This window comes from Carcharodon carcharias, chromosome 19 (assembly GCF_017639515.1).
Source record: "Carcharodon carcharias isolate sCarCar2 chromosome 19, sCarCar2.pri, whole genome shotgun sequence".
NCBI lineage: Eukaryota > Metazoa > Chordata > Chondrichthyes > Lamniformes > Lamnidae > Carcharodon > Carcharodon carcharias.
Genome location: NC_054485.1, coordinates 17,881,574 through 18,135,652, shown reverse-complemented (window position 1 = coordinate 18,135,652; position 254,079 = coordinate 17,881,574). Strand labels below are relative to the sequence as shown.

Here is a 254,079-nt window from a genome sequence, read left to right as displayed (position 1 = left end):
TGTCAATCCCCCTCACTATACTATCCCCTATTACCGCTACATCCCTGTTTGTTCCCATTGCTTGAATAGCTTCCTGTGCCATGGCCAGCCTGCTCATCCATCTTGCCGACCTCACTTTCGTCCACACAGGTTGTGAGCACCTGTTTGACAATTGCTAAGTCTGAGGCTCCTCCACTACTGTCTGCTTGGTCCCATTATCTGCCTTGATGACAGTCACATCCTCCTGTCCCTCACTGCTGACCAAAACAGACGAGCCTATTCAAAGAGGCGTGACCAACTTCTGGAACAAAATGTCCAGGTATTTCTCCCCCTCCCTTATGTTGCACAGTATCTGCAGTTCCAGACCAATAGACCTGATCCAGAATTCCTCTAGCTGCTTACACTTTCTGCAGACATGTTTGTCATAGATTGCCATAGCATCCAAAAGCTTCCACATTCCACAGCTGCAACATAACACCTGTTCTGCCATTGATACTTATATTATTTAGTTAATTTAATTACTCAATTAACTTAGAATAATTCCTATGTATGCCATACCTCTTTCCCCAGTGCACCAAATTCGAAAGTGAGCCTAATTCACTATTCACTCAGTCTCTATCTCATTCCAGCATAGTTGCCTATCCCCTTGTGCACCCCTTACTGACCATGAGGTTTGAAAACCCTATCTCTTTTATAGAGCCTCTGATGAGTCACTAGTTAGGTTAACTTCCTGCTACAGTAATTAACACCACTTGAACCAACTGCTTTCGGCGATTGACAGATAACTGCCACTCCAGGCAATTCTCTGTTTAACAAGCTAACCTAACTTATTTAAAGGTTAGTACTATGTCAGATCTTGATTCTTAATCTATAGTTAAAACCTGTAAATGACTTACCAGAACTTACCTAGTGAACCTAATTTGCTACTCACTCGGTCTCCATCTCACTCCAGCCTAATCACCTGTCTCCTTTCATGCCCCTTACTTAGACAGACACACTCCGACCTCCACACAAACACACACACTCAAAGTTCACATGCACACAAATAGAATACGGAGTAGGAGGATGCATTAAGTATTTAAAGCCCAGTAAAATTAAAGGGGTACATGAATCTTGAAGGTTGGTGACTTGGCTGACTTCAGACTGAACTCAGTGGTCCTGCTGGTTTCAGTGTCAAACCAGTTTAAAGATGTAGACAGATGATTTATCATCTTCTGAAGATAGCAACTGTGGCATTGAGTTCTTCTTTAAAATCTTTGCGGAATATGGAGAGTTGAAAAACAGCAGGCAGTGTTCAAAACTTGCAAGTTCGATAGAGAGAGGGAATTCACTCAGGGTCTTGCTCCTTTAGCCTCTCAGTTGTTTGTCTTGTTCTTCAGTGAAAGCAGGTGCTTAAATGCACAAAGTTTTGAATTGTCACATGACCATCTCTCCAACTGCCCAGTGACCCAAATATGGTCATGCCTGGTGTATTCCGGTTTAACTTGATTATATCATAGCTGGGAATTCCTCTCTCAGCCAGGATCCCATTATATAAGTGATTATGTCCAATGGTTTGTCCCCACCCAATTGAGTACCCAGGTGATTGCCTGGACGCTTTGCTAATGGGATAGGCAATGGCCCTGATTCATACTCTTTCAAGACAATTGTTCCTGGTACAGCTTTGCAGGCAGGTTTTCCATATTTCAATTGTTTGGAAAGTAGAAGATACAGTGATGCAAATGTGCAGCCACCTATGTGATCCCAAGTCACTGGAATGTGGCCTTGGTCTTTAAAAAAATCAATTAGGAGTTTCTAGCCAATAAATTCAATAATCATTATGATATAGAGCATAATTTCACAACACTTGAAATCTGTTGATACTCTCATTCATGCCTTCATTACTTCTAGACTCAACTATTTCAACACACTGCTGGCTAGTCTCCCACATTCTACCCTCCTTAAACTTGAGATCATCCAAAACTCTGCAGCCCACATCTGAACTTGCAACAAGTTCTGTGCTCACTGACCTATGTTGGCTCCCAATCAAGGAATGTCTTGATTTTAAAATTCTGGTCCATGCTTTCAAATTCCTCCATGACCTCAGCCTATGCAAATTAATTTTGTGTCTTTTCATTCTACTATTCAATACAATCCATTGGAAGAGGACTGGAATGCAAACAGGAGGAATGGAAATAGGTCAAAAGTGCGCCCCCCTCAACAATGAAGTGCATAGTCTTTGCAGTATTGAAATGTTGAAAAGAAGCTAGAAAAGAAATCCACAGGCACTTTGGTAGATATTTTCAGAATCAGCCAGACCAAAATAAATCAAATGTTGGTTCTCCCTAATGGACAGAAAATTGTTTGCCAGGGGTACTGTTGGGATTTGTACTCTACTAAACCCCAGAGTAAGAAAATTATTGTCAGGGAATAACCTTATTGGCAAAAAGGACAATCACTAATTTAGAACACAAACTAACAAGGTTTATTAATCAACAAAGATACATTCTACTAATCAAGGCATGGCATGATACTCTGTCTTTCCTATGGAGTCCATGACTTCTGGGCTTTTCTCTTCTTGGTTCCTGGGACTTCTGGGGTCTTCACTTCTTATTGTCCCTTGAACCTGGTCTCTTGACTCACAAAGTCTTGAAGATTTGATCTTAGTCAACTTAATTCTAATATACAAAAAACCCTTTGCAGCTTGAAGACTTCAACTCTAATTTCTCTCTCTCTCTCTTTCTCTCCCCCAGTCTACAATTGTTGCTGAGTGTTGAAGGCAACTTTCACTTGACTTTCCTATAGCCCTAATACTGAATTCTACTACTGATCTAACAGTGGACTTCTTATGGCAAATCCCAAACCTGTATTCATCTTTGGGTTTCTTGCAGCAAGCCCTAAACCTATATTTACCTCTGGGTTTCTTATGGTTAACCCCAAGCCTCTATGACAATTACCTTAGTCACCACTTGGTTTTTACATTAAACCACCAAACCATATTTGTTCCTTACGGTCAACCCCAAATCTTGCCTGTCAACTGGCACAGCTACTAACTCCTAATTCTCTCCCAAAAGAGCTCTCATTTAGCAAGTCTCCTGAGGCTAATGCTCCCGCTGGCAAATGAGAAGACCCCAATGCTGCTCCCCTATTTTATACCCTTTTTGCAACATTTAGCCCATGTCTGAGCACCTGTGCAAATACAACCAATAACTTTTCCCAAACATTTGTAACTCCTGACCAATGGGAAGTGGCCTCATGGCCTCCCTACAACAACTTGGCCTCAACTCTCACCCAATTTAAACCACACTAATTTCTCCTCTCACCACCTGTCCATAAACAGAAAGGTGTTATGATTTGTTTCCCCCTTTATAAGCGGTGGTGTACTTCCCAAACAGTCAGTTTTGGTGTGATGTAATTTTCCATTAATAACCTCACAGTAAACTTGAGATGGGATGAACTTGAAGGGTTAGTTTATTTGCACACTCAAATGGGGGAGGAGGGTAGAAACATTGACTCCTTTGCACTCATACAGTAAAAGAGAGATAACAAAAAGAGATTTACACAGCAAAGACACAGAGAAAATAAATATTGTTTCACATAAATCCAGAGTCCAGAATCAAAGTCCAATGAGATATTCCTTCACGGAGATCAGCAGGTTGAAAACCGATGCAGTACAATTCACTTTTCCAGTGGTGTTGACTTCACACAATGAGATAGAATGCAGAGATGAATCAGTCTTGTAGGCAATGGTCCAGAATTTCTAGTAGAAACATTGTAGATGGGGCCAGGTATTCAATCTGGGCAGAGCCCCTTTTCTGTGTTGCTAGTTAGATGGTAAAATGGAAGACTGAGATTTTGCAATACAGCAAGGCAATACCACTGGTAACACTAGCTAGAGGTCCATGTCACACAACTCCCATTTCTCCACATTGTCTTTGACAAGAGTTATGCATCCTTCAAGTGGGTTCCTGAGATGGCTAAATGTCCCAACCATTAAGAATTGAAAGGAAGGTTGCAGGGCCCTTTGTCCAGCAGATGAGTAGACTCTGGTGGTCAGTCTGGGCTATGAAATGCAGATGGCTTTTGTATTGTTCTCTTTGAATTTGGTTTTTGCAGCGCACAGAGTGGGGGTGGGGGTGGGGGTGGACATTAGTGTCCTTTCAGAGTTAATGAGGTGTATGTTTCTTGATACTGCCATGGTATCTTCTTTTGTTTGAGGGTCAAAGACATAGCTTCAGCGTTTTTTAAAAGATCTTTGTCCAGTTTTAAACATTTTAGAAATAGCCATGAGGATATCTATATCTATTGTAATAAAGATATACAGGGCGACGTATTAGTCCTCTCACTAAACTAACATTAATTTGTACAAAAATAAAAATACCTGGAAAAGCACAGCAGGTCTGGCAGCATCTGCGGAGAGGAATACAGTTAATGTTTCGAGTCCGTATGACTTTTCAACAGAACTAAGTAAAAATAGAAGAGAGGTGAAATATAGATATGGAAATCCTGTAGGAGAGAAGAGCAATACTTCTTCAAGGTAGGCATTCCTTGAAGAGAAGTGGCAGTCAATTAAACACTAAGATAAAAGCAAAAAACTGCGGATGCTGGAAATCCAAAACAAAAATAAAAATACCTAGAAAAACTCAGCAGTTCTAGCAGCATTTGCGGAGAGGAGCACAGTTACCGTTTCAAATCCGTATGACTCTTCAACAGAACTAAGTAAAAATTAACTTGTACCTTTTTCTTATAGTTCTAGCCTACAAGGCCATCCTTTTAGCCAATCAGTATCCCAGTTTTGGCTTCTAATTGAACTTACTGGAGCCTGAATGCAATATGTGGCCCAAATACACTTCTGTTCATTTCTTTATTCCCTCCTTCAAGTTACATTACGGTATGTTACACATAAAGAGATGCCAGCTTAAAGATTTCTTAACGTTCCAATAATAGACTAAACTTATGTGTGGTATAATTTGATAACTTAAGCCTTATTAATTACAAAAATATGTCAATGAGATGAAATCTAACAGTACGTAATATGCCTGGAGCACAGAAGTAGAATATTTAGCCATGGTTCTCCCTTGGCACCCCTTCTTGTGCTACTTTTACTGCTTCAAAGTGATATGACAAGATTTGTACTTCTCAATTTGCAAGATGCACAAACCTGATGTATCTCCCAACATTTACAATTAAAGATCACAAGGAAAGTGTGTGCTATGTATTCTGCATTTAATTGTAATAATTTCCTCTTTCAAAATGGACTGACACTTTCAAACTAAGTGAAGAATCCCACGCCATTTTCCCTTCCATGTCTCCAAAACTCACTCAAGAAGATTGTATGAAGGTCAACGGTGGAGCAGTGGATGAATGTATTGTGATCTTGCACTAATTTTGACTCCCAAACCTGTGCTGAGTTAGCCAAAAAATCAATCAGGAAGTTCGCAGTCAGTCTCCCTGCCATGAGACAAGCAATGAAAAAAATGACAAGAAAGGAAAACAGACTTGGCTGCCACTCATAGTACCTTAAAAATAGGAGTCCCAGTCATAAGCAAATTACAACACATACACACAAAATCCACATCTTTCATGAAATAGAAAACAACAATTCCAACATTTGGAAGTTACGTTTTTCTATAAACTAGATTACTGTATATTCGCCAATGTTTTTGGTCATCGTAATAGAATATTGAAAAGGGATGAAAGGGTACATTTTAGGAATTTAGACCAACAGGATTTTTTATCCATTAAAACAAGAATTCCCAAAGATTATGCTACCTCCACATCCAATGGACATTCTTGACTCACGAAGCCCCTTGCCAGGAACATGTATTTATAAAATCTAACCCCCTTTTGAGACATCAGAACCTTCATTCAGTGCTTCATAAAACAGGTAGAATACCATTTGGGTAACACATCCTCCTACCGGATAGTGGTGGCTGTTGATAAATTGGCTGTGCTTGAAATAGAGCAAGGTTGATGTAAAAGAGTAACAGTAATTAGTACTTTAAAAGCCAACTGGGCCCTGAATCACTATTTTTTTTCCAAATGGTCGCTGTACGGACAGCTTAGAAAAGCTGCCCCATTGAACAACCACCTGGGTCGCCTGTCCTTGCTGCTCCTCCAATCACAGATTCTGCCTCTGAAGGAGCAGCAAGATCAGGAGAGACGGAACCTATGAATGGAGGAGCAGCACCTCACCAATTCTGGCCGGGATTTTCTGTGCCTGCCGGCATTGGGCTGTTTGGTGTAGTGAGTGGGCAATATGGGTGCAATAAGTTTCACAACGGTGTGACAACAGTTTGCAATCGTCTGCTCAGCCCACCGAAGGCAGGCCGCGTTTCCTGCCATCAAATATCGGGGACCTCATTGTAATACATCTGCATATCATTGTAAGGCCAGCCCACCAGACTCATCTTCCCCCGCTGGATTGTCTGCCCAAGTTGGTGGGGAAACACACCAACATGTTTCACAATAGCACATAAGCGACGTGCACCTGGTGAGCTGCACTTCGCTTGGGACTTCAAGGTTTGTTTGCCTACCTTGCTTCAGTCAGCACTCACAGTCATCAGCGCCAGGCTTCACAGACAACGCCACATCACTTTTAGGGGGGCTCACGGTAGGCCTCTATCTACCAGATCAGGCATATGTGGGTGGCTTTTCAATGGCTGCAGGGCTAGGGCATACTTGGGGAAGGGGGAGAAGTGGCCTCAGGCAAGGGAACAGGCTGCAGGATGATGGTTGTACTGGGGAAGGAGGGTATCCCAGGGTGTATGTGGGGGCACATGTTGATCTGTGCAAGTGGCCTCAAGATGGTGAGGGCTGAGGCAACAGCCTCCAAAGGATATGAGGTCAGATGGACATGTGAGGGTATGTGTATGAGAATGGGTCCCTTGAACTGGCAGTGAGTGAGATGCCAGTGAATGTGTGATTGGGCTTGAATGTGTGAGTTGAGAGTGATGAGATGGTCGCCATACTCTGGCTGCACAAATGAGATCAATCATCCGCTATCTGCATTGGATGGCCAAACTCTTCTGTGCTGCGTCACCACTTGCCATGCTGGAATGGTGATGCCACTACCTGTCCTGCGGCCAGAATAGGGGTAGAGGACATCACAGTGGGCCTCCACGGCGTCCAAATGGTATTCCAGTGATGTGTCACTAAACCTGGGGTTACAGTCTTTTTGCCTCTCATGGACATCTTCCCTGCAGTAGTCATGTGCTAGAAACACTGAGATGTGTGCTGCACTTTGAATATAGCACCTGGCGTGATGAGCTGATGGCGTGGCTGACGAATGACAGCCTGCCCACCATGGAAATGGTATGTTTCCTGGGAGTGCGTAAGTAATGTGGCGGGCTTGGGACAGTACGGCGTGAAAACCAAGCATCACAGCCGGCAGGTAAAACATCGTTTTACCCACCTGCTACTGCACTTGGTGCAAATCTGGGCAATTCCACCCCAAGTAAAGGGGTGACTTTTTTCCATTGGCTGCCCCTGTGATTGAATTTTCCTGGGCTTTTTAGGGGCTTTCAAGGGTGAATTTGCCCACTACCCCACGTATTTTGAACCTGTCCCTTTTGTCTGTGAAGACAGACTTAAAAGTATTAATTGAGAACCGTGCCTATATTCTCCACCTGCACACACAAGTTAGCTTTTCGGACTCTAATGGGCCATACGCATGCCCTTTAGTGAGAAATGGTGGCAAGTGGTAATGTCACTGGGCTAGTAATCCAGAAGCCTGCGTTAATGTGGTGGGGGCATGTGTTCAAATCTCACTATAGCAGCTGGTGGAATTTAAATAGAATTAACATGAACTAGAATTGAAAGCTAGTCTCAGTAATGGTGACCATGAAACTGCCGTCAATATTGTAAGAACCCATCTGGTTCACAAATGTCTTTTATGGAAGGAAATCTACCATCCTAGCTCTGAAGAAGGTTCAAACGGATCGAAACATTAACTCTGTTTCTCTCTCCACAGATGCTGCCAGACCTGCTGAGTTTTTCCAGCATTTTCTGTTATTGTTGCCATCCTTACCTGGTCTGGCCTACATGTGACTCTGGACCCACAGCAATGTGGTTGACCCTTGGTTGCCATCTGAACTGGCCTAGCAAGCCACTCAGTTCGCGGGCAATTAGGGATGGGCAACAAAGGAGGAGAATTTTTTTTCATTCTGAGAATCATTCTGAATAGGTGATGGAAGCTGATTCCATTCGGAATTTTAAATGGAGGTGTACAAATACTTGAGGATGAACAATTTACAGAGTTGGGGTGTGGGATTAAGCGTTGCTACAATTTCAAAGAGTCAGCACTGTCACAATGAGGTGACTGGCCTCCAGTGCTGTGTGTCTCTATGATTCCTCTCATGAAGTACATGAGAGGAGGAATATCAGATAAATGCAAATATATAAAAATAAAGATGAGAATGATCATCGGGTCCATCAACACCCATTCTATCGAATTAGACTGCATTATTCACAATTGGTAATAATGTTATCTCCTGGAGAAAGGAAAGCACAAATGGATTACTAATCTGATATTAGAGCCTCTCTGAATATTCTTACCACTATAAAATAGAAATAAAAACTAATAAATGAGTTTTCAACAAGGCTATTTTAGCTAGTGATGATTTAAATCATTAATGCGAAATTTGTGCAGTATGTTACAACTGCAGAGAAATATTCAAAAGTAAATAATTCTAACTCATACCCAACATTAATGGTTTTAGAATGATGGGCCAGAATTTTACATTGATTAGGCGGGCATGCTCCCCACCCGAACATATGTGAAATTGTGTGAAATGATGTTGGGCCTGCTTCCCATCGTCACCGTGCATATCAGCAGTATTAAGGTCGGCAGACGCGCATGGGAGTCGGACCAGCGCCCACCAACAATTAAAGGCCCAATTAAAGCCATTAAAAACCCTATTGTCCATGTTTTTACGTTGCCCATGCGATTTCACAGGCAAAACGGGTAGGCAGGCAGTTTTTAATGAAACCTCATCCAAGGGTGGGATAAAAAGGGTCAGGAGCATTGCCATTGTGAGTACTAAGGAGCTTAGGAGATTGTTTGCAGCTGGTTGCTTAGTGAATCTTGACAGCTTTATATCTGTTTTGAGCTTCAGTCTTTGTATAGCTAGCTTTCATTTCAGGACTCATTGGTGTCTCCAAGGCCGTTGGATGATTTATACCACATGGATCCTTCCTGTAACCAGATGACCTTATATTTCTCTGGTAATAGGCATTGTGCAGTCTGCTGGTGGCGCCTCATCTGAGGAGGAAGAGAGAGGCAGAAGCGAGCAGAGGCCAGCTGTCCCATTGCAGCTTCCAGCAGAGCGACCTGTGGGAGGAGAGGTACAGGGCCAGCTGGGAGTCCGAGGCGGAAGGAGAAGCAGAAGACGCCACTATCCTGCTGCCAGGGTTTACAGGCAGCGATGCAGCTACCTCAATATGTCTGAGATGCAATCCCAAAGGAGGCTTCACCTCTCCAGGGAGACTGTGAGCTCCATTTGTCAGATGATTGAACCTGAGATCACCCTCAACTGTGTGGGTGGAAACCCCATGCCAGTGGCCCTCAACTTCTATGTCTTCAGCTCTTTTCCGGAGTCAGTGGGGGATCTTTGTGGAGTCTCTCAATCAGCTGTCCACAATTGTGTGAAGCTGGCGACTGACTCCCTGTTCAGGCAGGTCATGATATTTATTTATTTCCAGCCAGAGTGAGCCAGCCAAAGGCTTCACAGCAATTGCTGGCATCCCCCGCAATAGACTGTACACATGTGGCCATCAAGGCGCCAGCAGGTGAACCCAGTGCCTTCATCAACAGGAAGGGATTTCACTCCATGAACGTGCAGATAGTGTGTGATCACAGGATGCAGATTCTGCAAGTCTGTGCAAGGTACCCAGGTAGCTCCCATGACACTTACATCCTCAGACACTCCCAGGCGCTAAGGCTGTTCATGGCTCCACCCAGACTGAATGGATGGCTGCTGGGTGACAAGGGCTATCCATTGAAAATGTGACTTATGACACCTCTCCAGCACCCAAGCACAGAAAAGCAGAGATATAATTGGAGTCATGCCTCCACAAAGGTGGTGATAGAGAGGACTATAGGTCTTCTGAAGATGAGATTCAGATGCCTGGACCATTCAGGGGGGCACTTCAAAACCCTCCAGAGCAGGTGTCTCTAATAGTTGTTGCATGTTGCGCTCTCCACAATCTGGCACTGGCAAGGGGCGACCCACTGGAGGAAGAGGATTTTGACGCAGCTCCACAGGCCACAGAGGATGAACCCACTGGTGAGTAAGAAGAGGAGTCTGGTGAAGAGCACAGTGAGAATGTGGAGGCAGACCTCTGAGTCCTTCAGGGAGGCAGGGACACCAGGAAGGCCTTGATTCAATGCTCCTTTAGCTAAGCTGCCAAGGCACTGCTTCCACCTCATTGCTAGACGTGCCTCCTCCTTACCAGATGTTTGAACTGATCCATTCCAAGGTCCGCTCAGTGCCTGTACAATAAAGTTTAGAACCACTCATGTCCTGCATGAGATATTGGCGTTCCCTGCACCTACAAAAGAAGTGAAGCATACTCAGGCCATTAACACAAAAGCAAAATTTATATAATGTTGGCACTCACAGAAAATTAACCAAACAATATACGGTCACAGCAGTAAACAAATTACCAAAACATGGCAGAACAAAATAACACCCATGAAAAGTCCCTCTTGTGCTCACAGTGCCTTAAACTTACGTTTGCGAGGGCTGTGACTTGGTGATCCCTCCTCGCTGGCAGCGGCATTGGAGGCAGCCTGCTGACTGTGCTGTCCTGTTTGACCTTGATGACCTTGGTGGTTGTCCTCTGGCCAGTGGAGCCTGAGCTAGCCCCGCCTGGGAGGGTGTGTCCAGCGCCACAGCTGGGCACTCATCAGTCATCGTGGCCTCATCAGATGCCACAGTCACTGGCAGAGGAGCTGCTGTTGTCATCCAGAGTGCCCTGAGAGGAGCCCGCAGAGACGACAAGAAGCTCATGCGTCAACGTGAGGTTGGTTTGGACCTCCCTGCTCACCATTAATGGAAGGATGGGCATCTAGCAGAGATACTGGGGCCCTCATCATTTTTCACACCAGCAGAAACCTCCTGAGGTCATTGCCTGTGTGAGGGCTCACAGGTCCGAGCGCAACCCCAGGAACCCCGATTCTGTTCCTGGGCTGTCTCTCCATGAAAGTCGTCACTGTCTCAATGGAGGAGGCAGTGTGCTCAGTACTGAGGGTCAAAGCAGTGCTCGAGCTCTGAATGGACTCATCCATGACAAACCCTCAGAAATCTCCACCAGATCCTCCTGCGCATCCTGCTGGATATCCAGTGTGTGCCGCCTAATGGATGACTCCAGAGGCTTGTCATCTGCCTTGGACTCAGCATGATCCTGGTTTCCAGCGGTCCTCCGACTGCCGGCGCCCTGGGCACTCTCTGCCTCCGCCTGCTCTTCATGCGGGCGTGCCGTGCCTTCACTACTGTGCACCAACATTGTAGCTGTTGAACTAATGCCCACCAAAGTGCTGGTCTCTGCGCTGGTGCCTGGTGCAGAGAGAGGGTGTGATGCAGGTGCATCTGACGGGCACTAGTCCTCCGGCATCAAGGGTGGCTCATCGGGGTCCTGCAATTGTTTGCTGGATGACAATTCTATGGAAGAAAAACAACATGTCATTAGTATTAGTCATCACACTGTCACTGTGCATGCTAGGCGGGCTGGTGAGACAATGGAGGCCTGCATCATGCAGCCATCATCTTTCAATGAACAATGGGGACTCCAGGTTTGAGGTTTCCATAACAGATGACACAATACAACAACATTGACGCACTCCAACACTCACATCTGTGCACTGCACTCTTACCTTCCTCAGAGACCCCTGCCTCTCCACGACCACTGGAACAAGCTGGGCGCGGGCACTCCATCGCTAAGACATCCGTCTCATTCCTCTTCAATATGAGTAGGTTTGGGGGGCCTCCACCTGTCCGGGATCTCTCAATGTTGTTATGGCTTCTCTTCTCCTGAAAGGACAATGGAGCATTGATTAGTCCACTCTCTACCTGCAGCACCATTGCAGCCTGGCCAACCCCAGCTGAGGAACACCTTGCAGGGCACATCTGAGTTGTGGCCTTCAACCAGCAAAGCAATCAGGCCATGCAGCCAGAGCTCACCACCTTGGCCTGTGCCAATGTCATTGATAGTTGGCACTCTGTCTCTTACACCCCTGAGCATGACACACCTTCTCCAACAGATTCATGCCAACTTGGTACTCAACCTTGCCGAGCGCAGCAGATTGTTGTACCTTTTGCACCACTGCACACATGTGCGCTGCACAACATCCTGGCCACTGACCTGAGCTGCCTTCTCTGCCCATGGTCATTTCTTGGTCAGGTTTGGTGGCCTCTTCTTGCCATCCCTGGGGATGAGGATGTCCCGCCCAGCACTGACCTCCTCCACGAGGATTCCCAGGCATTCATCTGAGAACCTGGGGGGGGGCCAAGTGCCCACAGGACTTTCCCTCCCTCCTGGCATGCCCAGCAGGTGCAGATGCCATTGCAGCTGAAAAGAAATGTTTCCTCAAACAACTCCAAAGCTACAAAGTGTCTCCTGGCAGCCTTCAGGGTGCTGCCTCTGCTGCTTATAAATCTCCCACCGGTTCGCCATTCAACCCGGTGCCTGACAGGCTTCAGCCCCTGCTCGGCCCTTCTGACTACTGAGCAGACACGTTTCACGCTGGGTGGCCCTTAATTGGCCGCCCAATGCGAAATTGAGTTGGAAATGCAATCTTGCCCGGGAGCAGATTATATGTCTGGTTCTGAGCTTGCTAACTTGATGCGGTTGAAGTTTCTCTGAGTGCAGACAGTGGGGGATGGGGAGGGTGCGTCAATCGCGGTGTATGTTAGGATGTTAATGGTGTGCGTGTTTATGTTGACTGCAATAGGACACGAACCGAGGATGAAAAGATCTGGTAAATACGATAGAGCGAAGGAGAATAAGAAGCATGAACAACGTATAATCTTAAATTGAATTTATATATATGTGTGTGTGTGTGTTAAGAAAGTTTAAAATGTTTCAGTTTCATTTAGGTTTTGTTTATGAACTTTGGTAACTGTGTGTCTGGATAGACTTGTGACTAGAGGCTTCAGGTCTTTTGGGTTAGTTTGCATATATAAATTTTTTCTGAGGTCTTACAATCCCAGAAGTTATGGGTTAAAAGGGGTTGAAAGTTCAGTGATTCCGGAAACAAAACACAAAGTTGAAAAGTTTACTGTTGCCTAGTGACAGAGATCCAAGGACACAGACACAGAAAAGATTGGAGTTGAGAGGCGGGTGGAGTTCAGAGTTCAGAGTGTGTCAGAGAGAAGACAGAGATCTGAAATTCTCTGCGAAGAAAACCTGTAAGGCTAGTGGAACAGTCATTAACTTTTTTTTATTCATTCAAGAGATGTAGGCTTCGCTGATTAGGCCAGCATTTATTGCCCATCCTAATTGCCCTTGAGAAGGTGGTGGTGAGCTGCCTTCTTGAACCGCTGCTGTCCATGTGGTGTAGGTACACCCACAGCGCTGTTAGGGAAGGAGTTCCAGGATTTTGACCCAGCGACAGTGGAGGAACGGCGATATATTTCCAAGTCAAGATGGCGATTGATTTGGAGGGGAACTCTCACCCCAGGTGGTGGTGTTACCATGTATCTTCTGCCCTTGTCCTTCTAGATGGTAGTGGTCATAGGTTTGGAAGGTTCTGTCTAAGGAATAATCTGTTGTGGGATTCAGTAAAATGATCAGTTTAGCGGCGGTGCTACTGGAAGACTGAGTTTAGGGAACTCATTTGTTTGCTCTGCAGTTGAAGAAACAGTGAGTTTAGAGTGTGTTATTTTTTGGGTGTTTTGGGGAGAGATATGAGTTGGATGAGGGGCATCAAGTGAACACTCAAGAATTCACCAGAAGAAAACCTTTTGCAACTGTGCCAGTCCCAAGACAGAAGCCTTTGTGTCAAGCTAGTGGTAATTCTTCACTGGTTTATGTATCTGTAAAGAAATAGTGGGAATTTGAATGGTCTTCTTGTGCTTGTATTGAGATCTTGCCAACCTTTTGTCTGGTGTAATATAGTTCACTTTCCTTTTTTTAATAAATATTATATTCTTTATGTTAAAAGTTTACCATTAGACTCCTGTGAATGTGTTCAGTAACTTCCCTCCATGGTTTCTGATAAAAAAGGTTAGGATCTATAAAGCCAGGTTTCACTCTGGAATCTGACTTGTCCCATATTAACAGCAGCTGGGATGGTAACACTAGAAGGAAGCTATTTAGCTCATAGGTAGGGTTATCCAATTGATCCCACTCCCTGCTCTTTCCCCATAGCCTTGTAAATGTTTTCCCTTCAAATATTTATCCAATTCTCTTCTGAAGGTTACTATTGAATCTGCTTCCATTGCCCTTTCAGGCATCACATTTCAGATCAAAAGAACTTGTTGTGTAAAAAAATGTTTCCTCATGTTGCCCCTCATTCTTTTGCCAATCACCTTAAATCTGTGTCCTTCAGTTGCTGGCACTTCTATCACCCAGAACAGTTTCACCTTATTTACTCTAGAACTATTCTGAACATGATATCACTATTGTTCTTTAAATGTTCACTTTACCCCACTTCATATCTCTGACCTAGATCCAACACTTCCTTCTTCATTGAGTTGGGAATAGGCTGACCAAGAGAGCTCTCTTGTACACATTTCAGGAATTCCTCCCCTTCTTTCCCCTCTACACTGTTACTAGAGTACATCATTCCTCTCCAGTGCTATAAAAGCTTCTTTGGTCAAGACTGCCAACCCTGCCCCATCCCCCATTCCCCAACCTGCCTTGTTTTTTTACCTTTGCACCCTTTCCTGGACACCTTATAGCCAGGAATACTAAATTTCCCAAGCTCCTTTCTTTGAGTCATGCCTTTGCGCTTGCCATTATATCATGATGAGAACAAAAGCAATCAATTGGTGACTAGCAGGACAGACGTGAATACCACTGGAGCTTTCTGACTGAGCACATGTGTAGCAGCTGTACCATGGTAAAGGTAGGCGAGAAGGAGATCAGGCTGTACAGATGACCTTAGAGACACAAGTTACTGTGGATATAACTCCAAGCACCAATCACACCACAATAGAATCTGTTACATGTCTGATGAAATTCAGGCAAGTTTGAAACTGAGATGTGCCATCTGGTTGTAAAGATATGCAGGAACAGTCAGTTATCCACAAAGCATTACCAGTGGCAGTGCAGGATTATTTGCAAAAGAGGTTTTCCAAGTATCCAGAGGACACATCTCAGGAAACATCTGCATTGTTATTCATTATTCCATGAAGGATTGAAGATTACCAAGTAACCTGTAATATACACCTCAGCACAAATCAGTAGCAAATTATCCATTACCCTCAGGAAAACATGGGGAATTAATTGCCTAGTTTGACAATTAACTCTGCAATACTACAGCATTCATAGAATCATGGAATGATATAACAAAGGAGCCCATCTAGCCTATTGTTTTTGCAGCAGCTCTTTTAAAGAGCTACCCAATTGGTTATGTTTCACTGCCCTTTCCCCATTGCCCTGCAAAATTTTCCCTCTCACGTATTGAAACTGGGTGTGGCTGCTGAATTTAAAGGCTTGGGACAATTTAAAAAGCATGCTTATTTATCCACACAGAACAAGAAGCAACATGGAGAAACATTTTTTTATGCAGTGAATAGTTCTGATCTGGAATGCATGGCCTGAAAGGGCAGTGGAACCGGATTCAATAATTATTTTCAAAGGGGAATGTGATGAATACTTAAAGGGAATTTTTTTGCAGGGCTATGGGGAAAGAGCAGGGGAGAGGGACTAATTGGAATATTCTACCAAAGAGATGGCACAGGGATGATGAGGCAAATGGCCTCTTTCTCTGCTGCATTACACAACAATACAATGAAAATAAGGCACAAGACTATGTTATCATGAACAGGCACAGAAAATAATCAGGAAGGTTAATGGAATCCTGATCTTTATATCCAGAGGACTAGAATAGGAGGGGATATACAAAACCCTGCTTAGACCACAGCTGAGGCAACTTTGATCAATGCTGGGTACCACACTTTAGGAATATGTATATCTTATCCTGGGAGGGAGTGCGGTGTAGATTTACCATTGATGGTATTCTGGATTCCAAGGGATTAATTACAGGGAGAGATTACACAAACTAGGGAACTCCCTGGAAGTTAGAAGGTTAAGCAGTCATTTGATTGATGTTTCCAAGATATTAAGGAAAACAGGTAGGATAGAGAGAAACTATGTTCTCTCACTGGGGAGTCTAGGACTTGGGGACTAAAAGGCCAGAGCTTGCAGAAGTAAAATTAAGAAACACTTCTACACACAAAACGTGTTTGGAACTCTCTTTCCATAAATGTAACTCACAGATAGATAGAAACTCAGGGGGTAGCTTGGAAGTAGGGGGGAGAGGATCAGGGAGTATCTCGGGTGTGGGGGGAGGGGATCAGAGAGTAGCCTGACTGGGATGGAGATCAGAGAATATCTCGGGGGGGACTAGAGAGTACCTTGGGGGGGGAATTGAGTATCTCGGGGGGGATTAGAGTATCCGTGGGAGGAGGGCGGGTTTCAGAATTTCTCAGGGGGTCCAGGGTATCACAGTGGTGGAGCAGGATTTCCAAGGAGGGAAGGGGGATCAGAGAGTATCCTGGCCAGTTGTTTGGGGGTTGGTGGGGGGGGTGGGGGTGGGGTGGAGAAGATGGTGGGGTTGGGAGGGTGCGGCAGGGTATGTGGAGGTGAGAAATTATCTCAGGGGTTTAGACAGTATCTCAAGTGGGAATCAGAGCATCTCATGGGTAATTCACAGTACGTCGGGGTGATTGGAGAGTATCTCAAGGATCAGAGAGTACCTCTGAGGGGTGATATCAAAAAGTATCGGGGGGGGTTGGGGGCTTCAGTGCATCTCAGGAGGGCTAACACGGAATATTTTGGGGAGTGTCGGAGAATATCCTGGATAGATCAGGAAGTATCTCAGGTGTTTTCAGGGAATAGCTTAGGATGGTGGCTTTCTGTGTATAGAAGTGTGCGTATGTTAGTCTCTTTGAAACACACCTTTGTTGCTAGATATGGCTGGTGTTTCCTTGCGCCAGTTTAAATACTGTGGAATCAAGTGGTTGAGGATGTTAGTAAATTCTTCTAATACTGCTTCTATCTGTCTCAAGATTCCTCACATGTCATCCTAGGAGTTGAGACATTTTTCAAAGAAATAGTTTTCCCAGGCTACAACCTATATGTTTCCACAAGTCACAATAATTTCTTTACCTGGATGTTCCTTAATTTGGAGGTTGAATTCTAAGTCATTTTTTGGTTAATTCTCAGTGTAGGAACTGCATTATGGCTTTGCCGGATCTATTGGACTGGGTGTATTTCTGAGGATGTTTTCAATTGCCAGTGTTCCTCTCTCTGTTACTACGTTTGTGTATAGCCTTTCAATAACCATTGCGAGAAGTAGCGTGGTTACGGGTACGGTGAATTGACTACATCTGTGAGATGGTATGTGTCTTTGATAAAGCAAGAGTGTTTCTGTGCTGGAGGGTTCAGTAGCATAGCAAGACACAATGGGTCTCCCTAGTGGTACTTCTCCTGGTATTGTCCATGTGTCTGGACACTTGTGCATTTTAGGGAGTATGTCAGGTTTTCTGGGTTGTGATTGTTCCCCAGGTATTTCACCTGTTTCTGATTGTGTTTAGATGTCTTCAATTGTATTACTACATTAACAGTTCCTTTTTGTGTTCCCTTATAGATTGCTTTTCTTAAATTAGTGCAAAGAGTAAAAGTCGATGGGTGCTTTGTAGCTGCAAAGCTGTTCCCAGTGAGATTCTGAAGGGCTCAGCACTAGAATCCCATGCTTTTTGTGGTATATATCAATAATGTAGACTTTAATGTAGGGGACATGATTAAGAAGTTTGCAGGTGAAACAAAAATTGTTTGTGCAGTTGATAATGTAGTCATTTGGGCAGAAAAGTGGCAAATGGAATTCAATCCAGGGAAGTGAGATAACTTAAAACAAAAACAGAATTACCTGGAAAAACTCAGCAGGTCTGGCAGCATCGGCGGAGAAGAGCAAAGTTGACATTTCGAGTCCTCATGACCCTTCAACAGAGCAGTGAGATAACTTATTTGGGGAAAGCAAACAAGGCAAGGAAATACACAATAAGTGGTAGGTTACAGAGAAGTGTAGAGAAACAGAGGGACCTTGGTGTGCATGTGTACTGATCCCTGAACGTAACAAAGCAATAGATAAGGTATAATTAAAAAGGCATACAGGTTACTTTCCTTTGGTAGTGAAGACATAGAATACAGTATAAGAATGTTGATTGTAGGGGATTCAGCAATGGTAATGCCATTGAATGTCAAGGGGTGGTGGTTAGATTCTCTCTTGTTGGAGAGCGTCATTGCCTAGCACTTGTGTGGTGCAAACGTTACTTATCATTTGTCAGCCCAAGCCTGGATATTGTCCAGGTCTTGCTCCAATTGGACATGGACTGTTTCAGTAACTGGGGAGTCGCAAATGGTGCTGAACATTTTGCAATCATCAGCGAACATACTCACTAATGACCTTATGATGGAAGGAAGATCATTGATGAAGCAGCTGGAGATGTTGAGCCTAGGACATTACCTTGAGGAACTCCTGCAGTGATGTCCTGGAGCTGAGATGATTGGCCTCCAACAACCATAACTATCTTCCTTTGTGCTAGGTGTGACTCCAACCAGCAAATTTTCCTCCTGATTTCCATGGACTCCAGTTTTGCTAGGGCTCCTTGATGCCACCCCTGGTCAAATACTGCCTTGATGTCAAGGACAGTCACTCTCACCTCACCTCTGGAGTTCATTTCATTTGTCCATGTTTGAACCAAGGCTGTAATGAGATCAGAAGCTGAGTGACCCTGGTGGAACCCAAACTGAGCGTCAGTGAGCAGATTATTGCTCAGCAAGTCCTGCTTGATAGCATTGTTGATGACCTCCCTCCATTACTCGATCGAGAGTAGACTGACGTGGTGGTAATTGGCCAGATTGGATTTGTCCTGCTTCTTGTGTACAGGACATACCTGGGCAATTTTCTACAGAGCTGTGTAGATGCCAGAGTTGTAGCGGTACTGGAGCAGCTTGGTTAGGGGCAAGGCAAGTCTTCATACTATTGCCGGAATATTGTCAGGGCCCATAATCTTCACAGTATCCAGTTCTTTCAACTATTTTTTGATGTCACGTGACGTGAATCGAATTGGCTGATGACTGGCATCTATGATGCTGGGGTCCTCTGGTGGAGGCTGAGATGGATCATCCACTTGACACTTGTTGTGAATGCGTCAGCCTTATCTTTTGCACTGATATGTTGGGCTCCTCCATCATTGAGGATGGGGACATTTGTGGAGCCTCCTCCTCCAGTGAGCTGTTTAATTGTCCACCACTATTCATGACTGGATGTGGCAGGACTGCAAAGCTTAGACGTGATCCATTTGCTGTAGAATCGCTTATTGCTTATGCTGTTTGGCATGCAAGTAGAATTGCTTACTGCTTATGCAAGTAGTCCTGCATTGTACCTTCACCAGGTTGGCACCTCATTTTTAAGTATGCCTGGTGCTGCTCCTGGCATGCCCTCCTGCACTCTTCATTGACCCAGGGTTGATCCCCCTGACTTGATGGTAATAGTAGAGTGGGGGATATGCCAGACCATGAGGTTACAGATTGTGGTTGTGTACATTTCTACTACTGCTGATGGCCCACTGCACCTCATGGGTGCCCAGTCTTGAGTTACTAAATCTGTTTGAAACTTATCCCATTTAGCACAATGGTAGCGCCACACAACACGATGAAGGGTATCCTCAATGTGAATATGGGAACTTTGTTTCCACAAGGACTTTGCAGTGGTCACTCCTACCGATACTGTGATGGGTAGATGCATCTGCAGCAGGCAGGTTGGTGAGGATGAGGCCAAGTATGTTTTTCCCTCTTGTTGGTTCCCTCACCACCTGCCGCAGATCCAGTCCAGCAGCCATGTCCTTTAGGACTCAACCAGCTCGGTCAGTAGTGGTGGTTCCAAGCCACTCTTCATGATGGACATTGAAGTCCCCGACTGAGAACATTCATTGCCCTTGCCACTCTCAGTGCTTCCTCCAAATGGTGTTCCATATGGAGGAGCACTGATTCACCAGCTGAGGGAAGGCAGTACTTGGTAATCGGCAGTAGGTTTCCTTGCCCCCGCTTGATGTGAGCAAAGAATTCATATGGTCCAGAGTCAATGTTGAGGGCTCCTAGGGCAATTCCCTCTCAGCTGTATACCACTGTGCTGCCACCTCTGCTGGGTTTGTCCTCCTTGCAGGAGGGGACATATTCAGGAATGGTGATGGTGCTGTCTGGGACATTATTTGTAAGGTATGATTCCGTGAGGATAACTATGTCAGGCTGTTGCTCGACCAGTCTGGGAGATATCCCAATTTTGGCACAAGCCCCCAGATGTTAGTAAGGAGGACTTTGCAGGGTCGACAGGGCTGAGTTTGCCATTGTTGTTTCTAGTACCTAGGTCATTCCTTTTTATTGACTTGATGCAACTGAGTGGCTTGCTAGGCCATTTCAGAGGGCATTTAAGAGTCAACCACCCTATTGCGGATCAGGAGTCACATGCAGACCAGACCCGGTAAGGACAGATTTCCTTCCCTAAAGGATACTAATGAACCAGATGGGTTTTTACGACAGTTGACATGGTTTCATGGTCACCATTAGACTTTTAATTCCAGATTTTCATTGAATTCAAATTTCACCATCTGTTGTGGTGGGATTCGAACTCTGGTCCTCATACCATTATGCTGGGTGTCTGGATTACCAGTCAAGTGACAATTCCACCACTACGCTATTAACTGGGTCATTAAAGGTGTGGTTTTAAAACGATGGAATGCTTTTTTGGTAATACTGCAGCACACTCTACTGGTACAGACAGGTGCCTACAGCTTTGGATGTTTTTCCCAGTCTGTTAGGTAGGGAGTAGGGGAGTAGGATTTGGATTTAATTTAATCTCTCTGACTCGCAGAACTGTCTCTCAATGCTGATATTTTAAACAAAAATAAATTTTGAAATGAACATGTTATGTGAGCTGAACAGACCACCGGGAATGAGGGACCCACTAGGCTGTGGACAAAAAGCAGCCATATGGGAATTAATTGAGACTTTTCTTTGTGTCAGCACAGACATGATGGATCAAATGGCCCCTTTCCATGAATCATGTCACTCTCAAAAAATAGTTTGAGAAGGGTAATTATTCCCTCATTATTTTTCTAGTTTTCATGTCTGATGCCTGCCACTTGAGTTTGACTTATGCTTTTTAATTATTTCTAGTTCAGTTTTGCTTGCCATTATCTATCTGCAGCTGGGGTTTAAATATGGAGGTTGACATTAACCAACAAACTGTGACTATATTAGATAAAAACAAAAAAACTGCGGATGCTGGAAATCCAAAACAAAAACAGAATTACCTGGAAAAACTCAGCAGGTCTGGCAGCATCGGCGGAGAAGAAAAGAGTTGACGTTTCGCGTCCTCATGACCCTTCGAAGGGTCCAGCGTAGTTGGGTTAGAGAGTTAGTTGGACTAGGGTTAGGCTTACAATTACAGTTGGGATTAAGTTTGGGCTGGTTTGACAAATAATGACAGACCTGCTGAGTTTTTCCAGGTAATTCTGTGACTATATTAGGCTTGTTTGCTCTATGGGTGAAGTTTGTATATTGACTTTAGTAGTGAGATTTGCGGTTAATGGCATATGTTAGACTTCTAAGAGGAGCTATTTGTTTAAGACCAAGATAAGGATTATGTTTGAGGGTACATTCAGGGTGAGAGTTTTAGGCTTGGTCTGGGTTCAGATTAGCCTCTGGGTTGTCTGAATTAGGTGGGATCTGGGATGGTAACCAGGATTGGGTTGATGTTTGAGTTACTGGTTGTGGTGGTTAAGATTAGGGATGTGGGTAAGATGCAGGATAGTTTATATGGTAGTAGTTATATTTTGGGTCAGGATTGATGTTTGGGTCCAGCGTAGTTGGGTTAGAGAGTTAGTTGGACTAGGGTTAGGCTTACAATTACAGTTGGGATTAAGTTTGGGCTGGTTTGACAAATAATGAGAGACTGGGCTGAAGGACAGCAATTACAACTTACCGTGGTGAAGATATATTTTGTGATGTCAAACCAGGAATGGTTGTATAAACTCAATTGACAGATGAAGGGTGTGAGGAACAGAGATCCTTAAAAGCAGCATCCTCAAGTTCAAGTACAGGGAAATTAAGCAATAAAAAGTCAACAGCATATCTGTTGTTTAAAATACAAGAGCAAATAGGTTATGATAAATTTGTACATAATGGGAGGATTATGTTATTTGGCCCTTCAATAAGATCATGGCTGATTTTCTGCCTCAACTCCACCCTCCTTATTTGCCGCTTACTTCCCTTAGGACCCTAAAAATCCATCAATAAGATTCTGCAGGCTCAGCACTAGAATCCCATGCTTTTTGTGGTATATATCAGTAATGTAGACTTTAATGTAGATGACATGATTAAGAAGTTTGCAGGCGAAACAAAAAATTGTTTGTGTTGTTGATAATGTGGGCAGAAAAGCGGCAAATGGAATTCAATCCAGGGAAGTGAGATAAATTTTGGGGAAAGCAAATCAAGGCAAGAAAATACACAATAAGTGGTAGGCTACAGAGAAGTAAAGAGAAACAGAGGGACCTTGGTGTGCATGTATACTGATCCCTGAACGTTAGAAGGCAATAGATAAGGTAGTTAAAAAGGCATACAGGTTACTTTCCTTTGGTAGTGAAGACATAGAATACAGTATAAGAATGTATTATTTTTATGAGTTATAAAGCTCATTGAAATTGAAAATGGAAGGCCCCCCCCCACAAGCAACAGAAGAGGAAAGTGCAAAATTTGGAGACAATGGCAGAGGATATGTCCTTAGGCAGATCCCGATTACAGAATATAAGAGTAGGGAGGTAATGCTAGAACAATGTAAAACACTAGTTAAGTGGCAGCTAGCGTACTGTACACCATCCTGGTCACATTACAGGAAGGACATGATTGTAGTACAGAGGGTGCAGAGGCAATGTTGCCAGGATTGGAAAACTTTAACTATGAGGAGAGATTAGATCGAATTGAGTTGTTTTTTTAATTCATTTGTGGGATGTGGGTGTCACTGGCCAGCCCAGCATTTATTGCCCATCCCTAATTGCCTGTGAGAAGGGGGTGATGAGCTGCCTTCTTGGAGTGCTGCAGCCCCTGTGGTGTAGGTACACCCACAGTGCTGTTAGAGAGGGAGTCCCAGCGACAGTGAAGGAATGGCGATATATTTCCAAGTCAGGATGGTGAGTGGCCTGGAGAAGAATGGTGTTCCCATCTATCAGCGCCCCTTGATCTTCTAGTTAGTAGCGGTCGTGGGTTTGGAAGCTGCTGCGCAAGGACCCTTGGTGAGTTTCTGCAGTGCATCCTGTACATGGAACACCCTGCTGCCACTGTTCATTGGTGGTGAAGGGAGTGAATGTTTGTGGAAGGGGTGCCAATCAAGTGGGCTGCTTTGTCCTGGGTGGTGTCAAGCTTCTTCAGTGTTGTGGGAGCTGTTCTCATCCAGGTAAGTGGGGAGTATTCCATCACACTCCTGACTTGTGCTTTGTAGATGGTGGACATGCTTTGAGGAGTCAGGAGGTAAGTTACTTGCCATAGGATTCTTAGCCTCTGACCTGCTTTTGTAGCACAATGTTTATGTGGCTAGTCCAGTTCAGTTTCTGGTCAATGGTAATCCCAGGATGTTGATTGTAGGGGATTCAGCGATGGTAATGCCATTGAATGTCAAGGGGTGATGGTTAGATTCTCTCTTGTTGGAGAGGGTCACTGCCTGGCACTTGTGTGGTGCAAATGTTACTTATCATTTGTCAGCCCAAGCCTGGATATTGTCCAGGTCTTGCTCCAATTGGACATGGACTGTTTCAGTAACTGGGGAGTTGTGAATGGTGCTGAACATTTTGCAATCATCAGCAAACATACACACTAATGACCTTATGATGGAAGGAAGATCATTGATGAAGCAGCTGAAGATGTTGAGCCTAGGACACTACCTTGAGGAACTCCTGCAGTGATGTCCTGGAACTGAGATGATTGGCCTCCAACAACCACAGCTACCTTCCTTTGTGCTAGGTATGACTCCAACCAGCAAAGAGTTTTCCTCCTGATTTCCATGGACTCCAGTTTTGCTAGGGCTCCTTGATGCCACCCCTGGTCAAATACTGCCTTGATGTCAAGGACAGTCACTCTCACCTCACCTCTGGAGTTCATTTCATTTGTCCATGATTGAACCAGGGCTGTAATGAGATCAGAAGCTGAGTGACCCTGGTGGAACCCAAACTGAGCGTCAGTGAGCAGGTTATTGCTCAGCAAGTCCTGCTTGATAGCACTGTTGATGACCTCCCTCCATTACTCGATCGAAAGTAGACTGACGTGGTGGTAATTGGCTGGATTGGATTTGTCCTGCTTCTTGTGTACAGGACATACCTGGGCAATTTTCTACAGAGCTGTGTAGATGCCAGAGTTGTAGCGGTACTGGAGCAGCTTGGTTAGGGGCAAGGCAAGTCTTCATACTATTGCCGGAATATTGTCAGGGCCCATAATCTTCACAGTATCCAGTTCTTTCAACTATTTTTTGATGTCACGTGACGTGAATCGAATTGGCTGATGACTGGCATCTATGATGCTGGGGTCCTCTGGTGGAGGCTGAGATGGATCATCCACTTGACACTTGTTGTGAATGCGTCAGCCTTATCTTTTGCACTGATATGTTGGGCTCCTCCATCATTGAGGATGGGGACATTTGTGGAGCCTCCTCCTCCAGTGAGCTGTTTAATTGTCCACCACTATTCATGACTGGATGTGGCAGGACTGCAAAGCTTAGACGTGATCCATTTGCTGTAGAATCGCTTATTGCTTATGCTGTTTGGCATGCAAGTAGAATTGCTTACTGCTTATGCAAGTAGTCCTGCATTGTACCTTCACCAGGTTGGCACCTCATTTTTAGGTATGCCTGGTGCTGCTCCTGGCATGCCCTCCTGCACTCTTCATTGACCCAGGGTTGATCCCCCTGACTTGATGGTAATAGTAGAGTGGGGGATATGCCAGACCATGAGGTTACAGATTGTGGTTGTGTACATTTCTACTACTGCTGATGGCCCACTGCACCTCATGGGTGCCCAGTCTTGAGTTACTAAATCTGTTTGAAACTTATCCCATTTAGCACAATGGTAGCGCCACACAACACGATGAAGGGTATCCTCAATGTGAATATGGGAACTTTGTTTCCACAAGGACTTTGCAGTGGTCACTCCTACCGATACTGTGATGGGTAGATGCATCTGCAGCAGGCAGGTTGGTGAGGATGAGGCCAAGTATGTTTTTCCCTCTTGTTGGTTCCCTCACCACCTGCTGCAGATCCAGTCCAGCAGCCATGTCCTTTAGGACCCAACCAGCTCGGTCAGTAGTGGTGGTTCCAAGCCACTCTTCATGATGGACATTGAAGTCCCTGACCGAGAACATTCATTGCCCTTGCCACTCTCGGTGCTTCCTCCAAATGGTGTTCAATATGGGGGAGCACTGATTCACCAGCTGAGGGAAGGCAGTACTTGGTAATCAGCAGTAGGTTTCCTTGCCCCCGCTTGATGTGAGCAAAGAATTCATATGGTCCAGAGTCAATGTTGAGGGCTCCTAGGGCAATTCCCTCTCAGCTGTATACCACTGTGCTGCCACCTCTGCTGGGTTTGTCCTCCTTGTAGGAGGGGACATACCCAGGAATGGTGATGGTGGGGTCTGGGACATTATTTGTAAGGTATGATTCCGTGAGGATAACTATGTCAGGCTGTTGCTCGACCAGTCTGGGAGATATCCCAATTTTGGCACAAGCCCCCAGATGTTAGTAAGGAGGACTTTGCAGGGTCGACAGGGCTGAGTTTGCCATTGTTGTTTCTAGTACTTAGGTCATTCCTTTTTATTGACTTGATGCAACTGAGTAGCTTACTAGGCCATTTCAGAGTCAACCACCCTATTGCGGATCAGGAGTCACATGCAGACCAGACCCGGTAAGGACAGATTTCCTTCCCTAAAGGATACTAATGAACCAGATGGGTTTTTACGACAGTTGACATGGTTTCATGGTCACCATTAGACTTTTAATTCCAGATTTTCATTGAATTCAAATTTCACCATCTGTTGTGGTGGGATTCGAACTCTGGTCCTCATAGCATTACGCTGGATTACCAGTCAAGTGACAATTCCACCACTACGCTATTAACTGGGTCATTAAAGGTGTGGTTTTAAAACGATGGAATGCTTTTTTGTTAATACTGCAGCACACTCTACTGGTGCAGACAGGGGCCTACAGGTTTGGATGTTTTTCCCAGTCTATTAGGTAGGGAGTAGGGGAGTAGGATTTGGATTTAATTTAACCTCTCTGACTCGCAGAACAGTCTCTCAATGCTGATATCTTAAACAAAAATAAATTTTGAAATGAACATGTTATGTGAGCTGAACAGGCCACTGGGAATGAGGGACCCACTAGGCTGTGGACAAAAAGCAGCCATATGGGAATTAATTGAGATTTTTCTTTGTGTCAGCACAGACATGATGGATCAAATGGCCCCTTTCCATGAATCATGTCACTCTCAAAAAATAGTTTGAGAAGGGTAATTATTCCCTCATTATTTTTCTAGTTTTCATGTCTGATGCCTGCCCCTTGAGTTTGACTTATGCTTTTTAATTATTTCTAGTTCAGTTTTGCTTGCCATTATCTATCTGCAGCTGGGGTTATAATATGGAGGTTGATATTAATCAACAAACTGTGACTATATTAGGTTTGTTTGCTCTATGGGTGCAGTTTGTATATTGACTTTAGTAGTGAGATTTGCGGTTAATGGCATATGTTAGACTTCTAAGAGGAGCTATTTGTTTAAGACCAAGATAAGGATTATGTTTGAGGGTACATTCAGGGTGAGAGTTTTAGGCTTGGTCTGGGTTCAGATTAGCCTCTGGGTTGTCTGAATTAGGTGGGATCTGGGATGGTAACCAGGATTGGGCTGATGTTTGAGTTACTGGTTGTGGTGGTTAAGATTAGGGATGTGGGTAAGATGCAGGATAGTTTCTATGGTAGTAGTTATATTTTGGGTCAGAATTGATGTTTGGGTCCAGGGTAGTTGGGTTAGAGGGTTAGTTGGACTAGGGTTGGGTTTACAATTACAGTTGGGATTAAGTTTGGGCTGGTTTGACAAATAATGAGAGACTGGGCTGAAGGACAGCAAATACAACTTACCGTGGTGAAGATATATTATGTGATGTCAAACCAGGAATGGTTGTATAAACTCAATTGACAGATGAAGGGTGTGAGGAACAGAGATCCTTAAAAGCAGCATCCTCAAGTTCAAGTACAGGGAAATTAAGCAATAAAAAGTCAACAGCATATCTGTTGTTTAAAATACAAGAGCAAATAGGTTATGATAAATTTGTACATAATGGGAGATGTTATTTGGCCCTTCAATAAGATCATGGCTGATTTTCTTCCTCAACTCCACCCTCCTTATTTACCCATACCGCTTACTTCCCTTAGGACCCTAAAAATCCATCTATAAAATTCTGCAGGCTCAGCACTAGAATCCCTTGCTTTTTGTGTTATATATCAATAATGTAGACTTTAATGTAGACGACTTGATTAAGAAGTTTGCAGGCGAAACAAAAAATTGTTCGTGTTGTTGATAATGTGGGCAGAAAAGTGGCAAATGGAAGTGAGATAACTTATTTGGGGAAAGCAAACAAGACAAGGAAATACACAATAAGTGGTAGGTTACAGAGAACTATAGAGAAACAGAGGGACCTTGGTATGCATGTCTACTGATCCCTGAATGTAACAAGGCAATAGATAAGGTAGTTAAAAAGGCATACAGGTTACTTTCCTTTGGTAGTGAAGACATAGAATACAGTATAAGAATGTATTATTTTTATGAGTTATAAAGCTCATTGAAATTGAAAATGGAAGGCCCCCCCACAAGCAACAGAAGAGGAAAGTGCAAAATTTGGAAACAATGGCAGAGGATATGTCCTTAGGCAGTTCCCGATTACAGAATATAAGAGTAGGGAGGTAATGCTAGAACAACGTAAAACACTAGGCATTGGTATACCAAAGTGCAGTTTTTGGGAACCCTACTGCAAAAGGACATTAAGGGCATAGTGAGAGAAGAGCAAGAGTCACCAGAATGACAACAGGAAATAGAAATGATAGCCATGAAAAAAATAATAGAGAAACTTGGGGTTACTCCCCTAGGAACAGAGTCAGCCTGGAGGAGCTTTAATAAAAGTTTTTCTAATTGATATTTGTCAATAAGAAAAGCTCTCTTTTGGTTGGTGATTCATTGACAAGGAATTATCAATTTAAAATTGTTATAAAGGAAGTAAGAATAATGGCTTGGGATTTCTTTATACCAAGAGTTGTTTGAATATGGAATGCTTTCACACTGAGATGTGGCAGAGATCATTATTAATTCCCTAAAAGGTTCAAACATTTGAAACAGAGCAATACAGGGGTTTGGAGAGACCAAGGGCAGTGGGATTAGTTTCAGATTGCTCTAGTGAAGATCTGACAGAGATACAATGGACTCCTTTGTGCTTAAACCTATACAGGTTTATGAAAATATTGTTTCATGCTGGGCTATGGTTCTACAGACTCCAAGCACTGGATATTTTACCTGTAGTCATTCTTCATGTTTGTCTTAGGACAGAGTGAAAGACCACAAAAATGACCAATTGGTTAGGATTATATATGCTGGAGTTCAGAAGAATGAGGGAGGATCTCATAGAAACCTATAAAATTCTAAGAGGAGTAGACAGGCTAGATGCAGGAAGGATGTTCCCGATGGTGGCGGAGTCCAGAACCAGGCGTCACAGTCTGAGGATACAGGGTAGACCATTTAGGACTGAGATGAGGAGAAATTTCTTCACCCAGAGAGTGGTGAGCCTGTGGAATTCGCTACCACAGAAAGTAGTTGAGACCAAAACATTGTATGTTTTGAAAAAGGAGTTAGATATAGCTCTTGGGGCGAAAGGGATCAAAGGATATGGGGAGAAAGTGGGAGCAGGCTATTGAGTTGGATGATCAACCATGATCATAATGAATGGCGGAGCAGGTTCGAAGGGCCGAATGGCCTACTCCTGCTCCTAGTTTCTATGTTTAACAGAATTCAACATATTTGTTTGTTTCTATCAGCTGACCTTGGACAATGATCAACAAAGTATGGTTCACTGTTTCTCACTTTGAGACATTCAGGCTAATTTTTGTTTTAGGAGATGGGATTGGATTGGGGCACAACACACTCAGGGGTCAAAACGAGGAATGGCTGGTTTGCATAGCTTGCTTACATGTTGCATCTGCTATCTGAAACAGTGAGGGAACTTGCTCCATTTTTCACTAAAAATACTGATTTACTCATCTAGAAGAGTGTGGCAACATGAGAGTCCCCGTCAGACCTTCAGCTGCAGTACTTTTGACAAAAACAGCAGAAGATTAAGTATGAATAATTAACGCATCTCTTCAACCTCTGAATACTGGATCCAGCGAGCTGGTGCACCTAACACGACAAATAAAATGAATAAATTAGGTGCGAAAGTTAACGGCAGAGACAATTTCCCTGGGATTTGCTTTATTTTTTAAATATTTACATAAAGCAATAACAAAATGGCAGTTTTAAAATAAAATAAACAAGACTGCCCTGACAATGGATTCTTGCTTGCACTGTTATTGTTGTGCGTTTGTGGCACTGTGGTAGGATCAGGGAGCTGAAGAGCCCTGCAGCTTTGCATGGTTTACAGGGAGTGACAATCTGTAGACAATAAAACTCCACTACCAGGGATTGTATTTCAAGTATTTTGCAATGTTATTTCCAGTCCTCTCTTAGAGGTACTGACGAGCTGGAGCATGGCTCCGCAGACACCAGCGGCCTTCAAGGACTCTGCCAACTAGTGGTTCCTGATGTGATCCTAGACATAAGAGTGTCAGCATTCGGCAAGCTGTCAGTTATGGAGGGCCTCACAGCCAAGTCCATTCCTTTTCTCATTTGACATTTACACATACAAAGTTTCTAGCAGGGGTCAACTGACAGCATTCGGGAGAGGGAGTTCTGCCTGATTTTCTTTAGCATGGGGTGCCAACAACAACTGTAGCATCACCATTGCTTCCGAGCTGAGATCAGCACAGAGGAAAAGAAAACTTGGATTAGGTTATATAGTTAAATACTCCACCAAGCACTGTCTATACCTATATTAGACCAGATTCTTGGTTTTAAAAGGAGACTGTGTTTAAAGCAATTTAAGAACCACAGTAGCATTCAGTAAATCAGAAAACACAATTACAATTGTTTAGTTTGGTTCAAGACATTATAAATTAAAGCTATGATAGATTTTTGTCCATTTCATTTTCTATCTTGTAACAACCAAGAGAAAATAAATGCAATCAGTAAACCATATTTAAAACAGAATAGGCTGACTTGAGAGACAGTAAGCTGTCCTCAGTATCAAATTATCCTGGTAGTGTGACAATCAATGCCCAGTTAGCTAACTGGAATATTTTGAATTTTGATAGCCATTAAAATACACAGATTAGGCTATTATATAATCTCATTAGCAGTAGAGTGGTCACTGGAAAACTGCAGTGCAAAATGGTCACTAGTACATTCCAGGCTTGTTCAGAAGGCATTTCAGGCAATGAAGCATTGTTCAGTAAAAACACGTTCAATTAAAGCAAGAAACCCTCTTTCAATCCACCCAAACATTATAAAGACTTAGCATAGCTCGGGGTACCCAACTACCACTACCATCTGCTAACAGGAGCTGAACGTTACTAGACTGTCTTAAAATACATGGTCACTTTGATCAAACCAAGTCACAATGAGGCTTTCATTTGTTCCAGTTCCTCATGAAGAGATGGATGTTCCTTTTTTTTCTTACAAAACTAAAACCTATTGCTGCCTGGGTCGGTGGAGTTGAGACCAGTTCACACCAGTGCAACTGACTTTGCAGCAACAACTTCGTCTGTTTGGATGCATGTTCAAAGCTTCAAGTGATCTGAAAATCCAAACTAAAGACTATTTTTATTTCTCACTTGTAACCACACGGCATCCTGCAAGGTGGAACCCACATATACCAGTCACCGCGTTTAGGATCAATTTATTCTTTTCATAAAATGATCGTTTAGAATGCAGGTCTCCCAAGTCAGAAGGGGCAGGGCTCCAAGTCAGCCAACACCCTAACAAAACTTCACATTTGGTATGACCAAGAACAATTTTGAAAGGTCCATCATCCCCAAAGGACTGAGGGTATTTTTTTTGCTGGGGAAGAATTCCGAGAAACAAACAGCTCATGCAAAAGTAACAGTGGAAGTGCTATCAGGTTTCACAAAATTAATCAAGAAACTAAGCAATCAATATCTTTATTTACTATGTCAAAGATGTGATTGTGCAATGTAATGTTGTACATTTAAACACATTAAAATGAGACATCGAATATATTTCCATGGCTGAAGAGTAAGGTGCATGTTGTGTGTTGATGAATTAAGTGATAATTGTGAGTTTAGACATAGTATACAGTCTCTGTAGGCTGCCCATCTTTGTCAAGAATATATTGCCTTTGTTCGTCGACTTCACACCCCAAGCTCTCAGTGTTTAAGAGCTTGATATCTGAAGCAGCAATCTCCAATTGGCTGCCATTGATTGGACTGGGTGAATCACATTCATCATAACTAATGTCAGGCACATCGTCTGACTGACTGTCTGTGCTATCTTCATCGCTTTTTATGCTTTCTGGTTGAGCAAGTGTTACATCGCATGTTTTGCTGATGACGCAGTCTCTGTGGTCACTGTTGTAAGAGTTGTCTTTCTCTTCACAGCAGAGTCCCTCTACTGACCGAGTGTGAATGTGAAGGGATTCATCAATGCTGCTACCACTAGTTAAACACAAGTGGCTAGGTTTGGTTTCAATGTCAACTTGCACTTCCAGATTATTGCACTCCCTGTAATAAAAATAAGTACTAAATTAAAATACTTAGCTTGAAGTCCTCAGTTACAAATTTAGGTTTTACCTTAGATATTCTCTCGCTTATAGGGGCACTGGTCACTTTCCTAAGCAATCTGAGCATCTTAGTTAGAAGTGTTCCATACTCTTAATATCTAACCGTAAGAATAGTACCCAACACCTCACACACCCCCAACCCCCAGCACTGCCCTTTTGTGATCTGAACCATTTGGAGTTTAATTTCTCTCCAATTCTTTTGAAGGTGGTTGAGAAAATTGTGGTAAGACGAGACCAGATATGACTCGTTAAGCTATTTTTTCATCCAAAGCTAAAGGTATGATCAATCTGCATAATCATACAAACTAATGAAAATGATGCACTTCCCGTCACAAGTGATCACTTTGCTTGGCTTGAACAGGATAACTCCTAACTGCTTTCCTGCATTCTTCTTCTGAGCTTCACCCAAACTTCGCCTTGCAGCTCCAGGTTTTAAAACATGACTAAGCGTGCCTCCGTTTTTAAATCACTGAGTTTTAAAGCCAGAAGCAAAGACCAACCAGACCAGTCTTGGTCAGTGCATGGAAGAGACTTCCCAATAATAGGTGTAAGGTGTTTATTGATTGCTGGGATAAATTACCCATCATTTGCAGCCTTAATAGAAACATCAAAGTTGTCCCCAACATTCATCACCTTTATCTCAGTGCCTTTTTAGTAAAACTAATACAATTTGCTTTAAAAACAAAATATTTAAATATAGCTTTTTTCAATCCCTTATCTAAAAATTTCCTAAACATGCCACTAATCAATAAGCACCTTACACCTATTATTGGAAAGTCTGAGTAAAATTTGAGCACTGCAGTTTTCAACTCTTTGTGGAGTGCAGATATGTTCCAGTTTTTAACCTCTGCTCATGTAACACTGCTTCTCTAATAATGAACAATTTCAATATTAGATGGAATTGTACGTCAGATGGACTTTGACACAAAATATGATGGTAGATGATGTTTCTATATCTTTCAATTTTTGAATTCTTTCAGCTTAGTAAACTGTATTCATGCTAATGTTGCAGGTTTCTCTACATTGGGGAGGTCAAATGCAGATTGCTTCGAGGAACACCTCTGTTCAGTGTGCAAGTGTGACCAAGCTTCAAGTTGCTTGTCATTTTAATTTTCTGCCCCATTCCCACTCTGCCACCTACACTGTTCAAATTAAATTCAACAGAAGCTCAAGGAACGGCACCTTGTCTTTTGATTAGACACTTTGCAGCCTTCGAAATTGAGAGTTCAACAATTTCAGATCACAAGCACTATTCCCATTTCCTTGGGCAGCAGCTGTCAGCAATGCTATTTACACCTCCTCTAGGCTACCTTTGGCTTCTTTATTTATACCATGGCCTTTTCCCTTGCACCATCATCCCTTTTGACATTTAATCACTCCTACCCTCCACCAGATCACATAACTTCCCTATTTGTTCCTTCCTCCTTCTGTACTTGCTTAAAACCTGTTACAACTCGAATTTTTTTTTTTCCAGTTCTGATAAAAGATCATCAACCCAAAACATTAATTAACGCTGTTTCTTTCTTCCCAGATGCTGCCTGGTCTGCTGAGTATCTCCAGCATTTCTTATTTGATGTTTCTATTTTCCTAATGAGAGGGTAAATGATTCATTAGTCAACAATATGCTATTAAATGAAAAGCTTTACAATAGCTCAGCAGAGTAAGATCTCCCAAGATGTGAGGACAAAATAATGCAAATTTAGGAGCTCTATGTTATCGACTTGCTTTGAGCATGAACTTCCTTTTTCCCCTTATTCTCTATGATCAGGCTCAAATAAGCTGTAATTGGGAAGATAAGCAAGCAACGTGCTCCCAGATCCCTAAGGCAGCTGGTGACAAACTGAAATTAAAGAGAACTGTACTGCCATAATGAAATGAATCTGATTACAATGCTCAATACTTTATGAGTATATGGATTGTGAAGCATGAAACTATTTTCAAACAGCTTCAATATCTATTGGAAGGAGGTTCCTCAGGTAAGGTGCAACTTGTTGATTATCTTTTTCAGTAGGAGCCCAACATGTTCCTTATCTCACCTGTCCTGTGGATTGTATGAGCTGATGATAGAACCTGCCATGGCCCTGGTGCTGGCATTATCACTGGTTGCTCCAAGGCTGATGGAATCCTTATTCAAACTGTAGCCTTTTTTAATGTCAGCCTGAATCTCTAACCTGCAAAATACATTGAAAACCGTCATCCTGAACTTGGGTTTGTTATCAAGTCAAGTTCTCTCTTCATTATGGCATGTCAAGCTTCAAGCACATTTCTTTTTCTTCCCCAGATTCAGCAATGGATCATCCATTTTGCTGTAGAATGCATTACTGCATCACAAGTGACAGCAGCTACTACCCAGGTTCCTCACTGTCCAAGCCTCCTGCTGCATTCAGCTCCTAACTTAGACCTGATAATGCAATCCCTTCCTCAGAAACTTTAGCTTGTCTATCCCACATTTGGCATATCTTTTTTTCTACAATAAGTGCATGGCAAGAACAGGTCATTCAGTCTATTGAAGGGGGTCCTTTAGTGGTATTAATTCATAGTCCCCAAAATGACAGACAAGCAGTACATGAAATGGAATAGTACAAGAAAAGATTTATAGCACAGCACTGTCACTAACCCCGTACACCAGATTAAAAGTAGTGGGTATGATGTTTCCTCCCCTCTTCATTTTGATATCTGCACTTCAGCGGTGACCACAAGACAGGGCTGTATTTTGTACTTTTATCAACATGAAACAGATCTGAAACTGGATGGGCTCATCCAAATTTTGATTACAGACTTCAGGTTATCCTTTGGATCGTTTCGGGTGTGTTTGTTGCCATTGTCTTACAGTGAAAATGTTAATGTAATATGACAATGTGTCCCATATGTTATACAACATGCTCCAAGAGCAATACACACATGATGGCATTATGTAATTGTTTCATTTATAATTCTTTAGTACACAGGGTCTTCAAAACAATATAAGGTGGGAAATGAGGTCACCTTCTCTGGAGTGAACTTCAACCTGGATCTAAACAATGGGATGACCAAGTATTATTCCAGCCTATACTACTGCCCAAATCCCAATTTCTTTTACATCTTTACAGACAAAAATGGAATTAAAATTTACCTGGCATGCTGTCCATTGCTCCCTGATAGTGCCCCTCCAGTCAGTGTGCCGCCTGATAAAGCTGCAAAGCTGGCAGTCTCACTATAGTTGCTCTGCATTACACTCACACCATCTATGGGGCTGCCACTGGTACTCAGGACACTGGTGAACCCTTCGACACTGCTCTCTCCAATACTGGGGTTCTTCAGAGCTCGCCATGCATCAGCAACTAAAAGATCAGAAGGAAATTATTAAGGAGAGAGAGAAAGACAAGGCAGGGAAGGAGAGATGAAGAAAACCACTTAATTTAATGGGAACATTAATGGGAACGTTATTCATGATTATTTAATGCTTATTTACTTATTCTTAGTGAGACTTTGAAGGTTAAATTCTGACCTACTTGATGTGTTACCAAACTCAATACATTTAAATTCTCACTCTTTTACCTTTTACAAAACTAACTTGTAGTTAGAGTTGTCACCTTTTTACAACCTCAGATTAACCTTCCTTATTTCAAATTCACAGTGGTATTTCTTTGATGTCAGTAACAACAGGTAGGTTTAAAAATTAAGCTACATTTTGAGTTTGAGGTTCAGGCACATTGTGAATAGTAATGCTGGGGATTATTGGATCTGATTTGTGGACTACTGTGCACTTATTGTGGTCACTAGGTGAAAAAGGAAAATGGGTTCCATCCCCAGCACATTCACAGCTTTTTCAGGTGCACACACAATGGTGAGAATACTGTTATGAACAATGTATAACTTTTAAGCTAAATGTGTGTGTATTAAGATAAAATGGTTTCAGTTTTGTTTAGGTTGTTTGTGAGTCTTGGTGCCTGAAAGTCTGGATAGACTCCTGACTGAAAAGTCAGGTCTTTTGGGTTTGCTTGTATATATAAATTTTTAATGAGGTTTTACAACCCCTGAAATTAAAGCGATGGGTTAAAAGTTGTGATTCTGGGGGAAAAAAAAAACTTTACTGTTGCCTAGCAACAGTAGGCAAGTGACACAGAAACAGGAAAAGACAGGAAAAAAAAAAGAGTTCAGTGTGTGTCAGAGAGGGGGACTATGCTCTCTGACAAGAAAGACTACAAAGCTATTGGGGACAGTAGTTGACTAAATAGTCAGTTATAGAACTCAGTAAAATGATCTGTTTAGCCGAGGTGCTACCGGGAGACTGAGTTTAGGGAACAAGGGTTTGCTCTGCAGTTGAAGCAATAGTGAGTTTAGAGTGTGGTTTTGGGAGTCTTGGGGAGAGATACGAGTTGGGTGAGAAGCATTAAGTGAATATTCAGGAATTCACCCAAAGAAAACAGTTTGCAACCATGCCAGTCCTAAGCGAGAAGCCTTTGTGTCAAGCTAGTCGTAACTCTTCATTGGTTTATACGTCTATAGAGATATTGTTGGGGTAAAGGAATAGTGTGAATTTGAAACCTCTTTTTGCATTTGTCTTGTAATTTTTCCAACTTTTTTGTCTGGTGTAATATAGTTTTTTCTTGTTTAATAAATATTTTATTCTTTGTGTTAAAAGTTCATCAGTAGACTCCTATGAATTTGTTCAGTAACTTTCCTCCATATAAAAAATAAAGTTAGGATCTATCAAGGCAGGTTACACTTTGGAATCTGACTTGTCCAGTGTTAACGTGGGATGGGACCAGCCGCGGGCGAGGTGGTGCCCCAGGAGTCCAATGACTTGCGGCAGGACCGTGCAGAAAATCCCGCCCATCAGCTGGGATTGTAACAGTACACACATGAATGAGGGTGTAAACTAATGTACAGCTGAGAAGAGATGTGCGTACAAGTCAGCCAAAAATTAAATGAAGACGTACAGATGTGGGAAAACATGTGGATTGGAGACACACACACACACACGGTCAGGTGAACAAACACGTACACACTAGTGAGCAAACAAATGGGCCACAAAGACAGCTTACACAGATGACTAAACACAGGAACATAAGAGCAGGAGTAGGCCATTCAGCCCGTTGAGCCTGCTCTGCCATTCAATTAGATCATGGCTGATCATCTACCTCAATGCCACTTTCCTGATACATGTAGACGTACTAAATCCTTCTGATAAAGCTGCAATATGTTCTGGGATATGACTGACTACAATTTCTAATGCAATGCTGATATGGACTTATTCATTTTAAAGTGGCTAACAGACTAATGTCCAAGAGTTACCTGTAATTGGTCCATCATCTTCATCGAATTCAATCTTCACTCCTTTTCCATTGGCTGTACTTACTCCACACCCACCACCACGGCAAAGTGACACTGGGACTACACCATAAACATAAGCCAACATGATGGGAACTCCGATTCCTTAAAAGAAAATAGACCAGAGCTTAAAAACGTCTTGCTGAGAAAAAAAGACACATTCCAATGTTCCATCCTGGTGGATTGTTTTGACAACTGCAATTAGAGCAGAGCTGATTTTACTGGTTAATTATTTGTATAAAAATCATCCAATTTTCTGTTATGCACCCCCCCAAAAAATCTGTAACTAATAGCTTATCAGAAAATGTTGATAATAATTATGGCAATTAGGGATGGGCAATAAATTCTGGCCTAGCCAGCAACGCCCACATCAAATAAATGAATTTTAAAAATCTTCAAAACTTAGTTGGCCTCCTAAGGTATCCAAATGGTTCCCTGAAGATATATTCCAGGATAAAATTTTACAATTTTTGTTTTTCTCCTCTAAAGAAAAGGATTTAAGTAGAAGTGTTTTAAAAAGGCCACAGACTGCAGGAATTCACATTCTACCAAATCCAAATAAGCCAGTTTATGAAATGCTGGAGCTTGTCATTCACTTCAAATCGAGATGATGAGTCAGTCGACTCAGCCCAGACTTATGAAGTCACAATGAGGTCCCTATTTCTTTTAGCAATAGCAGATGGTGGTACCTTGAGACCTTCATCCCAAGGGGAAGGTTAGCCCACCTTATTGACTGCCTAATGGCTCACAATCGGAAGACAGACCGGGAAAACTTAAGCAAGCCTGCTAATAGGGATAAATGTGGCATATTTTTAAAGGGGTTTTCTTGTTCTTGAAGATGATAGTTAGTTGAACCAAGGTGAGATTTGATTATGTCTATTGTTCTGTATGGTCACTTGCTCTGCATAAAATGAAATAACTTAACAATCTGTATCTGGCCTTGTCTCACTTGATTTCAGCCCACCTTCTGAAAGATTGAAAATGGGCACATGTGAGAGACATGATCCAGTTTCATCCTTAAGGGGTCATATTGTTAGACAGCTGGGTTACACCATTACATACTTAGATGTTAGGCAGTAAGCGGCTCCGTTTGCTTATGGGAGTGACTAACACTGTTGTATTTAAATAGTTGTTTGGTAGCACAGACCTTGAGTACTGCTGAAAAAAGAGACATGCTATTGAAGCTTTTCCTTTTGCACTCATCAGGACAGATTTGCAAGGATACCAAATCTCAAAGGGAACAACATCTTATACTGCATAAAAAGAGGGTGCCGACTGGTTGGCAAGTAAACTCTGATTGGTAGAGGGTTTGCCATGGAGAATGTACCAAAGAACAGTTAACTGCCAAGCTTTTGTTTTAAGTTCAAACCAGGCTCATAGGCTGATTGGTCAAGGCATTGCCATTGTATGTGAATAACAACACTTACTAAACAATCATGATTGTTCTAAGAATTATACTAACAACCAATTTAAGATTATCTGTTGGGCTCTGTGTGGATCACTTACACATGCTAGAAGCTAAATATATTCCCTTTAAGATTTGGTGTTCTTGCGATTCAGTCCTGATGAGTCCAAGATGAAAAGCTCCAACAGCATGCCTCTTTTTTCAGCAACACCCAAGTTCTGCTGTATTTAAGAATATATGGCAGGCCAGAAACTTGTAACAGGTGTTTGGGTAGTCTAATGGATTGTGACTAATATACCACAACATGACAGGTTTGTGCCCCCTATTTCCTCACACGGGTAACTCCTAACTTCACCCGTGCCACCAACAAAAGGCACCGAGGAAAGACCAGGTGATTCCTCAAAAAGGGTGAAGAGATTCCTAAAAGAGGAATGTTAAGTTAAGAACGCTATAATTTGGATATTCTCACAAAGCCAAGAAGCTCATTACCTATTGAACATTAAATAATGAACCCTCAGCTCTATCAAATTGAGGTGTGATGTATATGCAACTGGAGGATCTGAAGATAGAGACAAAAAAAAAAAGTCTTGGATACCGAGTTCTTGTTCCTCCAACTTGAAAACGGAGTCGAAACGGAGAATCTTATTTTAACAGTATATAAATTATCCAGCATGTAATCTGTACGCCTTTTATATCTGCTGTGAATTTAAACCTTAAGCCACAAATTTAAACCTTACCTACACTGACTGCCGCTATCACAGGAGAAGCAATGACAGACAGGGTAACTGCACCAGTTATTGCCAGATTCCTTTTGTGCTTTGATGTTTTCTTTCCTTTGTAGCGACTATGAATCTAAAGAATTAGAGCCAGGATTAATTAAGATATCCACCAATTCAAACAATCTTCAAAAATGTACACGTACGTGCAAGGTTCAGAAAAAAAATGGTTTGTCCAACTCTCTCCTATCTTAAGGGATGATACTCCTGAAATTGACATGTTTACTTTGTGCAGCATGAGTCACATGTAGGAGTCAACAGCACTGGATGCAGTAATATGTATTGTGCTTGTTTTATTGTGGGCATTACAGAAGGGCCCCTTCTCCTTTGTAAATTAGCTGGTGCAACTGTTCTGTGTAAAAAAACATACACAGGTGCAGAGTGAATCAATGTTTTCCTTCCAAAGGCATGCAGCTACTGGAAATAAATTTAAGCTTACTCTCCAAAAACTACTTACGTAAACTAAAATGATGAGATAATTTTATTTTAAAACCAATTTAATCAATCCGTGGCCTGTGGCTTAATTGGCTGAACTTAGCCAGAATGGCACTCTTGGTTGGAAAAATTACAGAAACAGCCATTCAATCCAACTAGCCTGTCCTGGTGTTTAAACTCCACACGGGTCTCCTCCCATTCCATTGATCTCCGCTCAACCCTTTAGCGTATCTTTCTATTTCTCCTTTTCTCATGTACTCATCTAGTTTCCTTTTGAAAAGCTAGTAATTTCTATATTTCTTAGAGTAGTGAGTTCCATATTCTAACCACTCTTGAGGTAAACAAATAAATCCAATGCTATGTTTTTTAAAAAAACTTTTGCTGACCTGTAATGCTGCTTTTAATGATTAGATCGCCTGTATCCCTAGATCCCTTTGCACTTCCACACCGTTTGGTTTCTTATTTACTAAAGGTGTTATGCAGCATTCTTGCTCCTGATTGTCACCCAGTAACCCCTTGCAACAGCGTGTGTGTACATACTGCGGTATAAACTGGAACAAGTACAACTGGTATAGACCTGGCAGTCAAATATCTTGATGACGTTAAATGTCTGCATTTAAACAAAAACAATGGCCACTTGGGGAGGTTGTAGGAGAGCGACCTGTATTTGTATCGCAACAAGAAAGCACTTTCAGGTGTGAAAATGGGAAGGACCCCAGAGTAACTCAGTGGGCAGCAATCTCAGATTTACTGTTCTATTTGGGGCTTGGCAGTATCAAAATAAAGCTCAGAAAATTACACAATAGAAAACTAATGTAAATCTAATAAAAAAGGTGAAGAATCCAAAGAAGCATTCAGGTTTTAGCCCATGAAATTAAATATAACAAATACCATTCTGCTGTTCACCCTCACAATGCCAACTTTCCACTGCGTGCCTATTCCTTTGAGTTAGGAGACAAGCCATGATGATATTAAATGCTGGAGCAGATTAGAAGGGCTGAATGGTCAATTGTGCTCCTATTTCTTACATTCAATAATCGTCATGATGAGGTAACAGGGAACGCTACAGCTACAAGCTACGAGCTGCCAGATCTACTTTATATGAATATTTCTTACCTTCCGACCCACGTAAACTGGGATGCCGATAATCATGGCTGGAACAGCAATTCCAGCAATGAGAGAAATGCCCACAGGAGCTCCAATCAGCGTGCCGAGCTGCCAGAGAATCTTCTTCTTCTTGCTCCATGGCTTCTTCCCCCAGAACGTGCAGCCAGAAGGGCTGGAAGTGGCAACAAAAGAAAGTCAGGGACTGTCACAGCAAGTTGAAAGCACCAAGGCTCAGGCTTGGCATCACAGGGTTTGCCCAGATGTCGACCATACCACGTAACACCAATTACGAATGCACATTCCGAAATTCAGTTCGGTTTTAGTTCGATGCAAAACAGATTCACCAGATGCCACTAGATGGCGGCATTACCGCAGCTTGAGGACAATATGTGAACCCCGATCTAGGTTAATTTGCGATCTAAGTACCGCTAAGCAGGCAACAGGCATTTATGAAAAAAGCAAAACACTACAGATGCTGGAAATCTGAAACATGAAGAGAAAATGTTGGAAATACTCGGCAGGTCAAGCAGCATCTGAGTTAACGTTTCAGGTCTGTGACTTTTTGTCAGAACATGTATTTTTTAATTACTCCTTTAGAACATGAAAGATCTCATCATGTGTGTAAACACAGCCGAATTTCTACCAATTGAAAAGGAAAATTAATGAACCATCAGCTCTTACCATTCAATGGAAATGTAAAAGTGATATTGTAAGCTGCCTCCTAAGTTTTAAACAAGGCGGTTTAACAGGTGCACTTCACGTCACGGAGAATCAAGCTACAGCCATTACAAACTATAGCGGATGCGAGACCAGGGAGGTCAGTTTTTAAGGATTACACTGACATTTGCAGCATTCTACTGAAGTCGGGGTTGACACGGTGAAAAACTTAGTGTGATCCTGGTGCCAAAATGGAGTTAAAATGATGTGAAGATTTTGTTACCTCCCCAGCTCATCCTATCTCTGCTTTAGGTCTCTAGAGATATTGATTATTATTTTTTTAAAGTTATTTCCATTCTCATTCATTGTTGTTCCCCAGCTTTTAGCCTATTTTCGATCTTTCTTCCCACCCCACCCCCCACTCGGGCCATCTGTCACTTTCCAGAGTGCTTACCCTGGTCCGGCCATTATCACATTTTGCTTTCTTAATGTCACCACATTTAGCTAGTACCACCACCATTAACAACTCTTTGACCTTTTGTTTATGACATCTTTTGCCATCTCACCTTTGCCGCCACCTATCGCTGGCCTCCTATCCAGCTTCACTGGTTCCACCCCCCTCAATCAGTATATATTTCACCACATCCCTATCTCCCTTTAGATCTGAAGAAGAGTCACATGGGCTCAAAACGTTATCTCTGTCTCTACAGATGCTGTCAGACCTGCTGAGTTTTTCCAGCATTTTTTGTTTTTTGTTTCAGATTTCCAGCACCTGCAGTATTTTGCCCTTATTAGAGGTATCGCCATTTTTTTCCCCCCCATTAATTAATTTTCTTTCCTGTAGGCAGTGACTTACATCAGCTAAGATTCTACAGGCGTATCAGGCTTCTGGTGCTCAGATGGCAGTCTTCATGTACGAACGTGACAGTGAGCGTCAACAGGTTATTTTAATAGTGCACAAGTGAGGGGGCAGAATTACAGTGTTCGGGAGCACGATTATCTTCCAAAGCCCATGAATAAAGCCTAATTGTAATATGGTTATTGCAGCTCCATGTGGGATAAGCAAATGGAGCAGAAAACAAGGAACCAGGGACCAAACCTAGGACCTTCCTGGTCCGAATAACCCACTCTAAAAAATGTTATTGTGGCTCAGCTGTTGGCACTGTCATGTCTCAGAAAGTTTGGCTGTCTTTTGGATAATTGAGTGGGAGGTGGAAGACAGAAGATAGGGATGGAGGGAATGCACTCTGATTAGTGGGCTGTGACAAGTGGTGTTCCTCAGGGATTTGTAGTGGGGCCTCAGCTTTTCAGTATGTAATCAATGGCTTGGAAGAAGGAGTAGAGAGTTGCTTATTCACATCTGCAGATGACATCAAACTGAGAGACACAGTAAGTTGGGTGGATGGGACCAGGAAGTTTTTTTTTATTCGTTCATGGGATGTGGGTGTCGCTGGCTAGGCCAGCATTTATTACCCATCCCTAATTGCCCTTGTTCAGAGGGCATTTAGGAGTCAACCACATTGCTGTGGGTCTGGAGTCACATGTAGACCAGACCAGGTAAGGATGGCAGATTTCCTTCCCTAAAGGACATTAGTGAACTAGATGGGATTTTACAACAATTGACAATGGTTTCATGGTCATCATTAGACTTTTAATTCCAGATTTTTACTGAATTCAAATTCCACCATCTGCCATGGTGGGATTCAAACCCAGGCCCCTAGAGCATTACCCTGGGTCTCTGGATTACTAGTCTAGCGACAATATCAAGTTACAAAGTTAAAGGTTACAAAGGGACATGGATAGATTCAGTAATTGGGAAAAGCAGTGGCAGGCAAAGTTCAATGTGGAGGAGGATGAAGTCATCCACTTTGGATCGAAGAATGATAAATCAGAATCATTTCTAAATGGAGAGAAACTAGGAGTTCTGGAAAGACTAAAAGGATTTGGGTGCCTATGTACACAAGTCATTAAATACTAGTGCACAGGTACAAAACATAGTCAAATTAGCTAATGGAATGCTGAGCTTTATCTCCTGGGGCTATAATAAAAGGGGAGTAAGTTACGCTTCTGTTATACAGAGCTTTGGTCAGACCCCATGTGGAGTATTGCAAGTTTTTCCTTTGCACCACATCCTCTGAAGCATTTTACATAAAATTACATCGTATCCGCTTACTGGCTCACCAAATGAGCTGGCAAAACATATTATTGCTTGGCAATTACACATTTTTATCCAAAAATAAAGCAAAAAGGTAAAATTTTCTCATTAAAAAAGTGATAGCTTTTTCACCAGCTTCATCTCACCCGCCCACCCCACCACTCCCACGGTTCAAACCTCATGAGAATCTGGTTCTTACCTGAGATAATGGAGGTCAGAGATCTCCTTCATGCAAAGCCAGCAGAACTCACAGCCACAAACAGCACAAGTCATGTGATTACAGCTCCCATCGTTCATTTTAATGATGTAGGCCCCACATCGTGGACAGGGCTTGATATCATCAGCTAATAAGGAAAACATCAAAGGGGTGAATGACTAGTTTCTGAATAATTTATTAAATCTAAATAAAAAGGGCATAAAACACAAATACTATTATATATTTTCTGTACCATCCACAATACCATAACTGGTTTTCAATTGGAGACAGCTGATAAAATCAAGCTACTTCGAGACAGTGGGTATAATTAAAATATATCTAACGTTAAATTTACCTAAAATAGCTAAAAGAATAAACGTTTGAAGGTGACATTATTAAGAAAGTGGAACAATGTTCCACTTAATCAACAGTGATATTCATGCAGGTTGACGAATACAAATCCATAACAAATATGGAAATCAGGAAGGTCACATGTGGATATTGAGGATTGAGCCTGAAGACTGGGAGCTTTTAGAGTTCAGCAAGGGAGGACTGAGAAACTGATAAAAAAAGAGAAAACAGTATACGAGAGTAAACTAGCAAGAAGCATAGAAACGGACCATAAAAAATTCCACAGGGATGTAAAAAGGAAAAGATTAACAAAGTCTTGCATTAAAGTTAATAGATTCAGGGAATGGTTCCTGCAGATTGGAAGTTAGCAAATGTAACCACATGTTTAAGAAAGGAGAGAAGAGGGAAAACAGGGAACTGCAAACCTGTTAGCCTGACATCAATAGTAGGGAAAATGCTAGAATCTATCATAAAGGATGTGATAATTGAACACTTCAAAAATAATGGTAGGATTGGGCAGAGTCAACATGGATTTATGGAAGGGGAATCATATCTGACAAACCTGTTGGAGTTTTTTGAGGATGTAGCTAGCAGAATAGACAAAGGGGAACCTGTGAATGTGCTGTATTTGAATTTTCAGAATGATTTCAATAAGATCCCACACAGGTGGTCAGTAAACAAAATTACAGCACATGGGATTGGGCTAATGTACTGGCATGGATTGAGAATTGGTTAACGGACAGAACACAAGAGTAGGAATAAATGGGTCATTCTGCTGCTCTTGTCCTTCTAGGTAGTAGAGAATGACCCACTTATTCCCAGGTTGGCAGGCTGTGACTAGTGGAGGACCACAAGGATCAATGACTGGGCCCCAGCTATTCCTAAACGATATCAATGATTTGGATTTGGGGGCCAAACGTAATATTTCAAAGTTTGTGGATGACACAAAGCTGGGTGGAATGTGAGTTGTTTGGAGGATGCAAAGAGGCTTCAAGGGGATCTTGAAAATCTCCAGGGATATGGGGAAAGTGTGGGAAAATGGCATTGAGGTAGAAAATCAGCTATGATCTAACTGAATGGCCTACTCCTATTTCCTATGTTCCTACATTGCCCACTTGGCACTGTTCAACTTGTAAGAATCATGACCGTGTAGACACTCTCCAACGTACCGTTGCCGGGGTCCTGGCCGTAGCTCAGACCTGATGTTTGCTTTGTACGAATCCGAAGACTTTGGGCTCTCTGTTGACGGGCATTGTCACAGGTCTGGTTTGGGTGCCAGAGCTGTTTGCAGTGATAGCAGAACTCTGTGCCACAGCCGTCTCTCCCACAGGTGATCTTTGGGCAGCTCGCACATCCATAGGCGATCACAGCGTAGCTGGAAAACACATTCAATTTATTCCACTGGAAATGTAGATAATAAATCAGCATCATGCTTTATTTAATGTCATTGTTCTTTGGAATTTTATTCTTTGAATTCTTCAGCAATGTTATTGTAAGAAGGATATTCTGAGTCCAGATGGAAGATAAACTTTTTTTTTAAAAAAAGCATTTTATTTTCTGCTCTTTTTAAGATGTGAATGGAGGCCAATTCCCTACAAATGAAGTGGACAATTAGAGCTGTAATAACCATATCCTATAACTAAAAATTGAAATGGCCAACTTGGGTGACGACCTCCTATTTTCATTTCCCTCTGTAAAACAAGCTAAACTCCATCCTGTACTTCTTATTGATAACCTGAATAAAGTCAAGAGTTCACTGTGGAAGGAATTGTGGATATGAACTCATATCCTGTGGTACAACACCACTGGGTCCTGTTGAACCCAAACTGTAGCATAGGACTGCAGACAACAGAGCACCACTAGCAGATTTATTCTATGGTTAAAAAGCTGCTGGCACTGAGAAATGGAAAGTTCTCACAGGATGTTATTTTTTAAAACAACAGTTAAGGTGCTAGAACAAAGTATAGGGAATCATGCCCCTACATGTACATGACTGGGAAGTGTTCGATGCTAACAATCGATGTTATCAATCAGTAGCAACATCCTGATACACATATCCAGAATTATCGAAGATAAGTTAATGCGTCAGGATTTCTCTCAATATAGTGTCAGTTTATTGGACTATGAAAAAATAAAACAGACAACACTTCATTTTCCATTTCCCTACATTACAACAGTACCTGCATTTCAAACATACTTCATTAGCTGTGAAGTACTTTGTGACACCCTGAGGGCATGAAAGATGCTATATAATCCAAATTCTCTCTTTCCCTCCCTTAAATGGTTGTTAAGTTTGAAGTCAGACCTTAATGGTTATTCATCTATTGGGTCAACATGTCTGCACACAAGAAAATAATAATCAAACCATCTCAGTAACATCAAAATATTATCAGCTGTAATCTTATGTAAAATACATTGACCTGTATTTCACATTGAAAGCCGTGGTGAGTCTATCAACATTCACATTATTAAGTAAATCAGACAGCAACTTTTGACTTCTGCATATGTACAGTTAAATGTGAAATCAGGAGATTGCAGCCCAAATGCTCTCCCTTACAAGCTGCAACCCACCAGTACTTTGCCAATAGAGTCAACGTTAAAAGACTTGGAGGGCGTGAAGCTGCAGTACCTATCCACTAAAAATGGCAGAAAGAGTTAGGAAGTCAAAGGAATTGTAAATGACATGATAGGTCTTAATTACAGCCAAACAACCTCTCTGGTGCTGAAAATTTAACTGTATAAAATGTAATTATTGTTGGAGATTTTTAAATTTTTTCTACTTTTGTCAATTATCTCTCTCTGAATCTTTTCTTCCTTTCCCTCTCAATCTCTCTTTCCGTTCATGATTTTACAATGAATTAAATATTCGAATTGCTATTTCCTGATTTAAACTTTGCGTCACTTGGTTGAGGGGAAACACTGTTGTTGGCCCTGCTCACACATGCCATAAATCCCCTGCAGAGGGTGTTGCACTGAAAAAAATTTGTAAACACTGCAAGCTGCCATTGTGAAACATCTGTGGGCAGGTGCAAGCATAATGGATGCAAAGTACCATGTCTTCACTGCTGATCGCAAAATACGGGCCAAGGTCTTTGAATATAGAAACAGCAAATGAACTCCAGTTGTTCAGAAAGTTACATTCAGAAGAAGGTGGCAGTTATTTGCCCCATTCAGAAATATTCTCCAGCCTTCCAAATTCATGAGATTCAGCTACTTTTAAAATGATTTAAGAATCTTCGTTTCCACAGACCTGCTCTATTTTGGAAGCACGTGTTGATTGTTGTGTTTGTGACGAGTTTATCACTGCGAGTCCTGAATGTGTCTTTTCCTGCAATTAACTCTGTACCTCCCTCCTCGCATACATAAACGTACATATATCCTGCACTTTATTCAGTCCTTTCTGTCCATTATTGTGCTCTAAAACGGTTTGGCTTCTGGCCCTGGTTTTATGTCTATCGTAGTCTGACCAGAGACACATGGCTATAACCAATACAATTTCATCTGAGGTAAAACCAATAGGGCAGGGTAAGCGTTTCAGAATTAAAACTATATTTAACATGTGCTCTCAAGTATTGCATGATTTAATACGGATTATTAGTTTACTTCAACTACAAGCATCACACATTAAACTGGTCCAACCGAAATAAATTAATGTCTGCTCAACGAGGACTCAAGGAAATCAAAAATCAATTCCTGTAAGACAAAGTGATTGTAGGTGGGATGTGATCCAGACAGAGATGATTCAGCTCAGGCATCAATACAATACCTGGAAAAAACGTTTCTGTGGTAATGGGGGTTTTCACATCCACGTGAATCTGCCTTCAGAAAAAGGTCAATTCTGACTCATTTCAGATTTATTCTGTTTTGATTTTAACACTTATGTAGAATGCCAAGCAATCAGTACACACCTGTTTCTAGTTTTTAAAAAAAAATTAAGCAGAACTGTCCGTCAATGCTACAACCAGTTCCAACAAAATAATCGATTTCTAAAGTGCTTATTTTATTTCTGTTATTTGGTTAACTAATCCAAAACAAAACAGAACAATGGGCCGGATCTTACTGGAAAAATAATAGCATAGTAACAACGTACGCCACTATTAATATCCGAATCAGTCAACAAGTGCAGGAAATTAAGAGATTTGCCCATGTGTTGCAATTCTCCAGAACTAGCCGGCCAATATACACCTTTCTTTGTACAACTGGCATCTTGCCCTTAGTCTCCATGTTATTTCTAAGAACTTGCTGGATTTGCACAGTAATTGTCCATTAAACTTGCCACAGAAAGTTAGGATTGGAACTTAACAGCTCAAATATCTTTTTATAACAAAATTATAATGGTTAAGGCAGTGCCAATTAACCACGCTAGCCCAGAAAGGGAACAATTTTAACTGCTCATTCTCACTAATGCAAATAGTAAATTGTTACTAGAGTTAAGTGTCAAATTTTGAATGTTTCACATTTTTTTTCTTTTCCTTTGTCTTTTCCCCCCACCTCTCTTAATTCAGTATTTTATTCTCTATTTCTCTTGTATGTTATTTTACTAATTTACCCACTCGAATTCGACCTTCTTCACTGTTACTTCTTTCTTAATTCTTAAATCTCATTGGTTAAGAAAATGCACTGTTGGTCCTGCTGTTAACGGAGATCCCAGATACACCATTGCTTTCGCCAAACTACTGTTAGCTCACATTTCTAGCAAGTTACGTGTTTGGCCTGAATGTACAGAAGAAAGTCCAACTCATGCAGGGCAAGATGTCCCACTCTGGCTAGATCCGGCCCAATGTGCTTCTATTTGGAAGTCCAGCAATGTTTATGCCCTTCAGCCACCAAAAATCAACAGTTTTGCCTAGACGGACTCAGCAAGCATATCCGATTACATCAAGCTGATAAAGGGGGTAACATACTTGACTGCAACCTAGGCCGGGATTTCTCCTATGATGGGCAGGCTGGGTGGGGGCCGATCTCTGCCTGCGATCGGCTCTGTGCTGCCATTTTACGTGGGCGGGGCAATTCAGGTCCGCCCAGTGTAATACGCAACTGAGCGCTACCTGTGCGGGCGGAAGGGGGAGGGGGGATTCGGGGCCAGCGCTCTTTCACGCATGAGTGCAAAGCGCAGCAATCTCCCTGAGGCACGGAGCTGCCTCAGGGAGATTGAATGGATATTAAAACAATCAGATAAACGATTTGAAAATTTATTTAAACGTGTCACATGAGCTGGGACATGTTTTTAAAATTTATGAAAATTTACCTATTTATTTGATAAAAAGCTTCAGGAAATCTCATCCCACTCACGGATGAGGTTTCCTGAAAAGCGTGAAGGCTGCTTGCGCTCTTCGCCTGCCCGACAACCTTGAAGTAGGACGGGCAGTGTTCGCAAGTGCCTCAATTCATTTCTTAATGGCCTTAATAGGCCGTTTTCATTTTGGCGGGGGTGCAGCCAATATCATCGCGCATCATTTTACACGTCAGCATGTCAGGCCCACCCCCGCATGCCAATGGAAAAATCCTGCCCCTAATGTCAGCCAAGGTCAACATTTCAAAACCTAACTTTACAGTGCCCAAAATTAAGTGCTGTGTGGGATTTATCAGCCAACCCATGGCAAGGCAAAGTAGTGAAAGAGCCACTGCAGACTTATCGAGGAGTTTCAATTCACTGTAATGATAGGTGTGCAAGCAGCCCATGTAATTATCACTCAATACAGCCAGTCTGGCATTAGCAAAGTTGCTAGAATTAAAATATGATTTTTAATAATCATGTAAAAAAAAATGGAAACTGTGCTCATGTGACCCTTTCCATGTGAATTATTGCAGCTTTGAAACTCCTTATAGCTGACATTGTTTAAAGAACAGCAGCCATTTCCCTTTCTAGCATCATTGTGGATTAGTTGAAGAATTTCTGGCTCCCAAGCCAACAATTCATGGAAATCATAGCCAGTTAAAGCTTAATTATTTGTTGACGGCTTTTACATTCACGCAGGAAGTTTACGTGGGTCAATAGCAAACCACAGACGCTTGACATCTGAAACAAAGATAGAAAATATTGGAAATACTCAGCAGGTCTGTGGAGAGAGCAACAGAGTTAGCAGGCTGGATTTAATCCAGTCCATTGTGTTCAGCCGCTTTTCTTGGTTTGCATAAATTGTTCCAGATTAAAGGAGGCGGCTGAGAACACAAGCCTGGGATGCATAGAGCTTTGTCTTTTCAGATACTTTGTGTTGGTCCACACTTGACTTCTCAACTTTGACACGACAGCCGTGGCCTTGGAAATCCTGGTGCTGATTTTGGCATCAAGGGATCAGTTGCTGGTAATTGTTGATCTAAGGTATGTGAAGTTGTCAACGACCTCCAGAATGAGGCTATCAATGTTGATGGAGGGTGGAGTTTCTACGTCCTGGCCCTTAACTTTGGTCTTCCTGACGCTCATTATCAAGTCCAATGAGGCCCGGGAGAACCAATCTACAAACTGCTGTAAGTGAATTTCAGGATGAGATAACAGCACAGCATCATTAGCAAACAGCAACTCATGGACTAGGGTGCAGTCAATGTCACAGTCAGCACAGAGAGCTACAAGTGGTGAAGACACTGTATAGGGTGGTATATCTGGTGATGAAGAGATCCAGGTGGCGCCAGTGAGATGATCTCAGATGTCCCCAGGTCACCTTGGGGCAAGATCTGGTTTGGAAGTAGGTACCTGTCACACAGAGTCCACAGGTAACAGCATTGCTCCAGCAACTGGTGGCAGAGATGATAGTGCAGTGCAGCGCTAACGTTACTGGATTAGTAATCCAGGGTCCCAGGATAATGTTCTAGGGACATGGGTCCAAATCCCATGATTGCAGCTCGTGGAATTTAAACTCAGTTAAGAAATCTGGAAGATAAAGCTAATCTGTGTAATTGTTAGGAACATCCATCTGGTTCACTGGTGTCCTTTAGGGAAGGAAATCTGTCATCCTCACCTGGTGTAAATGCGACTCCAGGCTTACAACAATGTGGCTGATTCTTAAATGCCCTCTGAAATGGACTAGTAAGCCATTCAGTTCAAGGGCAATAAGGGACGGGCAACAAATGCTGGCCTTGCCAGTGAGACTCACATCCCATGAAAAAAATAAAGAAAAAGACCTCTGTTCACTTTTGTTCTGCTTGCAGATTTCCTGGTACCCAATGCGCATTGGATAAGCTGTGTGATTTGGTACCTAGCCTTGCGTCGAAGTCCCTGACAAGGTACAGAGCCTCAGTGCAGGGAATTCTGATGGCAGGGTCAAGTGCTCATAGGATTGATCCTTGGCATCTGGGATGGACATGAGTGTTGGGGCATAGGCACCCACAAGGTTAACTGGACCCAATCTTGTTGACAAGTGAAGAGTAAGAAGCCTCTCTGAGCCTTCACTGGGAGGTTCAACCATTGCAAGGAGCGTCTTTTCTACTGCGAATCCCACTCCAACCTCATGTTGCTTCTCGAGTTTCCCCTTGCAGAAGAAAGTGTAGTGTTTTTCTTTAAGTAATTCACTTTGCTGTGCAGCTAGAAACTAGGCTCCCTCAATGTCCACATTGAACCTTGTAAGCTCTTGGTGCACACCTCACCAACCTGCAACAGGTCATCGGTAAGGCTGGGACGCATAGTCCTTACATTCCAGCTTGTGATGCAAAAGACTTGTCTTCTTTATTGGGTTTGTTTTGCCTGGTGCAGACATTAGCAACTTGCCTGTTGAGAGATGACTTTTTAAGCTCCAAGTACCAATTGAAGCAAACAGGTTGTGGCTGGACAGCACCTAACTGACAGGGGCCACTCTGTGCTTGAGATGGGCAGTAGCTATCCAATGAGATGCCATGATCTCTCCCACCATCGGAAGTAGTCCCTGGCGCTCGTGCTCTATGCTCTAAGTGAGAGCTTATAACCGGTAACTGTTTTTTTCAAAACAAAAACAGAATTACGTGGAAAAACTCAGCAGGTCTGGCAGCATCGGCGGAGAAGAAAAGAGTTGACGTTTTGAGTCCTCATGACCCTTCAACAGGTTTATTTCACCCATGTTGTGCCATTGTGAAACACAAAGCTGGAGTGTCCTCCCCAGTTCGCAGGCCTGGGCAAATAGTATGGAGGACCCCGAGCTGTCCTAGCATCAGGGCGTACCCCCTCCCTGCCCACCCACCTCAACACTGCTAGTATTGTCCAAAGGAAAGGATGAAACCAGTGCTGTTTGGTACCAGCTCTGCTGCAGGAACTGCCAGAAAGCTGCCTGATATATGACAGAAAACCACCTAGAGGACTCCACAACAGATTTTCTGTCAGGGTTTACTCCCTTAGTCTTCTTCTCTCCCAATACACCCAGAAGGCAGTGGGGCTATTTAGCTATAGCTGGGAGTCTGGTTCATGGGCACCAGGGCATAACCACACCCTGGTGGGCCTCTCCGCTACATGTACAGGGGCCAAGCCTCCTGAGTTCCCTGTAGTTTAGCCTGGGTCTGCGAGGTACCCAGTTTATGTATATCGCCATGGCGAGGCACTACAGAGGCTATGTACCGGTGGGAGAGGATTACGCACTTGGCTCTCTTTTCATAATAGCTTGCCAGTGGTGAGAGCTGAAAACAAGAGGCGACAAGCAGACTAATCACTATGCGCTGCTCATTATGCTAACACACCCCCACCCATTACATTAACACCCCTGTGCATCACAACAATCGGAGACACACTTGGCCTTACCAGCAATCTTGTAAATAGGGCCCTAGCCATTTCCTCACATTGATGCAGAAATAAAGCGCATCAGAGCTATCCTGTGGGACAGTGGCTATCCTGATCAGGTCATTGTTTACTCTGTATCAAGCAAGCTCACAAATGGCCACTTTCGGACCTGAAAAGTGTCAGGTCTACCTCAAAAGGCAAAGTAACTCAAAAATTTGAACAACAGGTTAAGCAAGCTGTTTCATGCTGCTACTATGCAGTGGCTATGCTGCTGTCAGTCTAAAAAGACATTCTGCCTCCCACATGATTGAGCAACTGCATGTATGAATTTTAGTGTCAGTCGATGCCAGGTACATAGGCTGTATGTCCCAATGATTGGCTGATTAAATGAAACATCTTTCTTTGGTTGTTCGTAATAGGCAGAGTACAGACCATACACTCACAAAATCAAAAACAAAAGAACCACAGTTAGCTGTGATTCTGTGATTGGACACCACTTGCTGAGCAATCCTGAGTGTGCTAATAACTACACTAACAACCAACTTAAGATAATCAATCAAGCTCATAACATGGCTCATTTATGTTTGCTCGAAGACAGACATGGAGACTTGCTAGGACGCCAGATGAAAAGCTTTGTCAATATTCAAGTTCTATACTACCGAATGACTGTTTATAGTATGTCATGCCTCAAACTGATCATATATTATATTTTAAGAAATCTATCTAATCTGTATTTGAATAAATCAATACTATCTGATTCCAGCCTCCCCTTAGGGCCCCTGAACCACAGATTGATCACTCAGACTTCAGGGAACCCTGCATCTAAAAAGGAGGCAAAGTCAGGTAAATGCTTTTCCAACAAGGCTTATGGGCCATTAGGAATGCTTCACCCTTTCCCTATCAAGCGAATTTGTCAACCTCTTCAGCAATCGGTCATCCCCCATCCCCTCTACCCATCACCTGCGACCCCCATGTCTTCCACAGATTCCCTGTAATCATCGCCCTGCCTCTCCTGATCTCTCTGGCTTCTTGGGATCATTCCCCCCCAACAATATCTGACCCTTTTACAATCTTCTCCCCTCCTCTCTGGATCTCTTCATCTTCCCCCATCAGCGGTCCCCCATATCCTGTATGTCTTCAAATTCCCCAAAGATGGCCTGCCCTACGCCAAATCTCTCTGCCACCCAGCAACCCCACTACCTAAACCCCCATTCTCCCACCTAAATTGTTGATCCGTCCATCCTTCCTGTCACTCACTGACTGGCCTTCTGTCGAAAACCTACCTGCCGCTCTCCCTGATATCTAGTTGAAAAGTGTTATCTATCCGAGGAAACTCAAAGCTTACTTCACAATCACAACCCTGTAATTAGTGGATAGATCCTGAATGCTGCCTTATAGTCAAAACTACAACCGTATTTGTACACCGTTTTGTCAGTACTTGCTTAGGTCAACAGGTGGGAAATCTCTTGGCAATGGAACCAGAGGTAGGTGTGTGGGAAAAAGGAAGGAAAAGCTGTCTTGATGTCATTCCATAAACAGTTGCTGTAAAAGGTACTTTTTAAAAATGTTTTTATTAGCTTAATAGATCCACTTGAAAGACTTTGAAACTACTGCGGTTACATTTTCCAGTGTGAGCAGGTATGTGCACAAGATCAATAAATTGCCCACACACTTGTTATTATTCTTCTGCAGTGCTTATGTCAGGCCAATACCTTAAACTATAGATAGAAAATACAAAAACACCTGGATTTATTCCTTTCTCCAAGGCAAATAAGGAAATTTATGTGTAATCAAAAATCAGATACAAGCACACTATTTGTTCAACTTCCTGCCAAAGTAAAACATCAGTACTCTCATTCTCACTACATCACTAATCTCATTAGAAGTACCTTTGACAGTTGTGATTTATTAGAGATTAATATAAATTAAAGCACAGAAATAGGCCATTTGGCTCATAGCCTTTGACCTAATACTTCAATTAAAGCTATTTATTCCAATCTTTCCTTTTTATATTCTTCACATTCAAATATTTATCAATGCCTTTTAGATGGCATCACAGATTGAAATCTCATTAGGCACTCATAGGAACATGGGAAAAGGTGGAGGCCATTTAGTCCCTTGAACCTGTTCTGTCATTCAATGAGATCATGGCTGATCCATGACCCTTTGCCCCATATGCCTCAAGTACTTTGGCTAACAAAAAATCTACTACTCTTAGATTTAAAATTAACAAGTGACCCAGCATCAACTATCATTTGCTGAAGAGAGTTCCAGATTTCTACCATCCTTTGTGTGTAGGAGTGGTTCCTAACTTCACTCCTGAAAGGCCTGGTTCAAATTTTTAGGCTTTGTTCCCTTGTCCTAGACTCCCCAACCAGCTGAATGAGCTTCCACTCTATCTACCTTATCAGTTCCTCTTAAGATCTTGAAAGTTGCAATCAAGTCACTCCTTAATCGAAATCCCACAATTATAATTCTGGTTTGTGTAATCTTTCCTTGAAATTTAACCCTTGGTGCCCAGGTATCATTCTAGCAAATTTACCCTGCACTCCCTTCAAGGCAATTATACCCTTCCTAAGCTGTGGCATCAAGAAATGAACATAGGCCAGGTGTGGTCTTACCAGGGTTTTGAAAAGCTGAAGCTTGACTTCTACCCCTTTGTATTCTAGTCCTCTAGATATAAAGACCACCAGTCCTTTTTTGATTATTTTCAGTACCTGTCCATTGCCATTTTAACGATCTATGTACATGGACTCCAAAGCCTGTTTAGACCTCTGCAGTTTCTAGCTTTTCACCATTTAGAACAAACTCTGACCAATCCTTTTTAGATCCAAACCTCACATTGCTTATATTGAAATTCATTTACCACACTTTTGCCCATTCACTTAATCTATTAATATTTCTTTGTAGTTGTATACTTCCAACTTACAATATCACCTATTTTCGTGTTATTCGTAAACGTGGGTATGTGACTCTTTCACACCACCTAAGCTGTTAATGAACACAGTGAATAGTTGAGAACGTCCTTCAGGACATCACTAGTCACATCTGCAAATTAGAATGCCTGACCATTATCCCTATTCTCCGACTCCTGCCACTGAGCCTGTTTTCTAGCCAGGTCAATAAATTTTACCCAACAGTCTGTTATTAGGAACTCAAATGCCTTCTGGAAATTCATATAAATAATATCCACAGAAATTCCCCTGTCCACAACTCTGATTAGCTGAAAGTTTTCAAGGTGTTCAGTCACTGGATCCTTAATTATAGACTGGAGTAATTGCCCAACAACACATGTAAGGCTAAGTGCTCTGTACTTCCCTGGTATCCCTCTCACTTTTCTTAAGCAGTGAAGTAACATGCACAATTATTGTTAAAGCATCTATAATGTTCTCACATACTTTCTTTAAAACCCTGGGGTCAAAATCATCAGATCCTGGGGGTTTGTCACTTTCTGCTGCCAGTATTTTCTTCAATATTGTTAACTTGCTTACATTCATTATGGTGAGTTCCCATCCCCAATTCAACATTAGCTTCCTTGGAATGTCCTCTACTGTAAATATGGATGCAAGGTAATTATTTAACATGTCTGCCATCACCACCATTTCTTTTTATCATTACCGGTGCTCTTGGGCATCCTCTTTTACCTAAAATAACTGTAAAAGCTTTTTTGTGTTGATTTTGATATCTCTGGCAAGTTTCTTTCATATACTTTCTTAGTAGCCCTTCTTATCCATTTTGTCATTGTTTGCTGTTCTTTGTATCTCCCATTTGCCAGGATGTGTTTTTTTTTGCACACTTTATCTCTTCGCTTTATATTGTCTCTTACCTCTTTGGTCAGTAAATGGCTGTTTTGTTCTGGAAAATAGAGCTCTTGTCCCCAAGGATATAAAAGGCTCTGTATCACTTTAAATTCTTTTGTGAACATCTCCCACTAATCTTCTGCCGCTTTACCCATTAATAGATTTGCCCAGTACTCTGGGCAGTCTCTGTCTCATTCAATTATGCCTTACCTAAATCTGGAATCTTAGAGGCTGTTTCACATTTCTCCCTTTCAAATACAAGATTGAACTTGATCATATTTTGATTAGTGTTAGATCAATTTTCACGCACTGTTAGGCTGTTAACTAAATTTGACTTATTACCCATTATTAAACCTAAAATGGCCTATCCGCTGTTTGGTTCTAGGATATATTGTTGCAGACTCAAAATAGTTGCTGCCTTTCTGACATGAGCTGGTCTGCTTATTTCAATCTATCTGGAAGTTAAAATTCCTGGTCCTAGATGTCCCTCACCCTAGCAGCCGGTAGGCAATTGGGACAAATGGGACACTCAACCCTGCTGACAAAGGATGTTATTCAAACCCCCCAATCACTGAATCCCCAACAATTGAGGTTCCCCCTCTCCTCTCTTTCCAAGGTGCCATGGTCATCATCCAATCTGTCCTTCCAGCATCTGTACAGACAATTATATTGTACCTGTTGGATAGGATCAGTTTCTGTGGATTTCCACTCTTACTCAGTACATCAGTGGTCTCACTAACTCCGTGCTGGTGCTGCACCTCTGAGGTGTGGCCAATGTCTGGAACAAACTGTCCAGATATTCACCCCCTCCATTATGTCTGGAGCATCTCTAACTTGCACTCCAGCTCAATGACTCGGAGTCAGAGAGATTTGAGCCGCAGCCTCGCTGTGCACAAGCTCCCATATGTTGCAGTCCAAACATGCAAGCTGCTCTGCCATGGCTGAGTCTATATGTATTTATTAAACATGCAAGCTGCTCTGCCATGGCTGAGTCTATATGTATTTATTAAACATGCAAGCTGCTCTGCCATGGCTGAGTCTATATGTATTTATTAGATAAAATTTATTTACAGATGCTTTTTAAAAATTCATTCTTGGGATGTGGGAGTTGCTGGCTGGGCCAGCATTGGTTGCCCATCCCTAATTGCCTTGAGAAGGTGGTGAGCTGCCTTTTTGAACCGCTGCAGTGCCTGTTGTGTTGGTACACCCACAGTGCTGTTAGGGTGGCAGTTTCAGGATTTTGACCAAGTGACAGTGACCCTTTTATTTAACTGCTTAGCTAACAAGACACAATCACTAAAAAAACTAAACAACAGTGTAAATACTTATTCTGTAACTTATGATGCTGCTGCACATCTCCGCTATCACACCACAGTTTTAGGACAAACTTTTCCATGTTCTAATAATAATCTTTTGGAAAAAAAAATTCAAACCTCTCCCTTCATTTTTCCTCATAATCCCGAGTTTACGCCCCTTGTTACTGGTTTGCCAACTGCTGCAATCAATCTTTCATTATTTAGCTTTGAAAAGCTTTCATGATTTTGTACAACTATTAACTTCCCCATCCCCCCTAACCTTTTTTGGTTCCAGTCAGAGAAGTCCCAGTTTTTTCAAAGCTTTCATCATAATTGGAATTGCTCATTTCTGGCATCATTCTAGCTTGTCCCACTACCTGGCTATCTCTGTAGACACCCCCCAAAACTTTTCAGATAATTATCCAATTCCCTTTTGAAAGCCGCATTTGAATCTGCCTCCACCACACTCTCAGGTACTGCATTCCAGATCCTAATCACTCACTGTGCAAAAAACATTTCTCCTCATCCCACCTCTGGTTCTTTGGCCAATCATTTTAAAATCAGTGTCCCCCGATTACTGAACTTTCCACCAACGGGAGTAGTTTCTCCCCACCTACACTGTTTAGACCCCTCATGATTTTGAACACCTCCATCAATGACAGCTATGAGAGCGCACTGTAAATGGCCAGATTTCTTTTCAAAGGAACACGCACATACCCACAGTCCGGTGCTGGACACCATCGACAGTCGGGGTCGGAAGCGAGGTACCGACGTAGCATAAATTCCTCGTATTTCTCCATCAGCGTCTGGTCGTTCAGTATCATCCGGATGTCATATGGATTCAGCCGTTCTGAGCACTCAGGGCAGCTGATGTTCACACGGCTCTCTGTGATTTCGATGCGCAGGTACTGGCGCAAACAGTCAAGGCAGGAGCGGTGGTGGCACGTCATGATTTCGGGCACATTCTCCTGCGGATGGCGCACTAGACAGAGGGGGCATTCCAGAAAACCAGATGACACCTTGAACAAGAAGAACAGATTACTGGATACACGGCTTAACAATTTTCTCAGTTGTTACAAACTCATTATTGTTTGGTATATGTTCTGCTTGGTGACAGGTTTCTCCAATGGCTCAATATTTTTTTATTCATTCGATTGTCCTTGTTCAGAGGGCATTTAAAAGTCACATGTAGGCCAGACCAGGTAAGGACAGCAAATTTCCTTCCCTAAAGGACATTAGTGAACCAGGTGGGTTTTCACAACAATCAACAATAGTTTCATGGTCATTATTAGATTTTTAATGCCATTTTTTTTTCAATTCAAATTCTACCATCTGTGGTGGTGGGATTTGAACCCAGGTCTTCAGAGCATTACCCTGGGTCTCTGGATTACTAGTCCAGCGACAATACCACTACACCATCACCCTTAATGGTAAATAGATAGTCCAGATTGGGACTGAGCCAGGCTAAGAATGAAAGTACTGGGTTTTTGGTATATGTTCAGTTAATTGATTTCAGTCAGAGCAACTAGTAGGGCACTATAACTGATGTCAATGCTTAGGGAGGGAAAAAATACTCAGCCAGGGCTCCTGCTCCCAATCAGGTAATAATGATGCCTGCTGCAAAAATGCATGTGGATGGAAAACAGGTACGGAGAGCACAAGGCCTGGTTGTGATTTCTCCCCTTCACACAGCCTGGTGCCTTCGAACTCTCTCTGTCCATAATTACACATTAAGAATAGCCATTTAAACAATGCAACGGCGTGGAGAGTGTGCTCAACGAATAACCTCCAGGAAGAACTAGCTTTTAGGTGAGAAGAAACTAGAGAAAAAAAATTGTAGAATAGCTAATGTTCAAAGCGTCTTCTGAAACAACACACCTTTTGGGCAAGACTTTCTTGGTTCCATCTACGGTGTAATCACCAAACAGATTCAAAGCACAAGGCAGATTCATATCTTACAAATGTGTCAATGTGAAGGATCCACCAAAATTCAGGACTTTATTGAACAATTATTGGGCAAAGAAGGTTATAAATATTAATAAGGCTGATTCATATACCAAAGCCGGAATTACATGCACCACTTCCAGATATTTACTGTCAATTTGCAACTTTAGGTTCAGGTATGAATCAGCAAGACCACTGCAGCTCTGACCTCAAATTCACAAACGATTTCCTAACATTGTGTCAAATGATGATGATGGTGGTGGTGCCGACACCAAACATGGACTAGCATGTACTACATAAAAGGCATACAAAGGGATGTTTTAACAGAGTTTGGTATGAATTAACATTAGTTTCCAATACTGTCATACGCAGAGCCAATATGCAATGTTATGTTTTATGGAAATTATATAGAGCTCTATCCAATTAGTTTTTAGCATGAACATGGACAACTTATTTATCTGTAAGTCTGAGCTGCTCATATTAGATATGCACATACTGTTGTATTGTCATTCCATCCCTTGCACTAAGTAATAATATCCCTATATAACTCACATTTGCCCAGATATAAGTACCAAAAAGATCTTATTGCTCAAAAGAAAAAATTATTTTACATATTTTATAAAATAATGGCATCAGGAGACATACTGGATGTCCAGATCTGGCAGGTCTCACTTATCTGCTTGTCAAGTACCCGCTAAATGGGTTCTAATGCTTTTAAAAGCTCCCTCACTGTTTATAATGATAATTCACTGTCCTAATATTTCCTTAACGTTGGCAGCTTTGATGAAGTTACTACTGGGATTGGACTGTGTATTGCTTCATAACCATTTATGGCTATTTAATCATCTGTATCTTTTCTCTCCCTCTCCTTTCTTGCCTCTCCCCATAATTTGCTCCCAGGCTTCTGCCAGTATCATTCCAAAAAACAACCATTAAGGAGATGGTCAATTCTGCCCAATTCCCTGCGACAAGCTTCTGTCCACAATTCACATCACCACACAGTGGCAAAGCAACTTCTTCTATATGGACGAACAAGGGTATGAAGTAGGGTCACCAGCTCTTGTTGGATGTACTTCAAGAGGTTTCACCACAGTACCTCCTGCCTCCAACTGTCTCAGCCCCACACTTCCAGCCGATTGGTTAGGAAAATAACAAAGTCAGCACTGCCCGATTGGATGAGACCTATTGCCAATCAAAATAAGATCATGGCTGATTGGATAACTTCATTGTCAAACAAAACAGGAGAACAAACTGACTGGATGCCAAAGACCAATTGTAACGTGACACTTAAGTAGTTATTGAAATAAGAAATCAGAGCAGCTGGTGGTACAGGTGGCAGTTTAACTCCTGGCAATATCTGAGCATGAGAGCCCTGTGGGACCATGTTGAATGAATTTTGATCCCAGTACTGAAAATTAACTAAGAGCTTTCTTTCCGATGAACTCAACCTCTGGAAACCTGCACCATTCTATCCCCTGGCACAAATCCTACTCCCTTGCTATTAACTCCACCTCCTTTCCCAGTCACTGTCTCAGATTGTTTGAAACCTTGGCATGTCAGAGGCTGGACATTCTGTGGCAAGTAACTCACCTCCTGACTCCCAAAGGTACAAATCAGGAGTGTGTATACTATCCACTTGCCTGGATGAGTGCAGCTCCAACAACACTCAAGAAGCTTCACACCATCCAGGGCAAAGCAGCCAGCTTAACTGGCACCCCATCCACAAACATTCACTCCCTCCAGCACCGACAGTAGCAGCAGTGTGTACCATCTACAAGATGCACTGCAACAACTCACCAAAACTCCTTCCAAGCCCATGACCTCTACAACTTAGAAAGGCAAGGGCAGCAGATGCATGGGAACACCAACACCTGCAAGTTCCCCTCCAAGTCACTCACCATCCTGACTTGGAAATATATTGCCTGAAAAATATCACTGTCGCTGGGTCAAAATCCTGGAACTCCCTTCCTAACTGCACTGTGGGTGTATCTAGACCACATGGACTACAGTAGTTCAAGAAGGTGGCTCACCACCACCTTCTCGAGGGCAATCAGGGATGGGCAAGAAATGCTGGCTTAGCCAGTGACACCCACGAAGAATATAAAAAACTCTGTTCAATCTTGAGATAAGCTACACCCTACCCATCATCAAAAATGTTTACTTTCATGGCTGCTCACCCTCTCCACTGTCGAAACCTGATAAAAGTCTTTGTCATCTCATTAACTACTCATTAAAATTGATGAGATTACAGGTTGATTTGATAGAGGCATTTAAAATGTGGTAGGGATGTGGCTTCCAATGGCTAATGGGTCTAGAATGAGGGACATAAGTTATGTAGCTGGAAAATGTACTACTCAAAATGACTGAAAGAAGGATTGTGTCAACTTCTAAGAATGAGTCCGGTAGGTGGTTGAAGGAAGGATAAAGGTATATTAAAATAATTTAATTTAGGGTTCTGCTTCTGTGAAGAAAATACACCAACATAGGCTGATTTGATTGGACGACCTGTTTCCATGTAATAATTTCCATGCAATTCTCATAATGCTCAGTAATTGGACGACCTGTTTCCATGTAATAATTTCCATGCAATTCTCATAATGCTCAGTAATCTCATTACTGGTTTACCATCTTTCACAAACTTCAATTTATTCAAAAAACTGTCACAAATAGTCTTCTCTCACACTGAGTTCTGTTTGCATATTATTGCTAACTCTCACTGATCTATATTGGCTCTGCATCTCCTATGCATTACATTTAAAATCTTGCACTTGTAATCTCTCCATAATCTCACTCCACCCTATATATGGAATATTTTTCTGCCCCATGTCCCTCCTGCCAATTCTAACCCTCTGACTCTGGTCTTTTGTGCATTTCCCTTCCTGAGCCCGTCACGAATGAAAGAGTCTTCAGCTCTATCCTTGGAGATACCCTCCCTACATCTCTCCATTTTTAAAGCCTTCCTCAAAATCCATCACTTTGATGAAACCTTCAGTCACTCCTTCTAACCTTAACCTTTCCTGATTGTGTACCAACATAGGAAACATATATCAAAATGCTTTTGAACATTTATGTTGAAGGCACTTCACTGCAAGTTGTTGGAGTTGTATACATAGGTGTTAAAATTAAAAGACCTTAATATATGACAACTAGACTCAGGAGCACAACCTCATTGAAATGAATTCCTTTTCAGAATGACTTCTGAGCTTACCTTTTTGGGGAAATGTTGTTGGTAGATGGTTTCGTGAAGCCTAAGTTTCAACGAAAATTGCACCTGATGCTTATCTACCATGTTTCAAAAGATAAAAAAAAAACCTGCTAAGGTGGAGGTATATTTGACTTGGCTTCTGCATTCTTTGGGCAAGCAGCTCAAGTAGACATTTCCCAAGGTGAATTAAAGGTTGGTTACATTTATTTTCCTTTTGAATTTGATTATTTTAATTTTGTTTTGAAGGCATGAGCTTTATGTTGGCATCTGAGCTGCACTTTATTGCCCTATTGCAAGCCATGAGAATAGGCATATGTCAGTCTTGGCCACTTGTGTAATCATGTGAACTGAGACCCAATTTCCACCAGTTCCAGGGCATTTGATTGAGTCTTTTTGTTTAATCTTAAATAAAATATTTAGTTGAATACTGGAAAAGCAGGGTTGGAAGAACATAAAAAGTTATATTTTAAAACAAACAGTGTAAAGTGTTATCAGAAATACTTTTTTCTTTTTTAAAAAAAAATATGGGAGATGGTGACATAATGGTAATGTTACTGGACTAGTAATCTAGAGGCCCAAGCTAATGCCCTGGGGACATGGGTTCAAATCCCAATATGGCAGTTGGTGGAATTTAAATTCAATTAATAAATAATATGCAGTCTAAAGTTAGTCCCTGTGGTGACCGTGACAACCATTGTCAATTGTTGTAAAAACCCACCTTGTTCACTAATGTCCTTTAGGGAAGGAAATCTGTCGTCCTTACCTGGTCTGGCCTACATGTGACTCCAGACCCACAGTACTGTGGTTGACTCTTAACTGTCTGAATGGGCTAGCAAGCCACTCAGTTCAAGGGCAATTAGGGATGGGCAACAAACGCTGGCATTGCCAGTGACAGCCACATCCCATGAAAGAATAAAAGAAAAAAAAGAGAGAAAGGCTCATAAATATTCCAGAGCATGACCAGTCCTGTTTACTGACACACCGTTTTGACTGTATAATATTCCACCTAGTTACCCAGTTGGAAACAGAAAAACATCGTCATTGAGGACAGCCAAAGTCTGGATTTGAACTCTGCTGCTATTTGGGAACCAAGCCAATGCTTTATAGCTGGAGCAATATGATTGCCAAGTTCAACTCAAGAGTATTGTGTTCACAAATACAGCATAGTGAATAACTTTTCAAAAGTTTAAATTGCATTTGTAACCCACACTTAATTGTTAAAGAAAGGCAAACGTGTCATTAGATCAATCCTCCAAAATAATTCCAACTTTAAGGAAGTAACGACTCAAGTAGACCGTCAAAAACTTTACTGATTGGACATAATCATTTGATGTGCTGTCTCAAGGTGAACAAAACCAAGACACAAATTGCTGCTTGCTCATTTTTACTTGCCACAGCACTGCAATAGTTTTAAACCAATTTCGTTAATTTAACTTTCAACGCTAGTGATCTTTAGATAACGGGAAAATGTCTGAAAGGTCAGCAAATATATATTTTAAACAGGTCACAACTGTGTTAAGACATGCTTGAGAGCTTTAAAAGGGGATCCAGCAAGGCCACATTCCCTTCTGAACAGTTCAACTTCCATGTAGCTTACAAAATCTGTCTGGATTTTCATTCCTAGAACTCCAAGTGAATTGCAAAACTGCTCATCTGGCTGCACTTCTACTGATTCATGTTTTCACAAAGAAATGTTACTAAAGTCCTCAAAATGTTAAACTCTGCATAAATAAATCTTATCACTGCAGCCAGGCAATAAGTACAAAGGCGTAATTTTCCTATAAACCTCTGCGTGTTGTTATCTGGAATATGTGTTCTCTCTGACTGACTGATGACACTTTGCACTGCACTTCCTTCTCATAAATTATAGATAAATTGTTCAGTTTCCTTTGCTGCTTGACTTGGCATTTCGCCTCCCTTAGGTGCTGCAACTGATGACCTATCTCAGTTCTTCATCTCAAAGTGGTTGGGGTGGGAAGAGTCTAAATGTAAATTATCAAATGAAACTGTGTTCCATGCGCAGGTCAATCATCTGCCTGCATCACTAGTTGTAAAGGGTTTACTTCTAATATAACGTCAGCCAGTGCCAGAGTACGGAGAATGTCTAGTCTTAGCTCAGCCATCAGAGTAAACTCCACAGGCAAGGAAGAAAACTGAGAGAAGAAATCAGCCAGCACTTAGGGGTTATTTAGTTAGTGGCATTGGTAGAAAAACCTGCGTCAGAAATAGCAGACATTTTTTTAAAGTTTCGCCTTGTGTGGTTTCATGACGGTCAGAGCATTTTCCATTATGGTTAATATCTGTGAATCATCCTTAGCCAGAGCCGCTGGTTTATGGATCTCCCATTGATAAAACTCTGTGCCAACTGAACTTCTTATGTAATAACTGGGGGAAGACAACTTCAGTGTGGGAAGAATGGGTCTGGGCCGAACAAATTGGAATCAAAGGTTGTCAGGAAAAACGGTAGCTGAACAATGGGCTATCCTCAAAAAGGAAATAGTTTGAGCACAGCCAAGGTATATTCCCTTGAAAGGGGAAGGAAGGGCAAACAAAGCCAGAGCTCCCTGAATGACACGTTTCTAAGATAAAGAAGATTGTGCTTATGACAGATATCAGGTAGAAATTACAATTGAGAACCAGGCTGAATACAGAAGGTTCAGAGGGGAGGTGAAAAATACAATAAGAGAAGCAAAGAGGGAGTATGAAAAGAGGCTGACAGCTAGCATAAAAGGGAATCCCGAAGTCTTCTATACACATAAAGATAGTAAAAGGGTGGTAAAAGGAAGTGTAAACCAATTAGGGACCAAAAAGGGGATTTTTGGAAGTAGGGGAAATAGCTGAAGTATAAAATGAATATGTTGCATCTGTCTTTGCCATGCAAGAGGATGCTACCCAGGCATGGTGGAAGAGGAGGCAGCTCAGGCACTAAAAGGGTTTAAAATTGATAAGGATAGGCTGTCTGTACTTATAGATGTTAAGCCCCAGGACTGGATGAGGTGCACCTAAGGATGCTGAGGGAAGAAAGGGTGGAAATTGCAGAGGCACTGACCATAATCTTTCAATCTTCCTTAGACTTGGGGTGGTGCCAGAGGACTGGAGAATTGCAAATGTTACACCCTTGTTCAAAAGGATGTAAAGATAAGCCCAGCAACTACAGGCCAGTCAGTTCAACTTTGGTGATGGAGAATCTTCTAGAAACAATAGCTTGGGACAAAATTAATGGTCACATGGAGAAATGCAAGTTAACTAAGGAAAGCCAGCGTGGACTTCAGCCGCATGGAAGGGAAAATTGTGTTTAACTAACTTGAAGTTTTTTGAAGAGGTAACAGGAAGCGTTGATGAGGGCAATACTGTATGCATGGGCTTTCAAAAGGCATTTGATACAATGCTACACAAAAGACTTATGAGCAAGTTATAGCTCATGGAATAGAAAGAAGAGTAGCAACACGAATATGAATTTGGCTGAGTGACAGGAAACTGAAAGTAGTGGTTAACAGGAGTTCAAGCTGGAGGAAGGCTTATAGTGGAATTCCCCAGGGGTCAGTGTTGGGACCCTGGCTTTTCCTGATATGTATTAATGAGCTAGACCGTGGTGTACAAGGCATAATTTCAAAATTTGCCGACAGTATGAAACTTGGAAGCATTGAAAACTGTGAGGAGGATGATGTAGAATTTCAAAAGGACATTGACAAGTAGGTGGAATGGGCAGACGGGTGACAGGTGAAGTTCAATGCAGAGAAATCTGAAGTGATTGATTTTGGTAGGAAGAGTGTGGAGATACAATATAAAATAAAAAGTACACCTCTAAAAAGGGGTGCAGGAGCTGAGGGACCTGGGTGTTTTTGTGCATAAGTCATTGAAGGTGGCAGGACAGGTTGAGAGAGTGGTTAATAAAGTATACAATATCCTAGGCTTTATTAATACAGGCAAGGGGCATTGAATACAAGAGCAAGGAGGTTATGTTAACCTTGTATAAAACACTACTTAGGTCTCAGTTGGAGTGTTCCATCCATTTCTGGGCACTAAACTTTAGGAAAGATGTGAAGGCATTGGAGAGAGTGCAGAAAAGATTCATGGGAATAGTTCCAGGCATGAGGAACTTCAGTTATGAAGGTAGATTGGAGAAGTTAGGACTGTTTTCCCTGGAAAAGGGAAGGCTGAGAGGAGATCTGATAGAGGTATTCAAAATCATGAGGGGTCTGGACAGAGTGTACAGGGACAAACAGTTCCCGCTTGTGGAAGGGTCGAGAACGAGAGGACAAAAAGATTTAAATTAAATGGCCAAAGAAGCAAAACCGACATGAGGAAAAACTTCTTCACACAGCAAGTGGTTAGGATCTGGAATGCACTGCCTGGTGGAGGCAGTCCAAAGGGATTTAGATGTTATTTGAAAAAGAAGAATGTGCAGGATTACAGGGAGAAGGCTGGAGAATGATCAGAGAGCTGGCACAGGCATGATGGGCTAAATGGCCTCATTTTGCACTGTAACGATTCTGTGATCCTATAACAGGTAAGGATGGGAGATTCTTAAGGTGGCTGGGGTTGAAAAGAGCAAAGGTAGTTGGTATTAAGAGGGCTGAGTGTATAGCAGAGAGGGTGTAGAGGAGGTTTGTTAACTGCCACATAGGAAAATGTACAGGGCAAGAATGACTATAGGAACTTGTGGGAATGACTATTGACACCCCCGCCAGTGTCAATAACATTGAGCAGTAGGTTGAAAATCTCCTTGATGTCTGGTAGCATTAATGGTTGGGGAGCAACAGTTATTAACTGTTTGCAGAATAAAGAAAAAAATTGTAATTTGGACAAAAATATTATTATGGCAGTTCCACTGTGTTAAACCCCAGTAAAACACCTGTTGATAATCTTGATCAACTTACTAGTGACCTTTTTAAAATATTAAAATCAAATTATATGTAAAGTACATTTCAATTTCAGCCTGTGGTTCCACTATACTACTAAATAGATTCAGTTGCTTTCATTGTCTTTGATAGCTATTTTTCCACACTATTCCTTCTGCTCACTGTGTCCCCTGTTCTCTGCCAATCCCCTGTAGAGCCAAAGCGTAGGTTGTTCATGTCCCCAAGGGCATAATTATTGTTTGTGCTCCCCATCCTGGACACAAAACAGAATAAGTAGGCAACGCACCAGGCTGATTAAGTCGTAGAGCATGAATTTCAGATTTGGAAGTAAAATCACTTAAGAAAGCAGCCTCTGGGTTTAGTGGCTTTAAGTGTTTGTACCAAAACAGACAGATCCCAAATCACTCCCCTTTCTTGCCATTGTCCCAAAACCTTCCTCTTGTACTCATGTTCTACACCTGGTAACCTCACGGTTCAGGTAATCCCAGGTGCAAATGCATGCACAGATGGATTTGTAAACTGGTTCTGTAGCTTAATGAGCATATTGAAGCTAACTCACTAGGGCCCTAGCCCATTTCAATGTGGATTTAATTTGTCTAAAAATCTTACAATATCAGCCTTGGTAGGGCTGAACAAATGTAACTCATGAGACAATTTATTTGCTGTTCCCCTCACACCAGAATCTCTCTCTGATTGGCAAAACATCTTTTTAAATTATGACCAGAAATGCTCCAGTATTAATTTTTTCCAGGGATGGAAAGATGGTGTTTTCTTTGGACATGTAGATAATTTATTTTGAGAAGTTTAGTTTGATCCCTGTTTGTCGTATAGGGCAGGGTCTGGTCCCAACACTGTTTTGGTCACTTCATTTTAGGAAGGATGTCACTGGCCAGTTGAGAAGCAAAAGTGAACATAGGTATTTTTTTTTAAAAAGGAATAATGGGTGGAATCTCAGAATAAAATCTCTTTAAAAAAATTGATTCAGGAAAATCCAATAATATCTCATGAACAGAATTTGGCTTATTCCTAATAAATCAACTGGTTTAGTTATAAATGTACAAAACAGTGGAATGCAATCCCCGAAGCACTAGTACACATCTTGACATCCCAAGTAGTAAAAACAGCATTTAGCTTATTCAGTCACTATAAACCAGTGGTTCAGATTATGAGGGAAGGTTAACAAATTGGAGAATATGGAATGAGCTAAAATTGAGATTTCAGGATTATGAAAGGAAATAATGAAATTGATCCAAATTTGAAGGGTTCAAAAGCCAGGGAGAAATATTAAAAATGAGAAAAGGTAGAAGTTTAAAGACAAAGGAAATCGGAAAAAATATGAATATTAGCAGATTAGCCTTTGAAGCAGACAATATAAATGGTCAAGGAAATTGGATATATTTCTGTAAACAGGAGGGATTGAAGGGTATCGTGAGACAGCAGATACATTGAACTAATTTCTGAAAAGAGGTCCTAATGGTTTTTTCTCTTGCCCCTAAAAAGGTTAACAATCATAAAACGAGGGGTACAAGCCTGGACAGGATTTTTGTTATGGATGTCTTGTGTGATTAGAATATTTGGAGAATCAAGAGCTACCTCAAAACATTGCTGTACTTCCATTTTTTTGCCCCAAATTATTTAGTGAGGCAATGTCTCGAAGTGTGCACAAGCAAATTTAGAAGGTTTGCCAAACATGCAACTGAATGGACAAAAGTCTTGAACGCATAATGTCATCATGACAAAAACTCATTTGACATTTCCTAGGGTCCGGGGTGGGGGGGTGGGGGGGGAGAGAAAGTTTAGTTTGCCAATTTTCTCAAAGGCAACACCCCTTTGAAAACCACTTGTTTGAATGAGGTGCTTTTTTAAAATGGTAAAGCCGGGTTTCTCAAGCTAGAATTATTTCTTGGTTTACAGAAGACGACCTGCTGCCCAGCCTTTACAACAATTTAAATACACTGAAGCAGAGCCGGAACCAACTATGGAGTTACATCTTTCTAACTCTGCAACTTTCCTACATTAAAAGTTATATATTAGGGGCAGCAAAAATACATTTTTTTTGGCAATAGCAGTTAGTATGTAGTGTGGTGCAATAATCCAGGCCACAAGGTCACCTGTAAACTACCCAACTACTAAAGGCACAATAATTACAATACTTTAGCTATCCCTTATTCTGGAAATGCAATTCTCTTTGAACAGGTGACAGAAACATATGATGGTCTTAACCCTTTTCTGTTGGTTCTTTTGTGGTCATTACTTGTCAAGGCCGTTGGGAAAGGGGTAGAAGAAACATTTACCATTGTGCAATGTATCTATGATACCCAGTGCAAAAGCTGTTTATCAACACACTGAGGTTAAATCATAAAGCATTAAAAAAACAATGCTGTCTGCAGGCAACATTTCCTGGGTGACAAACAGGCAGATAGCGTGACCCTGTTTGCTAGACATAACAACACTCAGGTGGGAGTCAGGCCCTAGCAAGCCTAGTTTCCAATTCCCACATCCATTGTTTTTGGGGAGTTTACCACTAATATTGAGTGCGCATTAGGTGCAATATGAGGCCAAATTGTACAATGCTGTTGCCTAATTGCATTATATGGTAATTAGATTCTAACCTTCCTTGCTGAATCTGAAGATGTCAACGTTGTCCTGCTGTCCGACGAGTGCAGTTTCTTTTCAGTCTCTGTCGCTTCTATGTGGATGCTTTCGATGCTGGCGACAGATACTTCCTGCTTCTGCTTCGCTTTAGATTTACCATTAAACATGTTCTGGAAGGAAATCCTCCTTCTCTTCGCCGGGCATTTGGGATTTGGCGTTGCACTCACCGAGGAGTGGGGGGAATCAGAGCGCATTTTGCCTTTTCGGTGTTCCGAGGTGTGGTGGTGAGAAAAAGATTTCTTCTCGCTATAACGCAGCCTCACGGACAATGGCAGTGCTGGTTGCACAGTCTCGGCCAGCTGAGCTACTCATACAGCACAGCTGGATGCAAAGGTCGCCTCCACTGGAGCTGCTGCTGCTGCCACCCTCCTCCTCCTCCTCCCCCGGTCTTCACAAACCCTCGGATGCTGCTGGAAACCTCATCTTCTCTCCCGGTTCCTTTCCTCTCCTTTCTGGTGGAAGCTGCAACACACACACACACACACATATATATATATATATATAAACAAGAGGAAATGAGCCAGTCCGTTTCTGCTCAGGCTCCTGCGAGTTGTGTCATCGCAAAGGCTTTTCAGAGCATGCTCAGGAAAACTGCCTCACCTACTGCTTCTTAAACGGAGTTAACTGAAAACTACAGAGTGTGTGTGGGGGGGGGGGGGGGGGAGGCTGGAAACTGCGTCATGGTCAATAATTCGATCATTCCTCAGACTCACTTGCTGACAGAAAACACCGCAAGCAGCCACCAGTCTCACTTTGATGGTAGAATCTTTTTAAGTCCCAATCAGCCCACTGTGTGAGATGACGCTTATTACATACAGCCTCCCCATCTCAACGTTGCACAGATGTGTTTGGGCTTTTACTTTAAGCTCGTCGGTTCATTTAACCCTTTCACAACCATTTGCAAATGGCGAGAGCCAGGCTTTAAGCCATTCAACCGGCGGTAAAATCCCGGAGATGCATGGCAAGGTTATCAATTAGTTTTTTAATGAGCTATGAGGATTATATTCCTCGGGTAGTAGGGACTTAATTTCTTCACTCTTCCAGGCTCCTCCAGTCTGCACATTTCCCCGCTTAACAAAGTCCTTTTTAAATTTAGCCTCTAATTGGGATTTTCTCATCTGCTATTAGTCAGGTAGTGAATTCCAATACATGGCTCAGATTATTATTCTTGTAAAATCTGATCATACGCTCTAAAGACTGCAAAAAAAAAGCTCAAGGGCTTAACATTCAGTTTCCATATTTTATTTAGGTAAAAGATCATCCTAAAAACATTGCTCAACAAGAATAATGGTCTGACTCAGTACAGAGAATGAGGTGGAGTTTGGGCTTTGGGCACAATTGGAAAACTGCCCACAAAAATTGAGCTGAATAGTTTTCTGATAAAAAAAAATGTGCATAATCACAAACATAATATCTTTCATTACCAACACAACTGAGCAGCATAATAGGATGCAAGAGTTTATTTTCTTCTATTAAAAGTATTCCTTGGACAGAATTTTACGCTGGTGGGATTTTACCATCCCACCGACCTCAATGGGCAGAATTTTGCCCTTGATGGGCGGGCGGGCCCCACCAACTCAGTGGACGGGCAGCCGATCGCCGCTGCCGCCGAAACGGGCCCCGCCTCCATTTTAAGTGGGCGGGCCAATTAAGGCCCACCCAGCCGGCCGCCCAATGAGGAGTGGTATGTGCTTCCTGTGCGGGGGGGGAGGGATTCCCCCAACTGCCAGAGTGCGCTGTTTCACGCATGCGCTCGAAAGAGCCGCGCATCTCCCTGAGGCAAAGTGCTGCCTCAGGGAGATCGCTGAAAGGCTGGCAAATATAAAAAATAGAACAATAACAAATTCATTAACATGTCCCCCTCACCTGAAAATGTCACACGAGATGGGACACGTTAATGAAATAAACAAAAACTTCATTAAACGTTTTTAAAACCGCTATCAAACCTCATCCCGCCACTAGATGAGGTTTGTAAAAAAAAAATCACCTACCTGTCTGCCCGTTGGGCCCGTGCGCCGAGCCAAAGTTCGCACGGGCCCCTCAAAATCGTCGACGATTGGCAAGTTAAGGGCCTTAACGAGGCCTTTAATTAATGGCGGGCGCGCGTCCTAATGCATAGCGCGCCCGCCGACCGAAATACCGCAATGCCGCCCACTGACGTCGGGACGCTCGCGCGACATTTTAAGCGCTGGTGTGCAGGCTCCACCACCCGCATGCCAGCCAGAAGATTCAGCCCCATGAATGGATTTTTGACTGGCTCGCCGGATTTTATGGCAGTGACGGGGCCATAAAGCTCTGCCCATTATGTATTATTAGGTATTAGGAATCTGCTCCAGTTTTGTTAATACAGCCAAAAGTGGATTTATCACAAAAGATAAGCAATTTCAATAAGTATCCAATTCTCCACCTGAGTAACTGCATTTAAAATCATTGAAAATGGCTTAAAAACTATGCTGAATCATGTACTACTTTCATTGGTGAACACCAATTGTAAATTGGTGTTAGTAAATATTTTTTGATATGAGGAATTTTGAAAATGTGCCTCCCAGTATCTGTGTACCCAAGACAATAAGTGCAATTTAAAGAAGGTTACATGACCATTGCAATTGGTAGAATCTCACAATGTTTACTTTGGCAGGGTTTTGGGGGGCGGGGGTCAGGTAGGGCCTGAACCAATCAACTGAATCTTAAACCAATGAAAAGGATCGAGGAAAACACAAACGTAAGTAGTTTTGAGGGTAACCCACATGGTTAAAATTCCCCAATTGTTTCTGCTAGTTTTGGCCAGTTCTGCCTAGATTGCACTGATATTACTAGTGTTTCTGAGCCGAAACTCTACCCCTATATTTTCCCTTTCTTGAACAAGTAAATGGCTCCATGTGACTGGTTTAGCCAACTGCCTGAGTGCATGTGCTAACTGCACCACATATTAGCAGAACATTGGTCTTCCCTGCAACCCACCACACAGTAAGTCTAAGACTTCTGTTGATATCACTTAGTGGACATGCTGTACAGTAACAAAGATGGAAAATCAGAGGAAGAGTATTGCATATCTTAATCAGACCACCAAGCCCTTGGAGCAAATCATTTTCTTGCTCTCCTGGTTGTTTAAGCTGCCTTTATTCTTAGACTGCAACTGGCATTTAACTCAAGCTGTGGACATGAAAAGGTCAAGATGATTTTACTTGTTTTGAGGCAACAGTGCTAAAAGAAACAGTCATTTTCAAACCACCAGGCCAAACCAGCAAGTGATGACAATAAGCACAAACAGAACAGCATTGCTTGAGTTTTGTGGACTAGACTGCAAGAGCTTGATGTGGATTTGACATACAGACCATACTTTCCATCTCAAAAATAAAAAAGCTCAATCTTATCCTCACTGGACATTTACAAATTCATACCTTTCACAGACGTCTCTGGGTAGTAATCAAGATTGCGAACCTTTATATCTCCTTCCTCACTAAAAAGAATTGCAATAGTGGCCTCTGCCACTGCCCACCTGATGTCAGTCAATTTACTCTAGACCAGAGATAAAACGTGAGAACCACCTGGTTGGTATTAATGATTACTGCAGCGGACTGTGAATTAGTTCAGGCAGTTGCCAGCCCATTAGCTCTTTGGCGTCATCTACTCAGTAATACTCCAGTTAAGACACTCCCAACTTGCGTTGTGAAAAGAACCAGTAAACTAAGCAGAGTATCACATCACTAAGCATGTGAAATCTATTAAAGCGCCTCACTGGTTTTGTTGGAAGTTGTTTGAGAAATCTTTTTTGCCTGATGTTTGTCAAACACAATTCGCATGAAAAACATTCTGAAAATGGGTCACTCATTTCTGATTCTCACTGCCCCAAAACAATCATGATGGTGCACCTGCAATAAAAGTAAAGGACTTTGTGATATCAAATTGGTTTTAAAGAGAAAATATTGTTCCACCAGTGGTCTGATCTATAGTACAACGGACCTCAAGTTTAGTCCTGTTTGCTTTGGGTTAGCCAATCTCAGCCGAGGCATTGGATGAGATTTCACAAGGTCTCATAGCAGAGGAAATGAGATAACAAAACGATCCAGTATTCCTGCTCTTGATCAATATCCAATGACCCCCGACCTTTTCCATGATATGATACCCTGCCTAGATGTACAGTCTGTACTCACACAACAAGAATGTTACTATGGACAAGGTCTCAAGGGCTGCCTTTAATCATTGAGCCATATCTCAAGAAACAGCACCTTCAAGACAGTAGAGCTGAGGAGAAAGCTGTGGAGTGGGGGCAAAAGCAGAGGAATTTTCTGAAATACTAATACGGTCTGCAGCCAGTGTTTCAGGAACGGCTGGCAGATTCACTCATTTGCAGTGTGATAGGAATCATTCAGTCGAGTAGAGTAGTAATTCGCAATTCAGGTGGAATCAACTGGATCAGCATTAAGATTCGGGGAGTATTAAAAATAACAGTTACACCCAAAATCACTTACTTTCATGTTTTTCCAAGATCATTTACTCTGGTGCAAGATTCAGTTCGCCTCACCCAAACTATCCATGCTCCCAGGTCAAGATTGTGACAATTTGCTGATTGTGCTGTTTTGGAAAAGCTATTTAAATTGCACACATTTTCTTAGACTCGCAGGTACAATTTAAAAGATTTTTCATATCAAAATATATTCAATTTACTAAGAAATCAAACAGTGTGCATCAACTCAACTATTAAATGGTTCATTATAATTTTATTTAAGTCATTTTCAGTGATTTAAAATCAGGTTACTCACAGATGAAGAGCTGGATACATTAAAATTGATTATTTCTAGTAATAAACCCATTTTCAGCTGTATTGGTAAAACTGACAGGTTACCGCTCTTAAATACATCAAGGAATATTTTTAGTGGATAGAAAAAATAATCCATTATGTTCTATTATGTTACCTGATTCCACTGGCTCATGGAAGGTTTTAAGTGTATGATTATGCAAATTAATTTTGGCAGAGCTTTGAATTGTACCCTAACCAGCACAATTTCAAATACATTTTGGGTACAATTTCCCTGATTACTCCCAAAGCAGAAAAACTACCCCAGTACTCTTTGGAAATTTGGCAAGCCACACAGTCCATGCTTTAGTTTATGGTCAGCCTCCATATGTGTCACATCTACACAAAATTCTACAGGCAATATATTAGTAGCCTTGTTGTTAATTTGTTTTGCATTTAGTTTTAAGTAAAGGCAGGATGTTTAGCAGCACAGACACCTATTGTGATGGATTTTGTGACGTGCTGTGCCTGGAGTGGTGAGATGCAGGTGTATGCGTGTGAGTGTCCACATATGGGAAGGCAGGTAAAACTCTGATGCATAATTTCATGTCTTCCGCCCGACAACACACGAGTATTAATTAATCGAAATGTAATCAATTTTGGGCATTGATCAGTCCACTGGAATTTCAGTTGTTGTAAATGCAGGAAGATCTTTATGAAGGGTTGTATCTGCACCAAAATCATTTACCTATACGCATAGAAAAAATTAGGGTGAATTTCCCCCTTTCAAAAAGGCTTTATTACATTTTGGTAGATATATAAATGAAAGCTGCCCAGATGACAGCTCATGTGGATAGAAGCACCATTCAGTGTAGACCAAGTAGGTCCAATATTAATTCTCCACTCCGAGATCAGTAGCTGATTTGAAAACTGGGGCAACATGAGGCTATTCAGCCCCTTGAGCCTCTTCCATGATTCTATTTGATTGTTGGTTATCTGTACCATCTAACCACCTTGGTTCCATAACCCCTAACTACTTTACCTAACAAAAATCAATCAGTTTTGAAATTTTCAATTAATCTAGCATCAACAACGTTTAGGGAAGAAAGTTCCAATACCCTTTGTGCTTCCTGACACCACCCCTGAACAGCCTAGCTCTAATTTTAAGATGATAAAAACAAAAATATGCTGGAAAAACTCAGCGGGTCTGGCAGCATCTGCGGAGAGAGAAACAGAGTTAACGTTTCGAGTCCATGTGACTCTTCTGCCTCCTTGTTGTGTGGACTCTCCCGTCAGACAAAATTGTTTCTCTTTATCTACCCTATTTATTTCTTTGAGAAACTCAAATGCTCTATTAGATCATGTCTTAATCTTCTATATTTAAGGGATACAAACTGCTATGCAATTTGTTCTTATATATTAACCAACATAGTTCTAGTGAATCAGTGCTGCACAGCCTCCTAAGCAAATATATCCTTTCTAAGGTGTGGTGCCCAGAACTGAATGCAGTATTCCAGATGGGGTCTAGCCAGAGCTCTGTTCGGCTGTAACATAATTCACACTCCTTTGTACAAAGCCCTTTTGAGACAAAGGCCAACATTCCATTAGCTACTTATGTTACATTTTTGAGCCAGTCCGCTACAGGTAGATTTTTTTTTTAAGTGTAGTTTGACCTGCATAATATTCTTTATATAAAAACCTATATTCAAACTAATTGTACTTTACCTCCTTCTTTCCCCCACACGGACCTCATTTTAGGTATTTAGAGACGTGCCTGCGGAAAGACACTGAACTATGTTATTTTCAACATTCTTGTTGGTCTGGGGCTGGTGGGTGGTTAACGTGTTACTTTCAGCAAAAGATGCAGGGAAAACCTACAAAAGGTTAAAAAAAAGTATGAGTTGCATGAGCCTTTAATGCTGTGGTCCTTAGGGCCTTATGGACATGATTTCCCTGGCTTAACAAGGCTGGTCTGTCAAGTATTAACTCTGAAAGAGGCAGGTTTTAATTAGTTCTCTTTTATGGGTGTACACACACTAGAGTGGCATGGAAACCATGCATAAGGAAAGAAAGTACTTAATACGGCAATTTTAGCATTGCGACAAAGAGCCTTTTTTCCAGAGCTGACTCTTCAGCCTGCGCCAAAGCTACACCCCTCCATCTGAGTGACAGGAATCGATGAACCAAAATGTATAAAAAGTGACAGCTGATAAGATATAATTGAATCATCAAATAAAACTAGTTTATAAATCAGAATAATTAATGTTCTGATCAGATTAAAAATAGGCAATATTTCAGAGCTAGTTTTAGATATTGATGCATTCTAAAATATAAATTAATTTTGGAATTTCTTGATACTTGGTGCAAAGAGGAAGATGAAAAATCCTAGGAACAATGTCAGCCACAAATTAAATCTATTAGTTTGCCAGAGGTTTTCAAAACGTGATAAATAGTCTCCAACTTGGACAATAGTATAAGAAATAAATCACCTTCTGGGGTCACATGGCATTATTCAAGGAATTATTAATCATCAACAAAAGAAAATCCATAAACTAAGCAAGCATAATAATTGTTTGAAACCACTCAATGGCTTCATATAGCCCAGGGTCAGCTTAAACTGCAGCGATGATCATAAACCACCTGCATTCACATTATGGCAATAAACCTAATTTCTCCTTTCCCTATTCTTTCGCTATTCTTTTCCTTAGTGCAAAAATACTTCATGTTCAGCCTGCTTGAGAGGTAACCCAGTAATGTATGTCCAGACTTCTCTCCGTCCTGCTCTATAGCTGGTCATGAAGAGGGGAGTGCCTCATCTCCACTCTGTGCCTTCCATGGTGAATGTTCATTTTAAACCCATGTCTTACTACACAACGTAAGAGTGGGTTAATGCACTGAGGCACTGCATTCTCAGGTTAATATAACCTAAAAAGCTGTGTTATTTCAAACCTATTTCTTCAGGTTTGGATTAGGGAACAGATTTAAAGCAAATGTGGACAGAGCATCAAAGCATTGCTGGTGAAGTGGATGAACATAAGAACATAAGAAATAGGAACAGGAGTAGACCATTCGGCCCCTCGAGCCTGCTCCGCCATTCAATAAGACCATGGCTGATATTATTATGTATCAATTTCCACATTCCCATCTAATCTCGATAACCTTTGATTCCCTTGCAAGAATCTATCTACCTCTGCCTTAAAAATATTCAATGCGAGTATACTCACTGGGAAATCAAATATTGTTACTGACAATCAAAAATAGGTATATTTACAACCTTTCTCCCCCAACAACATCTTATATTTATACAGCACCTCAAAGGTAGTAAAATGTCTCAAGCTCTTTCAGGGAAGCGTTATCGAACAAAATTAGACATCGAGCTACATAGGAGCTATTAGGGTAGATGAATGAAAGCTTGGACAATGAGGTATGTTTAAAGGATGGTCTTAAAGGAGGAAAGAGAGTTAAAGAGGCGCAGAGGTTTATGCAGAGAATTCCAGAATTTGGGGCCTAGTCAGCTGAAGGCACAGCCACAAGGAAGGGGTGATTATAATTGGGGATGCTCAAGAAGCCACAATTGGAGGAGCCAATCTCAGAAGACTGAGGGCTGGAGGATATTACAGGGATGGGATGGGGAGGGGGTGAGGACTTGGGGAGGGGATGAGGACTGGGGGGGGGGATTTGAAAACAAGGAAGGGAATTTTGAAACTGAACTGTTCCTTAACCAGGAACCAAAGTATTGCAGTGAACACAGTAATGATGGGTAAATGGGACCTGGTGCAAGTTAAGACTTGGACAGCACTGTTTTGGATGACCAGGTCTGCAGAAATGGGAAACTGGCCAGGATTATGTTGGAATAATCAAGTCAAGATGCAGCAAAGGCTTGGATAATGGTTTCAGCAACAGATTAGTAGAGTCAGGGGTGGAGTTGGGCGATGTTATGGAGGTGGAGATAGGCAATCTTGGTGACTGTGCAGATACGTGGTTAAAAAGTCATCTCAAGTTCAAATATGATACTGATGTTGGTTTGGATTGAGACAGTTTCCATGGAGAGGGATGGGGTTGGTGGTTAGGGAACGGAGCTTGAGAAGGGGACCGAAGACAGCGGACAAAAATTAGACTTTAGCATCTAAATAGAACAGATGGTGTTTATTGTACATATGCTTCAGAGAAACATCAGTTGGTGCTGAGCCCTTAATCTGCCACTTAACCTTGAGTGTTTTCTGTTCTTAAAGTAACACAACCACAGGCTGTATTGCATTTTATTTAAATTGTTAGAATGTGTGCACAGCACACTGCAGCACTGTATGATGGGATGTGGTTTAACACCTACAGTTTTCACAGTTTTAGCTAAAGGTTTCAGTCACATCCCCAAACATTGATAAAACACCAAATGCCAGGCATTTCCCTGCAGGAGGCTGGGGAGGTCAGAGAGGGGAAATCGTCACATATTCCCCTGCTTGCCTCATAGTTGCTCATGATATACCAGCTTTGGTCAGACCTGGAAACAGATCATTGCTCACCCATAGTTTGTCTGTCTACCTCTCGCCTCCTTAAAATCTACCTCATTCACTTGCCCAATATCCCCGTAAGTAGCTCAGTGTCAAATTTTGTTTGATAATCGGTTCTATGAAGCATCTTGGAATGTTTCACTCTGTTAAAGGCGCTATATAAATGCAAATTGTTGTTAATGTCAATTAAGGATATAATAAGGATAACAAATTACTTGCAGACACTCACTATTCATGGTTTATATGTGAATAATGGCCATGGGAACAAAGTCTTAAAAGGCAAATACTATACCCTAGCAAGGAATCCATATAATTTATCTAGTTAAGGTAATGTTATGGGAAGGATCAGATAGCTTCCCGTTAATAAAGGAGCTTTCTATCTTTCATTTTCTTCCATCTTGCAGGCTGCAGTGACTAACACCTGGGAACAGTTCCACATGAAACAACAACCCTTTGATACCCCAGCCAAGTGGCCATTCTTCACAAGGGTATATGGGCAACAAATAGATTTGTCAACTGTTACTGGGGGTGATGTTACAGCTAAGCCCTCACTCAGCATAAGCACATGCAAAGACTTTTCAGTGCTCAGCAGTCACTCAATTACTAAGGCTACCGCTTTAGACTGGCTATCGCATATAATGTAAAGCGTATATAGCTTTTGCACAATCCCAATCAGTATAGGTGGTAGGACGATATATTGTAACAAACTCTGTGGGGAAACTGTAAACTAAATTTACTGAATGACCCCCAAATGAAGAAATTATCAAATGATTTCACTTTTTGTAGCTTTTACTTTAACACAAATCAGAACTAATGTAAATTTAATGTGAATTAACAAGTAAATGATACTTCAAATAAAAAGGTAAATTTCACTTTAAATAGTTGACACAACAAAGACATGTTTTACACAACAACAAGCATTTGAATCACTCCCTGCACCAATGTGACACTACCTAGCTACACAGTTCCACAATATGCTGTTCTTTATTCATGCAGGGTTGGTTAGGATTCAAATCCAACAGCTTTCACCTTTGAATTTCACAAATATGACTATCATCAGAATGGCACACTTCTACGAACCCTCTCTCCTGCAGGTCATGACAGTCCTGATGGTGTAACTTCCCAGGGATTCTTTTTAACTGACTAACCAATAACACCCTGGTTCATGCTTTGGCCTATGGGAAAACACCCAGCTCTTTAACATCTCAGAGCTATTTACATAGCTTTCCAGATTTTAGATCTTTTTAGCCAGCTCACACAGTACCTTCAACAGCTCATGTCTCCTTTTCTACCAAACAGAGAAACTGACCTCTTCCTGAGTGATTTGCTTCTTCTCCTCACAAAAATTCTGTGTCCCTCTTTCCGATTCTTTCCCCTTTCTCTTTGTGTCTACATCTCTGCACTTATCGCTTTCATTTCCCAGAACCTCTGCTTGTACCTCACCTTTTTTCTGTAGCTCTTCTTTGTGTCTACCAGTCACATGGCTTCTTTCTTAACTTCTGGTACTGCTTCCAGGTCAAGTGTTGCCAGGTCACATAGACCAGTATATTTTATTATCCAAGCAAATTATAATTGATCCCTTTACGATTGATGCAAACTCAAAGTCCTTTCTAAACATTCTTAAAAAACAATTACAGATTCCATAGACTTTGAAAAAATAGATTTTCCTTTCTGTACTGCTTCCAAAGTCAAAGGCCCAATCTGTCCTTTAACATTTAGGGCTCAATCTGTCTTTAACATTTAATACTGTGTGCCTTATTTTTTTTAAAATTAGCAATAAGTGTCTTGCAGGCTCTTTGTTAAATATATTTTGAAAATCCTTATATAACATCCACTGCATTTAATTTATCCACACATTCCATTCATTCTTCAAAAGAACTCCATTAAACTTGTCAGACATGTTTTGCCTTTAACAAATCCACATTGGCTTTCCTAAATTAACCCATGTCTTTTAAGGTAAGTATTAAATTTATCTAGTAGTATTCTGGTAGTTGTTTACCCATTACAAACTGTATACATATTCATCTCTAAGTACTATGTTTTGCCTTTTTGAACAGAGATTATACTGAATACTCTCCAAAGGGTGTTGGAAAGAATATGACCAGAGCCTCTTTAACTTCCCTGAACATTCTAGGATGCCATTTCCACTCAGTTCCATCTTCTTTCAATACTATTTCCTTATCCATAGTTATTCATCCTGCAGCGCCCCACCTAGTCCTCTAGTACTCTTTCACACCATCACCCCTCTCTTGTGGTATTAGTATCCTTTCTATTTCTTCCTTCTCAATAAGATTTTTCTCTCTAATTTCCAATTGGCCCTACTCATAAGAGAATAAGAAATAGGAGCAGGAGTGGGCCTTTCAGCCCTTCGATCCTGCTCTGCCATTAAATGAGATCATGGCCGATCTTCTATTTCAACATCATCTTCCTGCAGTATCACCGTAACCCTTGATGTTTTTAATATGTAGAAAACTATCAATCTTAGTTTTAAACACACTCAACAACTGAGCCTCCACAGGCATCTGGGGCAGAGAATTCCAAGGATTCAGCACCTTCTGAGTGAAGAAACTCCTCCTCATCTCAGTCCTAAATGGCCTGCCCCCACTTATTCTGAGACTGTGTCCCCCGCCCCTGGGTCTAGAACACCCATCAGGGAAACCTCCTTCCTGCATCTACCTTGTAGAGCCCTGTAAGAAGTTTGCATGTTTGAATGAGATCACCTCTCATTCTTCTGAACTCCAGAGAATAATCTTCCCTCATAGGATGATCCCTCCATCCCTGAAGCCACAGCCCCAATCTTGCTTTTCCCAGCTCATAAATTTATTATATTCTACATCCCATCCCTGCTCACATTTGCTAACCTTACAATTCATTTTTTTCTATTCTGCATGTAACCTTAAACACCATATAAATGTTTCATATTTATTGTTACTACTACTATGGCACTATAACAAAAGCAAGAGTATAATAAAAGCAATAAATATAAATTAGAAATTTAACCAGCACTTCTTAAAAATTATCTGTTCATGCGATTTGAATGTTGCTGGCAAGGCGAGCTTTTATTGTCACCCCCTAATTTTCCTTGAGAAGATGGTAAATTGCTGCAGCCTATGCGGTGTATCTTCCTTTTATGCAAGGTAGGACTCCAGCCAATAGAGAGCTTTTCCAATTGATTTGCATTGACTTCAATGTTACTCGGGCTCTTTGGTGTCACCCTGTCAAATGCTGCCTTAACGTCAAGGGCTGTTACTCAACACACCTCTGGGATTCAGCTTTTTTTAATCACAATGCTGTTAGGTAGCAAGTTCCAGGGTTTCACCCACCATGGAAGGATGGTAATATAAGTCAGGAAGGTGTGGTGACTTGGAGGGGAACTTACAGCAGGTGGTATTTCTACACATCTGTTCTTTTTATTCATTCATGGTATATGGGAGTCACTGGCCAGGCTAGCGCTTGTTGCCTGTCCCTAATTAAGGTGATGCCTTCTTGAACCACTGCAGTCCATATGGTATAGGCACACTCACAGTGCTGTTAGGGAGGGAGTTCCAGGATGCTGAATCCTTGGAATTCTCTGCCCCAGACGCCTGTGGAGACTCAGTTGTTGAGTGTGTTTAAAACTAACACTGATAGTTTTCTACATATAAAAAACTTCAAGGGATACGGTGATAATGCAGGAAGATGATATTGAAGTAGAAGATCGGCCATGATCTCATTTCCAGCAACACTGAAGGAACAACGATATATTTCCAAGTCAGGATGGTATGTGGCTTGGAGGGGAACTTCCAGGTGGTGGTGTTCCCATCTATCTGCTGCCCTTGTCCTTCTAGATGATAGTGGTCGTGGGTTTGGTAGATGCTGTCTAAGGAACCTTGGTGAGTTTCTGCAGTGCATCTTGTAGGTGGCATATGCTGCTGCTGCTGCTGTGCATCGGTGGTAGAGGGAATGAATGCTTGTGGATGTGATGCCAATTTAGAGGGCTGCTTTTTCCTGAACAATGTCAAGCTTCTTGAGTGTTGTGGGAGCTGCACTCATCCAGGCAAATGGGGAGTATTCCATCACACTCCTGACTAGTGCCTTGTAGATGGTGGACAGGTTCTGGGGAGTTGGGAGTTGAGTTACTTGCCACAGGATTCCTGGCCTCTAACCTACTCTTGTAGCCACAGTATTTATTTGGCTAGTCCAGTTCAGTTTCTGGTCAATGGTAACCCCCAGGACATTGATAGTAGGAGATTCAACAATGGCATTGAATGTCAAGGTGCAATGGTTAGACTTTCTCTTGTTGGAGATGGTCATTGCCTGGCACTTGTGTGCTGTGAATGTTATTTGCCACTTGTCAGCCCAATCCTGGATATTGTCCCAGTCTTGCTGCGTTTGGGTGTGGACTGCTTCAGTATCTGAGGGGTTGAGAATGATGCTGAAGATTGTGCAATCATCAGTGAACATCACCACTTCTGACCTTATGATGGAAGGAAGATCATTGACGAAGCAGCTGAAGATGGTTGGGCCTAGGACGCTTCCCTGAGGAACTTCTGCAGTGATGTTCCGGAACTGATTTGATTAACCTCCAATAACCACAACCATCTTCCTTTGTGCTGTAATAAAAACAAAAAAACTGCGGATGCTGGAAATCCAAAACAAAAACAGAATTACCTGGAAAAACTCAGCAGGTCTGGCAGCATCGGCGGAGAAGAAAAGAGTTGACGTTTCGAGTCCTCATGACCCTTCGACAGAACTTGAGAGTTCTGTCGAAGGGTCATGAGGACTCGAAACGTCAACTCTTTTCTTCTCCGCCGATGCTGCCAGACCTGCTGAGTTTTTCCAGGTAATTCTGTTTTTGTTTTCCTTTGTGCTGTGTCTGATTCCAACCAGTGGAGAGTTTTCCCCCCGATTCCCATTGACTCCAGTTTTGCTAGGGATTCTTGATGCCACACTCAGTCAAATGATGCCTTGAGTCAGGGCAGTCACTCTCACCTCACCTCGGGAGTTCAGTTCTTTTGTCCATGTTTGAACCAAGGCTGTAATGAGGTCAGAAACTGAGTAACCCAGGTGGAACCCAAAGTGGGCGCCAACGAGCAGGTTATTGCTAAGCAAGTGCCACTTGATAACCCCTTCCATCACTTTACTGATGATGGAGAGAAGACTGATGGGACGCTAATGGGCTGAGTTGGATTTGTCCTGCTTTTTGTGTACAGGACATACCTGTGCAATTTTCCACATTGTCAGGTAGATGCCAGTGTTGTAGCTGTACTGGGACAGCTTGGCTAGGGCCATGACAAGTTCTGGAGCACAAATCTTCAGTACTATTGCTGGAATATTGTCAGGGTTCATAGCCTTTATAGTATCCAGTGCCTTCAGCCGTTTCTTGATATCACGTGGACTGAACTGAACTGGCTGAAGACCAATCAGTATCTGTGATGCTGGGGACCTCCAGAGGAGGCCAAGATGGATCATCCATTATCATTCACAGCTCGATGTGCCAGGACTGCAGAGCTTAGATCTGATCCAGTGATTGCGGAATTACTTAGTGCTGTCTATTTACCTCATTTTTAGATATGTGTGGTGCTGCTCCTGGCATGCCCTTCTGCACTCTTCATTTAACCAGGGTTGATCCCCTGGCATGGTGGTAATGGTAGAATGGGGTATATGCCGGGCTATGAGTTTACAGATTGTGCTCGAGTACAATTCTGCTGCTGCGGATGGTCCACAATGCCTCATGAATGCCCAGTTTTGAGTTGCTAGATCGGTATGAAATCTATCCCATTTTGCATGCTGGTAATGCCACACAACACGCTGGAGTCGTCTTCGCAACGACTGTGCGATGGTCACTCCTACCGATACTGTAATGGACAGATGCATCTGCAGCAGGCAGGTTGGTGAGGCTCAGGTCAAGTATGTCTTTCCCTCAACACCCACCGCAAACCCAAACTAGCAGCTATGTCCTTTAGGACTCAGCCAGCTTGGTCAGTCATGGTGTTACCATACACACTCCAGGTGATGAACATTGAAGTCCCCCACATTCTGTGCTCTTGCCACCCTCTATGTTTCATCCAGGTGCTGTTCAACATGGAAGAATGCTGATTCATCAGCTCGGGGGGGGGGTGCAGGAGGAAAAGGGGGGAGGACGTGGTAATCAGCAGGAGGCTTCCTTGCCCATGTTTGACCTGACACCATGAGACTTCATGTGGTCCAGATTCAATGTTGAGAATTCTCAGGGCAACTCCCTCCTGACTATATCATTGTGCCAGCACCTCTGCTGGGTCTGTCCAGCTGATGGGACAGGGCATACTCAGGTAAGGTGATGTCTGGGACATTATCTGTAAGATATGATTCCATGAGTATGACTATGTCAGGCTGTTGCTTGACTAGTTTGTGAGACAGCTCTCCCAATTTTGGCATAAGCCCCATGATGTTAGTAAGAAGGACTTTGCAGGGTCAACAGGGCTGTGTCTGCCATCATCATTTCTGGTACCTAGGTCAATACCAGATAGTCTGTCCGGTTTCATTCCTTTTTATTGACTTTTTTTGGTAGTTTGATACAACTGAGTGACTCGCTGGGACATTTCAGAGGGCACTTAAGAGACTGTGGGTCTGGGGTCAGGTGGGTTTTTACCACAGTCATTTCATGGTCATCACTAGACTTTTAATTCCAGATTTTTATTGAATTCAAATTCTGCCATTGTGGGATTTGAACCCAGCATTACCTCAGGTCTCTGGATTACTAGTCCAGTGACAGTACCACTACACCACCACCAGCTCCTCTGTTCCCCTTGTCCTTCTAGATGGTGGAGAGTTCAGGTTTGTAATGTGCTATTGAAGAAACCTTGGTGTATTGCTGTTGTGTATCTTGTCGATGGTGCACATTACTGCCACAGTGCGCTGGTGGTGGCGGGTGTGAATGTTTACCAGCGGTTCGTTGATAAATGCAAGCATTTTCTTCTGTACAAAATGGCAATTGACTGTGACACAGAACCACTTACTGACCAAAGCCTGCACCTAAACCATTACCAACAGTTTACATACCCTCTAAACGTTGACATGGGAAGTTTTAATGTTAAATATTAATACTTCATGTTTGTAATGAGATTAAGTTGGGATAATGAGTGGATGCGTGCACCATATCAAAGATAGACAGGTAGATTTGTTATATTGAGCTGTGAAAATTGATTAAACAAAAAGTCACTGACAGTTTGAGGAATGAGCATGAAACCATGAACAAACTGATTCAGCTAGGAAAGCATTTTGAAAACTGCTACCAATGAAATTAAACAGAACAGGAATGCCATTTTCCTAAAGGTTGAGGCCTATTGATTCCCTTGGCATCAAAAAGAGTGAACTGCAGCCTGAACAGCAAAATAAGGGAATAACAGATGTAAGAACATATTTTTAAACTGATCTGCATTTTGTGTAACACGTGAGAGGGCTTACAAGGTACTTGTTGCTTTACGACGATAGTTCAATCAAAAAAATGTAACTTTACGAGTGGGGGGGAAATATATCCCAACACCCCAGTAGTGATGTGTTTAAACACTAGTTAGATATAACTGCTGAAAGATATCTCTGCCCCCTTTATTGATGGAAATAGACCTTTCATCACTACTGTATATTCTTCAACATAAGTAGTTCCTACTGAGATTTATTTCCCACCGAATGTAAATCTTTAACACGATTAAAGGCAGTGGTTCTGCAAAAGGAAAGAAAATTATATATTTTTCCGAGGTCCCTGAACCTAAACGTTTCTGATGTTTTTCAAGCTCTATTGGTGCACATCAAAGAGGCCAAGGAGGGTCAATTCACCGGTGACATGTTATATATCAATTCCAACATAAAAGAGACATTCTTTAACTGCTTCAGTACTATAACCTCTTCACTTTTCAAAACTGTAACTTTCTCATTGTACAATGGGCAGAATTTCCCACTGACAGACAGCAGTGGAAGTGGGTCAGGGACCTATGGCAGTTCCCTACCCTTTTGCGCCCACATGAAATTTTCTTCATGAAGTAATGCCTGGCACAGCAAGTGGCCCACCCACTCGTGCAGAATCAAATAACATGATAATAATGGAGTGACACCATACCCTCATATTTTCCACTATTAACTTCGTAGCAATGCTGGACATGAAGAAATCCTGCAGACGTCAGTGCTGCGAGGACCAGTAGAGGCCATTTGAAAATTAAATAGCAATCAAGAAGTGCGCAATTGATCCTGGGCTCATCGATTTGCTCTCCAATACCAGCACATCCCACTGGAACTTGTAACCATCATCTTTTAAGCTGCTGCAGGCAGCAGAGTTAGAATCATAGAATGATGCAGCGCAAGAGGTGACCATTCAGCCTGCCATGTTTCTGCTGGCTCTTTGGCAAAGCTTTCCAATTAATCCCACTCCCCTGAACTTTCCCCATAGCCCTTCTGAGCATGTTTCCAGGTGGCCTCAGTGACCCCAGCAGCCACAATGGCAAACAGCAGTCCCAACACGAATATCCACATGCAACGCTTGCGAGGATATTGCCGACCTATTGACGAGACACGGGTTTAAACAGGGTTTAAACTAAATTGGCAGGGGGATGGGATCCTGAGAGGAGGTTCAGCAGGGGGAGACGCATAACCAAAATTAGAAGAGTGAGCAAGTGAGTCTGGAAGACATAGAATTTATAGGCCAGTTAAGGCACAAGGGAGTTTGGCAAGGTTGGATGGTATTTATTTTAATGCAAGGAGTCTGATAAATAAGGCAGATGAGTTGAGGGCACAAATTAACACATGGAAGTATGACGTCATTGCTGTCACAGAGACATGATTGAGAGAGGGGCAGGATTAGCAGCTCAATGTTCCAGAATATAGGGTATTCAGGCGAGACAGAGAAGGAGGTAAAAGAGGAGGGGGATATTGCAATATTTATCAAGGGATCAATTACAGTAGTAAGGAGGGATGACATCTTAGAAAGCTCCTTAAATGAAGCCATATGGGTAGAACTTAAAAACAAAAAAGGAGCAATCACATTGCTGGGAGTGTACTTTAGACCCCAAACAGTCAGAGAGAAATAAAAGAGCAGATATGTAGGCAAATTTCAGAGAAGTGTAAAAATAATAGTGGGGGATTTCAACTTTCCCAACATTAACTGGGTTAGTCATAGCGTGATAGGTTTAGAGGGAGCGGAATTCTTAAAATGCTTCTTAAAAGGAGAGCTTTTTAAGCCAGTACCTAGAAGGTCTTACAAGAGAGGAGGCGGTCCTGGACTTAATTTTAGGGAATGAAGCCAGGCAAGTGGTAGAGGTTCAGTGGGGGAGCATTTTGCAGATAGTGATCATAACTCCGTTAGATTCCAGGTTGTTATGGAAAAGGACAAGGATGGGCCAGAAATCAGAGTTCTAAATTGGGTGAAGGCCGATTTTAATAAGGTCAGATATGATTTGGCCAGAGTGGACAGGGAGCAGCTACTTTTAGATAAATCTGCGTCAGAGCAGTGGGGCTCATTCAAGAAGGAAATAGGGAGAACACAGAGAATTCCAATAAAGACAAAGGGTGAGACCAACAAATCCAGGGAACTCTGGATGTCGAGGGATATACAGGATTGGATAAAGAGAAAAAGGGAAGCTTATGGCCGAGGGCTCAAAACAGCAGAAGCCCTAGAGGAGTATAGAATGTGTAGGGGGGATCTTAAAAAGGAAATTAGGAGAGCAAAAAAGGGGCATGAGAAAACATTGACAGGTAAAATAAAGGAAAATCCAAAATTATTTGACAAGTACATTAAGAGTAAGATGATAACTAGGGAAAGAGTAGGGCCCATTAAGGACCACAGTGGTAATTTGTGTGTGGAGCCAGAAGATGTAGGTAGGGTTCTAAATAAATACTTTATGTGGGTGTTCACAAGTGAGAGGGATGACATGGATATGGAAATCAGGCAGAAGGACTGTGATATAATTTTAAAAATTAGCATAGAAAGGGAGGAGGTTCTAAGTGGTCCGGCAGGCTTAAAAGTAGATAAATCTCCAGGTCCAGATGAAATGTATCCCAGGCTGTTGAGTGAGGCAAGGGAGGAGATAGCAGGGGTGCTGGCAATAATATTCAATGCCTCTCTGGCCACAGGAGGACAGCCAATGTGGTACCGTTGTTCAAGAAGGGAGGAAGGAATAATCCAGGGAATTACAGGCCAGTCAGTCTAACCTCAGTGGTGGGGAAACTATTGGAAGCAATTCTGAGGGACAGAATTAATCTACACTGGAGAGGCAGAGATTAATCAAGGACAGTCAGCGTGGTTTTGTTAAGGGGAGGTCATGTCTGACCAATTTGGTTGAATTTTTCGAAGAGGTGACCAGGTGTGTAGATGAGGGCAATGCATTTGACGTAGTCTACTTGGACTTCAGCAAGGCTTTTGATAAGGTCCCACAAGGGAGACTGATAATGAAGGTAAGAGCCCATGGGATCCAAGGCAATTTGGCAAATTGGATCCAGAATTGACTGAGTGGCAGGAAGCAGAAGGTGATGATCAAGGGGTGTTTTTGTAACTGGATGCCTGTGTTCAGTGGGGTTCCACAGGGATCGGTGTTGGGTCCCTTGCTGTTTGTGATACATATAAATGATTTAGACTTGAATGTTGGAGAGTTGATCAGTAAGTTCGCGGATGACACAAAAATTGGTGGGGCGGTAAATATTGAGGAGGATTGCCTTAGATTACAGGAGGATATAGACGGGCTGGTCAGATGGGCTTATAAGTGGCAAACGGAGTTTAATCCAGATAAGTGTGAGGTGATGCACTTGGGTAGGACAAACAAGGCACGGGAATACACGATGAGTGGTAGGACTCTGGGAAGTACCAAGGATCAGAGGGACCTTGGTGTGCATGTCCCCGGTCCCTTAAGGTAGCGGGACAGGTAGATAAGGTGATTAAGAAGGCATATGGGATACTTGTCTTTATTAGCCGAGGCATAGAATACAAGAGCAGGGAGGTTATGCTGGAACTGTATAAAATGCTGGCTAGGCCACAGCTAGAGTATTGCGTGCAGTTTTGGAATCCACATTATAGGAATGATGTGATTGCATGAGAGAGAGTGCAGAGGAGATTTACCAGGATGTTGCCTGGGCTGGAGAGTTTTAGTTATGAAGAGAGATTGGAAAGACTGGGGTTATTTTCCCTGGAGATGAGGAGATTGAGGGGGGACATGATTGAGGTATATAAAATTATGAGTGGCATTGACAGGATAGACAGGAAGGAACTTTTCCCCTTGGTGGAGGGATCAATATCCAGGGGGCATAGATTTAAGGTAAGGGGCAGCAGGTTTAGAGGGAATGTGAAGAAGAATTTTTTTCACCCAGAGGGTGGTGGGAATCTGGAACTCACTGCTTGAAAGGGTGGTAGAGGCAGATACTCTCATAACATTTAAGAAGTATTTGGATGTGCACTTGCGATGCCATGGCATACAAGGCTATGGGCCTAGCGTTTGAAAATGGGATTAGAATAGTTAGGTACTTGTTTGACCAGTGCAAACTCGATGGGCCGAAGGGCCTTTATCTGTGCTGTAGACCTCTATGACTCTATGAACCTGTAAGTCTGCCCCTTCAAGTATTTATCCAATAGTTTGTTGAATGTTACTGCAACTGGGGCAATTCTCTGCTCCCCTTCTGCTCCACTTTGAAAAGTGGGTAGCCCAGTACACAGTCAAAATCCTACTTAGGAACCATCAGGAGAATTTTCCGATCAGCGAGCAGGGGGTGCTGATTGGGCTTGCGCCTGGTCCTGCACAAAGCACCCCCCCCCCCGCAATGGGGGGCAAATTCTTCTCCATGAAATCAGACTGACCCTGGGAACTCTGCTGAGTTCCACAGCCCTACAATCAGTGTTGCCAGATTGGGCTTGTTCTTTTTTTATGGGGAAAAAATATCTTGAGCAGGTGCCTAATTTTCAGGCTCACTTGTGTCACTTATGAAACACCCTCACCCCTGCGCTGCCCAAACCATATGCTCTGTCCTCATTCGTTCACAGATCTTTATCCCGCTAGCTCCATGAAACTTGGGATACCATTGGCCTGAAGTTTCCATCTGTTTATTGAGTTCTGATTGGTGCTTGGAGACCTCAATTGACTTGGTTACCATGGTAACCTATTGTCCAATGGGAGCTCTGATTGGAGCACTGTGAAGATTTAAATTTGCTGTGCAAAAATTTTTTAGATTTATATGGCCCTTATATGGGCCATTTATCCAAATAACTCAGTTATTTTTCATCATTTCAACTCAAAGGTTTATTGAATGAAAATACATGGGCAGATTTACTTGTCACTTAAACCTGCAAAACATTATTGCTTCCTTTGAATATCTTTTAGTTTCAAAGGCCTTAACCTAAGTTCACTACTCGTAGTGATACAGTGTGTGTGTTTGTTCACCACTGAGTCTAAAACCTCAGATAAAAATACACCAAGAAACTTGAAAATACAATGTCTATTAAGCTTCCTCAGAGTTACTTAGGCAGCATAATTAAGATTAGCATTTGATTGATCTGGGGCTACTGATGCATTCTAATTTCTGTTGGACTGTGGATTAAAATAGCAATAGGTGCAGTTTGAAGGACATGTCTACTGGAACAATGTGAGGGATAGATACAATGTTGCTGTCCTGGAACAGAGTGTGCCATGAAAGACAGGATGGTGCTGAAGAGGAGTATGGTCTAATGGGGAACTGCCTGGCAACAATGTTTTCATTGGCTCCTGACCAGGTGACCAGGGTTTGTGTGAGAGCAGTGCAACAGAATAGCTCCAAGCTCCCTCCTGTGTGCATTAGATTCCAATAATTCTACAATAATAGCTAGCTGGTTTTTTTTCCTCATACTTCGATAACCTGCTCTCTCTCTGAAAACCCCTGTCAACCTCTTGGTTGACCTCAAAGGGGAAAATCACTGTTAGGGACATTGAAAGGCAAGTGCTCAACCAGTGAACTAAAGACTGAAAGTGCTGGAAGACCACCTCGTTTCATCAACAAAGAACTGAAAGGAATTTGGGAGACATTGCTCAAAATTAACCCATCGAATCCTGAATTGGTGCTATTGAAGTGTTTTATCCCACCCTTAAAATCCATGTTTTTGTGTGTCTTGTACGTGTGTGTATAAGAATTTAAGAAGTGGTAGAGTTTAGGTTATAGAGTTAGAAATTAGCAGTTCATATTTCTTTCTTTTGTCACTGGTTAAAGACAATTTGTTCAATAAACAGTTATTTACTTATTAAGTTTACAAACCTGGTGCTCGTATTCTGTTAACCCAAATTAAACAATTAGGTGGGTTGACCAAACATTGTCACATTTGTCACGGCTCAGGGAGCGGTGGGGCTTGATATCTGTAGTGCAATATCCCTAGTGAGTCGTGACACTTTCCAGTACAGAGAAAGCTACTTTAATACTGCTGGTCCTGCTGAATCCTAATGCACAGGTCTCATAAGTAACCCCCCCCCCCCACCCCCCCCAACCCCACCGCTGTCCCTGCCCCGAGTACACTTGCTAACTTTTGTTGAGGCTGGACAATGGTTCACTTTAGGATTAACACTGGATGTGCAAGACCCATGGTTGGGAATCAGTGCCACTGGAGTAGCACTTAACACAACAGAGAAGCGGCTAAAACCATAGTTTAGCCTGGTAATTCTTCAACACTGCACAGAAACACGATTCAGACTAACACATGGTGAGTATCTGATAAATATCCATGATTATGTAGAGATTATTACTGACTTTACATTAAGAGCAGAAGAGTGGATGAATTAACATCCGATCATACACCTAAAAAAGATTCTAATATCCTAACAGTAAAAAGACTCGGATTTATACATCACCATGATACATACCTCTCAAAACACCATGTACAACAAATTACTTATGAAATGCAGTTGAATGATGATATATTATAAAAGCAAGCCATTAATCTTCATTTAGAATCATTTCAATTGTCACTGGAATTCACTTCTAAATAAAATAAGACACCTTATCCATAAAGAGTAAATGATTGATAACAACAATCTATCACAGAGGCTCTCAAACATGTTTGGTTGAAGGACACCTTTTCAAATGGCTTGTTAATCACAGACCCCTCCCAGATCTAAATTATACCATAAACTCCTTGCACATTTACATTTCTGAATGTAAAATTCACCAATGTCCTGTTAAAGGGGCTTACATGACATTTTGCCTGGGCTGTCCGATATAGTGAACATTGATGGGAATGGCAATGTGAAAGCTTTTGTCTTGCCTGCAGTTGAAAGGTAACCCGATTGGTTGAGCAACCTGCCTGTTGGAATACTTTTACCATGTGACACCTCCCTGGAGTGGGATTAGGCTCGATGGCTCCTGTTGGCCTGCCGTCTGCCCACTGCTCAGTTGCTAAGTGTTTGAGAATTCCCTTCTTCCTCCTCCGAAGTGTATTGATCTATCTGATCTGGAATATTGCTGACACGCTACCTGGCATGTGGCATTTCGGGGGGGGGGCACTACTGGCAACTGGGGCAGCCAACAGCACACAGCTGGCACGCACCACGCCAACAACTGGTCCCATTCACGGTATTCAGCAGACCCCCTCCAAGTCTCTACAGCCCCAGTTTGATCCACAGCTTCAAATGCAACACCAATGACGTTATTCTATGCGCACAGTTAAATTCATAAATACATGCAGTGATCTGGTGGTACTATGATGTGTTTTTATTGTTCTTTTATTTTCATCACTTTACTGAAAATACATCAGTGCTACCCAGATATTCCAAATGGTAAATGTACCCCTCGTATGGAATTAAACCCTATAGATAAGAAGCTGCATTCAGTCTCCAATCTTCATTGGGAATGGCTGGTTTGCAGGAGAGACAGTTAACTAATCTCAGTCAAACTGGTAATAGAGGCACTATGATTGTAGCACAGGTAACAGGCAAAGAGGACCTGCTCCCAATTACAATACAGTGACTTCTGCTGTGAAATGTACTTGTGCACAGGTTGGTCGACAATAGGTTTCAGCTTGGCGCTCCCTCTCTCTCCCAAGTGAATAGCCTCACACACAAAGATGCCTCATTTATGCAAGGCTCCAACAGCTGTGGAACTGTACGCCTCAGTTAGTATCTCTGGTAGAGGACAAGTGGAGAGAAAATTACCTAAGGCCTTACTGATTTATTGCCATTGACCTAAGGTAATGCAGCCTGTCCTCTTTCCCAATTTCCCATGCAGTCCCAACACTAAAATGAGGACAAAACAAAAACAGAATTACCTGGAAAAACTCAGCAGGTCTGGCAGCATCGGCGGAGAAGAAAAGAGTTGACGTTTCGAGTCCTCATGACCCTTCGACAGAACTTGCCAAAATGAGGACAACTTCTGAGCGAGTGGGGGTGGGGGGGTGTGCAGTGGGATTGTGTGGGAGAAACCCGGAAGTCAGCTTAGCGCGCTGGAACTGGCGACCGTAGCAGATTTGAATCAATTAATTTGGAATTTTGCATTCTGTGTCTTCAAGCTGCACAACAGATGTGGAACACACCCGAATGATGCAATTGCAGGTGCATTTAAAGGGGCAGTGCACTAATGGAAGCCAGAGGTGTTCAGGATAGGTGCTGCGCACAGTGCAAGGGCAACTTCCAGATTGAATAATGCCTGGGAGAATTAGTGCTGGGGGTAGTCAGAATCAGGAAGTACAGACTTTTTCCCAGCAACGGATGGAAGAAAAAGCTGCTGCTCTCACCAAGAAGGTGGGCTGGAGGCAGCTGAGGAGACGAGCAGCAGCGATGTTGTCTCCAGGTCACGTAGAAAGTGTTTTAACGACCAAACCAGGTCAGGGTAAATGAGTACATTTGCTGATTCAACTACATCCTATGCTCTAAGCCACCCCCACCTTTCACTCTGTCTTGCTAAGTGTTCTGCATCATGTTACTCCTCACACCCACTCAACAGCAACCTCCAACCTTCACTTTCAGTGCACTTCATCAACTCCCCATTTATCCATCAATTGCTGCCACTTGCCTCAATCAGTTTGCAGTGTGACTCATACATCTCATAATCAGTCTCATGATATGCACCGCATCCATCAAGGTGAACACCTAACCACTCTCAGATATTTCTTCAAACCTTTTAGGAGAATACTTTTAGGAGAATAGAGAGCAAAACACAAGGGAGAGGGAGAGCAAAAGGGAGAAGGAGAGGGCTGGAGGTGACCCGCAACAAAATGTCCAGTTCACTAAGGCAGAGGAGGGTGCCCTGAAGATAAATGGTACATCTGTGTTCCTCTCACTCAACAATGGAGAGACATGGAGCCCACAGATAGTTGGTGACAGAATTACAAGTATCTCTCGCACACATATACTGACTTCACGTCATCAATGACTTAACTATGAGAGCTCTGAGACTATAATTGGTGACGTACAACCAAATCATATCCCATAGGTGAGTTTTCGATGGGGGGGGGGGGGTGCACGTAAAATAGGCCAACCACACTACCTTCCCACCCACCCAAGCTCACCCCCATAATCTGGGGGGGCGCAGAATCAGCAGCCCACCACCATATTTAAATAATTGAAGGTCAACTGAGCTTGTTAACAAGCTAATTGATCCCGATAATATGCTACCCATGCCATAATAAGGTTGGCATGGGCAATCATGTGGGAGTGGACAGGCCACATTTTGAATAAACCTTTTAAAAGGTTGGGAAGGGAGTTACTATTTATGCGGAGTGCCTTTTACACCTTGGCAGACAGCCCCCTAAGATAGTATCCCCACTTTCTGCCTGCCTGTCTGCTCTGTAAAACACACCATGCCCACCCCAACGGCCCCTTCCCTAAACTGCCCAAACCCTCCCCACCCAAGACTCCAGGTTTAACTTGCTCCGGGATCCATGGGCCTTCTTCTTGGGCCTGTTTGCAGTCCGGCAGTGCCCACTAATGCTCTCTTGCCACTGCCTGAACTGCTGGAGCTGCCAGCCAATTGGACAGGCTGGCAACTCCCAAGGGCGGGACTTCCTCCCCAGCGAGGGGTACCTGTTTAGCCCACCTGCAGTGCATTATGGCCGGTGTGGAGTGAGTTGGCTCCACACTGACTTTGATTCCGGGGACGGGGTGGGGGCAGGTGCTTTGCTTACCCCACCACTGCCTGTAATGTGCTGCCCAATATGTATTGATCGACACCATTATTATGTCCTTTACTGTGTCCCAAGTGCCAATTCATCCTTTCATTTGCTTCATGGTTAATGTCAATACATGACAGGACCCATCGGGAGACTGTGGATAAGTAGGTTGAAGACTGTTTAGCACAAACCAGGGAGTGGGGTGGGGTGTGGGCACATTGAGGGTCATACTGGTGGTGGGAGCGGACTGCACAACCTCACCCATCATGTTTCACATTAGATGAACCTTTGTGACATTAGGGTATCTTGGGCAGCAACACAAGTGGCTGATCTGGTGACAGGGGTCCCATTCTTCACCCTTCTCCTCCTCTATGTTCTGTCTGTCCTCTAGCTGCAATCCTTACTGCTGTGTGCACAATGCAGCTTGCTGCTACCATTCTGAACACCCTCAATGGCAGGTGCTGAAGTGCACCTCCAGAACTGTCTAGACATCCTTGAAACACAACTTCAACAATCCAATGGCTTGCTCAGTGACACACCTCACGGTAATGTGGCTCTTCATGTGTTCTACACCTCAAAGGTTGAGAACAGCTGTATCCACACATTCAGCTGAATATTTGTCAGAGGGAACTGAGACACCAACTTCAATAAGTGAGCTTTTGCTCACAAGTTTAAATACCCACCTGAATGGCTGTTCAAGCTCCATTGCCCTGGTCAGTTTCCCAAATCCTGGAAAATCCATGCTGCTCAAGTTAATTTGGAACCACGTTAAAAACAATTTGAAAAGAGCTCATTAAATGTCTCCTAAGGACATTAATTGAACCAATACGCGGCCACCCACACCCAATCATTAAATCCACAATTTTGGAGAGTAGGTTTCTCTCTGGGATCCAAGCATGGACTCGGTTACACCTGGAAGTGGCCATGTTGGAGCCAGGCTGTGTTCCATTCTAACCCACCTGTTCCCTGGGGTTAAAATTTTTCCCTCATAATCTCCTTGTGGTGAAACCTCGAAACCAGTGACAAGCCCAGGAAACATATGTGGGCTGTTTCTCACGGTATTATTTTCCGTTTTTTCTTTATGGGCGGAATTTCCTGCCTGTCCGGCGGCCGGGTTGGGAGTGGGTGCGGAACCGACCGCCAACCCGTGATTGGCTGCACGCTGCCATTTTACGTGAGCGGCCCAATTAAGGCCCGCCCAGCGTGACGCGCGGCTGGTAGCGCTCTGCGCTCTTTCGGGCATGCTCGCAAAAGAGCGCAGAGATCTCCCTGAGGCGCGGAGCTGCCCGACGTCACCCGCGTGTCATTTTTACGCGTCGGCGAGCAGGGTCCACCCCCACACGCTGAACAGAAGATCCTGGCCTATAAATTGAAAGAAGTCATTGGAAACTTTAGACATGGCATAAGAACTTAGTAAATTTTTTGAGGCAGGGTGGGCTCTGAAAAATCTATTCAGAAGGTAATCTGTTCCATTATCCCCTATTAGTGTCGAAACTAAAACAGAGAATTCTGGAAACACTCAGCAGGTCAGGTCATGCAGCACCTGTGAGAAAACACGTCATTTGACATTTCAGACATGAATCCTTTCTCGGAGCTGAAAGATGTTACGGCCAAATAGTTTTCATAAAGGGAAGAGGGTGGGGAAAAGTAGGAAGGAAAAAAATAGCGTAAAATAGAAGATAACACGGGGCGGGATCAAAAATCAAGCAATTATGGGCGGGATTTTGAGGTTGGCGGGTGGGCGTGGTTGGCGGGACTGGGAGCGGCCAAGGAATGGCCAGCTGCCTGTGATCGGCCCCCGACTGCGATTTCACGCTGGCGGGCCAATTAAGTCGAGCGCAAAATCGCACGGGCGTAGAAAAATCGGCGTCAATTGGCTTTTTAATGGTGGGCATGGCTCCGGCACCCGCTCGAGCTCACCCAACGTCATCGCCGCTATTTTACGCTCGAGTGTGTTGGTTGCGCGCCTGCACACCGAGTGAAAAATTCTGTCCGATGTTGTTGGAGCCTGATCCATACATTTTATATCAGGATCCCATTACATTCCCATGTGTGTCTTGCAGGAAGGGGCATGGGATCAAACAATTTATCTAACCACCAGGATGGTCCGAGGGCTCTCCGCTTCTTCCTTGAACAGAGGCTTCATCTATCACCACTCGCCTCCATCTGGCTGAATTTGTTCTCCCACTGAACAACTTCTCCTTTAACTTGTCTCGCTTCCTCCAAATAAAAGGTGTGGCTACAGGTACCCTCATGGGTCCCAGTTATGCCTGTCTTTGTGGGATATGTGAAACATTTCTTGTTCCAGTCCCACTCAGGCTCCTTTCCCCAACTCTTTTTTTGGTACATCAATGACTGTATCGGTGCCTCTTCATGCTCATGTCTGGACGTGGAAACATTTATCAATTTTGTTTCCAATTTCCACCCCTCTTTCACCTTCACATGGTCCATTTCTGACACTTCCTTTCCCTTCCTTGACCTCTCTGTCTCCATTTCTGGTGATAGATTGTTCACCAATATTCATTCCGATTCCCCCAGCTACCTCAACTACACCTCCTCACACCCTGCATCAGTTCCTCCACTTCCATTGCATCTGCTCAGATGATGTCACCTTCCAAATCAGCACTTCTGATATGTCTTCCCTTTTCCTTAACCGAGGAATCCCCCCCACTGTGGTTGGCAGGGCCTTCAACCATGTCCGACCCATCTCCTACGCCTCTGCCCACACACCTTCCCTCACTTATCCTCACTTTCCACCCCGCCAGCCTCTGCATTCAAAGGATCATCCGCCGTCATTTACACCAATCCAGCACGATGCCACCATCAAACACATCTTCCCCTCACCACATCCCCAACCAGCTCCTTCATCACCCCCAACTCCTCATCCCCTTCCCACGACACCTTCCCATGCAACCACAGAAGGTGCAACACCAGCCCCTTTACCTCCTCCCTCCTCACCATCCAACGGCCCAAACACTCCTTTCAGGTGAAGTAGCATTTCACTTGCACCTCCTTCAATTTGGTCTACAGTATTCGCTGCTCTCAATGTGGTCTCCTCTATGTTAGGGAGACTAAACGCAAACTGGGTGACCATTTTGCAGGACACCTTCGCTCAGTCTGCAAGCATGACCCAGATCTTGCTGTCGCTTGATATTTCAACGCCCCATCCTGTTCTCATGCCCACATGTCCGTCCTTGGCCTGCTGCATTGTTCCAGTGAAGCCTAACGCAAACTGGAGGAACAGCACCTCATCTTCCGACTAGGCACTTTACAGCCTTCTGGATTTAACGCTGAGTTCAACAACTTCAGACCATTAACTCTCTCCTCAATCTTTACTGTTTTTTAATCATTCAAAAAAGAATTTTACTTATGTATTTATTTTTTTTTTAATCCTTTTTCCCCCAACCACCATCCCCCCCCCACCCCACTCCCCACCCCCACAGGGTCATCTGTCACTGGTTTCTATATTGCGCTTTCACAGAGTGCTGACCCTTGTGCTGCTATTAACACATTCTGCTCTTACCTTTATGCCACTATCAGCACCTCCTTTAGTCTTTACCATTAACATTCCCTTTGTCTTGTGTCCATGACATCTTTATCAAGCTCTCCCTAGCCCCATCTATCACTGATCTTCCATCTTGCCCCACCTGCTCCATCCCCCTTAAACAGTATGAAACCCATCGCATTTCTATTTCTCTTTAGCTCTGAAGAAGAGTCATATGGGCTCAAAATGTTAACTCTATTTCTCTCTCCACAGATGCTGCCAGACCTGCTGAGTTTTTCCAGCATTTTCTGTTTTTGTTACTTTAACTAACCACCCTCACAGCTTTGGTCAGCAAGATGAAAATTTGTCCCTCTCCACTCCACTCCAATCTTGGTTTAGAGGTTCCACCGCCACCAATTAATACTCTGCCGCTACAAACCAGTTTTATGAAAAGCCTTCAGCATGTGTAGCAATAGTACTGTTTCCCGGTCATTGACTGTAAAATCATACAAGGACCTTAATGAACATACTGCAATCATTAATCTGTCACTGAAGGTGTCTTCATTTACCAGCAGTTTAGTGCTGACCATTGCGGTTAACACCCATCGCACACAAGAAAGAGTGGAAATGAATCAGAAAGCTCCACCAACTAAAATATACTTGAAAATATAACAGCAAATGAAAAATAGTGCAGATGCTGGTTTTCTGAAGTAAAAACAGAAAATGGTGGAAACACCAGAGAAACAGAATTAAGGGGCTGAATGTTCAGGGCCACACAAATATTGGGGCTGGGCAGCTTAATAAGTGGCTGGACACTATTCCTGGTGCCAGACATGTTGGGGGAAGAGGGTTTTGGGGCCCAGCAAGATCGCCTGCCCCCACGAGGGGCAACTAGGCTCATTAAGGGCCTTGCTGAAGACGAGTATAGGAGGACGAATGGCGTTGTCCAGCTGGCCCCCAGTTTCCCCACACCATGAGGGACAGATTATGTGTCTGGAGGCGGGCACCTAGCAGCAGGCCAGAGTGCCCAGTGGTCCTAGCTGGCAGACTGATAGACCTCTCTGCCTGCCTGGCTTGGGGATACAGGCAAAGACTGCCCTACAAAGGAGCTCCCTCCTCCACCATGGTCAAGGCCTGGCTGCTTTTTGTATTTTCTTATTAAATGTTCTCAAAAAAGGTGTCTGAGAGAGCACCCTCTTGTTGAGGCACCTCCCATTTCTTCCCTGGGCGCTTCTCTGAAACTGGGAGGCCTCTGATTGGCCCTCCAGCTTTGTTCTTAATTGGACAGGGAGCCCATCTTCCCTGCCAATTAAGGACTCACCCACTTCAAAACCTTAACTTTACTCTGCTTCGCCCACCAAAGGCGCGTTTCTAAACTGAGAACTGACCCGACTCCTGTTTCCAACTCCATGGCGAAAATTCAGCCCAGAGTTTTAAACTTTTAGTCTCTGGTCAGGACGGGTTCTGAGCTGCTGTTCGAGTGGTTCCAGCATTTCCTGTTTTTATATACTCGGAGAAGTATGTCACTGTTTAGTGCGAGTCAGAGTTGACATCTGGCCAGAAGTTCCTCATCCCAGTTGGATGTTTGAACAATAACAAGTAAAAACAATCCGCAAAACAAAGTTTGGAATCCCTCTTGAAAACTGCCTTTTTGAAAGACGGCCATTACAGTAAACGTCCCTTCTCCTCCTAAATGACAGCGACTTTAACGACGAAGCAGGTGGAAATGAAACTTACGGAACAAAAGTATTTTTGGAATTCTCCACCCCAGAGGATTGTGGATGCCCCATCATTGAATACATTTAAGGCTGGGAGAGACAGGCTTTTGGTCTCACAGGGAATGGAGGGATATGGGGGAGAGCGGGTAGGAAAGTGGAGTTGAAGCCAAAGATCAGCCATGATCGTATTGGATGGTGGACTGGGCTTGATGGGCTGAATGGCCTACTCCTGCTCCTATTTCTTATATTCTTATGTACTCAGACTTCAAAAAAATAATAGTGCTTAGTGTTTGTGCTTTTCTAAAGTTTAGCAAATGCAAGTCTTTCTTTTCAGTAATCTATATTTAAAAAAAGGTTTAAAATCAGCCTGAGTAGACAGCTTGCTTTGCTGATGCTGAGCTTATAAATTAAATAGGTAACTAGATGACTGGAAAAAAAAAAAGAATATTTTGCTTTTACTGATTCTCACCTTGATCTGGACTACAAACAAATATTCAGCGAAGAAATGAGCCTTACTGAGTGTGAAGGTCCCAGGTCTGGTCTCTTGTGATAGACAAGGGGGCACCTGACCAGAGTTCCAGTTCCTGCTCTTGCCTCCCAAGCAGCAAGATCCGCTATTGGTGCATATCAGGTGAACACAGGACTGGGTTTGACAGTAACGCCCCACTCTACCAATTGTTGAACAGCCTGTTAACTTTCGTTGCCCAGATCCACTCAGAAACAATAATGAGTTTGACAAGGTATTAGAGCTCGATCTGCTGCCCATGGAACAGTGTCCCAGGAAGGAGTCAACACCTCTACAGCAGGCACAGAATTGGTGAAGCAAATATACAATGCATGCTTACTAAAGCCAGAAACCGATTGACATCCACATCATGGACAGGGTTACACAGAACGGATACTTCATTTATCTATTAGAACTCTGGTACAGTGATTGCAACACTTTATGTTCTCAGAGGATCAATGCAGAAATACATTTCAACAAGAACACTCCAGAGGCCACTCAGCACACCTTTAGGCACTGAATGCTAATGAATGCAGTTCATCCACTCCTATCAGAGCAGGGACCATGAACATCTGTTTGTATTCAATGCTTAATGCAGTTTTCAAGGGTTTCAGCAAGCTTCAAATTTGCATTAATATCAGAGACTGCCCTAGAAATTTAAACACATCAATTTCTCGCAGAGGTGCAGGGATATCAGTTCCTGTGCCCAAGTGAGGTCGAAGGTCCTTCCGATATAGGGCCTCAGGCCCCATTTCCACAGAGCAGATTTACCACAAACGCAACAGAGAGTTCAGTGGCGAAGTGCAATAAAGAATCAGGCCAATGCTGATGGAGATTGGGCAGGGTGAGGGGTGGGGCTGATGAGCGAGCGAGAGGGAAGTGGCAGTAAGCTGGCAAGGGGAGAGGAACGGCAATGAATGGGAGGGGCAGTGAGCAGGCGAGGTGGGGGAGGGGGGTTGTGGGCAGTAGTGTCTGGCATCAGTCCATGTTCTTTGAATGTGGAACCACGTGGGACAGTTCTGTTCCTCTCAGTTCCATATCCAGGTAAGTGTATTTTGAAAACTTAACTTGTTGGTTGCAGCCTAAGAGGTGGTCCCTTTAAGGACAGCCGGTTAGGCCGTATGTGGGCCCCCTTTCCATATATTTAGCTACTGCCTGTTTTCGCCCTTTGATCTATATGGTGAGTGGTGCACTTATGGCTGTAATAAGCATACTTTTCCCAGCCACCATATTGGAGGCTGTTTAGCAGCCAAGAAACAGACACTGCAGCCGAATGTCTCGGCCAATATATGAGAGGATCTGTGTCAGGAAGTTTCTATGGGGTACGGAGGATTTTCCATTCCTTAGTTCTATCAATTTCCATATCGATCCACATCTATGTACAAATGAATCTGAATATATACAATCAATTTATTAACAAATGTTATGCTTGTATCAGGATTTATAGACTGTGGTCTGTTGACTAAACCAGACAAATGACAGACTTTTGAATCAGAGAAGACTTGAAGTGCGGTGTTATTCTAAATAGAAAAATTACTTTCAGTCTCAAGTACTCATCAAATCATACAACACAAAAGGAGACCATTTGGCTCATTGCAGTTGTGCTGGCTCTTTGAAAGAGTAATTCAATTATTCTCACTGCTCTTTCCCTAGAGCCCTGAAAAATAGTCTTTTTCAGGTACTTATTCAATTTCCCTTTTGCAAGTTACTGCTTCTACTACTCTTTCAAACAGTGCATTCCAGATAAAAAAAACTCATCTCTCTTTTGCCTGCTGTCTTTAATAAGTTCCCTGTAGTTACTGACCCTCCTGTCTGTGGGAGTAGTTACTCCTTATTTACTCTATCGAAACCACAGCAAGTGGGGATTGGTGTCTTTGCCAATCCAGGCTTCCAACTTTAATGAAAGAATAACCATGAGGAAATAAAACTTTATGCTATGAAGTGCTTTTAGTGTAACAAAATGGCTCAGAGGACTTAGCTAGCAAGGGTGAGGCACTAAGCAGAACCTTGGGTGGTGAGCTCAGGAGGTGATCTGGAGTAGATTTTGAAAATATAGTGGCGGGGGGGTGAGTGTAGCAAGGCTGAATGAATTAGGAAGGGAATTTCAGAGTGCAAGTATTGGGGAGAGGATACAAGCTGGGAAAGTTAAGGCGGAGCAAAGCCAAGGGAAAGATTTAGAAACAAAGATTTGTACGTCCATCGCTTAGGGATTGGGAGCCAGTCAACATTGACATGGGCAAGGAGCAAATTCAGAGGGCGGAAAGTTCATGTGTGGCTGAAACCCTTTACATCTGGAACAAAAAATGGGGATGAATGGATTGTGGCTTGGCAGTTTGATCTCAATGGCCTGAGGTTTTTGCTTGCGGGCGTGCACGCACGATCGGCGGGTCTGGGAGTGGACGGGAATGGACCCCCGACCACAATCGACCCCCCGAGTGCGATTTCACGTAGGCTGGCCAATTAGCAGCCAGCCAGGGTGAAAAGCGCCCTGAGAAAGGCTCAGTGGGTGGGGGCGGGAAGAGGATCGGCGCCCTCGTCATCACGGGGTGCTGGTGAGTGCTTCCACTGAGCTGCCTAAAGGCAGACCGCTGCCCCAGGGAGCCAGAGGCCTCCACAGAGGATACGGAACAACGGCCAGTTGGGGGCGGGGCCAGCTCGCCAACGCAAAAAATGACGCGGGATGACATCGGGGGTGGGGGGGGGGGGGAACCCGCCCCATTTAAATATTAAGGTAGGCGGGGGCACAGCGCAATCAGCTGTCCGCCCACCAACCTGTCAATGGCCAATTGAGGCCATTGACAGGATCATTAAGCCAATTAAAGGCCCTGCCCGTCCAACCTTAAGGCTGGCGGAAAGGCCAGGAGCCCCAGCGGGCTTCTGAGAAAACATGAAACCTCATCCACCGACAGGATGAGGTTTCACGTCTATTTAAAAAATCTTTAATAAAGTTTTTGTCATATTTATTAACATGTCCCATCTTGTGTGACATTGTCACATGAGGGGGACAAGTTAATAATTTTTTTTTACTTTTCCATTTTTGAGGTTTATGAAACTTTCAGCGCTCTCCCTGAGGTAGCGCTTAGTCTCAGGGAGATGTGCGCACTCTGATAGTTGGGGAACCCCTCCACCCCCGCACAGGAAGCACATAGCGCTTCCCGTCAGGCAGGCCGCTGGGTGGGCCTTAATTGGCCCGCCCACTTAAAATGGCGGCGGGACCCGTCTTGGTGGCGGTGATCGGCTGCCCGCCGAGCTGGTGGGGCCCACCCGCCCATCAAAGGCAAAATTCTGCCCCACAAAAGTGCTGCAAAATATGTCCATGCAGTACAATTAAGCTTCTGCTAGCATACCCCCATATAAAAACAGTCCCCAGATATCAGTATTTTTTGTTTCCCCATGGAGATTTCCTGGATCGAGGTTTGAGTAAAAATGTAAAGGCCGCCTGGCTGATCCACCAACTGTAAAAGTGGATGGGCCATGAAAAGTCACTTTCAGTTGCCTCCTTAATGGGCTTAGTTGCCTGCTTGAACGTTAGCCGCTGCGCTTCCAACTGCCGCGCGCGCCCGCTGAGCGAGATATTGCGCGGCTGTGCGGTGATGTCAGGACGCTCGCCCAACGTCACCTCGCGCTGTTTTGCGGCCGAATGAGTTGGATGTGCACCCGCCCGCGGGACGTTAAAATTCTGGCCAATGTCTGCATCACATATTTCCAAATGGAGTAAACTGAACATGCCAATAAGCAGAGGTTTAAATCCACACAACGCAACCCTCAGCTATGGCTCAGGTGGTAGCACTCCTGCCTTTGAGCGATAAGGTTCCGGCTTCAAATCCCACTCTAGGGTTTGAGCACAAAAATCTATGCTGACGCTCCAGTGCAGTGCTGAGGGAGTGCTGCACCATCAGAGATGCAGTCTTTCTGATGAGACGTTAAACCGAGACCCTGTCTCCCCATTTAGGTAAATGTAAAAGATCCCATGGTACTCTTGCAAAGAGCAGGGGATTTACCCCTGGTTTCCTGGCCAATCAAATCACCAAAGACAGATGATCAGGTCATGAATCACATTGCTGATTGTGGGAGTTTGCTGTGTGCAAATTGGCTGCCATGTTTCCTATGTTACAACAGTGTCTACACTTCAAAAGTACGACACTAGATGTAAAGTGCTTTGAGCTGTCTGGTTGTAATGAAAAGTGTTATACAAAAGCAAAGTCGGTCTTTCTTTCTACAAATTGGTGGAGACAAAATATCGGTAAACGCAAGTGTGTCATGAGTACTTTTCCAACAGATGCCTAATCGTCATTGGACTTTTTATTAGGTCTGTTTTCTAATTAACCCAAATTAACTGATATAAATGAAACCTAGTTTGTAAAGTTCATGAATATAATTAATAAGGACCCAAATGATTTGGTTGACACAAATCAACTTACATCTTGAATTCTCTATCCACAATACTCTGTTAATCTGTTTTCCTTATACATGACTATTAGAATTAAACATCTCACTTGGGGAAAAATTTATTCATTATTTGCCACAAAACTTAGATATCGATTGATTTAGTTGGCAACACTCTCTGAGACAAAAGCTTCTGAGTTTGAAGCTCTCTTCAAAACGTCAGTGCAGAATCTCAGATCATAATGCCAAAAATATTGAGGGAGTGCTGCATTAATAGAGGTGCTGTACTTTGAAAGAAAGGAACATTCATTTATCTAACTCATTTCACAGCCTCAGGGTATTCTGAATTGCTTCACAATCAATGAAGTATTTTGAATGTAGTCCTTGTTTTAATGTAGGGAAATATGGCAGCCTAATCGTGCACAGCAAGATCTCACCAACAGCACCAGGTGATGACTGGGTTTTCTGCAGTTGGTTGAGAGATAAATGTTCATCAGGACACAAAGAAATTCCCCACTGTTCTTCAACTTGTTCCATGGGATCTTTTACATTCACTTGACAGGACCGGACAGATGGGACTTTGGTTTCATCGTCTCAAGTGAATGATTTAATCCTTTCACGTGAAAGATGACACCTCCAACAAGGTAATGCTCCCTCAGTCCAAGCGCGCACCTCTCTAGAATGGGGCTCAACGCCACAACCTTCTCAATACTGGTTGACTCTCTGGCTATAACTTTAGACTAAGGCCCAGCTGGCCTTTTCAGATGGAATGTGAAAGGTCTAATGGGAAGATGGTGGAGTTGGTATTTTGGACAGACAAGATCAAATGAGCAAAATGCATGCAAATGTATCTCAGGAAGTCTTCCACTCATGGGCTGACCAAAAAAACAATGAAAGTGATGAATGAAATCAAATAGGTTCAACCGTCAGTGAGTATTCAATTTCAGATCTAATAAGCCAAGTTAGAAAATTAATCTTTTCAACCAAATCATTGGTCAGCTCTCTTAACTCTTCCACAAAGGCCCAGCGTCCATTCCTTTTCTCCTTTGTGAGGTGCCATGGGACATTTTCCTACGTTAAAAGGACTACGTAAACATAAACTGCAAATTAAACACCTTAACAAAAGGTCTTAAACACTATTTGCAGCTAAGTCTCAAAGAATAGTCTATTTTGTCTTTTGAGTTTTTTTTTGTGATTGTACAGGTGAATTCTATTTGTTTAAAGAAAATTAGAAAGTTGGAAGAAATTGTTGGTGTCATTTGTATGCACAATTTTAGTGCCTCGTACAAAAGATGACTCTGCACAGCTGCCATATTTCTCGACATAAATCCAGTTTCTCTCCTCCTATCCTCCTTTGTTTATTTCCCGCTCCACATGTGTCCACACCCTTACTGCCCAAGCACAAATCACAAATACAGTTGCGCTGAAATAAAACCGTAATTTTCCCAACTTGCTCCCTAGGAATCAGGGCAGTCAAACTGTTGAGTAATTTGCCATTTTGGAACCGGGGGGGCATTTCTTTGGATCCTACCAGGGGAGAAATTCAGGACTTATTAATGGTTACTCAGCCACAGACCAGACGTACCTAGATCATTCATTTGATACCGGGTTTGAACAATAGACGGTGAAGCCAATTTATGAGGTACAAACTATTCATTATTATCCATTTAACAGTGAGAATGTTTCTCTAAAGTCAGCTTGCAATAACTGGGATGCGGGTCAGGAACCAGACATTATACACTTAAAATAATTGGCGACAAAACTGAGGTGGTGGGGGGTGCGGGAAGTGAGGATAACATTTTTCACAGAGAGGGTTGTTGAGATCTGGAATGCACTACTTGATAGAATGGTGGAATCTGATTGCACAGGAGCTTTCAAAGGCAATTGGACATGTACACAAAGGAGGAGTAGTCTACAGAGTCATGGAGAAAAAAGCAGTGAATTGGGACTAAATTGGACAGCTCTTCCAAAACATCGGCACAGGCACAACAGGGATTCTGCCCGTCCTGTGAGATGCTATGATTCTATTAACAATTAAATTTGAGCCAAGAAAAGTGATATCCAGAAATATGGAACATTTATGGGAATTAAGTACTGAGGAACGTCAATCACTCAATATGCACCCTCCACTATACCTCTGGGAGAAAGTGATTACCTGTTGGCCCGTTGAATATGGATAAACACAAATGTAATTCATTTTCCACCAATCGTTTCAGATTAAAAATGTATCAGTTGTGAAGTTTTAAAGGTAATTGTTTTGAATCAACTGGAATGTAACACTTTTCACGTAACACCGCAAGATTTTCTGGGGGAACATGTATCTGAATTCCTCCCAGATTCTGCAGATAAAGTATAAGCCACTGAGTGCAGAGGGGAAGGGGAGCAGGGTTTGAAGAGAGTGTGTCCAATTCTGAAGTGGCTACCCATTCCCTGGCTTTGCTCCCATGTCTCTAGGTTTTCCCTTCTCTCTGTCACTTCTTCATCATTGTACTGAGACTAACTAGTTGACTGCCTTTGTTATTTTCCCCCCTTTCCTCTTGCTCACTAATCCAAACCTCCCTCAATGTTTACCCCATGCACAGGTCTTGAATCTGCATCTTTTTGAGCTTTCCTCCTACATGTGCACATACCCTTTCTGTGTTTTTTGCCTATCAGATGGCTGACCATTCAAATTTCATCCCCCCCTCCATCCTCATGCTTGGTGACACTGTCAATCATTCCCTCAAATAATGTCCCTCTCTCCCTTTCTAAACTGACACCATTATCCTTCCTCTCAAAAAAACCACCCTCAGTCTTTATGACCTTGCAAACCACTGCCCTATCTCTAACTTCCAATTCCCCTCTGAAGTCTTTAAAAATGCTGAATGTTGTTGTCTCCCAAACCAGTGCCCATTTTCCCTGCAACTCTGCGTTTGAATCTCTCCAATCAGGTGTGCAGCCCTGCCCCAGCACTGAAATGTCCCCGATCAAAGTCCCAAATGACATCCTTCTGAGACTATGACCATGGTGCATTATCCATTTTCATCCTGTTTGACCACTTTGAATTATTTGATACAGTTGACCACACCATTCTCCTCCAATGCCTCTCCTCTGTTGTCAAGCTGAGAGGGAGTGTACTGGCTTGGTCCACCCTTGACTACCCGATTACAGCCCGAATATCTACAACAATGGCTTTTCTTTCTGTCCTCTCACTACTACCTCTGAAGTCCTCAGTTTAACCTCTCGCATGGTGGATGACACCTCAACAGAAGAACTTCATTAGTATTTTAATGGATCATGTACAAGTTCCGATGGCCTCCAACACAGAACCAGAAGTAGGCATGCTACCAAATGAGCCAGACTGACTTAGTCAACCTTCTCTTAGTTTCCAGAAATACCAATAATCAAATCCATTTCCGTGTGGCATCTATCGTAAAATGCAATGATAGTGATTTGCCAAAAAAACTCTGAAGGAAAAATTTCCATGAGGTTATTTTGAAAGCACAAGACAACTATCTAAGTTGTGTTTTGTAGGACAAGCTTTGAATTGTTCACAGTATGATACTCAATGGAGCATAGTGTGAATATATTGCTCTTTCAATACTCTGCTCTTGCGTAGATATTTAATAACTTCCTTCATTTTGTGCCCTAAAGCAGCTGATCTAAACTCATGAAAGCCTGTTTGTTCATTGTTCTGCTCAGTTTAATAATATGATTTGCCCCAGGCAGAAAATGACTGTCAGTCATGTGTGTTTCAGCTTCCCAGCAAAGTTTACTTGCTGCATTATCCAGAACTCACAAATGCAAATATGCCTTTACCAGAATCGACACCATCATGAAACAGGTTGGTGCAACAGGTGTCTAATCCACACACATTTCATATAAATGGAATTATTGAAAATCCAATTCAAAGTATAATTATTTTACACTGTGTATAGCTGGCAAGCTGTCACAGAGAATACGATTCTGTCCCACAATTTGGACACTCTTGTCCGAAGGGGGCTCTCATCATCACAGACAAAGGCAGTTGGCCCAATTGATGGACCTGAGAAGAAAAGGGGATTGGAGGGGGGGGCAGCAGTTTGCAAGTTCAATGGAGTCTGATAGTGGCTATTTTGAAGAGTTGGTGATTACACCCGTTTTGAAAGAGAGGGACCAGCGCTGGTGAAGAGAGAAGCGTTTACAATGTCAGCTGGTATGGGAACTCAGAAGGGAAGAGGGATGGCCAGGAGTTTAGTGGGGATCGTGCTGAAGAAGCAGAAAATGGGTCTCATGGACGACATGAGTTCAAAAATGGCTTGGGAGATGATGGGGACGAAACAAGTCAGAGAGAGTGAGATGGAGAGAGAAAAGGGAGGGCGAGAGAGAGTGGGTGGTATTAATGCAGGTGATGGGGATCTCACCCACTGGCTGGAGAGCCAATGGGAGACCCACGTCGCCGTCTTTGGAAGGCCTGCCAGTATTCAGGCACTTAAATGGCCAGCGGCGGGTCTTGTCCAGGAGTAAGGACCTCTGGGGCGAAAATCCCACCCCCGAGAGCTGCCGCCCATTCAGAGACTGGCAGTTGTGCTGGCAGTGCTAGCAGGAGTGGTGGCAGATGCTGACAATGCATCCAGCAGAGGCCTAGGGTCACTGAATGTCCCCATGCCACAGATGAGTGAGGATGGGGTGGGGGTTGCAGAGTTGAGGCCGGCAACAAGGTTGCAATGTGACCCTCAATGACTTCCCCCCACCTTCTGATCCTATGTCCCTCGATCAGGCCTTTAAATGAGGGACCCTCCCCACTCCGCCAGGACCCCACAAGCAAACACAAAAGCTTTTGGATGCTTCCCACGTGGTAAGCCCCCTACCCGCCACTAGTTAAATACCAGCAGCAGCAGTTTGAGGCTGTTAATTAAGCATTAATTTCCCACTTAAGGGCCTCAATTGGCAGTGGGGCAGGAAGGCTGTCCATGAACCTTCCAGCCCTAGACTTAATTGGGACAGGGGTGGGATGGTGGCAGGGTCTGCACTCAGCACTCTCCCTTCCGATTAATGCATTGATGCTTCCCAGCCTTCAAACTCGCCTGGGGAGAGGGCATTAAATTCCACCCAATGAGAGTGAGTGTGTGTGCGTCTGTGTCGTGTGTCTGTGTCATGTGTGTCTGTGTAGTGTGTGCGTGTCGTATGTGTCTGTATCATGTATGTGTGGGGGAAGGGGGGAACCAAAAGAGGCAGCTCTTTATATAAATGACATAAATAGCTTGGATGAAGGGACGGATGGGATGGTTGCCAAATTTGCTGATGACACAAAGATGGGCAGGAAAGTAATTTGTGAAGAGGACATATGGAGGCTACAAAAACATGTAGACAGGTTAAATGAGTGGGCAAAGATCTGGCAAACTGAGGATATATGGGAAAAGTGAAATTGTCCATTTTGGCAGGAAGAATACAAGAGAAGCATATTATGTCAATGGTGAGAGATTGCAGAGCTCGGAGATTCAGAGGGATCTGGGTGTTTTAGTGCATTAATCGCAAAAGGTTAGTTTGCAAGTACAGCAAGTAATTAGGAAAGTTAATAGAATGTTATCATTTATTGTGAGCGGAATCAATTACAAAAGTAGGGAGGTTATGCTTCAGTTATACAGAGTATTGGCAAGACCATATTTGAATACTGTGTACAGACAGTATTGGTCACATTATTTAAGGAAGGATGTAAATGCATTGGAAGCAGTTCAGAGAAGGTTTACCAGACTAATAACTGGAATGGGTGGGTTGTCTTATGAGGAAAGGCTGGACAGACTAGGCTTGTATCCACTGGAATTTAGAAGAGTAAGACGCAACTTGATTGAAACATATAAGATCTTGACAGGGTGGATTTGGAGAGGATGTTTCCTCTTATGGGAGAATCTAGGACTAGGGGTCGCTCTTCAAAAATAAGGTGTCACCCACTTAAGACAGAGATGAGGCAAAATTTTTTCTCTCTGAGGGTCGTGAGTCCTTGGAACTCTCTTCCTGAAAAGGTAGTGGAAGGAGAGTCTTTGAATATTTTTAAGGCAGAAGTGGATAGATTCTTGGTAAGCAGGGGGGTAAGAGGTTATCGGGGGGTAGGCGGGATGCAGATTTCAGGTTACCATCAGATCAGCCGTGATCTTAATAAATGGCGGAGCAGGCTCGAGGGGCTGAATGCCCTACTCCTGCTCCTTTTCTGTATGTTTGTATGTAAATGGAGGGTCTCCTTTTTTTGGTGACGAAGAAGTCCGCGAGCTGTTGGTACTTGTAAGATGACGATGGAGGTGGCAAGAGAAAGAGGTTTAAAAAGATGTTTGGACACAAAAAAAAAGCTGAGAGTTTTCTTTCCTTTCCAAGATGAATTAAAAGTAGAGGGTGGTTTGGACCCAAATCACCCACCCCAAAAATTAGCTGTACTGTACACTGCATTCAAATCAATATTTTCTTGCTGAGAAACTATATTTAGGATCTCATACAAACTATTTTTAATACTTAACTTACCTGTTTAATAGTGGGAGATTGTCTCTATAAATTCATAGCCTTCAGTGATAAGTATTAAAAAAGCCCAAAGGTAAGAGCAGGTGATGAGGTTTTCACACCTCAGTCAGTTGCAGTGTAAGTATATTGTTGCATGCTGAAACAAGATTCGTCAATTGTTTTAAAGGTCACAAGGACCAGATATGGATTTATAAATCTGTAAGGAGAATGACTGGTAGAAAGATTTACATTACTGACCTCACTGGAATCTCAGTTGATAACTACGTGGGGCAGGATTTATCGCTCGACATGCAGGCACAAGCCCGAGTGTGAAATAGCAAGCGATGACATTGGGCGAGGGTCCCGAAGTCACTGCGCAGTCGTGCGATATTTCGGTCAGGAGGCGTGAGAGTCGGCAGCAGGCCTGCCAACAGTTAAGAGGCCTATTATGGCCATTCATCAATTAATTAATATGTATTTTTGCTGCCCTTCCAGAGCATATTCAGAGCATATTCAGGACATCTTCAGAGCGTATTCAGCTGAAAGACAGTACTCTGGTGGGCGGGCGAATCAGCCAGGCGGCCTTTGGATTTTTTAGGAAACCAATTTCAAAATTCTCCAGCTCCCTGAAGGCAGGGAGCTTTCAGTGTGCGCTGTCCCGCACATGTGCAGATATTTGCACCTGCCCTCCTCCCGTCTCCACCCCGGCAGCGCTCAGTGCGTCTCTCACGCCGGTTGGCCATTAATTGGCCAGCCAGTGTGAAATTGCAGTTGGGGTCCGATCGTGGGTGGTGGGCCGTTTCCCCGCTGCACCCGCCCAACCACCCAAAAATCCTGCCCATAATTTCCAAGAATTTTTATTTTATCCTTTTATAGGATTTGGGCATCGCTGGCTAGGCCAGCATTTGTTGCCCATCCCTAATTGCCCTTGAGAAGGTGGCGGTGAGCTGCCTTCTTGAACTGCTGCAGTCCATGTGGTGTGGGTACACCCACCGTGCTGTTAGGGAGGGAGTTCCAGGATTTTGACCCAGCGACAGTGAAGGAACAGCCGATATATTTCCAAGTCAGGATGGTGAGTGGTTTGGAGAGGAACTTCCAGGTGGTGGGGTTCCCATGTGTCTGCTGTCCTTGTTCTTCTAGATAGTAGAGGTTGCGGATTTGGAAGGTGCTGTCGAATGAGCCTTGGTGAATTGCTGCAGTGCATTTTGTAGTTGATACACACTGCTGCTGCTCTGCGTTGGTAGTGGAGGGAGTGAATATTTACATTGGTGAATGGGGTGCAAATCAAACAGGCTGCTTTGTCTAGTTGGTGTTAAGCTTCTTGAGTGTGCTGGAGCTGCACTCATCCAGGCATCACACTCCTGACTTGTGCCTTGTAGATGGCGGACAAGCTTTGGGGAGTCAGGGGTTGGGTTTATGCCAATTCCCAGCCTCTGACCTGCTCTTGTAGCCACAGTATTTATATGGCTAGTCCAGTTCAGTTTCTGATCAATGGCAACCCCCAGGATGTTGAGAATGTTGGATTCAGCGATGTCAATGCCATTGAATGTTAGGGGAGATGGTTGGATTCTCTCTTGTTGGAGATGGTCATTGCTTGGCACTTCTGTGGCACGAATGTTACTTATCTCTTATCAGCCCAAGCTTAAATGTTGTCAAGGTCTTGCTGCATATGGACACGGACTGCTTCAGTATCTGATGTTGCTGACATTATTGAACATCCCCATTTCCAATTCTATTATAGAGGGAAGGTTTCTGATGAAACAGCTGAAGATGGTTGGGTCTAGGGCACTACCCTAAGAAATTCCTGAAGCGATTTCCTTCAACTGAGATGACTGGCCTCCAATCAGTGGGGAGTTTTCCCCGATCCCCATTGACTTCAGTTTTTCCAGGCTTCTTGATGCCACACTCGGACCAATGCTGCCTTGGTTTCAAGAGCAATCACTCTCTGTTCCCTTCTTGAGTTCAGCTCTTTTGTCCATTTTTGCACCAAGGCTACGGTGAGGTTAGGAGCTGAGTGGCCCTGGCAGAACAAATTAATTGTTCTGCACACTCAGTTATAAAGTTCTACTAGATCATATGATCTAAAAATGATATGGGGTTTCAATAAAGTGAATAAAAATAAACTCTTTCCACTGGTTTGGTAACAAGCGGACACAGATTTAAAATAATTGGTAAAAAAAAGCTAGTAGCAAGGAAGTCAATTTTTTTTACTCAAATGTGATGTGATGGTACCTTTCGCTCACTTGCTCTGTCGCTAAGTTGCCAGAGTACTGTCTTTCAGCTGAATCTGCTCTGAGTATGCTCTGGATATGCTTTGAGAATGCTCTGAGTATGCTCTGAGTATGCTCTGGATATGCTTTGAGAATGCTCTGAGTATGCTCTGAGTATGCTCTGAATATGCTTTGAGAATGCTCTGAGTATGCTCTGAGTATGCTCTGAATATGCTTTGAGAATAATCTGAGAATGCTCTGAGTATGCTCTGAATATGCTCTGAATCTGGTCTGAATATGCTCTGAATCTGCTCTGAGTATGCTCTGAGTATGCTCTGAATCTGCTCTGAATCTGGTCTGAATATGCTCTGAATATGCTCTGAATATGCTCTGAGTATGCTCTGAATCTGGTCTGAGTATGCTCTGAATCTGGTCTGAATATGTTCTGAATCTGGTCTGAGTATGCTCTGAATCTGCTCTGAGTATGCTCTGAGTATGCTCTGAATATGCTCTGAGTATGCTCTGAATCTGGTCTGAGTATGCTCTGAATCTGCTCTGAATCTGGTCTGAATCTGGTCTGAATATGCTCTGAATCTGCTCTGAGTATGCTCTGACTCTGCTCTGAGTATGCTCTGAGTATGCTCTGAGTATCCTCTGAATCTGCTCTGAATCTGCTCTGAATCTGCTCTGAATCTGGTCTGAATATGCTCTGAATCTGGTCTGAGTATGCTCTGAGTATGCTCTGAGTATGCTCTGAGTGTGCTCTGAATATGCTCTGAGAATGCTCTGAATCTGGTCTGAGTATGCTCTGAATCTGGTCTGAATATGTTCTGAATCTGGTCTGAGTATGCTCTGAATCTGCTCTGAGTATGCTCTGAGTATGCTCTGAATCTGGTCTGAGTATGCTCTGAGTCTGCTCTGAGTATGCTCTGAATCTGCTCTGAGTATGCTCTGAGTATGCTCTGAGTATCCTCTGAATCTGCTCTGAATCTGCTCTGAATCTGGTCTGAATCTGGTCTGAATATGCTCTGAATCTGGTCTGAGTATGCTCTGAGTATGCTCTGAGTATGCTCTGAGTATGCTCTGAATCTGCTCTGAATCTGCTCTGAGTATGCTCTGAATCTGCTCTGAGTGTGCTCTGAATATGCTCTGAGAATGCTCTGAATATGTTCTGAGAATGCTCTGAATATGCTCTGAGAATGCTCTGAATCTGCTCTGAGTATCTCTGAATCTGCTCTGAATATGCTCTGAATCTGCTCTGAATATGCTCTGAATATGCTCTGAATATGCTCTGAATATGCTCTAACTTGTGCGCCAGAGCATGTTGCAATTCGCCCCAACATTACGTGTCACTAAATTTTGCAACGGATTACTAAAACCTTTGTACTGGTTCAAATATGATGGCAAACATCCCTTCAGTATTCCTGAAATGGTAACTGGATACATTGTGGACAAAAAAAAACAATCTCAGAATATAGATTTCTTGTGGGCTGACATTTAAGATGGTGCCTTAAGTTTCAAAAACGTTCTCATCATTGGGCTTTATATCTAAAGCTGACCCTGTTGTAATAACTGTAAAGCAGAAGATAGAATATATTCACCTTTATCAAAACATATGGCTAATTGGCTGAGTACTTTGATGTTAGAAATAAAGCAGCGTTTTTTTTAATATGATAAGCACAAGGAAAACACCAAACGAATGCACCAAACATCCCCAATAGGTCTCCATGGAAACTCTGTATCTTTTAACAACCATTTCTAAACCATTGCCTAAAACTAACCGAAATTGATGAGCAAGAAAAATCAGCTGTAAATAGCAACCTGGATTCACTATAGTGAAACTGTCAGTTGTATTTTGTATTGTAGCAACTGGATATATATAAATAACCTGGTAATGTTTGTTTTAGCATCTAGACACTGATGATGCAGAAGAGTTATAATACCACATAGTATGGCAATCCACGATGCAATGGCCAAGGAAACTTGCACAACTAACACAGAGTTGTACAAGCTAATAAGTAGATAAGTGGAAGCCAAAAACAATGAGTTCAAATGATTTGCATCATTTGTTGCATTTCACAATAATACTGAAAGGTCTGAACTACCCCACTGTGCTACCTGCAATGTCATTCTACCTACCCATCATTCTATAGGAATATTACCCTCATGGGAGTTCGGTATTTTCCTATTTCCAGTGCAATGATAATCACACAATTCAGATTAATACTGACAACCAGGGCCAGGATTTTTCCTATGGCGGGCGGGCTGGGCAGGGCTGGGCGCAGAGCCGATCAGCGGGAAGATTAATAGGTGTAATAGGTGACCGGTAGCGCTCAGTGGTACCTGTGCGGGTGGGGGGGAAAGAGGGAGAGTCGGGGCCAGCGCTCTTTCGCGCACATGCACTAAGCGCAGCAATCTCCCTGAGGCACGGAGCGGCCTCAGGGAGATTGAATGGACGTTAAAACAATTAAATAAATGATTTAAAAGTTTATTTAAATATGTCCCCTCATGTGGCTGTGTCACATGAGTTGGGACGCATTTTTCAATGTATGAAAATATATTTATTTATTTGATAAAAGCTTCATGAAACCTCATCCTGCTTGTAGATGAGGTTTCCTGAAAAGTGTGAAGGCCGCTTGGGGCTTTTTGCCTGCCTGACAACCTTAAGGTTGGGTGGACAGCATTTGCAAGTGCCTCAATTAACTTCTTAACAGCCCGTGCCCGCCGAATGAAATACCGCGATGGCATCAGGATGCTCGCCAGACATCATCACGCATCATTTTATGTGTCGGCGTGTCAGGCCCCACCCCCACATGCCGATGGAAAATTCCTGCCCCAGTTGTCAGCAGAGAGATTCAATCACAGGTTACAACGAGAAGGAAAAGAGAGGCTTTTAGCAGGTACAAGGGAAGCAAATCGGCAGAGGCATTAGTGGAGTACAGATAGTACAGGGTGGAGCTTAAGAAAGCAATTAGGAGAGCAAAGAGGGGATATGAGAAAGCTCTGACTGGTAAAAATAGGGAAAATCCCAAGATATTCTATAAGTATATCAATGGGAAGAGGATAACCAGGGAAAGAGTGGGGACCAAGGAGGCAATCTATGGGTGGAGCCAGAGGACATCGCTAGAGTGTTAAATGAATACTTCACGTCCGTCTTCACCCAAGAGAATGAGGATGAAGGTATCAAACTAGGGGAGAGAGACTGCAAGGTTCTTAAGCAAATTGATATAGGGAGTGACAAGGTATTGGAGGTGTTGGCAGGCTTAAAAGTGGACAAATCTCCAGGTCCGGATGATTTGTGTTCCAGATTGATGAGGAAGGCAAGGGAGGAGATCGCAGGGGCTCTGACCCAAATTTTTAATTCCTCTCTGGCCATGGGGGAGGTGCCAGAGAACTGGAGATCAGCTAATGTGGTTCCGCTATTTAAGAAGGGTTGTAGAGATAAGCCAGGGAACTACAGGCCAGTGAGTCTCAAGTCAGTGGTAGGGAAACTATTGGAGAAAGTTCTGAAGGAGAGTATCTATCTCCACTTGGAGAGGCAAGGTTTGATCAGGGATAGTCAGCATGGCTTTGTCAGAGGGAGGTCATGCCTAACAAATTTGATTGAATGTTTTGAGGAGGTGACCAGGTGTGTAGATGAGGGTAGTGCAGTTGATGTAGTTGATATGGATTTCAGCAAAGCCTTTGACAAGGTCCCACATGGGAGTCTTATAAAGAAGGCAAATGCACATGGATACAGGGTAATTTGATAAGGTGGATTCAAAACTGGATTAGTTGTAGGAGGCAGAGGGTGATGACAGAAGGATGTTCTAGTGACTGGAAGCCAATGTCCAGTGGCGTACCACAGGGATCTGTGCTCGGTCCCCTATTATTTATCATTTATATAAACAACATAGATGACTATGTTGGGGGGAGGATTAGTAAGTTTGCGGATGACACAAAGATTGGCCGGGTGGTTCAGTGAGGTTGAGTGTCTTGGGCTACAGGAAGATATAGATGGGATGGTCAAATGGACAGATAAGTGGCAGATGGAATTTAACCCTGAAGAGTGTGAGGTTTGGAAGGAGTAATTTGACAAGGAAGTATTCAATGAACGGCATGGCACTAGGAAGTTCTGAGAAACAAAGGGAACTTGGCGTGTGTGTCCATAGATCTCTGAAGGTGGAGGGGCATGCTAGTGGGGTGGTGAAAAAGGCATATGGCTCACTTGCCTTTATCAATTGAGGCATAGATTACAAAAGTAGGGAAGTCATGTTGGAGTTGTATAGAACCTTGGTGAGGCCACAGCTGGAGTACTAAGTGCAGTTCTAGTCACCACATTATAGGAAGGATGTGATTGCACTGGAAGGAGTGCAGGGGAGATTCACCAGGATGTTGCCTGGGATGAAACATTTAAGTTATGAAGAGAGGTTGGATAGACTTGGGTTGTTTTTGTTGGAGCAGAGAAGACTGAGGAGCGACCTGATCGAGGTGTACAAGATTATGAGGGGCATGGACAGGATGGATAGGGAGCAGCTGTTCCCCTTAGTTGAAGGGTCAGTCACAAGGGGGCATAAGTTCAAGGTGATGGGCAGGAGGTTTAGGGGGGATGTGAGGAAAAACTTTTTTACCCAGAGGGTGGTGACGGTCTGGGATGCACTGCCTGAGAGGGTGGTGGAGGCGGGTTGCCTCACATCCTTTAAAAAGTACCTGGATGAGTACTTGGCACATCATAACATTCAAGGCTATGGGCCAAGTGCTGGTGAATGGGATTAGGTAGGTAGGTTGGGTATTTCTCGGGCATCGGTGCAGACTCGAAGGGCCGAAGGGCCTCTTCTGCACTGTAATTCCGTGATAAGAGCGATTTAATGGAAACAGACATCAGGTAACCTGTAAAACAGTTCATTTTCAGTAGAAGAAGTGAAAAATTACCCCAAAGACCGTGGAGAAAACTTCTCCTTTTCCCATAGGAAAAGTCACAGAGAGAAGTCCCTCCACCCTTGAGTTTGAAGTTCAACACACAAAAAGAGCAGCATAATTATTTTTAAAGGAAAACTCTGGAATGGATGGGAATGTAGATGGGAATACCACATCTTGAATTTGAACAGCCCGATATTCTGTTTGTTAATGTCATCTGCACACTCTAAAAGCCAAACATAAATGGCATTTGAAAAAGTCATTTGTGATATTTTACTTTGCGAAAATGCATATCTGAGATACACAAGCTCAGAATCTGACAACGTTTGACACAGAAGCACAAAGGGAGATTTTGGATAGGTCAAAATTTTGGTCAAAGAGTTAGGTTTAAGGAGTGTCTTCAAGGAGGGAAGGTTTAGCGAGGGCATTCCAGAGTTTACGACACAGGAAGCTGAAGGGATAGTCGCCAGTCAGAAAGTTCAATTTGCCTATTTACCTTCTTTGTAAGTTCCCTCCAAATTGTTGAAATTAAAGAAATAAAGTTGAGGATAATCATATTTCCACAGATCTAACAGCAACAAGCTTCTTCCCTAAACACAAATCACCCTGTATATGGTTTAGTAATAGACATATTTTTCATGTTTCTGTTTTATTCTTTCATGGGATGTAGGTGTCACTGGTTAGGCCAACATTTATTGCCCATCCCTAATTGCCTTTGGGAAGGTGGTGGGGAGCTGCCTTCCTGAACTGCTATAGCCCATGTGGTGTAGGTACATCCAAAGCACTGTTAGGGAGTGAGTTCCAGCATTTTGACCCAGCGACAGTGAAGAAATGGCGATATATTTCCAAGTCAGGATGGTGAGTGGCTTGGAGGGGAACTTCCAGGTGGTGGTGTTCCCATCTATCTGCTACCCTTGTCCTTCTAGATGGTAGTGGTCCTGGTTTTGGAAGGTGCTAAGAAGCCTTGTGAGTTGCTGCCGTGCATCTTGTAGATTGTATAAACTGCTGCCACGGTGATGGAGGGAGTGAATGTTTATTGTGGTGGATGGGATGCCAGTCAAGTGGTCTGCTTTATCCTGGATGGTGTGGAGCCTCTTAAGTGTAATTGGAGCTGCACTCATCCAGGCAAGTGGGGAGTATACCATTGCACTCCTGACTTGTACTTTGTAGATGGTGGACAAGCTTTTGGGAGTCAGGAGGTGGGTTACTCGTCGCAGGATTTCTAGCCTCTGACCTGCTTTTAGCCACAGTATTTATATGGCTAGTCCAGTTCAGTTTCTGGTCAATGGTAACCTCCAGGATGTTGATAGGTGTTACAATGTAGGAGGGTCAATAGCATTCCTCAATATTATTGTAAATAACTGCTGTTCCATCAAGTAAAACGTATCATGATTTACTTAGTTGGAGGTTGTGCCATTAGGAGAAATCTGATTAAATTTTATACAGTGGGGTGCTTTAAAATAGTGGAAATTTTTTTAAAAACTGAATATGTTTTCTGAAATCATGTCTGGAATGAGAATTTCATAATTAACCAGAATGGAAATCGGTCTTCTGATGCGGGAGCTAAAAGCAATGGAAGAAATGATTTCTTTTCTTCTGTAAGTTTATGATTACAAATAAGCAACAGAAGTAGCAGCACGAACTTGAAATAAGATAGCTATGTGGTTTCCTGTGCACGTCAGTGATGTGAATGTATTTCGAGAGCTAAAAATAAATGATGAAAAAGATTTTTTTTTGTGTTAAACCATTCATCACGTTATCTGCTGCTATGTTTGGGGGAGAGGGGTGGGTAACAGTAGCTGTACTGAAAGCACAAAGCACATATCTCGCCTGCATTCGTTCCACAGTTAAAAGGTCCAAAATCAAATGCAAATCTTACAGGGATGGGCGGGGGTGGAGAGGAACTCGCTGCCTATTTGCATTGTCTGAAAGGTACTGGGTGGATCTGGGGAAATAAAAGTGAACCCTTTCACTGGTTAAACCTACACCAACTTACAGTGGAATTATGCTACATGCAACAGTTCAGGGTGCAGCACTTTTACACAGCCAACTGGCTGCACCATTTCTTTAATATGTTCGAGTCTACCTCAGTGTTCACTTGCCCACATACACACAACGTTTAACGTCATACTCATGTTTGTGATTTTGCTGATTAAAATGTGGAGGTTTTTTTTAAAAAAAAGCCATAAACAAATATTGAATAACTTGGGGAATTTAGGAGTTGGTTCAATTAATTCTTCAAATCAGTTTTCACTTATTAGACTTATGGTCAAATTCTAGCTCCAGGCATCTTGGCTCAAGAATTTATATGATGCGCAATGGAGAGACATAAAGAACTAAAGCCTGGGAATTCAGGGCTATTGGAAGGGGGCAGGGCAGGAATATTGGTTCAATGGGGACGTAGGGGGCAGGAATTTAGGGTGGAGTCTGTTCCCATCCCTTTTTTACTGTGAGCACAAATTCCAATGGTGGGGTGGGGGGGGCGTGGTGGTGGTGGTGTTGGGGGAGACTAATTACACCTACTAAAGGTTTCCAGAGGGGAGGTTATGTGCATTCTTTCCAAACAAAAGGAAAACAAAATACAAGGCAGGTTGGAAGCTTTTAGATAACTCCTTGTTAATTGTGTGGAAGGGCTAAGAAATTAATGGATTTTCATGTGATTAACTTTAAGGTGATGTTAACTTTTTTTATTATTCTTTCACAGGATATGGGCATCGCTGGCTAGGCCAGCATTTATTGCCCATCCCTAACTGCCCTTGAGAAGGTGGTGGGTTGAGCCGCTTTAGTCCCTGTGGTGTAGGTCCACCCACAGTGCTGTTACGGGGTGGGGGGAAGTTCCAGGATTTTGACCCAGTGGCTGTGAAGGAACAGGCGATATATTTCCAAGTCAGGATGGAATGTAGATTGGAGGGGAACTTCCAGGTGGTGCATTCCCATGCATCTGCTGCCCTTGTCCTTCTAGATGGTAGAGGTCACCAGTTTGGAAGCGCTGTAGAAGGAGCCTTGGTGAGCTGCAGCAGTGCATCTTGTAGATGGTACACACTGCTGCCAATTTTGCGTGGATGGTGGAGGGAGTGAATGTTGAAGATGGTGGTGGTTGCAATGCCAACCAAGTGGACTGCTTTGTCCTGGCTGATGCTGAGCTTCTTGAGTGTTGTTGGAGCTGCACTCATCCAGGCAAGTGGAGAGTATTCCATCACACTCCTGACTTGTGCCTTGTACATGGTGAACAGGCTTCAGGGAATCAGGAGATGAGTTACTCGCTGCAGAATTCCCAGCATCTGACCTGCTCTTGTAGCCACAGTATTTATATGGTTAATTCAGTTCAGTAACCCCCGGGATATTGCTAGTGGGGGATTCAGCAACAGTAATGCCATTGAATGTTAACAGGAGATGGTTAGATTCTCTCCTGTTGGAGATGGTCATTGCCTGGCACTTGTTTGGCGCAAATGTGACTTGCCAGCCCAGGCCTGAATGTTATCCAGAACTTGAATTTTTAGCTTGTTGGGCCAGCGCAATTGGCGGGACTGGAAGTGGATGTGAAATCCACTCCAACCTGTGATCAGCTCTCGACATCAATTTCACACCGGTTGGCCAATGTAGTGCCGGCCAGGGTGAAACATGCACTGAGGTAGTCTCAGCACTGCCGGTGGGGGTGGGGAGAGGGTATGCGCTGGGGCCAATAAGGGTGTGGGCGGGGTGGGGGGGGGGTTAAATGGAGCTCCCTGAAGACTGGCAGTGTGTGTGTGTGTGTGTGTGTGTCTGTGTGTGTGTGTGTGTGTGTCTGTGTGTGTGTGTGTGTGTGTGTGTGTCTGTGTGTCTGTGTGTGTGTGTGTGTGTGTGTGTGTGTGTGTGTCTGTGTGTGTGTGTGTGTGTGTGTGTGTCTGTGTGTCTGTGTGTGTGTGTGTGTGTGTGTGTGCGTAAGAGCCTCAGGGAACAGCTTTGAAAATCGAATTGTTTGACTCATCACTTCAGTTATTGTGCTGTTACTGTCTGCAGTATGTCATCTGTGCCCGGATCCCTGCCAAGCGGATCTAAATGCCCGGGGCCAGCCTGCACCCCCCCACTTTTCCGATGAGTGCCTGCGGGTTTTGCTGGAGGCAGTCAGTGCCCAACGTGACATCCTGCTGCCGCAGGACGGTAAGGGGAGGTCACCCTCATGTGACAAAGGCGGCCTGGACGGAGGTGGCAAGTCCGGTCAGTGGGCGTGATGTCGTACACAGGACCTGGATCCAGTGCAGGAGAAGGTTAAATGGCCTCCTGAGCTCTGCTAGGGTGAGCACTGGATCCAGCTGGAACCTTGGAGAGATGTCTTTGTGGGTCCCGGCACTTGCTGGTGCTCATGGGTGTGAAACACAGAGCGCAAAGTGCCACATGATCCTGTGCCTAGATAGACTGCGGCTGGCAAGTTTGCCGGGGTGAGGTGCGGCAAAGTGAAGGGCAACTGAACCTGCATCTTTTGGCAGGGGCTGGGATTTCCTGGAATGTAGAGCGGGGCTAATGAAAGCAGAGGGGAAGAGAAGTCACAATGCATGGCAGGATGGGCTGTGGCTCCCAAACCACCTTCTCCTAGATCAGGTGGAGGAGCAAGTCCTGGAGATGGCCTGCGAACGTGGAGCTAGGTCCACTGGTCATGGAGAGGCAGGGGTATTGGATGAGGGTAAAAGTCCAGTGGACAGGGAAGAGATTGGGGGAGGGTATGAGGGATGTGGAGCAGCGGTTGTGAGACTAACAGGTGAAATCCACTAATCCCACTAATTCGGAAGTCTTTGTTCAGCCAGATGTCCAGTCTGAGAAGCAACCAGGCTGCACGCACTTTGACTTCGTAATGTAGTTCGATACTGACATTTTTCCTTTTCTCCCTCAGATGGAATATCATCACGTCCCCAGAAGGACCCCGAGGACCCTCCCTTGACCTCCAAGGATGACCAGCTTCCAGATGCACCCATGTCACATCCTCCCTCTGCACCACGCATATGCATTTCAGAGCAGACGGTAGTGCACGCTGGCAAAGGCCCACCACACTCGCCTGAGGAGCTGGCAGAGACAGGGAGTCCCCAGGGCGTCGGCAGTCAGAGGACTGCTGGAGACCAGGACAATGCTGAGCCCAAGGCAGATGATGAGCCTCTGGAGTCGTCCATTAGACGGCCGATGCTGGATGCCCAGCGGGGTGCTCCTGAAGATCTGGCAGAGTTCCCTGAGGGTCTGCGTGCTGTGGTCTCAGTGCTGGAGGAGTCCAAGCGGAGCGAGAGCGCTGCGCTGGCCCAGAGCTCAGAATGCACAGCTTCCTGCATGGAGAGAGTGGCGACTCTCATGGAGAGGCAGCTCCAGGAACACAATCGGGGCTTTTTGGGGCTGCGTTCAGACCTGCAAGCCCACACACTGGTGGTAACCTCAGCAGGTCACTGCCAATGTGAGAGAGAGATGGGTGAAGCACCCAGTGTCTCTGCTAGCTGCCCCTCCATCTCTGGTGAGCAGGGAGGTTCAAACCAACTTCATGTTGGTGGAAGACCTGTAGCTCGCATCTGGGGGCTCCTCTCGGAGCGCTCCTGATGATGGCAGCAGCTCCTCCACCCCTCTGCCAGCGACCGTCGCTTCTGAGGAGACCGTGAACACTGAGGGGTGCCCAGCCCGGACGCTGGACTCTCCTGCCCATACAGGGCCTACACAGGCCCTGGCGACCAGGAGACAGCCGCCAAGATCAGCAAGGCCGACAGGGCATCAGAGTCAGCAGCCTGCCTCCAATGCAACTGCCGGAGGGGGAGAAGCACCAAGATGTAGCACTCGCAAGTGGAAATTTAAGTCACAATGATCACATAAGGGGGTCTTATGGGTGATTAATTTCTCCGTGTCTAATGGTGAATGTATATCTTTGCCTTCAATATTAAAATGTTACATAATCTGCAATGGCCTAATTGTGCTTCATGCAATTGACAAGGGACGAGGCCTGGGAGTCGTGTGTCACACATATAAAGGGCTGCAAAGTTTATTTCAGAGGTAGGCAGTTGAGTGAAGGGTGACAGGAGCGCCTCATCAGCAACCAGTTAGGTGGCCTTTCCCTTGCCATTGCCTTGACTCCTTGTCTTGAATTCCTAACTTAAAGTCCTCTGAATCAAGGCCTCCCTGTCTCCCATAAGCACCCTCACATCTTGCTCCTCACCCTGGGGCTCTTCAGGCTCCTCCTCAGACTCAACACTTGAATCATCCTCTGTGGCCTCTGGAACAGCACCGCTGTCTTCATCCTCCAACAGGTCCCCCCTTGAGAGAGACAGATTGTGCAGTGCGCAGCAGACAACAACAAGAAGGGAGACACGTTCAGAAGGATATTGCAGTGATCCCCCTGAGTGGTCCAGGCAGAAAAACCTCATCTTGAGTAGGCCTACAGTCCTCTCAATTATTGCCCTTGGGGAGGCATGACTGGGTTTTTAGCTCCCCTCAGCTGCAGTCCTTGGGTATCTCAGCAGCGTCACCAGCCACCTTTTCAGCAGATAGCCTTTTACCCCAATAGCCAGCCATCCAAGCGTGTTGGAGCAAGGAGCAGCCTTGGCACCTGTAAGTGACTCAGGATGTAGGCAACGTGGTAGCTTCCTGAATACCTGGCACAAACCTGCGCTATCTCACTCCTGTGGTCACACACAATCTGGATGTTTAGAGAGTGGAACCCCTTTCTATTGACAAAGACAACCGGCTCCCCCGCTGACACCTTTATGGGCACTCGTGTGCACCCAATAGACCCCTGAATTCGGGGAAATCCTGCAGCTGCAGCTAAGCCTCTGGCTCGCTTTGCCTGGCTGGCCTCGTCAGTCCTGAAGCGAATGAAGGTGCTGACCCTTCAGAACAGCACATCTGTGGCCAACCTGATGCAGCTGTGGACAGCTGATTGTGAGAGGCCACATGGATCCCCCACTGACCCCCTGGAAAGAACCAGAGGCATAAAAGGTTCTGGGCAACTGCCACCTTCAGAGCCACTGGCACAGGGTGGCCACCTACACAGTTTGAGGCAATTTCGGGGCCAATCATTTTGCATTTGGAGGTGACGGTGTGCCTGGAAAGGCTGAGCTTTCTTCAGCACTGAATCTCTGACATGTTCAGGTAACATGATTGCTGCCTGTACACTCTAAATGCTGGGTAATGGCACCTTCTCCGGACCTCTCTACCTTGCACTTTCTGTAGCCTTCCAGCCTTTCTAGGTACACCTCTTGGTCCACAGGGCCGACTCTGGGATGGTGCCTGCGGCCAACTGGCCTCCTCTCCCTTCTGGCCTCCTCTTCCGAAATGGTCCCTCCAGCAGAGTACACAACCTCCATTTTTGTCCAGCCGGTTGAACAGGCTTTTTGCTCTGGAAGGGTCCATCTGCAGAAATCCTCTGTAAATGCTTAGAAATCAGAGAGTTCTCCAAAACTGCCAAAAAAATGCCAGAAACAATCTATAAACCAACTCCAAAGAACTCACAGCAAAACTCCTAACTCCTCACCATACCAACATCCTGTGAGTCTTTTATCCCACCCTGGATGTAGAATGAATGAAAAACACCAAGGCCGCCTGGCCCATGCGCTTTTATGCTCAGCGCATGGCCATCAGGGTCATTGTCAACTGGTCTTTAAATGGGGTTAATCTGCTCTTTAACTGTCGGCGGGCGCAATTCCGGCTTGTGCGTGAGGTGGCGCAATTACATTGGGACACCCTCCTGACATCTTTGTGACCAGTCATATCTACCAAGCGCCTGACCGGCCAGCACAAAATTCTGGTCCAGGTCTCGCTGCATCTGGACATTAACTGCTTCAATGGATGGTGTTGGCCAATGTGCAATCATTCGCAAACATCCCCACTGCTGATCTTATGATGGAGGGAAAGTCATTGATGAAGCAGCTGAAGATGGTTGGGCCAAGGACACTACCCTGAGGAACTCCTGCAGTGATGTCCTAGAACTGAGATGATTGCCCTCCAACAACCACAACCATCTTCCTTTGTGCTTGGTATGACTCCAACCAGCGGAGGGTTTTCCCCCTGATTCCCATTGACTTCAGTTTTGCTAGGGCTCCTTGATGCCACACTCTGTCAAATTCTGCCTTGGTGTTAAGGGCAGTCACTCTCACCTCACCTCTTGAGTTTAGCTCTTTTGTCCATGTTTGGACCAAGGCTGTAAAGAGATTAGAAGCTGAGTGACCCTGGCAGAACCCAAACTGAGCAGGCTATTGCTCAGTAAGTGCCGTTTGATAGCACTGTTGACGACCCCTTCCATCACTTTGCTGACAAGCAAGAGTACATAGATTGGATTTGCCCTGCTTTTTGTGTGCAGGACATACCTGGGTAATTTTCCACATTGTCGGACAGATGCCAGTGCTGTAGCTGTACTGGAACAGCTGCAACACTGGAGCAAGAAAATAAGCATTTTCATAACCATGCAATGAACATATTTATTAAGGTTGTAAATGCAAGGTTATAGATTTAAAACATTGCATGGAAAACAATACAAGTCAGTTTTGGATTTTCTTTAAATAACTGGACAAGCCTCATTTTCAACAACCACTCAGGTATTTCCCTTGCTAACATATTGTGGGTTGAGGGTACAGTGACTCACCCACATAAGTGAGGGGGTTGGGGTTTCTACCTCAGCAGGCTCAGGTATCCGGTCGTTTCACAGTCCGCCTCTGTTATCTGTAGGCTCGTTACTGGTCCCTTAGCAAATTCGGAACAGTAAAATGACTTGGCTGAAGTTGTTGACCATAACCTGAAACTATGTTGTAAATGTCAACAAGGTTAATCAAATATTTTCTCTTGAAGATAAAGTGAGGTGAAATCCACAAAGGGAAGGTTGTTTGGGGTCTTTGGAAAGGCAAAACACCTCCTCTCATCCTAGACTTACCTCCTCACTCATACCTCGCCTTGTTGGGTTTAAGCTTCTCCCCAATCACCTGCGTGATGACCACATCCAGCCAGGAATCGAAACGTATGTAGAGGCCACTTACAACAGTGTCATGAGGTAACCAGTGCAGTAAACGTTTACAGAATGAATGAAGTAGTCAAGATACGTCCCAGAACCCTAGTGAGGGAAGAAAAAAATAAGTGAGGTGCTGGTAAAAAGGTTTTCAACCTTTCATTCAAAGCTTACACTGTGAGTCTGAAAGGTGAGTTATGTAAGCCCATATTTATAAGTAGTAAGGTATGAATTAGAATTACAAACCCATTGGTCAAACATCAGAAAATGCTTAGAATATTTTACAGGTGTTATCAGCATCACATTAAAGATGCCCCATCAGGGCAAGACAGGAGGGAACAAACGCAATAACTTTCCTTTCTGATTTTATACTCCTGAGTTATGAGAGGTAGATTGCTTTGTATTAGGGAAACAAGATTACAGGGACGTTTCAGTCATGCTCGAGGGTAGAAGTCTGAGCAGCATTCACACAGGAGCTGAAACAGGGTGACAAAAAGCATAACGAATGTATAGATGGATGCAGATAAACCACTGACTGAAAATGCGCTGGAAAAGGTTGAATAAACTGAAAGAGAGGGTAAGGTTGTGTCAATGTCAATCTTACTTGTAGGCAATTTATTTTTTTGCAGGGAAGTCGGTTACACATGATCAGAATTGACCAAATCAGCACAAATGACTCTTGTATAAATTTTGCTATATTGGCTTCTTTTGATGGGAATAATCAGCAGGCAGTTTACTTGCCCTTCCACATTTGGTAAGAGATGAATAAACTGCTCATTGATTAGTCATTCAGGGCCATCCTGCAAAACTGGCCACAATTTTACTGTCTGCATAATAAGAAACCTGAACCACTCACCATTAAATGAAATTATATGAAAATGTTTGAAGCCAACACCAAAGAGCAAACCAGGCATTGGTAATATAAAGTATTCTTGTGAAACAGAATTACAGGTACACCATGTAGATATTAAACAAGAGCTGCTTGCCAATCGCAAATTGCCTTCAATGTCAAACTCATCCCAAGTCACTTCACAGAGAGCATTGTGAAAACAGGTGCCAAACCAGTAAAGGGTTAAGGGGAATAAACAAAACCTTGACAGAAGAAAGAAGATGTTTGCAGGAGCAAGAAGAAAGAAGATGTTTGCAGGAGCAAGGGAGAGAGGTAAGGACATTTGGAAAGGGAATTCCAGGGAAGACCACCCAGGCAGCCAATGGTGCCAATGGTGGGGTGAAGGGAGCACAAGTTGTTGGATTCAGAAGTGATGATAAATTCAAGGATCTTGGGAAGGAAAGGGAAATTTCAATAAGTGGCAATAATTAATGAGTTTGGAAGGGTTAAGGGTCGATTATTTTTTCATAAATGTTGATAGCGAGTGTAGAAACTATCGGGGAATTGGCATTATGCTGCACTCTGACCTCGTCCCAACCCAACATCGCCACAAGAAGTCTTTTCTTGACAGAGTGAGTGATTAGAAAATGGAATGCACTGCCTGACAGTGTGGTGGAGACAGATTCGCGTGTGGCTTTCAAAGAGGAATTGGATAAACACCTGAAGAGAGAGCATCTGCAGGTCTTTGGAGAAAGGGCATGGGAGTGGGACTGGCTGGGTTGCTCTTGCAGAGAGCTGACATGGATGCAAAGGGCTGAATGGCCTCCTTCTGTGCTCTAACAAGGAACAGGTTCACATTCATCAAGTGGTACTGGACAGCAATCAGGAGCAGACACCCCAGTTAATTTATCCCCTTCTCCCTATCTACCAGGTCATGATGGGGAAATTGTCGTGCTCCAACCACCACTCTGGCTGAGACCAGGCCCAGGATTTTTCCGATGGCGGGTGGACTGGCCGGGAGCAGGTGTGGAGCTGATCGTCACCCGCGATCGCTTCTGCGCCGCTATTTTACACGGGCGGGCCAAATGAGGTGCGCCCAGTGTAATACGCAGCCGGTAGAGCTCAGCGCTACCTGTGTGGGCGGGGGGGGGAGGAGGGAGAGTTGGGACCTGCGCTCTTGGGTGCAGCAATCTCTCTGAGGCATGGAGCTGAATGGAGATTGAATGGATACTAAAATAATTGAAGAATTGATTTAAAAATTTTATGTAAACGTGACTGTGTCACATGAGTGGGGACTTTTTTTTTATTTATGAAAATTAATTAATTTATTTGATGAAAGATTCAGGAAACCTCATCCCGCTCGTGGATGAGGCTTCCTGAAAAACGCGAAGGCCGCTTGGGCTTTTCACCCGCCCGGGACAACCTTAAGGTTGAACGGGCAGCATTCGCAAGTGGTTCAGTTAATTTCTTAATGGCATTAATAGGCCGTTTACATTTTGGCGGGGGCGCAACCGACTCCAGCGCCTGCCCACCAAACGACAAATCACGGGACTGCGCGATGATGTCAGGACACACGCCCAATGTCATCCTGCGTCATTTTACGCGTCAGCGTGTTGGACCCGCCCACTCCACACACACCGCCAGGAAAATTCTGCCCCAGGTGAATAGGTCATTTGTTATTCAGGGGTAGAAACTTTGTGAATTGGAACCCCACACTAGAATTCGAGTGTGTGATCTATACTGCTGAGGAGTGCTCTGTTGCTGGACAGTAACACATTAAACTGAGGCATTGCCATTATGTTCAGGTAGACATTAAGCAGGCAGTTCTCCTCTTCCTGTAGTTAACAGTGCTCCATCAAACAATACCAGCTGAAAACACAGATTAATGTTCTCTGTGGAAAGCAGCTGCTGCACTAGCCCACATAACAACAGTTTACTGCACCTCATAACAATTTTGTGTAAAGTGCTTTAAACCATTTCCATGTGATGAGCAGTTACATTAAATGCATTTTTTAGAAAAAATTAAAGATCTCTAGACTGAGGATCAAATCTGTTTTACAACTTGTATGACTCATATTAGAGTAACACGCACGCAGCTTGTTACAGGATTTACCTGCTGGTGCCATTTTTGGCAATATCTAGGTTATAAATTCAAAATGTTACCAAATCCTAGAAATTGGCTGGATCCTCCCCCCTCCCCTAGCCCCCACAGTAAACTTGCTGGCGTGTTTTTTTTTAAAGCACTCAATAGTTAACAAACCAGCTGCTGAGGTTAACCAGAAACAGTCCATGAACTATTGTAGGAATCCGAGTGCTTATGCCAATGGTCTTCGTAAGATCAGCAAAGAAGGAACAAGGAAGCAGCACTGGAAAGTTTAAAATGAAGCTGGTTGTAGAGATACTAAAGCATCAAAGTAATTGGACCAAGTACAAGTGTGACCATCCAAACAGACTGGAACGTGGCATTGACCAGTACAGCCTGTCTGGCTGTAAAGACACAGCTGTTACTGCTCAATCAGTTACCACTACATGACTATGTTTCCTACATTACAACAGTAAAATACATCATTCTTAGTAACGCACATCTGGCAGTCCTGCAGTCAGGAAAGGCACTATATTTCTTTCTTTCTCTTACTTCATTTAAGGGGAATTTCTTGTTACATTCTGAGAGAAGGGTAACACTCAGGCATACCATGTACCAGTTCCAAACCATTTATGTGGTATGTTAAACACCCTTTCATACAAAGAGCTTGTCAGGGAAATTTTCCATATTAGGTATGGCTGAATCCTTTAGAGTCCAGCCATTAATCTTGAGGAACCAGAACATCAGCGTCTGTGGTGTTGGCCTCTTAACAGACCCCTATGTGCCACATCTGCCAACACTGCAGCAACAGGGTCATATGAAATCCCTGATTATTCTATCATGGGATGTGGGTGTCACTGGCAAGGCTAACATTTGTTGCCCATCCCTAATTGCCCTTGAACTGAATTGGTTTGCTAGGCCATTTCAGAGGGCAGTTAAGAGTCAGCCACATTGCTGTAGTCATCTGGTGTCACTTGTAGACCCGAATGGCAGTGATAGCAGATTTCCTTCCCTGAAGGATATTAGTGAACCAGATGGTTTTTACAACACTTGATGATGGTTTCATGGGCACGGTAACTGAGACTAGCTTTCAGATTGGCAGCATGGTTTACCTGGAGCTACCACGATTCATAATTTGCAGTTAGAAAAGAAGCAGCACCAGCTAACCAACAACACAGGTGAGCTCAGCAACTGAGGCTATCACATAGGATCCAACTTGACTGCATCCATCTGAAGTACCAAAATCTCCCACCCCAAACTTTATTATGTAAAATCTTATTTTAGACTTAGTTTAACAAATCCCCTTCAAATTATTGCACATGAGGCTGTACCACATTATTTGGCTGAAACGAATATATTATTTTAGTGAGCAGTTAGGAGCTTTCACTAAAATCATTTATTACCAGGAGCAGTCATTCGATGCAATAATACATAATATGCAGAGCTCCTGGGTTTACACTGGCTACAATTGACCTTTTTATTACAAGAGATTTGTAGGTTTTTAACCAATGTTCTGCGATCATATTCCAAAAAATAGAAAAACAGGAGTTTTGTTGATTATGTATAAAATAAATACTATTCCCTATAAAAACATTGAGAGTTATTAAGCATCTTTGAATATTAGAATGGAGGGTGAATAACTATTTAAATACAAACACTTTGAGTGCATTCTCAAATTGAATGTGCAGTTCTAGCTACAAACCAGCACAAACCACAAGCCCCATATTTATTTTCTATCACTCAGTGAGTCTAGCACCTTAACACATTGCAGGAAGAAACTCTGTTGATGGAAATAAGCATCAGTCAAATAACCACAAAAGGAATGTTTATGCATAACACTGGGAACACTTTACCTGAACCAAACCATATTCATTCAAGTTTCCACGGGCTACAGTGGAAGTTTTATGCACCGACACAGAGCTGTACTACCTTACTAAGGTAATATACTGAAATCCCCAACCACAGTAAAACACAAACGGACATGACACAAACATCTTTTGTCGGCTATCACTGCATCACAGAAAGAACTAGCATGGGCTGAAGTGTCAAACTACAGGAAACAACAATTGCACCTTCAGTTGTTCTTGTATCTGAAGAATGCTGAGGATATGGAAAACTCTCACTCTGTTGGCACATTTAATGCAGGCTGCACTTATCTCCACAAGCAAACTGCACACTCGATCAAATGAAAGTGCCAAGCATTTTATGTTCAGTTACAGAGCAGGATGCGATAGCTGAGGGTTCAGAATGTTAATGCATTTTTGGGGGCTGCAGATTGTTATCTTTATGACTCCGTGCAGACATCCTGTAGAATTATAGACACATTTTTATAGGTCTCTGCCAGCATAAAAATATGGAGTTTTTAATTTCCTGTGAACCTGCTCCTCAGATTGACAGGAAGGTTATTGCCATGGCTTTCTCTGTCTGAAATAGTCTTTAAGAGGCTGTGAGAAAACCGGTGAATTTTTTGCTGCCCATCACATCAGCTTCCTTTAAACTGGTGAAGGCAAAAGTAAATGAACCATAGAGCCTGCATTAGAAGTAGCACATTAATCTAAGCAATATTTACTTTACCAATTCAGTAAAAAGGTGGGCGGTGGATAATAAATCATTTATAATTTTATAATCACTATCCACAAGATAATTAATGTTTTCCTGCAACAAAATAACACTAAGTAGAATTGCTTCTTCTGTTATGTGGTGGGGTATTGTGAGAGTAGGAATGGGATGCCTTGGCTTTATTCTCATGCCTTTGCCTATTTTTTTCTTAATTTGGGCATAACAGAAAGCATACAAGAGTAAGGATATCGAGGAGGGATCCAATATTGAACAGATTCCTCGGAGGAACTCAGCAGTTTTCCTGGCTAAACTCCCAGTTGGAACAGCAGTTAGGATTTTCAGATGCCTGCTTTCTCTCGTGCTTCCCCTTCTCTCCTTACCTTTGTGACTCACGTTGGCAGTTTGTTCCATTTCGGCCAATAACTATCTCATTACTCACCCACATAACCTACATCTGAAAACCTAGAGGCGTGTGCCATGCGTCATTCTGATAGAGAGGAGATGATAAGGAGAGGAAGGGGGAGGGGATTAGGAAAGAATCATAGCTCCACCCTAATTCTATGCTCACCTGTTCATACTCAGGTTATCAGGAACAGGAAATATGCTGATGTTTTTTGCCTCCCCAGGAGAATTAGCCGAAACACAGTTACCGTGAACGACCACCTTGTTTGTCTCTAAGAGTAGAAAGTCTCTCCAGTGGTGACATTCTCAGAATGGCACAGGAAAGTCAGATGGGACCGGTCCGATTCTAAAGCAGGAGAATTTGATAACAGCGCATTTATGGGGACAGTCACACAACTAAAACATCGGTGCAACGAGTTTTGCTTCACACCAATGCTGCAGTATAGCAGATTGATCTTGCAGTCAGAGCCTGATCAGGCCGAAGCAAGGTGGAGCAAGACTCACTGGGGAACAAAGCCACAGTCCACTTTCCATTCAGCTTGGACTATGACACCTAATTTACAGTGCAAAGTTTAGCACTCGTGTGAAGCGAAACCACTTTAACCTGACACTAAACTTCCAATATGACTGCAGTTTTGAAGTCCTACTGTTGCAAATATCTAGTTCATGATTCATTCGTTTTAAAATATAATTAAGTTTTAGGAATGAAAGTTTTAACTGTCGATAAAACTTCTGATTGAGAAACTGGTAATAATACTGATGTCAATGCAACACAAACAAGTTTGAAATTAATTACACTTAAAAGCTAATCTATGTCTATTTTACAAGATCAGAGGGAGAGGTGTAAACACTCGAACATGGATGATCTATTGTTAGGCTTCTGGTTAGGCTAAATTATGTATGTAGTTTCCAGATGAAAGAAAGCTGAAGCAGCTTTGTAAACCTGGGGATTTCTTCATGGACCCAGGGAGTCTGGACAGAGGGCAATCACATCCATTAGTAATATAAATCATTCATATGGGTTTCAGAATCAAGAAGTTGCACTGAAGGTAACATAACTAATTACCTTGCATTTCTGTTTGAAGGCATTCCAAAGCATGCCATGTTGACATACGGATGGGCTGTGAGGTAAAAGGTTCTTTTATTTAATTTAATTGGATTTTGGTCAGTTGCAGTTTTGGTTTGGTGTAGACTGCATCTCACTGGATTGAGGGAGTCAATAGGAAATGATCAGGCCTGCAATTTAAGCAAAGAAAATACTAACTTTATTATTCACTGTGCGGAATGCGACTGCGGCTTAAGTTCAGTTTGGATTTCTTGAGGGGAAAAGAAGCTGGAAGATTTGCCTAGTTTGAAACTAGAGGAAGGAAATCTACAGTGGTCCTCAGAAAGCCTTGTGACAGAAAGAAGTCAGCAGAGTTGGCTTGGAAGCTGTGAGTAGATAGTTGGGTACATGTCAGCAACCAGAACAGGGGGCTGATGCATGCACAGTCGTGAGGTCTTAAAGAAAAATTGCAGGGTCCTTAGCCAAAAAGCTAATGGAAGGATCCCCATAAAATCTTACCTCAGAGAATAGCTGGAAAACTGAGGAGAATTAAAGTGAATTCTGGAGGGCTGTAGCATATCTTTGGGTTGGCCCCTATCTAAGTTAATGAACCTTCAAGATTGTTGTAACGTATAAAGGATGTGTAAAGTAAGAAGTGGTTGTTCTGAGTTCATAGCATAAACTGTAATGTTAATAATGCTTGCTTTGCTTAATTATTTTTACATATAAATAAGTTTGTTTTTTGTTTAAAAACATGAAATCCTATGGCGTAGTTCTATCAGTTAATCACTGAGTATTTGGATTTCTCTGTAACTGTTAATGGTTGCTACCAGGATCATAACAATACTCTTGTCTCTGTCACTTCATTTAGGAGTACTAGGTCATAGGGAATTTCCAGTTGTTGTTTCCATCCTATTACCAGAACAATCACTTAAAAGAAATTCAGATTGCAATACACACTTGATACATTATGATTAATATCAGATTTTAGGAGCCTAGTGTGAGAAGGAACAATTGACAAATAGAAAATGCTGTATGTCTTAATTTGATACTGCTTGTGATAGAATCACTTATTTACTGGAATGATACCAAGGATGGGGACTTCAGTAATGTGGAGAGACTACAGAAGCTTGAGTTGTTCTTAGGGCAGAGAAGGAGAGAAGAGGCTATTTGATCGAGTTGTTTAAAATTATGAATGCTTTTAGATAGAGTAAATAAAGAGAAATTATTTCCAGTTGTAGGAAGATGACTGGTAAATGAACCAGTGTGACCTGAGGAAACTTTTTTTTTTAAAAAGACAGAGAGCTGTTGTGATCTGGAATTCACCTCCTGAAAGGGTGGTGGAAGGAGGCTCAATAGTGACATTCAAAAGAGAACTGGATAAATACTTAAGGACAGAAAATAATAGAGGGTTACCAGGAAAGAGCAGGGGAATGGAACTAATCGGACAGCTCTACCAAAGAGACAGCACCAGCACGATGGACCAAATGTCTCATTCTATGATTAGGGTTTTAGTGGCAATCTGTCAAAAATATTTATATCACTATTTCCTCACATCTCCCAAAGACACTAATTCATATTAGGGTGCAGTTCTACTGGCACCAGGCATCCTCTAGTACCTCAACTAAGCAGGTATCGTTCATGTGTAAGATTAGACAAGAAGTGTTAGTGAGGTTTGCAATTGTGATTGGCAAGATATTCAAGCCTGATCCTGTCATCCGATGCCTATATGTGCATTTTTCCCAGCAATGATCACTGGCTGCTGATCAGTTAGATCTTGACTGGTTTTTTTCCCTTCTCCCAGGAATGAACCAATTCCAGTGCCTCCTGATTGAGAACCAGCAAACTTTGCAGAGATTGAGGATCAAACCTCAGGCCTTCTAGCCCTTTGTGACTCCGCTTCACCACCAAAGCTCCTGAAGCAATTCCAGAAGTATGCACCTTCGATCAGTTCTGGGAATCTTTCAGTAATCAACTGGTAAACATTTCCCAATGAAACTGGCAGTAATTACGTTAGTATCTTAACCTTGCTCAGGGGGAAATCACACTACATCACCCGCAGTCTAAATCATTTACACGATGAAGAAATAATCTCGATGAAGAAATAATCTGAGTGACAACAGGGCAGTTATTTCATCTCTAGGATGAGGTAATGGTTACGAAGTTAGCTTTTGTTTTTACAATTTAACCATTGGACTGGATTACAACAGGTCATTATCCTAGCTGATCGTTATACTCTTATGTAGTGAACGAGTTAGTATAATTCCTAAAATCGTCAAGTTTCTTGCACACAGGCCGAGCACAGCATTCCGCAGCACTCCTTTGCCTTCGATGTAGCTAGACTAATTTCTCAGGCTGTGTGTGGTACATTAACAGACATGACAGGTCATGACACAGTTTATCACTTCGGCTTACTCAGTCATGGCATAGAAGGAGTGAGAGATTAGCTTAGAAATGGTTACCATTTAAAGGCAACATCACATTTTAAAAGACAAACAATTTGAAGAAAGCAAGAACCCATACATCTCCTTTGACAAGGTTGCGCTCTGGAAACATTAACACATATTCGGTCATGAGGTCTGGAGCGTACATTTGTTTTTATGGAACATCACAAATGTTTTCTTCCTACGTTAGCCATGTGAGACCTGACGCAGAACCTGACCGTATAATGAAGCTGGAAAAAGTTCAGAAAGAACAAAGTGGCCATTTCCTGCAAATGGGAGAGGACCCAATGGACGTGGACAGAAAACTGCACAGCTGACTGCTAGTGAAGTCCTGCCATGGTAACGCCATTGTGCCAAATTATTTCTCAATATGACTTGTCACTAAAATCGCCAGCGTGCAGCAGATCTCCGTAAACATGCTAATCTTCGATAGTTCTTGACTGTACACAGAACCTTTAAAGTTTCCCCTGAACTAGGGGCCACGTTCTCAGAATAAGGGATTGGCCACTTACAACCGAGACGAGGAGAAATTTTTTCACTCAAAATGTTGTGAACATTTGGAATTTTCTACTCTGGAGAGCTAGGTGCTCAGTCATTGAATATATTCAATTCAGAGATACTAAGAGAAGGGATATGGGGATAATGCAGGAAGGTGCAGCTGCGGCAGAAGATCAGCCATGATATTACTGAAAAACAGGACAGCCTTAAGGGGCCAAATGGCTCATTCCTGCTTCTATTTTCTATGTTATATATTGAAATACTTCTGGTGTTAATTCCTTAGACAGCACCTTCCAAACCCACAACCTCTACCATCTAGAAGGGCATGGGCAGCAGACACATGGTAACACCACCACCTGGAAGTCCGTCCCCGTCCCCCCCCCCCCCCCCCGCCCCCACCCCCACCCCCCCACCCAAGCCACTCGCCATCCTGCCTTGGAACAATATCAGCTTTCCTTCACTGTCGTTGGGTCAAAATCCTGGAACTCTCTCCCTAACAGCACTGTGGGTGTACCTACACCACATGGACTGCAGTGGTTCAAGAAAGCGGCTCACCACCATCTTCTCAAAGGATGGGCAATAAATGCTGACCTAGCCAGCGACACCCAAATACCAAGAAAGACTAAATTTAAAAAAGATGCTATTACAAAATACCCATTAGATACTGAATAGTGGTACGTTACCTTTTGAAAGAGCGCCTCCCATCACAAGATGGGGATATTCCCGCACCATTTCTTAACAGATAGTATTACCTTAGCAAAGACACTCTACCCCAATAGTGTGAATTTTGTTCTGTTAACACCTGCAGATGAGAAATTGGTTCTCCTTTAACTTTTCAAGTCTCACGTTCACATTCCAAGTGCTTTAACTTGGTGAGATTGGAAATTGTTTGCTGTGGTAATTATAGAAAGGAGGGGAAAGAAAACTTGAAAATGACAGCAGTATGCTTGCTCGGATGAAATCAGATGATCTCCACCCAATTCTGAAGGTGCGGTGTCACTGGAGATATTTGACATATTTTCTACATTTCTCCAGGTGTGCAGGCTTTGTGGGCCTCAATGACTGGCTAGGTCAAAGCAAACACGTACTCAGTTGACATGGATCCACTGCAGTGTGTGTTAGGTTAGCTTATCATGAATTTCATGACGCAAAAAAAAAAGACTTGTGTATCTATATTTGCAGATGATACGTAGGAAGGGTAATAAATGACGTGGATGGGAGAATGAAGCTGCAAAGGAAACAGACAGATTAAGTAAATGGGCAAAATTTCAACTTGGGGCATTGTGAGGTTATCGACTGGACCAAAGGAGGCTGTGGAGGAGCAGAGGGATTTAAGGTGTCCACGTGCATAAATCGCTAAAAGCAAGTGCACATGCAAGCAGCAGTCAAAAAGGTGAATGGAACGTTAGGCTTTTTCTCAACAGAGTTGGAATGCAATGGTGAGGAAGTGATGCGTCAGTATCAGGAGTACTGAACTCCATTTTCAACATTACTTCCCAGGAGAGACATATTGGCTTTGAAAGGGGTGCAGAGCAAATTTAGCAGAGAGATACCAGGGCTTAGATGATAAGCACTGGTTGCACCGCCTTGAGTTTAGAATGTTGAGGGCTGATTTAACCAATGCTGAAAAAGAGGTTCCGGTGCCTGGATGGGTCTGGTGGATCCCTGCAATATCGTTCACAGAGGTTGTCACGTATCGTCAGCATCTGCTGCGCCCTGTACAGCCCAGTGCTGCAACAAGGAGAGGAGCTGGCTGAAGAGGAGATGGAGGAGCTGGACATATCCTCCGATGAGGAGGACGTTGACAGGGATGAGGGTGAAGACGTCCTCAAAGGCGACGATGACAGCGATGAGGCCTTCGCATTGGCCAGACGAGGCAGGCGTAATCGCGAGGTCCTCATAGCTGCTAGATTTGTGGAGGATGATTTAACATGCAGTGAGGAGGCACCATAGATCCTCACATTGCATCTGTGAACGTTTGACTCCAATCTGGCTGATAGCAGCGCACGTACCCTCTGTGATAATGCTCCTGTCATAGGGACGCAGTGGAGACCCTAATAGTCGCTCAATTGCAGGAGGGTGATGACGACATGCAATGAGGACACTCCATACATCTTCACATAGACTCTGTGAATGTCTGACTCCTGTCTGGCCGAGGGCAGCTCGCTTGCGCTCAATGACCAGGGTTATATCGTGGAGGCGCAGCTATGAAACTTTAAATGCATCTGATCCTTTGTCCACCTTCAACACCTGAGCCCTTCAGGAGCACAGCGTCACTGGTCACAGATGCTGAAGAGATGGGGGCCAGCCCCACCTTAAAGGTGCTGAGAGCACACAGAGAGAATGATGGAACTCGGTGACGCCTGCCCACAACATTCTGGCAGCAATGACAAGCACCATTGAGGTGCAGGAGTCAGTAACGTGTCCAGGGAGTGTGACCATCACTTTGATATGAAGGCTGCACAAAGTAGAGGGAAGAGGCCCTGGACTGAGACACCTGCCTTTATCTTGTGCAGAAACCAAGGTTTCACATCTGGGTGACACAAACACTGCTCATCAGAACAAGGAGCCATAGGCAGGGAGACATTCTTGGGAGTTTATTCACAATGGCGGACAGTATTCACAAGCGATTAACACCCGTGCCCAGGCTGTGCAACTACATCTTCTTAACTTTCCTAACCCTACCGCTACATTTTGGTGCTCCTCCCAACATCCACAGTGGAGGCAGCCTGCTGACTGCTATGCCCTGTCTGTGATAGCCTTGGCAGGCGTCCTCTGGAGGGCCGAGACCTAGCTTTCGGGGTCCTGCTGATGGGCAGTGGCACCCTCCTCAGCCTGTGGAGCTGGAGCTGCTGGGGTCACAGAAAGAGGGGATTCGGATGGGCCAGACACTCCTGGAGTCGCCTGGGTGGATGGTCCCAGGGTGTGCATCTGCTGATCCTCCTCCCTATGGGTACCCTGACTGAGTCCTTAAGGAGAAGGAGTAGCTGGAGTGAGATCGAGCTGCCCCGGACTCCTTTCATGTACTTACTGTTGGAGGCCAACTATGGCAGCAGCGATGGAGTTGAGCCTGCGCAGTAGTACAGGACTGATATCCTGGACCAAGATGTCCATGGCAGCCGCTATCTTACCAGTGTTGACCTCAGTGCATTAGCATGCCGGTATTATCACCTCAGACTGAAGGCAGATGGATTCCTGCATCACACCTTGCAATCTGAGGAGTGCAGCAGACATCCCTTCCTGATGATCGCGAGCTTGCCTTTGCAGCTCCAGCAACTGAGACATGACCAAGTCCAGAGGCTCGTCATCTGACTTGGACTCAGCAAATTTCTGGCCCCCAGCAGTCCTCATGAGCACCAGACACCAGGGAAGTCCCTACCGCTGCCTGTGTGAAACAGACAGTGCGATGTGCTCATTAGATTGTGATCCCGAGGCTACTCTAAAGCTAGGTCCCACCAGGGTGTGTGTCTCTGCACTGGTGGAGGGTGTGGGGTGAGCGCTGTGATGGGTCTTCAATGAAGGTGCCTTCAGATTCCTCTTCAGAGGTTTCTTTGGGGCTTGATTGGAGGCCCTGGATCATGGGCTCCATTGGCTGTTTCCCAGATGTGCCTGTGAAAGCAAGGGGAGATAATGAGTGCGGGGCAGTGGCCTGTGAAACAGGACAAATCACTCACAGCATGGTTGTCTGATGGATGTTGCACTGCTGGATCCTCACTTGGTAGAGCAGCACCAACCTCACTGTCAGCACAGGGAAGGCCCAGATCCTCGCAGTCGGCTGGATGGCTCTACTTTCAAAGTCCATGAGGACCATGATTTCAGGCATTCCTCCACCGGTCTGCAACCTCTCCCTGTTGTCGTGTGCCAGCTTGTTCTGCGCGAATAGAGATGGAGAGAGTATAAGCAGGATGCTTGCTGGGCCAGATGATTAGTATGCCTGGCATGTGTGAGTGGTGAGTAGTCCCACGGATGGGATGAGGACAATGAAGGTGTGCGTGAGAGAGTGAATGGTGATGTCCCTTGAATCGGCAGTGAGTGAGGGCCCTGTGGGTGTGTGATGGGTTTGTGAGTGTGATGAGAAGATGAGAAGTTTCTGGTGGAACGGAGGAGACCACTCATCCTCTTTTGGCACTGGGTGGCTGACCACCGCCTCCCATGCTGGACTGGTGAAGTTGCAGCTCCTCCTCCAGCCATTGGGTGTGTGTATGTGTGTGTGTGTGTGTGTGTGTGTGTGTGTGATAGAGGACATCATGGTGGGGCCCCCAGCGCATCCAAAAGACATTCGAGGGATGTGAAACCAAACCGTGGGGGGGATGCTGCAGTCTTCTTGCCTTTCAGGAGCCATGCCTTCCTTCCTGCAGTCTTTGTCTGGAAGCACTGAGAGGAGTACGGGCGGCTGCACTTTAAGTATGGCGCCCGGCGTGATGAAGCGGCGAGGCGATGGCGTGGCGGGTGAATGAGAGCCTGCCCGGCATAGAAACGGCGTGTTTCCCGGGATTGCATTATTAACGAGGCGGGATTGGGACGATATGGCGTGAAAAGCTGACATTGCGGCCGGCGGGTAAAACATCCGCTCGCTACCGCACTTAGGGCAAATCTGGGACCATTCAGCCCATTGCTTCAGGTGGAGGAATTCAGAACAAGGGAGCGTAATCTTAGATCACAGCTAGGCCAGTTAGGAGTGAAATCACATGAAGGCTAAAAAAATCTTCCTTAATAGGCTGAATGAATTGAAAATTTCAAGGCGGAAACAAATATATTGTTTGTTCGTTAAAAATATTTTGGGATGTGGAGCAAAGGCAGGTAAATTAAGCTGAGGTACAGATCAGCGCTGATCTAGTCGAATGTTAGAACAGACTTGTGGGTTGAATGGCCTACTCCTAATCCCATGCTCCTTAGAGAGAAGCATGTGACTACTTATCTTCCAAGAGTTGGGAGTATTGCCTGAAAAACTAGATCAATTATTTTGCTGCATTTTCCTATTTTTGAGTAATTCTTGGTCTCGCTTTCTTCTTTAACGCATCCTATTTCCACTTCCATTCAGGGTGTTCTGTGTCAAAAAACTCTCTGTGGGGGATTCCACGATTATATGATGACTATGCCTGGTCTTGCTCTTTGCTGCTTTCAATCAAGATCAAGCTGCCCCATCTTGTGGCCATTGAGAGAGCTGCTCACACTTGCCCAACAAGAAATGGGATCCTCCATTTAAAAAACTCTATTCACAAAAATGTCACAAAATACATTTGTTTGAACACTAAAGGAATCAAGGGATATATTGGACAAGTGGAGCTAAGGTCGAAGATCAGCTATGATTTTATTGAATGGCGAAACAGGCTTGAGGAGGCATACAGCCCACTCCTGCTCCTATTTTTTATGTTCTTATGTAACACTTCACAGTGTCAACTACATCTTGTAGTGCACTGATTGTTACGCAGGCAAGGAAAAAGAACTCAGTGAGATTGGAGGTGTCAAAATCAATCACCTTTTGAGTTTAGGAGTCCCAATGGCAATATAAGATGTCCGAGTAACAACTGAATCATTATTGGTCGACCATAAGGTTTTTCAGAATCTGATTATGAAAGATTCGCGTTACTAGATTCACACTTTGCAAATGATCCTGAACAGTAGATAAATTTGAGTTGTCAGCACCAGTTGTACATGAAAAGAGAGAATGTGCAAGATAACGGGGCTAAGGCAAGGGAGTGGGACTAGGTGGAATACTCTTTCAGAGAGCCAATACAGACTTGATGGGCTGAATGGCCTCCTTCTGCACTCTAAATATACTGTTCTATATACTGACTGCGGTAAATTTACCTTTCAATTCTAAAGTGGCATTAAAAAGGTGCTCAGCCTCACGCTCACTTCACAGTATCAAAGAATTCCAAGCTAAAAGTATTGACTAATTACAGTAGATTTGGAAACATAAATAATTCTTCATTTTCTACTTTTCTTCCAAAAATGGTGGTCACTTTGGTTTACAGTTCCTCAGGCAGCACCTCATTTAGAGATGCTGGCCTAGTCGATAGGGAAGCAGAACACAAACAAACCTGTTCCTCCCTTTACCCAATGTCCACATACCCATTCCTGCAGGGATCAGAGCAGACCCCGATCGATTTTCTCCGTCTCTCCTAAGCCCAGGAACACTGAGGTCACTATATTACAACTGGGATCAATTAACTCAACAAAGACAGAGAATTTTCCTGTGAGCATTGGGAACCTGTTGTTGGGGCCAATTCTGGCTCCGGCACATTCTGGGAGCACCACCGGCCTAGTTCTGTGCGAGGTAGCCAATTAGCAGGCCACTTCTGCATCTGCCGTCCAATTAGGGATGGCATGTTGCACACGGACATGGGAGGGGCCAAAGGAAGGGTTGGTTGGCAGTGCCACTGGGAAAGCTGAATGCTGATCAGGCAGACAGTGAGGGGGCATCACAAGATGGAGGCACTTGCCTAAAGGACCAATAGACATCCTATAAATAGTATTCAGAACTATCTGGGGGATCAGTGTGCAGGAGAAACGGCTCCAAATGCCTGTGGATGTGTTCCTTCCCATCTTTCTGCTTCTTTATATGTGAATCTGGAAGATTGTATAATGGGAGCCGCTGTGAAGGTGCCTCCAATTTGCTGCAATGGCTCCTGATCTCCGGGTGGGGGGGGGGGGGGGGGCAATGCACCATTGTCAAAATTACATTGCAGTGCCAGAATAGGAGCCAACTGCCCTCTTAAATACATTAATGGGCTACCTGCCCCTGGGGGAGGTGCAGGGTGGGGGGCAGCGGGTTGCCATTGCTGGTGAGAGCAGTCTCTAGGAAATGAGCATGAAGGTGGACACACATTGGGGAGTCAACCTGACGTACCTCATTCAGAATTCCCCCCCACCAACTCCACACTCCCCCCATAGTAAACCATTGGAGAAGCTGTCTATAAATATTCAAGATACTTACTCACAATTAGAGAATTTAATTACCATAACAAAGAACTAATGTGCAACAGTTGTGCCTTACTGTAATTTTACGAAAAACCTGCATTCATATCAGCTTATACTTATACCATCCTTCAACCAGCCAATGACTACTGGCACCTACCAAAACCACAGAAGACCTTATCATGGAGCTTCTGTTTGCTGACGACTGTGTCCTTCTGCCACACATGGAGGAGGCAGTGCTGCTTGTCGTAAACTGTTTCTCTGAGGCAGCAAATGCCTTTGGTCTTGTTATTAACCTAAAGAAAACAGATGCTGTGCCAACCATGGCCCCAAGGAAATTACAATCCATCCTAGGTCAGCCATTGACAGCAGCAACCTCAGTGCTGTAGGCCAGTTTACCTAGCGAAGTAGCAATATCTCAGATGATCCCATGGTCAACAAGATATAGACAATTAACTGTCCAAGGCCAGCAGCCCCTTGAAGCCTGTCTGGCAAAACCATTTACTATGCCCCTCTACCAAAATTGAAGCGTACAGAGTGGTTGCCATCACCAGCCCCAGTATAAGTCAGAATCACAGGTTCTATACAGAAAACAAATGCAAATGCTGGAGTGCTTCTATCAAGACTGTCTTCAAGCCCTCATGAATATCAGGTGGCAGGACTACATCACAAACAATGAAGTACCTAATCCGCCCAGCACTGAATGCATTCTCATACAGTTGCCAATTGCGCTGGGCAGGACATGTGTGACGCTTGGGGGATTCCAGAAAGCCAAAGCAGTGCTTTATAGTGAATTGTGCTCCAGTAAGCGAGACCAAGGTGCACCTCGCAAACACGTCAAAGACCAGCTCTCTCTCTCTCTCTCTGGCTGACATCCAACAGCAGGGACAGGATTTTCTGGTTGTCGGGGGCGTCCAGGAGCAGCCGGGAAACGGTCCACACGGCAGCCGCTGGCCCCCAACCGCGATTTCACACCGGTGCTGGTCAAGTAACAGGCAGCCAGCATGAAACGCGCGCTGAGGAGCTCAGCGCTGGCCGGGGTGGGAGCGGGAGGAGGGCGAGCGCTGAAGTCTGCGCAGGCGCAGGGGAGCGCGAACTGAAAGCTGAAGAATTGTGGATTCCAAAATAAAGATTTTAAAAAATGATAGAAATGTGTCCCCACGTGTGACACATTCACATGAACAGGGACAAATTAAAAATGATGTTTAAAAATGTTTATTGCTGTTTTAATCACTGCTGGAAACCTCATCCCACCTGTGGATGAGGTTTCCTAAAAAAAAGTGCAAAGGCCGCCTGGCCGATTTGCCCGCCGGCCAACTGTCCGGTTGAACAGGCAGCGAAAAGTAGGTAGAACTTAATTGATTAAGGGCTTTAATAGGCCTCTTAATTGTCGGCGGGCGCGCTGCCAACTCTCACGCGCACTCGCCGACCGAGATCTCGCGAGAGTGCGCGATGACGTGGGGACGCTCCCCCGACGTGATCGGGCGTGATTTTACACCCGATCGGGTCAGGCACGCGCCTGCCCGTGGGACGTAAAATCCTGCCCCAGGTGTGGGAGCAGGAGGCTGCTGGCAGAGACAGCTGGCGCACAACAACCAGGGATGCCACCTGCAAGTTCGAAACAAAGACTAGAGGCTGCTGACAGTGGAAGGGGTCTGCGTACACCAGGGCCCTTCAAAGCCAGGGGTTCCTGCACCCCGACTGCTCAGGAGTCTGCAGATCCAGAACTGGCCTCTTCAGTCACCCACAATCATGTCGGCTGCCACAAGCCTTCCCATGATCATCGCCTGCGAAGAATCTGCCATCGCCATCATCATTTATTGAGCACCTTTCGTGTAATAAAAAGCCCAAATCTCTTCGCAGAGGCTTAAGTTGGAGACTGAAAAGAACTAGGGGGAGAAGGTACATGGGACCCAAGGAAAAGAAGGATCAAGGAGAAGGACTTTCCGGTGGCTTCTGAAGGAGAGGGGAGCTACAAGACAGTGGAAGTTAGGAACAGAATTCCAGGCTGGCAGTCCAATGACGAGTGATTCAGAGGAGGTCAAAATCAGAAATACGGAGACTTCTCCCTAATTGGGTATAGAGGACTGAATGAGGTTGCAGAGTTAGATGGTGATAACCCAGATGGGATTGGTGGGGGAGGGGTTAAAAGACTGCCTCTGATACACTGGCAGATAGAGGGTCATTAAAGGTTTGAGAGCAATGGGCCAATAGGGAAACAAGATAGTGCAGGACGAGATGTGGGCAGCACAGCTTTGGATACTTAATAATTTATACAGGGCAAAGCTCAGGATACCAGTAAAGAGAGCACTAGAATAATGGAAGCTGGAGGTGATGATGGTATGAATATATGTTTCAGCAGTGTTGCAGGGCAGGGAGGAGTAAATCTGGACAGAGGCTGGCAACACTGTAAAAGTGGAAGTAGTCTTTCTCAGTGCTGGGTAGGATGAGGGGATTGAAGTTCAGTGCGAGCGAACAAACATCGAGATCGTACACCTTTCACCTTAGCCTGAAGAAACTGCCAGAAAGGAGGAGGAAGTCATGTGCTAAAAAGCTAATTTTCAGACGACAGTTGGATAAATATGATTTATGATTTGGTCAATACCAATTTGAAAGGAATATTATCTAGTGCATTTTTGTCTCAGATTTAGATTGCTATGAGGAAGAATTCATCACAATATATGGAATTAAAAACCAGCTCACAGTTCACAGTAAGTCAAGTAGGCTTTTAACAGAATGTTTTTGAAAGTGTTTAATTATTATGGTACACATTCATTTTTTTGGTGATTGTACTCAGGAAGGAAACAATCCCAAAATCAAAGGATTTGAAGAACATAATTTGACTGATTTGCTTGATGAGTATGAATGGCAGCTTAGAAAAAGGAGCAATTTGATTTATGGTGGTTACAGGTTGTTAATATTTACGTTTTAGCATATGGAGCAAACGTTTACTGTTTACTGTTTAGTTAAAAAGGTAACTGATCCAGCAATGGTTATCTTAAATCATGATTATTGGAGATAACCCCAATTTTCTGATTATGATATTTTAGAGGTAATTACAGGTGGGTATCTTGGAGAGCTAAAATGCTATGGATCGGTGCTAAACACAATACTTTATAAATTATACTTAACAGTTTATAAAGAGATTCCGCAGCTGCTGCAAATTGGATGAAATTCCATTAGAGAGCATGTTTGGATTAGTGTACACTGCACAAATGGAGATTTCAGAGTACTCTGATGTAAAATTGCATTTCAAGCAATGCCAAATTCACTTAAAATTCTAAGATAAGAGCAAAAAACTGCGGACGCTGGAAATCCAAAACAAAAACAAAAATACCTGGAAAAGCTCAGCCAAGAGGAGCACAGCTAACGTTTTGAGTCCGATAGTTCTGTTGAGGGGTCATTCGGACTCGAAACGTTAGCTGTGCTCCTCTCCGCAGATGCTGCCAGACCTGCTGAGTTTTTCCAGGTGTTTTTGTTTTTGTTTTGTCACTTAAAATTCAATTCGCTATGAATTCAAGTCCCTGCCCATTACATAAAACAAAGGCCAGGATCCTTTGCTGAGCAGGAGAGTGCACGGCCAATCCGCTCGAGCGTGAAATGACGTCATCGCCCACTTGTGCTATGTTTTGGTCGGCGGGCGCAGGCGAGAATTCGCAGCCTGCCCGCCGACGATTAAAAGGCCCATTAAGGCCAATTGACTTAAATTTGTTGCTGCCTGTCCAACCCTAACGCAGCCTCAGGCTGCTTTTCCAGATTGCACCCGTGCGCATGCGTGAAGTTCCCCACTCAACCTTCCCCCCCCCCCCCCCCCACCACACAGGCAGCGCTGAGCACTGCCGCGCGCGACTCACGCTGGGCGGGCCTTAATCGGCCCACCAGCCTGAAATCGTGGTCCGGCCCTGATCGCAGGCAGCAGTCGGCTTCCTGCTCGCCCCTGCCCAGCCTGCCCGACCAGGACAAAATTATGCCCATAGAGATCTAGACACCACCAATATTGAACAAAATTCAAATCCAGGTTGTGTAATCTGAGTGCTAATAGTCTCTCAGTCACTTGTACAACCTGAGGGAAAATAGTCTGGTTTAACCAAAAATTACAATTACTATTTTAATCACCAGAGAACAAATAGACATTTTTTAAAAATCTTACTTAAGCTCTGAGCCTTTTTTTTGTAACCTGAGTAGCCACTGGTTGTTAGGCTCCTTGTCAAAAGCAAGAAGCAAGCATTACGATCCCCATAGGGACACTGTGAACCTAAATAGCCAATTTTACCAATGACCCCCCCAAAGAAGAAGTTAACAAGATTTCACTTCTTGTAACTTCTACTTTAACACGAATCAGACTCAATGCAACTTAAACATGAATTAAAGGGTGAACAATACTTCAAATAAAAGGATAAATTTTACTTTAAATAGTCGATACAACAAAGATACATCTAACACAACCACAAGCATTTCCCTTCAGCATGTCTGGCATTACACAATTCCACAACATGCTATTCTCATTCACATAGGGTTGGTCAGGAGTCCTATCCAAAAACCGCTTTCGCTTCCTTGTTTCACGGGTACAATCATCATTAGCAAGGCACACTTCTACAAACTCTTTCTTCCTCGGGTTACAACAGTCCTGAAGGTGTAGCTTTCCAGAGCTCGTTTTCAACTGACCAACCAATAACATCATGATGTGGCCACTTCTGGGAAAACACCCAACTCGTTAGGCCAGGATTTTCCGGCCCCACCAAGGCAGTACCCGTCGCAGGTGATACGGCAGGCAGGGCCACAAAATCCCACCCTTAGTGTCTACAAGCTATTCACAGCTTTCCAAGGTTTAGACCTTTTTAGCCAGCTCGCACATTGCCTCCAAAAGCTCCTGTCTTCTTTTCTGCCAAACAGAGAAACTGACCTTTTCCTGAGAGTGATTTACATCTTCTCCTCACAAGAATTTGCTGTGCTCCTTTCCATCTCTGTCTGCTTTCCCTTTGTGAATACATCTGTGCCTTTACTCTCCAGTTCCTCTGCTTGTAGGTCCATTGTCTGTGCAGCTCTCCTTTGTGTCTGGCCACACGCTGTTCATTTCTTAACTTCTTTTCTGTTGGTACTGCTTTCAGGTCAAGGGTCACCAGGTCACATGGACCAGTATCTCTTATTAGCCAAGAAAGGTACAATTGATGCCAACTCTTAAAAGTCCTTTTCAAACATTCTTAATAAGAATTGCAGATTCCACATACAGTCATTTTAAAGAAATTTCAAATGTTCCTTGCTGTAATGTTACTGGGTTAAAGGTCATCACACAAGGAAGAGTTAAATAATCCATTTACCTTCTCAGATTCAGCACGAGTGGCCAAACGTAATATAAACTGCCTTCATGTGCAAATGAGGATATTTTCTGCAAATGAAGATTATGTTCTTAGCTAGGTTATAGGATACATGTCAACTCCCCTCAACTCAGTCTAATCATTGACGTCTTCTAAAGAGGTAGACAATGGGTCGAATTTAATGTTGGCGATGGGGTCTCGCCCAGTGCTGGTTGTGGAAAGCCTGTAGGAATTAAGTGCCCATCAGACACTTAACTGGCCAGCTCCGGCCTTCCCTGGGACTTAGGATTTAATTTACTATGCCACAAATTGATGAACTGTCTTTGCACCAGCCCTTTTATAACCACCCGGTTTCTAATTTCTATCAATAACGGAGCGGAGAATGAAATTTGGTGGAATTGCCAATCAAAGGACACCCCTCCTTACCCCACCCCTCCTAGCCGTCGATTCGAGAACAGCTCCAGTACAGGACTCCTACCTGTCTGAATACTCTCTTAGATGGAAGTGGGATACGACAGAAGACAATCTGAAATATCAGTCAGAGCGAAAACACATCAAGAAAGAGGGAATCTCACTCAATTTTTTAAGGGTTACACGTTAATCTGAATCCCTCCTTTGTGTCACAACTGGAGTAAGTCAGAAAATGATACAAAGCAATCATGAAACATAAATTGAATAAAAATCTTATCCTCCTCTAGAACAAGTCATTTCATTGGTGATGTTTTCATAAATCAACAGGTGACATTTATATGCCTCTCAAGCACAGTGTGGGTTACAAGATAATCTGAATGTCTTATTTGTGTCACTGCAGAAGCAAGTTAGAAGCATTTTAAAATGATAGACAGACAGAAGCCTGAATCCCAAGAGGGTGTAGAGTCCGCACTTTTCAGCCTGGAAAGGAAAGGGCACATGAGATTTGTCCTATTACAGGTACGGTGAGATAGTAAATAGTATGGGAGAAAGAAACAGAATATTACTTAAAATTAATTTGTAGGAGTAGGATAAGAGGGCAGAGGTAACTTTCGGACAGACATGAGAAAAATCTTCACAGAGAACAATCAGCACTTGGAACGGAATTTATTTCCTGACAAGAGTGGTGGGAGTAAAAACCCTGGGTCTATTTAGGAAACACCTCAATTCTGTGATGAAGGGGTTGGGGTGGGGAACCGTGAGGTACCAACTGTTCCGTGACATCTAATATTTTGTGATGTTTTTATTTGGCTCGTCACTGCTGCATCAAATTAAACAATTTGTGATATGAAAAGTTTCTACCTGGGACAGGGGGAGGAAGGTTGAAAATCAGCCAGTGGGCTTTGTTTTCCCCTCTTTCTGACTCTTTCTCTGCTGACGGGTAATGATTCATCCTGGGAAACAACTGCAATGACGCTGTAGCCCACTAGTATCATTGCAAGTGGGTAATCCCCATGTGTGCACATGTTAAGATACTAAGACTCCATGAGGAGCTGGCATGAAAGAGGAGTTGAGGCCTGGGGCAGATCAGCCATGATCTTATTGAATGGCGGGGCAGGCTTGAGGGGCCGAATGGCCTATTCCTACTCCTATTTCCTTATTCGTCTTTAATACGGTTAGGAAAGCAACCGAGCTCAATCCTGTCCTCACCTAACATTTACAGATGCAGATTTTTCTGTAGCCATCACTGCACAGTCATCAGAAGTGTGTGAATTCTGGACTGTTTCCCCCTTCCATGACCCAAGGGCACAGAGACAAATAGACAAATTATTGGACCATACACTAAGCCATCTGAAATCAGCAAACCAAGTACAGACTATAGATCAGACCTGGCACTCCTGGTCTAAATGGCTCAGCACCATGGGATAATGTCCACCTACCTGCCAAGCTACCTCAGAAGCCTTTTCGGTCTGAATTTATATTTTCACGCGGACGGTAAATCGCTTATCTTGTGTTAAGAGAGATCCTGTCTTTCAGGTGAGATTGAAAACGAAGACCCCATTTTCTTATTCAGTTAGATTTAACAGAAGAAAAACAGCTTCTTCGTGTTCTCAACCAACGGCAGCAAAATAGATCAACTTTCCATGGGTCTTGTTGCCTTTTATGGAATCCTGCTGTGCGAAGAATGCTTGTCATGTTTGCCTACAAAACAACTATGACTACACTTCAAAAAGCAATTAATTAGCTGTTAAGTGCTTTAGGGCATTTTGAGGATATGAAAGATGCTACGTAAATGCAAGTTAGTTCTTTATTCTTCCTATAATATTGAACAGTTGCAAAGTGGTACAACACAAATCATGCCACAAATTGCAAGCAAATTTGGTGGCAACACCTGATTTGTAGGGCTGTTAGGATCCCGAGCAGACAGGCACAGGAATAAACAGTTTATTAACCGAATCATCTTAAACTGCAATCGCAAAACATTCTCCCTCATCAATCTAACCCAGTCCCAATGTCGTCTCCAGGAAACTGATTATGTTAGTTCATAAACACTGGAAATCTGCAGGCTGGATAATTTCATCCTAATAGAGACAACTTCAAAATGGTGTGCTTTTAAAAGTAAGTTAAATTGTTTCATATTATATACACCACACCGCGTAGAGGAATGTCAGTAGTGAAAGGTGAGTGACTGCTTTCACAGTGACCACTGGCCAACAAAACCTGCTAGGAAACTACAATGATAAGCACATATAATTGTTCAAAACAATAATATACAACATGCTGTTTGTAACATTGTCTTTACCTCTGTGACCAGCTGATTCCTACAAATCGAAGGTGACTTTTCATACATATATAAATGGTAATAATTTGAATAGATCGCAAGGAATCTAACATGTACACGTTTTAAGTTAAGAAACTAGACGGTCAAAGGGCTGAGGGTGAGTCATTTAGCATGGTTGGTTGCTACAGATTGCAACGAAAATTGCACAGCAACTGTTGCATCACTATTTCATGGACACTGTGACTTGTGGCTCTTACACTGGAAAGGAATAGAGCTTTGACCTACATTTAGAGTGAGGCTTTGTGTCTGTATGACTCAGATTCCAGGAACAGGTTGTTAAACTGCAGCCGGCATCTGTTTACAATTTACCAGAAGCTTCAGGTTTGAAGATTTAAGTTTCAAAAAAAAAATCCTCTTTCCATGCGCCCCCCACCTTCAATGCCACAGCCCCCACTCCCCCCCCCCACCACCACTTCAAGTTCCCCTCTATCTTCAGCAGTTGTTTTCCATTCAGAAAGTGGGTGGTGAATGGCAGGTCTTTTTTTAACCATGACTAACTAACACCAGTCTCAGTTAATGGTTAACGCGGTCTCCCTTTGACAGGTATGATCACCTGTCTTCCCTTTCTTTAAAGATGCACACTCCCACCTACTCCCAGGCTCTCTTCTTTCTTGAGGCCAATGATAATCTACTTTACAGTGACCCAGCTGTAGTTTCTCTTCATTGCTGGTGTCTCTACAGGTACTTCTACATTGGGGAGGTTTGTAACCAGAAATGGAAGTCCCGATTGAGGTTTTAAAACAACTGCATGTTGCCAGTGCTGCTCTGCAGTGTGGGTTTTGGAACGTGGAGATTTGAAATGAATCATGCAACAGCTTCAAGTTCGACCGCTCTGGAGGCGAGTCATACGGACTCGAAACATTGGGCAGGATTTTCTGCACCCGCCCGACCACCAGGATCTTCCAGTCCTGCCCGCCGCATGTCAATGGATTTCTGGCCGAGTCCTGCCCGGGACCGGGGCCGGAAAGTCCCGGCCATTGACTCTGTTTTTCTCTCTGCAGGTGCTGCCAGACCTGCTGAGTCTTTCCAGCATTTTCTGTTTTTATTTCAGGTTGCCAGCATCCGCAGTGTTTTGCTTTTAATTTTGCTTCAAGTAGAACTGGTTCAGTAAGATATACACAGTTACACAGGGGAGTAAACATCGTCGCATTTGGGGTTCTGTGTTGCTAAAATGGCAATTAGAGATCGGTAATAAATGTTGGCCTTGCCAGTGACACTCACATCCTAAGAACAAATTTTTTTTTTAAATATCATGATTTTTTTTAAAGGAATAGAAACGTATGTATCTGGTCTGAGCTATGGCACAATGCTAGGTGAGTAGCACTTTGTCCTATAAAAAGCCTTTGGAACTCATGGGGCGACCTTGGCTTGGATAAGTTACATTTTTGTAAGCAGAGGATTAGTGGTATTAATGGTTCTGCACGGAGACTGGCTATACTTATGCAGACCCCCCAGAGATGGGTGTCAGAGTCATCTTAACAAGCCTTTATTAGGACACAAAGAAGGGCATTGGGGGAACCTGTCTGCAAGTCTGCTGATGATACAAAGTTTTGTCTCAGCATTTGGATCTTCTAGATAAGAAAAATGATGAGAATCAGATCTAAATGCAATTGAGGAATGGGTTCTAGTCTGGTGAACCTCATTCAATGCAGATAAATATAGGGCTATGCACATGGGCTGGGCCGCAATCAGGCTTGCATACAACATGTATATATGTTAACCTACAGTGTCTAAAGGTTTGGGCTACAGCAGAAGACAATCAGAGTATTTAGGTGCATGGCTAGGACAATCCAACATAAAGCAAAACACCTTGACCTTGTATAGGACATTGGTTAGGCCTCATCCAGAATCTTTTGCTCAGTTTTGTTCCCTTCACATAATGAATAGTGTGAAAGCCATGGGAAGGTTTGGAGGAAGCCACTGGATTGACATCTAGGTTAAAGACTCTTGGTTACCACAAACAACATAGAGAACTGGGTCTGTCTACTTCAGGAAAGTGCTGACTTCAAAAAGCCTTACTTAAAACAATGAGATGACTAGACTAGCAATATGTTTGTACTATTTGAATTAAATAGATTAGGGGGAACTGGGGAACTATCATGTAGCCCACACAAACATGGAATTAGGCTGGATGCAGCCAGACCTGCTGATTTTTTCCAGGTATTTCTGTTTTTGTCAGGAAGCACTGTACAGTAGCTAATGGCTTTGTTAATGGACTGGAAACCCGGAGATCGTCAGGTCAAATTCTATCACAGCAAATTTAATTCAATTATTCCAGTAATTTGTGACTGGTTCTAGAAAATAAAACTGACTAATAAAATGACCATTTTACCCAGCATCAGCCGGTCTGTTGTGCGAAGGCCATGATGCGCCCAAAGAAACAGTGACGGTGTCAGAGAACTGGTGGTTTGCTTTCCCTCAGCAGGGTCACAACATAGTTCCTTCTGCCTCAATGTTTCCATGGGCTCAGCTTTGCGCTCAAACAATTGAAAATGAAAGATAAAATGAATCGAACAAATGCCAAGGTAAGTGTGAAAGGCACAAATCAAGATTTTTCCTCCCGCTTGTCAAACCGTTCCGGGGTGGGGGGGGGGTGGGTTCAGTGGCGCACTGTGTTGTAACATAGGGCAGAATTTTCCCATTCTTGGATGGGTGGGTGGGCAGGCCCAGGAGCAGCCAAGCATAGGCCCGCTGTCCACGATCAGGCCTCAACTGCGATTTCACCTTGGCCGGCCAGTGTGAATCAAATGCCGAGTTGTTCGGCACCGCCTGGGTGGGTGGGGGGGGGGGGGGGGTGGGGGGGGGGGGGTGGCAAGTGTGGAAGGCAGCGCAAGCGCGCGGGTGCACTCAGTGGAAGCACAGAGCTGCCTCAGGGAGCTGAAGACTTTTAGCATGAAAAATGGAGAATGGAAAAATAAGGGAAACATGTCCCTTCATCTGACTCTGGGCAGGGACTTGTTAAGAACGAGTTTTAAAAGTTTTCTTTTTTTTTGGCGATCGCTGCTCGAAACCTCATCCCGCCCGTGGATGGGGCTTCGTAGAAAACCTATTCACCCGCCCGTCAACTGAATGGTTGGATGGGCAGCGAAAAATTCCATTTAATGAATTGATTAAGGGCCTTAATAGGCCTCTTAATTGTCAGCGGGTGCGCTGCCCGAGGTCATGGTGCATTATTTTACTCCTGTTCAGGTCGGGCACACGCCCCACAAGGGAAAAATTCCGCCCATAAATAGAATAGGTTTGGTGTGAGCAGGAAGGACAGTGGGGCAGACATGGTGGGCGAGTGAGAACGGTGTGCAGTGATTTAAAGTGACTTTGGCTTTTTCAGGGAGATGTTACATCCTGATGGTCCTTTGGGCTCAATTTGCAGACTAATAATAATGAAAAAGAAAGGGTTCGTAGGCAAAACAAATATCAAAAAATGTACAGAACACAAGACTGTATGACCACTCTCATTTGTCAAGCTGCTTTTGGTAAAGATTTAAGCTCCTGATCACTGCTCTATAACTTCTGTTAATAGGTGCATTATTACATGCAGGGTACAAGGGTTGCACTGAACGCTGATGCCCCATAGCAGATTAGCTGCTAACTTCCACTGCCCAAGCATAGATATAGCTCACCACCGCTTTCTCAAGGGAAGTTAGGGATGGGTAATAAATGCTGGTGTTAGGACTAGGTGAGGAGGGGTAAATTGGCCCCTTCTTTGCCCTTTCCTTATTTGACTGCAACAGGCTTTTTGTTTGAAAAGGATATCCTTGCCATTTCAGTGAGTACTTAACTGCTTATGCGCTGTGATCATAAAAGATCCAACTGGACATACACACACTGACACAGACACAGACACAGACACACACACAGACACACCCTCTCAGCCTGTAATTTGGTGAATCGGCTGGCTTTGGGCTGAATTCGATAGTCTCAAAGATTCTGATTTAAAGATGTAAACGAGACTGAGTTGGTTGTTCTTTGGCAGTCAGTTGTGCTGGGTTGGATGTTTTTAAGAAATCTCTGTCTGCAGCAGGGTGTCCCTGGACAATGGTCAACAAACAGATCCCTTCTCCCCACCCCCACTCCCACTAGGGCCATCTGTCACTTGCTCGTCCTGCTTTCTACCCTTAATGTCACCATTAGCACATTCCTTAGCTAATATCACCACCATCAGCACTCCTTTGTCCTTTTATCTATGACATCTTTGGCAATCTCTTCTTTGCCTCCGCCTATCACTGGCCCTCTATCCAGCTCTATCTGTCCCACCCCCCTCAAACAGTTTATATTTCACCTCATTTCTATTTTTCCTTAGTTCTGATGAAGAGTCATGTGGACTCGAAACATTAACTGTATTCCTCTCTGCAGATGCTGTCAGACCTGCTGAGCTTTTCCAGCTATTTTTGTTTTTGTTTCAGATTTCCAGCATCCGCGGTATTTTGCTTTTATCTTAGGGTTGGAAGCTTACCAGATGGATTGGAGAAAAAGGGGAGGCAGGTGCAACCCCACTTAGGTTTTCTCCCTGAGCTGCTGGTTCTCAGTTCTGCTAAGTAAACATGTGCTTAAAACAGATAAAAGGTAGGCTTTTGTTAGGTTCCTCTGACACAGAACAGAAACCTAGCCCTGTATATATTTTAAAACTTTATACTTATTGCTATTTCTTACTTTTAAACTGGGCTTTTCTGTTGAACAAAAATAATGAAGAATGGTTGACCCTCTGTCTGGAAATTATCCCCAGCATCCTCCAGAAAGAAGAATTCTGTTATCAGTTTCAGCAATGTCACACCTCATTAAGCCTAAGGAGCTTCTAACAGACCGCCAAGACCTATACAGACCAATTTCAAAAGGAGCTACAGGAATTCCATTTGCATTTGATAAGCTTGCCTTGCTAGCTGAGTTCATGGGTCTGCTGAAACAATGGTTTCCCAAAAAACCAGACCCTCAACATGAATGGCACCCCTTTCAACCCATAATGGCTGAGACATCATCAGCACTGAAAACAAAGCCAAATTCCAGATGCTGAATAAACAGCCTTTGTTGAAGTCACTGTGGAGAAGGAAGACCACTCGGCCCAGTGGCCTTTTGAGCAGTTTAGTATTACCTTTCTGAGCTGTGCAGCCAGTCTGCTGTTTAACATCAAACTGGCAGGCCACAGAGAAGCAAGCTCTGTCCCGGTTGGGCCACTGGCCCATCTAACCTGATTCTACTGGAAGATTTTGTATCCCGACCAACAGAACTGACACAATCTCTGCATGCCAACTTCATCTTGCAACATCAACACCACCTGAAAAAAGCGAATCTTACAACACTGGTCACCAGCTAGCTGACCACTGAATGCTTACGTGAAAGACTTCCTCATTGGACTCTGACTTTGGGGCTCTGGAACTCAAGTTAACCAATATAAATTTTCTCTGTGGTCCTTGTACTATAAAACCTCCTTTTCTCTATCCCTCCTTTACTGTGCGAATGCGGAGTGGGAAGTTGCTAACACTCCTTTTCACGGGTTTTGAATGTGTAAAAATAAACTAACCTGCTGAGTTAATCCCAGCTTGAGTTTGCTTCGGGATTATTAGTAAAACCGGATCATGCAAAAAAAAAAGGGAGTTGGGAAAATATGCCATTGCTTATTCTTAAAACACAAACTAATTCAATACTCCTTCTGTTTACAGTCAAGTGGTAAGAGAAAAACAGTGCTGTTTAAACTGACCCCCCCTCCTGTCCGTATCAGATATTGGGAGCTCAAGGAAGACCCATTCGAATTTCACCAGAGTCCAAATTTAAGACACGAGCCAAATCTAATATAAAAGAGCCAATTGGAAGCCAAAAGGAACACTCGGTGGCTGGAACAATGTTTTAAAAAATCACAGGAAATTACCACAGCAAAATTGCTTTTCCCCAACACTAAGAAAATGGCAATTTTTGATGCACAGATGGTGAGACATCAGCATCCCTAAGCACAGAGCAACTGAACGCTGTAGCTAGGGATGTAGAGTTGGAATTACCCAGTAAGGTGAAAAGAAGTGAATGATCCAGCTGAAGGTCGAGTATTTGGGCTCATGTATCTGACAGAGCTGGTAGATGAGGAGCTCAACCCTAACTCCGAAACCCCTCCGCTAGTCACATTCAAGCTGGAAAAGCTCAGGATGTAGCTAGCATTTCAGGAGAAAGGGAGAGAGAAGGTGGAACATATAGGTGTTGCACACCGGGGCTAGCCCTCTCGGGCTGCGATTTCAAATCACTTCAGTGTCTGTGATTTTAAAAAGTCTATTTTTAACAGTTTGATTCCGATTTCCAGCTGGCGGATTAAAAAAAATCACTATTTGGCATTAAGCTCATCTGCATGACACTAGTGGCACTCATATCTTGTGAACGAATAAAACCAAAAGAGAAGAAAGGGAAACTATGCAGGAAAGTGGAGGGGCTGGGGGGCGGGGGGAGGGGGCAAGAAGGACAGAAAACTGACAAGGAAATAAAAACAAACAAAATGTTTGGCTTTCCAACTCTTAAATGCAACACAACCAAAAACTCATAAACTCTTGTGAAGAAGGTGATTGTGGATAGCACTTACCATTTGAAACTCCAGTTAATTAAATAATCAATTACTCCAGCAATTTTACTGAACACAGCCTTTTAACTGATTGACTAATGACTCTGAGTCCATCATTCTGAACTGCGGCGATACATTTTCAAAAGGTTGCAACCAGTCTATTTGAAATTTAGATTAACATTGACCACACTCTAACGGTGGGCTCTCTGAATTTGCATTTTCTAGTCTGAAACACAGGAGGCCAGAGCGAATTCACCTCCTGCTTTCTTCAGCTTGTAGCCCTCTGTTGACATAGAATATGAGCATAAAGAAAAATATGCAGGTATTGGCTGGGGAAAGGGTGGGGCTCAACAGTGATGACTCTCTCATGGTGAAATGGCTAGCTCATTCACCAAACCCACCCATTTGGAATCATCAGAGATACGAGCACAGAAGTGATAGGTGAACAGGACTTGTTATGAGTTAGGAAATGGGCAGCAGAGTCCGGCCAGGAGAGCAATGAAATAGTCGTACCTAGAGGTAACAAAAGCATAGGTAAGAGTTTCAGCAGCAGACGGGCTAAGGAGGGGCTGAGATGTGCAGTGTACTCTTGCAGAGAGCCAGCACGGACGCGATGGGCTGAATGGCTTCCTTCTATGCTGTGACCATCCCATTATGGAAGTGAAGGCAACAGGATAAGGGGTCGAAAGCTCTGCCCAGTGTCACATAGGTGCTGAGGTTAACAACAGCGTGGTTCAGCCTAAGATAGGGGCAAGGGAGTAGAATGGACTCCATGGCTAGGAAACAGAGTTTGACTTAGAAAAGTCTGGGTCTTTATGGATTGTATGGACACTGCGAAATACACAGCCTGGCACTAGACTTTAGCTAAATTAAAAGGAATTGGAACAAAAGATGCTTTGAAGGCTGATTTATTTTCACCTATGCAAATCATTGCAGCACGGCTCTGTGGCTACAAGTTCAGAACATCCACGTTGAACATTATCTTTTAATTACAGTCTAGAATCAAATTAGTGTCAAATAATACATAATTAAAGACAGACTAGTAACTGATAGTTTCACAATGTGAAACTTTAATTGGAATAGCGAAGGAACATGATAACAGGAATAGGGACTGATCCAGGGACAGTGAGGGAAGATGGAGTGGAGGTAGGTGATCAGCCATGATTTTACTGTATGCCGGAGCATGCTCGATGGGCCAAATGGCCCACTCCTGCTCCTATTTCTTGTTACACACGAACTAGGAGCAGGAGTAGACCACACGGTCCCCTGACCCTGCTCCACCATTCAATAAGATCACGGCTGATCTGATTGTAGCCTCAACTCCACATTCCCACCGACCCCAATAATGTTTCATCCCTTTGCTTATCAAGGATCTATCGATCTCTACCTTAAAAATATTTAAAGACGCTGCTTCCACTGCCTGTTGAAGAAGAGTTCCAAATACTCACGACCCTCTGAGAGAAAGAAAACTTGTCCTCATCTCTGTCTTAAATGGATGACCCCTTATTTTTAAACAGTGAACCCTAGTTCTAGATTCTCCCACAAGGGGAAACACCCTTTCCACATTTACCCTGTCAAGGCCCCTCAGGATCTTTTTTGTTTCAATCAAGTCACCTCTTATTCTTCTAAACTCCAGTTTCCTTACCCCATAAGACAATCTGCCCATTCTAGGTATTAGTCTAGTAAACCTTCTCTGAACTGCTTCCAATACATTTCCTTAAATAAGGAAACCAATACTGTACTGAGTATTCCAGGTGTAATCTCACTGATACCCTGCATAACTGGTGCATAACCTCCCTATCTTTGTATTCAATTCCCCTCGTAATAACAATAACATTTTATTAGCTTTCCTAATTACTTGCTGTACCTGCATACTAACCTTTTGCAAGTCATGCACTAGGACACCCCAATCTCTCTGTATCTCAGAGCTCTGCAATCTCTCACCATTTAGACACTATGCTTCTTTTTATCCTTCCTGCCAAAATGGACAATTTTACATTTTCCCACATTATACTCCATTTGCCAGATCTTTGCCTACTCATTTAACATATCTATGTCTCTTTTGTAGCCTCCTTATGTCCTCTTCACAACTTAATTTCCTACCTATCTTTGTGCCATCGGCAAATTCTGCAACCATAGCCTTCGGTCCCTTCATCCAAGTCATTTATATAAATTGTAAAATGTTGAGGCCCCAGAACTGATCCTTATGGCACACCACTTGTTACATCCTGACAACCAGAAAATGACCCATTTACGCCTACTCTCTGTTTCCTGTTAGCTAAGCCAATCTTCTATCCATGCCAATATGTTACTCCCTACACCATGAGCTTTTATTTTCTGCATTAACCTTTGATGTGGCGCCTTATTAAATGCTTTCTGGAAATCTAAGTACAGTACATCCACCAGTTCCCCTTTATCCACAGCACATGTGTGACTGCTTCAAAGAACTCCAATACATTGGTTAAACATGATTTTCCTTTCACAAAATCACATTAACTTTGCCTGATTACCTCGAATTTTTCCAAGTGCCCTGCTATAATGTCCTTAATAATAGCTTCTAACATTTTCCTTAAGACAGATGTTAAGCTAACTGGCCTGTACTTTCCTGTTTTCTGTCTCCCTCTGTTTTTGAATAAAGGAGTTACATTCACTATTTTCCAAACTAATGGAGCCTCCCCTGAATCCAGGGAATTTTGGAAAATTAAAACCAACGCATCAACTGTTTCATTAGCCACTTCTTTTAAGACCCTAGGATGAAGTTCATCAGGACCCAGGGACTTGTCCGTCCGCAGCTCCAACAATTTGCTGAGTACCACTTCCCTGGTGAGTGCAATTTTCTTGAGTTCCTTCCTCTTTTCCATTTCGTGATTTACAGCTATTTCTGGGATGTTACTTGTAGCCTCTATCATGAAGACCAATGCAAAATACCTGCTCAATTCATCTGCCATCTCCGTACTTTCCGTTATTGATTCCCTAGACTCACTTTCTATAGGACCAATGCTCACTTTGTTAATTCTTCTATCTTTTAAAATATCTATGGAAGCTCTTACTATCTGTTTTATATTTCTAGCCAACTTTCTCTTGTACTCTGATTTTTCCATCTTCATCAATCTTGTAGTAATTCTTTGTTGGTTTTTATATTCTGTCCAAACTTTTGACCTGCCACCCATTTTTGCACAATTATATGCTTTTTCTTTAAGTTTGATACTATCTTTAATTCTTTTAGTTAACCATGGATGGTAGGTCCTCCCCTTGGAATTTTCTTTCTTGTTGAAATGTATCTATTCTGTGTATTCTGAAATATCCATTAAATATCTGCCACTGTAAGGCCTATCCCTTAACCTAATTTGTCGGCTCTACTTTCATGCCCTCATAATTGCCCTTATTTAAGTTTAAAATACTAGTCTTGGACCCACTCTTCTCTCCCTCAAACTAAATGTAAAATTCAATCATTTTACGGGCGCTGCTACTTAGGGGCGCCTTCACTATGAGATTAGCAATTAACCCAATCTCACTGCATAATACCAGGTCTAGTATAGCCTGATCTCTGGCTGGCTCGAGAATGTCCTTTTCCAGAAAACTATCCCGAAAACATTTTATGAACTCCTCATCCAGTCTACCTTTGCCCATCTGATTTTTCCAGTCCATATGTAGATTAAAATCTCCCATGATTATCACCGTACCTTTCTGACAAGCTCCCATTATCTCTTCCTTTATAATCTGTCCTACCGTGTAGTTACTGTTCGGGGGCCTGTACATCACTCCCACAAATGACTTCTTGCCTTTATCATTTCTCATCTCTGCCCAAATGTCATGAAGCTATTAATAATATTTTGGAAAATAGTTTTCTTTTAAAATAGAGGTTTAGTCTGTGGATGTGTCTTAATTGGATTAAAGCCAGCTAGTCTGGGTGCTTTGATGTGCTTTGCATTTTTTGAATACAGCGTTCAAGAAGTGGGGTGAAAACTGACGCCTACCTAGCACATACCAAGCAATGTGTTTATATTACTAATGGTACTATGAAAGGGGTTTTGTTGTTAGATATATTTAGTTCAGAGTTTGTTGATACAACAAGAATTAACATTCAATGGGAGTGGTAGGTATAATGAGACAACCGTTTTGGGTGTGCAGGGCAGAAGCAATGTGAGATCAAAAGGCAGCTGCAAGCCCCTAACTGGCACCACAGGAACCAACGTGACAAGAACCTCATTTGAGATTGCCTGGTGTTTGGTTAAGTCAATGGGTTGCTGCTGTTGCCTTAATGGAGATTAGTTTGGGAATTTGTTAAAAATTATGATAGTAGTAATTTGTAGCCATCTGTATATATATATATATTTTAACCTGTGTAAATTAATAAAATGTTTCATTTAGTTTAATGTAAAGCCTCAAGAACTGATGGTCTAATTCCTGAATTTAGAGTTGCATCTCAAACATAATACTGAAAATTATAGGTTATGACAGTTGTTTAAAGTTACCTTCTGGGATATTTAAATAACTCCGCTTTACTAACTCCATCGGTCATAACACCAAACTGCTTCTACATCCTGGTTTCCTGAACTTAGATCATCATCCCTATCTTTTATGCTAATAACTACATTAATTAACAGAGCCACGCCTCCACCTTTTCCTAGCTTCCTGTCCTTTCTAATTCTTCTGATTTGATTTTAATGAACTTATAAATTGGCTACTGACAGTAGACTTTAAGTGCACCTATGTGACATGGAGACATACTGATGACCATTGCTGGGGGTAGGAGAAATCTATAAAAATGAGCAATTTGTGTGGATGTTTTGAGCAACCTGAATATTGAGCTCAGAGCTGTAATGCATTTGAGTTCCCAATAAAGAGGCTACTTGTTGCCATACCTTAAAACAGGGACTACACTTCAAAAGTATTTTGTTGGCTAAGAAGTGCTTTGGTTTGTCCTAAGGTCCTGAAGGCCATTAAATAAAGTTATGTCCTTTCCTTTACAGCTTGAAATAGGACGATGTTGTGTGTGAGACACTGAAAAACGATAGATATATATGAACGATAGAAAATATGCTGATGTATTTTTTAAAAAAATATACAGATATAAATTCACAGACATTGTCGTGTGATTATAAGCCAGCATGAAAAATGGCAATGAGGCAGAAGATCAGCCTTGATCTAGCTGAATGGTGGAGGAGGCTTGAGGGGCCGAATGGCCTGCTCCTATTTCCTATCATCACCGAGGAATTCATGATATCATAAAAGGAAACTCAAGCAGATGAAATTCTGACCAGTGAAATTAAAAGAAAAAATTATTGCGTTGGCATCCCTCCTGACTAAGAACATTCCTGATGGTGTCTGATAGAGGTGTACATGATTATGACAGGATTAGATAATGTAAGAAAGAAAAGACTTCCTACTGGCTGATTATACAGCAACCATGGGGCACAGACTTAAGGTTTTCGGCAAGAGGTGTGAGGAAGGACGTTTTTTACACGGTGAGTGGTGATGACCTGGAACTTGCTGCAGACAAGGTAGGCATACCTTCGGTCTGTTCGCAAGCATTACCCAGACCTCCCTGTCGCTTGCCATTTCAACACTCCACCCTGCTCTCATGCCCATATATCCATCCTTAGCTTGCCCCACCCCCACTGGAGTTATCCGTACCTTGTCTGTCCTGCTTTCTACTCTTAATTAGCACATTCCTTTAGATAATATCACCACCTTCAACACCTCTTTGTCCTTTTGTCTGTGACATCTTTTGGTTATCTCCACCTATTACTGGCTGCTTGTCCCAATAACAACCCCCCCCCACTTAAACCAGATTATATTTCACCCCTTTCCTATTTTTACTTAGTTCTGTTGAAGGGTTATGAGGACTCGAAACGTCAACTGTGCTCTTCTCCGCCGATGCTGCCAGACCTGCTGAGTTTTTCCAGGTATTTCTGTTTCTGTTTTTGTTTTGCTGTAGACAAGGTTGGTGCAAGTGGAGACAATCAATGATTTCAAAAGGAAATTGGAGTGTGCTTGAGGGAAATAAACTTGCAGGGCTTCAGAGATAGAATGGGACTGCTCTGCATGGACTTGATGGGACAAATGGCCTCTTTTGTACTGTTATGACTCTATGATCCATGTCACTCTTTTTTGCATCTTTTCCAGCAATGGAATGGCAAAAAGTTGTGTCAAGGCAGAGACTACAGTAAATGCACAATTATAACACTGATGGGTGCTGACTGCAGTGTAATTATTGCAAGTCATAACCCTCCCGCACACTCTCCATCTTGCACAGTAGTTTACACAAAACAGCTGAACTCCCAGGGTGAGGTGAGAGTGACTGCCCTTGACGTCAAGGCAGTATTTGACCGAGTGTGGCATCAAGGAGCTCTAACAAAACTGGAGTCAATGGGAATCGGGGGAAAACTCTCCGATGGTTGGAGTCATGCCTAGCACAAAGGAAGGTGGTTGTGGTTGTTGGAGGTCAGTCATCTCAGCTCCAGGACATCACTGCAGGAGTTCCTCAGGGTCATGGCCTCGGCTCAACCATCTTCAGTTGCTTCATCAATGACCTTCTCCCACCATAAGGTCAGAAGTGGGGATGTTCGCTCTTGATTGCACAATGTTTAGTATCATTCAAAAACTCCTCAGATATTGAAGTGTAAAATGCAGCAAGGCCTGGACAATATCCAGACTTGGGCTGACAAGTGACAAGTAACATTCACGCCACACAAGTGTCAGGCAATGACCGTCTCCAACAGCAGAGAATCCAACCATCGTCCCTTGATGTTCAATGGTATTACCATCACTGAATTCCCCACTATCAACATCTCAGGGGTTACCATTGACCAGAAACTGAACTGGACTAGCCGTATAAATATTGTGACTACAAAAACAGGTCAGAGGCTAGGAATCCTGCAGTGAGTAACTCACCTCCTGACTCCCCAAAGCCCATCCACCATCTACAAAGCACAAGTCAGGAGTGTGATGGAATGCTCCCCACTTGCCTGGATAAGAGTATCTCCCACAACACTCAAGAAGCTGGACGCCATTCAGGACAAAGCAGGCCGCTTGATTGGCATCCCATCGACAAACATTCACTCCCTCCACCACCGACGCACAGTGGCAGCAGTGTGTACCATCCACAAGGTGCACTGCAGCAATTCACCAAGGCTCCTTTGACAGCGCATTCCAAACCCAAGACCACTACCATCTAGAAGGACAAGGGCAGCAGATAGATGGGAACACCACCACCTGGAAGTTCCCCTCCAAGTCACATCCTGACTTGGAAATATATCGCTGATCCTTCACTGTTGCTGGGTCAAAATCCTGGAACTCCCTTCCTAACAGCACTGTGGGTGTACCTACACCACATGGACTGCAGCGGTTCAAGAAGGCAGGTCAGCACCACCTTCTCAAGGGCAACTAGAGATGGGCAATAAATGCTGGCCCAGCCCACATCCCATGAATGAATTAAACAAAAAATACATCAGCGTATCATTATAAGGCTAGCCCGCCAAACTCATCCCCAATGCTGGATAGTCCGCCCACGCCTACGCGTTTCATAACAGCATATAAAAGGCGTGCACTTGGCGAGCTGCACTTTTGAGGGGAACTCGGAGGTGAGTCCACATTAACGTTGCAGAGCACTCACAAGGGATGTCTGTTGGAATTCAAGGTTGAAGCGTGTTGTGGGGGGCAAAGGCTGCCCTGCGGTGGAGGCAACTTTTAGGTGGGGGGCGGTGGGGTAAAGACTGCCCTGTGGCTTAAGGTAGTGCACAAGCACGTGTGTTGGGGGGGTGGGGGAGCTTGGGCAAGGGAAGTGGCCAAGCATCAGGGAAGCCTTGTATAAAGTGACCATTCCTCTGCACGATTCCCTGGGAGTGTCCATGACACCTACATTCTCAGTCAGCCACAGATCCCTGACGTCCTCCAGGGTCCACAGAGGCTGCAAGGATGGCTCCTCGGGGACAAGGGCTACCTGCAGAGGACGTTGCTGATAACACCCATGCGGCAACAGAGCAAAGGTATAACGAAGTTCATGCTGCAACTTGCAACTCGGTGGAGCAAACAATCGGGATGCTGAAAATGAGGTTCCAGTGCCTGGACTGGTCTGGTGGAGGCCTGCAATAGAGTGCACAGAGGGTGTCACACATCGTCGTCGTCTGCTGTGCTCTTTACAACCTGGCGCTGCAACGGGGAGTGTCGCTGGCTGAGGAGGAGATGCAGGAGATGGAGGTCTCCTCCGATGAGGAGGACGCCGACGGAGATGAGAGTGAGGAGATCCGCAAAGGCGATGATGATGGGAATGAGGCCCTCGCAATCTGAGGAGTGCAGAGGACATCAATTCCTGATGATCTTGAGCTCGTCTTTGCAGCTCCAGCAACTGTGACATCACCGAGTCCTGAGGCTTATTATCTGACTCGAACTCAGCAAATTTCTGGCCTCCAGCAGTCCTCCAAGTGCCGGACTCCTGGAAATTCCCTGCCATCACCTGCTGTGGATCAGACTGTGCGATGTGCTCACCGGATTGTGATCCCGAGGCTACTCTAAAGCTAGGTCCCACCGGGGTGTGTGTCTCTGCGCTGGTGGAGGGTGTGGGTGAGCGCTGTGACGGGTCTTCAATGAAGGTGCCTTCGGATTCCTTTTCAGAGGTTTCTTTGGGGCTTGATTGGAGGCCCTGGATCATGGGCTCCATTGGCTGTTCCCCAGATGTGCCTGTGAAAGCAAGGGAAGATAATTAGTGGAGGGCGGTGGCCTGTGAAACAGGACACATCACTCACAGCACAGTTGTCTGATGGATGTTGCACTGCTGGACCCTCACTTGGTAGAGCAGCGCCAACCTCACTGTCAGCACAGGACCGGTCCTGGTCATTGCCGGTCAGCTGGATGGCTCTGGTTTCAAAGTCCATGAGGATCTTGATTTCAGGCTTTCCTCCACTGGTCTATGGTTTCTCCCTGTTTTTGTGTGCCCAGTGTTGTCCTGCATGAATAAGGATGGAGAGAGTGTAAGCAGGATGCCTGCCAGGCCAGATGATAAGTATGCCTGGCCTGTGTGGGTGGTGAGTTGTCCCGTGGGCGGGATGAGGACAATGAAGGTGTGTGAGAGAAAGTGAATGGTGATGTCCCTTGAACTGGCAGTGAGTGAGGGCCCTGTGGGTGTGTGATAGGTTTGTGAGTGTGTAAGCTGAGGGTGAGGAGAAGGGTGACTTACCCTGGCGGATCAGAGGACATCATCCATCCTCTTGCGGCACTGGGTGGTTGTCCTCTTTTGCAGGGCGTTGGTGATGTTGCTGCCCATCCTGTGGCCAGAGTGGGGGTGCAGGACATGACAGCGAGCCTCCACAGCGTCCAAAAGGCGCTCGAGGAACCCAGGAGGTGGAGGGGGTGGTCTGCAGCCTTTTTGCCTTTCAGGACCATGACTTCCCTGCAGCAGGTCATGGGCGGGAAGCACCGAGAGGTGTGCGCCCGGCGACACTGTAAATATGGTGCCTGGCGTGACGAAGCAGCGAGGTGATGGCGTGACAGGTGAATGAGAGTCTGCCCGCCATGGAAACGACATGTTACAGGGGGTGCATAATTAATGCAGCGGGTTCAGGACAAAATGGTGTGAAAAGCAGCTATCCTGGCCGGCGGGTAAAATGACATTTTTTACCCACCTGCTTCCACACTTTGTGTAAATCTGGGATGATCCTGCCCTACTTTACCATTTAATATTGAAAACCCCACAAACACTTTAACCATAAAAATTTGTTAATGAACTTATCGTTCCAAATATGTTTCTTATTTACTGAAATTTCTGTTGTTCAAAATAAGATTTTAAACATTTTTTTTTAAATTACACATTTACAGCCAGTAATTAAATGAATTAATTGGGTTTTTGGTGCTTCTTCTAATCCCTCCATTCCAGGCCTCTTAAGGAAGTCACTTGATATTTTTCTCTGGAGCAATGACTCTGCTCAGCTGGAGACAGGCGATGCAATATGTCCATGAGAATGGGATTGGGAAGGGAGAAGGGAAAAAAGGAAGAAAGAGACAGAGACAGAGACAGACAGCGAGAGAGAGAAAGAGAGAGGGACACAGACAAGACAGACAGACAGAGAGAGAGAGAGAGAGACAGAGACAGACAGAGAGAGAGAGACAGACAGAGGCAGACAGAGAGAGACAGACAGACAGACAGAGAGAGAGAGAGGGACAGACAGACAGAGAGAGAGAGAGACAGAGACAGACAGAGAGAGAGAGACAGACAGAGAGAGAGAGAGAGCGAGACAGACAGAGAGAGAGAGAGAGAGAGAGACAGAGACAGACAGAGAGAGAGAGAGAGAGAAAGTGTATAAGAAAACATGGCACACTGCAATGGTTGCACACTTGTAGCTGAAGTGTTGCAATACTGTAATTCACAATTCAGGTAGCTTGAAAATTTCAGCTTGAAGGAAATCCTAGTGAAGAATTTTGCCCTTGATGCGCACGGAGCTACCTCAGGGAGATGGAGAATTTTTTTAAAAATAAAGAGCGGAAAAATTGTAATGAAACATCACAATGTGACTCTGTCACATGAGCAGGGATGTGTTTTTAATTTAAAAAATAAAGTTTTTATTTTATTTGTATTTGCTTTTGGAAACCTCATCCTGCCCATGGATGAGGTTTCCAAAAAAATGCAAAGGCTGCTTGACCTTTGCGCCTGCCCATCAACCGTTAGGTTGGACGGGCAGCGAAAAATTAAAGTCAATTGTTAACTTAATGGCCTTAATGGGCCTTTTAATTGTTGGCGGGCGGACTGCCAACTCCGGCACACACCCACCAACCGAACTATCGCACGACTGCGCGTTGATATCAGCACGCTCGGCCGACCGAGCTATCGCATGACTGCACCTTGATGTCGGCACACTCGGCTGACATCATCGCGCACCATTTCACGCTCATTCGGGTCAGGCGTGCACCTGCCTTTACCAGCTATGAAAATATTGAAAGGGGGGGGGGGGGGCAGGGTGTGGGTGGGAGGCTGTTTGGCATCATCCAACTGGGTAACGTGTCTTCTTGCTTTCCAATTGGTGTAGTAAGGCAGCATGTCACAGGGATGGACGTGTTGGCCGACTAATGGCTGGAACGTGGGGACAAGTCATGTGATGTAACCTCCAGGAATACAATTTGATGTCTGTTAGCAACCCTGGGCATCAGTAGATACATTTTAGAAGTTTCTCAGCTCAAAAAATATTTCATTTACCAAGAAACCGACTAGCGTGCACCAATGAAAGGGTTCAGTGTCGTTTTTGGGTGGGATCTTTTGGTCCCGCCGCAAGTCAATGGACTTCTGTCTGGGCACCGCCTCGCCCGCGGTGGGTCCTGTCCGCGACAGGGCCCGAAAATCGGGTTGGGTGCCCGCCCGCCCGCCGAGCTAAAAATTCTGCCCCCAGAGAAAACACTGACATCTTTATAACACAAAAACTTGTTGGAGTTGGACCCAATCAGGAAATTGTCCATAGAAACGTGTCTGAAGCTGCACTGGTTAGGTTCCGGTTCAAGTTTTCAATCAAAGTAATTTGCATAATCAGAGACGTTAAGCGATTAGACTAATGCAATGTATTTATTTCTTCCCTTTTCTTTCCATTTAAAAGGTGCTGATGTATTTAGGAGCGCTAACCTGATGCAGATTTACTAAGGCGATTGAAAAGGGGTTTAAGCAAGAGAAGCATTTTTAGTAAGTGCGCCAAGCCTTCCACCTGAGTAATCTGATTTGAAAATGACTTAAAGGCCGGGATTTTCCAACCCCATCCCGGGTGGGACCCAGCCAGAAATCCACTGACTTGCGGCGGGACTGGAAGATTCCGGCAGTGGGCAGATCCCTGTCGTTGGTGCACGTTAGTCAGTTTCTTGGTAAATGAAATATTTTTTGAGCTGAGAAACTTCTAAAATGTATCTACTGATGCCCAGGGTCGCTAACAGTCATCAAATTGTATTCCTGGAGGTTTAGCCACATGACTTGTCCCCACGCTCCAGCCATTAGTCGGCCAACACATCCATCCCTGTGACACGCTGCCTTACTACACCAATTGGAAAGCAAGAAGACACGTTACCCAGTTGGATGATGTTTGACTGTCAGCCAAACAGCCTTCCCCCAATCCTTTTCAATATTTTCATATCTGGCAAAGAGAAATGCTCAAAGAAAAATTTTTTAAAGCTCCCCTTTTTCAATGTCCCAATGATTTTTCTCCAGGGTTGCATACAGCAGTGTCCTGGATGTTGATCTTCAACCCCAGCAGACTCCAGGCCAATCCTGGGGTGGGGGGGCGGTTGGCAACCTTACCAGTGCCTGTGTGCCTCGGGAAATGGGCACAAATTGAGCGGTCTAACCGGACCAATGTAAATCGGCGGGAGCTCGTAAATTCCGATTGAGGCATGGCCAGTTTTGTGGGCAGATGCTTAACTAACCAAACTGATCTTGTTGAACCAGCGTAAAAGACTGTGGAAACTCGCGCGTGAATGGTTTAGGGTGTAACTCGCTTGCGTTTAAAATGACCTGGCCTTTTGTGCCTGATTCAGCCCCAGTTGCATTGATATTACTGGCGAAAAAGAGCAGAAAATTGACCCCTGTTGTGTTTGTCATTATGAAGGACTAATATTTGGATTTTTCTTCCACTGACACCATGTGTCAGTGACTCACCACATCACGGGTGCAAATGACTAGACATGGTAGGCGCAGCAGGCACTGGTGTCTTTAAAACCCACACAGACAAATCAATTGCAAGCTGAGGAAACTGGAGCTAATCTCGTTATTTCCCTTTGCATTAAGCAGGGTTTGCAAAAGCTGCTTGCTCTGCTTAGGTAGTTTGACAGAATTGGGTAGGGGAATACATGACAGGCTAGGTTCATTTTGCTCACAACTTAATTTAGTTGCAAGAAAAAGCATGAATCTGAGAGAAACCAGACTCCCTAGTCAAAATACATTCAGAGTTTTGCAACCACGCTGCTGTAAGATCAGAAACAAAAGCACAGCACTTTTTAAGCTCAGGGGCAGTTTTGGTTCTTCTGGTCCATCCTGAATTTAGGTCCCTTTGTAGGTAGATTTTAGACGGTCCCAATTTCCTCCTTTCTCCCTATATCATATCACGGGTTTGCTATCCTTGTAGATCAATGCCAGACTGACCAATGGCTTTATAATATTTCAACTAATATTTAATAAGCAGGGTAACAAAAATAACTTTGGATCCAAATAATTATTCGTGCACGTATCCCAATAACTGTGCAAATATATAACTGCTGTATTCAGCCATATTAATAATGCAGAGATGCTGTGAAAAGTTTTTTTTTAGAAATCTAAGTAAATTTGAATTATAGGTAATCCCATTACACTTATACAGCACCGGCAGTCAGTGACACATTACCATTCTTTTGAGTCTTAACCTATTAAGCTCATGATTCATCCAGGCTGTTGGTCCACAGCAGCTGCTACTGTTATGCTATTGGCAGCTGTGAATCTCTGCATCGAACTACCTCTTCCATCCATGTTCATATATCCTTTGCTGGAACACAGTCTGCCATTTCAACCAAAGCCCTCGTGTCATTCTTCCACATTCTCCCCCATGTAAATGATCAACTGGAGTTGATGACTAACGACCAGCGTACCATCTGTAGGTTTCGCTTTTTGCCTACAGAATCATCCAGTAGCTCCTGTTATTCAGCTACCACAAATATCCCTGGGGGCTGCGATTCCACTCCGGTTCCCCCCTTACCACCCACCTTAGCATTTTCCTTTTCACAAATGCCACGATCTACTGAACTTTGTGGCATGTGTGAATTGCTGATTTAAATTTCCGGAAAGATCAGAGTAGCATGTTTCCTCAACTTACCATTGCTTAGTTTTGTTTGAAATTGAGCATTCATATGAACTGGGTATCCATTGACTGTATTTTTACCATCCGTTTCTCTCCTCTTTGTCCTAAACGCTGAGGATATCTCCATTAAAGGAGTTGGCAAGTTTTGGGGGTGGGGTGGGGGGGAGAGGAGGAGGAGGAGAAGGTGGCATTGTGGTGATATCACTGGGCTAGTAATCCAGAGGCCCAGGCTAAGGCATGGGGATGTTCAAATTCCACCACTGGAATTGAAAGCCAGCCTCAGCAATGGAGACCATGACAACTGTCATCGATTGGCCTAAAAACCCATCTGGGTCACTAATGCCCCTTTAGGGAAGGAAATCTGCCATCTTTACCTGGTCTGGCCAACATGTGACTCTGGACCCACAGCAACAGGTTGACTCTTAAGGGCCCCTCTGCCACAGCCTAGCAAGTCACATACGCTGATCTTGCCAGTGATGCCTACATCCCATGAAGGGACACAGGCTGAAAAATAAACAAGTGCTGATTTCGATACTTATTGAATTACAGGCAAGGGTCACAAACAGATCAGGAATTCTTCTGAAATCTCATGCTATTTTGTCATTTTTAACTTGGGGATATGATGGTCAGATGTTGAAAGTTTAACAAGAAAATTAAAGTTGCTACACTAGAAAGCAGAACTTTGTTTTTGAAAACTACAGAGACTCTTATACCCCATTCAAATACATTTAAGGATGAGTAATTAACCCATCATGGACTTAGTTATTACAAATATGTCTTGCTCAATCAAATGTAATACAGCTACTATAGTACTATAAATGGAAGGTTATGAAGAAGGAAGAAAATAGCCAGGGCTCCCATTCCCACTAGATGCTCAGTGGCCTCTACTGGAAGTCCATGCGTGTGGACTGTGAGTGAGGACAGGAGCAGATTTGGCTGTGATGATTTTACTGAAGGTCAAATGACACTTAACGTCTTGGTCCAAACATTAAGTCACTTGGGCAAAGTACCAGAGACCAACTGGTGCTCACAACACTAATTCCTATATGACAATGAGTTCCGCAAAGGAGAAAAAACCGCATTTAAAAAGCAACTGGCACTTCCATTTTCTCCGTGCCATGCTCAGTAAGAAAATGTTTGTAAATCAGGAAATTAATAGTTTTCTTTAAGAATCTCTCAGTGTCTCAAGTGAACGCAATGGAATGCTTGATGTAAAAATAAAGAGTTACAGTGAACGAGGAATTAAGCTTTATTATAAAGTTCTCCACACCAGTAGTCTTTGTAGTTCAACTAACAGCCAATGTTAGAACTCCCAGAGTTGTTGCCTTCAAGGAAGAATACAAAATCTCTTCCTAAACCCCTCTATCTTCGTACATCCCTACTTACCTTCAAAAGTCTTCTCAACACCCAATGTTCTGGTTACATCCCTCGTTAGCTCCCCTAAATTCCCAAAAAACTGACAGAATGTCAGAATTTACACTAGTTTTATTTTTAGGTTACAAAATAAGTGCCAGTTAGTTAACAAATACATTCATGAATTTATTTGTGGAGATGTTCCAACAGGTGTTCGAGGTTTGAGTTTCAATAGTGAATATCAAAAGGCTATTAAGTTGCCAATGTTGCCCTTCCTAACTTCACAGTGTTGTGTGATGGCTCAGATTTCTACCACAACAGAGAGGCTTTCCGTTACGGCAAAAATCCCGGAAATGACCAAAAATTCTAAGTCTCACCCCCGAACACGGCATGTTCCACTTTCCCGGGGGCAGGATGGGAGTCAGGTTGGTTTTAGGCAAGCGGAGTTCACAGAGGCATCTGACCATTTAAATTGCCAGCTGCCGCCGCTGAAGCAGGATTTTGGTAGGCCAGGAGTGTGAAACCGGGGGTGTGCAGATTACAACAGACAAGAGCTGGTCTGAACTTGGTGGGTTCATTTGGATAGCCTGGATACCCCCTTTGGAGTGGTAAGGTACCCCTTCTGATCTGCTTCTGGGACACCTTTGGGAGAGGTAAGGCACCCTTTGGGATTGTTAAAGTAAACATGATTGTGTGTAAAAAGTACATAAACCCATTGGAATTGTCCAGCTGTCAAAGAACTGTCCAGCTGTCAAAGAATTGTCCATCTGTCAAAGAATTGTCCATCTGTCAAAGAATTGTCCAGCTGTCAAAGAACTGTCCATCTGTCAAAGAACTGTCCATCTGTCAAAGAATTGTCCAGCTGTCAAAGAACTGTCCAGCTGTCAAAGAACTGTCCATCTGTCAAAGAATTGTCCAGCTGTCAAAGAACTGTCCAGCTGTCAAAGAACTGTCCATCTGTCAAAGAATTGTCCAGCTGTCAAAGAACTGTCCATCTGTCAAAGAACTGTCCAGCTGTCAAAGAATTGTCCATCTGTCAAAGAACTGTCCAGCTGTCAAAGAACTGTCCATCTGTCAAAGAACTGTCCAGCTGTAAAAGAACTATTAAGCTGTCAAAGAACTGTCAAGCTATCAAAGAACTGTCTAGTTGTCAAAGAACTGCCCAGATGTCAAAGAACTCGGTGCTAGAGGGTTGTTTTGTGTTTTATGCTTTTTTAAAATTTAATTCAACACAATGCCAGGGCACAGAGGCAGGTCTGTCACCCAGCAGTCTCGTACTAAATTTGGGGCAGTGAACCTGACTTCCAATCCAGCCCACCCCCCGGAATGATAATCCAACCTGCAGGCGGCCATTTTTAAAGGTCAGGTTCACAGAGCTGGGAATCGTCCAATCTCTGCACACCCGGCCCAGGAGCGAAAAGCTGGGCCTCTCTGCAAGCCAAGGGTGTCTCCAGTACACGCTTTGTTAAATTCAGCTTTATTCATCTAACAAGGACACGCAAAAGAGTGTGAGGGAAACGTGGTCAAAATCTTAATCTTAAGACCCTTAAAATAAGAGGTTGACGATTAAAACAGTGTCTCCAAGCAGAAGCTGCAGATGACGTTCCTTTTCCCTGAACCTTCTTATGTATTGAAGGTCAGTTTCAAAAACTAAGGGATAATGCCTTTCCAAAAAGTGCTTGGCAAACCTTTTCTGGTTCATTATAAACCACATCACCTGCCTGTGATGACATCATGAGGGAAATGACTCAGGACGCCTCTCCTTAGCTTTAAAAACAAGTTCAATCTTTCTGTCCCAATACTTTATCACGAGGACACCCAAGTCTCCCACTTCCCTGTGTCCATTAATAAGCTGGTGAATATGTAACATACTGTTATACGTTACAAAATAATATTATGTACGATAGGCGTAGTGAGAGAGGAAGTACAGGAGGGGCTGGCATCCTTGAATGTGGATAAATCACCAGGGCCAAGTGGATTGTACCCCAGGCTGTTGAAGGAAGCCAACGAGGAAATAATAGATGCTCTGAGGATCATTTGCCAATCTTCACTAGATACAGGTGGGGTCCCAGAGGATTGGAGGTCTGCGAACATTGTACCATTACTTAGAAAGGGTGTGAGGGATAGGCCAGAAAATTATAGGCTGGTCAGTCGGTGGTGGGCAAATTACTGGAAACAATTCTGAAAGACAGAATAAACCGTCACTTAGAAAGGCACAGATTGATCAGGGATAGCCAGCTTGGTTTTGTTAGGGGAAGATCATGTCTTACTAACCTAATAGAATTCTTTGAGGAAGTAACAAGGAGGATTGATGAGGGTAGTGCAGTGGATGTTGTCTACATGGATTTCAGTAAGGCATTTGACAAGGTCCCACATGGCAGACTGGTCAGGAAATTGAGATCTCATGGGATACAGGGGAAGGTGGTGAGTTGGATCTAAAATTGGCTCAGTGACAGGAAACAAAGGGTAATAGTCAATGGATGTTTTTGAGAAAACAGTTTCCAGTGCTGATCACTTGCAGATGACACAAAAATTGGCCATGCAGTTGATAGTGAAGAGGATAGCTGTCGACTTCAGAATGATATCAATGGTTTGGCTAAGTGAGTGGAGAAGTGGCAAATGGAATTCAATCTGGAAAAGTGTGAGGTAATGCACTAGGGGAGGGCAAACAGAGCAATGAATAATCAATAAACGGGAAGTTATTGAGAGCGGTTGAGGAAGTGAGAGATCTTGGAGTGCATGTCTACAGGTCCTTGAAGGTGCCAGGACAGGTGGATAGGTGGACAGGTGATCAAGAAAGCATATGGAATGCTTTCCTTTATTGGGCGAGGTATTAAATGCAAAAGCAAGGATGTAATGATGGGACTGTATTAAACACTGGTTAGGCCACAGTTGGAATTTTGTGTACAGTTCTGGTCACCACTTAACAGGAAGGACATAGTTGCTCTGGAGAGAGTGCAGGTGAGGGTTACAAGAATGTTGCCAGGACTTGAAAACTGTGGCTATGAGGAGCAGTTGGACAGGTTAAGGTTGTTTTCCTTTGAACACAGGTGGCTAATTGAGGTGTACAAAATTATGAGGGGCCTAGATAGGGTAGACAGGAAAGACTTGTCTCCCCTAGCTGGGAGGTCAACTGTCAGGGGGCATGGATTTAAGGGGATTGGTAGAAGGATTAGAGGGGACACCCAAAGGGCAGTGGGCATCTGGAATTCACTGCTTAACTTGGTGGTTGAGGCTGGAATGCTCAACTTATTTAAAAGGTACCTGGATCTGCATCCGAAGTGCTGTAACCTGCAAGGTTAGGGACCAGGTCCTGGAAAGTGGGATTAAAATGAGCAGCTAGTTTCTTTTTTCTCTTTTTTGGCCGGCACAGACACGATGGGCTGAATGGTCTCTTTCTGCACCATAATTTTTCTATGGTTCTAATATGATAAACTGCAGAATTGTTAGCACCTTAGCTGACTAGATTGAGGCATTGCTGCAAGGAACCAACAAATAGAGCTGTTTTGATATTAAATGAGTGATTGTTGACAGGATGTACAATTAGACACATAATAATTGTGTTTATGTAGTAACGCTGGTGATTAATGAATGGGCTACTAATAAACTGACGATCGTTGAAATGGTCTCAGATAGCTAAATTTTCTAAACTTACATTCGCTACAACGTTAATATCCGACACAGCTTGCAATTCGTAATATATATGGCATTAGGAATGAAGGCAGTGTTTCATATTCAGTCTATATTGTTCCCAGAAGCACCACATCATTTTAAATCATGAAGCCGTGTCTCCCTTGGCTGAACACAGAGTTTCAAATTAAACTGAACATTGTGCTGATGGAGCCAGAACAAAACACAGGGTTTTTGCTTCTACGTTTTTTCCATTCACAGACCAAGGGGCTAAAACCTAATGAATAAGGTTTTTAAAATGTTGTATACATCATGGGGAGAATTTTCTTCCCATCAGGGGGTTGGATGGGAGCGTGTAGCTGATTGTCGTCCGCAATCGGCTGCGCCCCGCCATTTTACTGGGGTGGGCCGATTAAGGCCCCCCCAGCGTGACGCGCACCCAGAAGCACTCGCTCCCTGTGCGGGCGGAGGGAGGAGGAGGCTGAGTCAGGGCCTGCGCACTTTCGTGCATGTGTGCGAAAGAGCGCAGAAATCTGTGCCTCAGGGAGGTTGGTTTGATTTTTGAAAATTTTACTAAAGAAAAATAATTTTTTTTAAGACATGTCCCCTCGTCTGACAGCATCACACGAGCTGGGACGTGTCAATGAATTTTATTAAAAATTTCTATTAAACTTTAAAAACCTTCATGAAACCTCATCCTGCCCGTGATGAGGTTCAATGACAAAGGTGAAGGCCGCCTGGGCATTTTCGTCTGCCCGCCAACCTTAAGGTTGGATGGGCAGCTCAGTTTATTGGTTTAATTGATATTTAAATGGCCTTAATAGGCCTTTGACAGTTTGGCGGGCACACAGCCGACTCCGGTGCGCGCCCGCCGAACTCAAGATCTGAGTGATGCGCGGTGAGGTCAGGACACATGTCCAATGCCACCATGCATCATATTATATGTTGGCGAGCGGGCCCCGCTCCCTCTCGCCGACCCAAAGATTCTGGCCCATTACTTTCTGAGACTAAACAAAAATTAACATCTACATGCAAATCACTTACATTTCTAATTATTTTTGCAGCAAAATATAGATATATCATTTTTAAAAATAATTTAGTTTTTTTTTATCAGAATTGCATTTATATTCCTGATATTCCTGTTCAGTAACAGAAGCCAATTTTTCCAATTACACCACTTGGAAGACAACATTTTGATTCAAGGTCATAGTATTCTGCAATGCAATCCCTCAAAACTTCTAGTGAAAAAAACAAAAGTGAAATGCATAGAAAAACGCATACTGTCTCTTCTAATATAAGAGCCATTATAATGTGCTCAGCTAACTGTTCAAGACCCATGCTGTTGTGTGGCAGTCATGTCCATCCAACAAAAAGCGGTGTCTGATCCGTCAAACCATAAATCAATCCCTGCCATTAAGGACACTTACGACGTATATCAGATCGATTAAAGACCCTGATATACCAAAAACCTGCTTTAAATTTCCGGCATGGTTTGGATTTCAAAAAATCAAAATGAAACTCAAAAACATTTCACACACCTACATGAGCTACTTGATGTCAACAACCCAACAGTCAAAACAAACCAAGTGTGGAGTTCTGTAGCACTGACAGCATAACAGGAAGTGATCAATTCTGATGTTAATTCTCGCAAAATGGAACAAATGTGATTTCTTGGAGGAGGGTGAAAACTACACAATTTTTTAACCCTCTGCAAAATCTGTTTCCTCACATCAGCAGAAGTAGCAATATTTGCATAATGCACCAACAGCTGGGTCAGTGTTGCTGCTGCAGTTCAGGAGGTTGGCACTTTTAAGTGCACAGCTTTGGCTGAACAATCTCAGAACAAGTGGAGATTATGTTAAAGCAGAAGTAAAGAAACTGCTCTTCACTCTGACAAAAGATCACCAGCCTGAAACGCCAGCCCTGTTTCTCTCTCCACAGGTGCTGCCAAAACTTGCCGAGCATTTCCAGCATTTTTCTGTTTTTATGGTTGAAGATACTGCTGAGTGTTAAACACCTTTTCACAGTTCACACATGGAAAATGAATGCTTCCCCACTTACTTCCCAACTAACATATCACCCATAAAAAGATGGGCAACAGTGACCTAAAAATGTGATACTACTATTAATGCAGTAACTGGAAAATAACATCTGTCTTTTAGATAGCTCCAAAGTGAAATTTGCAAAATTGTCTGTAATCTTATTAAGGTGAAGAACAATAAGGCACTCTACCATTGTTGGTTGCCACAGAGCAGGTGATATGGAATAATTTGTCAATTTATATGAATATATTCAGATTATAATTCATACCTGTCCAACTCAATTTCCAGCTATGGTGAATGATAACCCTCATTAGCTTCCTGACACCTAACCAGGCTACTTCACAAAAATGGGTTTGCCAATAGGCAACTATCAATTTAAAATAATAATACAGGTTTTGCCATCCAGACTGTCTTGATTGGACAGTTTAAGGGGCGATTCTGTTAGTTGGTTTATTTGGTAGGCAGTGCCTGGGTAAATTCGGTTCCTGAAAGTTACAATAAAGTTTTATAATATCCAATTGTCATCCCACTGGTGCAGAAGAGAGCTTTGCAGAGCAACCTCACTAAACATAAAGCGCTCTGCAATAGGCAGGGGGAAGAATTGCGTAAAAGTGAGAGAATGGCATGGGGGCAGGGGTGATTGCTCGGGAGGTGTGGCAAGGGGGATGGGGATGATGTGAGAGGGGTGAAAGGAATAGGATGGGGGTGAGACGGATGGCATAGGGTGGGGATTTAAAGAAGTATTGTTGCAATGAAGATACTAATTTCACCACAAATGCTTTGCAGGCCTCTGCTAGTTAATAGATATTTCTGTTGATCTGTAAATCTCAAATTAGTTTTAAAAACCAATACATTTTCTCCTCCATTGAATGTCAGAACAATGAAGGACCTACAATATATGGCATCATATATCTGATCAATGAAAAACAAATGCCAGAAATGCACACCCAACACAATCAACCTTTCTTATCTTTATACAGGTGCTAACTGACGTGGTATGCAATTCAGTGTTTTCTGGTTCTAATTATAGCTCACAATATAAACTGCTTCGACCAATGTCTCTTAATCTCATTCTATTCATGCAGTGCATCACATGATTCCACTTATTGTGCACTTCTGTTTGAATTATCTTTAATTTGGAGACTCTGATCTGTTCCAAAGCAAACTGACTTGTTTAACCTAAGGTCAAAGACAAACATTAAGATCACTCCTTTCTCATTGAAATCCTCAGGAATTTGGAAACTTGGCTGATATATGTGTGAATAAATAAATTGCAATTGCTTCTTTTCCTTTGTCAACAACATGGTTGAGTGAACATGTACAAGATAGTCCATGTCAGCATTTCTACAGGGATGTTGGTTCCAAGTTCAAATATCACATGATTTCAGGTAGGTTTCCAGCAAAATACTGCAATGAGCTCTAGTCCAGCGCCATTTTTGTTAAAACTCTTCCCATCAGGTATGAAGTTACACAGAAACCCTGAGATATAATAATGCTGAGGAGGGGAGGAAATCACACTACAACGTAAATTCTCAGTGGCAAAATTTAACTTCCAGCTCACTCAAAAAAAAATTAGGCTTTGCACATTATACGAAACAAAAGATGTCATGGAGCATCGAGATAAGCAATCTTTTGGGGGTTAGGCTGGTCTTCACCTTCTTAAGTTTCACCTTCTAAGCAAGGTCTCATCTGGGCCAAAACAAAAACAGAATTACCTGGAAAAACTCAGCAGGTCTGACAGCATCGGCGGAGAAGAAAAGAGTTGACGTTTCGAGCCCTCATGACCCTTCGACAGAACTTGAGTTCGAATCCAAGAAAGAGTTGAAATATAAGCTGGTTTAAGGTGTGTGTGTGGGGGGCGGAGAGATAGAGAGACAAAGAGGTGGGGGGGGGGGGCGGGTGTGGTTGTAGGGACAAACAAGCAGTGATAGAAGCAGATCATCAAAAGATGTCAACGACAATAGTACAATAGAACACATAGGTGTTAAAGTTAAAGTTGGTGATATTATCTAAACGAATGTGCTAATTAAGAATGGATGGTAGGGCACTCAAGGTATAGCTCTAGTGGGGGTGTTTTTTTAAATTTTTTTTTATAATGGAAATAGGTGGGAAAAGGAAAATCTTTATAATTTATTGGAAAAAAAAAGGGGGAAACAGAAAGGGGGTGGGGATGGGGGAGGGAGCTCACGACCTAAAGTTGTTGAATTCAATATTCAGTCCAGAAGGCTGTAAAGTCCCTAGTCGGAAGATGAGGTGTTGTTCCTCCAGTTTGCGTTGGGATTCACTGGAACAATGCAGCAAGCCAAGGACAGACATGTGGGCAAGAGAGCAGGGTGGAGTGTTAAAATGGCAAGCGACAGGGAGGTTTGGGTCATTCTTGCGGACAGACCGCAGGTGTTCTGCAAAGCGGTCGCCCAGTTTACGTTTGGTCTCTCCAATGTAGAGGAGACCACATTGGGAGCAACGAATGCAGTAGACTAAGTTGGTGGAAATGCAAGTGAAATGCTGCTTCACTTGAAAGGAGTGTTTGGGTCCTTGGACGGTGAGGAGAGAGGAAGTGAAGGGGCAGGTGTTGCATCTTTTGCGTGGGCATGGGGTGGTGCCATGGGGGGGGTTGAGGAGTAGGGGGTGATGGAAGAGTGGACCAGGGTGTCCCGGAGGGAGCGATCCCTACGGAATGCCGATAAGGGGGGTGAAGGGAAGATGTGTTTGGTGGTGGCATCATGCTGGAGTTGGCGGAAATGGCGGAGGATGATCCTTTGAATGCGGAGGCTGGTGGGGTGATAAGTGAGGACAAGGGGGACCCTATCATGTTTCTGGGAGGGAGGAGAAGGCGTGAGGGCGGATGCGCGGGAGATGGGCCGGACACGGTTGAGGGCCCTGTCAACGACCGTGGGTGGAAAACCTCGGTTAAGGAAGAAGGAGGACATGTCAGAGGAACTGTTTTTGAATGTAGCATCATCGGAACAGATGCGACGGAGGCGAAGGAACTGAGAGAATGGGATGGAGTCCTTACAGGAAGTGGGGTGTGAGGAGCTGTAGTCGAGATAGCTGTGGGAGTCGGTGGGTTTGTAATGGATATTGGTGGACAGTCTATCACCAGAGATTGAGACAGAGAGGTCAAGGAAGGGAAGGGAACTCCATCCCATTCTCTCAGTTCCTTCGCCTCCGTAGCATCTGTTCTGAAGATGCTACATTCAAAAACAGTTCCTCTGACATGTCCTCCTTCTTCCTTAACCGAGGTTTTCCACCCACGGTCGTTGACAGGGTCCTCAACCGTGTCCGGCCCATCTCCTGCGCATCCGCCCTCACGCCTTCTCCTCCCTCCCAGAAACATGATAGGGTCCCCCTTGTCCTCACTTATCACCCCACCAGCCTCCGCATTCAAAGGATCATCCTCCGCCATTTCCGCCAACTCCAGCATGATACCACCACCAAACACATCTTCCCTTCACCCCCCTTATCGGCATTCCATAGGGATCGCTCCCTCCGGGACACCCAGGTCCACTCCTCCATCACCCCCTACTCCTCAAACCCCCCCTATGGCACCACCTCATGCCCACGCAAAAGATGCAACACCTGCCCCTTCACTTCCTCTCTCTTCACCGTCCAAGGACCCAAACACTCCTTTCAAGTGAAGCAGCATTTCACTTGCATTTCCCCCAACTTAGTCTACTGCATTCGTTGCTCCCAATGTGGTCTCCCCTACATTGGAGAGACCAAACGTAAACTGGGCGACCGCTTTGCAGAACACCTGCGGTCTGTCCGCAAGACTGACCCAAACCTCCCTGTCGCTTGCCATTTTAACACTCCACCCTGCTCTCTTGCCCACATGTCTGTCCTTGGCTTGCTGCATTGTTCCAGTGAAGCCCAACGCAAACTGGAGGAACAACACCTCATCTTCCGACTAGGGACTTCACAGCCTTCTGGACTGAATATTGAATTCAACAACTTTAGGTCGTGAGCTCCCTCCCCCATCCCCACCCCCTTTCTGTTTCCCCCTTCCTTTTTTTTTCCAATAAATTATAAAGATTTTCCTTTTCCACCTATTTCCATTGTAAAAAAAAACACCCCCACTAGAGCTATACCTTGAGTGCCCTACCATCCATTCTTAATTAGCACATTCGTTTAGATAATATCACCAACTTTAACTTTAACACCTATGTGTTCTATTGTACTATTGTCGTTGACATCTTTTGATGATCTGCTTCTATCACTGCTTGTTTGTCCCTACAACCACACCACCCCCCCACCTCCACCTCTGTCCCTCTATCTCTCCGCCCCCCACACACACACCTTAAACCAGCTTATATTTCAACTCTTTCTTGGACTCGAACTCAAGTTCTGTCGAAGGGTCATGAGGACTCGAAACGTCAACTCTTTTCTTCTCCGCCGATGCTGCCAGACCTGCTGAGTTTTTCCAGGTAATTCTGTTTTTGTTTTGGATTTCCAGCATCCGCAGTTTTTTTGTTTTTATCTTATCTGGGCCATCTGTGTGTGAACCTGTCCATCTGTTATTTATCGTGTATTACGCATAACAGTTTGGTCTTAATTTATTTCTGCTTTGTCCTTTACTGGGAGCATGTACCATTATTACATTTAAAAAAAATCTATTATTTCAGTCAATGTAACTTTGATGTGAAAAGCCTCACAATTTGAGTTTTGCCAGGAGCGTAAGTACCCCAGCAATTATTCAGCCAACTATCAGCAAAAGCTCTGCCTCTCACACTGTGGAGGGTTAGGTATGACCACGATTCACAATAAAATCATTAATTGACTGCTCAGGCTGTGAGCTCTATGCATTTAAGAGTGCTGAGCTTGGCTGGGAGCAGTGAGATGTAAATTTTTCATCGTAAGGGTACGCCTCAGCAGCAAAAGAGTCAATTTGGTGGATTCAACAAAAGAGCAAATGTATATCCAAGTTGAAAGTCAAAAGCCTATTTCTCTGTGACACACTGTATTTTAGTCTTAAAATTAACTTTTGAATGCAACTTCCATTTTCTAAAGACTTCATTTTCTCCTTAAATTTGATGCAGCCTGATAGGTGCTGTCTCGACAAAGCACACAGACCTTTCAGACTGGATTGCTGCAATGTCTAACTTCAGCTGAGCAATTTGACTGGATGACTAGCTTGTAACTCAGAATGTGATGTTTTCTCTTTACGCTAACCAAAGTTTTAAAATATCGAACGGCTTTCAGATTTTTTTTTCTCCCCTCACCCTTCCCCATCAGTTTCCACCTATCCCAAAGCCCACGCTATTGTTTCATGAGCCCTCATTCCTGGCCATTATTCACATCTCGAAGCTTAACAGCAAACACCACCAGGAAATTTGTATATAGGCTCACCATAGCCAAATCCAATTCTGCCCTCACCTGACGCCCACGTACACATATTGAATGAGGGAGGAGGAGGAGGAGGAGGAGGAGGAGGGGGTGGGAGAGTTGCTGGAGAGGAACTAGAATTAAGAATCCTAGCCAATTCTGTACCTTCCTAAACCAAAATGCTGAGGCCAGTTGTAATTAGGGTTGCCAACTGTGATTAAATGTATTCCTGGAGGTTTCATCACATAATGGCCGCAAGTGCCCCTGCACTCCAGCCATTAATTGGCCGACACATCCATTCTTGTGACAGACTGTCTTCCTGCACCAATTGGAAAGCAAAAAAGACTCATTACCCAATTGGATGATGCTTGATTGTCAGCCAAACAGCCCTTTCTCCACATTTTCAATATTTTTATATCTGCCCAAAGAAAATGACAAAAACAACTGTTCCGTTTTAATGTCCCGATGATTTTTCTCTGGGATTGCACACATCAGTGTCCTGACCTTCAATTGATGGAGGCTCCTGACCAATCCTGGACCCCAAGCTTCTGGCTGCCATTGCGACTGAATTCTGATTCAGGTTTTACCAAGGATTAAACCTTGGCTCTTTCTTGAGCATATGGTTTGACTTCTCACTGTCCCTACCATATCCGTTCAGTAGCTAGGGGAGCCAAGCTTTATTTTCAATATGTGGAAAAGACTGCAGGCTGTTTTACTGCTTTTTTTTCGAGTAATGTCAGTTATGCATTGCTGGGACTGTAAATTATAAGGCCACTATTATTTAATTACAGCAACTGAGGCACTTGTAATGTCTTATATTAAGGATGAACAACAGGGAATGGGCCTTCCCAGATAAGAAAAAGGTTAGAAATAAACTGGTTAAAAAGAAATCTGCAAAAGGTTTGGTACTAGAATGAAAATTAGACAAAAACAGTGGAAGAGAGAAACAAGCCTAACAGGTTTTGATAAAGAGAGGCACAGAAAGCTTATAAAAAATGCATGAGGATTTCAATCCAGGGATAGATACTGGAAAAACTAGTCATTTGACACAAGAAAGAGAGGTGCAGCACATAAACCACAGGGGAAAAAAAACATTTCCAAAGAGATGCAAATCTGGACGCCATCTGAACAATAAATAAAATGGAGGAACATTGGGACTGCAGAGGAAGATGGATGAGAAAATAGAATCACAGAATGGTTACATCACGGACCAGCCTTATTAAGTCCATCACTCCTGTGCTGGTTCTCTACAACAGCAACCCCATCTAGTCCTATTCCCCCCACCCTTTCCCCAAGCCCTACGAATTTTTCCATTCAGTGTTTGTCGAATGCTCTTTCGAAAGCCATGATTGTACCTGTCTCCACCACACTCAGGCAGTGCATTCCAGACCCTAACCACTCGCTGTGTTAAAAAAAAATTTCCTCCCATCGCCATTGGTTCTTCTACCAATCGACTTAAGTCAGTATCTTCTGGTTCTCAACCCTTTCACCAATGGGAACAGTTTCTCTCTATATGCTCTTTCACAGAATCAGAATCGCAGAATTGTTATTCTAACCAGACCTCTCGTGATTTTGAACACCTCTATCAAACCCCCTCTCAACCTTCTCTTTTCTAAGGACAACAACCGCATCTTCATCTTCCTATCTGCCTAACTGAATTCCCTCATCCCTGGAACCATTCTTGTATATCTTTTCTGCACCTTGACATCCAACCTAAAATACACTGTCCAGAATTGGACACCATCTTCCACTTGAGGTCGAACCAGTGTTTTATAAAGATGCATCTAACTTCCTTACTTTTGTACTTTATGCCTCTATTCATGAAGCCCACGATCCAATATGCCTTATTAACCACTTGCCCAACTTCCCCTACCGTCTTCAATGATTTTCTCCCAGGGCTCTCTGTTCCTGCACCCCCTTTACAATTGTACCCTTTATTTTAAATTGCCACTCTTTATTCTTCTGACAAAAATGTATCACTTCACGCTTCTCTACATTAAACTTCGTCTGCCACATGTTCACCCATTCCACCAGCCTGTCTATGTCCACTTGAAGTTCATCACTATCCTCCTCAAAGTTCACAATACTTCCAAGTTTTGTCATCCGCAAATTTTGAAATTCTGCTCTGTTTCTCCAAGTCTAGGTCTTTCATATATACCAGGAAAAGCAGTATTCCTGGTACCAACCCCAGGGAACCCCACTGTTTATCTTCCTCCAGTCCAAAAAACCACTGTGCACCACCACTCTGTTTCCTGTCACTCAGCCAACTTCGTACCCAATGCTGCATGGGCTTCAACTTTGCTGACAAGCCTGTTACGTGGCATTTTATAAAATACATTTTAGAAGTTTATATATACCATATCAACCACTTTACCCTCATGAACACCCCCCCCTCAATTACTTCATCAAAAAACTCAATCGAGTTAGTTAAAGATGATTTGCCTTTAACAAAATTGTGCTGGATTTCCTTAATCAATCTAAACATGTCCAACTGACTGTTAATTTTTACCTAGATTATAGTTTCCAAAAGCCTTCCCACCATCGAGGTTAAACTGACTGGCCTGCATTGCTGGGTTTATCCTTCCACCCTTTTTGGAATAATACATATTGGATGGAACATTTGCAATTCTCCAAACCTCTGGCATCTCCATATCTAAGGAGGGCTGGATGATTATGGCCAGTACCTGCTCAATACCCCACCCGATACCCCTACTCAATACCCCACCTGATAAAAACAAAAAACAAAAAAACTGCGGATGCTGGAAATCCAAAACAAAAACAGAATTACCTGGAAAAACTCAGCAGGTCTGGCAGCATCGGCGGAGAAGAAAAGAGTTGACGTTTCGACCCTTCGACAGAACTTGAGTTCGAGTCCAAGAAAGAGTTGAAATATAAGCTGGTTTAAGGTGTGTGTGTGGGGGGTGGAGAGATAGAGAGACAAAGAGGTGGGGGGGGGGCGGGTGTGGTTGTAGGGACAAACAAGCAGTGATAGAAGCAGATCATCAAAAGATGTCAACGACAATAGTACAACAGAACACATAGGTGTTAAAGTTAAAGTTGGTGATATTATCTAAACGAATGTGCTAATTAAGAATGGATGGTAGGGCACTCAAGGTATAGCTCTAGTGGGGGTGTTTTTTTAAATTTTTTTTTATAATGGAAATAGGTGGGAAAAGGAAAATCTTTATAATTTATTGGAAAAAAAAGGAAGGGGGAAACAGAAAGGGGGTGGGGATGGGGGAGGGAGCTCACGACCTAAAGTTGTTGAATTCAATATTCAGTCCAGAAGGCTGTAAAGTCCCTAGTCGGAAGATGAGGTGTTGTTCCTCCAGTTTGCGTTGGGATTCACTGGAACAATGCAGCAAGCCAAGGACAGATACCCCTACTCAATACATCACCTGATACCCCACCTGATACCCCTACTCAATACTCCACCTGATACCCCTACTCAATACATCACCTGATACCCCACCTGATACCCCTACTCAATACTTCACCAGATACCCCTACTCAATACTCCACCTGATACCCCTACTCAATACTCCACCTGATACCCCTACTCAATACCCCACCTGATATCCTTACTCAATACCCCCCCGATACCCCTACTCAATACCCAACTTGATACCTTACTATTTCTTACTCTAGTTCTAACTAGAAGACAGGAAAGGCCATAACCAAAACTGTGTGACTGTCAGTAAAGTGGATCAAAGTAGGTCAGAGGAACCATTAGGTATCCAAGGGAAATTTTGGATATGAATGAAGAAAGCAGCAATGAAAATGTCACAGCATGGACGGTACCAACTTAAATATAATAAAATCGTAGAGTGGTTATGACCAGAATTAATTGATTATTATTTGTGATTTATTAATAATTTGCCTTTGGCTCTTCACCAAACCATTTAATTGGGTTGAATGGAAGGCAGAAAAAAGGAGAAATGGTCTCAGTTATTTATTGATGTCCAATACAAGAATGACGTTCATTGTGTAGAAACCCTGCAGCGGTTCCCAACTGTTGTGCCGTGAAGGTTGCCCTGGTGTGCTGTGAAATCAGAGGCTAATCAGAGAGAACCCCGAACTCTCATCGTTTTTATAGACCTGAGCTCTCGCTCTCAGCCACATTACGCTTTGTGTGGTCACCCACGGTAACTGAAAAACGGTATTCGCGCATTTTTGTGTAAAACGAGACAACGCAAAACACAAACAGGTATGGGAAACATTGTCAGATCAATATTCACATTTTGTGTATGATACACACAGCCATGGATAAGTTCTTGAAGAATAGAAGTGAGGCAGCTCGCTCTGATTCAAATGGGGCCGAAACAACAGAACCTCAAGGTTCGTACACACAGTAAGTACAGCGACAGCTACTTGGCCTGCGGATTTTCCTGGGCTGGTGATGCCTCTTGCCCTGTCTCAGGATACCTAATCTGCAGGGAGAAGCTCTCAAACACTGCAATGGTACCAAGTAAGTCAACGTGCCATTCAAATACAAATCACCGATCGCTCGCCAGCAAGGACATATGGTACTTCAAGCGCCTGAGAGAACAAAATGTGGAGCAAAATCAACGCATGTGGGTCTCAGAAAATACACAGGTGGCAAGTTAGCTGGTGGCTGAGCTCGGAGCGAAATTGAAGAAGCCGCGCACCATTGCCGAAACCCCAATCCTGCCACCATGAAAAAGTATTGTCAGAGTAATATTGGGGGAAGCTGATGCTACCTACGAAATTGACAAAGCTCCTCTTTCTGATTGTACAGCGTAATGACAAAATGTCAGTTGATATTGAACAGGCGCTTCAAGAGAAATGAGAAAGTAGTGGGGAATTTGCCCTGCAGGTTGATGATTCCACAGATGTTAGTGGACACAACCAGCTCTCAGCAACGTCAGGTATGCTGATGGGGATTCAATCAAAGAGGCTTTCCTCTTTAGCAAAGAATTGCCCAGTCAGGTGACCAGAGAAGACATCATTCATGACATAACTGCCTATCCGGAAGAAAACAATCTTAACTGAACCAAGTGTGATACATCTGCACTGACAGAGCAGCGTCCACGATGGGAAACATCAAAGGATTCGTGAGTATGGTGAAGTACAGAATCCTGATATCCAGGTCGGCCACTGTGACCTGCACCGTGAAGCCCTTGGTGCCAGTGCAATGCCGTCTGAGTTAACTGCAGTCTTAGACCAAACAGTGAAAATCGTGGATTATATAAAATCAAGTACCTGGAAATCGCACTTGCTGTGTGAAGCGATGTGAGCTGAGTACCAGGGTTTATTCACACACGCAGAAACGCGATGGCTATCTTGATGGAAGGTCCTCTCCCGTGTTTATGAGCTCCGTAACCCGCTGAAAGAGTTTTCAGCTCTGCGTGAATTGTCACACAAAGATTTAAAATGATTTGATTTTAAATTTAGATTTAGATTTTAGATTTAATATTCGTGGTGTGCTAAGTTTGCATGTCTTTCAGATAGATTCAGCCATCTGAATGAACTGCGTGATAAAATGTAGGGGGGAATAAAAGCAAGAACGTTCTGACTGCCACAGAGACTAAGGTGTAAGGGGTGAGGGCGGAGGAGAGAACTGAGATAAAGCAGGTGGTTTTGCGCATTGACAAATTCAGCCCATATTGGCAGGCAAAGTGCCTGTGTTTGCAGCTTAAACGTGTCGATTGTCTCAGAGGAGCTCAATGGATTAAACTGACGAGTGTGTAAAGAAAAATCACCTGAGAGAGGATGAATGAGATCAGACAGAGAAGCAATGTTTTCAGGCACAGTAATCATTAATTCATTGTAAAACAATGGCATAGCCTCAGAGGGGTTACACAAAATTGAATCAGAATACATTCCATTAAATGAGCTTTTGTCTGTAAATTGTAAAGTCCATTGGAATTGGGAAAAAGAATTAGGGGAAGTATTGTTATTTACTGGAGAAGTGAGCCATAAAGGTGACAAGTGGAGCCCAAAAAAATGCTAACGTAAAGGTTATGGCTGCCAAAAAGAAAAGACTGAGACAGATGCAAAGTGTCATGAGCTGCGAAAGCAGATTGATGTGGGGAAGTGGAGGCAGTGGGCAGAATTTAATGCCCCGTGCAGAGGCGAGTTCCAAAGTGGGCAGAGGGGGTTTGATCAGGTGGGAGGGTAGGGGAGGCTCTGCTGCCTCCCTCCAGTTCAGGCTGGAGAGGAAGACTTGTGGCTGGTCCTCCCCCCCTTAAGTGAGTGGCGAGTAGGAGGGTCGAGGAAGGTAGCAGCAAGGGGGACAGTCAAGGAGGGAAGTGAGGAGCGGGAGGGAAGCAACGAGCGGGAGGGTTGGGGGAGGGAAGCGGCAAGGGGGGGGTCAGGGGAGGGAAGCGGCGAGGGGGAGAGTTGGCGGAGGGAAGCGGCGAGCGGGAGGGTCACGGGAAGGAAGCAGTGAGGGGGAGAGTTGGGGAAGGGAAGCGGCAAGGGGGGGGTCGGGGGAAGGAAGCAGTGAAGGGGAGAGTCGGGGGAGGGAAGCGGCAAGGGGGGGATCAGGGGAGGGAAGTGGCGAGGGGGAGGGTCAGGGGAGGGAAGCGGCGAGGGGGAGGGTTGGGGAGGATCGGGGATGGAATTGTTGAGCGGTTTTTTTGTTTTTAAAAATGATTGAGATGCTCAAAACCAAAATGGAAGCAGCCCTAAGGGAACAACCCTAATTTACAAACTCTGCTAAAATGTAAACACGCTATCAGAACTCGCTTTAAATGGAGGATTCCTGTACAGACCAGGGTTGTCCTCCCTGAAATTTCAAGGTTAAGGAGCGATTTGATCAAAGTTTTCCAAATATTAAGGGAACGGATCAGAGATAGAGGGAGATTATTTCAGCTGGTTATTGTATCCAGGACTAGGGCATAGTCTAAAAATTCGAGCCAAACCTTTCAGCAGTGAAACTAGCAAACACTTCTATCACCCTTTGTGCCTACAAGTTTTGAACTCCCTTTTACAAACAGCAATTCACACCAGATCGATGGTGAATATTCAATCTGAGATTGATAGGTCTGAATTATTATGGGATATGGACCAAAGGCAGGTATATGGAGTTAGGTCACAGATCAGCCATGATTTCACTGAATGGGGGAACAGGCTAGAATGGTTAAATGGCCTCATGTCCTACGTTCCTCTGACAGCATTTCTATGATGAGCTGCTGTGGTAAACTGTGATATGAACAAGGCAGACACCTATGTCATCAGAGGGAAGTACAGGTTTTTAAAAAAATATTCTTTCGTGAGACGTGGGTGTTGCTGGCTGGGCCAGCGTTTATTGTTCATCCATAGTTGTCCTTGAGAAGGTGGTGGTGAACTGCCTTCTTGAACTGCTGCAGTCCATGTGCTGTTAGGGAGGGAAATCCAAGATTTTGACCCAGCGACAGTGAAGGAATGACAATATAGTTCCAAGTCAAGATGCTGAGTGGCTTGGAGGGGAACTTGCAGGTGGTGGGGTTCCCATCTATCTGCTGCCCTTGTCCTAAGTGGTAGAGGTTGTGGGTTTGGAAGGTGCTGTCAAAGAGGCCTTGGTGAGTTGCTGCAGTGCATCTTGTCAGTGTGCATCAGTGCACACTGCTGTCGCAGTGCCTCAGTGGTGGAGGGAGTGAATGTTTAAGGTAGTGGATGCGGTGCCAATCAAGCAGGCTGTTTTGTCATGGATGATGTCAAGCTTCACAGTGTTGTGGGAGCCACACTCATCCAGGCAAATGGAGGGTATTCCATCACACTCCTGACTTGTGACCAGTAGATGGTGGACAGGTTTTGGGGAGTCAGGAGGCAAATTAATCACCACAGAATTCCCACCCTCTGACCTGCTATTTTAGCAACAGTATCTATAAGGCTGATTTAGTTTAGCTTCTGGTTAATGGTAACCTCCAGGCTGTTGATGTTGAGGGATTTAGCAATGGTAATGCCTTGAATGTCAAGGAGAGATGATTAGATTCTCTCTTGTTGGAGGTGGTCATTGCCTGGCACTTGTGTGGCACGAATGTGTTTTCAAATCTTGCTAATGTCAGATGACCAACGTGTGCTGATTCATTTTCAATTTTTCTTCCATCAAGGGAGCCACTTTACCTCTGATTAAAACCAGAGGTTCACCATATGAATGATATTTATTATTTTATAGAAACAATTTGTAAACAATATAGATTTGGTAGCCAACAAGTCCTCTCTAGAATTCCCAAATTATCTAGAACATTTAACAGGAACTCAAATCTTTATCCAAATTAAGAAGAGAAAAAGAGTGAATCATGCTGATTGAAGCCTTTGCTTGCGATTTAATCCATTCAATTTTAAAACAGTCCTTGATTCATCAATTCATCTTTACCTAGTGTAACCTACCAGATTGTACCAGATAATGTCAGGCCAAGGCTCTTTAGCTGGTAGTCATACTTTCCAATACCATGGAAGATCCAAACATGATTGTGATAAAAAATGATTTGCAGCCTGTATGGTAATTGCAGGAATGCTTCAAACACTCACACCATCTAACTGGTGAAAACATACCCGCCTGCCTGTGTTTCTGTTACCAGAGTTGGCATTGCCACTGCAAGCACTGGAAGAAACCACCTCATCTACAACAGCCATTTAGGCTAGTCACCAGAAGCAAACTGTTAAGTAAGTACAACACAACTTGCACCTCTAATGCGTTGAAAGACATCTTTATAAGGTATCAGACATCAGTAGAATGCAAAGATGGGGGTGGGGAGGTGGCAAGGTGGCAGAGGATGGTCGTAAGGAGGCTTTTGAAGGCAGAAAAGGAGGTAACAAGGCCGGGGTGCTGGGAAAGAGAGTTCCAGAGACTGGGGACATATGCCAATGTAGAAACTTCCAATAGTAGAGCAGGGAACAAGGAATAGCCTGGGAACCAGAAAACTAGAGGATGCATGTGCAGGGTTGTATGGTTACAGAAAAGGCCAGGGTAAGGTGAAGAAAGCTAATGGAGGGATTTGATGCCAATGCTGAAAATATAGTAGCCAATTCAGAGCCATGGGATCTAGGGTTCCCACCCCTCTTGGATTGGCGTAGAGTCTCCAGGAATTGAAGATCAATCTCCAGGACATTGCCATATGCAACCCTGGAGAAAAATCATGGGGACATTAAAATAGATAGGTTTTTTTGTAATTTTCTTTAAACATTGCTCTTTACCAGGTATAAGAATATTGAAAGTGGGGGAAGAAAGGCCTTTTGGCTGACAGCCAAGCATCTTCCAATTGGGTAATAAGCCTTTAAGCTTTCCAACTGGCGTTGGAAGGCAGCATGTCAATAGGATGGATGTGTTGGCCGACTAATGGCTGGAGCATGAGGACAAGTCACGTGATGAAACCTCCAGGAATACATTTAATCACAGTTGGCAACTCTAACAGGAACCAATGCAGCTGCCACGAAGAGTTGTAATAAGATTGTAGATGCATACATTGGTGATTTTGATGAGGTGTAGTTTGTGGAAGCAGAGAGTGCCACAGAATTCAAGTCTTGGGCTAATATATCAACTGAGGGATAGGTAGGTCAGAGGCATGCAATGTTTCAGAGTTCAAATAGAGTTGGAAAGTGGAGTTCTGCACCTCTGCGCTTAGCTGCAAAATCTATTTAAATATTATGAAAGTGCTTGAACTGGGATAAGCCAATGCCAATTAAGTTGTGCAGGGAGCCAATCTCATACTGACAGTTGAATTAATCTTCTGGCAGTTACTGAACTCTATTGATAAAATGGTGACTCCTGAAATTAGAAATTAGGACAATCAAAGGCGAGGTAACCAAAAGAAAATTGAATGTCTTAAAACAAAGACAATCTTTAGCGGATCTAATTGAGCCCTACTAAAAAGCTAAAACTTGAGATAAATGTTTTCAGTATTGTATCACAGTACAATAAATGTGACAAGCAATGTTGATTTAGAGTTCTTTGTATAGGAGTTGTGACATGATTAGTCAAATCCCAAAGACAAGTAAACAACTTTAGCTCATCTTCAATAATCCTGAAGATACAATGCAACCTTCATGAGGCCACTGAGCTAAAAAGAGTGGGGAATAAAGCAAACCCCTACTGGCTCCTCTTGTGACACCTAGTGGCTGGTTCTGGAGCCTGGTAACATGGAGTGAGAATCTGGTTCGTGATTCAGAGTTAGAAACACAAGAAACAGGAGGTTTTTTTTTAAATTAATACACAGCACCAATGCAGTGCATAGTATAGCTGCATATCTTTTTCACAGTAAAATTTCTGCCTTATTTATAGGCTCTGTGCAGTGCATGAAAAGAATCAAATCTAATCTAGTTATTATTGTAGCCAAACGCGTTTATTTCCCTCAGCGATAGCTGTAACATCTCATACAGAACAATGAACAACAAAGTCCCAGCTACAAGGCATTCACAATCCCAAGAGATTTGAATATTGTAAACTTGAATAGTACAGTTTGGGCAGTTAGTTTCCCAAGTCATGAATCATGTGTGAATATCACTTTTTAATAACACGGGGTGCACAATAGCAAATGGAGTCTGCTTTGACATCTACAATTGGTATGATAGATAGACCAAACCTAGACCAAATCTCATTCAGAATTTTAACAATACATACGGAGCCAGATTTTGCTGGCGTCCCATTAGTTAAGCATAAAATTGTACGTTAAGGTTATAAAAGATGTTGCCCACAGAGCTGCTGAGAGTGTGAGCTGGTAAGGGGGCATGGATGGCAACAGGGCATTTGAGACCTTGGCGAACAATGGGACAAATTGGGCATCTCCAATGAGAATTAAAGATTGAGAAATGAACAGAGGAAAGGCTGAGAAGTATTAATTAGGATGGATGGATGAATTTAATATCAGATCAGGTATTGAAGGAGAAATAGAGGGAAAGGGTGGGGGGGAAGAGAGCTGGGATTAAGAAACACAAAGGAGAGACAGGAGGAAAAAGAAAAAAGACATCTTAAAAATTTCCTAAAAAAATTCACAACCTGATAGAATGAGACTCCATACTTATAACAGTTTGCTAACTGAGCAAAAGAGATTGATTGGCAATCATTAACAATTAATGTCATTAAAAGGGTACTTATTCTGGTAATCACAAGACTTAACTATATATGTGACAAGTTTAACAGGGTAACTAACATGTAAATCCAGCATCTTCTTATGGTGAGTTTAAGATGCCGATTCCACAAAGCTAACTGTAAGGAGACACAAACTGGCCAGCAACTTGGGAAGCTTCGCAATTTATAGGGTATCTCTGCCTTGCAACAAATTGTTGGCCAGTTTGTGCAATAATGCCATAAGTCATTCTGATACCGTTACTTCTCCTGCAAAATCTAGCCCTTCATGTTTAAAACTCCCTACTCTGGGGCATTAGTTTAAATCTGGGACTCCAGAACTAACTGCGCCTCTAGCCAAACTGTTCCAGTGATGAAGAGTCATACGGACTCGAAGCGTTAACTGTGTTCCTCTCCGCTGTCAGACCTGCTGAGTTTTTCCAGCTATTTTTGGTTTTGTTTTCCATCAATTAGCACCCCAACTGTCTATTCTCAATCATCAAAGTGATGGACAGTGTCATTGACAGTGCTATCGAGTGGCACTCATCAATAACTTGCTCATCAATGTTTAGTTTCGGTTCTGCCAGATTTACACAGCTCCAGACCTCATTACAGCCTTCATCCAAACATAGACAAAAGAGCTGAATTCCAGAGGGGAGGCAAGAGTAAATGCCCTTGACATCAAAACAGCATTTGATCGACTGTGGCATCAAGGAGCTCTAAAAAAAATAGAAATCATTGGGAATCTGGGGAAAACCTTCCACTTGTTGAAGTCATACTTGGTGCAAAAGAAGATGCTGAATTAAATGATCCCTGTTAATCACTCCAGTGTATAACCATTACTTTTTAATACTGATTGAGTGTTATTTTTCTTCACATAATTTTTCCTGTTCTGTGTAGAATTTTGAGAAATAACAACTTTAACAAGCATTGAAAGAACCACCCATGTTCACATCAATCAATGTCAGAAAACGATTGCTATAGGGATTTTGAAATTTGTACTACAATTTAGCCAGAAATCTTTATACTTCATTGAATATTTTCAAAAAAAGGATGACATTTCGCAAGGCTAATTATGAAAGGGGTGAGGTAAATACCATGGTACAGTGTTATGAAATCCGAACTTACCTCGTTGGAGAGTGCGGAGGTCAGGAACTTCAACTCCCAACAGGCCTTGGAGTATTTGCACGTACACAGACTGGGAGCAGGCTGCATGTACGCAGATGGGCATTTTTACTTTTCTTTTAGGCCCAAAATGGCACAAAAATCTGGGTCAGGTAACTGGATGCGAAGCACCATCGAGAAGAGTCTCAGGCAAGGTACAGGGAGAGGGGACAGGAAGAGGTCCCAAAGGGAGAGGAGGCAGGGAGACATCCCAAAAGAAGAGTCCCAGAGAGGGGACAGGGACAGGATGAGGTCCCAACTCTGTTAAAAAGAGAGGAAAAAGGCTTCAAAAATAGGGAAAGTACTGTGGATAGCAGGCTTTAAGTGAAGAGGGTTCAAGGGAAGCCCCAGAGATCCAAGAAGGCAGCAGAAGGTTAGTGACTCTGTGCTGCGGGCCGCTGGGGAGAAGGTACCCCTTTGGAGCAGCGGTGTTCTGCTTGGCACAGCCAAAGAGCTGAAGTTGTGTTTGTGAACTGGTTCTTCAGTGCCTATTCAGGAATCCAGGGGAATGGAATCTCGGGAGGTGAGACTGAAACCCTGCGAGGTGGGATGTTGTTGATGCCAACTGAGAGAATTCCAAGGTTACATCTTCGAAGATGAAGACTGGAATCCCTTGTGATAGAGACAAAGTTTCAGTGAGATTGGTTGACTCGCAGAGTTACTGATGTCTGGGTGGGTTGTTGAGAAATCCATGGAATCTGTCTTGTTCACATCTGCCATTTATTATGTAGTGTGGTGTGTTCAACCACAGTTGTCCTGTTAATTGACATGTACTTCATACTTACCCTAAAATGCTACAGTATAAGATAGATATTGTAAATTATTTTATCTTTCTGACCTTGTAAAGTTTACTTTTGTTTGTTCAAAACCCGTGAAATCTTGGGGCTTTCTTCACTGAGCAAATGTCTTGAATCTTAAACTCTGTCCACTTTAAACAAAACGTTATTGGTCCCTAAATAGATCTTATCAACAACTTGAAGGTCTGGTCCAGGATCATATTTGGCAAATGTCATTTAAACTGTTCATTTTGAGTTACTGTTAAATAAAACAAAAAATATATGATGAATATATTTGTTTTTCAAGCAGCTGGTTAGTTTGTGACTTTTAAACCATCAATAAATTAACTTATTAACTTCAATGCTCTTGTGAATCAAGGTTGGTACATGGAGTCCTATTGTGAGTTAATATGTAGGGAGAACGTTCATTTACAAGTTAATTTTAAACAAAGGATTTGGACTCCCATGATGGCAGTGTTAATATAAGTGCTACTCAAATAGGTACAGAGATAGATGTCACACCCCAAACTGTGCTGCCTAGTAATGGTAGTGGTAAAGATATTATAATTGATACCCGTACTCATGGATTGGAGGGTGGGGGCAGGGGAATGTCAGACATGACTCTTGCTTCCACAGCTCTGCTGGAAAAGTGCATGTATGCAGACATTGAGCAAGGGGCTAAATCGAACTTGGCACTCACTCACCATCTCGACTCATTATGGCCACCTTCAGCAAGGATCCAGGTTACCAGAAATTTGCAGATGATACAGAACTTGGAAGCATTGAGAACTGTGAGGAGGATCGTGTAGAACTTCAAAAGGTCATGGACAAGTTGATGGAATGGGTGGACAGGTGGCAGATCAAGTTCAATATGGAGCTGAGTGAAGTGATTCATTTTGGTAGGAAGAACATAGAGAGACAATATAAAGGACACAACTCTAAAAGGCAGTGGAGGAGCAGAAGAACCTGCGTGTATATGTGCTTAAGTTAGTGGAGATGACAGGACAGGCTGAGAGGGCATACGGTATTCTAGGCTTTATTAATAGGGGCATTGAGTTCAAGAACAAGGAGGTTATGTTGAACTTGTATAAGACACTCGTTCAGCTTCAGCTGGAGTACTGCGTCCAGTTCTGGACACTGAACTTTGGGAAGGGTGTGAAGGCAATGGAGAGAGTGCGGAAAAGATTCACATGAACGGTTCCGGGGTGAGGAATTTCAGACATGAAGATAGATTGGAGAAGTTAAGACTGTTTTCCTTGGAGAGAAGGCTGAGAGGAGATTTGATATAGGTATTCAAAATCATGAGGGGTCTGGACAGAGAGAGGGAGAAACTGTTCCCACTCATGAAAGGGTCAAGAACAAGAGGGCACAGATTTCAAGTGACAGGCAAAAGAAGCAAATGCCATATGAGAAAAAAAACTTCTTCACTAACCACTCGCTATGTGTCTGGAATTCACTACCTGAGGGTGTGGTGGAGGCAGATTCAATTGAGGCATTCAAAAGGGAATTAGACTATTATCTGGAAAGGTAGAACATGCAGGGTTACAGGGAGAAGGCAGGAGAACAGCACTAGGTGAAATTTGGAGGGCTGGTGCAGAATGGCCTCCTTCTGAGTTGTAACAATTAATTCTGTGATTTGTGTATGTCTGCAAGGTCTCACCTTCCAGAAAGCAACAACAAAAACTGTAGAAGAAATTCCGTGTATTTGAATATGTCTTACTAAAAATGAAAACCTTGAAAATGAATTCTCCCAACGGGCTGAAGTTCCTCCACACCTCTGTATAAAAATTAAAATCCTTGTTGGATTTTCTCAAATGTCCCCCCCCCCAACCCCCCAACCACACACACACTCACAAAAGTTCCAGTTTTTAAAAAATATATATATTTCATCCGCAGCACAGGTTGTAAAGCACACCCAACACAATCTGTGTGGGAGAATGCAAGGTGGTTATTGTAATCTTTTGTTGGGTTAAGTTGAATGGTGCAAAAATGGATAGTGGAGCCGTCACGTTCTACAACACCAGATCAATGTTTTATAAAATGAATATTGCTACAAAAAAAAGTCCCCTAAATAAGACATTTGGTGTGGATCACTTGAAGCCACGACACTAGCTGGTCAATGTCAGACAAATAAACCTCACAATCCGTTCAACTATCCTCTCGAAATGTCGCTGCTCTTTCAGAATCAGCAGGATAGTTTATGTCAATCATTAACTCGATCCCCATCACCAACCTCCCCCCCACCCCCCCCAACATTTCCTTTGTGCATAAAAATGACTGGATTTAACATGTAATGTCAGAACCGTCTAATTCTTGCTTTCAAAGCAGGCGGCAAGGATGAATTGCAGATCCTGATGAAACGAAAATAAATATTTATCCCAGAAACTGACTCGATTTCTGCAGCGGATAAAAGGTCAATTTACTAGTGTCCGACTGAACAGCTGGAGTGGTTAAAGCATACCCAAGGTACACGCACGCTAATGCCACCTCCAAATACAAGGATAGCTTGCAATTTTATTTTTTTTTGCCGTTTGCAAGGATGTTAAATAAAAAGGTCTATTTCCCATTGCGTTTTTTATTTAGAACTTTTTTTTCCAGATTCGCCCTCAAACTCGATCAACCATCTTTTGAATTTTGAGAACACCTGGGAAACCCGTAACCCTTTCCCCTCCAGGACTGCGTTGCATTCGAACGGGCGAAGGTTTTCAAGAGCTGTGCATTTGAATGGGAGGGTGGGTGTCTTGGGGGAAAGGGCAGGGTTTTCGGTACCTCCCTCTCGCAATCTGCCCCACATGCATGAATTTATTATGCTAGGCATCAACAAATCAATGAATCCTCTTACCCTGGATTGTGGCAGCGCTGAAGGACCTGGTGGTAGGTCCTGGTGGTTTATATCACCCCTGACTTTTCCTCGCCTTCCCTTCTCTTTGTACCTCACCCGAGAGCCAGAGACTCGCTTCCATCCCTCATTCCCATTGATAAATCTGCGGATGCGCAAAACGCCCGCGACGTCACAAAGAAAGTTCCTCTTTTTTTTGTCCTGAGCCACTGGGTTTCTATGGAATTCCCCTACATCAATGTGGTCATGAATCACCTTCCAAAGAACTGATGGTGTGAAGATGGGGGGGGGGGGGGGGGGGGGCGGAATCGGCCACATAATTTTTGGTCAACTGCCCTAATCCACTGGAAACCCCATCATCCCATGAACTGGGAATAGGCTTAAACGCTGAACGAAGCAGAGGGGAATCCGAAAAAGTTGTAAATAGACCTTTAATTACCGTCACTCCAAATTTAAAAAAAATGCTAGCGCTCCTTGTCTTTGCATTTACTCCCTACCTTATACACGTTTTGCCCCACCCCACGCCGTTAACTCAGGACACTCACCGGCAGTGTTTCCCATTGCCACATTTTGGAGTGCTTATTCTTTTCCTCTTGCAGAGACACTCGACTTACCCAAGTCCAGAGAGCTAAAGTGTAGTTTGGCAAAACCAAAGCTTAGAGACCCCTAGTCCACCCAAGAGTTTTGGTACAGCTGTCAAAATGTGAGCAGAGGTTTCGGAGCAGATTGTTGGATATAGATCGATCTGAAGCTACCTCAGTGAAACAGAGGCTCTTGAGATTTCCTTTTTAGGAGGCTAGGAATCCTGTGGCGATTAAGTCACCCCCCAACTCCAAAGCTTGTCTACCATCTACAAGATACAAGTCAGTAGTGTGATGGAATACTCTCCACTTGCCCGGATGAGTGCAGCTCCAACACTCAAGAAACTTGACATCATCCAGGACAAAAAAGCCTACTTGATTAGCACCCCTTTCACAAACATTCATTCACTCTCTCCAAAGAACAGTGGCAGCAGTGCATACTATCTACAAGAACCACTGCAGAACCTCACCAAGCCTTCTTTAGCTAGCACCTTCCAAATCCACCATCTAGAAAGGCAAGGGCAGCAGATAGATGGGAACTCCGCCACCTGGAAGTTCCTCTACAAACCACTCACCATCCTGACTTGGAACTATATCGTCATTCCTTTGCTGTCGCTGGCTCAACATCCTGGAACCCCCTTCCCTAACAGCACTGTAGGTGTACCTACTCTACAGGGACTACAATGGTTCAAGAAGGCAGCTCACCACCTCCTTCTCAAGGGCAATTAGGGATGGCAATAAATGCTGGCCTAACCTGCGACACCCACATTCCATGAATGAATAAAAAGTTACAAAACATCAACCAGTCTAGGAAAAGGGTCAAAAAGAGCTACATAATTGTAATTATATAAAAACAGCGCAGCAGAGATACTCGCTTTACTGAGTGCCTTCTTCACTGTGTTTTAAAAGCATCTTCATTCTAGCTCCCCCGATCCCTGGTGCTGCTCATCCCTCTCGTCACCTCATGCCTCTTGTCATCACACACCCACCCCACAGCACTGGCCTGACATCAGTGGAACTGAGCAGCCAGGGGTGTCAAGTGGGAGAGGTGACAGGGGGCGTGGGAGACATGGAGTGACGCAGGGGGATGGGAAGCATGGAGTGAGAGAAGGGGATGGGTCTGGTAGTGTTAAAGGGGGTTGGGCAGCTGGGGTGTAAGTGGGGTGAGAAAGGGGTGCAGGAGGGTGTGATCAGCAGCACCAGGGAGACATGTCTCCTGATTTAAAGGATTGCATTCATAGCAGCCCACTAGGAACAGCATGGATAAATCAGTGCAAACAAGTGGATGAGTACAGAACAGCCCAAGTCATCCACATGCTGACAGGTCCCAATGGAACCATCAGAAGGCATTCCACCTCAGCATTTGCTGCTATTGAGACTGGAAGATCTAGGTCTTCACGTCAGCAATTTGTTTGTCATCAACATTAAAAATTGGGGTTTGATACATATTCCTTGTTGATTATTTATCGGAACTGAATTAGAAATAGTCTCTTATTCATCAGAGAAAAAGGACCATCTAACAGCGAAAAGTACTTCCTTGTCTCTCCAATGAGTTGAATGAATGATGCAGAATTGAATGACATCAGGAAGAATGCAAAGAAGAAAGAAAATTCCTTCTGCAAACCACGTACAATTTGATCTACAAATGTACTTGGTGATCCTGGGGAAGGACAAGAGACAGAGAAAAATAAATCTCTCTTCAGGGAATTGAAATGAGTCAGTAAAAGTCAACAATAAAGCAGATTAGATATTCTGTGTGGAAAGGAATGGATTCAATATTTTTCTTTTAATATTCTTCAACAGGCAGTGGATTTTGCCCCATTCTATGGCACTGGAACAGATATGGGTTTTCAGGTGCTGTAGGGTAGAGCTAAGAGGTACAATATGACCACCCATTATACTGAATTACGATACAGGAGTCATACTGAAAGCATTAACATCCTTATTCTTTCAATTGTAGGTCAAGCTGCTAATTCATCACACCATTCATTATTTGCTAAACCAATGTAGCTTCTTGCATGTCTTTATATTCCTACACATCATAGGAGTGAGAACACATCAAGAAAAATAAATGGTTTAACTGATCACAAGTGTACAACTAGAAGAAAATCAAAGACCTGAAGAAGAATGCACTGGCAATAGAAGATAATAAATTTATGTTGATTTACTCTTTTTCCTATTGTTCTCCACTTGCAGCAGTTAACCTGCCTTCTGTGTTGCTTGCTTATTCATCTTCTAACAAAACAGACACCATGGCAACGGATCAAGTCTCCATAGATGTCTACAGTCACCACTACTTTTCTGGCATGCAACATAAGGCAACCTTAACTGCATTTTATTGGAAATTGAAGTTAAGGTTCACTGAACAAATCTTCATGAAAGGCTGTAGACTAGTCAATATCTGGGTCATTATTGGTATTCCCCACTAACCACCAGGATTGTTAAAGATCACAGATGTTAAGCTTTGGTTAAAATCTAAGATATAAAACATAACCCTTCAATTGCCCTTCAAGAAATATCAGTGTTTGAGCAATTTATATCCATTTTCAATGTTGCAATTTAAAACCCAAAAGATACTAGCAGAAAAAGTATTTTTTTATCAAAAATGTACTTGCAGTTTTACCAATAAATGGAAAGTACAATTTAACAGGAATTTAACAATTTCTCTATATTATAATTTAAAAGTTTGTGGGAATTATGCTTAACTAGACCTGTGGAGGGTATTCTTCCAACTTACTGCTGGACTGTAAAATAAGGCGTTGTGAGGTGGACACCCATTAGGAAAACTACTCTATTTTTCTATTTCACAGTCCAGCAGTAAGTTGGGAACTCCCACCAATCTCTCCCCCAACGATATGAGGGCATGATTGTGTTTTGCCATTATGCCTTTCACAATACAACAGCTTGCTTGCCTCAAATGTCAATAATCCACACTTGAAATACATACTCAAGGGCACACAGCAGCTGCTTGCAACATTAATTGGTACCTTTGTTGGCTTGTGGCATAGAAGTGTTAAAAACTATTGGACCTGAAGCCTCTATTACAACCATTGCCAGTTTCCTCTGCACCATTCCCTTGTGCCCGCCACAACCATGACATTTCAAATGTACTTCATTCTCTGAAGTGCTCTGGGAGTGTTGCCTTTCATACTGTGTAATTCAAAACTTCTAAAAATTGAAAATCCTTAGCAATTCATTTTGATTTTTATTCATGTGACATTTTGTAATAATCTGCAGTAAGCATTAACACTCAAAACTGATTTTGCTCCAACCTCCCACTAAATCTCCACGTAGCATCTGTAGAAATTCAGTTTGAACTTAAGTATATAAAAACACACAAAATTCACCAGGTTTGTAGCTATATGGACCACCTGAAAAGTCACAATATGAAAGAAAATCCTACAATTTTCAGTCAGGCACTAAATTGTGTGTGAACTGAACAATACTTAATTTATGCCAACCTGTGTCTATTTATTTAAGGATCCGTTAGAGCATCTGAGCATCAAACAGCCTCAAAGTAATTTTACTGAATGCATCCTCGACATTGGTTTGGGGAGATGGAGTAGATGGAGATGGAGAGTCAGCTGCTTAGACAGCTTTAGTATAACTTGAGACACACTCCCGCTGTACCTGAGGTTATGTGGAGAACAACTGTTAAAAAATTCTTTATGAAGGCTAGTGGATCATTAACCAGTTAGCTTGATAATTAATTTACATCAACTTTTTCTTTAACACTTGTAACAGTAAAGTCCAATGATTAATATTTTGGTGGATACACGCATTATATCAGTTTAAAAAAAAAGATTCAACAGAAAAACTTATGCTGGGTTACACTAGTATTTATTGAATTCTAGGTCCCATACTGAAAAGGATTTAAATTTCCATTCTCTTTTCTTGCAAACACTTCAGAAATATTTATGTTCTCTGCTGTAGCACCTTTGTATACAATATCTCATCATGATTTGTCACTTCTGAATTGAACATTCTGAAACTGGTCATAGTAAATATATCAGTCATGGTGAATTATTCGTTGCATCGACATGGACTATTTAGTAAGTCATTAAAATTTATCTGCAAACAGCTGAACTGAACTCAAACAGTACTACAGTCAATGCAAAAATCTCAAGTTTATTGTTCAATCATCATCCATAATTTTAAAAAATAGAAATGTTTGGTACTGTTATCAACCTCACCCTTCATTACAAGGCAACCCAAAAAAGTTTAATATGCACTTTTGTTAAGGACAGCAAGAAAAAAAAGTAGGCAGCAATTAGGTCTGGACTTTGATATAAATTTGAATCTGCGCAACCCACAAATATTCCCTTTCCCTATTATGTAATCCATAAAATGGAGTTGTTTAAAAGCTCAATTGTTGAATAGCACTCGAATAATCCACCCATTAAATTTCCCAGTATTATAGTCACAAACTGCTGGGATTTAAAACGGAATTGCATTTCTGTAATCCACTACCAACAACCCCTCCCACATTGTAATCTAATCTCACCACCCCCTCCAATATTATGTAAAGATATAAACTTGATCGTTGGCACATTGTGGCTGGAAAAACAGTGTCTCTGGCATCAATTTTCAGATGGCTGAAACGAGACAAAAAAAGGTTTAAGTAAATTGTAGTTTAACAAAGGTTTTTTTACACCATTTTAGGTTCTTGAGCAATCAGATCCACAGGAATCTTAGTACAATCAGACACACCAACATATGAGAATATTGACAAACCATTAATATTGCAAATCAATAAATACATAATCACTATACTTTTTATATGCACTGAGAAAGTTTTCTTTTCACCCACATGCAAAATGTAATTATTTTTACTACAGCTGTAATGGCATAGATTTTCCATTTCCATTTAACATCAGCTTTAGCACATTTACTTCAGTCAAATCATTTCTAAGCATTTACACAGATAAAAAGTGGAAACTAACTTGTCTCCAAGATACAGGCATACATCACCATAACTTCCTCCACACATGAAAATTTTTCAAAGTTAATTTACACATACAAAATAAACAAAGTGTATTAAGTGTAAATAGCACTATACAGGTACCTTTATATATATTTTAAAAATTGAGAAGCTTTCCCATGGTTGTCTTTTGAAATCAGGTCACATTGAAATTATTGAGCAAAGGCACAGCAAGTAATCACTCTGGGAAGGAGTGGAGGCAGAGGGGAAACAGTGCCAAAAAGCAGCAGCATGTAATCAACGGCAATTGTTTGTAGGGTGGGCCCTCCTAATGTCAACACACTAGATAGAACCACACTGGCTGATTTTAAGAAAACATTTCTTCCCCCTTCTGTCACTGCTAACCTAGCTTTTAGTCAAATATATTAAGATACCCTTTTGTCTGCATCTATTTATCTTTTTCTTCAGTTTCTTATACTTCCCATTTGCTTGGTGCATCTATTTATTTAATACTGCTCCTGTACAAACTAATATTCATACTCTTGCAAAGCTGGGTGATGATTGTGTGTATTTTATTTAAAACATCTAATTTTACTCCCTACTTTTGTTGCCATTTTTCCTTGTTATTGTTACCCTTACTTTATATGTAAAAGAGAATGTGCTTATGTTTAGGGACCCCTTTGAAACGAATCCCACTTTACAACAGTGACTTCACTTGAAAGGTAGTTTGTAACACTCAGATTTTGAAAGGCACTATATAAATGAAGGTCTTTTCTTTTTTCACTCTTTTCAAATTGGACCAGACCAGAAATAGATCAACAAGTACCCCAAACATTTCTATCCTCCGCATGATTCCCTTACATAGCATCATTAAATAGGTACTTTTGCATAAATGTTCCTAACTCAATGATGTAAAACAAAAAAAAAGTATTCAATTTCACAATATTCTGCTGAAAGCTCTTGTTGCTAAGCTTAATACTTGATTTTGGAACTTCAAACAAAAAAACATTTTTTACATGTACAGAAACATTCAGTGTCCTCTGGAAAATTTGAAAACCTGCTCCCTCCCTCAATGTCAAAATGGGAAGGAAATTTAACAAGTTAATACACGGACACAATTTCTGAAGTGCCCAAGCAAGGAAAAGGGAACTTGAGTTAAAATGGGTTCAAAAATAGATTTTAATTGCTTTCCCACATTTTGAAACAGGCCACATTTAAAACAATTATTGTTTTCCTGGGCCAATTAAATGGTAAACTTACAAGTTAGCACTAAAACCACAGCCTGAGCAAGGATGGGCAAATGAAAAACTAAGAAAGTAAAATAAAATTCAACAAAAGGCCAAGTTTGAAATAGAAAAAAAATGATGGTACATCAAAAAACAGGAGCTGAACAAAAGGGCCAGGGACGGAGATTAAAATAAAAAAGTCTGAGCAACCTGATGAAGGGAGACATTTCAAAATAATGAGAAATGTATAATATCTCATCAATGTACAACATAACCCAGAGGATATATAAATGAGAAAGAAAATGAACTGTTTACTTAATGCATAAAAACGTCATCATTAATGCTCTCTAGCCTTCTGGCAGGGGTTGATACCCTCAATGATTTTTTTAAAAAATGAATACCAGTACCCAATGAAGAGAATATAGGTAAATAACCCCTGTGACTAACAAATTCAAAATGATCTATGATGTTCTAAGGATCTGGTTAGTACATGCTCCTTAAAATTTGGTGGTCACAATTCTCACATATCAACTTCCTCGTGGGAATGAACAGAAAGAGAAAGAAGATGAACAGCAGACAATTTTTAAACAAATGAATATTGTGTCTAACACTCTCATTAACTCTCAATCTGCCCAACTAAAGCCAAGCAACATAATATTAGCATACAGACAAATTTTAAGTCCTGCAATAGTCTCAGAGAAAGTACTGTTATAAAGTTACAAGGGATCATCTAACAAGACATCTAACCAACACTGCAAGGTTACAGTTCCTGATGTGCCACCCATTTTCCATCTCTCAGCAATATCAGTTTGGCCAGTTTAAGAGAGCTCATTATTTTCAATCTAACTTTTTCCTGCATCAAAAACCAACAAAAAATTCTAAGCCTATACAATCAAAAATCACAACTTAATCAAATCATTTCATCGATTCTGAAAGTAACATAACTTTTACTTAACCATACATTGAAGGAGATGCACAGTTTAGAAGTAAATCACTGCAATATTAGAAAGATGACTAGGTTTGACCAACAGCATGCAATAGGATATGAGGAAAGTACAGAAAGGACAGTTAGCTGATGGATTTTATGCCATTTCCCATTCCAATATCCCTAAATTTTATACCTTAGTTTTATTAGATGGTGACTAGCTACTGATGTCAGGCCAAGGGGAAGAGTGGAGCAGATGGAAGAAAGCAGATGCTTAATTGTTTTCAAATGTATGGTGTCCAATGATAATGCTTCTGAATGTCCCAAAATAACATTAGAACTAATAGTATAAATGCATCAGGTGAGGACACAAACTGAATTATTCCCTAAAGACCACTGCTCAATTTACAAGTTAATTAGAAATACAGTTATACTATTGCTACATAAAAGGAGTCAATTACATGATTTCAAAATTCAATCACATGTCAAAGTTATCTTTTATCATGAGATATTTAAATGAATTTGAATACTCCAGGATGAGCTTCATTGGTTCGCTTTTATTTTGACTCTTTTACAAAGCAGAGCAGAGCAAAATTTTCAAAAGATCTTCTCTTTAAAATTACAGAAAAATATAATATTCTCAGTTTTGGAACAGGATACATTAATTAGTAGAGTAGAAGTTTATATTTTAGAAACAGACCCCCCAAATGCAGTTAAAGTTGCATTTATGCCAGAAGTGATTTTTCTCCTTCAGACCTACCAAAATCAGATACAATTTACAATCTTAACTGGACACTAGATTTGCAGTTGCACAGTTGAATAAGATAACGTGAAAATGAGAGAACTACTCAGGGATGTTGGGTGCCTAGAGGACCCCAGACCCTCAGAACAGGGCACTAAAAGCAATCTAATGCTGTTGACATGCCATAAAAATAAAAATTGGAGATTTTAGTATAATGTGTCATGTAGATTAGCTTTTACAAATACTTAACTACTCCAAGTTACTAAAACAAAATGGGGAAGGGAGAAAGGCAAGTTTTCTTTTAAAGAAACAAAAATATAAAAAGCTAGAAATACACAGGTAAGTCATCATCTAGGTTGAAATTAAATAGCCAACACTTCAAATTTATCCAAAATGTCAACAGTTTGCAATCTCCACTTATGCTGTCTGACCAGCTGTTTCTCTCCATCTTTATTCTTGTTTCATTTGCCATTTTTTATTTTGCTTTTATTATTCTAATTTCTTTAAAAGAAAATATAGTGTTTACATAAATTCAATATGGTTAACAATCATACAGTCCTTGAAGACAGTTTGAGGGGGAGATTATCCAGGCAGTTCCAGTAAGGATGAAGATAGAAAGGTCATCTCGCTCAGAACAGACCAAGCCTCCACTTCTCAGCTAAAGAAAATCCAATACAAGTTATTTCACTGATTCTATTAGACTGCAGTAATCATAAATAAAATATCTGACCACTATGCTACTAATAGGAAACCCAAACCAGATAGAAAGAACTTATTACTTTAAATTGGAATTTTTGGGGGTTGACTTTTATGGGAACCTTTATACAAGTTATGAGAAAATACATTTTAGTGAACGCTAAGGTAGGCTCTCAGTGGATCCAAGTCAAATTAAATGTCAACTCCATTTTAAGTAAATTGTATTTTACTTGGACAGGAGATCACAATCCCAATACTCTTGTTCAAGGTCTTACTAGATTTGATGCTATCAAACATCATAAAATATGTAAAATCTTTGTTTTGGGTGGAACGTTAAGGTTCCATTGCTGCGATACATGAATGGCCCAAACTTCACAGATGATTTGGTAACCTGTCATTCCATGTAGCTATTTCAAAAAGTTACAGGTTCACAAATACAAAATGTTTTTAAAAAGGCCTTCCTGGCCAGAATTAAACAAATTTGGAGAGAGATGCAGTTACCAGTAAGTTTCATTACAAACAGCAATGACCACCCATTATGGTCAATTCATTCTCATCCTTGTGGGGTTAGAGACCTGCACCATTTGTGGATAATCACAGTTCAGGATCAACCCTTACGGCGCCTTTACATGGTCAGTCTCGAACTCTTCCCTTCCCTGACATCTGCTTCCATTTCTGGGGATAGGCAGAATCCTATTCTGCCTAAATCCACTAAAAGCTCACTGACTCCTACAACTATCTGCACTACATTTCCTCTCACTCTGCTTCCTATAAGGACTCTACACCATTTTCCCAGGTTCTTTGACTCTTGGGTCTGTTCTGACCATACCACCTTTCATTCCAGTGCTTCCGATATTCTTCCTCAATTGAGGATTCCTCTCTACCATGGGTGACAAGGAGTCAACCATGGCCTTGCCTTGCATTTCTGCTTTCATTCCTTCCTCTCCCACCCAGAACTATGATAAGTTTTCCCTTATCCTCACTTTCCACCCTACCAATTCCACATCGAATGGATCACCTTCTGCAGTTTCCATCAGCTCTAGCATGATGCCACCATTTAATATATTTTCCCCTTCTCCACTTTTTCAGCATGCTGAGAGGACTGTTTTGTCTGCCACATTCTGGTCCACTCCTCAAATCATTCCTAACACCCACTCCCCTTCCCACAGTATCCGTCCATGTAAGCGCAGAAGATGTAGCAACGGCCCTCTTACCTCCTCCCTTTCAATTGAAAAGCCCTCCTTCCAGGTGAATCAGTGATTTACTTGTACTTCTTTCATTTGCTGCTCATGATGCAGTGTCCTCTACATTGGAGAGACTAAATGTAGCTTGAGACACCAATTTGCAGAACATTTGCATTCAGTTCACGAGCATGACCCTGAGCTTCCGGTCACCAGTCATTTAAATTATCTACCCCACTGTTCTCACTGCCTCTCTCTCTCGCTCTTCCCTCACCCTCCTGTACTTCCTAAGTTCAACATAGGAACAGTATCTCGTCTTTCGATTAGGCATTTTATGGCCTTCTGGACTCAACATTGGATTTGACCATTTCAGATCATAACCTCAACCCCCATTGTTTTGCATTGCAGCTGCTGGTAATAATTCTGCTATCCCCTCCTCTAGACCCATTTTTTTGTTTCTTTCCTTTCCCCATTATCAACTCTTTTTTCCTAGCACCATCACCCCTTTCATCATTTAATCTCTCCTGCCTTCCACCTTATCAAAGGCCTTCCCTTTTATTCCTGTCCCCATCCCCCAACTATATCCTTGCTTAAAACTTGCTACATCTCCAATTTTTTTTTTATAGTTGACAAAATGTTAATCAATTTGAAACATTAACTCTGATTCTCTCTCCACAGATGCTGTCTGACTTGCAAGTATTCCCAGGATTTTCTGTTATTTCAGGGTTTAGTTTACAATAAAAATATAAACAAATCATGCTCCAATTGGAAATCTGAATTAAGTGTCAAAATTAAATGGGCACTTCATACAATGCAAAACTGAAGTGGTCTGCCATAACATTTACAGCTTGCCAAAATATTCACTTCAAATTTTTCTTGAAGGAGCTACCAAAAAGATCAAAAGGTCCTTTAGATCCATCATCAGCAGCACACCATGGGCCAGTCAAGATTTAGTTTGCTCAGTATATACTCAGGTGCAACTACATATTTATGGAATGCTCCATAATGAATTGTAGAACACTAGCTTTAATCCAGGACACTCATTCATTGACGTCAAAGATTGGGAAAAGAGTGAATATCCCACTTGTCTTGTTGTAACCTAAATAGTCATAATTTTCATTTTAAACTTTAGATTTACTTTAGAGAATTTCTTCATTATAATTCATACCATTGGACAACATTATGTGAAGGTTTATTCTTTCTGGATATTTTGTGCAACTGCATGTTCTACTTTATGCTATCTAGGTTATATCTATATTTATAATGTTGTATAGTTACTATCTTAGGACTCTTAAAAAACTCTCAGCAGTAATTCATACTCACCATTCCATCCATTTAGTTACTATAAAAGGTTTATTTTTCTGATCAGAGTATTATGCTCACTTTGTGGGCCATCAGTTATCCATAATTCTCAGAAGCAAAATGTTTAAGGGCAAAAAAACATGAGATGAGTGTGCTGAGAAATAGGCATAAATATTCAAAGTAAAAAACCCTTGACAGAAAGAAAGAATATTAGTTTGCAGTATGACAGATTTTTCAATCATTTAGGTACATTATTTAAAGTGAGATTTGATAAGTCAGTAAACAGCCAAAGAGTAGTGCTAATAATCAAATCGTGAGAAGAACGAGTAGTAAAAGGGAACGACTCATCATTAGGAAATTCTGTCCCTTTGAGATAACCCGAACAGAAAATAGAAAAGGTGAGGGAGAAATAAATGTCAAAATTTTGACAAGATAACAGGATTAGATAATGATTTTATACAACATTTAAAATTTACTGAGCTGAATTTTTCACAAAACATTCATAATTCCATTTAATAATTCAGTATTAAACAGTATTTTCCCTGTAGATTGACTCACTTAATATGTAACATTATGGTAAGAAAATCGAAAGAGTTACCCATTTTCAACACAAACCGACAGGTTCAGAGGATGCCATAACTCAAGACAAAGTTCAAACAATTTGTGTTCTGAACATATTGAATGGATTAATTCATTTAAAGAGTCCCAAGTCCATTACTTGAAAAAAAAATGTTTTTCCTTTTGGCCATGTGTGCTTAATGTGGATGCTTATGATGACACAACATAGGCCAGGTGTACTGCTGGTAATTGCATTTGACCAGAGAGAGAGAGAGAGAGAGAGAGAGAGGGTGAACATAGCTTGATAGATCTGATGGCAAACCAGTTTAACTACTTTACAACTTAATATGCATTAAGGATTGAGACTCTTTTATACAATTTAACGTACCAATTGGAAATTATAGATTATCCAGTTTGATTTGGAAAAAAAACTGATTCTGAATTGATCAGCTGGCAAAGTTATTCCAACCTGAGGAAAAGGTTGGGACATATTAAAATAGCAGCAACAGGCCAAAGTAACAGGTTGTAACAACAACCAGACTTACTAAGGTATCAAATGCCTTCTGTAGCACTTCTTTGATAGAACTAAGTTTTCTTTTAATCTTTTTGAAAATCTTGCAATAATAAAACTCGTTCCCTTGACTTCAGCTTTATCAGCTTTCTAAATTATCTCTAAGCAAATGTCTTTGTCACATTGCCCAAAATAAAATTTAATATTTTCGATTACAATCCGTCAAAAATGCATGGCATTTGTCAGCATTAATAATAAATCAAACAAACATAACCAGGTCCTTACATGCGACTCCACTGAAGGCAGCTAGAATGGTAGAAAAAACAACATCAGGAGGCTGTGTGGCATCAATAGCTGTATGAAGCCCTTTCTTTTGGTAATAAGAAATCAGAGGTTTGGTTTGGGTATGGTAAGCAACAAGACGAGATTTTAGCGTTTCTGCATTGTCATCTGAGCGTTTTATCAAAGGTTCGCCGGTTACCTTAGAACAGAAACAAAAGATACAATAATTAGTCTACAATGTGCACATAAATGAGTCTCAAGAAATGACTTGGCTTAAGATAACGTTTCTAATATAGAACCACTAATGTACAATTTGGACTAAGTTTGGGGCGTGAGAGGACAGGAAGTAAGTATCATCTGTCCTTCACAGTCGACTGGTCATTAAAAAAAAACTTGTTTACAAATGTGAAGAAATTGAGAGTCAAAGGCCCAAGTATAAGGGTTCAGAAGATGGTCACTAGATTAACACCTGGTTTAAAAATCCTTAGCTAACACAGTAGGGTTTCTTCAATCTACGAAAGTGTAGACTTTAGACAGACTCGATTGGAGTACTTAAGATAATTGGACTAAATTGTATTGATCCGGATGTGAATTAAATAAATTAGTGAGAATGGGGGAATTTTGTATAAGTGTCAGGTTTATCTTTTCCTAGAGGATTACTTACTTTTGTAATAGATTGCATATTTGTTAAAAAAAATTCAAAAGTGAGCAGGAGAAGTTCCCGGAGAAGGCTGATATCGATGGGATGTTGGGCCATACACTCGTGGATATATCGCCTGGAGCCCTTTTTTGTCTTCAAACGTTGGAGAGCAAATTTCCAGAGTTCTTTTTTTGGTTTAATTGGTTTCTATAGCCTCTTCCAGAAGAAGCCTAACAATCTTCAGCCACGTCATCAATGACCTTCCTTTCATCGTAAGGTCAGAAGTGGGGATGTTCGCTGCTGATTGTACAATGTGCAGCACCATTCACAACTCCTCAGATACTCAAGCAGTCCATGTCCAAATGCAGCAAGACCTGGACAATATCCACACTTGGACTGACAAATGGCAAGTAACATTCACCCCACACGAGTGCCAGGCAATGACCACATCCAACAAGAGAGAATCTAACCATTACCCCTCAACATTCAATGACATTACCATTGCTGAATCCCCCCATTATCAGCCTGGGGGCTACCATTGTCCAGAAACTGAACTAGGCTAGTCACATAAATACAAGAGCAGGTCAGAGTCTAGGAATCCTGCAACAAGTAACTAACCTCCTGACTCCCCAAAGTCTGTCCACCATCTACAAGGCACAAATCAGGAGTGTGATGGAATACTCTCCACTTGCCTGGATAAGTGCCGCTCCATCAACACTCAAGAAGCTTTACACGCCCCAGATTAAAGCAGCCTGCTTGATCGACACCACTTCCACAAACATTCACTCCCTCCACCACCAACACACAGTGGCAGCAGTGTGTACCATCTACAAGATGCACTGCAGGAACTCACCAAGCCTCCTTAGACAACACCTTCCAAACCCTTGTACAACATCTAGGACAAGGGCAGCAGACACATGGGAACACCACCGCCTGGAAGTTCCCCTCCAAGCCACTTACTATCCTGACTTGGAAACATATCGCCGTTTCTTCACTGCCGTTGGGTCAAACTCCTGGAACTCCCTTCCTAACAGTGCTGTGGGTGTACCTACACCACATGGACTGCAGCGGTTCAAGAAGGCAGCACACCACCGCCTTCTCAGGGGCAATTACGGACAGGTAATAAATGCTGGCCTAGCCAGCAATGCCCACATCCCATGAATGAATATTTTTTAAAAAGGGGCTGGTGGCAGGGAAGGTGTATTGGTGATCATGTTGCTTAGCTGCAATATGACTGAATGGGGCAGGCTCGAATGACCAACTGATGATCATCTCCCCGTCTTTCAAATGGTACGTTTCATAAAGGGTTACAAAGAATTGTTTTTCCTTAAGTTTATAGAGGCTTACTCATTTAGTTAAACTACTGTACATTTTGTTCTCATGTCTGACATCAGCATTCATTGAGTTTGTTCACACAACTATGCACACACTTGTGAATAGCATGGACACTGGGATGTAGGCAGAAATTTGCTGGCAGTGGCCAGAAGTGATGGAAAGGAGTCATTGTCCCTTAACTTTGGCCTTTCTTGTACAGAGGAACCATCCATCTTTGATAGAGTTTTAATAACAGCATATAAACCACCAGGAAAGGGAAAAGAAACCTTGAATTCCAGGAGAACCAGGTAAAACCCATTCCAATAGTTTTATAATCATTCTTGTTCAGGAGACAGTTTTGCAGGATAGTCCTAACTAACTAATCTAGTAGTTCCTCTTCCCTTTCTCATCCACTTTTCATCTTCTAGTGAGAAGGCATGGGCTTGGTCTGCAAGGATTAGTAGTAGACATGGTGTTTGTAGCCTCAAAGATTGTCCAAAACATTAAAGTATGATATGAGTGTCAATTAACCATTAGAAAGACATATATTGACCCTTGACTCCTATCTTTTTGTGCCAAACTCTGAATCCACGCATTCTTGGCACTTCCTCACTACAATCTATAGTTCAATCAAAATGGGAAAGGTACTATTAAATCCAAGAATCTTTTCAATCTGAAACAGATATTTCTACAAGCTTTTTTTCTAGGAACACCATATGCTTTTCTTGAAATCTCCTCCATGTGGTCAATTGCAGGTAGGTTCCAATTTCTACACCCAGTGCTGAGTTACTTAGAAGATGCATATCACAATTTTAGCCTTCACCAGCTACTTCCCTTACTCAAGGACAGAAACTACTCCCATAAGCGAATACTTGCTTCTTATAAACTGAAGTGTGATTATCTCTGTTATTGCAATGTTGCTCAGTGTTGAAAAGAAACTCGCTACTGTTAGCTACTGGAAATGTTATGGGCCCTTGTATTCTTCAAGCTTTAATGATCTAGATGAAGGAACTGAAGGCATCCTGGCTAAGTTTGCAGATGATACAAAGATAAGTGGAGGGACAGGTAGTATTGAGGAGGCAAGGATTTAGACAGGTTAGGAGAATGGGCAAAGAAGTGGCAGATGGAATACAACGTGGGGAAGTGTGAGATCATGCACTTTGGTAGGAAGAATAGAAGCAGAGACAATTTTCTAAATGGGGAGAGAATTCAGAAATCTGGAGTGCAAAGGCACTTGGGAGTCCTAGTCCAGGATTCTCTTAAGGTTAACTTGCAGGTTGAGTCGGTAGTTAGGAAGGCAAATGCAATGTTGGCATTTATTTCGAGGGGACTAGATTATAAAAGCAGGGATGTGCTACTGAGGCGTTATAAGGCTCTGGTCAGACCACATTTAGAATATTGTGAGCAATTTTGGGCCCCGTATCTCAGGAAGGATGTTCTGGCCCTGGAGAGGGTCCAGAGGAGGTTCACAAGAACGATCCCAGGAATGAAAGGTTTAACGTATGAGTAACGTTTGAGGACTTTGGGTCTATACTCGATGGAGTTTAGAAGGATGAGGGGGATCTGATTGAAACTTACAGAATACTGAAAGGCCTGGATTGAGTGGACGTGGGGAAGATGTTTCCATTAGTAGGAGAGACTAGGACCAGAGGGCATAGCCTCAGAGTAAAGGGAAGACCTTTTATAACAGAGATGAGGAGAAACTTCTTTAGCCAGAGAGTGGTGAAACTATGGAATTCATTGCCACAGAAGGCTGTGGAGGCCAGGTCATTGAATGTATTTAAGACCGAGATAGATAGGTTCTTGATTGGTAAGGGGATCAAAAGTTACGGGGAAAAGGCAGGAGAATGGAGTTGAGAAACTTATCAGCCATGATTGAATGGCGGAGCAGACTCGATGAGCCGAATGGCCTAATTTCTGCTCCTATGTCTTATGGTCTTAATAGAAGAAAACAAATCTTCCAATCAGACCATGAATATTGGGCTATAAACGAAAAATCATGTTTAGTAACCAAATCAGTACAGCAGATTGAATTTGATTACAGACTTTTAAGTTGTATCACCGCAGGTACAAAAATAACAAGGTACAATACTTAAGTCAATTTTCAATACTGAACTTGGAGCATCATAAGTTATATATATATATATATATATATATATGCAAGATTTATTTAAACACCAAGTACCCTCCATGAACTGTTCTGGAAGATGTTTCGAAACAAAGGGGGTTAATTATCTATATTCACATTTGCAATATTTTGCACGGAGGTTGCTGGTCTGTGATATTTAGATTTAGTCGTGTTTATTGCCAGGGAAAAGAAAAAAAGAGGAACAGGAAACTCCCTCTAATCTCTTAGGTAAAAGTTGTAATGATAGGCATACATTGTGGTTGTGGTGTTGCTAGTAAAGGATTTTAAAAGAGTTATGAATATGTGCTTTAAGGCTATTTTGTTTAGTATGGAGTGGGAAGTGCCATTCTACCCACTTGAACACTTTGTCATATCTCTGGGAGGTCCTCAATGCGAAGGAATTTGAGTTGTTGAAGCGGTACACCATAATGAATACACAATTGCACAAAGCCCAATTTAAATTTGATAAATATATACTTAAGAACCACATGCATGAAATACCTGAAACAAGCAGGAATTTATTTGTTAATTGCAAGTAAGTCAGAAGCCAACTGAGATAACTACACCACTAATGCTTGACGAAAATTTATTTTCCTTTATTTGAACATGCTTGGTTTTAAGACATGCTGAGTTTGTAGACTGTGAAAACTGTCTTTTGGGAGGAATGCTGTAATCTTGTTTCTACACCAATAAGATGTGAATGCAAAGTTTGAGTTTTGGGGAATATTTGAATACATAATTTGGAATTATTCTTGTTGCATAATTTACACTGAGTAATACCAAAGTAAAACTAATCATGATAATTCCTGATACATACATCATCTTTCATTGGCGTCTTGGGCGGGTTGTACAATTCATGGTAACTGCGTCCACTTGCCTGGTGAATCAGCCTGTGAAACAAAAGAAATGGTTGCAATAGCATTTTCCTCATAAAACTCAATGCAGTCAGCATCTGGTCTTTTAAAAAAAATGACGCTTTTGACTGGCGAGCAAATGGGCCACCTCGAAGTGTCAGGAAACATTAAGTAAGCCGAGAGTGTCGATACTATCAAGTTCCAAATATGAAACAGGGATCTTTACACTGGGCCTGAACTTCTGCAGTGGCAATCTGAGTTAGATTGCTACTCTGCTCCTATTTGCTTACCTTTAAATTTTTTCAGTCCTGTCTCACCCAATCTTGCAAGTCAGGCTGGACAAGAACTGTGTGGGGCTGTGCACTCCTGAGGCCTTCAGTTGAGCATTGCTCAATCGGAGGGAAGGAGTCCATGTCCCCTCTTTTACAGCACTTGTTGCCGTAAAACAGATAAGTTTAAAGGTCTAAAAACAAAAAAAACTGCGGATGCTGGAAATCCAAAACAAAAACAGAATTACCTGGAAAAACTCAGCAGGTCTGGCAGCATCGGCGGAGAAGAAAAGAGTTGACGTTTCGAGTCCTCATGACCCTTCGACAGAACTTGAGTTCGAGTCCAAGAAAGAGTTGAAATATAAGCTGGTTTAAGGTGTGTCGGGGGGGGCGGGGGGAGAGAGAGAGAGAGAGAGACAAGTGGAGGGGGGTGGTGTGGTTGTAGGTTTGTCCCTACAACCACACCACCCCCCTCCACTTCTCTCTCTCTCTCTCTCCGCCCCCCCCCCCCTCCCAACACACCTTAAACCAGCTTATATTTCAACTCTTTCTTGGACTCGAACTCAAGTTCTGTCGAAGGGTCATGAGGACTAGAAACGTCAACTCTTTTCTTCTCCAAATTTAAAGGTCTAGCCAGGTTTAAAAGGTCTTCGACAAGCCAGGGAGGAGAAGTAAGCGGGTAGGATTTTTGGTGGCTGGAGAACAGGGGAGGGGGCGGTCGAGTGGGACCTTGGCCGGGGGAGGGGGTTGGGGTGGGAGAGCTTTCCTATGAGAGGGCTTGGTGTGGGTCGGTACAGTAATTACCCAGAAGTTAGAAGTGGTTTTAATTCTAACTTTTTTTGAAATTACACAGTCGGACCAATCCGAAGTTCACGATTTAAACTGCATTTACACATGGTTCCCAGTACAGAACAATTGCACATGGGAAGCTTACACTGAATAAGGTAGGCCAAAGTCTCTTATTCCAGTTCAAAGCCATTGGAAATAGCCACATAGTCATTAGATGTTCTTAATATGAATTGTTAGATAAAGAACAGCTCCTTTAAGAACCCAAAGCATTTTTTGTGTAACACACCCCCAACAATTTAGTGGACAAACATAATGCTTAGTATGAACTGAGTCAAAATAAGCTATTTCTTACATAGATGTAAATGATAACTTGTTGTAAGTATGATATTTTACAAGATTCCAGATGGCAAAAATACCTCTTTAAATAGCCTTATTTTTTTCGTTTTAAGGCAGCAACTAACACTCTGATACAGAGGCCAACACTGTGCATGTGCAGGAAATGCTCCCCTCAATGTTGCGGCACAAATAAACACAGCTTATAACTAAACAGTAATTGGGTAGTATCCACTCACCTAATTACTACAGAGAATTATTTATGCAGTTTTTACACATAATCTAACACTGCTCGAATATTTGTAGTCAGTTTCTACTCAAAGAGCGAAGCAATAAGCAATACACTCAACTCAGCTCCCCAATAAATATTACTTGTGATGTGGTAATGAACTAATGGAGACTAGGTGGTCTCAGAGTTGTTCCTTAGGCTGATTTTCCCAATGAGGAACTACAATTGGCTTTTTGCATCAAGCTAAAAATAGGGTAAAGTTAAAAGAAAAATCTGACCCAGGCAAAACACTACTTGCTGAATTAGTTAAGTATTTGTGAAGATTCAACTATCATTAAAATCTTAGCAGACCTAGCAAAATAGATTGTGTAAAATACCTGTCAAGAAAAAATATATTTGTTACCTGCCATAGATCCTGGTTATCAATAAGTTATCATCGATCTTAAACTCTAGCACAGAGTCGAGCTTCTCGGATCGCTTTTCCAATTGTTTTTCAAACTGTAAACAAGAGCAAAATTGATTCAGACAAGGCGAGGGTTAAGTATGCATGTCAGCGTCATCTACATACACTCAAGTATCTCAAGCTTAAAAGAAAATATGTTCCAAAAGGGGCTTCAAAAGCTTGACAATGTATAAATACTGCTTAAAGCCTTTTAACTAGCACCCACCCGCTGGCTACCGATCCACTCCCAGGTCTTGATCTGAATGAACTAACACGAGCTACATCCACAACGGTAGCCCTGGAACGATACATCAACTTCCTCCCCAACTTCCACTCATTTTCCCCTCACTGTAGGGAACTATCTGGCATCCATTCAAACAAGAAAAGTGACTGACGTTTATACAATTCTGGTAAAAATTGGGACAATCATTATGACAAATGTAACCAATGCAGCTTGTGTACATGAAAAGCCATAACAGGTAAATATGGCTCTGTATTAGGATACAACCCAACAAACTGGTTAATTCTAAATTAACCAGTAAACTAACATGCACTCTGTCACCTTAGTTGCAATAAACTTGTTCTGATAGTTAGTACTGATTTTCTGCCACAAGACAACCCAATGTAAAGTATGCCCCACCATATAAAATTATACAGAATGGACTCTGCACAAACCTTTCATAACCTGCTATATAGCACCATCAGTGCAGAAAAAATGTCCAAAAGCATTTCAGAGATTTAATGAAAGCAAAATAACCAAATGAGGAGATTTCAGGAGGGGTAACCAAAGCCTACGTTGAATGTGGTTTTTCAGGAAGATCTTAAAGGAAGATAGGGAGCTGAAATGGCAGGGGATTTTAAGATGCGAATTCCAGAATGTGATGCCTAGATGGCTAAAGGCATGGTAGTTAATAGTGAGGCAAAGAGATGGGAACAACACACAAGAGGCAAGGAGAGCTTGGGAATAGTCAAGTCTGGAGATGACCAAAATATGGACGAGGGCTTCACTGGCAGATAAGGTGCGGTAAGAGAAGAGGCAGGTGAAGTTACAGTGGAGGAAATAAGCAGTTTTTGTGACGAAAGGTGTATGGATTTGGAAATTCAAATGTGGGATTGAACAGGATGATGAGGCTGTGAACAGTTTGATTCAACATTGATACCTGAACCAGTCTGATTTTTCCACCATGTTTTCCCAATAAGCATCTCCATTGTCAACCTATTTTATTCATTAATTTTAAAATGTAATGTTTATCACTGACTGGTCTAATACTTTAAGGGGAGTAGACTTTATTTCCTTAATCTCTCTTTCCTAAATAATACAAAATCTAGAGTCACGTATGTTCCCGTTAAATCCTGTATGCAGAATGATAATCAACTGACACAATATTCATTGTAAGTTAATATGCTTTGTAAGTTGTCAAACACCTTCTTGGATTTATAATCTAGGAATCAGTTATAGACCAGTATTTTAATAACCATTACCAAAACATCTGAAAATGATTTCAACTTACATTTTGCACTTTTTCTTACTGTACTTAATATAATCTTCATTTAGTACTTTTACATTTCTCCACATAATTCATAGATGAAATTCAGCAGTTAAAGATTTTCCAAATGTTGAATGTTTTTCCCACAATATGTTATCTGCAACCTTCAATTTTAATACCAGCACAAGATCACATTTGTAAACGTCAGGTGCAAAGGTACAATATCAAGATTACGGTGGACTGGCTTTTTTTTAAGTTATCACAGTCCAATTAGAGCTAGATTTTATCTCTACATTATGTTTTCTAGTATAGCTTGGAGGTCTTGTGGCACAGCAGGTAGCATCCCTGCCTCTGAGCCAGGAGTTCCAGGTTCATATTCCACTCCAGGACTTGATGGCCAAGGGAAAGTGTGTTCATAACACAGCCGAACAGATTGAATGTCAACTTAAAACTCCTTCCAACATACGCCAATGGCAGGCAGTAAAAGCTGGAAAGATTCTTGGTCAGCCATGTGGTGGAAAAAAATTGAAGCCTCTACCATCAATCTATAGCTCGAGGCTATAACATGCATGTAAATCTACGTTGCCATAGCAACTCAGGCTCCATGGCAGGGTAATATGATTCCCATTCCAGTTGGGTGGATATGGGTCTCCTTGACCTACGCATGGTGGAGGTTGTGGGGTGGACCTGCCTTTGGGCAGCTAACTCAAGAAGCAGAAGTAGCATATAGCCGATTGAAAATAAACTTCTCCCCAAAAGTTTTACATTAAGCTCTAAGTTCTTGTAAAAGGTAGCTGAAAATCCAGTCAACACTGACCAACTCAATTCATCTTACTCCAAAGAATTACACAAATATATAAAGTAATTGCTTTCACTTTCATTAAACTCTCAAACTCTCTCAATTACTTACTTTATAATATACTCCATCATCTTTCCTACTACTTGTTTTTGGAACTAAAGCCATGCTAAGATCATAACCACAAACTAATTCCCTCCATATTACTTATATAACAGTCAAGTCAATTTAAATATAGCTGGATATCAGTATTGAAGTGTTTTGGACCATGCTACTAAGGCCACTTTCCAGTCTGCCATACAATTCCAGTAAAGTTTAACCTACAATCTGTGCCTGATTCACAGTGCGTGGAAATCCATCCAACAGAAATCCATTTCGGCAGGCCGGGGTGTCCAAGTTTTTATCAATCAATTCAACCACCATCTCATCGCTGACCTAGATAAATAACCAAAAAATTATTACAAGAGGAAAACATACACGAAATCAGCTCCAGGGCTCTCCAGCTCCTAACCTCGAACATTCTACTAGCATTAAAGAATGTCTGAACTCTGAAAAAAGAACTTGCAGACATGGTTCCCACAAGTTCCCAAACATCAGGAAAGAAATGTATGAAGTGCACACACTGATATCTCCCCTATCTAGAGGGGTGGAGGAAAATGTATATGGGAGGGAGACATAAAATTAAGACTTTGAACTTTTTAAAAATATACCTTCCAGTTATTAACTCTAGCTCAGTTGCATGGCTCAATTTTGAAAATGGTATACAGGACTGGAAAGAAGTTAGTGACAATTGAATTGAAAGATTTCTTAATAAATAAACACAAGCCTTGCATCACTAAGGCAGCATTCTTTCAGGTCCTATCTTATGTAACATTGCATAAAAGGGTAACAGGTATGTCAGGACAACAGGTACTTAGAAGGCTAGCTGCATCTAGTGACAATCAGGCAGATGAAGCACACTTTTAAGCCTGTTTCTGTAAATTGTATTTTTTCACCTGGAACAGGATATAGCTCAAGGGATGCCACTCTGCATCAAGCATGGCTGACCAGGAGTCTCTCCCACTTGTAATCCCGACCATTGGAAGGATTTGCAAGTTAGTCATCAATCTGTTGGGTCACGTTATGAATGCGCCTTCCATGGCCGTCAAGTCCTAGAATGGCACTTGAACCCAGAGCTTCTGGTTCAGAGGCAGGGACATTACCCACTGTGCCACCAGACCTCCCCAACAATGCAGGATACAAATAAAATTAATACCATTGATGAATCTTGCTGACCACAGAAAAGTAGGCTTTTGGCAAACAGTCAGGAGGACTGGAAAAGACTTTGGGAAGCGGAATGGATGAACAGATGGTGGGAGATAGAATTAGTTTGATTAAGTGGGTGAGAGCAAAACAAAACATTTTGGGAGAAACTAATTATGAGAGTACTGTTTATATTTGGGGAGACAGTGGCATTCTGGTAATGTCACTGAAGTATTAATCCAGAGACCCAGGCTAACACCCTGAGGGCATAGGCTTGAATCCCACGGAATTCCCTGCGGAATTTGAATTCAAATAATTAATAAATTAAATTGATTAATAAAAAAGTCTGGCATTGAAAGCTAGTCTCAGTAATAGTGCCATGAAATGAGCATCAATTGTCTAAAAATCCATCTGCCATCTTTACCCAATCTGATCCACATGTGACTCCAGACCCACAGCAATGTGATTGACTTTTATCTATCCTCTGAAATGGTCTAGCAAGCCACTCAATCAAGGGCAATTAAGGATGTGCAACAAATGCTAACCTTGCCAGCAACACCCACATTTAATGGAAAGCTAATGAAAGGTTCTGGATGAACAGAGGCATGAGATGCATAATTTACTGAATATGCAATTGCAGGTAGATAAGGTCATAAAAAGACCAATAAGAATTTGGAGTTTTGCAAATAAAGGTAGTATACAAGAGTAATGGTGAATTTATACAAACCATTGGTCAGACCACAGACAGAGTGCTTTGAGCAGTTTTGAACATCCCATTTAGAAAAGGAATTAAAGTTATACAAAGCATTCAGCATAGATCCACCCAGATAATGCCAAGAACAAGAAGCTAATTACGAGGAAAGACTGGCAATGTTCAGACTATTTTCACTGGAGCAGGGAAGCCCAAGAGGAGATTTAACCAATTCTTTAAATGCTAGGCATTTTGATAGAGTGAATCTGGAAAGAATATATTGTCTTGTGAAGTTGGTGACAAGGTGTTATTAATTCAGAAACATCATTAAGAGAGGTTAGGAGAATTTTCTTTGCACACAGTTGGTTTTTGGGAGCATGGAATGCTTTGCCACAGGGAGTAATTGAGGCAGCAGCCATTAATTCTATTGAGTGAAAATTGATTAAGTATTTGAAGCAGAGAGGGATACAACACGAGAGAAACCGTGCACATGGGATCAGTTTTGGATGCTGTAGCAAAGTGCTAGCATAGACATAATGCGCCAAAAGGTTTTTCTGTGCTATAAAAATCTAAGTTTTCATAGCAATGATCATTTTTTAGCTCAAAATCCTTTGGCTCTTTTGTTTAAGTTCCATGGGCTGCATTAATTTTTTGAGTGGCTAGTTTGTGACTATAAATTCAGTTATCCAATATCAGAAAAGGAACGTGTTACACTCATTTTTTGCAGCCCATTTAAAACATAATGCAAAGCTGTACTAAAAAAGCAAGTTTACACTGAGTAGCTGAGAAAAAATATGAATAAATAGGTAGGTTTGAGATTCAACTGTCATTCTATACTAAATGCACTGATCTCTTTCAGGGTGCAAGAGGTGTTAAAACATTCCTCAGTACTTTTACATTGGGACGGACGACAGGGGTGTGGGGGTGAGGTGGGGGTGGAAACAGCGAGGGCTCCTGATCACTATCCAGCTGTCTTTGTTGGAAATGCACATTTTGACATTGGGCAACATCAGAATCAGCCTCAATTGTGATGTCTAATAATTTGTCAAAATCCACTGTTAAAACTCACACATGTATAATAGTCATTTCAATACAGTACTGAAGGGCAACCGTGTCCATGCAACAAATTGCCAAACTTTCAAGAGGAAGGAAAGGCAAAAATTAGCCAAGAAAAACTAACAAGCAAATAAACAGTGAATATCCTATCCGCAAGTCAAAATATACTGAGCATTATCATACAAGCCAGTTTCACAAACAAATATATTACATATATACACACAAATATAGAACATCTTAAATAGAAAGAGAGCGTTGAATAAGGTTCCCCATCAAACTAGCTTCTCTTAAGGAACTGATTCACATTGTAATATAACGCTCTGGCTGGCTGCCTCTCTTTTGTGGCTTTATCTACACCGGGGCAGCCCTGGAAGAGCACAGGGGTCTGCTGGTATGTGCAAGATCTTCCACTGGCAGGACTGCAGCAGGCACTGGTAGGACTGCAGCGAGTAGTGGATACAGGGAATAACATTTAATTTGATCAGTTTCCTTTATCTCATGATATGGGATTTGTTAGTTTTGTCCCTCCAAAAAAAAAAGGATACTTTCGTTAGATTTTTTGGGGAATTGATGAAGTGGAGCAACCCCATGTCTCCTTACAGATTAACAGGAAAGGGAAGCTATGATCTAATCCCTTGAGTGACAGCCACCCTTCGGTAACACACTTCAGGGACTATTCTCTATGCATAACCAAAATGTACAAACAGTTTTAGTGTAGAGTGCATCACATGAGCCCACACCAGTCCTGACCAAATACTTGCACTTTCTAGTAATAATCACTACCTATTGTGGCAACTTTTTTCTTCCTTTGTCCGGAGATGCTTCTGTCATTGCATCTCCATTGCTCAGCTCCCTCCTTGGTTAAATCAGCTAATTCAGTAAAAGAAAGATCAAAGAAATTATATTACTGGTCTTCATTAATCAGTTTTTACATTGAACAATGTCTTTACCACTCTGATACCAGGAAAGCATTTATCTAATAAGGTTTGTATAGCATTTTTCAGTTCAAGCATTGTTGACAATCAGAAACGAATTTTTAGACACACAATAAAAGCAATATCATTTCAGTACTGATAAAAAAGGACAAATTTATTATACTCCACTTACCAATTTTCCTGTGTCCATTGTTTCCTTTAACTTCTGACCCAATTCTGATCCTGTTGCTACCATGGCTCGTAGCATGTCACCTGTCGCTAAGTGACAGACATCGTAGTGGTCAGCAAGTCTATGAGCCTAAAACAAGAATGGAAAACAATTAAGCTGGAAAAGGATGAGTGTTTCAGCAGCAAATGGGATGAGGCTGGGGTGAAGACGGGCAATAGTGCGGAAGTGGAACCATTTGTGACCCTTGATAAGGGCTATTTCAGTGCTGTGGCAGGGTTGAAACCTGATTGGTGAGCTTCAAATATGGAGTGGCGGGTATGGTGGACATAGATTTGAGACATGACAGCATGTACAAGGAATGTGAAGGGAATGGAGATTGGAGATTGAGTGGTAATTTCAGGGGTGGCAATTTTAAGGATGGATTATTTTCTTTCAAAGAGGGGGTGATGACCACAAATTTGAAGGAGATGGTCAGTACCAGAGGAGTGAATATCAGCTAACATGAGAGCCAGGAATGCCAGGAATGAAAGGTGGGCAGTCAACAGTGGGGGGGGGAGGGGGTGGGGCAGGACCGAGAAGCAGGGCAGGACAACATGGAATTGAACAAGTATGTGAAAAATATAAATTAAAATATGACAGGAAGAAAAGATAAGTCTACAATTAGAGTAGATAGCCCCAAATGAAAAGATAGCAGTGCCATACTGGGCTAGTTGGCCTCTTAACTTGCCATAATTTCTATGAAATAGAACAAACTTTCTCTGCTCTTCCATGCTGATACTGAGAACTGCTTTTATGTAAATAAATCCTCATGAAATAATAGTGAATTATTATCCACAATTGCAATAATGACCACCAGGACAACATTAGACATTAAGATATTGTGCACTTTTCAACTTAATTCTCACTCCAAGCTTTTATTGAGTCAAAACATTCATAATTTATTTGATCAAGAAAACAAAAGACTTGCATTTAGATAGCACCCTTCACAAACTCTGACATTTCAAAGTGATTTATACAGCCAATTGAGAACACTTTTTAAAAATGTAGTCACTGTTGTAGGAAACTACGTAAACGCAGGTTGTTTTCTTTCATTAGTTTTCTTAGGCAGCCCCAATCTTAGAGATTACAGAGGGAGTCTGTTTGTATCCTACAGGGGCTCCAATGGGAATCTATGGGCTGAATTTTATCTCTGAGGACAGGCTAGGAGGCGGGAAGGCTGGCAAAATGGCATAGGAAGTTAGTGACTGGCATGCCCAATGTCTTCCTGCTGCCCTGCTGTTTTGCCAGCAGCAGGAAGATGGCAGGTTGCTCATCCATCTGGAAATCAATTCAGTGACTTAAGTGGCCAATTAAGGCTCTCTTCCCACCTCCATTAGCATTTTACCATTGGCTGGGAGGTCTGACACCATGTGGGGAAATCACCTGGTGGGTGAGCGGTGGGCTCGGGCAGAGAGGGGTTCCTCCTTGGGCACACGTTGGCTTACAGAAGCACACCGCAGCAACGGCATCACCTGTGCTCAGAGATACTGCTTCCCCCAGCAGTGGTGCTGCTGAGATTACTGGCCCTCTGATTGGACCGGCAGCTCTTGGGGACAAGTTGCCGTCCTTAATAGGGTGGCAGTCCCAGCAATGCGGCCGAAGGTCCCACCATCCGCTGAAGTGGCATCGTCCCCCGCTTTCATCCCCAGTGGCAGGTCTTCTGCCACCTCTGTAAAATTTTGGCCTATGTTTTGAGTCAGTTTGGTGTGATTTGGAAACATACACCCTCAGAAAAATCTGCCAAAATTATCCCAAAAAGTATACTTCCCCAAGAGTATCAATGCCTCAAGTATTTTTGAATAGAAAGAAAAATAGATATTTTGTATAGAAAGCACCATCCCCTACTTCCCCTTCTACTTTAAGGAAAACTGATGTGAGAAATGTGGAAATGGGAGGAGATACAAGTTCCGGTGCATAGCCAGCCAAGCTATAGGAAGATTTGGTAATTGAGGTGTGGTTGTTGAAGAAGCAACTAATTTTCCACAGTAACAATCCTTATGCCTACACTAAAAGTAACCTCCACCCACCAACCCCACTCCCACCTCTCCAACCCCACCCCCTCCCTACTCCCCTCTACACCCCCCCACCACTCCCCTATCCCTCTACACCCCTCCCTATCCCTCTACCCACCCACCCCTCTACATTCCCCTCTACCCGCCTCCCCTCCCTCTACCCCCCCACCCCACCCCTCTACACACCAATCCCCCTACCCCTCTACATTCCCCTACCCCCACCACCCTACACTCCCCTTACCCCTCTACACGCCCCTAGCCCCTACCCCTCCACATCCCCCTACCCCCCCCCCACATCCCCCTACCCCCCCCCCACATCCCCCTACCACCCCCCCACATCCCCCTACCTCCCCCCACATCCCTTCCCCCCACATCTCCCTACCTCCCCCCCCACATCCCTTCCCCCCACTTCCCCCTGCCTCCCCCCACATCCCCCTGCCTCCCCACCACATCCCTACCTACCCCCCACATTTACCCTACCTCCCCTGCCACTTCCCCTACCTCCCCCCGCCACATCCCCCTACCTCCCCCCCCCACATCCCCCCACCTCACCCCCCACATTTGCCAACACCCCCCCCCCCATTTCCTCTACACCCCCACATTTCCCCGACACTCCCCCACCCCACATTTCCCCGACACCCCCCCACCCCACATTTCCCCGACACCCCCCCATCCCCTACACCCTACAACCCCCTACATTCCCCTACCCCCCATACAACCCCCTACATTCCCCTACCCCCCTACATTCTCCTATCCCCCCGACATTCCCTTACCCCACTACATTCCCCTACTCCCCCCTACATTCCCTACAGCCCCACCTACAGTCCCCTCCCCCCACATTCCCCTACAGGCCCCTCCCCCCACATTCCCCTACAGGCCCCTCCATTCCCCTCCCACCTACATTCTCGTCCCCCCTACAGTCCCCTCCATTTTCCTCACCCCTACATTCCCCTCCCCCACTACATTCCCCTACAGTCCCCTCCCCCCCTACAGTCCCTTCCCCCCCATACGGTCCACTACAGTCCCCTCCCCCCATACGGTCCCCTACAGACCCCTCCCCCCATACGGTCCACTACAGTCCCCTCCCCCCATACGGTCCACTACAGTCCCCCAACAGACCCCTACACCCCCCCTACATTCCCCTACCGCCCCCATAATTTTCCTACGTTCCCTTACCCCCCTACACTCCCTTACCCCCCCACAATTCCCCCACGTTCCCTTACCCCCCTACATTCCCTTATCCCCCCACAATTCCCCCACGTTCCCTTACCATCCCCTACATTCCCTTACCCCCCTACATTCCCTTATCCCCCCACAATTCCCCCACGTTCCCTTACCATCCCCTACATTCCCTTACTCCCCGACATTCCCCTACAGTCCCCTCCCCCCTACATTCCACTACAGTCCCCTCCCCCACTACAGTCCCCTCCCCCACTACAGTCCCCTACAGTCCGCTCCATTCCCCTCCCCCTACAGTCCCCACCCCTACATATATTCCCCTACCGTCCCCTCCCCCCCCTACAGTCCCCTACCGTCCCCTCCCCCCCCTACAGTCCCCTACCGTCCCCTCCCCCCACTACAGTCCCCTACCATCCCCTCCCCCCGTTACAGTCCCCGACAGTCCGGTCTCCCTACAGTCCCCGACAGTCCCCTCCCCCCCTACATTCCCCTTCCCCCTACATTCCCCTTCCCCCTACAATCCCCTACAGTCCCCTCCCCTCCATACAGTCCCCTCTCCTCCATACAGTCCCCTCTCCTCCATACAGTCCCCTCCCCCCAATACAGTCCCCTCCCCCCCAATACAGTCCCCCCCATACCCCTAATACAGTCCCCCCCATACCCCTCCCCCCTCCATTCCCCATGTCACCTCCTTCATTACCCTCCCACCCTACAGTCGCCTCCCCCCCTACAATCCCCTACACCCCTCCTACATTTCCCTACACCCCCCCCCCTACATTCCCCTACACCCCCCCCTACATTCCCCTACACCCCTCCTCCTACACCCCTTCCCCCATACAGTCCCCTACAGTCCGCTCCCCCCATACAGTCCCCTACAGTCCGCTCCCCCCCATACAGTCCCCTACAGTCCGCTCCCCCCCATACAGTCCCCTACAGTCCGCTCCCCCCCATACAGTCCCCTACAGTCCGCTCCCCACCATACAGTCCCCTACAGTCCGCTCCCCACCATACAGTCCCCTACAGTCCGCTCCCCCCCATACAGTCCCCTACAGTCCGCTCCCCCCCATACAGTCCCCTACAGTCCGCTCCCCCCCATACAGTCCCCTCCCCCCATACAGTCCCCTACAGTCCGCTCCCCCCCATACAGTCCGCTCCCCCCCATACAGTCCCCTACAGTCCGTTCCCCCCCAACATTCCCCTACAGTCCCCTCCCACCTATATTCCCCTACAATCCCCTCCCACCTATATTCCCCTACAATCCCCTCCTGCCCTACATTCTCCTACAGTCCCCTCCCCCCCACATTCCCCTACACCACCCCCCTAAAATTCCTCCCCCACACACAGCCCCCCCACATTCCCCTCACTACATTCCCCCCCACACACCCCCCCCAACTACATTCTCCCCCACACACCCCCCACTACATTCCCCCCCACACACCCCCCCACTACATTCCCCCCCACACACCCCCCCACTACATTCCCCCCCACACACCCCCCCACTACATTCCCCCCCACACACCCCCCCACTACATTCCCCCCCACACACCCCCCCACTACATTCCCCCCCACACACCCCCCCACTACATTCCCCCCCACACACCCCCCCACTACATTCCCCCCCACACACCCCCCCACTACATTCCCCCCCACACACCCCCCACTACATTCCCCCCCACACACCCCCCACTACATTCCCCCCCACACACCCCCCACTACATTCCCCCCCACACACCCCCCACTACATTCCCCCCCACACACCCCCCACTACATTCCCCCCCACACACCCCCCACTACATTCCCCCCCACACACCCCCCACTACATTCCCCCCCACACACCCCCCACTACATTCCCCCCCACACACCCCCCACTACATTCCCCCCCACTACATTCCCCCCCACACATCCCCCACTACATTCCCCCCCACACACCCCCCACTACATTCCCCCCCACACACCCCCCACTACATTCCCCCCCACACACCCCCCACTACATTCCCCCACACACACCCCCCACTACATTCCCCCACACACACCCCCCACGACATTCCCCCACACACCCCCGCCACGACATTCCCCCACACACCCCCCCCCACGACATTCCCCCACACACCCCCCCCCCACGACATTCCCGCACACACCCCCCCCCACGACATTCCCCCACACACCCCCGCCACGACATTCCCCCACACACCCCCCCCCACGACATTCCCCCACACACCCCCCACACACCCCCCCCCCCACGACATTCCCGCACACACCCCCCCCCACGACATTCCCCCACACACCCCCCCCCACGACATTCCCCCACACACACCCCCCCACTACATTCCCCCACACACCCCCCCCACTACATTCCCCCATACACCCCCCCCACTACATTCTCCCATACACCCTCCCCACTACATTCCCCCTACATTCCCCCATACACCCCCCCCACTACATTCCCCCACACACCCCCCCACTACATTCCCCCACACACCCCCCCCACTACATTCCCCCACACACCCCCCCCACTACATTCCCCCACACACCCCCCCCACTACATTCCCCCCCTACATTCCCCCACACACCCCCCCTACATTCCCCCACACACCCCCCCACTACATTCCCCCACACACCCCCCCACTACATTCCCCCACACACCCCCCCACTACATTCCCCCACACACCCCCCCACTACATTCCCCCACACACCCCCCCACTACATTCCCCCACACACCCCCCACTACATTCCCCCCCACACACCCCCCACTACATTCCCCCCCACACACCCCCCACTACATTCCCCCCCACACACCCCCCACTACATTCCCCCCCACACACCCCCCACTACATTCCCCCCCACACACCCCCCACTACATTCCCCCCCACACACCCCCCACTACATTCCCCCCCACACACCCCCCACTACATTCCCCCCCACACACCCCCCACTACATTCCCCCCACACACCCCCCCACTACATTCCCCCACACTACATTCCCCCCCTACATTCCCCCATACACCCTCCCCACTACATTCCCCCTACATTCCCCCATACACCCCCCCCACTACATTCCCCCACTCCCCCACCACTACATTCCCCCACACAACCCCACGACTACATTCCCCTACACACACCCCCGACTACATTCCCCCACACACACCCCCGACTACATTCCCCCACACACCCCCCCCCACGACATTCCCCCACACACCCCCCCCACACGACATTCCCCCACACACCCCCCCCCCCACGACATTCCCCCACACACACCCCCCACTACATTCCCCCACACACACCCCCCACTACATTCCCCCACACACCCCCCCACTACATTCCCCCACACACCCCCCACTACATTCCCCCCCACACACCCCCCACTACATTCCCCCCCACACACCCCCCACTACATTCCCCCCCACACACCCCCCACACACCCCCCCACTACATTCCCCCCCTACATTCCCCCATACACCCTCCCCACTACATTCCCCCTACATTCCCCCATACACCCCCCCCACTACATTCCCCCTACATTCCCCCATACACCCCCCCCACTACATTCCCCCACTCCCCCACCACTACATTCCCCCACACAACCCCCCGACTACATTCCCCCACACACACCCCCGACTACATTCCCCCACACACCCCCCCGACTACATTCCCCCACACACCCTCCCCCACGACATTCCCCCACACACCCCCCCCACACGACATTCCCCCACACACCCCCCCCACGACATTCCCCCACACACCCCCCCCCACGACATTCCCCCACACACCCCCCCCACTACATTCCCCCACACACCCCCCCCACTACATTCCCCCCCTACATTCCCCCATACACCCTCCCCACTACATTCCCACACACCCCCCCCACTACATTCCCACACACCCCCCCCACTACATTCCCACACACACCCCCTCCACTACATTCCCCCACACTACATTCCCCCCCTACATTCCCCCATACACCCTCCCCACTACATTCCCCCTACATTCCCCCATACACCCCCCCACTACATTCCCACCCCCTACATTCCCCCACACACCCTCCCCTACATTCCCCCACACACCCCCCCGCTACATTCCCCCACACGCCCCCCCCTACATTCCCCCACACGCCCCCCCCACATTCCCCCACACGCCCATCCCCACATTCCCCCACACGCTCCCCCCTACATTCCCCCACACTACATTCCCCCACACTAGATTCCCCCACACTAGATTCCCCCCTACATTCCCCCATACACCCTCCCCACTACATTCCCCCACACTACATTCCCCCACACACCCCCCCACTACATTCCCCCACACACACCCCCCACTACATTCCCCCACACACACCCCCCACTACATTCCCCCACACACACCCCCCACTACATTCCCCCCCTACATTCCCCCACACACCCCCCCACTACATTCCCCCACACACCCCCCCCCACCACATTCCCCCACACACCCCCCCCCACTACATTCCCCCACACCCCCCCCCCCACTGCATTCCCCCACACACCCCCCCCACTGCATTCCCCCCCACACCCCCGACTACATTCCCCCACACTACATTCCCCCACACACCCCCCCCACTACATTCCCCCACACACACCCCCCCACTACATTCCCCCCCACACACCCCCCACTACATTCCCCCCCACACACCCCCCCACTACATTCCCCCACACTACATTCCCCCCCTACATTCCCCCATACACCCTCCCCACTACATTCCCCCTACATTCCCCCATACACCCCCCCCACTACATTCCCCCACTCCCCCACCACTACATTCCCCCACACAACCCCACGACTACATTCCCCTACACACACCCCCGACTACATTCCCCCACACACACCCCCGACTACATTCCCCCACACACCCCCCCCCCACGACATTCCCCCACACACCCCCCCCCACGACATTCCCCCACACACCCCCCCCACACGACATTCCCCCACACACCCCCCCCCCACGACATTCCCCCACACACACCCCCCACTACATTCCCCCACACACACCCCCCACTACATTCCCCCACACACCCCCCCACTACATTCCCCCACACACCCCCCACTACATTCCCCCCCACACACCCCCCACTACATTCCCCCCCACACACCCCCCACTACATTCCCCCCCACACACCCCCCACACACCCCCCCACTACATTCCCCCCCTACATTCCCCCATACACCCTCCCCACTACATTCCCCCTACATTCCCCCATACACCCCCCCCACTACATTCCCCCTACATTCCCCCATACACCCCCCCCACTACATTCCCCCACTCCCCCACCACTACATTCCCCCACACAACCCCCCGACTACATTCCCCCACACACACCCCCGACTACATTCCCCCACACACCCCCCCGACTACATTCCCCCACACACCCTCCCCCACGACATTCCCCCACACACCCCCCCCACACGTCATTCCCCCACACACCCCCCCCACGACATTCCCCCACACACCCCCCCCCACGACATTCCCCCACACACCCCCCCCACTACATTCCCCCACACACACCCCCCACTACATTCCCCCCCTACATTCCCCCATACACCCTCCCCACTACATTCCCACACACCCCCCCCACTACATTCCCACACACCCCCCCCACTACATTCCCCCACACACCCCCTCCACTACATTCCCCCACACTACATTCCCCCCCTACATTCCCCCATACACCCTCCCCACTACATTCCCCCTACATTCCCCCATACACCCCCCCACTACATTCCCACCCCCTACATTCCCCCACACACCCTCCCCTACATTCCCCCACACACCCCCCCGCTACATTCCCCCACACGCCCCCCCCTACATTCCCCCACACGCCCCCCCCACATTCCCCCACACGCCCATCCCCACATTCCCCCACACGCTCCCCCCTACATTCCCCCACACTACATTCCCCCACACTAGATTCCCCCACACTAGATTCCCCCACACTAGATTCCCCCCTACATTCCCCCATACACCCTCCCCACTACATTCCCCCACACTACATTCCCCCACACACACCCCCCACTACATTCCCCCACACACACCCCCCACTACATTCCCCCACACACACCCCCCACTACATTCCCCCACACACACCCCCCACTACATTCCCCCACACACACCCCCCACTACATTCCCCCACACACACCCCCCACTACATTCCCCCACACACACCCCCCACTACATTCCCCCACACACACCCCCCACTACATTCCCCCACACACACCCCCCACTACATTCCCCCACACACACCCCCCACTACATTCCCCCACACACACCCCCCACTACATTCCCCCACACACACCCCCCACTACATTCCCCCACACACACCCCCCACTACAGTCCCCCACACACACCCCCCACTACATTCCCCCACACACACCCCCCACTACATTCCCCCCCTACATTCCCCCACACACCCCCCCACTACATTCCCCCACACACCCCCCCCACCACATTCCCCCACACACCCACCCCACCACATTCCCCCACACACCCCCCCCACTACATTCCCCCACACACCCCCCCCACTACATTCCCCCACACCCCCCCCCCACTGCATTCCCCCACACACCCCCCCCACTGCATTCCCCCCCACACCCCCGACTACATTCCCCCACACTACATTCCCCCACACACCCCCCCCACTACATTCCCCCACACACCCCCCCCACTACATTCCCCCACACACACCCCCCCACTACATTCCCCCACACACCCCCCCCACTACATTCCCCCACACACCCCCCCCACTACATTCCCCCACACACACCCCCCCACTACATTCCCCCACACACCCCCCCCACTACATTCCCCCACACCCCCCCCACTACATTCCCCCACACACCCCCCCCACTACATTCCCCCACACACCCCCCCCACTACATTCCCCCACACACCCCCCCACTACATTCCCCACACACCCCTCCCACTACATTCCCCCACACACCCCCCCCACTACATTCCCCCACACCCCCCCCCCACTACATTCCCCCCCACACACCCCCCCCACTACATTCCCCCCCACACACCCCCCCCACTACATTCCCCCACACACCCCCCCCCCACTACATTCCCCCACACACACCCCCCACTACATTCCCCCACACACCCCCCCCCCCACTACATTCCCCCACACCCCCCCACTACATTCCCCCACACCCCCCCCCCACTACATTCCCCCACACACACCCCCCCCACAACATTCCCCCACACACCCCCCCACTACATTCCCCCACACACCCCCCCCACTACATTCCCCCACACCCCCCCCCACTACATTCCCCCACACACCCCCCCCACTACATTCCCCCACACCCCCCCCACTACATTCCCCCACACCCCCCCCACTACATTCCCCCACACCCCCCCCCCCCCCCACTACATTCCCCCACACACACCCCCTCCCCCCCTCACATTCCTTACTATTTACCCTCCTCACTCACCTGTGTGCCTTTCCCTGCCCCGGGCGGGCCCAGCAGAATGGCCCTGATGCCCTTCCGCACGTGGTTCACCTTGGGCTTCTCGCTGGCTCCGGGACTCATGTTTTACCGCGCGTTAATTCGTCTTTTGAAACCCGACCAAAAAAATTTTTTAAAAAAAAGAGAAAAAAAAAAAACCCCTCCGCCGCTTCCTCTCGTGCTCCCTCCTCGCGGCGACTGGGGGGGGGGGGGGGGCGGGGCCGGGGACGCGCGACGGTTGGGGGGCGGGGGGGGGGGGGGGGCGGGGCCGGGGACGCGCGACGGTTGGTGCCTCGCGCCGTCAATGCCGTCCCCGTTTGGTTCGGCCATGAACAGCAGGAGGAAATTGCGTTCAAAGTCCGCGCCAGCGCACCAAATGTACACGCTACAGATGTCACTTTTGGATAGCCCTTATCGTGAATTGTACACGTAATTTTGAAGGTTCCTTGAGCAGAATGTTAACTCAGTTATCTGGCGAATTCATTAGCGCCCCGGTAAATTATCCCTGCTCAACTTCGGGGTCGTCAACCTTTCTGCCGTTTTCAGGAACTAATCTCCTGGGCACTGCCCCAACAACAACTTGGCAGAAAAGTACCAGTGTCAACAAAGAACATTGGGAGCTCCCCATTTCATTGGTACCCTCTCACTTAAAGGCCGTTTTGAGTTAGCTGGAGACGAGCTCCGCCGCTAAAACCGCCAGGAGCCTGATCAGTCATCCTTGGTACCCTTAGCCAGAGGCACAGGCAAAGACATATGGAGGAAGAAACCAACGGCTTTTTTTTTAAGAAGAATTAGTCCCCTGTTGTTAGGAACATATCTTTTCATTTCTGTTGGACTGTTGTAAAAAAACATCTTTTTATTTCTGTCGAAAGTTCTGTCGAAGGGTCATGAGGACTCGAAACGTCAACTCTTTTCTTCTCCGCCGATGCTGCCAGACCTGCTGAGTCTTTCCAGGTAATTCTGTTTTTGTTTTGGATTTCCAGCATCCGCGGTTTTTTTGTTTTTATCTTTTTATTTTATGTTGGACTGTGGATTAAAATTACAATGGCTGCAGTTTGAAAGACATGTCCACTGGAATAGGATAAGAGATATATCCAATGTTGCGGTCCTGGAACAGAGTGTGCCATGAAAGACGGGATGGTGCCGGAAAGGAGTCCTGGACCAAGGGAGCTGCCTGGCAACAATGTTTTAATTGGCTCCTGACCATGTGACCAGGTTTTGTGTAAGAGCAGTACAGCTGAATGCATCCTAGCCTAAAAGGGAAAAGACCCAAAACCCCTCTCTCCTGTGTGTGTGTAAGATTCCAATAATCCTATAGTAATAGCTAACTGGCTTTTCCCTCCTCATATCTCTATAACCTACTCTCTCTGAAAACAAAAAAACTGCGGATGCTGGAAATCCAAAACAAAAACAGAATTACCTGGAAAAACTCAGCAGGTCTGGCAGCATCGGCGGAGAAGAAAAGAGTTGACGTTTCGAGTCCTCATGACCCTTCGACAGAACTCCACGTCAACGTGCGCCATTTCACACGAGTGGGTCGGGCGCACACCCACATGCCAAGTGAAAAATTCTGCCCTTTGTTGAGATAGAAACATAGAAAATAGAGGAGGTCATTCAGCCCTTCGAGCCTGCTCCGCCGTTCATGGCTGACCCCCTATCTCAATGCCATACTCCCACTCTCTCCCCATGCCCCTTGATGCCTTTAGTATCTAGAAATCTATTTTCGTCTTAAATATATTCAGTTATTGGCCTCCACAGCCCTCTGTGGTAGAGAATTTCACAGGTTACCACTGTCTGAGTGAAGAAATTTCTCCTCGTCTCAGTCCTAAATGGCCTACTCTGTATCCTCAGACTGTGACCCCTTTTTCTAGAGTCCCCCCCCACCCCAACCAGGGAAAACATCATCCCTGCTTCCAGTCTGTTCAGCCCTGTCAGAATTTTATACGTTTCAATGAGATCCCCTCTCATTCTTCAAACTCCAGTGAATACAGCCTAGTCGACCCAATCTTTCCTCATACTACAATCCTGCTATCCCAGGAATCAGTCTGGTGAACCTTTGCTGCACTTCCTCAATGCAAGTATGTCCTTTCTTAGGTAAGGAGACCAAAACTGCACACAATACTCCAGGTGTGGTTTCACCAAGGCCCTGCACAGCTGCAGTAAGACATCCTTGCTCCTGTAGTCAAATCCTCTTGCAATGAAGGCTAACATACCATTTGCCTTCCAAACTGCTTGCTGCACCTGCATGCTTACTTTCAGTGACTGGTGTACAAGGACACCCTGGTCCCTTCGTACATCAACATTACCCAATCTATTACCATTTTAATAAATCTCTGCCATACTGTTTTTCCTAGCGAAGTGGATAACTTCACACTTATCCACATTATACTGCATCTGCTATATATTTGCCGACTCTCTCAACTTGTCTAAATCGCCTTGAAGCCTCTTTAGATCCTCCTCACCACTCACATTGGCACCTAGTTATGTGTTATCAGCAAACTTGGAAATATTATGATTGGTTCCCTCATCTAAATCATTTACATATATTATGAATGGCTGGGGCCCAAGCACAGATCCCTGTGGTACCCCGCTAGTCACCGCCTGCCACTCCAAAAAAGACCTGTTTAATCCTATTCTCTGTTTTCTGTCTGTTAACCAATTCTCAATCCATGCCAGTATATTACTTACAATCCCATGTGCCATCATTTTGCACACTATCCTCTTATGTGGGACTTTATCAAAAGCTTTCTGAAAATCCAAATACACCACATCCACTGGTTCTCCTTTAACTATTCTACTAGTTGTGTCCTCAAAAACCTAGCAGGTTTGTCAAATGTGATTTCCCTTTCATAAATCCAAGTTGACTTTGTCTTATCCCATTGATACTTTCTAAGTGTCCTGACATCAACTCTTTTATAATACACTCTAGCATTTTCCGTACTATTGATGTTAGGCTAACAGATCTGTAATTCCTTGTTTGCTCCCTCTCTCCTTTTTTAAATAGTGGAATGACATCTGCCACCCTCCAATCTGCCGGGACTGTTCTAGAATCTACAGAATTTTGGAAGATGACAACCAACACATCCACTATTTCCATGGCTGCCTCCTTTAGTACCCTAGTGTGTAGATTATCAGGCCCTGCGTTTTATCGGCTTTCAGCCCCATTAATTTCTCCAGCACTATTTTTTTAAGTAATGCTAATTTCCTTCAATTCCTCCTTCTCACTAGACCCTTGGTTCCCTAGCATTTCTGGGAAGTTATTTGTCTCTTCTTCCATGAAGACAGAATATTTAATTGCTCTGCTATTTCCTTCTTCTCAATATAAATTCTCCCATTTTGGACTGTAAGGAACCTACATTTGCCTTCGCTAATCTTTTTCTTTTTACATACTTCTAGAAACTTTTATAGCCCACTTTTATGTTCCTTGCAAGTTTATTCTCATGCTCTATTTTTCCCCTCTTAATCAATCTCTTGGTCTTCCTTTGCAGTATTCTAAACTGCTCCCAATCCTCAGGCTAGCAACTTAATGTGACTTCTCTTTGGATCTAATACTATATTTAATTTATTTTGTTAGCTATGGTTGGGCTGCTTTACCTGTTCAGTTTTTGCACCAGAAAGGAATATATAACTGTTGCAATGCATGCATCCATTCCTTAAATAATAGACATTGCCTATCCACCTTTTAATAAAGTTCCCCAATCTATCGCAGCCAACTCATCCCTCATACCTTAAAAGCTTCCTTTGTTTAGATTTAGGACCCTAGTTTTGGATTAGATTACTTTACTTTCCATCCTAATGAATAATTCTATCATGTTATGCTCATTCTACCTAATGTCACGACTCACAGGGGATAGTGCACTGTAATATCAAGCCCCACTGTTCCCCGAGCTGCGACAAATATGAAAAGTTTGACTAAACCACCAGATTGCCCCAATTCTACCTAACTGTTTAATTTAGGTTAACAGAATATGAGCACCAGGTTTGTAAACTTAAGTAAATAACTATTTATTGAACAAACTGTCATTAACCAGTGGCAAAAGAAAGAAATATGAACCATTAATTTCTAACTCTATAACCTAAACCCTACCCCTTCTCAAATCCCTATACACACACATACAAGACACATAAGACTCACAAAAACATGGACTTGAAGGGTGGGATAAAACAGTTCAATTGCACCAATTCCAAAGTACAGGATTCAATTGGTTGAGGAGGTCTTCCAGCACTTTCAGTATTTAGTTTACTGGTTGAGCACTTGCCTTTCATGTCTTGAACAGTGATTTTCCCCTTTGCCTCTTGACAGGGCTTTTCGGAGATAGAGCAGGTTATAGAGATGTGAGCAGAAAAAAGCCAACGAGCTATTATCGTGGAATTACTGGAATCTTCCACAAATAGGAGAAGTTTTAGGTCTTTTTCCTTTAAGGCTAAGAGCTATTCTGCTGCACTGCCCTCACAAAACCTGGTCTCTTAGTCAGGAGCCAATTAAAATATTGTTGCCAGGCAGCTCCCTTGGTCCAGGACTCCTTTCTGGCACCATCCTGACTTTCATGGCACACTCTGTTCCAGGGCTGCAAAATTGTATATATCTCTCATCCTGTTCCAGTGAACATGTCTTTTAAATTGCAGCCATTGTAATTTTAATCCACAGTCCAACATAAAATAAAAAGGTATGTTCTTTACAACAGTCTGACAAATAAAAATATATTTTCCTTACACTTAATGTACCCTGCACAACAAGATTATTAATTAACCCCTTCTCATTGCACAAAACCAAATCTAGGATAGCCTGTTCCCTAGTTGGTTCCTCGATGTAATGGTCTAAAAAAACCATCTCGTACACACTCCAGGAATTCATCTGCCACAGTACTATTGCTAATTTGGTTTGCCCAGTCCTTGTTGCATGCATCTCTAATTTCCTACCTTACCACTACTATTTGGAGGTCTATAGACAACTCCAATGAATGTTTCTTGCCCCTTGTTGCTTTAGCTCCGCCCAGACTGATTTTACATCTAGATTTTCTGAGCCGCTATCCTTTCTCACTATTGCACTGATTGCATCCTTAACAACATCACCTCATGTCCTTTTCCTTTTTGCCTGTCATTCCTAAATATCAAATACCCTTGGATATTCAGTTTCCAACCTTGGTCACCTTGCAGCCATGTCTCCGTAATCGCAATCATATTGTATCCGTTTACATCTATTTGTGCTGTTAATTCATATAACTTATTGCAAATTCTCCGTGCATTCAGATAAATTGCCTTTAGATTTTTTTTTTAATTTTTTTGTACCATAGCCATATTTGCTGCTAGCCCTTGTTTTCTTTGACTTCCATTTTTGCTTTCTACTTTTCTGTCTTTCATTTCCATCTTTGTTCCCCTTTCTTATGTCTCCTGCTCAGGTTTCCATTCTCCTACCATTCTAGTTTAAACACTCTCCCACAGTATGTGTGAATATCCCTTTGATGATATTGGTCCTGTTCCTGCTGGGATGGAAGGTGGGTCTCAGCTTCCCTAGAATCGGTCCCAATGTCTCAGGAATCTAAATGACTCCGTTCTACATCATCTCTCCAGCCGTACATTAATCTGGTCTATTCTCCTCCTAATCTCACCAGCACATGGCACTGGGAGTAATCCTGAGATTACTACCTTTGAGGTTCTGCTTTTAAATTTATTTCCTAGTTCCCTATATTCTGCTTGCAAGAGCTCATCCCTCTTTTTACCTATGTTGTTGATATTGATATGGACCACCACCTGTCGCTGTTCACCCTCCCACTTCAGAATGTCCAGCACCTGCTCAGTTACATTCTTGACCTTGGCACCAGGGAGGCAACATACCATCCTGGTGTCACATCTGCAGCTGCAGAAACATCTACCTGTTCCCCTTATGATAGAATCCCCTATCACTCATGCTCTCCCGCTCTTTTTCCTCCTCCACTGTGCGGCTGAGACACTTGTGGTGCCACGGACTTGGCTCTTGCTGCATTCCCCGAGAAACCATCTCCCCCAGCAGTATCCAAAATAGAAAATCTGTTACATCTGATAGTTTTTCTTCTTAAAATATAATGAATAATTAGAAGTGTTGAACTTTTTTCTTTGGTATTTTAGTTAAAACGCTGAATTGTTTTTCTGTTTTTTAAACTAACGAAATCAGCAAGTGTTAATATGCCATTTTACAATGTTGGTTAAAACTAAATTTTCCTTTTCTATTGGCAGGCTAAAACTTAATCCTGTTGAAAATTTTAGGACTTACAATGAGTGAAAATAGTACACTGAACCTAAATATACATAGCTGGAATTTGTAGTGGAATTATTTTTCAGAAGTTACAAACTCTGGGTGATTGTACAGTGACTGGTCTTCTGTTGACTCTCCATTAACTGAAGTAAATAACAACAACATACAAAATATTTATAAATATGGATTGGAAAAGGCTGTTGCACACTCACTGGTAGATTCAGACTAGTGGATAGTTGCCTTTTGTTTTACCACAGGTCTGGCAGTAGCCTTCACTAATCCACCATGACCCGATGTAGTTCAGAACACTGTAACCAACATAACACAGCAACTTCAGAGAACAGATAGTCGAGAAGATCACAGAGGCATCTTGTGGATAACCTCAACTAAGCAATGGTGGAACAGATTGGGTCTGGAAAAGAGGATCATCAATAAGGCAACATAAGAGTATGAAACTTTGATTTCTAGTGCCCTAATAGTTTCATGATTGCCAACACTAAGTCGTCCACAGAGTGTTCCCAACACTTAAACCTTGTGATGTTTGGAGTGATTTAGAATGTTTCTCCATGGAAATGCTTATCAGAACATTAATATGTTTACTGATAATTGCGTTTGAGCTGGAAGTGATTTTATCATCAATGATCTCTTGTTACACACAGTTCTGGCACCACATCCTATACTGCTGAGTGAGCCTAATGTAGTAATTATAGTTTTATTTAGTGTGTAATGTACCTTTAAGAATAATACTTGTTAGGCAAGATCACATGATCTATAGTAACCATTAGGAGAGTAGCACTGGCTACCTCCACAGTCAGTTTAGAGATAGAGTTGGAGTTGAAAGCACATATGTAGTTGCTGCTGAGTATATTGTAACTAAACTTAATGTTTCCACCCAAGAAGTATCTGCAGATCAACTCTATCATTAATAGTACAGCTCGGTCACCCTACAACAAACTGGCAATGAGGATAAAACAGGATTGAACCGAGGAAATCAAGTTAAAAAGAAACTGGCACTGTACCTGGCCCAGTAATTGTATGTAGCAAGCTCCGTTAAAGTTTTAAGAAGTTATCAATTCTCAAAATGCCACAATTTGGGAGAATTGATCCTTTTGAACCAGCCACAGGTGATTGGTCTCAATACATAGAACATCTCACATTCATCTTTCAACTGAATGAGATTACAAGGGAAGAGAAGAGGTGAACGATCCTCTTGAGTACTTGTGGGAGCAAAACGTACGGTTTGATTTGAAGTTTGATGGCACCCAGTGGCCCAGATTCGAAAATTTCCAATGAATTTGTGGACCTCATGAGGGTCACTTTTACCCCAAGCTCTCACTCACATTGCAGAGGTTCTGGTTTAATTTGCGAAATAGAGCCCTGGGTGAGACAATTGCATGCTACAAGGCAAATTTGAAGTAGCTAACGGAACATTGTGAGTTTGGTACAATCCTGAACAACATGCCTCAGAGATCATTTAGTGTGTGGTGTGAAGGGGACTATTCAGAAAAGATTATTGTCTGGATTTCAAGAAGGCACTAGAGATAGCGCAGGCCATGGAAAGTGCTGTAAGAGATTCATAAGCAATACAGGTGCGCAAAATGGCGCCGTCCTCCACATTGGGCAGAAAACTTCTGCCGAAAATGGTGTGAAAAAGCAAGACTCTGGAGCTGAAGGATAAAGAAAAATAACAGCGGCGAAATTGAAAGAATAATTTTAATAGAGGTGGGAACAATCAATCTTTTAGTGATCGGCAGTTTAAAAAAATCGAATGCAATGATTGTCACAGAAATGGACATATGATGAGGCAATACAAGGAAAGATTCAGGCAGGCTTGCAAACAAAAGAAGAAGTCCAATGAAATTTACAATGTAGAAGAGCCTAAAACAACAAATTCTGACATTTACTCATTGTTTAATCTGAAAGTTAGAAAGACAGAACCAACATTTGTCACAGTGAAAGTAAATAGCAAACCTGTTCAAATGGAAGTGGACACGGAAGCTTCCACTACAGAATTGGGGTACATACTTTCAGATATTTGAATAACAGTGAACATCAATTAAGTTTGGAACAAATAGCAGCCAAGCCAAAAACTTACACAGGTGAAGACATTCAAGAAAAGGCATAAGCAGAGTAACTGTCGATTATGGAAGCCAATCGGCAAAGCTGCCAGTGTTGGTATTGAGAGGCAGAGGACCAAGGGTGAAATTGGCTAAGATGGAGGTCCAGTCACAACACTTATTTCATCTGGTAACCACTTTGGAATCACCCTTGATTGGCCAGAGATTCCAAAAGGAAGCTGGAAGCATCCCTGTTTTGAAAAAAGATTGTGTAAGGACTCAACAACCTGAAGAAATGCACAATGACTTAAGCCAAAACCCTGGAAGAACAGCAGAAGAAACTCGAAGAAACCCTCCTTGATGACAGTTCAAGACGAGGTGAGCAACCTTCAAAGGGAAAAAGAAAGCCTACTGAAAGACCTTCACATGCTACAAGATTCCCTCAGGTCAAAGTTTGTACCTCTGGAAAAGTATGAAGAGAAACAGAAAGAATTCAGCACCTCTCTGAACAAACTGAAGAATCAGTTGGCAGAGAAGACACAACGACGCTCAATTTTGCATGAGGCAGCAAACAAATACAAAAAAGAGAAGGAAGAGCTGAAGAATCAGCTACATGAAGCCAAAGAGGCTTTGGAAGGAAAAGTTGCGGAATTTTCCAAGAAACAGACTGATAATGAAATTTTGGGAGATTCAGCCACTGAGCTCAGACAAATTGAGCTGGCAACGGAGAGAAGTCTGACCAATAGTGAAGTCAAAAAAAGACCAAGATTAAAGTCTGCGCTAGAAAGAAGAAGGCACTTAGAAAGAAGATACAGAAATACTAATAGGGCCTTAATTCTGGCAACATACAAATACACTTTCGTACATAGGCCTGGCAATCAAATCGCAAATGCCAACACCCTTAGTCATTTGCCTTTACAAGAAAATGATGAGCACGTCCCAGTTCCACAGGAACTTGTTTTACTCTTAAATTTCTTAGATTCCTTGCTGGTATGTGCTCGACAGATCAGAGACTGGACAAGTCAGGACCTAGTCCTATCTCATGTATGAGAACAATTGCTACACGGTTGGTCTCAGGAGCCTGTATCTGATTAAACGAAACTGTATTTCAACAGAAGACATGAAATAACCAGACAAGATGTGCATGCGTGATAGTTCCTCCAAAGGGAAGGGAGCCACTTTTAATTGCACTACACAGTGCCCATCCAGGAATTTCCTGAATGAAGACCATAGCACACAGCTATCTATGGTGGCCAGGGACGGATGGCAAAATAGACAGTTCAGTAAAGCACTGTGTGCAATGTCAGCAGCTGCAAAAGCTGCCAGTGACAGACCCATTACACCCATGGGAGTGGCCAGGTAGGCCCTGGGTGCGATTACACATTAACTACTTTGGACCTTTCCTGAGGACAATGTTTCTGTTCATTGCCGATGCCCAAAATGGTTGGACATATATGAGGTGAAGTCACCAATGTCGGGCCCTACAGTTGAGAAACTACATCAGAGTTTTGCTATTCGCAGACTACCAAAAGTGGGGGAGTCCAAAACCAGAATTTATAAATATAAGAAAAACAAATACTTTTGCTGGAAATCTTAGCAAGAACTCTAGAGGTCACACACTGATGTCATACTACTGTTGTCATGAAACTTGAGAAACAGCAGTCATCTTTCAATGAGGCACTTTACAACCTTTTAGACTCAACAACTTCAGATCATATACACTGCTCCCATTCTCCAGACAGCAGGTGATGCTAATGATTCTACTGTTGCCATTTACTGCTCCTCTAGACCCATTAGAAAGCAAAATACTGCAGATGCTGAAAATCTGAAACAGAAAATACTAGAAATACTCAGCAGATCTGGCAGCATCAGTGGAGAGAGAAACAAGAGTTAATGTTTCAGGTTCGCTTCCTCTTTTGTTTATGACAGACTATTTGGTCATCATCGCATTGTTGTTTGTGGGAGCTTGCTATGCACAGATTGGCTTATTGTGCTTCCTACTTTACAACAGCGACTACACTTCATTTGGCTTTAATGTGCTGTGGGATATTATGTGGCTTTGAAAGGCGCTACACAAATACCAGTCTGTTTTCTTTCAATATTTGCCTCATTACCACCCAATTTTGCTTTGCATCATCATCCTTTTTGTGATTTAATTTCTCCTGCCTTCCACCTCATCCCAAATCTTTCATTTTGTTCTTTCTTCTACTCTGCCCCTTTCCCACTTTTGTACTTGTTTAAAAAACAGTTGCATGTTTTCCAGTTCTGAAAAGAGGTCATTAATCTGAAAGCTTAACTCAGTTCTCCCACCGCCTGACCTGCTGAATATTTCCAGCATGTTTTGTTTAGGTCACAAGTATAAGATAGTCACAAGCAAATCCAACAAGAAGAATGGAAAGAATGTGGAACTGGCTACTGCAAGGAGTAGTTGAGGAGGAATAACTACAACTTATATACATACACGCACATAAGCACCTTTAACACAATAAAACTTTCCAAGGCACTTCACAGGAGTCTTATAACAGAGCCACATAAGGTGATATTAGGCCAGATGACCATAAGCTTGGTCAGAGAGGTATGTTTTAAGTTAATGTCTTAAAGGAGTAAAGTGAGGTACAGGAGTATAGGAAGGGTATTCCAGAGTGTGGGGCCTAGGCAACTGAAGGCACAGCCACCAAAGATGCAGCAATTAAAATTGGGGATGCCCAATGGGGCAGAATTAGAGGAGCACAGATATCCAGGATGGTTGTGGGCTGGAGATTACAGAGATAGGGAGGGATTCGAAAACAAGGATGGGAATCTTAAAATCAAGATATTGCTTGCCTGGCACCCAATGTCAGTGAGCACTGCAGCGGTAGATACCTATTTCTATGTTTCTCTCTATCTCCATATACCTACTTCTTGCTACCCCTCTGTCTCTCCCCTGCACTGCTCCCGCTTTACCGGCGGCGCCGCTGCTGCTGACACGTGTCCGTCTCCTGATTGGTCAGGTCTGTTGAAGCCGCGTTGAGGTCACAAAGAGGCAGTAGCCAATGAGCAGCGGCCACGGCAGGAGCGAGACCGAGAGCCCTGGAATGAGCTTGAGTGACCGCCCGCGAGCGTTGTTGTGCTGAGTCTGAGTGACCGACTGGCTGCTCGCTAGAGACTAACCGAAAACCCTGCACTGAGTCTGAGTGACCGCCCGCCAGTGACTGACCGAGAGCGTTGGACTGAGTCTGAGTGACCGACCGAGAGCATTGGACTGAGTCTGAGTGACCGACCGACTGCGAGCGCTGGACTTGAGTCTTGAGTTACCGCCAGTGAGTGACTGGCCACCAGCGCTCGGCTATTAAACCAGGGCCCAGCTCCAGACCCGCGGCCTCACTTGTCCAGCCAGGTGAACCTCAGCGCTTAGTATGAAGCTCAGGAGCAGGGAGACGGGGCTGCTTCGTGTGTTCGGTGAGTTGTCTTCCACTCTTTCTGTCGCCTGAACCAGCGAGTGGTCCTCTGCGTTGTAAAGTGTCCCATTCCGGTATAACAGGGCCACTGATTCCCCTCCGCTCTAGGAGGTTGAATCCGCATTGTTTCTTCTCTAATCTTGGGGTGGCCCCCTTTCATGATCCTACTGATCTGAAGTTACCCACTAAAGTCTTACCTTTGGCAGGTCATTCCAATTATTCTAGAAAATCCTAGTGAGATCTTTTACCAAGATGAATGCAACATATAAAAGTTGAAGCATGAAGGATATATACTGCACTAAAACTTTTCTGAAATGTTCTTTTGTTTATCCACTTTTCCCAATGCTTGATTTACTTGTGTGCCTGTTTCCACATTGGTGTAGTTTATAAAATATGGGTATACTTGAAGGAGATGAAAATTTGCAACTCTGTTCTGCGGGCACTCGTGTGTTCTTTTTGCCTGTGATTTTATTGTAGCTTCCAACTTAGGGTCAGCTAGCACAACATGACTGTGAATCCAAATTGTGCTGAAAAGAGTGCTCTGTGGTAAGTCATAAACATGTGCAGTGTTTTGCTCCTGATTGGTAGTTTAAATATATTCAGATTGGGGCATCTGCACTCATACCTTTTAAATAAAACATAAATTGCATTTGAGGAGGGCAATCTAAGTTGTATTCTGTGATGTGAAGTCCAAATGGCCTTTCTTGAATCCCTCCCTGTTGTACTCACATCTTATTTGTGTAAAGTCATGTTTTTGTTACTGCAAATTGGCATTACTACAAAGCAGTTTCTTAGGATTAGGATGACTGCATCTTGTGAATCTTGCTTCAAAACAGATTGAACCTTTATATAGAAGACATTACAGGCATATTTATATCTCCAGAAGAAAGCTGAGATTGTGATAACTTATGTGAAGCTATCACTGTTTTGGGGATGTATGCAAGATGTTGATCTTGTTGGCTATTATCACTAGGCATGTTTTAACATCCTGATAAAACAAGAAATCAAAAACGCATTTCTAGTATATTGCTTAGATTTTTTTTATTTAATCAGGATTACCTTCGATGGGGAAATCATTCTTCAATCTCAATTGTCACCAAAATTTTTCAGTTTGCTCAGAATTGGTCAAGCTTTCTAACAATAGTTTATATTGCATATTTCCTCATGAGTTGAGGCCTAATTGGACTGGGGAATGAGGATATTTTCCTGTTATGGAAGGAAAAGTCACAACAGACAGCATATGGGATCCATTAAACTATCTGTATAATTTTGCCATATGCTTCTAATGTCTAATAAGTTTAAATGTTATATAATCCTGTAGTGAGTTTACACTGAACAGTGGAATCCTAATTGATACTTATTGGTCTGTCAATGAGTTCTAATCATCTGAATTGACAATATCCAGAGAGACTTACATAATTTAAAGTGTACATTATTACTGCTTATAGGTGTTGATTTTGAGTTACACAACCTTAGGGGTACACACACCTGGATAATGATGTTCACACATGGGGATTTGATACAATTTTTGAACAATAAATTTTAAACTGCCTAAACAACTCGATTGCAGTGTTGTGTTTAAGATGTGTGTGTTTCATAGGAGTTAGTTAAACTGAATTATGCAAGGATTGAACATTTGTGCATAAATTGTTTCAAAATAGCTGGCTGTGCTGTTTTTCTTAAGTTTTGTTTGTGTGTATTTTGGTCCACCTACATTTGCAGAATCTAATACTGAAGCCTTGTTTTGCTTTGCAGGTATCTTCGGGCCTTTGCTGGTCACTGTCAATGCTCTCTATTCAGCAAGTGATGATGTTGTGGAACTGACCCAAAGTAACTTCAACACACAAGTTATTCAAAGTGATGAACTCTGGATGGTGGAGTTCTATGCACCATGGTAAGTCAGGAGAACATAAATTTAACAATTGGGATGTGCTGCACCTTGTTTATTGTAGACAGGGCACAAAAATGAATGGGCTACGTCATGGTGAGGTGTACATGATACTACTGAGGCCTATCACTTTACAGTTAGATAATATTCCACCTGCATGTTTAGATTTTACTTTGATCTATAATCTATTTAACATTGTCAAGCTTATATGAACGTGTAAAAAAAAAAAAGTGCATCTTGGCTTAAGTCCAATTTTCCTGCTGCACTGAACACACAAGTTCTGCCACTAAGT

General features: G+C 43.6%; 4 protein-coding genes across 6 annotated transcripts in view; 1 reads left to right on the top strand and 3 right to left on the bottom strand.

Moving 5' to 3' along the window:
- Positions 1 to 31,500: 31,500 nt before the first annotated feature.
- rnf19b (ring finger protein 19B) lies at positions 31,501 to 203,312 on the bottom strand. 2 transcript variants are annotated; one of them, XM_041213283.1, is made up of 12 exons: positions 203,187 to 203,312; positions 129,799 to 129,975; positions 70,945 to 71,449; positions 59,039 to 59,340; positions 45,719 to 45,924; positions 44,202 to 44,346; positions 41,200 to 41,362; positions 39,610 to 39,724; positions 37,432 to 37,572; positions 35,267 to 35,474; positions 34,191 to 34,325; positions 31,501 to 32,095 (listed from the first exon to the last, which is right to left on the bottom strand). In XM_041213283.1, the coding sequence occupies exons 3-12, from the start codon at positions 71,179 to 71,181 to the stop codon at positions 31,657 to 31,659; spliced, it is 2,091 nt and encodes a 696-aa protein (XP_041069217.1). In that variant the 5' UTR covers positions 71,182 to 71,449; positions 129,799 to 129,975; positions 203,187 to 203,312; the 3' UTR covers positions 31,501 to 31,656. The 2 variants fall into 2 exon arrangements, with proteins under 2 accessions (XP_041069217.1, XP_041069218.1); XM_041213284.1 differs by lacking the exons at positions 129,799 to 129,975; positions 203,187 to 203,312 and having other exon boundaries at positions 70,945 to 71,601.
- LOC121291160 (apolipoprotein A-IV-like) lies at positions 116,081 to 117,379 on the bottom strand. The gene has a single exon (XM_041212249.1). The coding sequence runs from the start codon at positions 117,377 to 117,379 to the stop codon at positions 116,081 to 116,083; it is 1,299 nt and encodes a 432-aa protein (XP_041068183.1).
- Positions 203,313 to 207,587: 4,275 nt separating the features above from the next.
- ak2 (adenylate kinase 2) lies at positions 207,588 to 240,356 on the bottom strand. 2 transcript variants are annotated; one of them, XM_041212695.1, is made up of 7 exons: positions 240,159 to 240,352; positions 229,486 to 229,611; positions 225,714 to 225,824; positions 223,068 to 223,162; positions 221,008 to 221,080; positions 216,112 to 216,307; positions 207,588 to 208,359 (listed from the first exon to the last, which is right to left on the bottom strand). In XM_041212695.1, the coding sequence occupies exons 1-7, from the start codon at positions 240,255 to 240,257 to the stop codon at positions 208,352 to 208,354; spliced, it is 708 nt and encodes a 235-aa protein (XP_041068629.1). In that variant the 5' UTR covers positions 240,258 to 240,352; the 3' UTR covers positions 207,588 to 208,351. The 2 variants fall into 2 exon arrangements, with proteins under 2 accessions (XP_041068629.1, XP_041068628.1); XM_041212694.1 differs by lacking the exon at positions 207,588 to 208,359 and adding an exon at positions 211,374 to 212,236 and having other exon boundaries at positions 240,159 to 240,356.
- An 11,137-nt stretch (positions 240,357 to 251,493) lies between these two features.
- pdia6 (protein disulfide isomerase family A, member 6) overlaps positions 251,494 to 254,079 on the top strand; it is a 21,452-nt gene continuing 18,866 nt past the window's right edge. Inside the window, exons 1-2 of the mRNA XM_041212233.1 lie at positions 251,494 to 251,900; positions 253,655 to 253,793. Coding sequence (XP_041068167.1) covers positions 251,858 to 251,900; positions 253,655 to 253,793 — 182 coding nt within the window. The 5' untranslated portion in view covers positions 251,494 to 251,857. The remainder of the gene's footprint in view (positions 251,901 to 253,654; positions 253,794 to 254,079) is intronic.

Excerpts from the sequence above, each read along its gene's own strand:
- rnf19b (XM_041213283.1), bottom strand. The coding sequence starts at position 71,181 with ATGCGCTCTGATTCCCCCCACTCCTCGGTGAGTGCAACGCCAAATCCC. Across the intron at positions 37,573-39,609 it reads GATAGCGGCAGTCAGTGTAG|GAATCGGAGTTCCCATCATG; the intron begins GTAAGGTTTAAA and ends TTTTCTTTTAAG. Across the intron at positions 32,096-34,190 it reads TCATACAATCCACAGGACAG|GGAGTGCAATAATCTGGAAG; the intron begins GTGAGATAAGGA and ends TTTTTATTACAG.
- LOC121291160 (XM_041212249.1), bottom strand. The coding sequence starts at position 117,379 with ATGTTGGGGCGAATTGCAACATGCTCTGGCGCACAAGTTAGAGCATAT.
- ak2 (XM_041212694.1), bottom strand. The coding sequence starts at position 240,257 with ATGAGTCCCGGAGCCAGCGAGAAGCCCAAGGTGAACCACGTGCGGAAG. Across the intron at positions 229,612-240,158 it reads GGGCAGGGAAAGGCACACAG|GCTCATAGACTTGCTGACCA; the intron begins GTGAGTGAGGAG and ends TTCTTGTTTTAG. Across the intron at positions 225,825-229,485 it reads CAATGGACACAGGAAAATTG|GTCAGCGATGAGATGGTGGT; the intron begins GTAAGTGGAGTA and ends TTATTTATCTAG.